The sequence below is a fragment of the Anopheles arabiensis genome, chromosome X, assembly GCF_016920715.1.
Source record: "Anopheles arabiensis isolate DONGOLA chromosome X, AaraD3, whole genome shotgun sequence".
Lineage (NCBI taxonomy): Eukaryota > Metazoa > Arthropoda > Insecta > Diptera > Culicidae > Anopheles > Anopheles arabiensis.
Genome location: NC_053519.1, coordinates 24,960,929 through 25,218,593, shown reverse-complemented (window position 1 = coordinate 25,218,593; position 257,665 = coordinate 24,960,929). Strand labels below are relative to the sequence as shown.

General features: G+C 40.5%; 5 protein-coding genes and 1 long non-coding RNA gene across 12 annotated transcripts in view; 2 read left to right on the top strand and 4 right to left on the bottom strand.

The window, feature by feature from the left end:
* LOC120906008 (uncharacterized Golgi apparatus membrane protein-like protein CG5021) overlaps positions 1–10,220 on the bottom strand; it is a 27,411-nt gene extending 17,191 nt beyond the window's left edge. The window contains exons 1-5 of one of the 4 annotated variants that reach the window (XM_040317399.1): positions 9,968–10,219; positions 9,829–9,905; positions 9,400–9,757; positions 8,398–8,452; positions 8,295–8,344 (exon numbers count right to left, since the gene is read on the bottom strand). In XM_040317399.1, the coding sequence (XP_040173333.1) occupies positions 8,310–8,344; positions 8,398–8,452; positions 9,400–9,757; positions 9,829–9,905; positions 9,968–9,982 (540 nt within the window). In that variant the 5' untranslated portion in view covers positions 9,983–10,219 and the 3' untranslated portion in view covers positions 8,295–8,309. Of the gene's footprint in view, positions 1–8,294; positions 8,345–8,397; positions 8,453–9,399; positions 9,758–9,828; positions 9,906–9,967 lie in introns of those variants that run through there. The other 3 variants (XM_040317398.1, XM_040317400.1, XM_040317397.1) reach the window with 3 other exon arrangements.
* A 7,725-nt stretch (positions 10,221–17,945) lies between these two features.
* On the top strand, positions 17,946–220,136 carry LOC120906744 (glutamate receptor ionotropic, NMDA 2B). 4 transcript variants are annotated; one of them, XM_040318654.1, is made up of 6 exons: positions 17,962–18,411; positions 140,753–141,303; positions 157,994–158,014; positions 197,194–197,426; positions 200,765–200,884; positions 217,360–220,136. In XM_040318654.1, exons 2-6 carry the CDS (start codon positions 140,790–140,792, stop codon positions 219,796–219,798), a joined length of 3,327 nt encoding a protein of 1,108 aa, XP_040174588.1. In that variant the 5' UTR covers positions 17,962–18,411; positions 140,753–140,789; the 3' UTR covers positions 219,799–220,136. The 4 variants fall into 4 exon arrangements, with proteins under 4 accessions (XP_040174591.1, XP_040174588.1, XP_040174590.1 ...); XM_040318655.1 differs by lacking the exon at positions 17,962–18,411 and adding an exon at positions 18,430–18,568; XM_040318656.1 differs by lacking the exon at positions 157,994–158,014.
* LOC120906237 lies at positions 62,840–67,268 on the bottom strand. The gene is made up of 3 exons (XM_040317751.1): positions 67,090–67,268; positions 65,952–66,313; positions 62,840–63,244 (listed from the first exon to the last, which is right to left on the bottom strand). The coding sequence occupies exons 1-3, from the start codon at positions 67,266–67,268 to the stop codon at positions 63,042–63,044; spliced, it is 744 nt and encodes a 247-aa protein (XP_040173685.1). The 3' UTR covers positions 62,840–63,041.
* LOC120906745 lies at positions 132,784–133,456 on the bottom strand. Its single transcript, XR_005740152.1, has 2 exons — positions 132,878–133,456; positions 132,784–132,824 (listed from the first exon to the last, which is right to left on the bottom strand). It is a non-coding gene; the product is annotated as an uncharacterized LOC120906745 (long non-coding RNA).
* LOC120906236 lies at positions 138,411–139,853 on the bottom strand. The gene is made up of 2 exons (XM_040317750.1): positions 138,555–139,853; positions 138,411–138,465 (listed from the first exon to the last, which is right to left on the bottom strand). Exons 1-2 carry the CDS (start codon positions 139,667–139,669, stop codon positions 138,411–138,413), a joined length of 1,170 nt encoding a protein of 389 aa, XP_040173684.1. The 5' UTR covers positions 139,670–139,853.
* Positions 220,137–241,833: 21,697 nt separating the features above from the next.
* LOC120906007 lies at positions 241,834–244,248 on the top strand. Its single transcript, XM_040317396.1, has 2 exons — positions 241,834–243,026; positions 243,191–244,248. Exons 1-2 carry the CDS (start codon positions 242,442–242,444, stop codon positions 243,833–243,835), a joined length of 1,230 nt encoding a protein of 409 aa, XP_040173330.1. The 5' UTR covers positions 241,834–242,441; the 3' UTR covers positions 243,836–244,248.
* Positions 244,249–257,665: the final 13,417 nt, after the last annotated feature.

The following is a 257,665-nucleotide window of genomic DNA, read 5'->3' as shown; positions in this document are numbered from 1 at the left end:
AGGATATCTAAAGCCTCATGTAACCTATTGAATGCATCCTGACTTGTAATATCCGCATCGATTCTTTGTACATAACAAAAAAAAAAGAATTCGTTATTTTCCAACTTAGCTTCCAGCTCATCTAGCTGCTGCACGTTGGACACTACAGTAATATTAAATGTATTTACATTCCTTCGAAGTCCTTTCATAGGATTCATTGTTAAGGAAAGTCCATCTAACAGAGCAAGTATCTGTGCATTTCGAGCATCCTGCCTAATTAGCAGCTTTCGGCAAAGCGAACAGCAGCAAAACGGGTGGTTTTCTTCTTGCGGCTGTGTTGCAGCAGAAGCATTATCGCTGGAAACTTCCATCATTGATTCAGCTGATGTTGTCTTGAGAACATCTGCGCTGACAATCCTTGCTTGCCGGCGTGTCGCAGCAGAAAAACCACCTCCGGATGCTGCAATAACAGTTGCAGACGACGATAACCGATGTCCTGCGGAGCATTTAGCCATTCCTGGCGGTTTTGCTGCAGCAGCGACAACACCTCCAGATGCTGTCACCACCGCTGAAGACGACGTCAACTGTTGCAATCCAGCATCAACAGCATTTCCTGGCGGGCGTTCCGTAGCAACAACAACGCCACTGGAAGTTGCTTTTGGTGATGTAGACGGCAACAGTTGTCCTCCGGCGGCAACGGCAACACTCTTGGCTGTCTCCACCGTTGCAGCCGATGGAAGCCGTTGTCCTCCAGTATGAACAGCAGCAACAACACCACAAGATGCTGTCCCCACTGTTGCAGCCGACGGCAACCGTTGTCCTCTGGCGTGTACAACACTTCCTGGCGGACGTGCAGTAACAGGAACAACACCGCTGGAAGTTGCGTTTGTTGATTCAGACGGCAACCGTTGACCTCCGGCGGCAGCGACAACACTCCTAGATGCTGTCATCACCGTTGCAGCCGACGGCAGCCGTTGTCCTCCAACATGGACAGCATTTCCTGGTGGGTGTGTTGCAGCAGCAACAACGCCTTTGGATGTTGTGTTCGCCAACGCAGATGACGGCAAACGTTGTCCTACGGCAGCAGCAAAACCACCTCCAGATGCTGCAATCACTGTTGCAGACGACGACAACCGTTGTCCTCCGGTGCGTTTAACCCTTCCGGGCGGGTTTGCTGCAGCAGCGACACCTCCAGATGCTGTCACTATCGTTGAAGCCAACGGCAACCGTTGTCCTCCGGCGGCAGCGACAACACTCCTGGATGCTGTCTCCACCGTTGCAGCCGACGGAAGCCGTTGTCCTCCAGCATGAACAGCAGCTACAGCACCTCCAGATGCTGTCCCCACTGTTGCAGCCGACGGCAACCGTTGCCCTCCGGCGGCAGCGACAACACCTCTGGATGCGGTCACCATCGTTGCAGCCGACGGCAACCGTTGTCCTCTAGCGTGTACCACACTTCTTGGCGGACGTGCTGCAACAGCATCAACACCACTGGAAGTTGCGTTTGGTGATCCAGGCGGCAACCGTTGTCCTCCGGCCGCAGCGACAACACTCCTGGATGCTGGGACCACCGTTGAAGCCGATGGAAGCCGTTGTCCTTCAGCATGAACAGCAGCGACAACACCACTGGATGCTGTCCCCACCGTTGCAGCCGACGGCAACCGTTGTGCTCCGGCATGCACAACACATCCTGGCGGGCGTGACACAACAACACTATCCGGACTAGAGGATGCCATCACCAATGAAGATGATGGAATTTGCTGTCCACCGGGGCAAACAACTGTACCAGCTGGCATCATCGTCGAAGATGTATTTGGCTGCTGCATTGCAACACAAGTAACGTTTCTTGACAAACGTGCAAGTGCAGCAGCAACATCATCGGAAACGTATATGATGCAGCAGAAGATGTTGTTAGCTGATTCTCCACGGTACTAACTACTGGAAGCACTGGAACGCACGTAGGGTTTCGTACAACTTCTTCACTGCAAAACATACCAACATCATCTGGATATTCCGGACGCGCTTGCTTTGTCGGCATAGACATGATGTTGCTAGAGCAAAATAGGTACGTTTTTATTTACTTTTCACATTAACTTCCCTCTAAATATGTTTAACTTACTTTTACTCTTTTAATTGTAGAGATTTCAAAAAAGCGACGTAGAGAAAACTTTGAATAAAACGCTGACAAAATTGCTTGTTGTTCACGACATGAAAATTGAACTGTGAACGTTTACCGCTGTCAATAAAAATAAACAACTATGGCTCCGCGTTGAAATGTCACGCACACTGCTAAGCAAACCACGCATGGCTCGAAAGAACACAAACACATTGACAACTGCAAAGCGCACCGTACGTTACGGGTGGGGAGGGGGAGGGCTCGCGCGAGGGTGTAACTCATTCCTCCAAGAGTAACTGCTAACGGGGGACGGTACTCAAATCACTAAAAAAATACACTCATTTTGCCGGACGGGTATTGCGAGAATATTACGGCACTCGCTTGAGGGTTTTGAGTTCCCATCGCACGGAGAGACGAAATAGTGGTGAGTACCTTCGGCTATGGGTATAAAACCGCGTCACAGTGCTGAATCGATTACACTGTGTTCTTAGCCGTTGCCTAGAACACTTCACACGATCAATTAGCTCGTGTATTTTTGGGTGCACTACTTCAAGCGCTTGATTGACAACAACAGCGTTTAGATATCAAACGTTTGTCCGCTGCTGTCCGCTGGGAGTACGAAAAATCGCGGAAATACTTGGCCGATCCAAAACATTCGTGTATAACGCGCTGCATAGCACAAGCACGAAAATACCAACGGGTCGGCCACGCAAGACATCCGCTAGGGATGATGCTCGGATGACGCGATTGTGCAAGGCTGATCCTTTCAAGTCGGCCAGGGCAATTAGGGACGAGCTGCAACTGTCCGTAAGTGATCGGACAGTGCAGCGTCGCCTATTTGAAAACAACCTGGTCGGCCGGAGTCCCCGCAAAGTTCGGTTGCTTCGACGGTGCCACGTTCAAGCCCGGTTGCAGTTTGCTCGAGAGCACTACGACTGGGCAGGTGAAAACCTGAACAAGTGGCGAAATGTACTATGGTCGGACGAGTCCATAGTGAACTTGGTAGGTTCGGATGGGAAACGCTTTGTGCGTCGTCCAAAGAATACCGCCTACCGGCCACAGTACACTTTAAAAACCGTGAAGCACGATGGAGGCAACATAATGGTTTGGGCATGTTTCTCTTGGTACGGTGTCGGTCCTATCTTTTGGATAAAAGATATCATGGACCAACACCGATACTTAAACATCATCCAAACTGTCATGTTGCCTCATGCAGAGTGGGAGATGCCATTGAAATGGCAATTCATGCATGACAACGATCCAAAACATACCGCAAAAGCGGTTAAAAAATGGTTTGTTGATCAAAAAATTGACGTCATGAATTGGCCTGCACAATCGCCTGACCTGAATCCGATCGAGAACCTGTGGAAGATTGTTGAAGCTAAGCTTGCACCGGCAGGTTCTCGAACTAAAAACAAACTGTGGGAGCATATAGAGAATGCTTGGTACAGCATTCCGCCATCAACTTGCAAAGATTTGGTGGAATCCATGCCTAAAATAATGTGAGCTGTCATCCGGAACAATGGGCATGCTACCTAATATGAAATGCTGCCAAGTTAGCCCAGGATAAGGCTATTTTTTCATTTTCTTTAGTTTTTTAAATGACGTGCTGGCCACATTGCAAAATAAAAGCCGGAGCTGTTATTTAATAATGATAAATGGTTAAAATAATAAAATTTTCTATACTGGTCTTATTATTTTGTCACATGATTTTTGGGTTTTTTTTAACAATTCTTATCATAACTTTTTTGTTTGTTAACTTATCAACAAACTTTAAAAGCAGCCTTTAAGCCAACTTAACTTTGAGCCAATATCCGAAAAGTGCTTTCATGCAAATTTGATAAATATTGATTCACTTTAGGTAATAAAATATGATAAGTGAATAAAACATTATTAAGTGGTCTTATTGATTTGTCCGACACTGTATGTATGTAAAAGTAGCAAATATTCAGATGCCGCAAAAAAATCGTTGTTGAGGTTTTGGTGTCGCTTTTATTTGATCGGATCAGTTTTGAACAGTTTGTTCACAACATTGATAAGGTTCTCATGGCAATTCCAAAATATTTTTTGAAAATCTTTTTACATACTTTGGTTTGCATTTTCAAAACAATCGATAACACCTTAAAATAAATTTTAAAAACACTTTTTATAAATCGTTTTAAAATATTTTACTCTAAAACATTTCTAGAATATGTTATTTATACTTTTGAACGATTATTAAATGCGTTAGTTAGCACAAAAAAAAAATGTTTTTCGAAATGTATTTATAGTTATGGTGCAACCATAAATTTGTTTTTTCACAAGAAGTAGAATAAAACCGTTTTAAAAAATTTAAACAAAATCGAAGATGTGAAATAATACTCTGCACAACTCATATATTCACTGTTTTTATCTATCTTTATGGATTTTCCGCAAATCGCGAAAAATGACTGTCCATACAGTTGTGGTAGGCGCTGTACTAGCGTCTGTCGAATTTCGAGGATTCCAGTCAAATTATACCTAAGTTTCGAAAGATTTTGCTTGAAGTGATAGATTTTAGCCATTAAAGTAATTAATTGCTCTGAATACGATTGCAGATTTCAATTTTATGCCTTTCAAAATGGTTTTAAAAATTCGACCAAAAAAAAGAATTTATTTTGCATTTCACATTCTATGTGTCAAATCAGTACAAATTACTCAAAGAACTGTCAAATTTAGAAATTAGCGTATTATACGGACGTCACACGAGGGGTAAACTTATACGTAAACTGGATTTCAGCCATACAACAATCTATCCTATAATCATTTGATAGGAAGTTTACGCTCCCCCATACAAATCAAGCATAAACTTTTTGAGTTTACGCTTCGTGTGACGTCCGTATATAACGCAAGGACTGTGTAGGAACGAGGTGAAATACTAGCCAAAATCGGTTTGTCCACCTTAGATGCGATTTGACAGCAGAAAGCATTTTAAAAATAATCAAACCCGTATACGGACGTCACACGAAGCGTAAACTTTGGCGTAAACTGGATTTCAGCCATACAACCCTATAATCTTTGGACAGGAAGTTTACGCCTCGTATGACGTCCGTATTAACCTTCGTTTCTATGACCAAAAAAACACCCTCATCTTAATAACCACCTACCCGGGTAAGTCATACATTTTGTATGGGAGTTTGCATTTCTAAATGGTAAATTGATCATATCTTCTGTTTTAGTTATTGAAATAACTTCAAATTATCGGGGAAGCTACATAAAACTTTGTTCTTGCCAGTATAAATAAATGGGAATTTTCAATATTATTTTTCATGTTTTTTTTTAATTTTAGCCTTTTTAACCCCTTACTTCTATGACCACCTACCCGGGTAGGTCTTATATTTTGTATGAGAAATTATACTTATACGTGGTAAATTGTGCATAACATCTGTTTCAGTTATTGAAATGACTTCAAATTTTCAGGGAAGCTGCATAATACTTTGTCCTTGCTACTATAAAAAAAAACGTGACGCTTCAACACACTTTTTCCAAACCTTCTGCTATTGGGAGTTTAATAAGAATTCAATAGTTGAACGCTTTTTAGTTGGCATGCTTTTTAGTTGAACGCTCGATAGTTGGCTGTCAGTTCAATTAAAAACCATGCGTTTGAATGGGAAAACCGGCTTTTGAAGATTCCACAAAAATCTCATGGCTTGTCGAGAAAAATTTCACATTTTTTTTTTAGAATGGATAAACGTGACAACTAAAAAGCACATATTCCATAGTTGGCAGGGAATCGATTTTCAACCAATGAGTTTAGACTGTAGTACCACAGGCAAACCGACGTGACACTTCGAACAAAATGAGCTTCAAAAGTTGTCTCTTTATTTCAAATGAAAATTCGTTAAACACTAGCGCCATCTCTATAATGATTCGCTTACTACACTGACATACAAGAGAAACTGCTAAACCCCTTTTTTGTTTTTCTCCCCAACTTCGAACGAAGAATATTTTCTCCACTTCACACATCATTTTTATTGATTTGGAAACCCATCAAATGATTTATCTGGGTATTTTGTCCAATTATTTTCATAAAGTCTTGCCTAGCACTTCAACCGTCATTTGTAATTGAAAAAGTTGTTTCCATTTAAGTAGCCGCGAACAGAGCTTATATTGACAAAAGTGATCGCCTTCATTGCAAATGACAGTACCACGCAAACAATGAGACCCCAAATTTTGAGTGATTCAGGCCGAGGGGTATGAGGAAGCTTGAGGAAGCAAGGAGAAACGCGCTGCTATGAGAGTTCGCATTCTGTTTTACACGCGCGCTTCACTAACACCAATACAAATACCGTGCTTTGACGAGCCGTCTGTGAATGTGTGTGTGCCTTCTTTCAGCGAGCTCAACAACTTGGAACTGCTCGTCACATCGTGTTGTCTCGCTTACACTACAGCATCGAACCATCGCTCCGTATGTCCCCCCTCCTACGCGTACAAAACCACCAGTACAGCGCGACACTTTGCCGGAGATGGTTGTGCGCGTTTGGTTCTAAGTCCCGCGCACAGTGTTTTTGCGTGGATGCGCATTTCGTTCGAAGTCTCGGGCGCCGGTGTATTTTGGTAAAGTGTGAAATGAATAAACAGTGTGCACAGACGCACGTGCAGTGCGTGGATCGACAGGTAAGAATTTGCTGAACAGAGGCATCGCAGATTGTCGACAAGTTTCCCGCAGCCTGGCTCGACCCGGTACTTTACACTATGACGCCATTCGTGAGTATGATAGATTGTGAATGTGTTGTGAAAGTGTACTTTATGTTTCAATAAAGTGTTTAATGTAACCAAAAATGACCGTGTTTGTGTTTGTTGTTAGAATAAGTGCGTATTTGCGATCGTGGTAATGTATGAAAGAAAGCGAAAAACAACAAGCTTTTGATGTGTTGGTAGCATGGCTCGAAAGAACACAAACACACCGTGCTGCAGAGCGCACCGTGCGTTGCGGGTGGGGTGGGGGAGGGCTCGCGTGAGTGGGTAACTCATTGGTCGAAGGGACACTGTATTTCGACAGCGTCACTCAAATCACTCAAAAAATACACTCATTTTGCCGGACGGGACTGCTAACGGAGGGCGGTACTCAAATCACTCAAAAAATACACTCTTGCCGGACGGGTACTTTCGTGTGGGATAGTTTTGTAACGTAAGTGTCACGTCGGTTTGTCGGTGGTAGTACTACTAGGGTTGTTATTATTATTATTACTAACTAGTCAATTTACTTTTATGAGTTCTTTTCAACATCAAAATCTAAGAACAACTGTATTGCTAGAAATAACATATGTTTTTTATAGTTTTTTTTCTATTTCTTATAATGTGGTATACAGGGTTTCACACTTTATCTCAAGACCGCGGGACACCTTCCCGAATCTGTCTTAGCCAATGCCAAGACTGCGGTATGATGCTTGAAAACGTTGATGATACCTGAATTCATCGGATGCAATGCTGTATCTGCGGCACATTTTTCGAAACACACTGGTCCGCGCCGAGGACATGCGGTCGAATATTTTCTTACACGGATAGCCTTTGTGTACATCAGTGTACTGAAAATAGTGAATTATTTTTTTCGTGTTTTTACCAGAAAAGATTATTTAAACAGTTCAAACGACTTTCTTAACACTTGTAAATATTTTAATTAAACAAATATGCATTCACTCATTTTATTAAATAGCCTTTTTTTTGCTAAAAAAAACAAAAAGGATAATTGAGTGTTTCTAATAGACTGGTGTACACAAAGGTTATCCGTGTAAAAAAATATTCGACCGCATGTCCTCGGCGCGGACCAGTGTGTTTCGAGAAATGTGCCGCAGATTCAGCATTGCATCCGATGAATTCAGGTATCATCAACGTTTTCAGGTATCATCAACGATTTCAAGCATCATACCGCAATCTTGGCTTTGGCTAAGACAGATTCGGGAAGGGGTCCCGCGGTCTTGAGATAAAGTGTGAAACCCTGTAAATCTTTTCATATGTGAATTGTTACTAATGGACTGAAATATATTTTGCATACTCAAACACTGTCGTACCTCAAATCTATTAAGTGAAGCAGTGTGTTGTAGCTTTATCAAAAAATTTAACTTCATTAACTAAAACCAGAAAGGTTATTTTAAAAAATGTATGACCTACCCGGGTAGGTGGTCATAGAAGTAAGGGGTAGAAAAAGTTAAAATAAAAAAAATATATGAAAAATAATTTTGAAAATTCCTATTTTTTATACTGGCAAGAACAAAGTTTTATGCAGCTTTCCTGAAAATTTGAACTTATTTCAATAACTATAACAGAAGATATGATCAATTTACCATCCAGAAATGCAAACTCCCATACAAAATGTATGATCTTCCCGGGTAGGTGGTCCTAGAAGTAAGGGATACAAAATTAAAAAAATGTTAAAAAATATTATTTATTATTTTTTTTAATTCTGATTTTTTTTACTGGAAGGAAACATATTTTTCGAGGCATTCCTAAATTTTCAAGTCAATATATGAATTCTATCAAAAGATATTAATAATTTAAAACGCAAAACATACCCGGGTAGGTGGTTATAGAAATGAAGGTTAAAAATATAAATTTACTAGAGGCATACAGTCTGTTCCCCAGATACGCAGTTTGTGCGTTCCCGAGGAATCCGCGTAACTCGAATATCCGCGTATGTCGAATTTTGAGATTTTCAGTCAAATGACATTTGATAACTCGATTTTTTTTTATTCAATTTAGTATTTATATACACTTAATCATTTATTAGATACGATTCGTGCAAATCATTCTGATATTTATGGCTTTTAAGTGATTTAAATTTAACAGCAAAAATGAATTTTATCTACATTGGACAATTCTTGAAGCAAATTGCACTGATTTGACAGTTGATGAGTCTCTGATTTGAAAATCTCGAAATTCTACTTACGCGGATATTCGAGTTACGCGGATTCCTCGGGAACGCACAAACCGCGTAACTCGGGAACAGACTGTATCTCCGAATCCGCGTAAGTCGAGAACTGCGTAACTCGGGAACAGACTGTACATACTTTTCCAGTAAAATGTATGATCTAGTTCACAATTTTCTTGTGATTTCAAGCACGATTTATCGTTACAATTAATATTAAAATTCAAATCGAAAAGGGCTTTCAGATGTCAAACTGCTGTAACGAACTTTTGCATACTTATCAAATCGTTCTACATTATTTGACCTCGTTCCTGCACAGTCCTTGGTATAGCGAAATCGCGTATAACGAGTGTGACGTACATCGGGGAATACCTGCGTATACAAAAGATAAAATCGATATCAAATTAAGAAAAATACTTACCATCCATTTGAATTTCAAACCAAACATTGCAATAACGAAGAAACCCGTCCATACAATTGGGCAGGCTATGAGCGCAATCCAGAAAATTTGTTTTTCAGCATAATTTAAGTTGGATGAGCTTTGACCCTTTGTCTCAAAAATCCAATTTGATACACCTTTGTCATCTACATAGTTCCACCAACGCAGCCCAACGAGTAGGCGACCAGTTATGTTTTTCACTGTCCAAAAATCGGCCGATAGCATCAACACAACAAATACAAAGCTAAATATAAAACTGTCGCTAAACCAACCACATAATAAATATGAAATAATAGCAGCCATTCGGAATAGAACATGAAACAGAGTCACGTATGGATGTCTGAAAAAAGGAAACATGTTACCTGCAATATTGTTATCAGAAACATCCTAAACAACGGAGAATGGACTTACAAAAGCTGATTTGAAACTTTGTTTTCCTGATGAATATCTTCTTGATCGAACATCTCGGCATTTTCCAACAAAGGGGCCTGACATGAAAAAAAAAAAAACTATAAAACCAAAAACTAAATGAAACTATATTTATACATACTTTTACAGAGGCCATAGGTGTTGAACATGTGTCCTGATATGGAACAAGGCAATGTTGTTGTTAGTATGGTTTAGAGAGGCTTTGGCTCCTGCGGAGTTCTTTCGCCTCAAGGAACAAGGCAACCTAACTATTCTATATTAACATGATTATTTATGGACACGTTACACAAAGCGTAAACACAAAAAAATGAAGAAAGTTAGACGGCGCTCTGACACCAATCGAACACGACTTCCAACTCGACCACCCATAAATAAATCCATCGTTAAACGGACGTCACACGAGGCGTAACCGTCCATATAGACATACAGCGACAACGTCGCGCGCGGAGACGTCACGCGAGATAAAAAGTAGCTTAATTTTGCAAACAGAGCTACTCTTCTCGCGCGACATTTTTGCTTCATCCGAAATAATCGAATTATCTACTTTGTTTACAAGCCATATTGATGCCAAACGCAAATAAATAGTTTTGAACACATTTTAACTTATTTTTGTGTATTTTCAAATAAAAAACAAGTTAGTTGACTGAGTTAAATGAGATACTTTGATCTACACCGAGTGAAATTTTGAGCTATTTTTCGTCGCGCGCGACGTTGTCGCTCTATGTCTATTTGGACGGTAAACTCAAAAAGTTTACGCTTGATTTGTATCAAGGTGGATTTAAAATTATCAGATGGTGGACTCTCAAGGTGGAATATAGAGGAGGTGTCTTCTTAGCGTTTGGCATGTTGCCATTTTGAGATTCAGTTTGACAACAGCCGTCGATATTTGTTTACAGGCAGCAGGCGGAATATCACGTTGAAAATGCCGATTTATTAAGTGTGGATGCAAAATATATGTTTTTAGTGCTATACAAATATTAATTTAATGGAAACCATTCATTTATCATACCCGTATACCACCCAAGCAAAATTATTCGGGGATAATGAACATAAACTCATGCCATCTCTTTCTATTCATCAGCTCTACTCTCTCACACGCATCGATGAACTTTTAGGCATCTCTTTGTTCATTGTGCTATATTTGAAGGGTTTAAAACTGATAGATAACGATTCATGTTCATGAACTAGTAATGGTCAAATGGTAATGGTGTAATGTTTGCACCATGTTCGACATGAGTTCAATTCCATTTTTATTGTTTTCATTGATAATTTAAAGTTTTGATTTCTTTTTAAAACATGCAGCTCCAGTAACTTCAGACCCCTTTACTAATTGTTAGAAATGAGTGTTTAATAGTCAATCTATTATTTTTATTGTTTTATTTATTTCTTTTAATTCATTTAGTATCAGTACCCCTTCATACAACAAAACAAGCAAATAGCACGATCATGAATAATAATATGGTGGCGCAACTGGCAAAGTGATTCAAAGTAGAATTAGCGATGTGGTTGGTAGCATCAAGGATGAAGCATGAGCATGAATTGGTATATGAGGGAAGGGAATGAATCCGAATGTTCATTTCTATTTTTAGCTCTTTTTTGCAAGGGTTCATCCTTCACGTGTGTTCACTATCCCCGAAAATGATCTGTATTTCGCTGGTCTTTTCGGGGATAATTCGTTAACGAATTATCCCCGAAAAGACCAGCGAAAACCAGCGTGGTCGGGAGCTTGGGCAGCAACATTCGTCGCATTTGACAACTCGATCCTGGTTTTGTGCTTTTTTCTAAAGCCTTGATGGCCGAATGTTCTGTATGACGACACCTCCTTTCTACCCACTTTGGTGGACTCTAGTGCATTTTGACAATTCGTCACTTGACGTAAGGTCCCCAGGATTCAAACTTTGTTTACATTTATTAAATTTGTTCATATCATTTATCTACCCCATTTTTTCGATTAAACATTCTTTTAAAATATATTTTGGACTTTGCGAGTTCTTATTTTACATTAAAACATACATTAAAGTGTGTTATTTTGTGTTATTCCCCGAATTTATTCTATATTTCATTATGTTTTCGCCATTTTTGATAGTAAAAACTAAGAAACCATTTTTATTTCCAATTTTCATATTATTTCCTCTTTATCTACGAGCCACATAGACAATTTACTTGAGATTAGAACTCTTACTCACATGATTTTAAATTTCGTGCATTAAAAAATCATCAAATCTTTTGTTAATATATCTCATTTTTTCGATAAAACTAATAGACACACAAAAATGCACATAATAAGAAAGAAATATGTTCTATTAGCTTTGTGTGCGGAAACCCATTGTTAACGGTTCTAAAATGACGTAAAGTCCCTCAACTATGGCGACCCCCCAAAGGCCCTTATACACCATCTGATATTTTTAATCCACCTTGATCCACCTTGGTTGTATGCAAGGTGGAATATAGAGGAGGTGTCTTCTTAGCGTTTGGCATGTTGCCATTTTGAGATTCAGTTTGACAACAGCCGTCGATATTTGTTTACAGGCAGCAGCCGCAATATCACGTTGAAAATGCCGATTTATAAAGTGTGCATGCAAAATACAAGTTTGTTGTGCTATACAAATATTTATTAAACGAAAACAATTCATTTATAATACCCGTAAACCAGCAACATTCGTCCCATTTGACAACTGCCGTCGATCCTGGTTTTGTGCTTTTTTCTAAAGCCTTGATGGCCAAATGTTCTGTATGACGACACCTCCTTTCTAACCACTTTGGTTGTATGGCTGAAATCCAGTTTACACCAAGGTTTACGCATCGTGTGACGTCCGTGTGAAACCCAGTTTACGCCAAAGTTTACGCATCGTGTGACGTCCGTATTAGACCCAGTAGAACAAACAAAACAGACAACACAAGGATTTAGGAACAAGGTCAAGTAACCGTTCTAATAGACATAGAGCAACAACGTTGAGTGCGACGAAAAATAGCTCAAAATATCACTCCTTATAGATCAAAGTAGCTCATTAAACCACCGGATAGTTGGCAACCGGATACCCGGGTGTTTTTTAGCTTTAAACTGAAATAACTTTTGATTCACTACTTATTGACCTGAAATTTTCCGTATTCTGCCTACTTTTAATTTCTGATTTTTTGGTGAATGAGTTGTATTTGAAAACAGTCTGTAAGTATTTTATTTTGATTTTTTTAACTTTATCACGTAAGTTGGTAACCAGCATACCCGGGTATTCCATACATTTTGACGTTTCTCTTCTTCCTCTTTTCATATTGTGCTTATTTGCCAGTCAAATTCAAGCGATTTCAAATTTCAATTTGACTGTTAAATTTATCATAAAATGTAAAAAACTTCATGAATTATTCAAATAAAAGAGAATATATGGTCGAGATTACTTGCTTACAGCATTAAAATATAGAAAGCATTGTTTACCTATGAAAACCGTAAATTTTTTGCTTCAAAACGTGTGGAATACCCGGGTATGTCGGTTGCCAACTTAGGCTGGAAATAGACGAACCGAGATCATTGCGGTACCGCGAAAATCGCGTATGACTTGAGCTGTCAATTATGTTATAAAATCTGACAGATAGGCGAGATAATCGCGGTTCGTGTATGGAACCATCCGAGATCTGGTGACGATTGAATGTGCCAAGAAGAAATATTTTTCTATCAATTTGCGAATCAAATTATTTATTTCACATAGTTTGTGCAAAATAAAATACAAAACTCATTTCTCGACACGAGTTTTCACACAAATCCGCCAGAAAAAGTAAAAATAATCGGTTCGCGCTACCGCGAAAATCCCAGCAATACCGAAGTTGGGTATCTCTGCGAAACAGCAGGCGCGATTGGAGGCGCGGAAGATTTGACAGCTCTACTGTTATACAACTGTTATAAACAATGCGCGAATTTCGCGGTACCGCGACGATCTCGGTTCGTCTATTTCCAGCCTTACGTATGTTAATCTGGTTGCCAACTCTACGGTTAACCGTCCAAATAGACATAGAGCGACAACGTGGCGCGCGACGAAAAATAGCTCAAAATTTTACTCTGTGTAGATCAAAGTAGCTCATTTGACTCAGTCAACCAACTTGTTTTTTATTTGAAAACACACAAATATAGGTTAAAATGTGTTCAAATCTATTTTTTGCGTGTGGCATTAATCTGGCTTGTTAAAAAACTAGATAATTCGATTAATTAGGATAAAGCAAAAATGTCGCGCGCGAAGAGTAGCTATGTTTGCAAAATTGAGCTACTTTTTGCCGCGCTCGACGTCGTCGCGCGCGACGTTGTTTTCTATTTGGACGGTAAGGTATTGCTACATGAATCGAAATTTCAAAAAGTTTTCTGTCAAAAGGGGGGGGGGGCAGGCGTAAACTTTACCGTTCAATTAGACATAGAGCGACAACTTCGCGCGCGACGAAAAACAGCTCAAAATTTCACTCCGTGTAGACCAAAGTAGCTGATTAGACTCAGGCAAACAACTTGTTTTATATTTGAAAACTCACAAAACCAGATTTAAATATGTTCAAAATAATTTTTTTGCGTTCGGCATTAATCTTGCTTATAAAAAAACTAGATAATTCGATTATTTCGGATAAATCAAAAATGTCGCGCGAGACAAGTCGCTCTGTTTGCAAAATTGAGCTACTTTTTGTCGTGCGCGACGTTGTCGCTGTATGTTTATTTGAACCAAAGTGGGTTCATTATACAGGTGGGCTCAAGGTGGATTAAAAATATCAGGTGGTGGATAAGGGCCTTTGGGGGGTCGCCATAGTTGAGGGACTTTACGTCATTTTAGAACCGTTAACCATTGGTTTCCGCACACAAAGCTTAGCAAATAGAACAGATTTCTTTGTTATTATGTGCATTTACGTGTGTCTATTGGTTTTATCGAAAAAATGAGACATATTAACAAAAGATTTGATGATTTGTTTATGCACGAAATTTAAAATCATGTGAGTAAGAGTTCTAATCTCACGTAAATTGTCCATGCGGCTCGTAGATAATGAGGAATTAATGTGAAAATTGAAAAAATAATGCTTTCTTAATTTTTATCATCAAAAATGTCGAAAACACAATGAATTATAGAATAAATTCACGAAATAACACAAAATAACACACTTTAATCCATGTTTTAATGTTAAATAAGAACTCGCGAAGTCCAAAATATATTTTTAAAGAATGTTTAATCAAAAAATGGGGTAGATAAATTATATGATCAAATTTAATAAATGTAAACAAAGTTTGAATCCTGGGGACCTTACGTCAAGTGACGAATTGTCAAAATGCACTAGAGTCCACCACCTGATATTTTTAATCCACATTGGGTGGGCTTATCCCGAACAATTTGACAGCCGTGCTGTAGAAAAATGAAAACGAAATTACAGGAGGGGATTCGATCATTTGTTAATGTATGCGTGTGAATTCCAATGGCTGTTTTGGTTGATGTGTCGTAGTGTAGGTGAAAAACTACGTATCACAATCGAATCCCCTCCTGTCATTCGTTCGTCCAATATGGCCTTCCCGCCAAACCTATAAGCCCACCTAGTCCCTATACCCACTTTGATTTGAACGGTGACAGAAAACGTCGGACGTGCGATTTCGTCGTCCGACGTTATCTGTCAAATCTCATATAAAAATTTGACAGGCCGTCCAATAAAATCAAGGTGTTTTTATTAAGGAGGTGAATTGTAAGCGCCGGGCGCCATCATAGAGTATTGTTATGTCAAATCACAAACAATTTTCTGTACCCCCCTCGAGCCCTCCCCAATTTTAATACCAGAGCCCACAGTATTGCTATCCCAAATCCCACAAATCCACTAAACGACCACAAAACTGCTTTTAAACGACTCAAGTTCTCTACCTAAACGGAATATAGAAAGATTTCGTTTAGCAGACGGCAAACGACTCATGCATTCTAAAAATAGCGAAAAAGCTGGTGGCGCTCTTTATTGGTGGGATACCCCAACCAGTTGAGCTTCATCGCTTGGAGGAGAGCTTTCTCATTTCCTCTGTACTGTTGTATGGTTTCGCATTGAAGTTATGCATCGCTAGAACTAGAACGGCGATACGATTGTTTAAATACTAAACTCCAACGAAAACCACCAGCACTGAAGCAAGTGAGATTTGAGTAATGGTCGTTGGTGTTGATACCCACGTATCTGACCACACAACCATTCATATAGATTTTTGCTCAGAAAGTTAGAAGGCTACATAGGTCATGATAAGATGAAACTTGTCGAAACACATTGCAAGAAAAGGATAGCAATATAATAATCAGTTTTAATACGCCATCTATTGAACAAACCAATGAAGCTGTGGAGCTTTCTTTTTTTTTTCTCTATGGATATTCAATTTTCCAGTCGTTTAAGCTTAATCTGTTAATCGTTTAAGCGCTTGGGATGTCAAGTCGTGAAATGTCAATTTGCTCTGAAGCACTTCAACTCCTAATATCCATACACCAAGCTAAACGGCCTCTCAAATTTTTATATGGGATTTGACAGATAACGTCGGACGTGCAATTTCATAACGTCGGACGATAACGTCGGACGTGCAATTTCATCGTCCGACGTTATCTGTCAAATCCCATACAAAAATTTGACAGGCCGTCCGATAAAATCGCATGCGAAAAAGCGTTGCCACCGCCCTTACCGTAGCAATAGACGATGCGCAATCTCAGATTGCTTTTATCTTATATCTTTTATTTTAATTTATCCGTCAAACGGGTCGGTTTGATATATTTTTCTGTCAAAAAAAAAAAATTATATATCTCGGACATATAATCTTGAAAATTTATGCGCAATCTTGGCGCAATCTGAAATTGTATGGAAATGACGTTTATAGCTCAGAGTTGGCTAAGCGAAATGACATATGTTTTGATAAAACGAATATATGCGCAATCTGAGACTGCGCATCGTGTATTAATACGGTTAGGCCCGTGTCTGTGCTCCATCGGATGCGATTTTATTGGAAGGCCTGTCAAAATTTTATATTAGATTTGACAGATAACGTCGGACGTGCGATTTCGTCGTACGACGGAATCAAAAATTTTTGATTTCGTCGGACGCCGCACCCGATTTTATCTGTCAAACTAAATGTGTGGTGTTTGGCAGGAACAAGCTCAACTTAATTTTTCATAATCGTTATATTATTAAAATCATCCAAATAATCGCAATATTAGGCTGGAAATAGACGAACCGAGATCGCTCGACTGTCAAACCCTTGTACAAACTGTCAACTTTTCTGAACTGTCATATCCATACAATTTTCAGCAGGCGGAATTCCGTGGCCGCGAAATTCTGGTCCGTGTATTTTCGGCCTAACCGTATTAACACACGATGCGCAATCTCAGATTGGTCATATATTCGTTTTATCAAAAAAAAAGTCATTTTGCGTAGTCAACCCTAAGCTGTAAACGTCATTTCCATACAATTCGAGCGTTTCTACATACACCGAGAATGCATCTGAGAAAATAACTGACGGCATGCTTTGACAGCGACTGACAGCATTTTCGGTGAGAGAATTCTCCTCGGCATGCAAAGAACGATGGAGCTGATAAAAATATTTTATTAAAATAAAATTAAATAAAATAAATGAGAAAAATGATATATTTGTCGGTTAAAAAAAATATATATCTCGGACATATAATCTTGAAAATTTATGTGCAATCCTGGCGCAATCTGGAAGAGCGTTTCTACATACACCGAGACTGCAGCTGAGAGATGGCTGTAAGAGAATTGACAACCGGTTTTTCACGCTGGTGTGTGTAGAAGCTCTGAAAAGCGCCGAGATGAGACTTTTAAAATGATGTTCAAAAAAACCATTTTAATCGCTAAAATGAAGTCAAAAACGTTTCTTTTACTGTTTAATAATATTTCTACGATTATTAGACGGCAAAAATGCAAACTATAATTGATCGATCGCTATAAACTGCCAATTCAATTTTTCTCAGCTCCATCATTCTTTGCATGCCGAGGAGAATTCTCTCACCGAAAATGCTGTCTGTCGCTGTCAAAGCATGCTGTCAGTTATTTTCTCAGCTGCATTCTCGGTGTATGTAGAAACGCTCTGTAGTGTTGGTGTAGGGAATGGGTACGGCTCAGCCACATGTGATTATTCTATTTGGGTTTTGACGTTAATTTCAGTCACTACGAAATTTCTATTTGCAAAGTCAAGTTTGCTCAATTTTGCAGCCTAACTGTAAGCGATTTGTTTCTGAAGATCAAATGTTCGCAATAACTTTAAACAATCTCTCACATTATGTCAATAAAAATTATTCTAAATAGAAAAATGAGTAGACCAATCTAACACCACATGCCGTAAAATCATTTTCGGAATAGCTGTTCCCATTCACTTCTACAAATTATTTGTGCGCATGCTCGAAATCGTTTTGATAATAGGTCGCACATGTAAACTACTACGCAAAATATATCTTCCGTGCTACGAAAGAAAACATGAATGACATGTGAACGTAAAATTTCAATAAAAATCTAAAAAGCTTCAAATCAAAACAATTGGTAATTAATGTTTATATACCAAGAAGTGTTTGCTAAGAGTTTGCAGAGGTAAGTTTGTTTTACCAAAAATATAAAAAATATCTCGGAAAGTGTTGAGACATCAGGTGACCACAAAGTTCGTAGATTACATACTTTAAATTAAACAAAATCACTAAGAAATTGTTGGATGATTTTTTGGATGAAGCAATACAAATGTGAAATGAAGGTAATGTAAACAAAAACGAAATATATCCTAGTAAATGCTTGCATAAAAACATGTCACTTGAAATTGTATGCACCTACAGCGTAACAATCTATTGTCAATAAAACATTTATAATCTTATCAAAATTATAATTATAAGAAACACAAAGATGTTCGAATACATTGGTATAGATATGTAAAATGAATATGTAGATACACAGGTTGTCTACGAAATACGCTATTAATGCGGACCGACCAAACAACGGAACCCAACCAAACCAAAGCTAAGTTGTCGTGTAATTATGCATGTAATAGACATTTTCATCGACTTTAGATGAGATATTATAGATGAGAATCGAAGGGAAGATACGAAGTGATAACCTTTTTGTAATAGGTTATGAAATTACATGAAAATTTGGCTTTGATATTGTATGTGTAAAAGACACACATACACACACACACACACACACACACACACACACACACACACACACACACACACACACACACACACACACACACACACACACACACACACACACACACACACACACACACACACACACACACACACACACACACACACACACACACACACACAAATCAACAGCAACAACAACAACAACAACAAGCTATTGGTGAAGCTGGCAACGTTAAGGCTCTGGGGCAAATGAAGACAGTAGAAATTCGCTTCATCGACGAAGAAACGGAAGCAGCTGACGTAGAGAGAGAGAAAGAGAGAGAGAGATCTGAGAAACCAGATAACTAGCCTTGAAGGCTGCAAACTAGAGGCAACTATGAAGCCTTACTTCTCTGGTATGTAGACTAGTGATGGGAATAGTTCCGAAAATTAAGGAATGGAACGAACCTGCCAATCTGGAGAAAAAGAACGGAACGCGGAACGCAGGTTCAAGATGACCTGCCATGGTTACGCTTTTTTCAGTGGCTCCCTTTTATATATGGTTAACTTGAAAGTATTCATTGAATATGCTGTTATTTATTTTTTGTGCAGTAATCAGACAGTTTCAATTAAAACAAAGCTAAATAATAGTCTACTGAATGTGTAAAACTATTCTTCTACTAAAATAAAAACGCTTAACTTAAGTAGCTCGCTATACAGTTCCTTTTTCATTAAAAGGTTAAGACATTTTGTTGTTTTTGTTTTTACTAAAATTAATCATTATTCCCTTTTTAAACTTCTAAAAAAAAATAAGTAAATTAGAAATTTGTTGCAACGCATATGAAATTTTGAAGCAAAATCAAAAAGCTTACAAGTTTAATCGGCTTTTTAAATTTCGTATGGATTAAATTACACTACTCTGATTGAATTCATATTTCTTAAAAGAAGCAGATAGCATCGAATAACATTGGTTTATATAAAATACATAGACTGCTAAGTTGTTTCTATAGGGTTGACATTATACTATACGGTGAACTACCGGTGTGTAAGTGTCCGGTAGTGCACTTTAATGGTCCATAGGAATAGCGCTGTTTCACGGGGCGATAAATGGGGTTAAAGAAATTATTGCCGAAGGCTAAACGTGTCATGCACCCTAAATATTTAGTTGCACTAAGAAGATCTCAGGTAATAATTCAAACGAATTCATTGGAGATGCATGCGCAACGAAGCAGCTTAGCACCCAACACATAGCAATTAATTGCCTACCACAATACAGTCCAAATAACGCACCCATACTGATAACATCAATATGGCAGAAGAGAAACATTTCATTCATTGCGCTTACCGCTAGTGCAGGATTGTCTCTTTAAATTTTGGCGATTAGCTTCCCACCAATCACAACCCCGCGACGCGAAATCGCGTCACACGTTTGCTTAACGATTGCTTAAAGGAAGACGGCGGTTAAGCAAGCGCGCGACATGATTTTGAATGACGATGAGTGATTTTGAGTGTCTCTGAGTGCCCAGCCCCCCTTCCCCGCTTTTCGTTCGTTTCCTACCCCGGACCACCCGCTCCTAGCCCCAAATGCAGAGTGAAACACTCCATCGTTTCAAAAAAGGGATATATTTTAACATTTAACGTAACAATAAGCAATTTACAACGCATTATAATAATAATCTTCACTTCATCGACTAATTTATCACTCTTTCGGGGGCCTTTTTCCTTCTGTACCGGCACTTCTTCGTGTGATGATTTCCTCCGTGTGTTCATGAAATATTTTACACCATAGTTGAATGGCACAGCGTAGAATACAGTCTGTTCCCGAGTTACGCGGTTTGTGCGTTCCCGACGAATCCGCGTATCTCGAATATCCGCGTAAGTCGAATTTCAGGTTTTTTTGACTAAAATACTATTGATTACTCAGAGTTTTTGATTTAATTCAGTACTTCTACACACTTTATCATTTATTTGATAAGATTCGTCCAGAAAATTATAATATTTCTGGCTTTTAAGCGATTTCAATTTGTTAGCAAAAATGCAATTTATACCGAACTTGAAACAAATTGTACTGATTTGACATTTAATCTGACATTTAACCGCGTATCTCCGAATCCGCGTAAGTCGAGAACCGTGTAACTCGGGAACAGACTGTAAATGCATATACAGGCGGTCCCCGAGATACACGGTTAATGGGGACCGAAAACGGCCGCAAAATACCGCGTATCTCGAATTTCCGTGTGAGTCGAATCTCGTGGTTTCCAGCTAAAATATCACAAATTTTCGTGTAATTTTGCAAGTAGGGGGCGGTTTTAGTCACTTTATGAATTATTTGATATGATTCTGACTGAATATAACTGTTTTAAACCTTTTGACAAAAGAAAGTTAGTTTTAACATTCGATCAAAACGGAAATTATTTGGCAATTTGCAATTGATGTGTCAAATCAGTACAATTTGCTCAAAGAATTGTCAAATTTAGAAAACCGCGTATCTCCGAATCCGCGTATAAGAGGTACCGTGTATCTCGGGGACCGCCTGTACAGGCGTCCCCCGAGTTACGACCCCCTCGAGTTACGACGATTCGCAGATACGACGATTTCGATTTTGACAGTTGAAAGATGTCATTGAGACGAAATTGATATATATATTTAAATTTCTGTGCAGATAACCGTTACAAACATATTTTCTCAGATTCCACATTACCCCGATCTTGAATATCTATGTCGTGTAAACGGCTTTTGGAGGGAAATTAATACATTATCGTACATTATTTTTAATAAAATATACGATTTCATTGATTCCGACTCTTCAATTTCGGTTATAAACTTTATATTCACAGATATTCGACATACGACTATTTCAACTTACGCCTTGCTTTAGGACATTTTTTCGGTCCCAAATACAGTCGTATCTCGGGGGACACCTGTATTGGTAATGCAGTGAAGCTAGAATAAATAACCCAAACAAATTAGGAAATAAACACAATCGGGAAAGACATTTTCCAACGTACCATGGTGCTGTTGATTGCTAGATGTTGAGCAATTTCGAGGATCCTTTTTCCGTCTTTTTATTCACATCACGCTAAAAATTTGCGACACACCTGTTAAAAAATACTTAATGGGACATTATATTACAATTAAACTTACATTAACTAGCTATTTTGCCTTGTAAAGACAACTTTTTTGGCAAACAGAATCCCTTTGCTCGCCTATAATGTCAATATTATTGATGGTGTATGTGTGTTATATTTCTTTTTAAAGCCTAAAACTATTTGAAGAAGGGCATTGTCGTCATTATTTTAAATTATATTTAAATCAGAAATAAATATATGTTCTAAATTATAACTTTACGGCGAAATAATTTAACAATTTCCAAGAAAATATTCACTTGAATTATTTTTAGCCTGTATATGACATAAGGTTGACTGTTTTTCATGCAAAACCTTTTCCATTCAATGTTGAAGATTCAAACGTGAATGCACTTGTTTATGTACGCCGAAACAGATTGTGGACTGCTTAAATTTTATGATTACAATACGCTGAGTTAAACGATAATTTAGTTCACAAAAGTAAATAGTTACCACAAATTGTTAAAGTATTTCCATTTAATATTTTGGTAATGTTACAGTCAAGAACAAAATGGCGAACAATCCTGGAGAAAAAATTTTGCAGGAGTTACAGCTTATCAAATCTGCTACACAAGCAAATCTTGTGCAAACGGCACGAATGACCACGGTGGTGGCTGGCATTTCTGTTGCAATAAAGGATATTGTAAATACGAATGCATTTAAGGAAAGAAGCAGCGAAATTAATCTGGAAACAGAAAGCACTGTCCAGCGACCGATGTCATCCTGCGGTCGTTACCAACAAGCATCAACTGGACAGTTTAGAGTCCAGTCTTTCATTAATATCTAATGCAGAAGCGTTAGAAAACTGGTTAAAAGCACAAATGCAATCAACAGACAAATTTCAAAGGATTCACTAATCATTTTACAATGTGTTTTGTCGTCAGTTTGTGGTTCAGTGCAATTGGAGAGGTGTTTCGCGAAATGGCTCGGAAAAGGTAGCGTTAGTGGCATACCGAAACATTCTGAATGTCTTCCAACGGGTAGGAGGTGCCAAGACAACAGAAAAAGATGTCGAGCAATTCTTAAAAAAACAAAATTAGTAATGCAAAAAGTGCAAGCTTAACAAGAGGAATAACTAAAAGCGTAGTGCATAAAGCGCACAAGCGAAACAAAAAACAAACGAACTAGTTTAGTTAATTTAGTATTGTTGACTATTACTTTGTTAGGAACATATTAGTTTTATAAGAGATGGAATAGACCTGGGCTCTATAAATAATGTTTAGTTAAATATACGTGAACTAGTAACACATGTTCGTTCGTTTACTTTTACAGTTGGTACCCATAAGCTCTTTTCTATTTTGAGTTCGATGCGGTGCCGCAAAAACCAAAGTTATTTATTTAACTGAAATTTTAAATTAATAAAAATCATGTCATTTATTAAAGTTAAAACGTGTGTAACAAAGGAAATAAAGCTATTGAATTTGGCTGGGGTGTTGCCCTTACAGGCATTTGCAATAAAGACCGCGATGGTTTAAAAATTGGAACAAGCTTACATAGCACAGATGTACAGGGGACCTCTACCCTTATTGTAGGAACATTAAGCTTAACTTTGTAGATACAAATTTCAGTCGATGATAAATGTATATTAGTTATCACATTGTCCTCATCAGACACTACATTAAAAAGTTCCTCACATGATTCGATTAAATCGCCAACAATTATAAAGGAATCACAAGCATCTTTCTTTGCTTTTACAAATTTAATAATATTCCTTTCTTCAGTTAAAAACCGTTGGTTCTGGAACTGTGTGTGAAGGGAAAATCCTCGGTAATAAAGAAACGGCCGTTTGGTCTAAGTCTCGGGTATATAAGTTTCGCGATGTTTTTTGCTTTTACTACTTGACTGCGTTCGGTTAGACGACCAGCTACTTGTTCAACTATATTAGTGCCTGATCTTACGTCTTGCTTAATAAATCTTAAATTATTTTCATTATCGTATGCGGAATATACAGGGTTTCGAATCATATAATGGACTACTTGATCCACTCGGTGGAATGTTTCAAATGGTTAGGGGATGTATGCAACGTTGCTATGGAGGTTTGCAAGCATATAGGGGAATATGTCAAATGCTTAGGAGAAGTGTGCAAAACAGCTATGGAGTTTTGCATCCAGCTATGGAGCGCTCGGATGTAGCGCTGTAGAAATTAATCCTAGAATTTTTTTAAAAAGCACCGCGTGATGATTTAAATGTTTGAGGTGATTAAATACATGTTTTTGGTATTGTCAAGCAACATAATAATTTATTTTTAAATTGAATTTGTTATTTAAACAAAATTCTTTGTAAAATTCTCTACTCTACTATTTTATCTTTGCGGCAACATTTTTCCTCATATATAAACACGCATATTCAAGTAATGTTCATCATAGTCCTCCTGCCTAGTAATCAAATTACCCCCCTTCTTTAATCACCCGTGTTAAATTTAGAACCAACTAAGAACCAGCCTAAAATTCCAGAAAATAGTAAAGCATATTTCAAATGATTTCTTTTAAAACTTTGACAATACCCTCAAGAATCATCATGTTTAAATACGTGTGAAAGTGTTGATGATGTAAAGAAATAGTAGAATAAGATGTTGAATCGGATAGGACGTAGTGAAAGTTTAGTCCGAATAAATATTATTACGGATTAACCATTATTTCCTTCTGATGATCCTAAAATAAGTGTTTAATCACCCCAAACATTTTAATCATCACGCGGTGCTTTTTAAAAAAATTCTAGGATTAATTTCTACAGCGCTACATCCGAGCGCTCCATAGCTGGATGCAAAACTCCATAGCTGTTTTGCACACTTCTCCTAAGCATTTGACATATTCCCCTATATGCTTGCAAACCTCCATAGCAACGTTGCATACATCCCCTAACCATTTGAAACATTCCACCGAGTGGATCAAGTAGTCCATTATATGATTCGAAACCCTGTAAATCCAGAGGCCCAAGCTTTTCAACTTCATGAGCAACATGCTGAAGGTTATGAACATTGCTGGTTATGTTAGACCGTCCATAATATTTCCCAAAGTGTCTAAAGAATTCGTCCAACATTATTTTTCCAGAGACCAATATGATGGGCCCTTGAAGAAAATATTGTTATCGCAGAAAAAAACATAAAAAAATGGTTAAATGAACCTTCATATTGATAAAAAATCTTCTAGTATAACTACGCTTAAATAATGGAAGAAGATACGGTATTCAGTAGCTTTCCATTGCGCAATTTCATCAAGGGACCGGATTCTACGAGGTATTTCATAGGGAAGCCTAATTTTGATAATATAGGCAGATACTACTTCCTTCTGACGAGGATAAATATGGCCTAATAGTTCGAAAGTGTTGTTCAAAAACCCTACTAGTATTTTTTGAAATATTCCCTCATCCAATAAATGCAACCTGTCGGACACTGGCATTCCTTCGACCATATCAAAGTTATCGATGGCTTCCAAAGGACTGCACCATTCTTAGGATGAGCTTTGTCATTTCTTTGCCTAAATCCAACGTTCGTGCGTGGAGGTGCATCGATGGAATCTAAAATATATTTTTTTTTATTAGGTCCAACCTGAATAGTTGTTCCAACACATGTGCATTTCAAGCATCCATGTCTTGCATTGAAATTCATTGTAGCTGCAAATATACGGATGGAAAAGTTGGTGTAACATATGGTATGGAAGCTATAATTACTTCCATAGTAAAATCATAAACATACCTTTCAAAGTGGCCCGCATCAGCGAATCTGCAATAAAAGCCCGAAGAACCATTGGCACCAACTTATGCATAAACTGAAGGCCTCTTTTTTGGAGATCGTTTATTTCCTTCACCAAAGGATTCAAAAATTCTCCAATACTGGGGCCTTCACGATTCTAGTTAGTTTTTTGTATGGAGTTTGACAGTTGGAGGCTGAAATAATGTAAACAATCCATACAAAACCACGCAAAAAACTAGCCTGCGATTTTCAGTCTAGAAAATTTTAGCCTAAAAGCTAGAATTAGATTCGGGTACCTGCTCGAAAACACGGGTTTGTTTACATTTATCCCAAGGTGCATTAAAGAAATCAGGTGATCGAATCTGGAATCAAAGTGTATGTAGTCCAGGTGGTCTCATAGCATTTTTTATAACCAAATTTAGATATCACTTTTTGACAGAACGAGTGAAAACTTTTGCTCCAACGAGCTTTCCGGAGGCTTGACGAATACTCAAAACACTCTTACAATCTTCATTCAGAAGCAGAAGCGATAAAAATCAGCCTTCTAAATTCATACACCTTGGGATAAGCCCACCTGTATATTATACTCACTTAGATAGCTGCTCGAAAACTGCTATACAATGCAAACAGCTGACAGGCTGAAATATCAGCCTACGAGCTTCAAACGGAAAGGGTCCCACTATGGGGTTTCTTCGGGCCTCCATAAGTTCCAATGACAAATGGTGGAACTTTTGGTAATTCGACCACCCTTATTTGTATTGGCCAAAGTTGTTTACGGGAACTTCTAAAAAAAGGAAGCCCGTCGATAGAAACATCGATGGTAAATATGTCCGGTTCAGGATCAATATCTCTGTAATATACACATATCGAATGAGAAATTTCATTTAATACCAATATGTTTGAAAAATACTTACTCAAAATATTTAAGAAGCACTTTTTCTATGCCACGGTACCATAATTTACTCCCATTAATGGTTGTAATTTCTGATTTAATATCAGCTTCAGTTTTCAGCAAAGTTCTTTTTGTTTTAGGGACTTTAGCTTTAAAGAACTTCCTTAAGATGGCAAGGAAGCCCTCTGTCAAAAAACGTGAAGCACGGCCAAGAATTATGAGATGCACAAGTGCATCCTTCAAATTCAAATTTTTCATGAATTCGAAGCGATCATTGGCATTAGTCACAACATCTGCCGAATCATAGATATTTCAAATTCATGAAAATCGTTCGATGTCGTGGTTGCGTTCGATGTTGTTGGCTCTGCCGAACTACATCCTGCAAACAACAATTCCAAATCTTCTGGTGTAACTTCTAGAGATGAAAATAAAAGGGAATTGTTGAGGAAACCGAATTCCGTTTAGCATACGTGCGCGCGAGAGAGAGAGAGAGAGAAGGAGAGAGAGAGGGAAGCTTACCGCTTACCACAAAACGCGAACCGCTAACGGCAGAACGCCTATTCATACTGCTTACTTTTGATCGCGTACCGCTTACCCCTGACCGCTTACCTCTTATCGCTTGAAAAAGTATTGCATCAGAAGTGTTGCATCTTACCCATACCAGTGATCGTATCGAACATATTCATACCGCTAACCCAGAAAGTGACGGAAGTGTTTAATCGAACATATTCATACCGCTAACCCAAAACGTGACGGAAGTGTTTTATGAAACGTATTCATACCACTAACCCAGAAGTGTTGTGACAAACATAATCGAACCCCTGATCAAGAAAGTGTGTGTCTTTCTTAAACGTTAATCGAACCCTGACCGTGTGAAAGCGAACTAAAAGATGTAAAAAAGTGAAGTTTCCAACGAACCCGTAAAAGTGACAAAAAAGTGAACGTTTAACAAACATTACAAGTGCTTATCTAACCAGTTACAATGTCGCTAATTCGTTCGCCGGCGGCTGTACCTGGACCGTCAAGGGATCAAGAGGCTTTGCCTGAACCGTCAAGAGCGCCAGACGCGAACGGAGCAAACCAGAACGAGGACAGCGTTTCAGATGTGTTCCCTGTTCTCGATGACATCGCAAGGGCTGAACGTCAATTGATCCACCTATTTCGGCAGTTAGATCGCATGGAGGCCAACTACAACCAGAGGAAAACGGACGTTGCGGCACTCAAGCTGATTGCGGTAAGACTAAACGAACTTTCTTCCGAAGCATCAGCCGTGTTTTCTGTGTTATTTGAAGAAACTGATGAAACTAAGTACAAGCTGGCAGAAGAGCGCTATAGCAGTTTCGATGACAGGATTTTTGATCTTAAGGTAAACATACAACAAGGTATGTTGGCTCTTACTCCTAACATTCAAATAACAAAAAGTGATCCCGATCGAGAAAAGCCATACGTTAAATCAAACCGTGTAAAACTTCCCGAAACTTGATGACGCCCTAGCCACACTGAGCATGGACCTCGTAGCTCTACAAGAGATTCGGTGGCTAGGGAACGGTGTGCACAACAGGCGTGGTAAGCAATGCTACGACATTTACTACAGCTGCCACGACCGCCACCACGTGCTCGGAACGGGTTTCGCCGTAGGTCCCCGGCTGAAATCCGTAATCATAGATTTCAAGGCTATAAACGATAGGCTATGCACCCTGCGCATGCGAGGCAAATTTTTTAATATAAGCCTCATAAACGTTCACGCCCCTACCGAAGATAAAGAGGAAGAGGAGAAGGACCTTTTTTACGGCCGCCTCGCTAGAACTATAGATGCGTGCCCCAGGCATGACCTCAAAATCATCCTGGGAGACTTCAACGCAAAAGTCGGTAGGGAGCCAATGTACCGCCAATACACTGGCTGTCACAGTCTGCATGAGCACAGTAACGATAATGGTAGTAGATTGGTCCAGTTCGCCGCAGCGAACAATCTGGTTGTAGGAAGTACCAAATTTGCGCGGAGGGACATCCACAAAATGACGTGGGCGCACCCGGATGGCGAATCCTTCAACCAGATCGACCACGTGTTAATAAGCCGCCGACGACAGTCGAGCCTGTTAAACGTCAGAACTTATCGAGGAGCCAATATCGATTCCGATCACTACTTGGTTGGCTTAGTGATACGTTGTAGAATCGCCCGCCCCCGCGCCAATGGGGGCGGAGAAAACACGCAGCCTCGGCTCAACACGGACTCTCTAAGGGACATTACTGTCCAACAGGAATTCAAAACCGCTTTAGACGAGTCTCTACTACCAGAAAACAGATATGAAACTACGAGCGACAGGTGGAACGCTCTAAAAACAAAAATAATAAACTGTGCAAGAAATATACTCCCACCACGTCGTGGCAACACCAAATCTGGCTGGTTCGACGATGAATGCAGACTAGTGACCGAACGTAAGAATACTGCATACCGAGCAATGCAGCAACGGCATAGAACGCGGGCATGCGCAGAGGAATATTCACGGCTCAGACGCGAAGAGAAACGAGTTCACCGCTCCAAGAAGCATGCTTTGGAAGAGCAAAACATGCGGGAACTCGAGCAAACCAGAGAGGCGTACGGACCGACACGAAAGTTTTACCAAGCGATAGCAGGTCACCGAAACAACGTTGTACCTAAGGTAACCTGCTGTCGCAACAAGGATGGAGATCTGGTTAGTAACCAGCCAGAGGTCCTCTCGCGGTGGGCTCAGTACTTTGATGAATTACTCAACGACCAGTTAAACGAACAGCTAGAAGCGCCACTAGCAGATAGTGTCATGCTACTGCCACCTAGCATAGAAGAAACACGAAAGGCTATCCGTCGGCTGAAAAATAACAAGGCACCCGGAACCGACGGAATTGCAGCTGAACTGGTCAAGAATGGAGGTGCACGACTAGAAAACGAGATTCATCAAATTGTTACTGAGGTGTGGGATAGCGAATCGATGCCTTGTGATTGGAATCTCGGCATCATCTACCCCGTATACAAGAAGGGAGACAGGTTGGACTGCAACAACTACAGGGGTATTACGGTGTTGAATACTGCCTATAAAATATTCTCCCTGATCCTTCAGGATCGCCTTGTCCCGCACGTCGAAGAGATAGTAGGAAACTATCAAAGAGGATTCCGAAACGGAAAATCAACCACTGATCAGATCTTCACCATGCGGCAGATCTTGGAGAAGATGGCTGAATACAGAAACGACACATACCATCTCTTCATAGATTTCAAAGCCGCATACGATAGCATAGCCAGGGTAAAACTGTACGACGCTATGAGCTCATTTGGAATCCCGGCCAAACTGATAAGGCTAGTTAGAATGACTATGACCAACGTCACATGCCAGGTGAGGGTGGATGGAAAACTCTCAGGACCTTTTGCTACCACCAAGGGTCTGCGCCAGGGGGACGGGCTTGCCTGTCTCCTATTCAACTTGGCGCTAGAGAGGGCCATCCGCGACTCGAGGGTGGAGACTACGGGAACCATCTTCTATAAGTCAACCCAGATCCTGGCATACGCTGATGATATAGACATCATTGGTCTGCGGCTCTCCTATGTAGCATAAGCCTACCAAGGGATTGAGCAGGCGGCAGAGAACCTCGGATTGCAGATAAACGAGGCAAAGACCAAACTGATGGTGGCAACATCAGCGGACCTACCAATAAATAATCCAAATCTACGTAGGCGTCATGTACAGATAGGTGAACGCACTTTTGAAGTCGTCCCAGAATTCACCTATCTTGGGTCAAAGGTCAGCAACGACAACAGTATGGAAGTTGAGTTGCGCGCAAGGATGCTGGCTGCCAACCGGTCATTCTACAGCCTGAAAAAGCAGTTCACCTCAAAGAACCTGTCGCGACGGACGAAGCTGGGACTATATAGTACCTATATAGTACCAGTACTCACATACGCCTCTGAGACATGGACACTGTCCAAATCTGACGAAGCCCTCTTAGCCGCGTTCGAGAGGAAGATGCTCAGAAGGATACTTGGCCCCGTATGTGTGGAAGGACAATGGAGGAGCCGCTATGATGACGAGCTATACGAGATGTACGGCGACCTCACTGTCGTACAGCGTATTAAGCTCGACAGGCTCCGGTGGGCTGGCCATGTTGTACGCATGGAAACGGACGACCCAACCCGTAAAGTCTTTTTAGGCCGTCCACAAGGACAGAGGAGGCGTGGTAGGCCCAAATTGAGGTGGCAAGATGGCGTGGAGGCGTCCGCCATTAAGGCCGGGATAACGGACTGGCAGACGAAGGCGCGAGACCGTGAGCGGTTTCGGACACTTCTGAGGCAGGCCAAGACCGCAAAGCGGTTGTAGCTCCGGATAAGTAAGTAAGTAAGTAAAACTTCCCGAACTAAAATTGCCCAGTTTTGATGGAACCATTCGAGATTGGCCACCTTTTCGTGACGCATTTTGTTCCATGATCGATTCATCTGACCAGTTGTCCGATAGCGACAAACTATCATATTTGCTGACCACCGTAACAAAAGAAGCCAAACGTACAATAGAAAACATTCCGATCACATCCGCTAACTCCGCCGTTGCCTGAAAACTTCTTACCGATCGATACGAAAACAAATATCTTCGTACCCTTCTCGATTTTCGTCTTACCTCTCTTCTTGATCCTACCACGCTGCGACAGTGGGAGTTAACGCGCAGCAACAAAACCATACCATTGTACAGCGAGCTGGTCGAATTTCTTCGAAATCATTGTCGTACGTTGTATCCGTAAACAAGCTATCTGTCTCGCTCAAACCAATTGACACAAATCGATCAAAAGAACATGCCAGAGATTTCGGCCGAAAAGTGCAAACCGTTCACGCAGCAACACTCGACTTGAGCAAGTGTGTGTTTTGTTCTCAAACTAAGCATTCGCCATTTCTTTGTCCCGTATTCAGACAAATGCCAGTTTCGAAACGAAAAGAATTGGTAAAAAACAAAACCTTGTGTTTCAACTGTTTGTCTTCAAATCATCGACTGAACCAATGCAGTTCGAGTTCTTGCCGGGTTTGTGGGTTGAAACATCATACAATGCTGCACGCGGAAAATGTTTCGCAGCCAGCCCCATCTCCTTCTGTTACTGTTCCACGAACACAAGAACCACACACGTCGGTTTCACATTCTGATCGCACACAATTAAACCCTGAACCGTCCACTTCTTATTCTCACGTATCGATGATAACGCAGCCAACCCAAATCATACCGAAACAAGCACAAATATTACTTCAAACAGTGATAGTTTCTGTCTCTAACTCTGTCGGTAAACCCTTACCTGTACGCATATTGCTCGATTCCGGTGCGCAATTGAATATTGTCACTGAACGATTGATGCATCGTCTTCGCTTGCAAAAACATCGCGAAATGCATCGCATTGGCGGAATCGGCAAAACTAACCTGGTGTCGCAAAGTTACGCAAATTTAGACATTCAATCACGGCACAAAGATTTCAAGGCAATCGTAAAATGTCATATACTTCCGGATATAACTCGTGAGCTTCTTAGTAGTCCCATAGACATTTCCTCATGGGAATTGCCATCAAATATCGAACATGCTGACCCATCATTTTACCAACCTGGACAAATAGATATGCTCATCGGTATCGATTTGTTTTATGACATCATACAAGAAGGCTTAATTAAACTTCCAAACAGCAAAACCATATTGCAGAATACTTGCCTTGGCTGGGTGGTTGCTGGACACCCACCAATTGATCATACGCCTTACGCACAAACCTCGAGTGCTTTTCATGCTTGTAGCATTGAAGAGCAAGTGGCAAGATTTTGGGAGCTCGAATCATGTCAAAGCAAAAAAGGTATGTCGGTAGAAGAAACGACATGCGAAGAACATTTTCTCAAAACATACAAACGCGATTCAAATGGCAGATTTGTTGTTCGCTTACCCATAAAACCGAACGTACTTACCAAGTTGGGAAACTTATACCATACCACGATGAAGCGACTTGATCAACTGAACAACAAATTTCTTAAACAACCTGAATTGAAAGTAGCATAAAGTGCTTTCTTAACAGAATATTTGAACCATGGTCATATGGAACAAATATTTCAAACCGAAACCGAACCGTCCTATTTCTTACCTCATCATGGTGTACTTCGTCCAGACAGCTTAACAACAAAACTACGTGTAGTTTTTGACGCTTCTTGTCTTTATGATACAGGTGTATCATTAAACGATTCGTTAATGGTAGGACCGGTAGTGCAGGACGATCTAATCACAATCATTTTGAGATTTCGTATGTCGAAATATGCGTTGGTAGCCGACATAGAAAAAATGTATCGGCAAATATTAGTCCACGAATCAGACCGTCCGTTACAGCGCATAGTTTGGAAATCAGATACAGATAAACCGGTACAAATATTTCAACTAAAAACAGTTACTTATGGTACTTCAGCTGCACCTTATCTAGCGACCCGATGCTTAACCCAACTTGCAAAAGAAAGTGAAAATACACACCCTGTTGCTTCCAACAGAGACTTTTACATGAACGATCTGTTGACAGGAGTAAACGATCTGGAACATGGTAATTTACTCTGCAGTCAACTGATTTCGTTGCTCGATTCAGCTAGCTTTCGTCTACACAAATGGGCGTCTAACGCCACAGAACTTCTCGCAAATATTCCTAAACAGCTTCAAGATGAAAGATCCATCCTACAGCTTGACGAATCATCAAAACCCATAAAAACTCTTGGTTTAAAATGGGATACCACGAGCGACAAATTCATCATCGATGCACCAAAATGGCCTGATCACAACCTTATCACGAAACGTACCGTACTATCAGATACATCACGCTTATTCGACCCATTGGGATTGGTCGGACCTCTAATCTTGCTGGCTAAACTCTTTTTGCAGGATCTGTGGAAAGAACAGATCAGTTGGGACGAACCATTATCTAATGTATTTGAGCAACGATGGTTGTTCATCCGTGACAATCTGGCGCAACTGCATGATCTTACTATTCCTCGATGGGTGATGTCTACATCCAAACCCGTATGCGTAGAGCTTCATGGCTTTTGTGACGCGTCCGAAAAGGCCTATGGAGCATGCGTTTATGTCTGTACAGTAGATCAGTCCGGAAACATATCATCTAACCTATTTGTTTCCAAATCACGTGTGGCACCCATAGGAAACTCAAAGAAGGAGCGAAAGTTAAGTTTTCCCAGATTGGAGTTGTGTGCTGCTCATTTGCTCGCTCAACTTTATCAAAAGGTACGTACATCCTTACAAGCCGATTTTACAACATATTTCTGGTCAGATTCCACCATTGTCTTACACTGGTTGTCGTCGCCATCATCACGCTGGAAGAACTTCATAGCAAACCGTGTATCTGACATTCAACACCTGACTTCTGATAACTGGCACCATGTTCCTGGCGTACAAAATCCCGCAGATTTTATATCTCGTGGAGCGAACCATGGCATGCTGTCAATCGTGGTGGCATGGCCCTGACTGGTTGACTAAGTCACCAGAATTTTGGCCGATTCAGCAACATTTACCTGATCATCAAGCTAGCAGTGAAGTGCTAGAAGAACGAACCGTACTACTTAACCAGACCATCGAAACGAATCCCATATTTTTGTTGTATTCATCTTACCCCAAACTGCAGCAACGTGTTGCATGGATACGTCGTTTTTTGTACAACATCAAACCAGCTAACAAAGATAAACGTCTTTACCCGGACCTCACTCTACAAGAACTTCAAGAGGCAACCAAATGTCTTGTACAAATGGCTCAAAAAGAAGTTTTTGGTGCCGAATTTTTAAGTCTGCAAAAATCTGGCCAAGTTGATTCTAATTCCCGTCTGAAATCGCTTACCCCATACCTGGACGATGATTTACTGCATGTTGGCGGGAGACTTCGTCATGCTGATGTGTCTCCGTCCCGGAAACATCCTCTGATTTTGCCAGCTGGGCATCCTCTTTCAATGTTGATTGCTAATCATTACCATTTTTGTTACCAACATGCCGGAGCAACATTACTAATTTCTCTTCTAAGGGATAAATTATGGCCGCTTCGAGCAAGGAACCTGGCTCGCCGAGTAGTTCATTCCTGTGTGAGCTGTTTTCGAAATCGACCAACCCCACTGGAACAGCTCATGGGAGACCTGCCGCGAGAACGTGTCACACCAACCTTACCCTTCTTACGGACTGGAGTGGAATTATGTGGTCCTATTTTCTATAAATATCCTAATCGAAAAGCTCAACCAGTCAAGGGCTATGTAGCTATCTTCGTTTGTCTGGTCGTAAAAGCAGTACATATAGAGATGGTTGCAGATCTCACTACCAACGCCTTCCTGGCCGCCCTTCGACGTTTCGTGTCACGACGTGGTCGACCACAGCTGATCGAGTGTGACAACGCGAAAAACTTCATCGGAGCTTCTCGAGAAGTGGCACAATTAGCAAAACAATTTCAAACTCAGCAGTTTCAACAGACCAAATCATGTACCAACGAGAGTATCGAATTCAAATTCATACCGCCGCGTTCCCCCAATTTCGGCGGATTGTGGGAAGCCGCTGTAAAGTCATTTAAGACTCATCTCAAACCCACCATCGGAAACGCCATTCTTACTTACGAAGAATTTACTACCTTGCTAACCCAAATCGAAGCTTGTTTGAATTCTAGGCCGCTTACACCGATGTCTTCTGACCCGAACGATTATGAAGCTCTGACCCCGGCACATTTCCTAATACACCGCTCTATCGTGGGACTTGCGGAACCATCTTACGAGTCGAGACCTATCAACCGACCGGACCGTTACGAGCAGGTTCAAGAGTTTCTGCGCCGCTTGTGGAATCGATGGTCATCGGACTACCTATCGGGCCTTCATCCTAAGACCAAGTGGACTAAACAGCGAGATAACATCACCCTGGGCACTATGGTTTTGGTGAAGGAAGAAAATCTTCCCCCGCGTAAATGGTGTTTAGGGCGAGTAACGGACATCGTGAAGGGAGCGGATGGAAACGTCCGAGTAGTTTTCGTTTCGAATTCAAAAGGAGTATCTCTAAACTTTGCGTCCTCCCAATCAGACAGACAACTTCAGATAAGTGTTGAATCTCTTGGTGATTCAACGGGGGGGGAGGATGTTGAGGAAACCGAATTCCGTTTAGCATACGTGCGCTGCTCAACGAGAGAGCGCTACGCGCTGACCGAGAGAATTCTTATCAGCTCAAACACGCGTTCTGAACTCTGACCCGATCAGTGGCATTCTGATCCCCATACCAAACAGTCGCATTTTGAACTCTGACCCGATCAGTAGCGTTCTGATCCCCATACCAACAGGTCGCGTTTTGACCTCAGACCCCAAAAGTTGCGTTCTGACCAATCTGTTCTAAAGTGAAATAAACTTGTGAATTAACAACATCTTACAAACATATACAGTGTTCGAACAATTAAAAGTGCATATCACGTCAAACCCCAAACCCCCTACAGGAATATTAACAATGATGGTTTGTATGTACCAAGGGCCGGACTAAACCTCGCCTAACATGGATCCAGAATTCCAAATTATATCCAACAACTAAACGGATCTTTTCCTTAAGAAATTAAATCCCCCCTCGCCACACACACACACACACACACACACACACACACACACACACACACACACACACACACACACACACACACACACACACACACACACACACACACACACACACACACACACACACACACACACACACACACACACACACACACACACACACACACACACACACACTATTTTAATCACTTTCTTTAAGCTAAGCTGGCTAAGCTGATTTGTTCGTATATTGCTGGAAACATTCAATTTCATTGTTCCTACTTACCCACTCCAATGTCCGGCCAAACAGAAGTCGCAGCCGTTTCAAGCGTGATGTTTAATGCATCGACGTTCCTTTCGACCTCATCCATCAACCGAGCCCGCTTCTTATAAAAATTTCCCGTCTGTTTCGAACGCTTAGACATTATGGTTTATTCTAAAATAGATTTAAGCATACTTTATTAATAAATACGAGAATGCAGCAAACCGAACTTACCGCTTTGGAAAATGGAACAGAATTATACTGTCAAAACATACGGTAAAAACAACTTCTTCGTGAACAAGAATCAAGCTAAGACTAGAAGAAGCAGCACAAAGTGAGTTCACACGAGAAAATAACAAAAAACCAAGCAAACCATGGAGTAAGAACAAATGTAATCGCGCGACAAAGCAGAACTTGGACCAAAAGGGTAAAAAATATCGCGGAGGTAGGGAGAAACACTGCAACTTTGAGATCCGTGAGTGGGGTTCTCATATTTTGCACCGCGGGGAAATCTCTATCCTTATCTCTTTGACTGAGAGAGTATGGCCTGCGCTGTTATCACTCACATAGACAGAATGTGTGTGTGTGTCCATACTAGAAAGAAGCAAAAGAGAAGAGAACGCCGTTCTTTACCGGAACGAAAAGAACGCTGAGAGAAACAGGTTCAGACTTTACCTGCTTCCTTTGTACGTACCAAATCGGCCCATCGTATGAAAGAGAGCAGATGATCGTGCGTTCCAAACCGGATCGAAAAGAACGCTGAGAGAAACAGGTTTAAATTGAACCTGGATGATTTGTTTGCAGCAAACCGGCACATCAATACAAAGAGAGTAGAATGTCGTGCATTCTATGCCGGATCGCAATAAGCACTGAGTGCAACCGGCCCAGCACATACCGCCGAGAACGCTGAGAGCAGCCGGTTCAGATCGGATCGATAAGATCGTTGATAACAATCGGTTCAGGTCGGCAAAGAATGGTGGGAGCAACAAGTTCAGTTTGAACCTGCTTGGATTAAAAGTAAGGATCGCGGTCCGGATGCTTGCATGCTGGAACGGATCGCACTTGGCAGGTTCGGAACGCAACGCGCATCACTAATAATGTTGCTGGCGGTTGTGTTGCTCCGTCGCAGCGCCCAACGCCGTTGCTTTACACCGAGTCAGGTATATTTTTCCTTCGTCGACCGGAGAGTGCCTCCGACTATTAAGAAACGAGCGATTTTGAGGTTTGTGTTCGAATGCGCTTACTTTATTTAGGTTTTCATCTCTTATATGCTATTTAGTTGCTGACCGCATATAGGTCAGCTAACTGTAACTATGACTATTTTCATAACAAGTTTTATTTATACTTCATACGACATGTACCTATGGTTTATGAATTGCGTAAAGTTACTTCCTCGTTTGAACCGTGAACGGTTGACTACCTGTTTATGTTTGTTGCGTTTCTGAAGCGCGCGCTATTGCTTGAGGTTGAGGTGTTTTGCTTGAACTTTGTTTTAACTTGAAGTGTTTTACTTCGCTACATCCGCATATATGCTTTTACTTCACAATGAGGTCGTACGCAACTACTAATGAAGACCGTTCTAGTTAAACTCCCGGTAAAGCTAGTGTGGGTTGTTACAGGAGCAGAAAACTTCTACTATATGGAGTATGGTCCGATGCTATTTGTAATGAAAGTTTTGTTCCTGCTTGCAGCTTCATTTCTTTCGCATATTTCAATAATGTTTTATGTTAAATTTTCTCAAAATTGGTACGAAATACTTTGTTGAACTTCAATGAAAAACAACAGGCCATCAGAGTTGGTTATTTTAAAAGTTGGTGCAGATTTTGTTACGGTGTCGATCTTACCCGCACTGCAGTTGTGATGGAACAAAAACACAATTTATTATTTTCATCAAAATGTTATCAGAATCAATCCAGAAACCGTAGTTTCTCGTCAGATGATACATAATGAATAAAAAAAAACTTTTTCGATGTCTACTAGTAAGTTTACAGTGGCAAAAGTATTGTATTCAGGGGAAATCCTTAAGGTGTCGAAACTTTCCCCAGTTCCCCTATCGAACAAAAAATATTATCGCTGCTGGCAAACCGACCACACCCGACCACAGGACTGTAGTGGACCAGATAGAAGATACTGCTGCCTGCGCCGCGGGGAAAAAAGGCACTTCGCTGCTACGTGTCGTCAGCCACCGCGATGTGTGCTTTGTCCAGTTAGAACCAACGCACATCACTCTAGCGGAGCGTTCTGCCCGGCGGGTAAGAAAACAGCACCATGAAAATAATTCAAATAAACCTAAATAATTGTGAAGAGGCACCGTGCACTCGTTGTGTGTGTGTGTGTGTGTGTGTGTGTGTGTGTGTGTGTGTGTGTGTGTGTGTGTGTGTGTGTGTGTGTGTGTGTGTGTGTGTGTGAGTGTGTGTGTGTGTGAGTGTGTGTGTGTGTGTGTGTGTGTGTGTGTGTGTGTGTGTGTGTGTGTGTGTGTGTGTGTGTGTGTGTGTGTGTGTGTGTGTGTGTGTGTGTGTGTGTGTGTGTGTGTGTGTGTGTGTGTGTGTGTGTGTGTGTGTGTGTGTGTGTGTGTGTGTGAGTGTGTGTGTGTGTGTGTGTATTTGTGTGTGTGTAGTAGAAAGAGAGTCTGCTTTTTTATGTGTATTTGCGAGTGCGCGGGTTTGTGTCTGAAAAACGTAGCTTGCCATGATGTCATATTGCGTTGCAAGTATTCTGATGATGTGTGTTATCATGTGAAACAGCGTGCGTTCACACTTGGATAAAAGCTTAAGTTTGCATCGACAGCAGGGCTTGTTCCTCGGACGAGAACGCAGGTGTGCAGATTGATGAATGTCCATGCGCAGCGATGCAAAATGGACACGCGCACAATAGCAATTAACCCGGCATTCCCTCTCAGGTGTTCCCTGCATTCCCTCTCAGGTCACTCGTCAACCCTGAGGCTATTGGGACTTGTGGATAACCTGGCCAAAGAGCAAGCCCCAGATTCGTCGCCATGAATGTATTGTGTTCGCGTGATAACTGTCAACCTGTCCCACGAACTTAGAGAGCGGTACTTGTTCCGACGCAATGCGTTGCGATTTTGCCAAAATGTATGGGATTTGACAGACGCATGCGTTAACGACGCACGACGCAGCGTCAAAGTAGAAAAATTTCTATTTCGACGCACGTCGTGATGCGTCTGTCAAAATGGTTTAACCATATCGGGTGAACATCGATATTTTTCCACGTTAAATTGTTTCGAGCGCAGTTTTGTGTGTAATTGGACTACTAAATAATTTTATTAACAAAACAAAATAAATGAAGAGAAAGGAATTTCGTAATTGCTGCAAAACAGGTGTGTGTGGGTCAGTATGCAATATGCAATAAAAAAGCGAAAACATGCTTTGCACTGTTTTGAGCAGAACTGGAAATAATTTTACAGTTGTAATTTAACATTATAATCACATCAGAACCTATAAATAAGAGGCATTATTGCTGTTTGTTGATGTTTTTCTTAGTAAAATGTGTTGACATATCCATGCAGAACGCAGCGAACAAATACCAGCGTGCGTCACGCAATGCGTTGCGATACGCTGCGTCGAAACAAGTACCAAGCCCTTAGATGCATAGTGCAATAGCAAGAACAAAATGCTAATGCATAGACGCTGCCCTAAGAAGCATACCGAAAGGTGAACCCATGAGGAAGGGTATATAGCTCAAGCAGGGGGTTTATTGGGTAAGAATCCCATGTTAACACCCGTGCGACAACGGGACTCTTCCGAAGATTCTCCTTTCTTGTAAAACCAAGGTGGATTTAAAATATCAGGTGATAGAATCTAGAGCATTTTGACAATTCGTCACTTGACGCAAGGTCCCTAGGATTCAAACTTTGTCTACATTTATTCATTTTTTTGATATAATTTAGCTTGCACATATTTTAGGCTAAATATGCTTTCAAAATATATTTTGAGTGAGTTCTTATTTAACATTAAAACATATATTGAAAATGTTATTTCATGTTATTGAGTGATTAATTATGTCTTATTGTGTAATTAATTATGTATGGACACATTTGAGAATAAAAATAAAGAAATAATTTATTTGTCCTATTTTCACATTTATTCTTCATTATCTACGAGATTTATGTACAATTTAAGTGAGGCTAGAACTCTTTAAGTGAGAGAGAAAACGGTGTCCAGTTTAAAATATTAAGTAAGTTTCTATAATCCTATGTGCAAAATCTTGTTTAGATGTTAAAAAAAAAACATGACGTAGGGTAATTAGTCAGTTGTTGCACACCATCCAATTATTTCACATTGCGTATAACTTGTTGTTAATTTAAATATTTATAAAACATTCACAAAAGCAAGCATTTTTCCTTAAATGTGGGGCATTTTTGCTCCATATTCCACTATTTTATTTTTTTAAAGAGCTTTTTTTCTCTTATTGTGTAATTAATTATGTATGGACACATTTGAGAATAAAAATAAAGAAATAATTTGTTTGTCCTATTTTCACATTTATTCTTCATTATCTACGAGATTTATGTACAATTTAAGTGAGGCTAGAACTCTTTAAGTGAGAGAGAAAACGGTGTCCAGTTTAAAATATTAAGTAAGTTTCTATAATCCTATGTGCAAAATCTTGTTTAGATGTTAAAAAAAAAAAAACATGACTTAGGGTAGTTAGTCAGTTGTTGCACACCATCCAATTATTTCACATTGCGTATAACTTGTTGTTAATTCAAATATTTATAAAACATTCACAAAAGCAAGCATTTTTCCTTAAATGTGGGGCATTTTTGCTCCATATTCCACTATTTTATTTTTTTAAAGAGTTTTTTTTTGGATTTTTTAAACACAAATGAAAATATTTCGATTAATATCGATGAAATCGAATGGATTTCTTAGCAAAACCGCTTTACACTGTGTTGGATTTTGGGATTTTGGGGGATGATATTTCGAATATGAATTCAAATAGGAAAACACATACGAATCAGAACGAACTAAAGCATAGGATATAGATAAAACTACTTGACTAATTTGGACTGCATGAAATGAACTGCTCGAACTACACGAATGAACTTTGTAATGAATTATGTAATGAATTATGGGACAAACGAATACACAGTTGCAAACAGACCGGCGATTAAGGTGCACTCTTCTCATTTTCATCAAATTTATACTAAGTCAATATCACAGTCCAGCACTTTAGTGAATATATTTCACACACTGAGTCGGGTATATTTTCCTTCGTCGATCGCAGAGTGCCTCCGACTAGTAAGAAATGAGTGATTCTGATGTTTGTGTTTGAATGCACCTACTTTATTTGTGTTCTGATGACAGCTAACGTTAACTATGACTATTTTGATCACAAGTTTTTATTTATACTTCCTGCGACATGTACATATGGTTTATGAATTGCGTAACGTAACTTTCTCGTTTGAATCGTGAGAACGGTTGACTTCCTGTTTATGTTTGTTGCGTTTCTGAACATTGCTATTTCTTGAGACGTGTTTTGCTTGATATGTGTTTACTTGAAATGGGTTTTAACTTGAAGTGTTTTAGTACGATACATCCGTGCGTGTGTGTGTGTGTGTGTGTGTGTGTGTGTGTGTGTGTGTGTGTGTGTGTGTGTGTGTGTGTGTGTGTGTGTGTGTGTGTGTGTGTGTGTGTGTGTGTGTGTGTGTGTGTGTGTGTGTGTGTGTGTGTGTGTGTGTGTGTGTGTGTGTGTGTTTGTGTGTGTGTGTGTTTGTGTGTGTTTGTGTGTGTGGGTGTTTGTGTGTGTGTGTGTGTGTGAGTGTGTGTGTGTGTGAGTGTGTGTGTGTGTTTGTGTAGCAGTAGTAGAAAGAGAGTGTGCTTTTTAATGTGTATTTGCAAGTGCCCGGGTTTGTGTCAAGTGAAAAACGTAGCTTGCCATGATGTCACATTGCGTTGAAAGTATTCTGATAATGTGTGTTATCATGTGAAACATCGTGCGTTTACCCTTGGATAAAAACTAAAGTTTGCATCGACAGCAGCGCTTGTTCCTCGTACGAAAACGCAGGTGTGCTGTTTCATGAATGTGAATGCGACACCGGTGCGAAATGGACACGCGCTCAATAGCAATGAACTCGGTATTCCCTCACAGGTGTTTCTCCAGTGCACGCCATTGAAAGGCCTTCGTGCATCTCTGCGTTGAACGTTGTGTGCGCATGGAAAACTTGGTGCGTGCATTGAGCAAGAGCGCAGTTGTTCTTTTCAATGGGCGTTTTGTTTCATGAGCGCGGCAGTATTCTGTCCTCGATTTTGAAGGGAAGACGCTTACTCGCGTACTTGTTGATAGTTTTATCCATGCGATGTTTTCGCTGCTCGACAACGATGTAATTCATCGCGTATAGAAGTAGAGCGCAGGCAGAGCACGGGATCAGCCGTGTCCAAGTTTTTATCCAGCCCGTTCTTGACGGTCCAAGCAAGCAATGTTAGTAACAATGGGTCGAGGTAAACATTGTACCGATTATCAGCGCCATATGATAAAGCGAATGGCGGCTGCTGACATTAAGCGCAAAACGATCGAGTTCGTAATGGAACGATCGCGCACTTTTGTGGCAAACGCGCTTCGGACAACCGAAACGTGCTTAGACAACCGAAACGCGCAAGTCAACCGGACGTCTTCAGAAGACCACAGTGAAAGAAGACCGTAAAATTGTTAATATATCGAAAAAACACTGATCGCGAGGGCAGTGGTCCTGCTTATTACATCATAAACCTAACCCAAAATACAAAAAACTACTTACAAAACTATCCGAAACGACCTACTTGTGAAACAAATACACACACCGAAACAAATACACACACCAATACGTGAAACTCACATCTCACACGTCATCGAGTGCAAACGTCCTTCCGATTTCGTCCACAGTATTATCGTCGTGAATAATCTACTCTGTTTGATCACTTCCGACAGTCGCCACATAAACTCAACAGTTTCCCAAGTATCTCCTGCTTCAGTGAATTGTTACACTTGTTATAGTTCGGTAAATTTTCGAGTGTAAACGCATTTCATAATGACCGATATTTGCGTAACTTGTTCGCGCCCTGTGACCTCAGATAACCCGACATACACGTGTGATGGTGTTTGTAAACGCCGGTTCCACACCTCCTGTATCAGTGTAACAAGTGCCGTGTACAAGGAACTCACTAAAACAGACACACAGTGCCTGTGGTTTTGTTTGGATTGCCTAGAGTCGCGACGTACTGGTCGATCCTTGATGCTACAAGAGCTGTCATCTGCTCTCTCATCTCTCAAAGAGCAATTAATAGAGGAATTTGAGCGGCGCGTGGCTTCGGCTTTGGACGAAACTAAAAAAACGTTAGCCACTGCACTTGGTGATATGGTTCCTCGAGCAATAGCCCAAACCCATTCCACTCCACTTGCACCGACAACGTCACTACGCAGACCATCACTCACCGCACACACAACACATCAACAAGACCTGTCCAACACATCGAAACGTAGACTCATCGATCGTTCACCGCCTTCATCGAATGTAATCCCTGCACTTCTTTCGGGTACAGCAGCACCGCCAACATCGTCTCACCCTATTTTGACGGTACCCCCAGCACCACCAAGATTTTGGTTGTACCTTACTCGTATCGCTCCTTCGGTATCCGAATCCGAGGTTGAGACATTCGTTAAGGAACAACTAGGGACTGATGACGTCATTATCATCAAGCTGACTCCGAAAGATCGTGATACTGGCACACTAACATTTGTATCCTTCAAAGTTGGGATGTCGTCAGCACTAAAGGACAAAGCACTCTCTCCGTCCACTTGGCCATGCACTATAACCTACAGGGAATTTATTGATAATCGCAAACAACAAATACCAACATCGGTTTTACGCGTGAAACCTGTCATAACCACTACCAACAATCATACACTAATAGCATCACCGCTGGCCACTGCTCACACATCCAATTTATAACCCACACATACGATCCCTCGACATCAATAACTACAACAACTGAGAGAACTCCAACAGGATATGTCAATCGCAATAATCGCTCGCCGAAACGCAATACTCTCACGATCTACTATCAAAATGTGCGTGGCGTTCGTACGAAACTGGACGAGTTACTTCTCGTGCTCAGCGATCACATCTATGACGTCATTGTTTTTACCGAAACGTGGCTAAACGAACAAATACCGTCTTCGCTCTTCTCGGGTAACAAATACAACATTTACCGTTGCGATCGCTCTCCTAATAACAGCGCATACTCTCGTGGTGGTGGTGTACTAATTGCATGTGCAACGGATCTGATCACCGAATTGATTTCATCTCCAGCCAACATCGAGATGGTTTGGGTAAAGATTAGGATGCAGAGAGTATCACTATTTATAGGCGGCATTTATATCCCGCCAGGTATGATAGCAAATAACGCATTGTTAAATAGCCTTAGCGATAGTATTGATGCGGGTCAACACTGCCTAAAAAGAAACGATTCAATGTTATTGTTAGGTGATTTCAATATGCCTTCTATTGTTTGGACGCCCATTGAAAACTATTATGTTTCAAGTAATGCACACTCATCAAGCAACGCTCAACATAATGTATTTTGCGACATAATAACAGAGTGTAGTCTCCGTCAAATCTCAGGGATCAAAAACAGTCTGGGACGTCAATTAGATCTAATTTTTGTTAATGAGAGCGCAGTTGATATAAACTCTCAGGTGCTATCGGCTGTAGCACCTTTACTTAGACCAGATGATTATCATCCAGCTTTAGAATTCTCTCTCTCTGCAAATATTCAAAAGGCTCCGCGCTCAGTATCGTCAAATATTCGTAGATATAACTTTAAAAAAATGGATTACTCTAAACTTTCAGCTATGCTTTCGAATATGAACTGGTCGTTCTTAGATACAGATATTTCAATTAATGATGCGGTTACTGCTTTTAATGCTAATATTATCTCGGCTTTCCCCTCCTGCTGTCCTACCTATAAACCTAACAACTCCCCTCCCTGGTCTGACTCTACACTCCGCTCCCTCAAAAGAGATCGCAATCGCACACTACGTAATTATCGAGACATGCGAGATCCTCATCATAAGCGCATATTCAAATACGCCTCTAATGCATATCGCATATATAACAGGGCTTGCTTTAGATCTTTCGTCCACCGAGTGCAAGCACAGTTTAAAATTCATCCTAAAGCCTTTTGGGGATATGCTGATAAACGTCGTAAATCTAATGATATCCCTTCTCATCTGAATCTTGGCAATCTCTCTGCATCCGGTACTGACGGCTGCTGCAACCTTCTAGCTGAACATTTTTCAAGTGTGTATGCTGAATCAATCAACACCAAAGCATCAATCTCTAATAGCACTCATAACACTCCCACCGATGTAATCAATGACAGTAATCTAAACTTACACCTTAGCACAGTTTTACAAGCAATAAAAAAATCTGAAACAGTCATATAATCCCGGTCCAGATGGCATTCCAGCAGCAGTATATAAGAAATGCAATACTGTGCTCGGTTCTCTCCTATTAAAACTGTACCGTATATCCATTAAATTATGTTCATTCCCGGACACATGGAAATTAGCTCATATTACTCCTATCCCTAAGAAAGGTAATCGTGCAAACGCTACCAATTATCGTGGAATAAGCATCCTCTGTGCAAGCTCCAAAATATTTGAATCTATAGTCCACTCACATATCCTCTTTATTGCAAGAAACTGCATTATACCTCAGCAACACGGTTTCTTTCCTATACGTTCTACCTTGACAAACCTTATTTCCTTGACTTCCGTTATCACCTCCAGTTTAGACAGCGGTTCTCAGGTTGATATCATTTATACTGATTTTAAAGCAGCCTTTGACCGTATTCCTCACCCTATCCTTCTTGCGAAGCTATCCAAAATGGGTTTCATTGACTCACACATTCGTTGGCTTGATTCGTTTCTCAGCAATCGCTCTTTTCGTGTTAAACTAAACTCCTGTTTTTCCAAATCCTTTTCATCCAAATCGGGAGTGCCTCAAGGTAGCGTGTTGAGTCCTTTATTGTTCGTTTTATTTATTAATGATGTTAACTCAGTCATTCCACACGATTGTTTTCTTTGTTATGCAGATGACCTAAAGATTTTTAAATCTATATCGTCTGTTGGTGACTGCGTATCGCTCCAAAACATCCTCAACCGATTTGCATCATGGTGCTCATCGAACCAGCTAGTTCTATGCCCCGAAAAATGTCATGTCATGTCCTTCAGTCGTTCACGTTGTCCCGTAACGACTGCTTATAACTTTGAGGGTATAGCAATAAATCGTGTACTCTCGGTAAAAGATCTTGATGTAACTTTCGATAGCAGGTTATCATTCCTCGATCACATTGACGTTACCGTTAATAAGGCTCGTAAAACAATCGGTATGATAAAACGTTTTTCAATCCGCATAACCTCTGTGTTTAAAAGCGTTATATTGTTCGTTAGTAAGACCGATTTTGAAATACTGTGTTGTTGTTTGGTGTCCCACCTCATTTACATCGATTGACCGCATAGAAAGAGTGCAGAGATCATTTACTCGGTATATTGTCAGCAAAATGCCCGGCTTCACGTCAGATACCCTACCGGACTATGAGCAAAGATGCCAGCTGTTGTGTCTGGACTCATTGGAGAAACGCCGTCACATTTCCCAAATAATGTTTGTTGCCTCGCTCATATCTAATGCTGTGGATTAACATATCATTCTTTCATCCCTGCATTTCTATGTTCCAATTCGTTCCTTACGCCCTCGTGCTCCTTTATTTGTTCCAAATCGACGCACTTCAGTTTGTTTAAATGACCCTTTATTACGTGCTGTGAGATTGTTTAATTCCTGCGCACACCTGTTTGACCATCACCTCTCCTTACCATCCTTCCGATCCATCCTCCGAGCAAATATTTAATAAGTTTAGTTAATAGGTATGTTGTTAAGAATTCAACTCAGACAGCAGTTATGTAAATAAATAAAAAAAATACACATTCACACACACACACACACACATACACACACACACACACACACACACACACACACACACACACACACACACACACACACACACACACACACACACACACACACACAAACCACACATAAACCTGTCCCAACGGGTGCATGCTGTGTTGAAAACACTAGGGTCCTATCATTCTGTCCGATACTGTATCTATATATATTTATATATATATATATATATATATATATATATATATATATATATATATATATATATATATATATATATATATATATCTATAGATATATATATATATATATATATATATATATATCAATATATACATATATATAGTTATATGCGTGGAACACAAATACAGGTGCGACATCACTGCAACAGCCTCGCACCCATGCCAATGCGATAGGAGCCGATCCCGTCGCGTCAGATCGGTATTAGCATCCAAGCGATAAGCACGCAATAATCATTTTGAATAAAAGCTGTGGTTCCATACTCATAACTGGCGCAGCCGTTCGGGCCTTTCCTAAGTGTGTTTTAGTTTACCGAGTGATAAGTGCAGAAACCTGCGATTTACTTTGTGGTATCATCCGGTGTAAACCATCTCCCGACCCGTGGACGACTTGCGGTGATATTCAGGTAAACTAAAACACCCTGGAGGATTTCAATCCGGAGAATTGGCACCGTACCTACTTCCACTGAAACAAGCATTGTGTTAAAAGCTTATGCCTAGATTCCAACCCTTTCCGAAAGTGAAAGCATTATCTTTTGTGAAAAAAATGGAACCAGTCGATCTCCATACGTTCATGGCTAATTTTTCTGCCATGGAGCAGCGTCTAAGTGATCTTCAATTACAAAATGACGAATTATTCAGACAGCTTGAGCAACAAACCGCGTTGGCTTCCCCCGGACCTTCGGGTGGTTACCAAAACGATCTTTTCAAAGTTCCTGATCCTTTGAAAAGCATTCCATTATTCGAAGGAAATAAAATGCATTTGGCGTCATGGATTGCCACAGCGAAAAAAATACTGAGCATGTATCAGCCGATTGTTTCTACCGCAGTTTACGCTATGTACGAGCAAATAGTTATAAATAAAGTAGAAGGCAAAGCTTGAGATAGTTTATGTGTGGACGGTAATCCTACATCATTTGATGAGGTTATCGAAGTGTTGAATGCTACGTTCGGTGACAAAAAAGATATGGCTACCTATCAAACGATGCTGTGGTCTATGAAAATGGATAGTTCGATCCATTTGTACTACAAGCGTACAAAAGAAATTGCACACGATATGAAGTGTTTGGCTAGAAACAAAAGACTTGTATTGTAACCATTGGTAGGCTATAAATGATTTTATAGACCAAGAATGTCTTGCCGCTTTTATAAAAGGGCTAAATAAAGAATATTTTGGCTACGTGCAAGCTGCTAAACCCAAAGATTTGGAATCTGCATATTCGTTCCTTTGCAAATTTCAAAATCTGGAACACACAAATAAAATACTAGCACCTCGTGTCGAAACGAAGATTTCTTATCAGAAACAGTTTGACCCTTCATCAAAAAATCGGAATACGAACGCATTCACTAACACCATTAGAAAGCCGAATAGTTCCGAGAAGCTAAACAGCAGTAGGCAAAAGCACACACCGATGGAAGTCGATACGACAAGAACAGGTGTAAAACTATTCACGCACACTAGCGAGGATACTGAACAGCACTATGATAACGGAGTAAATTTTCAAGAGGTCTTTGCACCTCTGCCTCAGAGGTAAACGCAGTAAACGGAATGCCTTACATATTGTTACATATCGATAATAAATGCGCAAAAATTTTGGTCGATAGTGGATCGAATAAAAATTTCATTTCGCCTAACGTATTTCCCAAATCGATGGAAAAAAAATGCAAACCAATATCGATAGCAAATAGTAACGGCACGCATTACGCAAATAAAAAGGTCGATACAAAAATGTTCAATTCGGATGTTACATTTTTTTGTTCAAATTTCATAATTATTTTGACGGCATTCTAGGGTACGAAAGCCTTTCTGAACTCCAAGCTGTTTTGGATACGGGTAAACATAAACTTATCTTTCCCAATACAAGCATAGACCTGAGTATACGACAACTCAACCCAGAAACGCACTCAGTGGAAGCCAATTCAGTAACACAAATCAAGGTACCGGTTTCACACGAAAGTGGCAATGTGTTTTTACCCGATGATGTTCGCATTAACGATATCGTTATTCCGTCAGGACTTTATGTTGCAAAAAATAGCAAAATTACAGCACTTGCAAGCAATTTTGGAAGAAAAATGGTTTTCTTTTTTACCAAACCAGTAGTAACTTTCAAAGTCGATGGAATTGCCGAAGTTAACAATACGATACAAACACCTGATACTATTTCGAAAACTGAAATAGAAAATACGATTAAAACGGATAATTTAAACCAAGAAGAAAAAGAACATCTGTTAAAAGTGCTTTATGAAAACATTTCCATCATTCCCAGAGACAACGAAAAACTATCCTGCGTTACATCCGTTAAACACATTATTAACACGGTAGATGAGATACCTGTGCATTGCAAATCATACAGATACCCACACATCCAAAAAGCTGAAATTCAAAAGCAGATACACGAGATGCTTGCTGATGGCATTATACAGCATTCGATATCTCCGTGGACTTCACCAATTTGGATAGTGCCGAAAAAGCCCGATTCAAATGGTGCAAAACAATGGCGAATCGTCGTTGATTATCGCAAACTTAACGAAAAGACGATTGACGATAAGTATCCGATCCCGAATATTGAGGAAATCTTAGATAAGCTAGGACGCAGCACGTACTTCACAACACTAGACTTAAAATCTGGTTTTCACCAAATTGTGGTAGAACTAAAAGACAGACCGAAAACTGCTTTCAGCACCGAGAAAGGTCATTTTGAATTCATTCGTATGCCTTTTGGTTTGAAGAACGCCTCTTCTACGTTTCAGCGAGCGATGAATAACATACTAAACGAATTGATCGGTACATGTTGTTTAGTCTATTTGGATGACATTATCGTTTTCGGAAGCTCACTGCAGCAGCATATCGAAAATTTGCAGAAAGTTCTTCACAGATTGAAACAGGCCAATTTAAAAATTAAAATAGATAAATGCGAGTTTTTGCTAAAGGAATGCGAATTTTTGGGACATATTGTGACGCAGGAGGGTATCAAGCCTAATCCGAATAAAATTGAGAAAATTGTATCGTGGCCTCTTCCTAAAACTGTTACACAAATTAAGGCATTTCTTGGAATTTTAGGGTATTACCGTAAATTTATTAAAGATTTTGCTAAGTTAACCAAGCCATTAACAAAATGCCTAAAAAAGATTCTAAGATAGTACACGATGAAATTTTCATAAACTGCTTTAGGGATTGTAAACAAATGTTCGTTATGGATCCTATTCTCAAATATCCTGATTTTTCTAAAAAATTCATTCTTGAAACAGACGCAAGTGATTTTGCGTTGGGTGCAGTTCTCTCGCAACGATTCGAAGATTCAAAAGAACACCCTATCGCCTATGCTTCCAGAACTCTCAACAATACAGAGTGTAGATATTCTGCCACAGAAAAAGAATTGCTCGCTATTATTTACGCTATAAAACATTTCAGGCCATACATTTATGGCAATAAGTTTGAAATCCGTACAGACCATAAACCCTTATTATGGCTTAGGTAGAAAAACGATTTAAATAGGAAATTATTACGCTGGAAATTAGAGCTGGAAGAATTCGAATTCGATATAAAATACAAAAAAGGAACTACAAATACCCAACCGACAATTTCAAATATTTCCGACGTCGGGTGTACGTCGTGTGAACGTTCACCCGACGTCGGGTGCTCGTCGCAGTTAAGTCAATATACGACGAAGCGAAATTTTTTCAAACGAAAAACGCCACAATTATGGCAGATTTTCTGGAGTATTTCGCTCATGGTTTTTGTCTAGGACAATGACCATTAAAAAGTGGTTCAAAAAGTCGATACCCTCTCTCCCCCTCACTCTTTTTCTATGGGTACCGTACGATCCATCTCGCTATTCTCACATGGTAGCGGGAGTGATATCGCTTGTCTGCTGTCTTCTTTATCCGTTCACCCAGATCATATTCGTTTTGAGTGACGTTGCTTCCCCACCTCCTTCATTCCCACCTTTCTATCCCAGCAGTTATTGGCGAATGCTTGACCTTGTGTGAACACGCTTGACTTGGGGTTATTGTTTTTTTCCTTCCCGTTTTTTTTGGCTGCTGATGTATTGCGCGTTGGCTAGAGCGCCGTCGTTCGAATCTGGATTTGATCAACGCGCAAGTTGTCGTGTGGATGGAATCGATTTACCGATTGAGCTATTTGCCGGATCGATTGAATGCATGCTTCGTAGTGGGTTTATATTGTTTGTTAGTGCAGTTAGTTGCGCTTGTGCAAAAAAAAGAAGAAGCAATCAAAGGACAATTATCAATGCACTAGTACGCATATGTGAAGCCAACCAATGCTTAGTTAAACTCAACGGAAAGTAAAATGTTCAAATGAGGAATGTTATCATTGAACACATATTGTCTTTCCATTTATTACTTTTTTATCAATAATGCACAAACCCATCCAATCCTCCCCTACCCCTCTCCCTCCCTCCTTCCCTACCAATGGGGATTACAAGTAAGAATGCAATATTGTACTGTCTTCTTCCTTATTACCGGGGTTTACTCTTCGGAAGAGAGAAAGGAACGTCTCCCCCGCCTCTCGCTCGATGCTGTAAGCGAGGAAGGCCCCGCCTCGACATGACTGGCGCACGCATCGCTCGCTCGCGTTGCCCGGCTTGCTCCTTCTCTCGCCTTTTTTGGAGACGCATCATCGTTGCGGATGGTGCGGCGCTGTCATGTCGCTGCCTGGCGGGTGGCATAGAGATTTGTGTTCTAGCCCGTCGCTGAACACGCCATTGACACAGCATGCGTAAGTGACGTTTATGCTGCATGCATTGTCGACAGCGCCGCGGATGCGCTCGGGGATTGGCTGTGGCGACTAGCCCCCCGGGAGCCTTAAATGCCGGTGGTGCAGTCGGAGCCACGCGCCAAGCTGCTCCACGCGTCCCCGCATTCTATGGATGGCTTGGCTGGTTTTGGCTGCCCCTCGTTGTCGTGCTACTCAAACACAACACAACAACATACCCGTCCTAGGTTCAAGTTCCGTATGGTCAAAGTGGCCCAGGACTGGCTATACCGCTGTCCCGGAAAACCAATTAGTAACAGGTAAAGTCAACTCGCACGAATTAACAACATGCTCGTATCCGGTTCAATCCTCGTGAGAACCGTCTCTCGTAGCAAGGGCTAAACATCCGGCAGTCGGCGTAGACCGGCAGTCCCGCGCAGGGTGTTACGCAAAGAAGAAGAAAAACAGGAGATTCACGCCCAAGAGTGATTGAGGCAGGTAGCTAAGCAATGGTTGTTGTGTCAAATAAGATAAAGATAAAGAACATTTTTCTACGATCCTTCGCTCATTAGATGATATGGACCATACTTTCAATTTCATTTTTGACAGAAAATTGTTTCCAAAGTGTGGCTGGAAGGAAGAACATCGACCTACAAAAAATGCATGTTGCTCCCTTCCTGTATGTCCTTCCCGTTCCTATTCCTCCCTTCAGCTCGCTTCGCTCTCGTCCCCCATTGTTTAGAATCCATCGTCGCTCCAGAACAATGCGCGCTGCTACACGCAACCCACGCCTTCATCTTTTCATCTCACCTCTTCGATAATCACCCTTCCCGCTCCTCCTTCCGCTCTTGTTTGCCCCCCCTTTTCCTTAGTTCCTTCCCCCTTCTTTCCTTTCTATTCGTGTTGCTTTTCAATATGGCTAGTATGCTTTAGGATGTAAATGTAAACTAAATGTAAAATGTAAACTTATTTGCCGTGCTTCAGGCAAACCATAGTAAGGTGCGGGCAGGGGCGGTTCAACCAGTACGCAAACTAAGCGGCCGCGTGGGGCCCCGAGGAGAGGAACCCAGCCCCCCACTCGGAAGTAAAAGTGCTTCGCAATCCTTCTCTGGTTTAGAATTCCTCACACAACTTCTCGCTCGACACATCCGAATGGTCAACTTTCGTGTGTCCGCTTAGGGCCTCCAGTCGTGCTAATACGCCACTGAATGCGGGCCGACCTACCGGTTCGGAACCATCTGGATCATTTGGGAGGTGCGATTCCATTCGAATTCGCTGCTCTCACGAGTCGGAATGGTACCTTCCAAACTACCTGGCGCCTCGCTGACCACATATCAGCGCCCCTTGGAACCACGTAGTCGATTACAGCCCGTGGCCGATAAGACCTCACAGCTCCCTGCCATCTGCATACCAAGCCAATTGCCTCCCGTACAAATTTCTTCTTCTTTTATATACCGAGCAATGCTGTGACTCCTTAACCGTACGGCTCCTTAACCATACTAATGTCACGCTATCGGATACTCAGTTCTTGCTATCGGGGGAATGGCCCGGATGGGAATCGATCTCGTATGGCCTCGTAGGATCCAGACTCGTTGTGATTTAAATGTTGAACATGTTGAAAAGAGCAGCATAGTGACGATTAATAGCATTCTGACGTATGGTTTAAAGGGTATACAATATGCGTCATTTAATTGCTGCTCTTCCGCATAAAATGTCCCAAATCTACACACAACATCATACATGTGCCTAAGGTTATTTTTTTATTATTAATGATCAAAGGCCGGGCTGTGTTACTAGATTGTGTTGTTGTGCTAATCACAAAACGCTTTCCGTACAGCGTGGCACATAAACAGGCAATAATTTGTGCATCATTTGGTGCGCCATAGCCATTGCTTCTAACAATTTCCCTTCAGCTAAATAACGGATCATAAGGATACTGATCGTTCGCAGCCAATGCCACACACGGGAAAGGAGAAAGAAAACTCCCTCACGTGCGAGAAAGAGCTGCAACAGCCAAACCGTAGAGCCGATGGAATTGTAAGAATGCGACGGGAGATCATCCTCTGTGAGCGAGAGTGAAACAGAAGTCAGAACCATAAACTTCCCATCCATAATTTGTGACCATAATTTGAGTGTGTGTCTTCGCTCCATACAAATCGCGAAAAAAACATTTTCGCTTGGTCGGAAATCGCGGCGAAAACCGCCTTTTGCGGATAGGGTAGTAACGCTGACTCACTCTCACGAATAGAACCAGCAATAAATGCTAATGTATCTGAAAGCTTAATGATTCAACATTCATCTAACACAGATGATAATGATTACATTCCAAGTACAGAAAGACCGATCAACGAATTCAGAAATCAAATTATTTTAGAACAAACTAATGAAAGTAGTACAGAAACGTTAAAACAATTTCCAAAATATTCTAAAATAATAATTAAGAAACCCTCTTTTACTACAGATAATTTAGTTCAGATAATTCAAAAATATGCCGCACCCAATTGTTTAAATAGAATATATTGTGACAAGAACATTTTGAAAATGCTGCACGAAGTATACAAAAAATATTACTCTAGGGCTAAATCATTGAAATTTCGCTGGACTACAAAAATACTAGTAGATGTAACAGATGAACTAGAGCAAGATCAAATAATTCAAACGTATCACGATACCAACCATAGAGGAGTAACAGAAAGTACAAAACATCTTCAGAGAAAGTATTTTTTCCCCCAAATGAAATCCAAGATTACTAAATACATAAACCTGTGCGGGTTGTGTAAAAAATCTAAATATGAAAGACACCCGTATAAGATCAAATACAAACAAACCGATACACCTAAAAGGCCTTTAGAAATCGTTCATACCGACATATTTATCATGAAGGATAAACATTACATCACATTTTGTGACAAGTTCTCACGGTTAGCTTTGGCATATAAATATATAAATATATATATATATATATATATATATATATATATATATATATATATATATATATATATATATATATATGTATATATATATATATATATATATATATATATATATATGTATATATATATATATATATATATATATATATATATATATATATATATATATATATATATACATATACATATATATATATACATATATACATATATATATATATATATATATATATATATATATATATATATATATATATATATATATATATATATATATATATATATATTTATATGACAAAGCTAACCGTGAGAACTTGTCACAAAATGTGAGGTAATGTTTATCCTTCATGATAAATATGTCGGTATGAACGATTTCTAAAGGCCTTTAGGTGTATCGGTTTGTTTGGATTTGATCTTATACGGGTGTCTTTCACACAACCCGCACAGGTTTATGTATTTAGTAATCTTTGATTTCATTTGGGGAAAAAATACGTTTTGTACTTTCTGTTACTCCTCTATGGTTGGTATCGTGATACGTTTGAATTATTTGATCTTGCTCTAGTTCATCTGTTACATCCAGCGAAATTTCAATGATTTAGCCCTAGAGTAATATTTTCAAAATGTTCTTGTCACAATATATTCTATTTAAACAATTGGGTGCGGCATATTTTTGAATTATCTGAACTAAATTATCTGTAGTAAAAGAGGGTTTCTTAATTATTATATTAGAATATTTTGGAAATTGTTTTAACGTTTCTGTACTACTTTCATTAGTTTGTTCTAAAATAATTTGATTTCTGAATTCGTTGATCGGTCTTTCTGTACTTGGAATGTAATTATAGGGTTATGCGTGTCAACTGTTAGCTACTTCGGATGTGCGGAATGATTTTACTCACGTCTGGTTTGCTTAGCGGTCAAAATGAAAGAGAACGTTTATATTTTATTTCCGATGCACGGTAGTGCAGTTATCCGGTTCGGTACGATTACCGAATTAAGCCGATTGCTTGCATGCGGTGTAACGCAAGTGTGGTGTAACGCAGGTGTGGTGTATTAGCGCAACTATAGTGTGGTGCAGCTTGCGTGCGAGGTATGCCACATCACTTCCCCTGTTAGCTCCCGAACTAATCGCGTGGCGATATAGTATTCACTTCTTCGTAGGAATCAAAAATACTTAAAACGCTGAGTTTCGCTTTGGGTGGAAACTTTATTTGAATCGCGGTTTTTGTAAACCTTTAAAAAGTTTTTCAACTATATTCGCTCGCTGTCGTGATGCTACTGAAGCAATCGCGATGGCGAGGAACCCGATTCTCGATCCTGAGGTCATTCGCCTTCCCTGTATCCGAACCCGTTACAGTGCTCTCTGTACGTGAGAGTGTAGAATCTCTCGCGATCGCAAATGCTGAATGTTTTGCTGTCAGCCGCGGTGACAGTTCTCTATTTGTTTACGATTCGCAGCAACACCCCACCCCGTGAACTGGTTACCCGTCAAGCTTGCTGTCATACCGTGTTCACTTTTCCATGTGCTCTCGCGATCCGTAAACTATCTTCTACTTTAGCTGTGCAATATCTCTCTCCTTTTCGGATTCCTTAATTTCCACATCTAATACAGCTAACTTTACCGTGGGTCGCTTCAGTTGTTTTCCGGTTGCTGTACGAACAATCGCTTGTCTTACCCGCCCGTCTCGTCCTGCATGGACTTCTTCGACTACTGCCCTAGTCCATTCTTTTCGATCTCCCTCAATTACAAACACCAAATCGCCTTCCTTTAGTTGAACCTGGTCGTCGTGCCACTTTGGCCGTTTGTTTAGCGATGGGAAGTATTCTTTTACCCAACGATCCCATAAGTGGTAGGACAACTGCTGTGACCTCTTGTAGCTGTGTCTAAGTGCTTGTGTTATACTCGGACAGAAGCGCATATGTGTCTGAGCGCCTGCTGAACTTCCGAGTAGAAAGTGGTTTGGTGTGATGGATTCTACATCTGACGAAAGCGACGTATATGTCAACGGCCTGGAATTGATCAAATTCTCCGAGTCAGCTAACACGCTCAACAATATCTCATCATTCAACCGTTGACCATCGTTTAGAGTGCGCATAGCTGCTTTCACGCTTCGCACCATGCGCTCCCAGACACCTCCCATGTGTGGTGCAGACGGCGGATTGAAGGACCAACTTGTGCAGGAATTGGTAAATGTATCGGCACATTTATAAATTGTTGACGATATCTCTTGTTTTAGGATGTTGCTCGCTCCCACAAAATTGGTGCCATTATCAGAGAAAATCTCTATAGGTGTACCTCGACGTGCAACAAATCGCCGTATGGCCATGATGCAGGCGTCGGTTGAGAGGCTGTACACCATCTCAAGGTGCACGGCTCGTGTAACGAGGCAGGTAAACACTGCCACATATCGCTTTTCGTTACGCCTACCGTTCGTGACGTCGACCGGTCCTAGAAAGTCGACCCCGACGTAGCTAAAAGGATGTACCCATGCGGTGAGTCGTTCCACGGGTAGGGGAGACATTCTAGGAGTGTATGGCTTACTTTTTGCTGTACTTTTGCTGTACGACCATCGACGCGTATCACACCATATTCGTCTGCCATGGGCGTTAATGAGTGAAGGATGCTTTTAGTTGGTAGGGTTTGCTCCTTTTTATCTCCATTCAGAAGGTTTACTTCATTTGGGTAGCATTCTTGCTGGACCATGCGCCACAACACTTGTTCTGCCTTACTATATTCTTCAGCTTTAACTGGGACTTGGTGTGATAGCACATTTCGCTTTATATGCTGTGCTTGTCTTTGTGTTGCTGGTATGGTCTCAAGTGGTAGATTGTTTGCCTTGCGTCGACAATTAGCTACAAATCGAAAAAGCATTGCCACAGTTCGTAGTAGTACTTTCCACTTAGAAATACGTTCTACCTTTATGAAGGGTTGTTCGCCAATTTGATGATGCGTTAATAGGTGGGCAGTTCTTCGCTCTTCTAGGGTCTCTTCTACCTTTTTTTGCATTGGCCATTTCGATGGTGGAAGGTAGAGGAATGCTGGTCCATTGAACCAGCGGCTATTTGACTCTAGCTGAGTTTCTTTTCCCCATTTCGTTAAACAATCGGCCGAATTGTCTTTCGTAGGAACATGTCGCCACATTGACGGCTCAGTTAGCGAAAGAATCTCGCCGATCCTACAAGCGACAAATTGTTTGAAATCTCTAGAGGGAGATCTAACCCATGCCAGTACTACCTCTGAGTCTGTGTGGATGTACTTCTCGTTGATCGGAAGCGTATGGCTGTCCACAATAGTTCGCATTAACCTCGCTCCCAAAAGTGCTGCTTGTAGTTCCATTCTGGGTACAGATTGATATTTTACGGGAGCTACTTTGCTACGTGCCATGATTAGGGAACAATGTATGCGGCCTTGTTCTTCGGCCCGCAAGTACGCGACGCATCCATACCCAATTTCACTTGCGTCTGTGAAAACATGTAGCTGTAATGTACTCAACTTCGAACACATATCGCCAAGGTAACATCTGGGTATTTCCAGTCGTTCAACTGCCGGTAGTAGACCCACCCATTTCTGCCACTTGAGAAACTCTGGCTCACTCATTTCTGCATCCCAGTCTATACCGACTCGCCACAAATCTTGCATTATCATGCGACCGTGAATGAGGATTGGGGCTAGCAGTCCCAGAGGGTCGAAAAGGCTCATAATGACTCTAAGGGCAGTTCTTTTTGTAGGTCGTTTTCCTTCCATTACGTAGGGTACTAATTCTTTATGCCATGAAGAGGAGAATCGAAATACGTCGGCAATAGGGTCCCAAACCATTCCCAGCACTCTGGTGTTACTGCCGGTGTCGCTTAGGTTTATGACGACGGGTTTTACATTTACATTGTTTTCTTCTGTAGCCTTAAGCACAGAAGAATCGTTGCATACCCAATTCCTCATGTTAAACCCTGCTTGGGAGTGGATATACCTGACTTGCGTTATGCGTTCTATCGCTTCCTCCCTTGTATCGCAGCTGTCAAAATAGTCGTCCATGTAGGTGGAACGTTTGATGGCACTTGCAGCGTTTGGGTAGTTTGAGGCATGTTCGTCAGCATTGCGATGCATGACATATTGTGCAGAACATGGGGAACACGTTGCACCAAATGTTGCAACATCCATCAAATAGATATCCGGATTCCTATTTTTATCAAACCGAGACAAGAACCGTTGGCTGTGAGTGTCTTCCGGTCGGATTCGTAGTTGATGGAACATCTTTTCTATGTCTCCTCCGAAGGCAATCTTTCTCTGTCTAAAATTACACAACACTTCGGGGAGCATAGCTAGCAGATCTGGACCCTTCAGAAGGACTGAGTTAAGGGATACCCCTTGGACTTTCGCTGCTGCGTCCCAAACGAGGCGTTTTTTATCAGGTTTATGTGGGTGCCCAACAACGTTTAATGGTAGGTACCAGATGCGGTTGGGATTTGCGGTAGCCAATTCTTCTTCTGTCGCTTGGTGTGCGTAGCCTCTTTCTATATACATACGCATTTGCTCGTGTACGATCTGCTTCAGCTCTTCATTCTTGTCCAGTTTTCGCTCTAGAGCGTATAGCCTCTTCGTGGCCATTGCTATGCTATCAGGAAGAATTACGTCATCAGATTTCCATAGCAGACCAGTTTCGAAATGATCGTTCCGCCGCTCGGTGGTACTTTCAAGTAGTTGTCTGGCTCGCACTATTTCTCGCTTTTCTGGCAGAAATTCGCTGTAGTTGGTTACGGCCGCTTCTTCTAGTGTGAAGTATTGACGGAGCATTTCGTTTAACGTTGTGTCGCTATCGTCGATTTGCTGCTGCTGAACGCTGTGTACGAAGCTGACCGCCGGTTGGCTTCTCGCGGTGTTAGTCGCACGAGTTGTTGTGTCGCTATCGTCGATTTGCTGCTGCTGAACACTGTGTACGTAGCTGGCCGCCGGTTGGCTTCTCGCGTTGTTAGTCGCATGAGGGCCGTAGACCGCCCATCCTAGCACGGATTTTACGGCGATCGGTTGCCCTGGCTGGCCGGATCGGGTTTCCAGTGGTGCCATCAGGTCGTTTTCCAGGCCTATCAGGATTCTCGGAAATCCATCCACTCGTTGTTCATCTGGTAGACCCTGCAAGTAGTAATAGTCACTTATCAGTGAATTAAAATCAACCTGTTGTTTTGGGAGACTTAGCTGTTTCACTGTATGAGCGGCCGCTATTAAATAGCGCCGCTCTCCCCCACGTGCCGAGATCTCCATGCTGATGCGCTGCGATGAATCTTCCCTCCGCTTTACGTTGGCGGTCCAGTTTAACTCCAATGGCTCCGATTCTCCTTCAATGCCAAGACTTGCTGCTAAAGATGCTTCCACCAGTGTCAACGATGACCCCTCGTCTAAGAAAGCGTGGGTATCGATTTGCTTATCTCCATTGTGGATGGTAACAGGTACTACACGGAACAGTGTTGTTTTCGCCACGTGGTGGTGTGTCTGCAACTGTGCTGGCTGGGCGGTTGCCCCTTCCCTCGGCTGGTGCAGCAAGCTATGGTGTCGTTGACCGCATCCCGGAACGCCGCAGGAGTATCTCGATTTGCAGGGATTCGTCCCGTGGTTAGCAAGGCAGTTTCGACAAAGCTTCATTTGGTTAACCGCTACCAAGCGATCCGGTGGAGACATGTGCCTAAATGCTTCACATTGCCTCAACTTATGGCTAGTGTTTTTACACATCCGGCAAGGTGTTGTGTTTGACTCAACGACAGGTGTTGGTGGCTCGTGGGATAGGCTATGTACATTTGAGCGGTGTACCGTTCGATGTGTGTGAGGTTTGGGTGGAGTGTATCTGGTTACAACACAGGCTTCCTCTACCAGTTTGTCCATGAAGACTCCAAATTCCTTCAGGGTTGGTAGATGGTAACTTTCACTAAATCGTACCCACTCTAACTTCCTTGTTACGGGCAGCTTCTCTACCATCTCCTCAAGTAGCTCAGGATTTGAAAGGTAGTGTACCAGATCCGCGTTGGCTAGATGGTTGCACAGATGTAACACTGTTAGGCCGAACGTGATTAGCTCATCTAGATGTTCCGGCCTCGGTGCTGGGGTTCGCCGTACCTTCTCGAGTAAATCCTTCACCACAAGTGAAGGCCGTCCGTACAGTCTCTGAAGTGTCTTCATGACCATCTCTACTGACGTCGGACTATCGAGCCATCCTTCGACGGCATCACGTGCGGGTCCACTAAGGCATTCTTCCAGCCTGGCCATGTTTTCCGTTGGAGAAAGTCCACAAGCTTTTGTCGATTCGACGTAGCAGTTGTAGAACTTTGGCCACTCTCGTGGCTTACCTGAAAAGGTAGGGAGTTTTTTCGGCCATACCTGCCTAGCTGCGATGTGGTCGGAGGGTTTCCAATCCAAAGCAGCTACTTCCTTATCGCGTGTAACTTCTTGTTCAACGCTGGAACACGCTTGCGGTAAAAAAATCTTCGATTGGGCCTGTACCCACTCCGCCGTTTTTGCTCTCAAGATGGACTCTTGTTCGTTTTCGTCTTGACCACTCAACACTAACCCCTGAATGATGCCCGCAGAGTATTCGGAACCGCCATCGACCTCTTCGAGGTTATTCCTTTGCGTCTCGTGCTGCAGTTCCAAGGCGGCAAACTTGCACTTCAATACTGCTTCCGCCATCGTTTTTTCTTTCTCTGCCATCATTTTTTCTTTCTCAGCCATCAGCAACTTCACCTGTAGGGCTTGTTCTCTCACTAGGCGTTCTAAGGCTGAGCGCTTGGACGACACAGATGAACGCCCATGCTTGGATGACGTAGCCTTACTAGGACGCAAAGACGATCCTGGTTCCTTGTTGGGATTGTGGGACTCCCGTATGCCTTTATCGCTGGCAGCATTATGCTCCTCTGCTCTCTCTTCGTTTACGCGACGTTCTAATGCTGAGCATCTTGAAGACGTCGAAACTTGTTCATGCTTCGACAAACTTGCTTTGCGGCCGTGTTGGGATGAGCAAGGCTCATCATTCGGGTGGAGAGGTTTATCCTCACGCTTTTCGCTTGCCAACACTTGCGTGGCTGCTATATCCCGATTTTGGCTGGCCTTAGCCGCTATTAGCCTCTCGCTCTTGGGTCGAGTAACTTTGGCTGTTGCCGCGGTAGCGGTCTTTTCTCCCACATCACTCCGCACTTGCGGTGCATTATCGCGGTCAGTCGCTGCACCGGTGATTTTCATCGCTTGCTGGGACATTTTCTCGGATGCACTAACACTCGAAAAATATCACTCCCGGCACTTTGATTTTAGATATTCGCGATAAAAATCTTTGCACTTATTGCAAAAAAAACTTTTTTAAAGCTTGTTAGCTCCCGAACTAATCGCGTGGCGATATAGTATTCACTTCTTCGTAGGAATCAAAAATACTTAAAACGCTGAGTTTCGCTTTGGGTGGAAACTTTATTTGAATCGCGGTTTTTGTAAACCTTTAAAAAGTTTTTCAACTATATTCGCTCGCTGTCGTGATGCTACTGAAGCAATCGCGATGGCGAGGAACCCGATTCTCGATCCTGAGGTCATTCGCCTTCCCTGTATCCGAACCCGTTACAGTGCCCTCTGTACGTGAGAGTGTAGAATCTCTCGCGATCGCAAATGCTGAATGTTTTGCTGTCAGCCGCGGTGACAGTTCTCTATTTGTTTACGATTCGCAGCAACATCCCCCTTTATTTAAAATTTATCTGGAAGATAAATTTTCCTACCATATCTCGTCTGATGGACGGCAGTTCGAGTCGCAAGTGGGTCGGTCGTTTTGGCGAGCAGATTGTTTTCCTCATCAACGGGGGTGGTGCTTTGGATCGGAGACTCATCATTCATCATGAATGCGGCCTTCAAACGATCGATGGAAATTTCACTTTTCCTGCCTCTGATATCTAAAACGAAAGATTTCTTGTTACGTTTTAATATTTTAAATGGACCATCATAAGGAGGGGTTAAAGCGGGTTTCACGGCGTCGATGCGGACAAAAACATGGGAACAGGAATTTAGTTGTTTTTGTACATATACTTTTTCTTTCGTGTTGTGGTTCGATGTGGGGGACGGCTTCAACGATGACATTATATTTTTTAGATTTGCTATGTAGTCAGGCGTGATGTTAGGTGAATTCGATGGTTCGTCAAAAATTCACCAGGTAATCGAAGTGTTGTACCATAGATGAGTTCTGCACTGGTTGCACCGATGTCTTCTTTTATGGTGGAGCGCATACCAAGCAACACTATTGGGAGTGCTTCCGTCCAACGAGCGTTTTTGTGGCAAAGGATAGCGGTTTTTAGCTGTCGATGCATCCTTTCGATCTGGCCGTTTGATTGGGGGTGGTAAGGTGTTGTTCGAAGGTGGTCGATTCCGAGTGTTGCGGACAATGAACGAAACATTTCCGATTCAAACTGCCTTCCGAGATCGGTGGTTATTTTAGAGGGAACACCATATCTCGAAATCCATCCTGTAATAAAGGAACGTGCAACAGTTTCGGCGGTGATGTTGGGGATCGGTATTACTTCAGGCCATCGCGTAAATTTGTCGATCATCGTCAAGCAGTACGCGTTTCCTTCTGATGGTGGTAGTGGTCCGATTAAATCTATGTGTACGTGTGTGAAGCGTGCGTTCGGTGTGGCTATAGCGGCTGTAGGTGTCTTGTTATGCCGTATTATTTTGTTTTTTTGGCACTCGATACACGTCTCTACGAACGCTTTGCATTCCTTTCTAACTGATGGCCATACAAAGCGTTGCGATACCAGGTGTGTTGTTCCTCTAATACCAGGATGCGATAAGCTGTGCAGTTTGGAGATGATCAGTTTTCTGTGCGCTTTAGAAACGAAAGGTCGGATGTATCGAGTGGACATATCGCAGAAAATAGATTTGGTAGAGTTCGGTATAGCCAGTGATTTTAATATCAGTGATGATGTTTTCGGTGGGTTGTTTAAAAAATGCTGTAGTTCGCTATCGGTTTGTTGTGCATCTGCTAATTGGTTATAATCGATGAACGTGTTTATGCTATCTATACGACTTAACATATCTGCTACTAGGTTGTGTTTGCCGGCCACGTGTCGTATATCGGTGGTGTACTCGCTGATGAAAAGCAGCCTTCTTTGTTGCGTGGGATTGGCTCTTTCGAGTTTTTGATCAAATGCAGTGGTTAACGGTTTGTGATCCGTGTACACGATAAATTCACGTGCTTCCAAAAGGTCTTTAAAATGCTTTATCGATTCGTATATAGCATAAAGTTCGCGATCATAAGTGCTGGCTTTTTTAAGTGCAGGTGACAATTTTTTAGAAAAGAAAGCGAGAGGTTCGATACCCTTGTCAGTCAACTGATTTAATGCAGCTCCTATAGCATGACTTGAAGCGTCAACATCTAAGGCGAGCTTTGCATTTGGTGAAGGGTGAGCTAATAAAGCTGCGTTTGCCAGATCGTGTTTGCATTGTTCAAATGCTTGCGTGCTGTTTTCATCCCAGGTAAGTATAGTGGAGTCATTTTTTATGTTGCCATTCATCATACCGTGCAAAATTTGTTGGCGCTCTGCTGCATGCGGTATAAAACGCCGGTAAAAATTAATCGTGCCAAGGAAGCGTTTCATTTGTCTGGCTATGGTTGGTTTTGGAAAGTCAAAATAGCTTGAACCTTGCTGGGTTTTGGTTTAATACCATCTGCGGTTACAAGATGACCGAGAAATTCTACTTTTGTTTGCGCGATTTGACTCTTTGTTGGATTAATTGTTAGTCCGTTCTGCCTCAAACGTTCGAACAATATACGCAAATGTTGGTGGTGCTGTTCTTCGTTCTGGGAGGCGACGCATAAATCGTCAACATACGGAAAAACAAAATCTAAATCGCCAAGGATGGAATGCAAGTGCCGTTGTAACGTTTGTCCTGCGTTTCGAAGGCCAAATGTCATAAAATTAAATTCAAATAAGCCGAATGGTGTTGAAATGGCTGTTTTGGGTATGTCTTCAGGAGCTACAGGTATTTGATGATATGCACGTTGCAAGTCGATGCAAGAAAATATTTTTCTGTTATACAAAATATTTGAAAAATCTTGAATGTGGGGGACGGGATACCGGTTAGGAACGGTAATAGCATTCAAGCTCCTATAATCTCCACAGGGTCGCCATTTTCCATCTGGTTTCTTTACGAGGTGTAAAGGGCTTGCCCAACAGCTTTTCGATGGTTTACAAATGCCGTTTTTTATGAGAAAGTCAAATTCAGCTTTTGCTTCACGTAACCTTTCTGGGTCCAAACGGCGTGGACGGCAAAAGACGGGTGGACCGGTGGTAATGATTTGATGTGTTACGTTTGTATTGACTGCTTTGCGTGTGTTATCGAGTATCGTGATATCTTTGTATTCGTTTAAGAGATGTGAGAAGCTATCGTTTGAACTACATGCGAATACTTGTGCTGGTAGTGTATTAGTGATGTGTGTTTTGTTTTTAATTAGCTTGTTGCGTTTGATATCTACGAGTAGATCGAAGTGTTTTAAAAAATCAGCTCCGATAATATGCGAATCTACATCAGCTATTGTAAATGGCCATGTGAATGATTGGTTAAGACCGATGTCTAGGGTTAGGTTTTTTGTGCCGTACGTACCGATTGAGCTGCCGTTTGCAGCGAAGAGTTTTCTGGCTGGCATCGGGTTCATTCTGTCCTTGGCGGATGGTGGTATGACGGAAATCTCAGCGCCGGTGTCGATCAGGAATCTGTTGTTGGTTCTGCTGTCGTTCACATAGATGCGCTCGATTACTTCAGCCTTACCGGGGTTCAGCTTGATGCTGGTGCTGGTGGTATTTAACGTGGGGCTTGCTTGTAGTGGTAAGCTGTTGCTGCTGCGCTGCTGCGATGAGGGTGCGTTGTAGCTGGTGCTCACGGTCTCGGCTGGGTTGATGAGAGTGTCTCGGCCAGGATAAGTGTGAGAGTGTAGAGAGAAACGCACTACTTTTTTCGGGAGTAAACTGGCAGATGCTCGTCGAAAAAATACACTTAGTGTTTGTATCGTTAGAGTGCTCCTTCTCACACTTCTCTGCCTTGTTTCCATGGCGATAGTGGAACCAACAGATCCAGCGGCGCGGTGCGCGTGATGGTGTGCGTGATCGCATGGCGCTAGAAGTTCGTTGCCCCCATGGCTGGCTAGACGGATGACGCTGTCTGGATCGAGAATTTCTGTGTGTGTTGCTATCTGCATACGAATATCGATCAGCTGTTAGGACTTCATCTAGGCGGCGAGAGAGTGCATCGATGCGGGCTTCTAAACTGCAGGCTGCGGCAGGAGTATCGATCTCATTCACGGTGCAAATGGCATTGCTAGGCGCTTCGAGGATTTTATCCGCTACGCTGGCTTGATCATCAAGTGATGCGGATGGCATTGCAGCGATAATGGAGCGAACTGTGGTTGGCAAGGCGCGTAACCAAATGTTAGATAGGATGCTATCGGAACATCCTTCTCCTCCCATTCTGCGCATCTCGGAAAGCAGCATACTCGGTTTCCGGTCGCCTAGCGAAACGCCCGAGAGTAAGCTTGTAAGCCTTTGGTTTTCCGACGGCAGAAAAAAATCGATGACCGATTTTTTTTATGGTAGAGTATCTATCAGCCAAGGTCGACTTGTTGCATTTTGCAATGGCGGCGTGAAAGAACTTTGCGCGGGTACCGAGTGCAACGATCACTGCGTTAAACTTGTGCTTATCGGAAGCAACGTTGTTAACATAAAATGCCGCTTCTAAGCAAACGAACCATGTTTCCACATCTTCGGAGTCGAATTCGGGAAAGCGTATTTTGGCGTATGAGCTCGCGATCTCTGCCTCTTCTAGTTTCGGCTGTCGGATAATAGGCGCTGGCTGTAGCGGTGCAGGCGAATGCTGGGCTGCCATCGCTGGCGCAACCATCACCGGTGCTGGTGCGGGGTCGGTCATTGTCCTTACACTCGCGATTCTTATATAGCGAAACACTGAACTTGTTAACGCGACGCGCGGAATATTTTCGATCCGTATAAAATCGATGGCACTTCGCGGAAGTAGAGTACGCGGTCGAACACTCGCGGCGATAAATTACACGATTGTAATTTTTGCGATCGAAACTAAACTTTTTCGGTTTTCGCGTTCGGGGTCACCAGTTATAGGGTTATGCGTGTCAACTGTTAGCTACTTCGGATGTGCGGAATCATTTTACTCACGTCTGGTTTGCTTAGCGGTCAAAATGAAAGAGAGCGTTTATATTTTATTTCCGATGCACGGTAGTGCAGTTATCCGGTTCGGTACGATTACCGAATTAAGCCGATTGCTTGCATGCGGTGTAACGCAAGTGTGGTGTAACGCAGGTGTGGTGTATTAGCGCAACTATAGTGTGGTGCAGCTTGCGTGCGAGGTACGCCACATAATCATTATCATCTGTGTTAGATGAATGTTGAGTCATTAAGCTTTCAGATACATTAGCATTTATTGCTGGTTCTATTCGTGAGAGTGAGTCAGCGTTACTATTTGTAGTTCCTTTTTTGTATTTTATATCGAATTCGAATTCTTCCAGCTCTAATTTCCTGCGTAATAATTTCCTATTTAAATCGTTTTTCTACCTAAGCCATAATAAGGGTTTATGGTCTGTACGGATTTCAAACTTATTGCCATAAATGTATGGCCTGAAATGTTTTATAGCGTAAATAATAGCGAGCAATTCTTTTTCTGTGGCAGAATATCTACACTCTGTATTGTTGAGAGTTCTGGAAGCATAGGCGATAGGGTGTTCTTTTGAATCTTCGAATCGTTGCGAGAGAACTGCACCCAACGCAAAATCACTTGCGTCTGTTTCAAGAATGAATTTTTTAGAAAAATCAGGATATTTGAGAATAGGATCCATAACGAACATTTGTTTACAATCCCTAAAGCAGTTTATGAAAATTTCATCGTGTACTATCTTAGAATCTTTTTTAGGCATTTTGTTAATGGCTTGGTTAACTTAGCAAAATCTTTAATAAATTTACGGTAATACCCTAAAATTCCAAGAAATGCCTTAATTTGTGTAACAGTTTTAGGAAGAGGCCACGATACAATTTTCTCAATTTTATTCGGATTAGGCTTGATACCCTCCTGCGTCACAATATGTCCCAAAAATTCGCATTCCTTTAGCAAAAACTCGCATTTATCTATTTTAATTTTTAAATTGGCCTGTTTCAATCTGTGAAGAACTTTCTGCAAATTTTCGATATGCTGCTGCAGTGAGCTTCCGAAAACGATAATGTCATCCAAATAGACTAAACAACATGTACCGATCAATTCGTTTAGTATGTTATTCATCGCTCGCTGAAACGTAGAAGAGGCGTTCTTCAAACCAAAAGGCATACGAATGAATTCAAAATGACCTTTCTCGGCAGTTTTCGGTCTGTCTTTTAGTTCTACCACAATTTGGTGAAAACCAGATTTTAAGTCTAGTGTTGTGAAGTACGTGCTGCGTCCTAGCTTATCTAAGATTTCCTCAATATTCGGGATCGGATACTTATCGTCAATCGTCTTTTCGTTAAGTTTGCGATAATCAACGACGATTCGCCATTGTTTTGCACCATTTGAATCGGGCTTTTTCGGCACTATCCAAATTGGTGAAGTCCACGGAGATATCGAATGCTGTATAATGCCATCAGCAAGCATCTCGTGTATCTGCTTTTGAATTTCAGCTTTTTGGATGTGTGGGTATCTGTATGATTTGCAATGCACAGGTATCTCATCTACCGTGTTAATAATGTGTTTAACGGATGTAACGCAGGATAGTTTTTCGTTGTCTCTGGGAATGATGGAAATGTTTTCATAAAGCACTTTTAACAGATGTTCTTTTTCTTCTTGGTTTAAATTATCCGTTTTAATCGTATTTTCTATTTCAGTTTTCGAAATAGTATCAGGTGTTTGTATCGTATTGTTAACTTCGGCAATTCCATCGACTTTGAAAGTTACTACTGGTTTGGTAAAAAAGAAAACCATTTTTCTTCCAAAATTGCTTGCAAGTGCTGTAATTTTGCTATTTTTTGCAACATAAAGTCCTGACGGAATAACGATATCGTTAATGCGAACATCATCGGGTAAAAACACATTGCCACTTTCGTGTGAAACCGGTACCTTGATTTGTGTTACTGAATTGGCTTCCACTGAGTGCGTTTCTGGGTTGAGTTGTCGTATACTCAGGTCTATGCTTGTATTGGGAAAGATAAGTTTATGTTTACCCGTATCCAAAACAGCTTGGAGTTCAGAAAGGCTTTCGTACCCTAGAATGCCGTCAAAATAATTATGAAATTTGAACAAAAAAAATGTAACATCCGAATTGAACATTTTTGTATCGACCTTTTTATTTGCGTAATGCGTGCCGTTACTATTTGCTATCGATATTGGTTTGCATTTTTTTTCCATCGATTTGGGAAATACGTTAGGCGAAATGAAATTTTTATTCGATCCACTATCGACCAAAATTTTTGCGCATTTATTATCGATATGTAACAATATGTAAGGCATTCCGTTTACTGCGTTTACCTCTGAGGCAGAGGTGCAAAGACCTCTTGAAAATTTACTCCGTTATCATAGTGCTGTTCAGTATCCTCGCTAGTGTGCGTGAATAGTTTTACACCTGTTCTTGTCGTATCGACTTCCATCGGTGTGTGCTTTTGCCTACTGCTGTTTAGCTTCTCGGAACTATTCGGCTTTCTAATGGTGTTAGTGAATGCGTTCGTATTCCGATTTTTTGATGAAGGGTCAAACTGTTTCTGATAAGAAATCTTCGTTTCGACACGAGGTGCTAGTATTTTATTTGTGTGTTCCAGATTTTGAAATTTGCAAAGGAACGAATATGCAGATTCCAAATCTTTGGGTTTAGCAGCTTGCACGTAGCCAAAATATTCTTTATTTAGCCCTTTTCTAAAAGCGGCAAGACATTCTTGGTCTATAAAATCATTTATAGCCTACCAATGGTTACAATACAAGTCTTTTTTTTCTAGCCAAACACTTCATATCGTGTGCAATTTCTTTTGTACGCTTGTAGTACAAATGGATCGAACTATCCATTTTCATAGACCACAGCATCGTTTGATAGGTAGCCATATCTTTTTTGTCACCGAACGTAGCATTCAACACTTCGATAACCTCATCAAATGATGTAGGATTACCGTTCACACATAAACTATCTCAAGCTTTGCCTTCTACTTTATTTATAACTATTTGCTCGTACATAGCGTAAACTGCGGTAGAAACAATCGGCTGATACATGCTCAGTATTTTTTTCGCTGTGGCAATCCATGATGCCAAATGCATTTTATTTCCTTCGATTAATGGAATGCTTTTCAAAGGATCAGGAACTTTGAAAAGATCGTTTTGGTAACCACCCGAAGGTCCGGGGGAAGCCAACGCGGTTTGTTGCTCAAGCTGTCTGAATAATTCGTCATTTTGTAATTGAAGATCACTTAGACGCTGCTCCATGGCAGAAAAATTAGCTATGAACGTATGGAGATCGGCTGGTTCCATTTTTTTCACAAAAGATAATGCTTTCACTTTCGGAAAGGGTTGGAATCTAGGCATAAGCTTTTAACACAATGCTTGTTTCAGTGGAAGTAGGTACGGTGCCAATTCTCCGGATTGAAATCCTCCAGGGTGTTTTAGTTTACCTGAATATCACCGCAAGTCGTCCACGGGTCGGGTGATGGTTTTTATTCAAAATGATTATTGCGTGCTTATCGCTTGGATGGTGATACCGATCTGACGCGACGGGATCGGCTCCTATCGTATCGGCATGGGTGCGAGGCTGTTGCAGTGATGTCGCACCTGTATTTGTGTTGCACGCATATTACTATATATATATATATATATATATATATATATATATATATATATATATATATATATATATATATATATATATATATATAATTGTATTTATTGAAGCCAAAACGATATGCGACTTGTCGCTACAAAAGTACAGGAAAGAAGAAGTTCAATGAATCAAGATTAACGGCATGACTGCCAACCTAAAAGAGAGAAATGCGTTCCCAATGAACAAAGTCCAAATGTCAAAGTGACATCCTACATCCGAATGAGCAGTAGTTGATATGTATATATATATATATATATATATATATATATATATATATATATATATATATATATGACGATATATATACATGTCGATGACATATAGTTATGTTACACACATAGGGTGTAGTTCCAGCTAAACGGAAGCAAAGCAGACATCTACTTCCTCTCGCGAGAACCACACCACAAGATCATCATAGCACCCTCCCATGGTTCGGCACAGCGAAACATCGCAGAACACATTTTATGCTGAGCTAGCATAAAATGTGCCATGCCCGATGGAGCAGCGATCACCAGCATCTACCCGTAGACAACCGTCGTGGAGCATCCGCCCGAAGACAACCGTCGTAGAACATCCGCCCGAAGATGACATCGTGAAACATCGGCGCAATAGGCTTAGGCTCGAGCTAGTTAGGACTAGGGAGTTTAAGTCAGTTCAGAATTGTAACTCACCAGCGATAGACGCATTAGGTTGATTAAGAAAAATAAATGTTTTTTATAAGACTTAATATGTCCCTCGCATAACTGGCGCAGCCGTCCGGAGTGTTAAATGCTTAAAGTGTAACAAGTGGAAAGGCGGAACCTAATAAATTTCGTCGAAGCGATCCCGCAAAAGCATCCAGAGCACCAAAGGAAATAATTTCCGCCGAGGAGTAGAGGATCCCCCGCGCTTCAAGTATCCAGTAACTGGCAAAGTTAGCACGAACCCGCGACACGACAGCAATAACGTAAGTATTTTGTTTATTTCTGTGCACGAATTCATACTACCAGATAGGTGAAGCTTTCGTGGGAGAACTACAAGATAGGGCCCACGGAAATAGTGTAAAGTGAAGTGACAATTACTTACAACGAAATCGCGAGTGTACAAGTTTGTGACATTCACGTCCTTGCAAGGCACTACCAGATAGACCGTGCAAGTAGAAAGTATACATACTATTAGATAGGTGTTACTTTTACACAATTTTCGCACTACAAGATAGACGAAATTTGTGACATCGTAGGGAGTACTACCAGATAGGGCCCGCGATACCAGATAAAACAAAACAAGTTAATGCCGAAGTTACCCAAAACACAAAACGCTCTAAAGAAAGCAAGGGAACTGTTCAGTAAAAAACTTGGCAACACCGATTCGGATACGGAAAACTCTAGTTCGGAACACTCCGAAGAGTATTCACATATTCCACTTAAATCGGATATTCCATTAGTCAATTCGTTGAACTTAAACGAAATGGAAATGGAATCATTGCAAAATGAAATTCTTGCTCTGCGACAAGTTGTGCAGAATTTGCAAGCTAATCAATCGAGACAAACGACAGGAGAACTAAGATTGGACTCATACGAATCTCTATGCAAAATCCCTGACCCGATAAAATCATTACCGAAATTCGACGGTAATAGAAAACAATTAGCATCATGGCTAAACACAGCCGAAAGCACCTTACAGATTTTTCATGGCATCGTGTCAGAACAACAAATGTCAATATTTGTTACAGCCGTAATAAATAAAATAGAAGGAAGAGCAAAAGATATAATTTGTCTTGCTGGAAACCCTAATACTTTTCTAGGAATAAAAGAGATTCTCTTAAACGCCTTAGGAGATCGACAAGAGATTACCTATTATAAAAGTCAACTTTGGCAAACTAAAATGACTGATAATATGAGCATTCACAAATATTACAATAAAATCAATGAGATCATGCAAAGTATAAAAACCCAAGCTAAACAGAACAGGAAATATCGAAAAAATTGGGACGCTATAAATGATTTTATTGAAGAGGATGGTTTAGCAGCATTTTTAGCTGGCCTAAAACAACCTTATTTCGGTTATGCGCAAGCAGCTACTCCCAAGGATTTGGAAGCAGCATACGCTTTCGTATGCAAATTTAAATGTTCGGAAAATGTCGCGAATCGTATCGATTCGACACAACCATCTCAATCCAAAAATCAGATTCAAAAACCCAAAAATCAAGAATATAAAACGAGAGATAGATATTCACCAAATCATGGCAACGAAAAATATGAGAGCAAAAAAGAAAAATTTCCACAACCCATGGAAGTGGAATCGACTAAAAGTAAGTTGACCCTCAACCGGAAGCAACTTCATAACAATGAAGTGTGCTCCAACGAAGTACCGTCTGATTCGGAATCAGATGAAGAAGAAAATATCGACATAAATTTTTGTTGCGGAAAAATAAACCCAGAAAAAACGTAGACTACCTTCCTTACCTAACAAGTCAAAACAGTGTGACCCAACAAACCATAAAAATATTAATAGACACTGGAGCGAACAAAAATGTCATTCGCCCAGGAATAGTAAGAAATTGCAAAAGTACTGAAAATATAACGATAAAAAATATTTCAGGAAAGCACACCATTGAGAAGAAAGGCAAAGCAAATCTTATTGGCTATAACCTTCCTTGCCAAACCTATTATGAACTAAACTTCCATCACTTTTTCGACGGAATCTTAGGATCCGAATATTTGGCTAGAAACAATGCCATTATTAATTACAAAAAAGAACAACTAGAAATTGAAAATATTGAAATACCATTTAAAAAATATTATCCGGCAAAAAAACTATACTCACATAACATCGAAGTAAAAACAAATACAGACGGAGATTGGCTAGTCCCAACCTTCCAAAAATTTGATAATGACACCGTTATTGAACCAGGTCTTTACAATGCCAGTGACAACAAAACTATAGTTAAAATCCTGAGCAGTAAAAAGAAAATAAAATCCTATGACAAAGAACTTAATATCAACGTTAATAATTTTGAAACTATAACTCCTATTCCAATAGAATATAACGATGCTATCAATGAAAAAACTCTAGATAAAATTATTCGCACAAGCCACCTATCAAATTTCGAAAAAGAAAAATTATATCAAATCATTCTCGAAAACAAAAATGTTTTACTACGGGAAAACGAAAAGCTGACCTGCACTACAGCTGTAAAACATAAAATTATCACTAATGATAATATGCCGACCTACACAAAAACTTACAGATATCCTCATCACTTTAAAAAAGATGTAGAGGAACAGATTCAAGAAATGCTAAAAACAGGTGTTATACAGCCCTCATCAAGTCCATATTCGTCACCAATTTGGGTTGTACCGAAAAAACAGACGCTTCTGGTAAAAAGAAAATTAGAGTCGTCATAGATTATCGTAAACTTAATGAAAAAACCATCGATGATAAATTTCCTATTCCACAAATCGAAGACATTTTAGATAGTCTAGGAAAATCACAATATTTCACAACACTAGATTTGAAATCTGGATTTCATCAAATCGAAATGGATCCAAAACACAGTGCAAAAACCGCTTTTTCTACAGACAAAGGTCATTTTGAATTTACAAGAATGCCTTTTGGTCTCAAAAACGCTCCTGCCACATTCCAAAGAGCAATGAATAACATACTTCAAGAATTTATAGGAAAATTTTGTTATGTCTATTTAGATGACATAATAATCACTGGTAACAATTTAAAACATCATTTGCAAAATATTTCAATTATATTGAAACGATTATCTGAATTTAATTTGAAAATTCAGCTTGATAAATGTGAATTCTTAAAAAAGAAACAGAATTCCTAGGACATGTAATAACAGCAGAAGGGATAAAACCAGACCCAACTAAAATAGAAAAAATAAAAACTGGAAACTCCCAACCAACCAGAAAGAAATTAAACAATTCCTTGGACTGATAGGATATTACAGACGTTTTATTAAAGACTTTTCGAAACTTGCCAAACCTTTGACACAATACCTAAAAAAAGAAGAAACAGTAAATGTTAAAGATACAAATTACACACAAGCATTCGAGAAACTTAAAAACATCTTGACATCGGACCAAATACTTTCATACCCTAACTTCAACCTACCATTTATCCTAACGACGGATGCAAGCAACTATGCATTAGGAGCAGTACTATCACAAGTACAAGACAAAATAGAACGACCAATTGCATTCGCAAGCAGATCATTAAATAAAACAGAAAATAATTATTCTACAACAGAAAAAGAAGCCTTAGCAATAATTTGGGCAGTAAATAAATACTATCCATATCTCTATGGTCAAAAATTCACATTGATAACGGATCACAAACCGTTGACATTTATTAAAACTTCCACCAGAAATTCTAAAATTCTTAGATGGAGATTGGAACTAGAAAACTTTGACTACGATATACAATACAAAGAAGGAAAAGCAAACGTTGTTGCTGACGCTTTGAGTCGAAAAGATGAAACTAATACCATTTCCTGTCTTTCAGAAACAAAAAACAAGGCACCACTTGAAGAACGGAAGAACCATCTCACAATGGATATGAATGCTAACGAAACAAATTCCATTTCAGATTCTCAACATAATAACCCACCAACATCCGAAAGTGATTCAGATACAGTTCATTCAGCTGAAACTTCTGACAACTATTTCATTCACTTTTCAGAAAGACCCATTAATAATTATCGTAACCAAATAATAATTAAAATTTCTCATATCGATTCAACAATTACAGAAAGTCCCTTTCCTAATTTTCGAAGAGTAGTTATCTGTAAACCTCAATTTGATGAATCAGATATTAAAGAAAAACTGATAGCTTTTCACAACAATAAACAATCTGCAATAATGGCACCGGAAGAGATAATTCCATTGGTACAGTCTGTATACCGTAAATTTTTTAATCAAAAAGGACATTTTGTTCTCACTCAGAAAATTGTACAAGATGTAACCAATGAAAACAGACAAGACGCTATTGTTTCCAAAGAACATGATAGAGCTCATAGAGGAATAACTGAAGTTGAAAATCAATTAAAAGAGCTTATTTTTTCCCCCAAAATGATATCCAAAATCAAAAAGTATGCAATTTATGTAGAATCTGTAATATACATAAATATGAAAGGAAACCATACAATATAAAATTATCCCCTAGACCAGTAACTGAAACACCGTTTCAACGCGTTCACATGGATATTTTTCAAATCGATAATAAAATCTTCCTTTCACTAGTGGATTCATTTTCAAAACATGCTCAACTTATAAAAATCGAAACGAAAAATCTAACCGATGTTAAAAATGCATTAGCACAATATTTTTCAACATACGAAATCCCTACACAAATAGTAACAGATCATGAGACGACCTTCAGATCTATACAACTTCAAAACTATTTAGCTAACCTGAATGTTGAATTAGTTTATGCCTCTTGCTCAGAATCAAATGGTCAAGTAGAAAAACTCATTCCACAATCATTGAGGTATTTAACACAAATAAACACAAGTTTCCCGATTTAAATACCGAAGAAAAAATACTGTTAGCAGTATCTTTATATAATAGCTCGGTACATTCGTCAACAAAATTTACCCCAAATGAAATTGTTTTTAACCAAACAAACAGGCGAAATGAAAATATTCAGGAGTTATTCAAGAAAGTAAAAGAAAACTTAGAAAATGCTAAACTAATCCAAATCAAGCGAAATGAACAAAAAGAAGAACCCCCAGACCTTGAAGAAAACAATGAAGTTTATGTTAAACCAAACATTAGGAAAAAGTTAGACCCCAGGGCAAATCCAACAAAAGTTTTACAAAATAACACAAGAACGTTTAAAAATTTTAAGAATATCAAAAGAAACAAAAACAAAATTAAACGAATAAAATCTTTATCTTTTTAGATGCAAAACTAATATTGATGACCATCCTAATAACTTACGTTCATGGTGCATCTCTCCAAATCAGGAATCTCAATCAGGATCCCGTACTACTCATAGAGAAGCAAGAATGTAAAATTCAAAACGGTATAATGAAAATCATACATCCAATCAATATGACAAATATCGAACACAATGTAATTAAATTTGAAGAGATAGCAAGAAAAGTCAATAAGAAACTCCCTATATCAAACTTAATAATAGAAAGGAGTAAGGAAATCAAAGATAGACTTAACCAGCTAGCGCCTTCAAGAAACCGTCACAAGCGTTGGGATATGCTAGGATCAGCATGGAAATGGCTTGCGGGTACACCAGACGCCGAAGACCTTCGAATCATCAACAAAACACTAAACGACCTGATCAGTGAAAACAATGCACAAATCAACATTAACAATGTTATTAATAACAAAATTGCCGAAATGACTGTAACGATCAACTTGCTGATAGAAAAACACTCAACTAAAGAAAAGCTATTGTTACAAGAAATAGATGCAATTACTTTACTAGTATACATGGATGCAACTAACCGCATTTTAGAAGACATAGAAGATGCAATCCTACGAACACGTATACAACTAACGAATAGTAAACTGCTATCCATTAACGAGATACTTGCTATCGAAACGATAATCAACAACCAAGGTATTCAAACGCAATTTCCAGAAGAAGCCTTGAAATACGCAATACCAAAAATTGCTATAAAAGAAAAGATGTTGTTTTACATATTGGAAATTCCCAAAGTCGAAAATAATTGTAAAATATTCCAAATCGTACCGCTCACCTTAAACGATTCAACTATAGTTAACATACCACAATACATCATTATGAGCAAACAAGGAATATTTTTAACAAACAAACCATTCGACTTGGTGCAGCTAGGCGAATACACAAAACCGTTCAAAGACACCTGCCTCATGCCAATATTAGATGGCAAAGAAAGCAACTGCCAAGCTATTGAAGACGACAAAACATTGGTCACTCTCGTTACGAACAATAAAATCTTGCTGAATAACGTAAAAAATTCGCAAGTAAAATCGAACTGTGGACCGCACGATCGAATACTTAACGGGAACTTCATTCTTACATTCAATAATTGCACAATATCAATTGATAACCACACCTTCACGTCAGAAGAAACAACAACAAGTGCAAGAGAAGTACTAGGAGCTTTCCCCAACCTTACAGTAAATTGGAATATCATAGAAACAACAAACATTACAAAAATCCAAAATGAAATGATTTCCAACAGAAAACATCTCGAACATATCGCATTAAAGCAGTATTCTCATGTGAAAATTACTTTCACAATATTTGGAAGCATAACTATTACAATAGCAATACTGACGATCATTGTATTCGTGTACATAAAAACAAGAAAATACACGAATATCACCATTGAATCAGCAATCATCAGAAGATCGCGCAAAGTCAAGAAGACACCACCCAGCGAGAACTTCGAGGACGAACTTCAATCTACCCCCGGAGGAGTTATGTTACACACATAGGGTGTAGTTCCAGCTAAACGGAAGCAAAGCAGACATCTACTTCCTCTCGCGAGAACCACACCACAAGATCATCATAGCACCCTCCCATGGTTCGGCACAGCGAAACATCGCAGAACACATTTTATGCTGAGCTAGCATAAAATGTGCCATGCCCGATGGAGCAGCGATCACCAGCATCTACCCGTAGACAACCGTCGTGGAGCATCCGCCCGAAGACAACCGTCGTAGAACATCCGCCCGAAGATGACATCGTGAAACATCGGCGCAATAGGCTTAGGCTCGAGCTAGTTAGGACTAGGGAGTTTAAGTCAGTTCAGAATTGTAACTCACCAGCGATAGACGCATTAGGTTGATTAAGAAAAATAAATGTTTTTTTATAAGACTTAATATGTCCCTCGCATAACTATATATATATATATATATATATATATATATATATATATATATATATATATATATATATATATATATATATATATAAATATATATATATATATATATATATATATAAATAAATATATATATATATATATATATATATATATATATATATATATATATATATATATATATATATATATATATATATATATATATATATATATATATATATATATATATTTTTTTTTTTAATATATATTTGTCGAGAGGGTATAGGTTCATGAAATTCGTTTATTGACTGTTCGCTTCGACTTCCCGATTGTTACTGCTACCCCTCACACTCTTACACTCGAAGTAAATTTCATTTCGTTCACAATTGACAAATTATACCACGATTGTCGAACCCATTCCCACACGGCCTTTTCTCACTTACATTCGTCCCGAATGTTCCCATGGCTTTAACGCATCCGCAGCACTAGTGGTCACCCTAGGACTTTCCTCACTAACATCTAATTTTCACATCTCATATCGCCCATTTGGCATTTTCTTAGTTATTTCATAAGGACCATAAAACCTTTGCTTAACCTTTTTTCTTGTGACAAATTGTGTTACCGGCAGGGCTACAATATCACCCACCTGATAGATTCGTGCTGGTCTTCTGCGAAGATTATAATACTTCCTGTTCTCTTCCTGTATCTTCTGAATTCCATCCCTTGCACATTTCCGCCATTCATTCCGGGTATCTTGAAAATTATTTTGCAGCTCCTCTGCCAATAGAGTAGTTAATCCTATACTTTCTTTAGTCTTCATTTTCACTCCTAATAGTAATTCAAACGGTGTTGTTTGTATCGCTCTTTGCCAACTATTATTCAATACTTTCTGAACGTCAGTGACATATTTGTGCCATTCTTCTGGATTCTTAAAAGAATGTTACGTCAGTACTAGTATGATCACACGATGAATTCGCTCGACTTGACCATTACCTCTAGCAATCCCTGTCGCGATCTTCACAATATTTTTGAAAAGCTCCTGACTTGAACGCTGCTCCACGGTCAGAAATTACCCGCACGACAAAATCGAGCAGTTTTGTAGCTCGGATTTTCGATCGCTTTCCGCCAAAAGCGATCGAAAAAGCGAGCAGAAATGTCAGGGAAAACGCTTGGATTCCGATCGAAGAAATATTTCAATCCAATAATTTCAGCGCTGAAACATTCGAAATATTTCATTTATAAATTTGCAATAATTTTGAATGTGAAATATTTCACAGGCATGAGCCGGCATCGCGAATAAATGAACACATTTTAACAGTCGTTTAAAGTTCATTTTGGTTTAACCGAGTTCATTTGTTGTTCATTCCTGTTAAAATAAACGACCGTCAAAACAGTTAACGACTGCTCGATATCGCATATAGGCAAACACGGGGAAAAAATTCGAGCAGTATAATTAAACGACTGTTAATTTGTATCGCATACGCTCTTGACAATCGTTTGTTTAACGGCGGCATAGGACCAGTCGTTAAAATTAACAAATGAATTCAATGCGTTCGCGATGCCAAATTCTAGCAATTTTTAACGACTCTGGTTAATTTTTAACGACTGTTAATTTTAAACCGATTCTTTCGCGATGCCAGCTATGGGCTGTGAAATATGGATGCAGTTTGAGTTGGAGAAGCTTTCGATCGCTTTGCGCAGCGGGTTATGCACCTAGGATCTCCGAACATAGTAGCAGGGTGGCCACTCAACCGGGAAAACCGGGAAAACCGGGAATTAGCCGGGAATTTTAAATTTCCGGGAAAAACCGGGAAATTCTCCAAAAAGGGGAAATTATCACAAACTTTTGCTATCACTGTTTATCATCGTACTAAGTGCATTTTCAATTAATGTTGAAATATGTTTTGTATATTGTTCCCAATTTACCACAGGCCAGCAACATCACACCAATGTGTAAGGACAACATTTTCCGTTTCTTACATATAGTACTCAGACATACATATAGTACTCAGCCGGTCTCGTAGTACAGTCGTCAACTCGTACTACTTAACAACATGCCCGTTCAATCCCCAAATAGATCGTGCCGCCATACGTTGGACTGACTATCCTGCTATGGGGGGGAATCAATTAGTCACTGAAAGCCAAAGCCCACAAGTGGGTACAGGCAGGCCTTGACCGACATCGGTTGTTGAGCCAAAGAAGAAGAAGAAGACATATAGTACTATATAATTTTATTTTAGAGTATTTCTCATGATATTCTACTTTCGAAGCTAAAAAAACTCGGTTTCCTCGACTGGCACATCACCTGGCTGCGTTCATATTTAACTGGTCGTTCGTACTACATAAGTATAGGATCTCATCGTTCTCACTCTTTCACCAGCTCCTCCGGTGTGCCTCAAGGGAGTAATTTGGGACCGCTACTCTTCCTCATCTATATAAATGATCTATCTTTCGTTTTACCGCCAGGCCAACACCTAATGTACGCCGACGATGTAAAAATATTCGCTCCAGTTAGAAACGACAGTGACTGTGTACGCCTTCAAACGATCCTTGAGAATCTGGATAGCTGGTGCAGCAGAAACGCTCTCCAAGTGTGTGCTGATAAATGCCAGTGTATATCATTTAGCAGAGCCCGTCACCCCATCACGTTTACATACACTATGCTCAACACGGCTTTGGCTCGCACGACATGTATCCGTGATCTGGGGGTGCTACTCGATCAGAAGATGTCATTTCGCCCTCACATTGATAGCGTTGTTGCGAAGGGAAATCAGCTACTTGGTTTAATTACGCGGACCTGTAGCGAGTTTACCGATCCCATGTGCGTCAAGTCGATCTTCTGTGCCATCGTAAGGTAGTGCCTGGAGTACTGCTGTCCGATCTGGTGCCCGCTTGGCGTTGGTGACATCAATCGCCTCGAAGCCATTCAACGGAGACTCACCAGGTACGCGGTTCGACTCCTTCCATGGCAATCCCACCACGCTCGGCCCACCTACCATCAGCGGTGTCTGCTTCTCGGACTTGAACCACTCTGCTCTCGACGTAAAAACGCCCAATGCCTTTTCATATTTCGGCTCCTTAACGGAGAGATCGATTCCCCGGCATTACTAGCCAGCATCAATTTGTTCGCTCCCTGTCGGATTCTTAGATCCAATTTCCATCTCCGTGTACCGCGTACCCGCAACAACCATAGCCAGGGACACCCTATTATACGTATGTCCCTCGAGTTCAATGAAGTGTTAGATTTGTTCGATTTTAGTATGTCTACTTCCACGTTCAAGGAGAAATCTACGTCACATGTAATGTTTGCTTATAACTAGATGTTTATTTATATGCTCCTTAATTTAATTATAAGGTTGCCGATTAGACACGATGGTCCGTCGGTTTATATATGAAATAAATAAATAAATAAATAAATAAATACCATATGTGCAATATATGTACTATACTTCTCATTCGCACTGGTGCAATACTTACGTTCACCGATATTGGTTCTTGCACATTTCGAGTGTGGTGTGCTTATTCGTTCTTTTATTATTCAACTCTCGTGAAGTTGCGGTCTTGTTGAATTTAACGGTGGATTAGTGCGCGATCCCAATTTTTGAACATAATTGATAATTTTTTAGCAATTTTAAGGTTACCCAATCACACATCACCTGTACATTGGCATTTTGCATTTTGGTTTCGGGCCTCTACCTTCATTCCTCCCGGGTGACCGGGTTCCCACACTGGCACTGGTGGTTGAGGTGGCGTCGCTTCTGCAGTCCGATCGCTGCTCCGATGTTTTATTATCACATAAAGTACACTTCCCGTAAAACATATTCAAGAAAGTGTCCCAAAATTAAGAAACACACTGAAATCTCCTGTATCTATTTGTGAGGTGCATCATCAGCGTCGTGCGAGTAACAGCATAATGCATGGCTGCTGTTTTCAGGAAATCCGTTCTTCGCAGGTTTGTATGCTTTCTCCAGTGGCTGGTTGGTCCATGACTTCAGGTTACCCTTTTTTAAGGTTGTGTGATGACATCTGTTAATCAAAAATTGATAGCAGATGAAAAATAGCTTTGCCACGAGGTAAAGTCTTTACACGTTAGTGTCTTGATGCTAAACCACTAAAAAGCAATATTTGTAAAGCTTTTTTTGTCATTTTTTCATTAGTTGTTTGCTCATATAAAACTTCCGTAAATATATAAAATGCATATTTAAATTGCTTAAGATCCATAGTAGCCAAGTTAGATCCATAAACGCGAGCGCACGATTGAAAATTTGTTTGTACAAATTTGATAGAAATCATGCCAAAAATGGTTCTCAAATGTGTTGTCACACCTTTAGATTGGATATTATCTCTTCTTCTTCTTCTTATTTTTGGCTCAACGACCGTTGTCGGTCATGGGCTTGGCTTTCAGTGGCTTATTGATCCCCCCATAGCAGGATAGTCAGTCCTACGTATGTCGCCACGGTCCATTTCCTAACTCGCCTAACTATTTCTACTTCTATGGAACGTGGTACGTAAATTATTTTATGTCGGCCTGTTTCTTTATAAAGTAATCCATTAGCAAATACGAAATTACCACAGTTTCCTCCATGCTCTATAGTGTGTACTATTTCACAACATTTTTCGTCTTCTTTTTGAGCCTTAATCATCTTCTTAAAAATCAATACATAAATCTTTAACACACTTACTCGTGATAATGCATCTACATGTTGCATTCTCTCAGCGGGTCGATGTTCAATGCCAAAATCAAATTCGGCTAATGCAACAAGCCATCTACTAACTCTTGCATTAACTACATTTTTGTTTAGTGCTTGCTTGAATGCCACGCAACCCGTAATGACACTAAACTTTTGATCTAACTAGTATCATCTGAACTTTTTGAGAGATTCAACCACTGCTAATCCTTCTAATTCAAAAGAATGATAATTCTTTTCCGCTGCATTTGTCAGCCGGCTATATAAATAACATGGATGACACTTCCCTTCATCATCATACTGTATCAAAATCCCTGCCAAGGCGTCTTTGCTTGCATCCGTATGCACTTCTGTTTTACGACCTAATTTAAAAATGAGCAAAACTTTATATTCCGTTAGTAATCGCTTCACTCTCTCAAATGTCTCTATCGCACTACGATCAAAAATAAATTCAACTTCCTTTTTTAACAACATCGATAATGGCCTTATCATATTCGCAAAATCAGGAATAAATTTCCGGAAATAATTGGCTAAACCGTAAAAACGCTGAAGCTGTTTCACATTCGTCGGTACGGGAAAACTTCTTACCTTTTCCACTTTCTGCGACGATGGTTCGATTCGCCCTTCGTAGATTTGGTATCCCAGATACTCGACACGTCGTTGCAGGAATACGCATTTCTTCCAATTGAATTTCAGGCCCGCGCTTTGCGCTACATCCAGCACACGCCTGATCGCTGCTAGCCCCTGCTCCTCGTCTTGCGATGGGATGATGACATCATCGACAAACGCCAACATTACTCCTTCATTTACAAAAAAGTCAAACGTCATAGTGACTGGTCGAAGCCAACATTACAAAACGTCATACGCCATAGTGACTGGTCGAAGATTCTTTGCGCTCCGATATTTTATAAAATTATTCAGTGAAAACTTATCCCTAACGCAACCTGCTTGCTTGTGCTGCCTGCCTCAAGACCTGGTTTCCATTAACAGTCAAATTGCTCACCTGCAATCACCTACAATCATTTTTCCTTCTCTACAATCAATACCCCATTTCAAATATTGCTGTACCATTTTACAATGGCCGGTATCTGCGCCGCTTGTGCCAACGACATCGTACCTGCTGATCGAATTGTGAAATGCCGAGTTTCATTTCACATGCAGTGGGAACTCTGAGGAACTGTCCGCTATTATAGAGTCCTGTGCACAACTTTTTTGAGCATGTAAGGCTTGTGTAAAGTTTCATAGAGATCCGCGTTCGGCTGTGCTTAGGTCGTCTACCCCTTACACCCACACCGCTGTCGACTTATCGTCCAGCATTGCCGACCTTAAAGCGAGCCTCCATAGTGAGTTGCCAAAACAAATCACTGCGGTTATTAAATGCGATCTCCTCGAAGTGCTGAAGGAAGAGATGCGTTCCTGTTTGCTTTCATCACACACCTCAACCAATTTACCCACTCAACAACCCATTCATCGCAATCCAGCAACATCATACCCCGAAATGTTTAACTCAGTAGTTAACAATATTCCCGATACTATTACACCAACACAAACACAGTTCCCATCGTTGGCGGCCTCACTTAGTGTAAGTGCAATCAAACCGTCATCCTACATCAACAAAACACCACTTAACAACCCGCAAACACCACTACTAAGAAGATCGGGATCACCGCTTGCTTCAGATACACTGGATATCATTCCACACACTGATGCGCGTATGTGGCTGTTCTTTACACGTATCACCCCATCAGTTACCACTGAGCAAATTTCTCATATGGTGCAAGTACGTTTAGCGCTTGACAAGCGGGATGTGTTTGTTCACCGCCTGACGAAATTCGGCGCTAACACCAGTACACTCTCATTCATCTCATTCAAAGTGGGCATACCGGCATACCACTTTACGCAGTAAGGCTCTATCACCTGAGACATGGCCCTCCGCTCTAACATACCGAGAGTTTCGTGACTACCGGAACAACAACAATAACAATCCCAATACACGCGCCGTCATCGATACTAACTCGATACATCAACTCACACACGATCACCCTGCCACTCTCGCTGTAGACAGCTATCACAATCCACTCTCACGATCCGGAATAAGCGCTCCGATATCAACCACCACTACAGATATGCACTCGCAGCCTGGTCCGATTTCCTCTCCTGCTATGACCACTACAGATGCAGGTTTGTTTACAACTCAACCACAGCAGGATCTCAACGAGCGAATGCTTGTCACCACTACACTTACCAGATCTCCTCCAGGCCAGCAAACGGCCTTTATGAATTAAGCAACGTTAGAAATTCCATGGACCGACAACTCGATCTAATTTTTGCTAACTCCAACGCCGCTGAGATCTGTTCTGCCGTGTCTAAATCCGAACCTGCCCTGCTCAAGCTCGACAATTATCATCCTGCACTCGAATGGTCAATACGTCACTATGATCCTCATGCGTCTAGCTCCCATCCAAGCAACACACATCAGCAACGATTAAATTATTCAAAGGATAATATCGTCGAACTGGAGGAAAGAATAATTCTATTCGGTTCTACTTTTAGCTGCTCCTACTTTCCATCTGTTGACGACGCTGTTCATGCCTTCACGATTTTCATGAAAGATGCTCTAAAATCCTGTACACCAATTATGCACCAGAAACGCTCTCCAGCATGGAGTAATAACAGGCTTATCATCCTCAAACGAGCCAAAAACAAAGCCATTAGTCGACACCGTTTTACGCCAAGTAATATCACTAGGGAAAAACGTAACAACGCGATACATGCATACCGTCAGTATAACCGATCAAGATATAAGCAATATATATCTTCAATCGAAAGGTACCTTCTCCGACATCCCCGAAAATTTTGGCGCTTCATCGACAGCAGACGACGCTCAAACGTAGTTCCAAGCACAATCAAATAAAATGATTCCGTGGGCACTTCACCCGAAGATATTTGCAACATTTTCGCTGAACGATTTTCCGATACCTTCTCCACCCCAATTGTAGATCAAACGGTGATCTCAAGGGCCACATCTTACACACCTCTAAACATGATTGATTATACCATTCCTACGTTTGATATACGCACAGTAGAAAATTGCCTCAAAAGCCTTAAACCCTCTACAGCTTCTGGTCCCGATGGCATTCCGAGTTACATCATCAGTAAATGCTATCAGTCCCTAGCACCTGTAGTAACAAACATATACAACACGTCACTGAGTTCCGGTATTTTCCCACGTTTATGAAAGACCTCGTGGATGGTACCAATATTTAAAAAAGGGGATCGCTCATGTGCTTCAAACTATCGCGGTATCACATCACTTTGTGCGGTATCAAAAGCTTTTGAGCTTCTGCTTTACGGCCCTATGCTCTCCGCTACATCGAATTACATTATGGATAACCAACACGGGTTCGTACCCAAACGTTCAACATTAACGAACCTCACTGAATTCGTTAGTTTCTACAAACGTAATCTCGACTCCGGAGGTCAAGTGGATGCTATTTACACCGATCTTAAAGCTGCTTTCGACCTCATCTCACACGACATTTTAATAGCCAAATTGCAGAAGTTATGGTTTTCGGAACAAATAGTTAAGTGGTTGCATTCTTACCTCACAGAACGCTCATACAAGATCAAGGTAAACGATCATACATCTAGAGAGGTGCTTGGCACCTCAGGAGTGCCTCAAGGCATCAATTTGGGCCCGCTGCTCTTCATTCTTTATATAAACGATGTAGGGCAATTGCTAGCGAAACACCGTTTTCTTCTGTTTGCCGATGACCAACGATCAACGATACCAATGACTGCATCAATCTTCAACACGCCATCAACCTATTTAGCATATGGTGCCGTGATAATGCAATGGTGCTATGTATCGAAAAATGTCGTGTTTTGTCTTTTTAACGTTCTCGGTCTTGCACATGATTTAACTACCAGACCGATTACATATCCGTTGAACGCACCGATACATTCCGCGACCTTGGGATCATTATCGACACACGTTTAACATTTAACGATCACCTAGAGAATACAGTGTCCAGAGGAAACCAACTACTGGGTTGGAATATTCGATCAACGCAAGGTTTCCGTAATCCTATGACCATAAAACCATCTACTGTGCTTACGTTCGATCAGTGTTAGAATATGGCAGTATTGTTAGCGACCCCTGTACTGAACAATGGAGTAATCGAATCGAGGCCATCCAAAGCGACTAGATATGCTGTACGACTTGTTGGGTTTTTGTCGTACACCAACTTTATTATTGCTCACTATAATCACGCACAGATAAACGGAACGGAAGAACCTCACGAGCGTACAGTTTGGCGGTCGGAATGATAAGAGAAAGACGATCGCTCGGTGTGATCGTTTATCCCTGCTCTCCTATCGGAGCGATCGTTTATCCCTGCTCTCCTATGGTTCGTGGATGTTCGGTCCCTACGTTGTTGTCTTACTACTCCCTATCATTTCTGGTGCCATCTAGCGGACGCAAGTACAACTTCGTGATTGCACTGCCGGCGCTGACAGTGCTGAACACAAAAACGTAGCGCCTTACGGGTACGCGGTATGTGGTATGATCACCACATGACCCCCCTCCAGTGACGGAGTCACTGTTTTTTAGATATGATTGCCGTCAAACGCGAGACGCGGACTATGGCATTAACTGATGTGGAATCGTAGTTGCTTCTTTTTGCTCAGACTCTCGAGAACAAACGCTGGTTTGAGTCTGTCTATGGAGATCGATTTGTTCTTGTTATTTCTGTTGACTACGAAAAATTTTCTGCATCTACGTATTACTTCGTAGGGTCCTTCGTAAGGTGGTTGTTAACCAGTTTTGACTTTGTCAACTCTAACGAAGACATTTCAAAAGATTAATTATTAGTTTAAGTTAGAATCTATGTTTTATTTAATTAATCATTCGATCCGCACACCAAGACCGTCACCAGTTAAGAGAGCTGCAGTTTCTCTCCAGCTCGTTGATCACCCCGATATATTCTCCTCTTCGTCATCTTCGGCTTCGTTTATCCGATCGGTCGCTCTCGTTGTCGTTGTCCGCCTCCTTATCATCGGCCGCCGTATTCGTAGCCGCCACATTAAAGCCGAAATCGTTGCGGCCAAGCCAAGGTCGCTACATGTCATTACGCTTGTTTTGTTTTGTTTTGTTTTTTTTTTTTGCTTGATGCTTGCCTTGCAAGAAAATTACCATTGGTGTTTCTGCTTCAAGCATTTTTCTCTTGCTTCACCTGGCAACCTTTCACTTTTACTTCCGTCACGACACTCGTGTTTCTGTTGTTTGGTAGTGCCGGTTGTATCTTCCAACGTAATATAATTCCCGAGTGCGCATCTACATCTAACGTATTCTCTTCCAGCCGAGTGCCTTCTGCTCTTCATTTTCAACCGAGATGTATTACAGGCATTGCGACAATGCGATCATAATTTCTTACTCCGATGTTCATCGTCAACCTCGTTCTTCTTCAACTTCTTCCGATCAACCTCCTCCGTTCAACCTTCCTGTTACTCGTACTGCAGTTCAATTAGCTGATTAGCCCTAAATGTGCAAGATCATATTGTGAATTTACTAACTGGCAATATTGGTGTATTAGACTTATAGATTCACTTATTTCTTATTCTTCTTTTTTTTTCATTGTATCCTTAATGTATAATTAACAAAAATTGGGTTTTTTATAGATGTACATGAAAACCATAGAAAATTTTGGTATGTTTCTCGCGCATGTAATCCTTCGTGGTTTTCGTTTCGAACCAATCTTATTCTATTAGTGTTCATGTACGTCTATTTACAATCTAATCTTAATTCTAATTTTTCTATGCAAATCTTAATCCTAATTCATATTTAATAACTCCTAAACAATAATTCAACGCAGGACGTGGAAAGATCATCTGCATCCCTAACCTTTTTTTTTTTCTATTCGTTAAATCGTTTGAGTCGATTATTATGTACTCTTTCGAGTTTTTTTCCCATTCTTTATAACGCACGTTTGTGCACTTGGTATGTCAACCACTTCATACGGTCCCTTCCAAATACTTTGCAGTTTCTGGCCCGTGCCAGTAGCATTATTCCTCATCAATACTAATTCACCCCACATGGGCTTCCAATCGTTTGCTCAACGGTCATATAGTTGTTTTCGTTGTTCCTTTGATAGTTTTAAATTGTTTATGGCCAGTTCGTGCATGTCTTTCAATCTATCCTGTAGTTCTTCACAATAATCACCATAATTATACTTATTGTCCGATTTATAAACTGATGTCGGTAATCTCGCTTTTCTTCCAAACAATAATTCGAATGGTGTAAATCCAGTAGAATGATTTACCGTAGTGTTATACTCAAACATAAAATATGGTAACCATTCATCCCATGTTTGAGGTTTGCCCTGTACATATTGCCCTAGATATGTCTTCAGTTCTCTATTTGATCTTTCTACCAGGTTAGCTTGTGGGTGGTAAGCGCTAGTGTTAATTTTTTTATCTTTAGGAGCTTGCAGGTGTTTTTCATAACTTCGCTCATAAAATTCGTTCCCTGATCTGTAACTATTTGCTTAGGAGTGCCATGTACACAAATAATTCTTTCCACAAAACTCTGTGCAACTGTTTTAGCTTCCTGATTTGCTAATGGGGCTACGGTTAGGTATCGCGTTAAGTCATCCTGCATAACAAGCCCATATTTGTTTCCTGCATTTGATTCCGGTAGGACTACTATGTCGACGAAAAGCTTTTCGATTGGTGCCCCTGACGTGGTCGTTATTTTCAACGGAATTCTGTTATAGCGACCAATCTTGTTCATCTGGCATGATCTACAGCTTTTAACGTACCTCTCAATATCTTTGTACATGTTCTCCCAAAAGAACATATCCTTAATCCTCTTCTTCATTCGTCTAACTCCTACATGACCTCCTAAGGGTGCATCGTGAAATTCTTTGAGAATTGTGTCTATTTCCTTCGGTTCTATTTTTATTCGATCTAAACCGGGTGTGTAATTTTTTAGTTTGGTTTTATCTATTTGCTTTATGTTGTTTAACCTCTCCTCCCTCCGTAGTTCATTTTCGTTCGTTTCTTTATCTATATTCATTTTTCTCAAATCACCCCAATGATCTTCTTGTTCTTTTTCGACAACCTTGTCGTTTGTAATGTTGATTTGATGTTTTTGTTTATCTTCTATACCCTTTTGTTGTTGACGTGTAATCACAGCCATTGTACTATTTGTTTTTTTTACTTCTTCTATTTCTCTCAACTTTACTCCAGGGAGTCGTGAGAGAAAATCAGCAACCACATTTTCTTTTCCTTTTTTATATCGTATCTCGCATTGTACGCCTTGTAGCCTTAGCCTTAACCTTGACAATATTGGTGAATTTTCTTTGAGGCGCCAGATGGAAACTAAGGGTCTGTGGTCTGAATATATCACAAATTTCTGCCCGTATATGTAGTGTATGAAATAATCTACGGCCCAAACATTTGCTAGTAACTCTTTTTCGATTGGATGGTACCGATTTTCCGCTCCAACAAGAGTTCTACTAGCATAAGCGATTGGTTTATCCATTGTTTTTTCATTCGATAACACAGCACCAAGCGCATAATCACTAGCATCTGTGGTAATTGTGAAAATGTCATCATAGTTTGGTCGTACGAGTAAGGGTTCTGAGATAAGAAATTTTTTTAGTTTGACAAATGCCGTGTCACACCTTTCATCCCAATCGAACTTTGCATCTTTTTTAAGCAGTTCATGCAAGGGTTTCCGGACGTCTGATACATGAGGTATAAATTTGCCGTAAAAATTTATCGCCCCCAGAAAGGACCGTAATTCTTTTAGGGTTTTCGGCGTTTGCATTTTAATTATGGTTTCTACGTTTGCTTGCGTGGGCTTGATACCTTTCTCGCTGACTGTGTGGCCTAGGTAATTAATCTCTCTATGCAAAAGTTTGCATTTGGTAGGTTCTATTTTAAGATTGTGCTGTCTTAGTCCCTCTAACATCTTAATCAAATTCAAATTATGTTCTTTCACTGTTTCCCCAAACACAACAATGTCATCCAAATACACTAATGCTTTGACCGGTTGAATTGTGTAGATAACCATGTTCATTAAATTTTGAAACGTTGATGGACTATTTTTCAAGCCCATGGGCATTCTGGTAAACTCATAATGCCCCTTCAACGTCGAAAATGCAGTTTTTGATCCATCTTTGGAATCTATGGGAATCTGAAAAAATCCCGATTTAAGATCGATGGTTGAGAAATATTTGCTATTCCCTATACTATCCATAATGTCATCTATCCTAGGGATGGGATAAATGAAAGGCTTCGTTATTTCATTTAGTGCCCTGAAATCTACTACAATTCGAAATTTCTTTTCTTCATTCCCATTTCCTTTTTTTGGTATGCACATAACTGGTGCGTTCCAAGGGCTTTTGCTTGGCTTTATTATGTTCTGCTTTAGCATTTCTTCTATCTGCTCTTCCATTATTTTGTTTAAAGCAGCAGGGAATCTATATTGCCTTTTGTATATAGGGATGTTTGAATTTGTCTCTATTCCGTGTTTTGCTGCTTGTGTATGTGTCAGCTTATCACCTGGCAGGAAAAATATGTCGGTAAAGTTATTAAAAAAATTTTTAACAATATTTTCCAAGTCTCTTTCTAGGTGGTGAAGGTTGATTTTATCCATCAAAGCATCGTATCTTTCACTCCCACTGATTTCTGTGTGTTCTTTTAGCTCCAGTAAATCACAATCCATGTCTTTCTTTTCCATGTACGGCAGACACTCCTGGATTTCTACCTTGTTCTCCACTATGTGTTCATCAGAACAACTAATTTCCTCTATGTCTTCAGTTTCACGTTTAGGTTTAATTAAGATTAAGCTTTCAAAATGTTTCCCTACATTGAAAATATACTTGTGCAAAAAATCTGCTCCGATTATACCAGGAACCCCAAGTAATTTTACTATATAAAACTTTGTTTTATACCTCGAACTGCCAATGATCAAATCTAACACGATAGAACCTATGGTTTTCGATACCGTTCCATCGAAACTTGGCAGTGTCAAATTATCTGCAAAGTCGATGCATGAAGCCTCAAACAGTTTGGCTGATTCCCAGCTCAAAGCATTAAAGCAAGCTCCCGAGTCGATCAAAAAACTTAACACTCTCTTCTCGATGTTCTCCACTAAAATTGAAACCATAGGTTTACCTTCGTCAGTGAATTTAACATTCAGCTTTTCGTAATCCTCTGCCTTTTCATGCATGCTAAAATGAAAGAGATCATTAATCATAGGATCACTAGCGTTTTGTTTTCGATTGACTAGTGACCCTTTGTTCAGTTTTTTTTATACTGGCTATGAAGCGATGCTTGAGCAGATGGGTCTTGGCTTGGCTTTGGTTGTTGGTATTGGTTGCTCCTGTAAGGGACAAAATACCTCGGAGGACGAGAAAAGTTGTTACTAACATTTGATATGTTTGGTTGTATTGCTGTGCTATTAAATTGTGGGTTACCGAAATGATTAGTTTCCATGTTATTTGTGTTCCATGTTCTATTATGTCTGTATTGAGGTTGCGTTGAATTGAACCGTGAGTTGTAAGCACTATTGTCGAAACTCCGGATTCTAGATTCTTCTAGCTCCACGTTTTTTGATTGGGACAACCTTTCTTCAATATTTTGGATCTGCTCAAGTTGGACTATTTCGTCCGCCAAAAATTCTAACAATTCTTCGAATTCAAGATGCTTGTTTAAACGTGCTTGTATTTTTAGATTTTTATCCCGGAATCCTGCTAGAAAATGTATGCGCAAATTTTTCATAGCATAGGAATCCTCTGTTGTGTTATGATCGTGATTGATAATGTGTTCTTTTAATTTTAAAGCTCTCTCTTTAAATTTTATGAACGGTTCATTTAACCCTTGCTGCAGTGTTTCTACCTCATGAAAAATTTCCTCCAAATTAACTTTTTCATAAAATAGTTTTACGAGGTTAAGTTTCACTTCCTCCCATGTTTCTGCGTAAATCCTATTAAATAGCGAAGCAGCTTTCCCTTTCATTTTCATCATAACCACTTGAACTAATGGTTCTTCGGATTCTCCTTTTGGGATTTGTTTCGCAAAAAAATTAGCTTGGTATAAAAACCCATCCAATTCTGCTGGAACCCCTATATATTCAGGTATGCACTGAATGGCCATATTTGTCGGGAATTCATACACCATTTTGTATATTGTGTTGTTTAAGGCCTTTTCGAGTTCGAAGCTTTGATCTAAAAGCTCTTTCCTAACTGATGCAAGGAGTTCTTTGAACGTTCCTTTTTTCTCAACTTCTGCACTTAGATCACAGTAAAATTTTGCTGAGTTAAAAGCGCAATTATTCGGCTTTATGGATTTATGCAAATTTTGTTCCGAGCAAACTTTAATATTGCGGCTCCGAAGTTCAACGACCCGTTCACACATTCCCCTCTTAACTACACTAAGGTGTTATGATATTTCATTCACTAACACTAATTCATATATATATATATATTTAATCTTATTATTATTAATATTTTTTTTTATCTAAAAATTGAACTAATATGCTAAAAATAACCCACCACCAGTATTAAAGTTTAATGTTAAATTTAAGATTTCAATGCTTACTTTAATAAAATTTCACTTAGTATATTTTAATATTTTATTTATCTACCGCAAAATTGAGAAAAATTTGTGCTTTTTTTTTCTTAGGCCGATCGAAGGGGATGTGCTTCAAGGAGCAGAATTTTATTTCTAATCACCAGATTACTCACCAAACTTTTACCACAAAACTATTTTTTTCCCACTATTGAAACCTTCACCGATTATTATTAGTAATAAACACTCTTTTTTTTTAAACAGTTTCTACCACCAGTCAGAATGACTTCCAAGCAATTTGCTTTTTTTCCGCTGTCACCAGATGAAAAGACTAATGATTAGTTTAAGTTAGAATCTATGTTTTATTTAATTAATCATTCGATCCGCACACCAAGACCGTCACCAGTTAAGAGAGCTGCAGTTTCTCTCCAGCTCGTTGATCACCCCGATATATTCTCCTCTTCGTCATCTTCGGCTTCGTTTATCCGATCGGTCGCTCTCGTTCTCGTTGTCCGCCTCCTTATCATCGGCCGCCGTATTCGTAGCCGCCACATTAAAGCCGAAATCGTTGCGGCCAAGCCAAGGTCGCTACACATTCTTGCACGTCTTCAGGCTTTTGGGCATGATCTGTGAGTAGCTATGTTTTATGTTAGGGGGAATAGGTTCCACGGATCTGAATGCATTTTTCAAATTTAGGATGAAATCGGGGAGATCCGTCGGGTTATTATCGGAGGGTGTAAAAACTTCAGACGGAAGCCTTAGACTTTGTCCATACACCATTTCCGCTGGGGAACCCTTGATGTCGTTTTTAAAGGAAAATATTATGCCAAGCAAAATTAGAGGCAAATATCGAGTCCAATGTAAGGTATCATCGTGCGCTTTTATAGCTCCCTTCAGTTGCCGATGAAATCGTTCGACCATGCCATTGGCTTGCGGGTGATAGGCTGTAGTTTTTATGAGATGAGTGCCGAGCAATTTCGTCAATTCCTCGAACAGTCTAGATTGAAACTGACGACCTCTATCAGTTGTTACAACTAACGGGCATCCAAAACGCGATATATATTGCTCTACAAATGTTTTTGCAATATTTGGTGCTGTGATGTCTGTCATGGGGAAACATTCCGGCCATGTTGTGAAGCAATTGACGATGGTCAGAAGATACATCTTGTCCTCTGAAGGAGGCAATGGACCCACGATATCCATGTGGATGTGGTCAAATCTTCCTTTTGGTACCTGGAATGTTTCCAGTGGCGAACGAGTGTGTCGCACCACCTTTGCTCTCTGACATCCAATACAGGCTCTCGTCCAATTTGCTGTATCTTTATTAATAGAAGGCCAAAAATATCGTTCCACCAGCATTTTCCGTGAAGCACGGATTCCTGGATGTGAAAAGCTATAAATATTGTCGAAAATGATTTTTCTCAGAGACAATGGTACGTACAACCTGTTCTTTCCCGCAGAGGTTTCAAAAACTAGGCTGGTTTTGTCTAGCACTAGTTGACTAAGTTTGTATTTTGTGTTTTTCATGTTTTCTAATAGCTGTGGTAATTGTTTGTCTGTTTTCTGTTCTTGAGAGAACGTCTCATAAGTTATGTTGGTTATAACTTGTGTTTCGCCCACTCTCGACAACGCATCAGCTACAACGTTGCTATCACCAGCTATGTAACGAATGTCATTGGTGAACTGTGATATAAAATCAAGTTGTCGACACTGACGTGGTGATTTTTCTCCCTTCGATGTTAGCGCGGTTGCGAGAGGTTTATGGTCTGTGAATACTGTAAACGATCTACCTTCCAGAAAGTATCGAAAGTGTTTAATGGCTAGTGCTATTGCTAATAATTCACGATCGAATGTGGAGTATCTTTGATCGGTAGGCGTAATAGTTTTAGAAAAAAATGCTAAGTGTACGCTGGTGGTTATAAAAAAAGGAACTTTTTTCTGTGACCGAAAAACATAGTTCTTGTCGGCAATATTTGGTAGCCCTGAAAAAGACTGTTTAAGTTGTTGTTGGGAGGTGGTGTTGCGGTGTTCCACAGAGCGGAAACATATTCTAACGGTCAATGTGTTGACCGTTATTCGCTATCACTTCCTCACAGCGTAGGGCCATATTGCCGATGAGGTTACGGCATTCGCTTCTGTCTATGCGTTTCCACATAGCCTTGCAGCGTCTCCATAGCGAATCGGCAGAACGTGCATGCTTGTTCTTAAGCTGACGCTTGAGAGTTGACCACAGATTCTCAATCGGGTTGAGGTCTGGACTCAACGCAGGCCACGGTAGAACTTGCACATCCTCGTTTGCCAAAAAACATTTAACTAATCGCGATGTATGCTTTGAGTCGTTATCGTGCTGAAAGATGTAATGCTCTTCGTCTCCGAATATTTGTCGGGCGTATGGCAACATCTTACGACGTAGTATTTTTCTATACCCTTCCGAGTTCAGTGTCCCTTTGATACGGAACAAAGGACCCGGGCCGTGCCAGGAGAAGCAACCCCACACCATTACGTGGCCGCCTCCGTGCTTTAGGGTTTTTATAATATTTTTTGGATGATACGCCTGTTTAGGAAGGCGCCAGACGTATTTAGTGCCGTCCGAACCATCCATATTGATTCTGGACTCATCCGAAAAAAATATTTTGCTCCACCAAAAGATGGATGCAGCTAAATGCTCTTCGGCAAACCGAATGCGCGCTTCTACGTGGTGCGGCATTAGCTTACGAACCTTTCGTGGTTTCCGGGCACAGAACCCACCGGCTTGTAAACGGCGCGACACCGTTTTCGCCGAAACTTGCAAACCAAGCTCCTGTTTGATACGAGAGCAAGTTTTGAAAGGGTCCGCCCTGATTATCTCAAGCATCTGCGCGTCAACGTCAACCGTTGTTTTTCGCGGACGACCTGTGGATTTACCCGTAGCCTCGCTACGAATGGCGTTGTCCACAAACGTCCGCGAATGGCCGAACGCCTTGCAGATGGTTTTGATAGGCACGTTCTCACGATACAAACCCTGAATATGTTTCCGCTCCTCTGGAGTGCAGTGCTTTCCGCGACCCATGATGAACTTGTGGAATTTTCAAATCGCAAACTTTTACCTTTACCACTGAATGAAGAATGAAGCGCAACACGGTTTGGATCTCTTTTTATACTACCGAAAAACGCTGCCGGCACTCAAAACTCAGATAAGTAGCGCACCACAAATGCGAGTATAAAAGGCAAACAAACAGCGATTGCAAATTCAGTACGCCTCGAACGTTAGGCGAAAGAACTCTGCAGGAGCCAAAGCCTCTCTAAACCATACTAACAACAACATACGCCTCGATCTGTTGGCGATAAGAGGCCAACGAACTCCGCAGGAGCCAAAGCCTCTCTAAACCATACTAACAACAACAACAACTGTTGGCGATGACACACCTATTGCACGCAAAAAAACACACAACAAACTTTTTTCCTATCTTTTTGTTCATCGGTGTACCCAATGTTGGCCTTACTTCTGGTGTAACACTGCTCCAACAGTGACGTTGGATGCTTCTTTTGTCTAGGTTAGAGCTGCTTCTCGCTGGGGATGTGCTGAAAGAGTAGCAATTTCAATTTCATCCGTCAAAAGGAACTTCTCTTTCATCTTTTTGTTGCTATAATGCGCAATTAAGCGATACAATGGTTCAAGCTTTTCTGAGACATGAGGGATAAATCGATGATAATAATTGATCATCCCTATTATTCTCTGAAGTTGCTTCACTGACGTTGGTGTCGGATAGGAGCGAATTGCATCAATTTTTTCTGACGAGGGATGTATACCTTCTTCCGATATAGTATGGCTTAAGAAGTCCAATTTGGAGACACCAAAAACACATTTGGATGCTTTGATTTTTATGTCATGCTCCGCTAGTCGTGAGTAAGTGTTCAACGTGTTCATCATGTGACGAACTGGCAATCAGGATATCGTCAATGTAAACAAAAACAAAGTCGAGATCTCTAAATATATTGTCCATAAACCGTTGAAAAGTTTGGCTCGCGTTTCTCAAACCAAATAGCATACGTAGAAACTCAAACAATCCGAACGGTGTTGTTATGGCAGTTTTATATAAGTCAGCAATGGGTATGAGGTGGTGTCCACTATGTCCAATTTCGAAAGATATTTACAACCGTGTAGATTCATCGTGAAGTCTTGCACGTGCGGAATTGGATATCGGTCAGGGGTAGTTATTGCATTCAGCCGGCGGTAGTCTCCGCATGGACGCCAATAGTGATCCTTTTTGGGTACCATATGCAAAGGAGATGAAGCTGAAGAAGAAGAAACTCTGCAGATTCCCAAGTCCAACATATGTTGGAATTCTGCTTGAGCTATCTAGTGTTTTTGTGTCTCGACGCACACCGTGGTTTAGAAAATGGCAATGGACCTTTGGTTTCTAAAGAATGTGTCACTGTGTGACGAATTGGTGCCTTGTAGTTAGGGGGTTCCACCAAGCAAGGGTACTGTTTTACAATGGCTGAAAATGGATTGGTTTCCATGTGGTAGTTTTTCGGCGTCGGAGTATCTACTACTGCGACCACTGCTGTTGTTTCCTGTCCTATGAGAGGATCGATTAAACGTTTCCTCTTGAGGTCTAACAGCAGCGCGTGTGGCCAAAAAATCAGCTCCAATAATGGGTCGATTTACGGCTGTCAGGATGAAGTAATGGCTAAAAACTCGTCTCAAACCAAGGCTGACTGTTAATAATTGAGTACCGTATGTAGAAATTGAGCTGCCATTTGCTGCAACTAAAAAATTATCAGATTGTTTTGCACATTTGCCAAGCACGTTGTGGGGTATGACGGAAACATCGGCTCCAGTATCGATCAAAAAGGTTAGTTTCGATGCTTCATCGTCAATGAAAAGACGATGGAACCCTCTGACTGCTTGCGGATTTTCCGTCTCATCCGCAGAGCAAATTAGTGTTTTTGGAACGGAAGGGTTGGAAGACGTGTCACGTGAAACCCCAAAATCACAGGGTGGCAAGCATTTCTTTGCTGCCTCACCGAAACGATGGTGATAGTATCAAGTCGAATGCTGTCTTCGACTTTGTGAGCGATTGTATCGCTTACCACGCGTGTCGTTTCGAGAGCTGCTCCTAGAACGTCGGGAAAGATTCTCAATCATTCGTCGCAGTTCTTCTATTTCCTGCTTCAGAAATTCCGTATTTTGATTTTCGGAAATTCGCCTCAAGATTCTCTCAGAAGAACCACTTGTAACTGCAGTTACTGTTCCAGCTTGTGTTGTTTCCCACAATCTATCTGCTATCCGTAGAAGCTCGTTAATGTCTCTTGCGTCGATTGCAATGAGCGTGACCTCTATTGTTTTCGGTAGCCTCGAGAGCCACAGCTTACGAATAAGCTCAGTGGTCAAATTAGCAGAATTTCCGGCTAACTGTACCATGTGGCGATAAAATTCCGAGGGACTTCTATCTCCCATCTCAACATGGTATAAAAGTTGCGATATCCTTTGCTCCTCACTGATCGTAAGGCGTTCAAGCAATTGAGTCTTCAAATAAGTGTATGGTTGATCTTGTGACGGCGTGGAAACAACGTCCATCACCTTTTTCAATACATCCTTTGGAAGCGCACTTATCAAATACGAATAACGTGTGCGTTCTCTTATGACGTTAGAAACGTCGAACTCTGCCTCAGCCACTGCAAACCATGCTGCAGGAGAGTCTTCCCAAAAAGAAGGAAGCTTTGTGGACACACGTGCTATCTCTGGGGTTTCATTGGTCGCAGAAGTGCTAGGTATCGAGCCATCGCTAGGTTTCGTGCCCTTCGCTGCGGCCCCCGGCATTGTGATCACGGCTGGAGGTGGGTTGGCGGTTGGAGTACCAGGTACCGACCCCCCGCCAGTTTTTGTGTCCTTCACCGCAGTCCCTGGCAATGCAATCACTACGTTTCACAATTATGGCTGTTGTTCGTTTGACACTTTCGACTATGCTAACTACCCTGTTCTAATTTCACCATATATAATGTGCGCGACCGACTATAATTTGTACATGAATATAATAATGTAATAATATGTGAATGAATATAATAATGTAATATTGTGTAAATGAATACAATAATGTAATAATGTGTAAATGAATAAAATAATGTAATAATGTGTAAATGAATATAATAATGTAATATGATATAATGATTGTTAGCTAATCTAGTGTGCGTAGTGCGGCAATTTACAATGGTTTGGTGATATTCGACCACGTAATAAAAAAAATATTCAGAGTAACAAAAAAAAATGATAGAAAATGGAACGCGCTCACCGATGGTTTCCTTGTGGTGGATAAACTGCAACGATGACGTCGCTGCACAGCGATGGCGGTTGCCACGAGGTGACGCCGATGTGCTGCGATGGCGTCGATGAGCTGCGATGGCGATTCCCACGGGATGGCTTCGATGCACCGCGATGATGGTTGCCACGAGGTAGCGTCGATGAACTGCGATGGCGGTTCCCACGAGGTGGCTTCGATGCACTGCGATGACGGTTGCCACGAGGTGGCGTCGATGAATTGCGATGGCGGTTGCCACGAGGTGGCGTCGATGAACTGCGATGAGAGCGATGACGCAGCAGTGGTATCTTTTCACGTGATTTCTGGTGCAGCTGCGATAATCCAGATGACACGGTACTTGCCGCAAGATGATTATCCTGCTGTGGTGCTGCAGGCACTTCGCAACTGCCGATCGGTGCCACTGAATTAGGGTGATGATGGCAACCGGAATGTGAAACTGGCTTGCACTTTTAATGCCGAGTGTGGGGTCCGCATGGATGGCACTGCCTGTGCGTATGGATGGCAGGACTCCGGTGACGCTCGGAACTGGTGCAATGCGCGGTTGGTTTGCCCGTTTGTGCACGACGCGCCAAAGTGCGTTTAGCTTTGCTGTGTCAATGCGTAGTGCGAGACGATGGCGTAGTTCAGGCGAAACGTAGCTAAACGTGGCTCGATTTGGTGTGACGATGAACTCAAACACGGTGCAGTACGGTGCTGTGCAAAGACATTGCACAAATTCTCACACAGAGAGGATGCTGCGCGGTGCGGTGCGACGGCGTTGGTTAAGTTCGCACACGAAGAGGAAGCTGGTCGGTGCGGTTGCACTATCTTCCTGGACAACAGCACCTTAAACAGCGCAATGTATCGTTCACTATTGCACTCTCTTCCGTTTTTTTCGTTATGCGCGGATCACGTCGGGGTCACCACTTGTTGGGTTTTTGTCGTACACCAACTTTATTATTGCGCACTATAATCACGCACAGATAAACGGAACGGAAGAACCTCACGAGCGTACAGTTTGGCGGTCGGAATGATAAGAGAAAGACGATCGCTCGGTGCGATCGTTTATCCATGCTCTCCTATCGGTGCGATCGTTTATCCCTACTCTCCTATCGGTGCGATCGTTTATCCCTGCTCTCCTATGGTTCGTGGATGTTCGGTCCCTACGTTGTTGTCTTACTACTCCCTATCATTTCTGGTGCCATCTAGCGGACGCTAGTACAACGTCGTGATTGCACTGCCGGCGCTGACAGTGCTGAACACAAAAACGTAGCGCCTTACGGGTACGCGGTATGTGGTATGATCACCACAGACTCTTACCATGGCGACAGGGCGATGTGTTACCGTCATACCATTCCCGGTGTCTGCTTTTAGGGCTTCAGTCGTTGAAAAAGAGCCGTGAGATAGCTAAATGCCTTTTTATATCAGGATTACTTAACCACCATATTGATGCTCCTACTTTATTAGCTACGATAGAATTTAACGCGCCATCTAGGAATCTACGTACACGTCAATTCATATCCGTCCCTCGTTATAGAACTCGTTTTGGCCTGTCTGATCCTATGTCAGCTTTGTGTCGAACTTTCATAAATAACTTTGATTTATTTGATCTCAACATACCACAGAATGTTGAATGAAATGAAATCCCTAAGACTCAGGACACAACTTACGTAATAATTTTATTTTGAAAATGCATTTTCTATTCTTGTGCACCTGTTCTCCCCTATCGATTTATGTACCTTACATAGTCCATAAGCACTAATTTAAGTACATTCATGTACTTCATTCTTCAAGATCCCGATGGATTAATCAATAAACAATTTAAACATATTTATCAAGTTCCGGAACACTGAACTGATAAATCTCCCGAACGCACTACCACTCGTACAAAGCCCAAACGGTGCACGCATAAACTCCTACTGCCCTTCTGGTGTTACAAAGGCTGTGTACTTTCTACATTCTTCCTTTACCGGTACGTGGAAGTATGAGTTCTTCAAATCTAAAGTGGTGTACACTCTAGCATCAGCAAGCTGATCAATTTGATCCTCTATATTCGCCTTTGGATAGGGATAACGAACGATTATCTTATTTATCTCATGATAGTCGATGCACACCCGATGCGAACCGTCTTTTTCGGAACCACTACCACTGCACTCGCGTTTGCACTTTCTGAAGGCCGAATAATATCGTCACGCAACCATTGTTCGATCTGCTCCCGAACAACCTTTCTTTCCAACGGAGCCAACCTACGCGGATTCATCCGAACAACACTATTGTCCTGCACCACAATATTTAGCTCACAATTGGAATTCACTTTTTCGACGGGTACATAATTATTCACTATATTCGCTACCTCTTGTCGCCACTCACATGGAACATCCAACTCATCACGTTCACATGAAATTTGAAAAATCCACGATGCATTCTCTTCCACGTTTTCATCATTACCTGTACCACTGGTCTCGCTTTTATCCACTTTTTTACGCTGTATCGTTACGCTCGTATTGTTAATCACAAAATCAACACTTCTAAGGAAATTCATTCCTAATAACATCGGTACCTCAAGTGCTGCATCAGGAACAATGTCAAATTTTACCTCACATTCTGTTTCGCCGGCAGTTGCAAAGACACCAGCTTCTCCTAAAGTGTTTGTTACTTTGCCACCCAGACCGCAAAGCCTTTGTGTCGTTGGGCTCCACTTCTGCAGATGTTTTGGAATCAGCTTATGCACGTCTGATCGTAACAATGTCACTTCACTACCTGTGTCGACAGCCGCATCGAATTTTTCGCTCGCTATTCTTACTGGAATACTTGGAAGCTTTTTCACCAGTAACACGTTTTGTTGGTTGGTCGCTCGATCATCTTTTGTTGTGCATTTCGACGACACATGGCCAAACTCACCACACTTGAAACATTTCGGTCCGCTGATCTTAAGCACACACTCAGAACTACGATGACCGGTTTCACCACAATTGTAACAACGAACTTTTGTGCTCATCGTCTTTTGTTTGGCGACGGTATTCTGCGAAGCACTGAATGTTTTTCGGGTCGCTCCTTTCTGAATAGCACGCTCTCGAAGTTCAACTTTTAATGCACTGATCGTACGCACTTCATATAAAGCAGCTCTCTGCGTTTCGTCTTCTGTAATTCCATCTATGATGTACTCATATATGCTCTCCTCGTCCAAATCTATCTGTTTAGCAATGCGTTGTATTCTATAGATAAAATCAAGCGCCGTCTCTTCCTTTGCACGTCAACATGTTGCTAGCTGGCGATGCACATCGGAGGGACGCGCTCTTTTCCCAAACACGACTAAAAGTGCCTTTTATAATACCGAAAATGACGTTATGTTGCAAATCGTAAGTAAGAAAATCCGCGCACTACCGGTCATTTTCTTGCGACACATGATGAATTTTTGGTCATCGGACCATTTTGCCATTCGCGCAACCGCTTCAAATTCATCCATCCACACACAGAAATCGATCGTCTTATCGGAACCGTACGTAGGAATACTTTCCTCTACATCTCTAAATGAATAAGAATGCATTAACGTTCTTACCGACGAATCCATTTTATGTACACCTGATATTCCTACCGCTTATCTCATCATACAACAGTAGAACCGAATCACGCACAACTTTACAAGAAGGAGTCAATATAGTTCAGAAATGGTCACGTTGGATAGGCTACATAATTTTGCACTCCTAATCCAAAATACTTCACATCTGCAATAGCAAACATCATACTCTAAAACCCATAACATACAATAACTCAATAATACCAAACACACGCACAGCTGATATCCTAGGAGTGACTTTTGATCGTCATCTAACATTTAAAGCTAACACTACACGGGTCAAAAGAGAAGCAAAGAACCGTCTTCATCTTTTCTGAAAACTTGGTACACTGGTAGACATAAAAATAGGAAAAAAAAATTGAGTGTTTTTTTTGCGTTCACTAGGTGTGTCATCGCCAACAGTCCGAGGCGTATAGAATTTGCAATAGCCGATTTTTGCCTTTGATACTCTCATTTTTGGTGCGCTACTTATCTGAGTTTTGAGTGCCGGCAGCGTTTTGCGGCAGTATAAAAGGAGAGCAAAACCGTGTTGCGCTTCATTCTTCCATCAGTGGTCAAGGTGAAAGGTTGCTATTTAAAAATTCCACAAAATCATCATGGGTCGCGAAAACACTGCACAACAGAGGAGCGAAAACATATTCAGGGGCTATATCGTGAGAACGTGCCTATCAAGACAATCTGCAAGGCGTTCGGCCGTTCGCGGACGTTAGTGGACAACGCCATTCGTAGCGAGGCTACGGGTAAATCCACAGGTCGTCCGCGAAAAACAACGGCTGACGTTGACGCGCAGATGGTTGAGATAATCAGGGCGGACCCTTTCAAAACTTGCTCTCGTATCAAACAGGAGCTTGGTTTGCAAGTTTCGGCGAAAACGGTGTCGCGCCGTTTACAAGCCGGTGGGTTCTATGCCCGGAAACCACGAAAGGTTCGTAAGCTAATGCCGCACCACGTAGAAGCGCGCATTCGGTTTGCCGAAGAGCATTTAGCTGCATCCATCTTTTGGTGGAGCAAAATAATTTTTTCGGATGAGTCCAGAATCAATATGGATGGTTCGGACGGCACTAAATACGTCTGGCGCCTTCCTAAACAGGCGTATCATCCAAAAAATATTATAAAAACCCTAAAGCACGGAGGCGGCCACGTAATGGTGTGGGGTTGCTTCTCCTGGCACGGCCCGGGTCCTTTGTTCCGTATCAAAGGGACACTGAACTCGGAAGGGTATAGAAAAATACTTAGTCGTAAGATGTTGCCATACGCCCGACCAAAATTCGGAGACGAAGAGCATTACATCTTTCAGCATGATAACGACTCTAAGCACACATCGCGAACAGTTAAATGTTAGCCGGCATCGCGAATAAATGAACACATTTTAACAGTCGTTTAAACTTCATTTTGGTTTAACCGAGTTCATTTGTTGTTCATTCCTGTTAAAATAAACGACCGTCAAAACAGATAACGACTGCTCGATATCGCATATAGGCAAACACGGGGAAAAAATTCGAGCAGTATAATTAAACGACTGTTAATTTGTATCGCATACGCTCTTGACAGTCGTTTGTTTAACGGCGGCATAGGACCAGTCGTTAAAATTAACAAATGAACTCAATGCGTTCGCGATGCCAAATTCTAGCAATTTTATACGACTCTGGTTAATTTTTAACGACTTTTAATTTTAAACCAATTCTTTCGCGATGCCAGCTGTTATTTGGCAAACCAGGATGTGCAAGTTCTACCGTGGCCTGCGTTGAGTCCTGACCTCAACCCGATTGAAAATCTGTGGTCAACTCTCAAGCATCAGCTTAAGAACCAGCCTGCACGTTCAGCCGATGATCTATGGACACGCTGCAAGGTTATGTGGAAACGCATACCCAGAAGCGAATGCCGTAACCTTATCGGCGATATGGCCAAACGCTGTCAGGAAGTGATGGCGAATAACGGTCACCAAATTGACCGTTAGAATGTGTTTTCGCTCTGGGGAGTGTACCGGTCAACATCACGCCTCCCGCCAAGCACAACTTCAAATCATCAATAGCTGGCTTCTACCAAAACTACTCTACGGCATCGAAAAAGCCTCCCGGCAACGGGAAAATTTCCAAACACAAATTGCACCACTCTACCATACCACCATCCGCTGTGCTACCGGGGCTTTCGTCACGAGCCTCATAGCATCACTTCTGTGTGAAAGCGGACTTCAACCTTGGACCACATCATCACCGACAAGATAATAACAACTACAGGACGAATGATGGAGAAAAACATCAAGGCCGATGCCCTTATTCAAAGGGTAAACGCCGAATTCACCACGCAGAACAAACGCTACCCTTAGTCACCAAACTCATCCAAATCGGTAGTCGCCCCTGGTACTGCCGCACACCACAAATAGACTGGACCATCAAAAATCAACTTCTTGGCTGGCTGGTTGCAATAGTGTTATCGCTAACCGCCATTTTGCCGAACTCGTTCAGCTAAAATACCATAACCATCATCTCATTTTCACAGACGGATCAGTACAAAACGATTCCTCTGGCTGTGGAATCTACTCTAGTAGCGACAATAGCGCCATCCGACTACTAGACCATACCTCAATCTTCACCGCAGAAGCAATAGCCCTGGTTATTGCTGCTGATGAAGGTCTACACTAATGATGGGTAAATTCAACAAAAATCCGAAATCGCTTCCGAATGACTCCGCAAAAATTGGAAGCGGTTCTGGAAGGTAGGTGCAAAACTCCGAAGTGAAATAATTGCTGATATCGGGAAATTAAAGCGCTTCAGAATACTTCCAACTATTACAACGACTCCGACGGCTTCAACGGCTCCAACGGCTCCGGACGGCTCCGACGGCTCCGACGGCTCCGGACGGCTCTGATGGCTCCGGACGGCTCCGACGGCTCCGGACGGCTCCGACGGCTCCGTACGGCTCCAACGGCTCCGTCGGCTGCGGACGGCTCCAACGACTCCGGACAGCTCCAATGGCTCCAGCTGCCGACTAGCGGCTCCGGACGGCTCCGACGGCTCCAGCTGCCGACTAGCGACTCCGGACGGCTTCGACGGCTCCGGACGGCTCCGGACGGCTCCAGACGGCTCCGATGGCTCCGGGCGGAATCGACGGTTTGAATTATTCGGAATCGGAGCCGCAGTAGCAATGCTCGGAAACGGGGGGTGCGATTCCGGTTACTCATCACTAGTCTACACAGAGACAAACTTAAAGTGATCTTCACCGTCTGTGCAAGTGTTCTTCAAGCACTTGAATCTGGAACCACCCGCGACCCGAACATCGAACAACTCTGCAATATACCAAATTCACCCCAAGCCGCATTCTGCTGGATTCCTGGTCACACAGGTATCCATAATAAGATTGATGGAAAAGATTTAGAATTGAGTTCAAGCTTTTATTTCACACTTCACGGTACAAGGTTAATCCTTTATTTTGCATTCCATAATTTTTTGTTTTTTTTTTTTTGCAAGCCTATTTGCATGCCATAATTGGCTTACCATGAAGATTGTTAGACTTTAAGTATAGAATAAATCATCCTTAATCGGTTGAGAGGCGAATGAGGTAAATTGGCTCAAAGTATCTATAAAAAAAATTGAAGCTTGAGTTAGTTGGAGAAACCCCGTATTTTACAACCTGGTTTGAGAACCTGTACGACAAAAGGCGGTTTGTCAAAATATGCTCAGTATGACTCCACCTGAATTCCTATAATATGGTACAAAGTGTGCTCGCAAAGTGCGAAGTGAGTGCACTGTACGATATGTGCTCGCACTGTGCGAAGTGTGCGAAAAGTGGGGATCACACTCGAGTGTGCTCAACTATTGTCTGTTATATCTGAGCTACACTTCTGGCAGCACTGGAGCTGTCATATGCTATTCCCCATACACACCGTGGTATGAACAACTATCTTCTATACACACCGTGGTATGATTGGCTAGATCCTATATACACTGCGATCACTTCCGCTACCATTCTACAACACTTGAAGAAGAGAAAGCCGAACTACAAGTACTACAAGACTACAAATATATTTAGATAGAAATAAAACAGTTCCGTTCCATATACAACATTGTCCATGAAGAGAATCTTTTTCATGTAGAATCTGGAAAATTATCTGCAGTTTCGCTCTGATGAAAAAACAAACTACCAGAGCGAACAGGAAAGAAGACATGTATAGCACAATCAACATACTTTCTTGTTCTAGTCAACACACTATCAAATCTACCAGTGCGAAAAAGCATGCTGATTTTCTGAGTAGGAAAATGAAATTCGCCCCGTGTGCGGTGGTTTGTTGCACACTTTCATGATCGGCATGGAGAATTTCCGCACGGAGAATCAATACCACACCGCTAGCGTGTGGAGATGTATCGCACACATTGATAGTCGGCGTGGAGAACGTCCGAACGAAGAATCAATACCGCACAGCTAGCGTGCGAAAGAATCATTTTCATTCATCTGACAGTGCGGTACTCGTTCACTCAGTGTAAAGATTGATCTAATTCAATTTGCCCATGTCTAGTTTGGTGACAGGACTACAAATATATTTAGATAGAAATAAAACAGTTCCGTTGTACGATTTAATTTATTTACCATTTATTGTGTCGAATGTATCCCGCGGTGTGGCTGGTGTCGATCCATGTGCTGATTCATCGTCCCGGGTGCGCTGTGCATAGGCTGTTCCTCGCGCGCTAGGACGAATCAATTACAAAGCAGCGAAATGCGTCGCTCCATGAACGACGGTAGTGCGGTAAAATTCACCACAGCATTTAACACGGTGAGGTACAGTGGGATGCAGTATAATTAGTAGTGGTGCTTTATAGGTGTTAATCAAGTTTTTAAGGAGCTTTCTAATACGTTTATTTTGAATTTTAGCTTTGTTTCATGTTGTAAAGTTATCACATCACAATGTAAAGAACCGTGACCTTGATTAAGCTAAAATGTTGCGATGTTCGGTGTATAAATTATTTTTATTAAATGTGTGCCCTACTTGACATTGGGTTTTATTTATGTTTAAGATTACAGGCGGTACATTGCAGATCGTTAAATAAATTTGTCATTTTTTTGTAATGAATACACACATGAATAACACATTCAGTCCGGTGGCAGGCCCTAGAGCCTGCCAGTAAATTTTCACGTATGCCGGTGGCAGGCCCTGGGGCCTGGCATTGGTCTTTTGCTAGGAAAAAAAAAACATTGCGAACAACTGTACTCTTATCGTGTGAATAACAGCAGAGTGAAGGTAAAATAATGGTGTTGTGACAGTACAATGGTCCGACAAAATGTAAACAAACAAGATACCGTATAGGTTACGATACCGTCCGCGAGAGGAAGCCTCGTAGGTAAAGAGACAGGGAATGAAGGGAAACGACTTTTCTTCGGGATTAAGACGAGAGAGAGAGTGTGACTTCGGGAGAAAGTAGAAAGGTATAAAAGGGATGGCCGCGGAGAACATAAGTCTCTTTCGAACCAGTACGGATTTTTTGTAACATCACGAGCAATATACAAGTCACGTTATAAGAAACCGCGCAGTGTTTAAATCAAATCATTCGAACGAGCACTATTCCAGTTGCGGGAAGCAACAAATGGTGTTCTATGAATTATTGCGATTGATACAAACCCACAAACAACAATATTGATTAACAGAGTAGAGTTGCTATTATAGCGAAAAAACTCGTTTTGTCTACATTCATGTTCGGATCAAAATCCATTGCTTGCGTTCTAGATGCCGGTGGAACGGAATGTTGATGACATTGCCAGGCTGAACGGGTTAAATGAAGAAAATTTTCATTGTGTTACTGTGTTTTAAATCATATTCAATTTTTGTCCGCTATGTTCTTTGCTCACAATGCTTTGCGTACAATAATGATTAACGTATATTATTATAACTGGCCGGTCTGGTGGTACAGTGGTCAACTCGTACGACTTAACAACATGCCCGTCATGGATTTAAGCCCCGAATAGACCGTGCCCCCATACGTAGGACTGACTATCCTGCTATGGTAACAATAAGTCACTGAAAGCCAAGCTCACTTCACTAGAGGATACAGGCAGGCCTTGACCGACAACGGTTGTTGTGCGAAAGAAAAAGAAGAAGAATATTATTATAACTATCGTCTTAGGTTGAGTATTTGTATTGGATGTGATATTTTAACTAGGAATGGGTCTGGTCTAGTGATGTACTGTTTGGAGCGCACCCACGACTCCGATCCGATTCCGACTATTGTAAGTTCGATTCCGACTCCGGGAAAATGGAACCACTAGATCCGCCCGGAGTCGGAGTCGTTTGGAGTCGTCCGGAGTCGTCCGGAGTTGTTCTCACTATAGCGTGCCCGATGTCAGCTCAACGTTTCCATACTGAGACGCTGCCTTTGGCCGCTCCATACTGAGCGATCATTGTCTTTCTCATCGCCATAGTGAGCTGCAGAGGTTTGTATTACCCAAGCCCCCGACCACGTTGGTTTTCGCTGGTCTTTTCGGGGATAGTTCGTTAACAAATTATCCCCGAAAATATCAACGAAATACAGATCATTTTCGGGGATAGTGAACACACGTGAAGGATGAACCCATGCAAAAAAGAGCTAAAAATAGTGTTGGGACCAAAAGATTGGGTCTGTTTTCCTACGTTGTGTTTTTATTTGAGCGAAATTGCAGTGCAAAAAGAGGACGATACAAAATTCAGATTTCTTATATACCCTTCTCTTGAACCTGTCGTTCCTGACGGACACAATCCTATCCGTTCCCAACTAACAAAAAACCCGCACAACGGTAGTTCCTCATTCCGTCAATTCAAATTATGAATGAATCCTAACAAATAGAAATAAACATTCGAATTCACTTCCTCCCCTCATGTTCCAATTCATGCTCATGCTTCATCCTTGATGCTACCAACTAGTGATGGGAATAGTTCCGAAAATTGAGGAACGGAACGAACCTGCCAATCTGGAGAAAAAGAACGGAACGCGGAACGCAGGTTCAAGATGACCTGCGATGGTTACGCTTTTTTCAGTTGCTCACTTTATATATGGTTAACTTGAAAGTATTCATTGAATATTGTGTAATACAGTGGAGCGCCGTTTATTCGGGCACCTTTTATCCGGCTTTCCGTTTATCCGTGCTGTTGAGAAATGACAGTTCAATACAATAGTGAAATTGGGTTATGAGGAGGATACTTGACAAAGCGGTTATAAGAGCACATTGTCATAACAAAAAACACTTTAAATCATGGCAAATTTTAAAAATTCTGTTTCGAAGAACATGAAGTTAATAAAAACTGGGTTATTTTTATCAAAAATAAGAAAAATTTCTAAAAAATAACAAGAAATTTTTGATAAAATATATCATTTGAATCATTATCCGTGTTATTCGCTCATCCGGGCGAAGTCAAGTCCCGAGAAGTCCGGATAAACGGCGCTCCACTGTATATTTTTTGTGCAGTAATCACACAGTTTCAATTAAAACAAAGCTAAATAATAGTTTACTGAATATGTAAATCTGTTATTCTACTAAAATATAAACGCTTAACTAAAGTTTTTTTGTTTTTGTTTTTACTAAAATTAATCATAATTCCCTTTTTATACTTCTAAATAAAGAAGTAAATCAGAAATTTGTTGCAACGCATATGAAATTTTGATGCAAAATCAAAAAGCTTATAACTTTAATCGGCTTTTTAAATTTCGTATGGATTAAATTATCCTACACTGATTGAATTAATATTTCTTAATAGAATCAGACAGCATCGATGTTATTTGATTCGGTTTACATAAAAAACATAGACTATTAAGTTGTTTCTGTAGGGTTAACATTATACTGTACGGTGAACTACCGGTGTGAAAGTGTTCGGTAATGCACTTTAATTGTTCATAAGAATAGAACTGTTTCACGGGGCGATAAACGGCTTTAAAGAAATTATTGCGGAAGGCTAAACGTGTCATGCACCCTAAATATTTAGTTGCACTAAGAAGATCTCAGGTAATAATTCAAACGAATTCATTGGAGATGCATGCGCAACGAAGCAGCTTAGCACCCAACACATAGCAATTCATTGCTTACCACAATACAGTCCAAATAACGCACCCATACTGATAACATCAATATGGCAGAAGAGAAACATTTCATTCATTGCGCTTACCGCTAGTGCAGGATTGTCTCTTTAAATTTTGGCGATTAGCTTCCCACCAATCACAAATCTCTATCCTTCTCTGGCTTCACGGCTCAGGTGTTGTACCGTTATCTCTTGGACTGAGAGAGTATGGCTTGCGCTGTTATCACTCACATAGACAGAATGTGTGTGTGTCCATACTAGAAAGAAGCAAAAGAGAATAGAATGCCGTTCTTTACCGGAACGAAAAGAACGCTGAGAGAAACAGGTTCAGACTTTACCTGCTTTCTTTGTACGTACCAAATCATCCCATCGTATGAAAGAGAGCAGATGATCGTGCGTTCCAAACCGGATCGAAAAGAACGCTGAGAGAAACAGGTTTAAATTGAACCTGGATGATTTGTTTGCAGCAAACCGGCACATCAATACAAAGAGAGTAGAATGTCGTGCGTTCTGATACTAAATGAATGAAAAGAAATAAATAAAACAATAAAAAATACCTATCGACTATTTAATACGCATTTTTAACAATGAGTAAAGTGATCTGAAGTTATTGGAGCTGGATGTTTTAAAATAAAAGAAAACTTTAAACCATCAATGAAAACAATAAAAACAATTGAAATCATGTCTGAGCGTTTCTACATACAGTCTGTTCCCGAGTTACGCGGTTCTCGACTTACGCGGATTCGGAGATACGCGGTTTTCTAAATTTGACAGATCAAATGTCAAATCAGTACAATTTGCTTCAAGTTCGGTATGAATTGCATTTTTGCTAATGTATTGAAACCGCTTAAAAGCTAGAAATATTAGAATTTTTCGCATAAATCATATCAAATAAATGATAAAGTGTATAAAAGTACTAAATAAAATCAAAAACTCTGATTAATGAATAGTATTTTATTCAAAAAATGTGAAATTCGACTTACGCAGATATTCGAGTTACGCGGATTCGCCGGGAACGCAGAAACCGCGTAACTCGGGAACAGACTGTACACCGTGAATGCAGCTGAGAAAAAAGCTGACAGCATGCTTTGACAGCATTTTCGGTGAGAGAAATCTCCTCAGCATGCAAAGAACGATGGAGCTGAGAAAAAATTAAATTGGCAGTTTATGGCGAACGATCAATTATTGGGGTCCTTTCCGTTTTAAGTTCGTAGGCTGAAATTTCAGCCTGTCAGCTGTTTGCATTGTATAGCAGTTTTCGAGCAGCTATCGTAGTGGGTATAATATACAGGTGGGCTTATCCCAAGGTGTATGAATTTAGAAGGCTTTTTTTCGCTTCTTTTTCTGAATGAAGATTTTAAAAATGTTTTGAGTATTCGTCAAACCTCCAGTAAGCTTGTTTGAACAAAAGTTTTCACCCATACTGTCAAAAAGTGATATTCAAATTTGATTATTAATGCGTTGCGTTCCGAACCTGCCAGGTGCGATCCATTCCAATATGCATGCATCCGGACCGCGATCCTTATTTTTAACCCAACCAGATTCAAACTGAACCTGTTTCTCTCACCGTTCTTTGCGATCCGACCTGAACCGACTGCTATTAACGTTCTTATCGATCCGATGTGAAGCGGCTACTCTCAGTGTTCTCTGCAGTCTGTGCTGGAATGGTTGCTCTCAGTGCTCGTTGCGATCCGGCCAAGAACGCTCGACGGAGAGAGTTGATCATTGATTTGACAAAACAAAGCATCCAGGATCATTTTGAAACTGTTTCGTTCAGCGTTTTTTTCGATCCGATCTGGAACGCTCGATCGATCGCTTTCATACGATGGGTCGGTACGTACAATGGAAGCCGGTGAAATTTGAACCTGTTTCTCTCAGCGTTCTTTTCGATCCGGTATAGAACGTCGTTATCTTTTCTTTTGTTGGTTTCTGGATGGATACACACAGACATTATGTCTATGTGAGCGTTTCTACATACACCGAGAATGCAGCTGAGAAAATAACTGACAGCATGCTTTGACAGCGACTGACAGCATGCTTTGACAGCGACTGATAGCATGCTTTGACAGCAACTGACAGCATTTTCGGTGAGAGAATTTTCCTCGGCATGCAAAGTTTGCATTTTTGCCGTCTAATAATCGTAGATTTATTATTAAAAAGCAAAAGAAACTTTTTTGACTTCATTTTAGCGATTTAAATGGATTTTTTCAACATCATTTTAAAAGTCTCATCTCGGCGCTTTTCAGAGCTTCTACACACACCAGCGTGAGAAACCGGTTGTCAATTCTCTCACTGTCATCTCTCAGCTGCAGTCTCGGTGTATGTAGAAACGCTCGGTGATTGATAACAGCGCAAGCCATATTCTCTCAATCACAGAGATAACGGTACAACGCCAGCGCTTTGAAGCCAGAAAAGCATGGAGATTTGTGATGAAGTGAGAAGCTAATCGCCAAGATTTCAAGAGACAATCCAGCGCTAGTGGTAAATGCAATCAATGAATTGCTTCACTTTTGCCATATGGATGTTATTAGTATTGGTGAGTTATTTTGACTGGATTGTGGTAATCAATTAATTGCTAGGTGTTTGGTGCTAAGCTGTTTCATTGCGCATTCAATAAACTCCCTTGAATGTTTACCTATGATCTTCTTTGTGCAACTAAAAACTTAGGGTGCACGACACGTTTAGCCTTCCGCTATAATTTATTGAACACCGTTTATCGACCCGTGGAATAGGGCTATTCTTTTGGCCAATTCAAGTGCACTACTGGACAATTGAAAACTCCGTTAGTGCACCGTACAGTATAATGTCAACCCTACGGAAACAACTTTACACTCTATGCATTTGTAAAAGACCGATGATTGACCGTGTTGCTTCTATTGTGAAATATTAATTCATTATTCATTATTAATATTAATAAGTGTAGTGTGCTTTGCATAACATTCCTAATTCAAATCATTAATTAGAGTAATAAAAAGAGAAAAATAATCAATTTTAGTTAAAAACGAAAACAACATTCATTCTCCACTCATCGAGGAGGTTAGACGTGTTTTTGTGCCGCTCTTGCTTTGCACTTTGGACTGGTTGTTTTTGCGTGCGTGGATCGTGAATTGAAGAGTCACCGTTGAAACGGATTGTTGCTGCTGTTAGAACATGCTCTCTCTCATCGCAATGGATTGTGCCATCTGCTCTTCTACCATCACCAAGGATCCGTTTCTCTGCTGTGGAAATTTGCCTTATTCGAAATGCAAGGCTGCATTTCATCCAGAATGCATTAAAATTGCTGCAGCTTGTGTCAAAGAGATGGCCCGTAATCGTGGCCTTTGCTGGATGTGTGAAAAGTGTCGTGAATCTAGAGCCGACTTCGTTTCTTTTATTTCTGGTTTGATGAGCGATCTGAAAAATAAGATGAGAAATGAACTGTTTCATGAGCTAGATAAACGGTTCACTCACTTGCCTTCATCCAAATTACCATCCACTAAACCTACAAATACAGCTACAAGTGCACCAAAGCAAACTGGTATCCCCACTACAAGTTTATTATCCGTTAACGCATACCACACTGATCCTGACAATATAGAGTCATCCACGCCTGAATCCGTTAAACTAGACACCATTTCACGCACACACCCATCAGAGCGTACCGAAACGTCGATCACTGAATTCTCTCACCCAGCTCTTCACATTGGCACTTCTAACGACTTAACCATGAACGGCGCTATACAGTTTATACCAGCACCGGAACCAAAAACATGGATATTTATTACGAGAGTTGCACCAAAAGTTACCGAAGAAAGCATGAAAACATTTATTCAAGGGAGATTGAATTGCACTAACTGTTCCGTGAAACGTATTTTGCCCAACGGCCGCGATCCAAACGCTCTCACATACATATCATTTAAAGTTGGTGTCCCTTCTGAACTAAAAGAGATTGCGCTCTCTCCCACGACTTGGCCGTGTTTTGTTTACAGAGAGTTTAACTTTCGCCCATGAACTCCCAAAATATCCACACCATATTCGGAATTCACCTTACCTGCACCGCTTTATCCTCAATCAGCTGTTCGGGAACCTGCGAAAACAAACACTACTCACCAGGACATGAATCTCACCAACACTATCACATCACCACAGCCGTCTACTTCTTACTCGATCTCTACCGCGGTTATACAAACAAACGCTGCATCAACAACAGAACCGCAAATAAATATTGCTGGCAACTCTTCCGGATCACCTTTTTTACACAAACAATAACGTGTCCGCGCCGACACGATGTATCACTAAAGGATCCTTTCTATATTTTCTATCAAAATGCTAGAGGTTTACTCACAAAAAATACCGAATGCTTTACCAGTACAGCTATTTCCGAGTGGGATGTGATCGTTCTCACCGAAACCTGGCTCACCGATAGTTACCCATCTTCTCTATTGTTTGATAGCCACCACAACAATACCTTCCGATTGGATCGCTCTGCCACAAATAGTGATAAATGTATTGGTGGAGGAGTTCTCATTGCCACGAATATCAAATATGCGGCTTCGCTGTGCACTACTAATAAATCATCAATTGAGTGTCTTTGGGTGCGTGTAAAAGTTTTGGATGTTTCCCTAGTCATCGGCTCATTCTACCTCCCTCCTGACCAAGCTGCCAACCCCAATGTTATAAATACTTTCTGTACTACGCTACATGAAACTAGGGAAAAATTAAAGACGATCATTTGATTATTCTCGGAGATTTTAATCAACCCTATCTTAAATGGATTACTCGGAACGATTTTCCTTCGCTTGACTTCAGCAACTCCCGAATACATCCTACCTTCCAAATTCTCTTCGATGAAATTAATTTGGCCGGCCTTCAGCAAGTTAATTCAATCACCAACTGCAACAATACTATACTTGATTTAATTTTTGCGGATGACCAGACCGTTGAACGATTGAGCCCATTAGAACTGAGTTTAGAATCCATAGTTGAACCTGATCCACATCACCCTGCTCTACTTACCAGCTTCATGGTTCCGTAACAGAATTTGTCGTCTTCTGAGTCCCCAGAACGGAGAAATTTGAACTTTAGACGTATGAAATTTGATGAATTAACAATAGCGCTAACTCAAACCAATTGGGAATTATTAAAGTCTAACCACGATATCAACGATAGCGTATTAAGCTTCACAAATCATCTAAATGGATTATTTGAACGGTTTGTTCCCTGCTTTAATCCTCCATCGAAACCACCGTGGGCTAATAATGCACTACGCGTCGCCAAACGCCGGAGATCTAATGCCCAACAAAAACTGCGCAGTCTTCGAAACAGCACCAACCAAGCAAACTTTGCTCGCGCTGCTCGGATTTACAAACAGTTAAACCGTTTTGCGTATGCTGACTACGTTAGAAAAATCGAATTCAGATTCAAAAAGGATCCACTAGCATTCTGGAAATTCATACGGAATAAGAAATCCTGCGACCGTCTTCCAGCTGTAATGAACTTCAAGGGAAACATCATTTCGGGTGAAGATGACCTCTGCAAAAGTTTTGCAGAACATTTTGCTTCCGTGTACACCTGCAATTCTTCGAAACCTCTCAACCTATCTTCAGCACTTTCCGCATTCAACGACGCAGTTGACTTATCCACATCTACTATCAGCGAAGCTGAAGTCGATGCTGCCATATCGCAACGGAAGCTTTCGTATGCCTCTGGGCCGGACAACATTCCCAGTGCAATTCTTATTCACTGTAAGGCTGCTCTTTTGCCTATTCTGACTCAACTTTTCAACAAATCCTTACAGTCGAAATGCTTCCCGCAAATATGGAAATCTTCTTACATGTTTCTTGTCTTTAAAAAAGGAGACAAATCTGATATATGTAATTATCGCGGGATCTCTATGTTATGTGCTTGTAGTAGGCTGTTTGAAAAAGTTATGTTCCGCCACATGTCCTACGCTTTCCTGCCTGTTATATCTGTTATGCAACACGGCTTCATGCCTAAAAGTTCGATTGAAACTAACCTGCTTCATTTGCTTCAATTTTGCTACTCCAATATTGACAAGGGCCTCCAGGTTGATGTCATTTATACCGACTTCTGTGCTGCATTTGACAAGGTCAACCACTACTTATTGCTTGCTAAATTATTAAAATATGGTGTACACTCAATTTTTTTAGCATGGTTAGAAAGCTACCTAATGAACCGTTGCATTAATGTAAAAATTGGAAAAACTTTTTCTGACCCTTTCTGTAACTTTTCTGATGTTCCACAAGGAAGCATATTAGGGCCATTATTATTTATTATATTTATTAACGATATTGTGTTTGCTGTTCCCAACGTCAATGTTTTACTATATGCAGACGATCTTAAGATGTTCCTTGCTGTTGAAAATTCAAATCACTGCGAAATACTTCAAGATTCCTTAAACCGTTTTTTGACGTGGTGCCATGATAACGAAATGTTTGTGAATGTACAAAAATGTAACTGTATTACTTTCTCTAAGAAAAGGATTCCAATAACTTGTAATTACAAAATAGGTCAAGACAGTGTGCCGCGGTCATCTGTAGCTCGTGATTTAGGAATAATGTTAGACAGTAAACTTATATTATCGTGCCATTTCCACACAATCGTCTCAAAAGCATTAAATATGTTAGGTTTTATTCTACGTGCTTCTTCCGACTTTAAAGATCCTTTCTGTCTTAAATCGTTATACTGTGCCCTAGTCCGTCCTATACTAGAATTTGCTTGCGTTGTTTGGTGTCCAAACCAAGTGACCTATATAGACATGATAGAAAAAGTTCAGAAAAAGGCGACACGCGCTATGTTTTATCGTCTTCCTTGGTCAAACCACGCCACGCCCTCCGTACCATGTCAGGTGTCAGTTATTTGGTCTCGAAACTTTAGAACACAGGAGAAAGAATGCTCAATGTATTTTCATGCATAAATTATTAAATGGGCTTATTGATGCACCTGAAATTTTAAATCTGATCAGTTTCTCTGCACCTACTAGGGATCTTAGAAGCAGGTCTTTAATCAGGATCCCATTTCGATCTTCTTCATTGGGCGCTAACGAACATAGAGATGTCTAAAAGTTTATTGATGCGTGTGAGAGAGTAGGGCTCATAAATAGCAAGAGATGGCATGAGTTTGTGCTCATTATCCCCGAAAAATTTCACTTGGGATGCTGTCCGATTGTCATTTCGGTGAAGTCAGTTTCGTCAGTTTCTTCTATTGCACAATGGAAATTGGTTTTTATTATTTTGACAGTTCATATGACATTTTACATCAAAATTGTTCTAGCGAGACGGTACTATTTTAACCTTCGTTTCTATGACCAAAAGTACACCCTCATCTTTATGACCACCTACCCGGGTAGGCCATAAATTTTATATGGGAGTTTGCATTTCTGGATGGTAAATTGATCATGTCTTCTGTTTTAGTTATTGAAATAACTTCAAATTTTCAAGGTAGCTGCATAAATCTTTATACTTGTCAGTTTAAAAAAATGGGCATTTTCAAAATTATGGTTCATATTTTGTTTTATTTTAACTTTTTTTACCCCTCACTTCTATGACCACCTACCCGGGTAGGTCATATATTTTGTATGAGAAATTGCACTTTTGCTTGGTAAATTGTGCATACGGTAAATGTACCTATAGTGGTGGTAGTACCAATAGTGGTGGTATTGCACTAAAATGCGGTTGATACGGCAAATTACAAGTAATTAAGTTATTTAAGTTAGTGTGAAATGTTCTTTAGCCCTTTACAAAGGTTTTAAAAGTTAATGGGACCATTCCGTTACTTAGTGACCAAAAAATCCATTATTTTGTGAAATGTGTCAACATTTTTCCAAAATCCTTAGGATTTCATAACGAAACTCATTTTTCTGTTAACGTTCTAAATGACCACATATCCACGCAATTACTAGTTTTACAACATAACTGTTATGAAATGTTATTGTTTTACTAAAATTATTTGCCTTTTGACCATATTTATGCATTTTTAAGTGTTATTTACCATAGTGCCATTATAGGTACACCGGTGGACAAAAAGATAGGAAAAACATTTGTTGTGTGTTTTTTTGCGTGCAATAGGTGTGTCATCGCCAACAGTTGTTGTTGTTGTTAGTATGGTTTAGAGAGGCTTTGGCTCCTGCGGAGTTCGTTAAACTGTTATCGCCAACAGATCGAGGCGTATTTATTTTTTATTTTATTTTTATTTTTATTTTATTAATTGCTCGGCCACGTTGGGTTACAGCAATAGTGCTTACTGACTATAGTATACAATTATTCACAAAGGAGTAGGAAGGAGTTTATGGTACGGAAAAGGAGCGAAGACGGGATCGGTAGACAGGATAGGAGAGGACAGCAGGAAGGGAAGGCGGAAGTGATTACATTAGTAAATGCTGCTACAGCTTGATTTATGTCACAGTCAGCATCAGTAAAGGACCAATCGGTACCGGCTAAAATATGATGAAGCTTTTGGTAGTCCAGTTTCCTAAAATTGAACATACGAGCCGTAGGTTGAGAGGATGCAGGGCGAGAGTGCGTAAGGAGCACACTTGTCTCATGAGCAGGATGATAATTGTCTAGCGCGACGAGTGGAACAGGTGAAGCTATGACGGGGGAGCAGCGCTCAAAGAAGGCATAGCATTGCCAGCATTGGCAAATAGAAGGTCCGATTGACTTCCACGTATATTTTTTATGCCAGATAATTGCAGCAAACCGTTTACCGACATTCCATCAAGCAGAGAAACATTTTCACGAGATACACCAGTAGGAATGAAGTGATTAACGCACGATGCCGACGGTTGCCAGGAGAGTGACGGTGAATTAAAAACACCAAGTAACACCATAAGATCATTTGATTTAAGTCTGCCAGCAACGAAACTAACACTCTCATGCAAATCGTCAAGGACTTCTTCGGAAGAACGCAGATCGGGTGGAATGTAAACGCCGCCGATATAGATTGCAAGGTTTTGAAGCTTAACAATTGTCCAAACAGACTCCAGCGAGTCGAACGGCAGTGTTAAGTTGACGTGTTCAGCACGGAAGAGCAGGCAATGAGTACATCACCACCACGGCAACGGTTACTGCTGAGAGAATTTCGGTCGCAGCGATAGATGACATATGCATCCTCCGAGATAAGAGAGGACGAAATTGAGCCATCGAGCCATGTTTCAGTTAACACCAAAACATCCATATCAAGTTCAGATAGAGAGAGGCGTAACTCGTCTAGTTTTGTGCGCAATCCTCATACGTTTTGATAGTAGATGTTTAGTTGATCGATCGAAGGGATGAGAGAGCGAGATGCGCCGGGAGTGCTCTCGCTGCAAGTTATTAACGGCGAAAGAGAGTCGGACGGATTATGTGTATTAGATGCAGGGTTAGCTTCCATCAATTCGGGTAAAGTCGGTAGTTCATGAGAATCTTCAGCCGGATCAGCCGGTTTACGCTTGCTGAAAGTACTGCGTATAAGGCAAGCTCATACGACCATGATCGGGCGAAATAGTGAAATCAGCGTTTCGCAGTTGTGTCGTGTGGTTGATAGAAGATGGCGATGAAGGATGATCCGATTCACGATTAATAGGCGCAGAAGGTGCAAGGGATGCTGCAGTAGTGGGTCGCCAAACATTGACGGAGCGGGGATTAAGGTCGATGAACTCCTTAAAAGAGATCCCGCGAGGCCAGGTTGAAGCAGCCAAAGCAATAGCTCGGTGCGAATCCGGTACACCAATTTTAAAAGATACGTAGCAGAGCGTAGAAAGTTCCCGGTCGCGTCGTACAAGGCTATATACCAAGATGTCGTCTGTCCCTATGTTAGAACAGGCCATTTCACGGATCGCATCAATCGGAGTATCAGGAGCAATACGGGAGATAAAGACCCAAGTACGGGGTGGGCGTTCAGGAACGGTCGTAATATTATTGCAGGACAACCCTGTACCCGATGAAAGCATAGCGCGTGTAACGGTATTGGTAGGCGATGGGTCGGGAGAGCGATCCAACAATCGACGTTTAGAAGGATTCTCACCAACAGCTTGATGGGTGAGCTTAGAGGCCGCAACTGGAATCGTGGTCGTTGAGTGCGTAGCAGGAATCGCAGAATGGTGAGCACTCGATGTAGTGGTATGCGTGGCAAGATGAGAGTTGACCTTGTTCATTAGTGAGTTGAAGGAAGTGAGAAGCTCACGGTGCATGAGATCAAGCTCCTTGATGCCATGCTTAACTTCATCAAGCGTTGCGAGTCGTGGAGCCTGTGAGTAGTTGCGTTCCATTGAGTGAGAAGCAGTAAGTGAGTCGATGAAATCTTTCACGGAACGAATTGACGAAGCTGATTCCTGTTTCATCAAAGCTATCTCGTTTCTAAAACAATCCAGTGAAGAGGAAAGTTCAAGTCGCAAGCCAGCTGATGCCGCCTGCACAGAACGTGAGGAATCGCGGAAATCGGACTGCAACGATTCCAACAGGTAGGCAGCGTCACGAGAAAGGCCGTGCGAGAAGCGTAAAGTGTCAACGGCCCGCAAACGCTGAGCACAATCCGCGCAAGCCCAGAATAAATTTTGTGACTTTTTAAAATCACGCAGGAGCGGGGTTGAAAGTCCAATGCACTTATCGTGGTAATAGTGTTCACACAGACCGAAGCACGGAATTGGATCGTTGCTAATAGCACCTTCACATTTCTTACAGATCACAGACGCCATCGCAAAATAGCGTAAAGTTCGACTGAACAGTGAGTGGTCACAACAACCGCAGGCGGATTGCAATGTTTATATGTTGAACCGTACAATTCACAGGTGCCGCACAAATTTTGTGATACGTGAACGCGCGAGTGCAAATGAACCGAACTAAAAACAATTCAAGCCTTAATCAACAAGAAAAACGCGGTAAAAAATCAACTTGGAAGGAGAGTGAGAGAGCACAACCAGCCGCTTTGAGTGACAAGTGACAAGTATGTTGTTGTTAGTATGGTTTAGAGAGGCTTTGGCTCCTGCGGAGTTCTTTCGCCTAACGTTCGAGGCGTATAGAATTTGCAATCGCTGTTTGTTTGCCTTTTATACTCGCATTTGTGGTGCGCTACTTATCTGAGTTTTGAGTGCCGGCAGCGTTTTTCGGTAGTATAAAAAGAGATCCAAACCGTGTTGCGCTTCATTCTTCATTCAGTGGTAAAGGTAAAAGTTTGCGATTTGAAAATTCCACAAGTTCATCATGGGTTGCGGAAAGCACTGCACTCCAGAGGAGCGGAAGCATATTCAGGGTTTGTATCGTGAGAACGTGCCTATCAAAACCCTCTGCAAGGCGTTCGGCCGTTCGCGGACGTTTGTGGACAACGCCATTCGTAGCGAGGCTACGGGTAAATCCACAGGTCGTCCGCGAAAAACAACGGCTGACGTTGACGCGCAGATGGTTGAGATAATCAGGGCGGACCCTTTCAAAACTTGCTCTCGTATCAAACAGGAGCTTGGTTTGCAAGTTTCGGCGAAAACGGTGTCGCGCTGTTTACAAGCCGGTGGGTTCTGTGCCCGGAAACCACGAAAGGTTCGTAAGCTAATGCTGCACCACGTAGAAGCGCGCATTCGGTTTGCCGAAGAGCATTTAGCTGCATCCATCTTTTGGTAGAGCAAAATAATTTTTTCGGATGAGTCCAGAATCAATATGGATGGTTCGGACGGCACTAAATACGTCTGGCGCCTTCCTAAACAGGCGTATCATCCAAAAAATATTATAAAAACCCTAAAGCACGGAGGCGGCCACGTAATGGTGTGGGGTTGCTTCTCCTGGCACGGCCCGGGTCCTTTGTTCCGTATCAAAGGGACACTGAACTCGGTAGGGTATAGAAACATACTACGTCGTAAGATGTTGCCACACGCCCGACAAAAATTCGGAGACGAAGAGCATTACATCTTTCAGCACGATAACGACTCAAAGCATACATCGCGATTAGTTAAATGTTTTTTGTCAAACGAGGATGTGCAAGTTCTACCGTGGCCTGCGTTGAGTCCAGACCTCAACCCGATTGAGAATCTATGGTCAACTCTCAAGCATCAGCTTAAGAACAAGCATGCACGTTCTGCCGATTCGCTATGGAGACGCTGCAAGGCTATGTGGAAACGCATAGACAGAAGCGAATGCCGTAACCTCATCGGCGATATGGCCCTACGCTGTGAGGAAGTGATAGCGAATAACGGTCAACACATTGACCGTTAGAATATGTTTCCGCTCTGTGGAACACCGCAACACCACCTCCCAACAACCACTTAAATAGTCCTTTTCAGGGCTACCTAATATTTCCGACAAGAACTATGTTTTTCGGTCACAGAAAAAAGTTCCTATTTTTATGTTCACCACTGTACACAAAACAGGCATGTTCTTATAGTGGTTAAAGTTATAAAATCACGTACTGTTTTCACAAAAATAAGCAACAGAAATGAGTTTTATGTAGGTAATTTACCAAAAACAGGCCAAAATCGCTTATATGGCTGAATGAAAAATTGACTTCAAATTAAGCACACTCTTCCGGGTGTAGGTTGACGACAGGTGTGATGCAGTACTTTTGTCAATAGTTTCATTGATCAAATTTATACATTTTTTTACGATCAAATTTCGCATGAAACCTATATTATGGCTGTAATCCTTGCTATTCATACGAAAACAGCTTCGAAACTAAGTTTCATTGATATTATACACCGTTTTTGATGCATTTTTGTTTACCACCACTTCTTCTTCTTCTTTGGCACAACAACCGATTTCGGTCAAGGCCTGCCTGTACCCACTTGTGGGCTTGGCTTTCAGTGACTAATTGATTCCCCCCCATAGCAGGATAGTCAGTCCTACGTATGGCTGCGCGGTCTATTTGGGGATTGAACCCATGACGGGCATCTTGTTAAATCGTTCGAGTTGACGACTGTACTACGAGACCGGCCAACAAGTTTACCACCACTATAGGAACACAATACGACGACTATAGGAACCGTACCATCATTATAGATAGAACGAAGCAGTCACAAAAACATGTATTTTTTCGTAAATTTGATGTATGTCATGATAAAAATGGTTGTGATTGCGTAGATAAAACATATTCCAATTGCTATGTGTTAAAATATTCGGAAATTGTCCTCCTGACAGCTTAAATCCATAAAAACACATCGGCACCACTACAAATTGCACCACTATTGGTACATTTACCCTAACATCTGTTTTAGTTATTGAAATGACTTCAAATTTTCAGGGAAGCTGCATAAAACTTCGTTCTTGCCAGTATAAAAAAGGTGAAGTTGCAACACACTTTTTCCAAACCTTGTGCTATTGGGAGTTTAATAAGAATTCAATAGTTGAACGCTTTTTAGTTGGCATGCTTTTTAGTTAAACGCTCGATAGTTGGCTGACGGTTCAATTAAAAACAATGCGTTTGTATGCGAAAACCGGCTTTTGAAGATTCCACAAAAATCTCATGGCTTTCCGAGAAAAAATTCACATTTTTTTTTGAATGGAAAAACGTGCCAACTAAAAAGCACATATTCCATAGTTGGCAGGGAATCGAAGTTCAATCAATGAGTTCAGACTGTAGTACCACAGACAAACCGACGTGACACTTCGGACAAAATGAGCTTCAAAAGTTGTCTCTTTATTTCAATTGAAAATTCGTTAAACACTAGCGCCATCTTTATGATGATTCGCTTACTACACTGACACAGAAGATAAACTGCTAAAACCCTTTTTTTTGTTTTTCTCCCCATCAAATGATTTATCTGGGTATTTTGTCCAATTATTTTCATAAAATCTTACCTAACACTTCAACCGTCATTTGTAATTGAAAAAGTTGTTTCCATTTAAGTTGCCGCGAACAGAGCTTATATTATAAAAGTGATCGCCTTCATTGCAAATGACAGTACTTTCGTGTGGGATAGTTTTGTAACGAAAGTGTCACGTCGGTTTGTCGGTGGTAGTACTACTAGGGTTGTTATTATTATTATTACTTGCTAGACAATTTACTTTTATGAGTTCTTTTCAACATCAAAATCTAATAACAACTGTATTGCTAGAAATAAGATATGTTTTCTATATTTTTTTCTATTTCTTATAATGTGGTGTAAATCTTTTAAAAAGGTGATTTTTTGCTAAAGGACTGAAATATATTTTGCATACTCAAAAACTGTCGTACCTCAAATCTATTAAGTGAAGCAGTGTGTTGTAGCTTTATCAAAACATTTAACTTCATTAACTATAACCAGAAAGGTTATTTTAAAAAATGTATTACCTACCCGTGTAGGTGGTCATAGAAGTAAGGGGTAGAAAAAGTAAAAAAAAGAAAGATAATTTTAAAAATTCCTATTTTTTTATACTGGCAAGAACAAAGTTTTATGCAGCTTTCCTGAAAATTTGAAGTTATTTCAATAACTATAACAGAATATATGATCAATTAACCATCCAGAAATGCAAACTCCCATATAAAATGTATGACCTACCCGAGTAGGTGGTCCTAGAAGTAAGGGATACAAATTGAAAAAAATGTTAAAACATATTATCTATTATTTTTTTAATTATGATTTCTTTTTACTGGAAGGAAACATATTTTTCGAGGCATTCCTAAATTTTCAAGTCAATATATGAATTCTATCAAAAGATATTATTAATTAAGTAACGCAAAACATACCCGGGTAGGTGGTTATAGAAATGAAGGTTAAGACGGTATTTAAACTAAAGGTGTAATCTCTACCCAGGTTGGCATACTATTGTAACGGTACTTTATTCGCTAGATACGTAATTTTCACTCGCTATCGCTCATCTAATACCTATCGCTCTCTTCGATAAATATCGCTCTCATCCTTATCTGCATGCATCTTATCGTTTTGTGCTTATCGTTATGCACTTTAAAGATGAGATTTTGTATACAGTCTGTTCCCGAGTTACGCGGTTTGTGTGTTTCCAAGGAATCCGCGTGACTCGAATTTCCGTGTAAGTCGAATTTCGCGGTTTTCGATCAACACAAAGTTGATTACTCGATATGTTTTATTAATTTTAGTACTTTTATACACTTAATTATTTATTTGATACGATTTTTTTATAAAAATATTTATTACATGTGTTTATTTACGTAACATTATTTAAAACAGACAGCAGGAAAGGACATCTAAATCAATCACAGGATCATTGTTTCCGATGATGTGGATGATATAGTTTGAAAATATGCGAAGTATTTCACTACAAGTTGCTGCACTTAAACCACTTAACTCAGGAACGTGTAGATCTTCGTAGGATAGTTGTCTGTTGGGACTGATATCGTTAAGACGTCTTTGTAAAACTGCCCATGCTGGTTTTGATCGGTGACACACCGAGAACTTATGTTTGAGTGTTTCATCCATTGGGCAGTGTGGGCATGTTGGTGATGTAATGTGGTGATGCCGAAAAAGATCGGCACAAATTTTTATTTTATTATTCACCAGTAGATAAAGGTATGATTTTTGTTCGAAATTTAGCTTCTTATTTAGCTTTTAGACTGCTTATGTTATGCCAGACCCTGCGCCAATTTCTTGTTGGTGTCTCCAAACATACTTTGGGATTTGGTAGAGACTTTGTTATCTTTTTCGTTATTCTGGTATCCAATCCAATTGGTATAGCCACCATATGTTTTTTTACAGTTTTTAGCCATGGATTGGCCGGTCTCGTAATACAGTCGTCAACTCGTACGACTTAACAACATGCCCGTCATGGGTTCAATCCCCAAACAGACCGTGCCGCCATACGTAGGATTGACTATCCTGCTATGGGGGGGAATCAATTAGTCACTGAAAGCCAAGCCCACAAGTGGGTACAGGCAGGCCTTGACCGACATCGGTTGTTGAGCCAGAGAAGAAGAAGAAGGCATGGATAGCTGCTTGGGACATTTGCTTCATTTACGTTATTAATTATCTCGGAGCTTACGCAAAGGCTGTCTCTGTGTGTTATATATAAGTTACATAGCAGTGCTGGAACTTTTATGGCTGGAATGTGAAGGTTTAGTCCTCCACGCAATTTTGCAAGTTGTTGTAGGGGAACTCTAGTACATCCACTTCCACTCCAGAGTAATAAGCCTATAAGTGACGTTATTTTTGCTATGTCCATTTCTCGAGCACCACACACCGAGGCTGTGAACCAAATCTTAGGCAGTATGAATGTATTAAGCAGCGTGATTTTTTGACATAGATTAAGGTTTCTTCTTCTGTGATACCACACCATCCACCTGAATTTTTCTATGACTATGTCCCAATTGTTGCTCATTGCTTCACGGATGTTATTGGTGAATAGAATGCCGAGAAGTCGTAGTCGTTCTACCGTACGAAGCCATGGTGTTTCTATTGTGTTATTGGTGGTGATGTGTCCTATGTCTAGTGTTATTGTTTTTTCCATACTTAGCATCGCACCAGAATAGTACCCGAATGTTTCTATTGTTTGTCGCACTAGCTCGATTTTGGGAAGGGAAGTGGAAATTACCGATATATCGTCAGCATAAGCATTGATCAGGTCATTCTGATTGTTACAAATGCCTTCGAGTGTGGTGAGGAGCGGGTGAAGATACAAAACAAACAACATCATTGACAAGGGATTACCCTGCCCTACGGATCGTTGGATAGGAAACGAAGGGGAGAGGTGTCCATTTACTAGTAACCGTGACGAGGATGGATTTCCAATATACGTTAAAAGTTCTATTACTCTTGCGTTGAATCCCAAGGAGGCCATCGTTGTCCAAAGGAACCTCCTATCTACACGATCAAATGCTTGAGTGAGATCGAAAGAGACGAGTTTGCCCCTGATTCTCTTTCTCTTGAAGTCTATTATTTTCTATTTGATAGCAAGAACAGCTTCAAAAATATTATGCGGTTTGTTACTACATTTTTGTGATGGTAAAATGATGTACCATGTTTCAATTATTCCCTGCATACGTATTTTAAGCATTCTTGAGAGAAATTTGTAGTCAAAATTTAATGAAGAAAATGGACGAAAATTTGAGAGGCCCGCTGTGCTTCCTTTCTTTTGCAACAACACAATAATTCCATCCACGAAGCAGCTAGGTATATTGCCTTGAAGAGCATCATTCAGCACGTATGTTAGTTCTCGAGATATTATATCGAAAGTGCGAATATAAAACTCCTTTGGAATCCCATCGGGACCAGGAGATTTACGTGAAGCTGATTTTTTTTATTGCAAAGAGGACTTCATGCATGTTAAAGTCATTCATGCAACTCCTGTTTTCAACACAATCGTCTGGTATTACTTGACTGCTGGAGAAATTGTTACTTGGTGATTCCGTGTGTTGTATTGATTGGTTATTTTGAGTGTCAGGTGTCCTCTCAGCGTATAATTTAGAATATTTTCTGTACATGTAGTTATTAATCTCCTCCACTGATTCTAAGCTTATGCCTTCGCCTGTTTGGAAACTGGTTATGATGTTTTGTCTCTTCCTCCGCTCCTGCAGATGAAATGTGGAGACACTTTCTCCATCAATAAATGTTTCATTTATGCGTATAAAATGATGCGCATTTTATATTTTTCGTAGGATAAGCTTAGCTGTTTTTGAAGAACATTTTGATGCAAGCGAAAGTATTTGTATTTTTCATTAGTTTTCCATCGGAAAAAAGATTTTATTTTGGGTTTGGCACATCTCGCTGAAAGAGTCTATTATATGCCTGAACGAATCTACAATTCGCTGAACATGTCTATATAATCCTCGAAAACCCTGTATTCCTCTCCACTACCGCTTGCGCTTGCTCTAGTGTACCCTTTTGTAGATACACCGTGCTCCGAATGAAGTGTAGGTGAGTTCGGATTAGATTGTTCGTCGGGAGAACCATCTTGACGATTAGATCATAGATCTCTTCTTTCGATGGTTTTACTTCAATATCAGCAAAGCTAATACGAAGCGTATTCTCCCATCTTTTTTCTGCACTGTTCATCCTAATTGTTCTTGAACTTAGTTGTCTTTAAATTGTTTTGGTTTGTTTTCTCGCGTGAATACGTCTGCTCTTTACAAATGACACGAGATAACTGACGTTTCGTGCAGAATATTCTGATAATTTTTGCTTGTAAGTGATTTAAATTTATTGGCAAAAATGTAGTTTATCCTGCATTGGACAGTTTTTGAAGCATATTGTATTGATTTGACATTTGATCTGTCAAATTAAAAAAAAAACCGCGTATCTCCAAATCCGTGAGTTAACCATCCTATGTGTATGTGACACACCACTTGTAAAACTTCGAGGCGTTTACAAAACCTTTTTTGGCTCGATCAGACGATAGATCGAGTCCGTTGCCAATGCGCTGGCAGTACCACCTTTTAAAGACGAGGAAAAAAAGAACTTCCGACACTGACACACAGATCTTTTCTCTTTTAGATCTAAATAGCAAGTGTTTATTGAGACTCAAAATGAATTCTTATATACTATTCTTCAATTGTGGGAAGGTTTTTGTATCTTCCTTTTACGCATATGTTCGTGTCGCTAGCCTTTTCCCTTTTCGCCACGCCTACGCATTCTACTGAGAGGTTTTCTGGTTCTGTTTTATGTCAAGCATTATCCTGAAGGAAATGTGATCCCTTTTTTTTATTGCTTTCTCTGGTGAGAACAAATTGTTGCATTGATTGCAGGCGTTGTGGTTTTCCCTTTTATGGCGTGACTGTACCTAACACTTGAATTCTGTGGTGCATGTTCCGGATGTATTGCATCATTGATAAATACTTGAACTTATTGCTTTCGAATTCATGATCTGGTTAATGTTATTAATACATCTAAGTTTGAGTGATTTAGGTTTAACAATTTTATGGCCGTGAGAAAAATGGATGTAGAATTTTTCTACGCTTCTACGGAATTGGTCTAGCTTGACACACATGCATGCTGTAATCCTAAGTTAACCGTTATAGGTTCGAAATGAATTGAAGTAATTAACTGCTAAAAAATGCAAGTCAAAAACCAGATGGCCCACTTGAAGGGTTTAGGATAACATTATGTTTGTCTCCTTGATGATACGTCAGTTCTCGAGTACTTTCAAACTATCATATTTTAGTCTATTTTATGGTTAGAAAGAAATATAAAAAAAAATCTGGATTGTCGCGTTCTCAACACCGCTATATTCACTAATAGCTATAGCCAAGCACCATATTCATATGAGATAAGCCGTTTACTCATACATACAAGATAAGCTTAGGATTTGAGTACTTTTAAACTATCATATTTTAGTCTATTTTATGGTTAGAAAGAAATATAAAAAAAATCTGGATTGTCGCGTTCTCAACACCACTATATTCACTAATAGCTATAGCCAAGCACCATATTCATATGAGATAAGCCGTTTACTCATACATAAAAGATAAGCTTAGGATTGCGAAGAGTTGACAGGAATCAAACTATGAGGAATAAAGTCAGTTAGAATCTGGAACTCAAAGCGTTCGCATCATTTGATCCGAAAATACATTAACTCGCGTAAGTCGAGAGCCGCGTAACTCGGGAATAGACTGTATTCAACAAAATGCATAAACAGATCAATAAATAAATTAGTTAATTAAAAAACTACATATAAAAATAAATCAAGATGTACAGAGTGGCATCGTAGAAGTGATACACTTTGTTTTTGTAATAAAATTGACACCAGGTTTGATTTCTCTTAGGAATCGATTGAAATAGCTTCTATTGGTACTAAATCTGCATTTCACTTAATTTATTTCAAATCTTTCACCTTTACACTTGATAACCGCCCGTAGGCGCTTTTGGCAATCGTTGCAGGCCGCACGCACATCTTCATCCGGCATTTTGTCCCATATCTTTAACAACCGTTTCTTGAATCCGTCCAAATGCAAATGTTTGACGTCGCCCATCTTTTCAAGCATGTATCCCCATATGCAGAAGTCCAACGGGTTCAAATATGGAGACGACGCAGGCCATTCCGATGCACTGATAAAACATAGCAAAAGCTCCTTGCACCACTTCTGAACGATCGAAGCCTTATGGGCTGGAGTTGAATCCTGTTGGAAGCAAAAGCTGTCGTTGCCAAAAAGCTTCTTAGCGTATGGTTTCAAGTGGCCTTGAAAAACGTGTTCTAAATAGTACTCCTTGTTGATCTGTTGATCTTCAGCAACAAGTGAGATCTGGTCACCCTTTCGGTAATAGTTTTGCTGGTTAAGCCGTGAATTTTTTGCTTTTTAAACGCTCTGTAACCAAGGTCCTTTTTCAGAATGCTTTGCATGGAAAAGTGACGCACGTTCATTTAACGCGCCATTTTTCTTCCCGCGCGAGCTGGCTTTTGCCCCACACGTTCCTTTACCGCTTTGATCACCGCTGGAGTCCGGACACTCCGTTTTTTGCCCAGTTTTTTATTTGGAACAACCGTGCCTGTCTCCTCGTATCGCTTGATGGTCCGGTAGACGAATAGTCGACTTAAATCAAAGAGCAAATCACAGTCTGATCGCACTCCAACATTTCGACCGTTTTTGCGCGTGTTTTTCAATCTCATATCGCTTCTGTAGCGCTCAACTAGTCCATCTCTGGTCGATTTATCATCCAGTGATAAGTTTTTCATCAAGTGTACAAACCCCGCAGCATATTTTCCATTCGAAGATTGTATCAAAACCGCATCGTGCCGGGATCACATACACTCAACCTCGCGTGTGTTAGTGTGTTGTCGTTCTTTTTCTTTCTTCATCATGGCCGAATCCTGCCCCTCCTGTGCTGCTCCTGTAATGAGTGATGACTCCTATAAGTGTGTTGGCTTCTGTAATACCACTTACCACTTTGGCTGCTTGAGTGTGTGTGAGGTGGTCATGTCCGAGCTGAAACGCCCTGACTCACAAACTCTTTGGATCTGCACTAGCTGCAATGAATCATGCGCCAGTAAGGGTTTTTCACTTAATGGAATGCTAGCTGCTCTTTCAAACCTGAAGCTGGAGCTTCTTGGAGAATTTGATTGTCGTCTCACGGATGCCTTGGACGCAGTCAAGAAAGATGTTCTAGCCGCGTTCCACGCAACTAATGCTAACACGCACACTACGTTGCTTACTGCTCCCCCTGGCTTACCGCTTCTAATGAATAATTCTGTGGCCACTCCTATAAGCTCTCGCCCCGGTGAGCTCGATCGTATATCACAAAACGCACCATCCCGAAATCCACCTAAGCGGAGGCTTGTTAATTTTCCGCCGCCGGATACCAACCCTAATGCCCCACTGCTCACGGGTACAGCGCCTATATCAACATCGTCTCGTGCCGTGTTGACAGTCCCATTAAGTGATCCTAACTCTAATAGGTTTTGGTTATACCTTACCCGCATAGCTCCGTCGGTCACAGACGTCGAGATGAAGGAAATGATAACAACACAACTGGTGTCGCGCACACGAAAGTGTCTTTAGGAGCAGTAGCTTAAGACAGGCACAGTACACGCCGACTTAAGCACAATAATAAACGCACCAACTGGCTCTTGGCAAATAATGGCTTCATTAATTTATTCAATTGATTTTATACTCTAAAAATGCTGACCGTCGTCGATCAGCATATTCTTCTTAGTCTATTCTTCTTAGCCTATTTTTCCATTTAATCGTTAAATCAGCGCGCATCGCTGGCGCGTTGCATAACGTAGCTAGTCAGCATTTATTGACCTAGCAACGCTTTGTTTTTTAAGCCTAAATTGTCGTCAACTGGGCACTGATGACGTCATCATAAATAAGCTATTGCCCCGCGACCGCGACCGCGATCCTAGTACTCTCACTTTTATCTCATTTAAAGTAGGAATGTCGCTTGAGTTTCGAGAAAGGGCACTCTCCTCTCATACTTGGCACAAAGGAATAATATTCAGGGAATTCATCGATCACCGTTCATCCGCTGCTCAAAATTTTTGGCGCCCACCGACACGACAACTGCCACTAGATGCCCACAATCCATCGCAACACACTTCATATCAGAATCAACAATCAACAATCTACGCAGAACCACCGATCGAGACACTACTCAAGATAACATCAGACGAATAACCTCCGTTACTCCGCTTCACGTCAACAACACAGTCCATCAAGCCACCGTATAATCTCACTCTATCACCATCTACTATCAGAACATGAGAGGATTACGCACTAAATTACTCAACGTGAGACAAGCCCTGGCTGAGAACAATTTCGATGTGTACGCCCTTACCGAAACATGGCTAGACGACTCCGTGCCTTCCTCTCTTCTTTGCGACAATAGTTACGAGATCTACCGTAGTGACCGTTGCTCAAATACCAGTTCTCGCTCTCGTGCAGGCGGTGTCCTGATAGCATGCTCATCCAAGCTCACTTCGTATTCAATTTCGCACACCTTCACGTCACTGGAGCTCTCATGGGTATGCATCAAGTTCGTTAATTTCTCTCTGTTTATTGGTGTCATCTACATTCCACTTGATCGCAGCTCATGTGTAGAAATACTGGATTCACTAAATGACAGTGTGTGTCTCATTACGAAACGTATGAAACCATCCGATCAGTAACTATTACTCGGAGATTTCAACACTCCCTCTCTCTCTTGGCTCCCGTCGCCGACGCTACCGCTTCATTTCACCTCGACCAGCACCTCTACGGGAAATGCAGCTCTCATTGATGGAATGTCGTTTAACGGCTTGCTTCAACTGTCAGGAGTAAAAAATTCTCGTGATCGTCAACTTGATCTTATATTCGGTAATACGATCGATGCCGAGTTGTGCTCTTCAGTGCTGGAATCACCCCTACCCCTTGTGGCGCTTGATCAACATCATCCTGCACTTGAACTATCCGTTAAGTTTTCAACCCCCGTCACCCAACAACATCAACCTAAATTACGGCGATCTCGATACCGAAGATTTAACTTCCGTAGAACGAATATAAGAAAGCTATGTGATATCATCTTGCAGACCGATTAGTCTTTCATCGAACATTGCAGCAACATCGAAGAAGTAGTATATAAGTTCAACAATGTAATCACCTCCTCCTTTCCTCTCTGCTGTCCACTCCTGAAACCATGCCCAAAAGATCCACAGTTACAAACCTTATGTTTCTATTATCTGTGATATCTCCGGCTCTTTCATCCGCAAGCCAAATTGACGCCATATATACCGATATGAAAGCAGCTTTTGATAGCATACCAATCAATCTCCTGTTAGCTAAGCTTAAGAAACTTGGCTTCGGAGGTTACCTTTTAGATTGGCTCAGATCTTACCTTTCTGGCCGTTCCTACAAAGTACGTGTCTGCGATAGTTTCTCCGAAACATTCGCAGGTCTCTCTGGCGTACCTCAAGGAAACGTGCTCAGTCCTTTGCTTTTTATACTGTTTGTCAACGATTGTGTATCTGTGCTCCTTCAAAATAGCTATCTTCTCTACGCCGACGATGTAAAAATCTTTTTTCCTGTTGCCTCATCTCATGACTGTAATGTCCTCCAGCATGTGGTGGACAAATTTTCTGATTGGTGTTGCCTCAATGGTCTCCGTTTATGTCCTCAAAAATGCTCTTTCATATCGTTTGGTCGTTCATCCCACAAAGTTCTCTGGAATTACTATATTTGTGGCTCTCAACTTGTTCGCGTCTCATCATTGAAAGATCTCGGTGTATGGTTGGATGAAAAATTACTGTTCAATGTACATGTCGAATTTGTCCTAAAAAAACCAACAAAGCTCTTGGATTAATCCTTCGTTTAGCACCCGAGATAAGAGATCCAATGTGCCTTAAGTCCTTGTACTGCTGTTGGATCCGTCCCACTCTTGAATACGCTGCATTCGTATGGTCTCCACCCGGTATCACTGCCATGGCAAGGCTAGAGAAAGTCTAACGCAAATTTACTCGTATTGCCATTAGTCGCTTCCTTCCTGATCTGTCGTCTATTCTTCCATATCATGTTCCTTGTCGCCTGCTGAGTTTGGAACCTATCCAAGTCAGACATTCTATCATCCAGTCCCTTTTTGTTGCCAATCTTGTATCTTTTTGTTGCCCGAGATGAGGATTGAGCCCCTTTTATACTAATTCTAACAATAGCCAAAAACAGTCCGCACTCACATTACTACTCTAACTTATACTAATATAGTTCATATCGTATTCGTCATATCGTAGTAGTAGTTCACTATATAACACTTGTCCCAGATTTAAATGACATTTTAGAGATTCTCTTTTTTTTTTAGGGACTACAGACTACTCTTACAATCCAAAATTACGCTTGCTATTTTTTCTTTGCCTATCCTTGATTCTTTTTGACCTGCGTAACTTGGGTGAAGAAGACTCACTTCGTTTCCTTTTTGTAGTTCTTATTTTTTGTTTTGCTAAAGGTATGCTTGGTACTTGATTGGTGATTGGAACTGTCTCTGGAACTGAATTACTTTCTTTTAACGGAAGGGTTGGATGGTATTGATCTGCAAGCTCAGAAAATCGAATCTGATTTGTATGAACCATTCTCACATTGCCATGTAAATTAATCAAATAAGTGTTTGGGCTTATTTTCTCTAATACCACCGCTGGTATCCATCTAACATATTCTTCCATATGGTTTCTATAGAATACCTTATCTCCGCGGCTGTATGTATGCGTGGGACTTACTTTTTTAGGTATGCAATTCGTTTTGGGAAGTATAGTTACGCATCTTTTATCGTTTTGTATAGATAGCTTAATCGGGTTGCTCGTATTTAATAATGTGCGTGGCACATAGCTGAATAATAATGAAGAAGGAGTTTTACCAGTAGATGTAGATGGAGTATTGCGATAATTGAATAGTATTTTGTTAATTTTTTTCAAAAGTGTTTCAAAAGTGTGATAATTAAGTGGTATTTGTTTCAATCGCTCGTCAATCAGATACTTTTTCAACACTTTTTTAATTGTCTGGACTCCCCTCTCCGCTAATCCATTTGACTGGGGGTGATAAGGAGGAGATTTCAACACCTTTATATTATTTGCCTTACAGGCTTCTATAAAACCTGAGGAGTTGAAGGGTGGACCATTGTCCGAACACACTTCATTTGGGAACCCAAAATACGTATAAATTTCATCTAAACGCTCCAATACACTCTCCGTATACGTTTTACGTAATAATTTAACATCTTTATTCTTTGAATAAGCATCCACTACTATCAAAAAAGTATTTCCGTCAAAATAGAATAAATCCAAATGAATGCGTTCAAAGGCATGTGTAGCTGAAGGCCAACTTGACGTTACTGTCTCTTTTGGTACCTTTTGAGTTTTTTGACAAATAGGGCAAGATTTAAGTGTATTTAGTACATCTTTGTCAAAACCTTTCCACCAAAAATATGATCGACCGATCATTTTCATTCTTATAACCCCATCATGATTTTCATGCAATTTTTGCAACACTCGGCTTTGTAGTGACTTTGGCACTACTACCCGATCTTCAAAATAGAGACAATTATTTTCGACCTCAAAATTCTGTACCATTTTTACTCTGTACTCTTCCTCTATTTCCTCCACACCAATAAATTGTTGCAGGTTATTATCTGCAACCGATATGTGCTCAATACGATTTTCGATTGGCAATGATAGACGAGATAATGCATCGGCATGACTAATACATTTACCTGGCCTATGTACTACGTTGTAGGAATAATTCGACAAAATTACTGCCCATCTGTGCAATCTAGAAATTGCGACAGCGGACGATCCCTTGTGTGGGTTAAAAATTTGCCTCAGCGAAGAACTGTCGGTAACGAGAGTAAAACTCGTACCATACAAATACTTATGAAATTTTTTCACGCCGAAAACAACCGCTAAAGCTTGCTTTATGTATTTGCCCGTAGTTCATTTGCGCGCTTGTTAGTGTTGATGAGGCAAAGTACACAGGCTTCTCTACTTGATCCACTATGTGCGATAACACGGCACCTACCCCATACGGACTGGCATCCGTTGTTAGTATAAGTGGCTTTTTTGGATCGTAGGGTTCCAACACATCGTTAGAAACCAAGAGCTCCTTACAATTTTTAATCGCTGTCTCGCACTCGTTGGACCATGTGAATTTGCTATCTTAATGTAGCTTTCCATCTAAACAAATTCGAATTGTTCCATCCTTTTTTGGTGTAATTACTATAGGACTAGCCCATGTGGACGTACGTACTGGGACTAAGATTCCGCTTTCCCCCATGCTATCTATTTCCTTTTCTACTTTTTCACGAAATTTGAACGGTACAGTGTATGGTTTATGAAATATGGGTACCGCATCTTGCTTAAGGATTATATCCGCAGTAAACCCTTCAATTGCCTGACTGGCATCCCCCGTAATTACGTATGGGTATTTGTGTTGAATTTCAGACTTAAAATTGTGTTGAATAGCATCAATAGACGAAAAATTGAGACTTACCAGTTTTCTCCATTCTGGCATGATGATATCTAAACTCGAGCGACCAAGGAGCGGTGTAAGCACCTTATTTTTTTCTGGTTCTAGAACAAAAATATTTAGCCAAACGAGATTGCCATACCTGTTCCTCACTTGTACTAGAAGCTCTCCTATCGGACGAATAGTTTGCCCTGACACCGTTTGAAACACCTTTGTCGTCTTCCGCAACTGCATGTGAGAGAGTTTCTCCTCGTACGTCTCTCTCGATATCACCGATTCGCACGCGCCGGTGTCCACCTCGAAACACACCATCACACCTTCAATTTGCAGCTCCATTGTCGCTGGTACATCTGTGCGCGTTGAACTCGCACCGCTGGCACTGCAAATCGTACTGGTGAACTTCTCGTTCTGGCACGTTGTTGGTTTCGATGTATCGTCAGCATCTTTCAACTGGTTCAGGTTCATCTGCTCCGTAGCGTCCACGAGCTCCGCCACTAGTTTTTTTTTGTTTTTTGACCGACACAACGATGACACATGACCAACCTTTCCGCATGCGTAACACGTCCATTGTTTGGCAGGACAAGATTCTGGGTTGTGAGCCCTACCACATCGAAAACAGTTTTTGTCGCGTTCCGATGAAGGCTTAGATCCCGCATGCGTTGGCCCGTTTCTATTTTGTTTAGCTGGCATTTTCTCTGACGGCTTCCAAGCTGTGCGTGGTTTTAGCGTTGCCAGTTTTGATGCTCCCTGCATCTCCTTACACTCGTGCTCCGCCGCTTCCCAGCTTCTGCCAATCTCCCCTGCTACGAATTGATCGCGTAGCGCTTGTTGCAAAAACGTTCCAAAATCACAAGATTGTGAGGACGCTTTTAGTTCGATAATAAACTCCGTTATTGTTTGACCTATCGCTTGTTCGCATTTGCGATACTTGTATCGCTCTGCCACCACGTTAACTTTTGGGGCTAAGTGCTGTTTCAACAGCTTGATCAGGTCCTTATATGATTTAGAACACGGATCATCTGGCGAACATATTCGTGATGCCATGGAATATAATGATGGACCCGCCATTGTAACCAGCACTGGCACTTTTTTACTTTCTTCTACGTCGTTCACGATGAAGAACTGCTGCAGGCGATTTTCATATTCGTCGAAATTTTCACCAACGACGAACGGTTCCATGTGGCCAAACATTGGCATTGCCATTTTCATATGCCCTAAGCCTGACGTTGACGGCTTTGGCTCTTCCCCGTTGGGCATCCTAAGTTGCCTCTGCACACTAACACAACACTACACCGCACTTATCTCAGACACGAGATCGACTGACTGACCGACTGATAACGATTTGATCCGACGTTGATCAAAACGCACGACTGATTAGAGAGAGAGGTTTCACACGTTTACCTTATATCCTCGTCGTCAAAACTGTGTTGTGTTTTAATGTGTTTTATTCGACTTACTGTCGGGGAATGATCCCGAGATGAGGATTGAGCTCCTTTTATACTAATTCTAACAATAGCCAAAAACAGTCCGCACTCACATTACTACTCTAATTTATACTAATATAGTTCATATCGTATTCGTCATATCGTAGTAGTAGTTCACTATATAACACTCTCCTCTGATCTTGATTCCCCATCTCTCTTGTCGCGTATACCCCTTTATGTTCTGTCTCGACCCTTACACCCCAGAGCTTCCCTCTACATAGAATTTCGTCGAACCCGTTACGGCCAAAATGACCCACTCCCACGAGCATTGGCCACCTTCAACGACCACTCCGATCTCTTCGACTACCATATCCATTCCTCCCGTTTCCGCTCCCTCCTTCGCAACACTATCACCCTTCCCACTTCATAATTCGTTAACCTGTACATTCCTTCCTCTCAGTTTTTAAGCAACATATTGTTAAGCCTTAGGCGGACAATTTAATTAAATAAATAAATAAATAAAATTGAGATGAGACAGTTTCTGCCTAATCTGTATGTTTGTCAATCCATGCAAATGCAAGATTTTTATTTGTTCGCGAAATGAATCCATTATAATATATGAGAAAACTGAAGTGAACACTAAGTTTACGATTTCACGATAAATAGTAAACAAATTAAGCAGTCAAAATATGCCCATGAGTTTGACACACAGTGACAAAAAACACAATACAGGAGCATTCGAATAGGTGTATCACTTCTACGATGCCACCCTGTATAATGAATAAATAAAAACGAAATAATAAAAAAAATGTATTCTACTGAGGATATGTTCTGTAAAATAAATTGCAGGATTTCCAAACCGATATGTGCTAATATGTTTCTATCGTATTTTTTTTTTCATTTTCCTAAAAAACAGTGACTTCACAGTTTTATAAAGACAACCTTTTAAGAAAATGAATGAGACGTGTTCACAATGTATCATCATATTATTTTTATCACTTTCGTGCAATGTGGCTTTGGTGGTATCAAAGAGCTATAAAGTAAACAGTGGTAGAAGTGGAAGTGGTATTAGTATTGGAAACTCACATAACAACGCAGCAAATTATGGAACGCATGGTAGTGTATCAACAGGAAGTGCAAATGTGAATACCGTAGGCTTTAGTTCAAGTGGCGCTAGTGGCAGACTTGTTATGAACAGTGGTGCGACTAGTGTTGGTGGAGGAAGTACTTCAAGTCGACTATCAACGAATGGTGCTCCGATTCGGAATCCCGCTGAACATCAACTCAACATCGGTTTGTTGGTACCACATACAAATTTCGGACGTAGGGAATATCTTCGATCTATAAATTCAGCAGTTCAAGGGCTCCAGAAAGGACGCGGGGCAAAACTTACGTTTCTAAAGGATCATGAATTTCAAACATCGAACATCCACTTTGACATGATGTCATTGACTCCTAGCCCAACTGGTAAGCTCTTTTATCGAATCTTAAATTTATGTTTAGTTCCATCTTTGATTCATTTCTTGATTTACCCATCGATGTAGGATTTTCGAGGATTGTATAGACATATTCAATGAGTTGTGAACATATAACTCTTATAATTTTAGACTCTTTCAGCGAGTCGCTGAACTTGTCTACCTCTTTTTCCAAATAATCCTATTTCTCGCTGAAAAAATATATTATGTGCCGAAAAAAACAAAAGCTCGCTTAACATGTCTATATAATCTTCGAAATCATGTGTGGTATGTTTGATGACTGTTACGGTATGTTCGATTTTGGGTCGATTGCAATGTAGTAACTTTGAACTCGCGTTGGCCAGGGTGGTCTTCAAACATCGTTTCAGGAAGGTCATTGTTATAACTGCTTTCGGATGTTGTTTAAACTTCTGCAAGCCGTAGACTTATTTTAGGCAGCTTGAGGCGAGCGCCAAAATTAAAATCTATTTACCAAAAGATTCGATCCGAAAAGAAACTTCGTATAGTATTCGCTCCTATTTATAATCTTTCGGTTTACCGCCATTCCGTTTCCATCAAACCTTTTTCTATCGTTTTGGCCGATTATCCTTCGCTAATATTTCACGCTTCCGATCTCTCAATCCTATGGCATAGCTCTAGCCATCCTACACTGTCAGTGCCGCTCAACTCTGTTCGTAACAGTCATCGTTTACCAAATTAAGCAGAACTTCGGAGGATACTGATTCGAAACGGACTTTCGACACTTGATCGTCCAGGCGATCATAGAAACCTTTAGGAGGTTTCCCTTACTGGAAACCTTGGAGTTTAGAGGCCTTACCTTAGGTAGGGGGATATAACTAAACTCTTTAAATGAGAAGTCTATAGATGTTGGATGGGCTTAGTTCTATCCTGACAGTCCGAACGAATCTGACTTGCCATGATCGGAGTTGGTTTTATTTATACTCAAAAGAAGTTAAGGGTTTCTCACATTTGGTTCCGAGTTGTATGTTGAAAAGTTATTGTTTTCACTCAGCTAGTTACGTTTGTCTTTTGTTGACAGGAACGATGGTTCTTGTCACTAAGTTCCTGTTTTGGGTTTAATGCTTATACTGTTCCTGCTTTGGGTTATAATGCATAAACTGTTCCTGCTTATGTTTTACGTTTCGGTTGGTTCTGTTAACACGTTGTCTGCCACCATACATGCCCACTGAACTGCCCCGTCAGGCCACGGAATCACTCTTTGAAACGATTGCATTTGCTTTTGCATTTTTTCTCTTTTAAATCAAATTCACCAATGCTCTTTGTTGTCTTAGTCGCTCCACAATGTCGTTTGTTGGGCTAATTCCATGGAATTTCATTCTTGGAAACCCCCCTTTGCAACGCTTTGGTGACGCGAATGCAAACGATGCTACAACAATGACATGGAAAACATGGGCCGATCAAAGGCACCTGAAACTGTGAAAAGATCGTTTTCGTATTGTCCAAGCTGTCCCGATCAACCTCAACTTTGTGATGAGTGTTTTAAGATTGTGCATCAAAAGTAAAGGATGAATAAATGAACTCCAAAATCTTATAATTATTGTTCATTCTCATTCTCATTTATTTTTATTTTATAGATTTTTATTTGTTCGCGACTTGAATCCATTATAATATATGAGAAAACTGAAGTGAACACTAAGTTTACGTTTTTCACGATAAATAGTAAACAAATTAAGCAGTCAAAATATGCCCATGAGTTTGGCACACAGGGACAAAAACCACAATACAGGAGCACTCGAATAGGTGTATCACTTCTACGATGCCACCCTGTATAATGAATAAATAAAAACGAAATACAAAAAAATGTATTCTACTGAGGATATGTTCTGAAAAATAAATTCCAGGATTTTCAAACCGATATGTGCTAATATGTTTCTATCGTATTTATTTTTTTTTAGGTGTTAGGATTAGTCATGAGATCCTGGAATTGATCCTAACCCCTTACCATACCAGTCGTTAAGTTAATCCCATTCACATACCGGATCTGAAATTTATCTAGACTCTATAGAGTAAACATTCCTGTAGTGGTGGTTATACCAATAGTGGTGGTATGGTTCTAAAATGCGCTTGTGAAATGTTCTCTGGTCTTTTAAAAAGGCTATGAAAGTATTGAAATTGGGCCATTCCGTTATGGTGAAGAAACACTCCATATTTAGTGAAATGTGTTAACATTTTCCAAAATCCTTAGGATTTCATAAATAAACTTGCATTTTTGTTAATGTTTTAAATGACAACATAACAACGCAATTATTATTGTTTTAACATGGCTTTTATGAAATGTTATTGATTTACTAAAATTCATTGCCTTTTGACCATATTTTCGCATTTTTATGTGTTTTTTTACCATAGTGCCATTATAGGTTTGCGAAACAGGGATATTCCAAAGATTTACTTCCAATTTTAGATTTTTTTCCGGGCTATTGGTAAAATTTCGTATTGTTAATACAAAAATGAGCATCAGAAATGAGTTTCCTGTAAGTAATTTACCCAAAAAGGCCAAAATTCGCACATCCAACTGAGTGAAAAATCGACATCGAATCAAACACACTCTTCCTGGGAGAGGTAGACCGCAGTTGTAATACAGTTTTTTAGTCAAAATTGTTATCTCTTATATTTATACATTTTTACTGTCAAATATGTAAGAAATCAATATCATGGAAGTGATTCTTACTATTTATAAGAAAACGGCTTCAAAACTTCAAACACAGTTTTTGAGGTATCTTTGTTTACCAACACTATAGTAACACAATACAACGACTTTAGGAACCATACCACCATTATATAGTAGGTACAACGAAGTCGTTACAAAAATAGCTTTTTGTCGTAAATTTGTAGTATTTATGGTAAAAATGGTTGTGATTGCGAAGATGAAACATATTCCAATTGCTATGTGTTAAAATATTCATAAATGTACCTTCCTGACACTTTAAATCTATTAAAGCACATCTGAAGCCCAAGAAATTGCACAACTGTTGTGAGCAACCGAACTCGATAATCCGCATGTTAGACAATCAAATTCCCGCTGCGCAAATTCGAGCAGTTTTCTGCGTAGTTTTTTGCGTCGTTTTGTGTCAAAAACTACGCACAAAAATGCGATAGACTTCAGCCAAAACTACGATGGCCAGCGTATTTATTGCAGTTTTTAGGTGCGGAACAAGCGTCATCTGTTGAAGAAATGGATGAACTATTTCAGGAGCAAAAAAACGACCGAAAATTCAAAAATATTGGCGCCCATTCCTTCCTCCTCTTCCTCTTACTCCCTCTCCCCTCCCTGCCTTGCCTTACTTAAGCTTCAGCCCGTGCCTTTTGCCGTTAGCTGATTGTGTGTATGCGTTGGTATATATGTACATTGCGGTTGTGTATTGCAATTGGTGGGTGTTAGCATTTATGTATTTATTGTGTGTGACCTTGACGATGCGGGAGAAGCTGGTTCATTTTGGGATTCAAAGTATTATCGGTGTATGGATGGTTTATTTTATTTCGTGCCGCTGCTGATGAGGCCATTTAATGCCCGGGCCAATCGAAGGTGAAGAAGCCAATTTCAAACAAGCGCACGAGAACGTCTAACATTAATCTAATATTTTTTTTAAAATTTGAACATGTTTGATGCTTCAACGACCTTCTAAGCATCATGTAGCACTTAGAAGGTAGCATGTATAGTGGCAATAACATATTTTTTTTTAATTTGTCAAATTCTGTCTCGAGTTTTCGAGTCACGATACAGACACACACATACACACACAGAGCGGGGAAAGTGACCGTCCACTCTATCATGCCGCGACCCCCCACCCCGCCCACTGCTATGGATGAGGATGCGCTTAAAGTTAATCTAGCAATTCTTCCGATAAGGTAGCGGTCATCGATCGTGCGAATGCGCGCGTTCGGGGGTGCGTGCATGCGTGCGTTCGTGTGTGTGTGTTTGAGTGCGTGCGGGAACCCCAAAACTGTTTGATTCTGATGCGTGTATTGTCACCCGTTGCGTCTACAAATTCCATGCATTTGCAAAAAACGCACTGCACGCCGCCCGATCGATTACCGCTACCTACGACACAATACAACCATTGGATTGGCATCACCATCTTTGCAATCGGCTCTGCTGTTGGGGATATTAAAAAGACACACGATCTTAGCAAACGTGCGTGTGATATATTGCACATTTATTTCTAATTCAGCTAGCGGACGCAAGTGGAAACAACATTTTGAATTGAATCCATACAAAAGAGGATTCTGGATTTGTTTATTACGGTGAGCGTATGGTGCTGCACCTGCCCGTCCAGAATCTGGCGGCTTGCTGGTTTGGAGTCGGTATCATGACGCCGATTGACCGGCAATACCGTGGAATGGGTTAGGATCGGTAGGTTCATGTTTTGGTCGATTGCATTCCGTTAATTTGTCACGCCGTAGCGGTAGATCCTGCAGCAACAAAGTCAAGACAAACTCTTCCCCGGGTGTGGGCTGTTATGATAAGTTCTTCTTCTTATTATTATTATCATTGGCGTAATAGCCTACGCGAATATATTGGCCTTTTCAGGACTTGAGTACCACGTAGCCGGAGCCGGTGACTAACCCCTTGCTACGGCGGACGGTTCATACGCGGTTAGAACCCACGACGGGCATGCAGATGTGCGGAATGATGGCGGTGCCGCGGGCCCGCTCCTATCCAGTATGCAACTTGCATACTGCCACACTGTCGCCTGCTCGGTGCATACGCAACAGGCAGGGGGAAGGATGCAGCTCCACAATAAAAAAAAAACACCGTCATGAACCAGCGGTGGATCTAACGGTAGGCGGACTAGGCGGTCACCGAAGATCTCTAGTCTGTAGTATGCCGTATGTCTACAATTGGACCGAGCATTAGTGACAAGGGCCCCCGGAAAGATGGTCATTGGGGCCCCGTGGCTGGAGAATCATTTGCCCCCCCCCCCTCATGCCGGCAATAATTGTAGGGCCTGTGACCGATGATCGTAGGGGTCCCATGGTTGAACCCCCCCCTCCCCCACCGGCAATTTATGTAAACTGTTCTATTTCCCAACAGCTGTGTGCCAGTACCCCCTCCTCCCGGTCATCAGATGCCATTTACAACTCGGGCCACAACTCGTCTTTCGGCCTTACATGAACACCTTCCTTTCTTGTAGTGATGGATCATAACATTCCGGAAGAAAGCACTATCGGCGACAGTTTTGCAAACATGCACAGACGGCTCAGCATATCTGTGTAATTTACAACATACGAAGACAAAAGCTTAGTGTAACAAAGTTATTCTTAATGCTTAACACGTTCAGCTCGTTGGCAGGCCCCAGGCCCGGCGGAACGGAAAGTTGATGAAAATCAGCACAGGGTCTAGATTATTCTAGCCTCAAAGCTAGAATTAGATTCGAGTACCTGCTCGAAAATACGGTCCCGCTTGGCAAAATGTCGCGCGACATGCATGCTTGAAATCGATGCTTCCCGCTGCGCAAATTCGAGCAGTTTTCTGCGTAGTTTTTTTGCGTAGTTTTGCGTCAAAAAATACGCAAAAAAATACGCTAGACTTCAGCCAAAACTACGATAGCCGGCGTATTTCTTGCAGTTTTTAGGTGCGGAACGAGCGCCATCTGCTGAATGAATGGATGAACTATTTCAGACGGCGGAGCAAAAAAAACGGCCGAAAAATTAAAAAAATATTGGCGCCCATTCCTTCCTCCTCTTCCTCTCACTCCCTCTCCCCTCCCTGCCTTGCCTTACTTGCGCTTCAGCCCGTGCCTTTCGCCGTCAGCTGATTGTGTGTATGCGTTGGTGTATATGTACATTGCGGTTGTGTATTGTATTTGGTGGGTATAGCATTTATTTATTGTGTGTGACTTTGACGATGCGGGAGAAGCTGGTTCATTTTGGGATTTAAAGTGTTATCGGTGTATTGATGGTTTATTTTATTTCGTGCCGCTGTTGATGAGACCATTCGATGCCCCTGCCAATTGAGGGTGAAGAAGCCTATTTAAAACAAGCGTACGAGAACGTCTAACACTAATCTAATATTTTTTTAATTTGAACATGTTTGATGCTTCAACGACCTTCTAAGCATCATGTAGCACGGTGTATAGTGGCAATAAAAAAATTTTTTTTTTCAATGTGCCGGAATTTGTCTCGAGTTTTCTGGCCACGACACACACACACACGGACACACACACAGCGCGGGGAAAGTGATCGTCCACTCTATCATGCCGGGATCCCCCTCCCCTCTCGGTGCTTTGAATGAGGAACCAGCATTTCTTCCGATAAGGTAGCCGTAATCGATCATGCGGGAGGGGGGAGGGGGGGGGTGAAAGTGAGTATGTGCTTGCCTGCGCGCTTTCGTGGGTGCGTGCTCGCGTGCGCGCGTACGTGCATTCGTGCATGCGTGCATGCGTTCGTGCGTGCGTTCGTGTGTGTGTGTGTGTGCGTGCGGGAACCCCAAAACTGTTTGATTCTGATGCGTGTATTGTCACCGGCTGCATACACACTCCATGCATACTTAGAAAACGCACTGCACGCCGCCCGATCGATTACCGCTACCTACGACACAATACAACCATTTAATTGGCACCACCATCTTTGCGACCGGTTCTGCTGTTGGGGGTATTAAAAAGACAAACGATCGAAGCAAACGTGCGTCTGATATGTAGCACATTTCTTTCCATTTCAGCTAGCGGACGCAAGTGGAAACAACATTTTGAATTGAATCCATACAAAAGAGGATTCTGGATTTGTTTATTACGGTGCGCGTATGGTGCTCCACCTGTCCGTCCAGAATCCGGCGGCTTGTTGGCTCAGAGTCGATATCATGACGCCGAGCGACCGGCACTGCCTTGGAAATGGGTTCGGCTCGGTAGGTTAATGTTTTGGTCGATTGCATTCCGTGCATTTGTCGCGTCACAGCGGTAACACGGCAGCAACAAAGTCAAGCCAATCTCTTCTCCGGGTGTGGGCTGTTATGCTATGTTATTCCTCTTCTTCTTATTATTATTATTGGCGTAATGGCCTACGCGATCATGCCGGCCTTTTCAGGACTTGAGTACCACGTAGCCGGATAGTCACCCCTTGCTACGGCGGACGGTTCATACGCGGTTAGAATCCACGACGGGCATGCTGTTAAGATGTGCGGAATGATGGCGGTGCCGCGGGTCCGCTCTTATCCAGCGGGCAACTTGCATACTGCCAAACTGTATCCTGCCCGATGCATACGCTGCAGGCAGGGGGAAGGATGCAGCTCCACAATAAAAAAAAAACACCGTCATGAACACCTTCTTTTCTTTGACCGATGGATCATAACATTCCGGAAGAAAACACATTCGGCGACAGTTGTGCACACACACGCACACTCACACCCATGCGCATACGACTCAGCATATCTGTGCAATCTACAACATATAAAAGGAAAATCATAGTGTCACATAAACTTAAGCTTTATGTAATTTGGTTTAAGCTTTCCTATGCACGGCCATGGCCACCTGTCTTGCGTGCGCTACTTGGAATTAGGGTTCTGCGCGTTGCACAGCAAACCCTCCAACGTGAACTAGCGATTCCTTAGTCATTTGTACATTGCAGCAATTGAACTCATTGCGCTTTTTTGGTTTGATTTGTGAAAATGCAACTTCATCGCCGCAATGTTTGTTAACGGTTTTTTTGAGCGCCACAACAGCTCGCGAGCATTGACCATACGCGTGAAAGAGATAGCGCTATGGAGGGAAAAAGCACGGACGACGACTGACAGCGATTGGCCGTCTGACGCACCAACACATCCAAACCTTCGACAGCGCGCTCAGGCGAGGGGTATGAGGCGGTGCCAGGGCCGGGTAGCTCGAAACGCTGCTTGACAAATTTGCCGTAGGAGGGAAAAAGAAAGCATGAGAAAATGCGCGAAAGGGAATGATTTCTTCCGTCGCTTTGCACAGGGGAAAGAGCGATTTGCTTCCTGAGATCCTCGCTCTCGTTGATGAGCGAGCGCTAGCACCCATATTAGCTAAGCCGTCTGTTAGCAACGCATCGCGAACGCACACATCCACTAATGTATCGTCGCTCAATGCCACAAATACATCCAGAACGACTAAAACAGCTTGCGCTCGCCGTACATTTACTAACTCAACGGAGCTCACTGATGATATCCAAGCTGCCAACGATACCAACACTGTGGAAGATTCTGACAACTGTAACCACTACAATCATCGTACTAAGCCGACTAGTGATGTTAGTGCTGGAAACTATCGAACAAATACACAAGCATCTTCTGATCCTGTTTTGAACCAAAACACCACCAACACGGGCATAGCCGAGAAAGTATGGTTATACTTCACGAACATCAAATCGCATGTCTCCACAGATGATATGCGTGTGTGGCTTAAAGCTGTGCTACCAACGGACGATATTAATGTTTACCGTCTCACGAAAAAGGGTGTGAACCTGGACTCGATGTTCTTCATATCGTTCAAAGTAAGTGTTCCTAAATCTCTTAAGGAGCTTGCGCTGCAGTCTACTATTTGGCCAGTTTCACTTACTGTTCAGGAGTTTGTTGCTCGTGGCCTACCAAAGCAACGTGTACATGAAAGGGCTCGATTTGACCCTTCTGAGCTTATTTCGCATCGTACAAATAGTGAAAATTGCTCTTCAGCTGTGCCAAAAACTACCGCTCATCCGGATCATTTTTTGGAACATCGATCGCCACCCCCACAGCGCGTGATTCTATCACCATCCCAGATGACCGAGATCCTAGAGGCTATTCAACTGGAGTTTCCTCCCACACCGCCTCAGTTATCACCGGGGGTGGGGCTTCAATCACAATCCTATCTCAGCAACAAGAACCGCTCACCACAGATCAGCCCGTCTGCCAAACGGATAGCTCACAATTAATAGACCCATTCGTGATATATTACCAAAATGTTCGAGGCCTTCGCACCAAATACAATGAATTGCGCCTTTCTGCGAATGAATCAGGGTTTGAAATGCTTGCCCTTACTGAAACCTGGTTAAATGAATCGATTCCATCCAACATGGTCCTTGATAGTGATGCCTACAACATATACCGCTGCGATCGAAGCAGGTTAAACAATGAACGTTCGCGTGGGGGTGGTGTGCTACTTGCATGTTCCGTTCGATATCCTTCTGTGGCACTTAACATTAATCAACCCACGCTTGAAGCTTTATGTATACGTGTTTCTTTTTCTAAGTTTCGTCTTTATGTGGGGATTGTTTATGTGCCACCGTATTTGAGCAGCGACCGCAACTATTTGGAATCCCTTTCTGCTTTCATCAGTGATGCATACATGCAAATGAAACCGAATGATCATCTTATCCTTCTGGGTGACTTCAATCAACCTGCGTTAGAGTGGTCGCTTTCTACCGCAGTAAGGCCAGATTCATCTTCAGCTATAAGACATTATGTGCCACATATTTCATAGAATACATCCAGTTCCTGCTTTTTGGATATGTTAAACCTGCATGAACTCTATCAGCTGAACGGGGTGCATAACCATTTAAATCATTATTTGGACCTGGTGCTCTCCAACTCTGCTGCAGCTGCTTGTTGTTCTGTGTATCCTGCTTCGTCACTGCTCCTGCCCCAGGATGCCCATCATCCTGCTCTAGAAATTGCGTTTCCGTCTTCTTTATTTAGGGCTAGTAGGGTTAAGAATGTATTACCTTCTGCTCCTAATTCATTGAGTGTTCGTTATAATTTTCGGCTCACAGACTATCGTAAACTTAATTCAATTCTATCTCGTTCCGACTGGTCTTTTTTTTTGTTAACCTCTGCACTCCTTTCATGTACACCTATTTTTCGATCCCCTCCTAATCCTCCCTGGTCCAATCGTACTCTTCGCAACCTGAAAAAGGATAGAATGAAATATCTAAGCGGGTACCGTCTGAACCGATCTGCATTAAACTTTCGTTTATTTAAGTACGCTGCCACTGCGCATCGACTATACAACAGGGCTCGTTTTGAGGCCTATTCGAGTAGACTGCAATCGCGTTTCCGTTCTGATCCAGCATCCTTCTGGCAATTTGTTAGGATTCGAAGAGGGTGCAATACGTTACCTAATGAAATGGTACTTGATTCTCGAACTGCCTCTACGCCTGTTGAGATCTGTGAGCTATTCTCTGCCCATTTTTCCCAAATGTTTGAGCCACCGGTTAGTGACCCTAACCTTATTGAGGGTGGGCTACTCTACACGCCAGAGAACTTAATTAATCTCTCCGATATTTCGGTAAGCTCTGAAACAGTTGTACAGGTGTTATTTGGGTTGAAACGTTCTTTTACTCCTGGTCCAGATGGCATTCCTGCCTCTGTTTTAATAAACTGTAAGGACGTGCTTGCTCCACACCTTGCTAAAATTTTCAACCTTTTACTTTCTCTTGGGGTTTTTCCTGCTCTTTGGAAATCCTGTTGGCTTTTTCCGGTACACAAAAAGGGATGCCGTAGCATTGGTTCTAATTATCGTGGGATAACCCAAACTTGCGCCACAGCCAAAACTTTTGAGCTATGTATCCTTCCAACCATACTTCATAGTTGTAGTTCAGCTATTAGCCCTAAACAGCATGGGTTTATGCCTGGTAGGTCTACTTCAACTAATCTTATGTCTTTTATTTCCAATATTTTTAGATCTTTTGAGGCCGGTACCCAACTTGATGCAATATACACCGACTTTCATGCTGCTTTTGATAGTTTACCTCACTCTTTATTATTAGCTAAATTGTCTAAACTTGGTTTTGGTGATGGCATTATTAGCTGGCTGTCCTCATATTTAAGTAATCGATCATGCAGGGTTAAAACCGGGTCGTACTTATCTGAGGAGTTTTTTTGTACGTCAGGTGTCCCTCAGGGTTGTGTGCTAAGTCCACTTCTGTTTTCTTTGTTCATCAATGATGTTTGTAATGTTTTACCTCCTGATGGTCATGTCCTTTATGCGGATGATATCAAAATATTTTTTCCTGTGTCTTCATCTTCTGATTGTCAGAGACTTCAGCATTACTTCAATGCATTTGCTCATTGGTGTTCATCCAATTTACTTTGCCTGTGTCCCGAAAAATGTTCTGTTATTTCTTTCTCTCACTCTCTTTCTCCTATTTTATTTAACTATACTCTCTCTAGCGCTTCCCTCTCTCGTGTTATGTCCATCCGTGACCTTGGCATTATACTTGACTGTCGTCTTAACTTTAAACTGCAGCTTGATGAGGTGCTACTAAAAGCAAATCGAACCCTTGGGTTTATCTTACGTCTTACCTCTATTTTTAGAGATCAAAGCATCCTAAGAATCCTTTATTGTGCTTTGGTAAGGCCTATTCTTGAATATGCTAGTATCATCTGGAATCCTCCCACTATTGATGGCTGTTAGAGAATTTAAAGCATTCAGCGCCTCTTTACCAGGATTGCCTTTCGTCGTTTGTTCGGTGCTGCCTCACTACCTCCCTATGAAACGCGATTGCAGTTATTCAATCTTCACTCCTTAAGCTTCCGCCGCCAAGTGTTTCAGGCTTGTTTTATTGGTGGCTTATTACTTTCTGCTACTGATGCTCCTGATTTACTCTCGTCCATCTCGCTGTATGTTCCCTCTCGTTCTCTTCGTCCACGTGATCCTCTGTCAATTGAAACACGTCATACTCTTTATACTTTCAATGACCCTCTTCTGTCCTGTTTCAAGTTGTTTAACCACTTTTACTATCTCTTTGATTTCGACTCCTCTCTCAACTCTTTCCGTAACCGTATTTTTTCTTCTAATTCCCTTTAATTATTCTCCTTAGTTTTCTATTACTCTCTTTTTTTTTTGTTAAGTTTATGATAGTCTCTACGCTCTACTCTTTTTTTTTTCTTTTCTTTTTTGTTAGGTCAAGACTAGGTTAGTTAGGCTTAGTTTTTCATTGATTATTTTGTTTATTTGTTAGTATTAAATTAGTTTTAAGTCTATTATACTAAGCCTTGATGGCGGATATTGTATTAAATAAATGAAATGAAATGAAATGAAATATGGTCAAAATAGAGTAAAATGTAATTTATTTTACTTCAAATGAATTGATTTTATTCTGATTTAAATTTCAACTATTGTTATCAGCCTAGTTGTTAACGTTTAAAATTTTGATGAAGTGAAAACATCATTACCAGATAAATGAAACGACAATCGACGCATTTTGACCATATCGAATTATGATCGTCTTTTCACATAGTGTGATCTCTTGCGCTTCAGGGTCTCACGTTCAGAGCAAAAATTCTCCCATCTTCGCAACGGTGGGAGCGTTCAGCTGTGGAGGGCTGGAGGAGTGTGAGTGTGTGTCTCATGCACACAGCGAAATTTTGGTCAACACCTCGATGGTGGGAGCGTTTTTCCATGGGATGGGGTAGTGGAGTGCGAGTGTGTCGCATGACTCCTTTAAAACTAGGGCCAGGGGTAGCGAGAGGCATCAAAATGAGTTTCTCTTTGCCAAGCGGGTTCGATAACACAGACACTCATCATACACTCACCATCTACGATAAGCTCCGTTATTTCTAACATACCGGCTACTAACACTTCATTATATCAAGCACCGAGTAATCGATCGACGCGTATAACCGTGTTCTGTCAAAATGTGCGTGGTCTGCGCTCTAAAGCCGATGAGTTCCGTTTATCAGTAATGGTGACTGAATACGATACGAGCAGTTTTTTGTTGTTGACTGCTATTTTAGGTGTGATATAACAAATGATCTCGTCAGGAGTATCGCATTTAACTCCTTGGTCTTCTAATAGCTGTTGTATAATAGCAATTTCGAGTGGTGATAGAAGTTTGCTGCTTGTAATAGACATTTTGGATAACGATATCGCTTCTTGTATATCTTCAACTATCTTGTTAATTGTATCGAGGGTAAATGTACCTGTTGAGTAGCACTACGATTCGGAAAGTAAATCTTTTGGCAAAACCTTTTTTACATGCACTTTTGATAAGATCGCATAAAAAATTAGTTTTATTTGCTTCCGTATTGTTCGACTTCCTTTTTGCTACTGACCTTTCCTCCACTCTCTCTCTTTCTATCTCTCACACTCTCTCGTTTTGTCGCTCTCATTTCTATTCTTCTCGCAAATCGCACTCTTTGCGGAAGCAGTTTACCGCGTTCAAGAAAGGCCTATTTACCTTGTCTATAGACCGATATCGGATTCTGCGGTCGTACCTTACAGTACCAATAGTGGTGCAATTTGTAGTGGTACCGATGTGTTTTAATGGTTTTAAAGTGTTAGGAAGGACAATTTCTGAATAATTTAACACATGACAGTTGGAATATGTTTTATCTTCGCAATCACAACCATTTTTACCATGAAACACATCAAATTTACGAAAAAATACATATTTTTGTGACTGCTTCGTTATACCTATAATGGTGGTATGGTTCCTATAGTCGTTGTATTGTGTTCCTATAAAGGTGGTAAACAAAGATGTATAAAAAAACGGTGTATAATATCAATGAAATATAGTATTGAAGCTGTTTTCGTATGAATAGCAAGGATTGCTGCCATACTATTGGTTTCTTGCGTAATTTGATCGTAAAAAAATTATGAATTTGATTGATGAAACTATTCACTAAAGTACTGCATCACACCTGTCGTCAACCTACACCCGGAAGAGTGTGCTTGATTTGAAGTCAATTTTTCATTCAGCCAGATAAGCGAATTTTGGCCTGTTTTTGGTAAATTATCTACATGAAACTCATTTCTGTTGCTTATTTTAGTGAAAACAGTACGACATGTCAAAAATTTCCTCGAAAAAATCTAAAACGACCTGTTTTTATTGATTTTATAATTATAACCACTATAGGAAAAATTTTATAATTATAACCACTATATAAAAACACTTATAAATGCATAAATATGGTCAAAAGGCAAATAATTTACGTAAAACAATAACATTACATAACAGTTATGTTAAAAAACTAGTAATTGCGTGGTTATGTGATCATTTAAAACGTTAACAGAAAAATGAGTTTCGTTATGAAATCCTAAGGATTTTGGAAAAATGTTGACACATTTCACAAAATAATGGATTTTTCGGTCACTAAGTAACGGAATGGTCCCATTTAACTTTTAAAACCTTTGTAAAGGGCTAAAGAACATTTCACACTAACTTAAATAACTTAATTACTTTTAATTTGCCCTATGAACCGCATTTAAGAGCAATAACACCACTATTGGTACTACCACCACTATAGGTACATTTACCCTATATTGATAATTGCCGTCAGCATGTCTAATTCATTAAGAAGAATGTCTTTTATTTTTTCAATCATCTGCTTCATTTCGTTGGTGAGGTTTTTGATTTTCATTCCAAAATTTTCATTTACTTGGAATTGCTGGTTATTACTCTCTATCAAATCGTTCATTGTTCTGTTGATGATTTGCAGGTCATGTGCATCCGGGATTCCTCCAATCCATTTCCAAACCGAGCCTATAGCTTTTACGCTTCTATCAAACGCTTCCTTGGTCTTATGAGATTAAAATTAGAATATTTGTTTCTAACCTTATGCTTCGCAATTATTGATAGAGAACTATTTGTTGGGCGAAAAGCTACTTGAGTTAACTCATTGTACTACTGTGTCCAAAAAGTAAGGTGAGATTGGACGTAAAATTTAACGCGCCAAAAGTAGCCCCATGTTTTTATTTTTCTTTTGTCAATATCAGTGACGTATTTATGAGTTCTGGGGCCCTAAGCAAAATGATTTGGAGGCCCCCATTTATCATGGTTCTTGTCTATGCATCACTTTCATTTGTATATACCTCACTTCGATTTTAGTATGCCTTTTGCTACTTGTCGTGCTCGCAACGATTGATTATTATTATACGTGGTCCAAATTGAAGAAAAGTAAATAAAAAACTGTTCTTTAAACAATTCAAGTTATAATAACAATCAAATTAATTTGTGCATTCAAGTAAGTTTTTAAATGAATTCAAATGAATAAAAAATATGCTAGGGGGATTACAAATTTTTATGCATTTCTGCATATGCATTAGAATATTTATTGATTTATTCAGAAATTAGCATTATTTTTAATAGTGCATATATCTTTCTATTCCTAGCAAATCACAAGTTCAGCTAAATATTTTTACGTCTTACTTTACTAATGGCGAATTCTTTTAAAATTTTGTCCGTATCAAGATGGTTCAACAAATCCTGCTCTACATATAAAACTGCAAAATCGTTCAATTTAGCTTCTCCTAATGAGTTTCTCAAATAATACTTAATTCGCTTCAATGTTGAAAAAGATCTTTCTGCGGATGCGATTGATATTGGAATAGTCAAGAAAATTTTAAATAATATTTCAATATTCGGGAAAGTGCATGACATATTTTTTTGTTATTTTTTACATTTCTTCGATGTCCAGGTCTGAGTTTTTAATCAAAGAATCCTGATCTTTCATAAAATGTAAATAATGTTCTAATTCATCATCAACCATTTCAATTTCAATATCATCATTATATATATTTTTTAATACTGCTAATGCTTCTGATCTCTTTTCATTGCTCAAACTCCAACCAAATAGTACACCGAAAGGCTCTAACACCGATTCATACTTTTTAGCTCTTACCATTAGCTCTGATTTAATATTATCACATCACGTAAAAAGTATTGATTCTAAATTTATCTTTCAGTGTACGTTCGGTTTCATTCTCACTTGCTAACTGATTTTGTTTTCTCTTTTCATTTAGATGCATCGTTTCAAATGATAAACCACAAAGCTCTGTAGATTGTTGCACAAATTTTTCGTAATCATGTCTATATTCGTCTATAAATTTTGATAACGATGTAGCAATTTCGACCCAGTTAAAACTTCACACGTTGGTGATTGCAACGATTTAGCTGTAGCATTTATGCGTTGAAGAATTGTATGCCATATTATTGTTAGCAATGCAGTTTCAGACTTGCACATTTTTTTCAACAATGATTTTGCCTCCAATTTTGTTACTTGTTTTTCTGAATAAGCAGTAGATAGTTCATTTAATGCCTCTTTTATCTGATTAAATCCACGATAAAAAGCGTTTATTGCGTCCGCTCTAGCCGACCATCTTGTGTCGCAAATGCGTTTTAAATTAATTGGATGGCTTTTGAGAATTTTTAATTTATCTTGTAAAATTTTCCAACGGTGTGTAGACGAAGAAAAAAATGTGTATATATTCTGAATGAACATAAAATATTTTACTGCTTCAGAACAATTCTCTGCCGCAAAATTCCCTACGAGGTTAAGCGAATGGTTTGTGCAGGGCACAAAAACTGCTTTGGGATTACGTTCTTTGAGGCGTGCTTGCAGTCCATTATATTTTCCTGCCATGTTTGCTGCGTTGTCGAAGGACTGACCTCGACAGTTTAACAAATCTACCCCATATTTATCTAAAAACTGCAACATAACTTGTTCTAAATGCAGAGCATCATGTTTTTCGATTGGTATGAATCCAACAAATCGTTCTACTATTTGGCCAGTCGATGATAAATATCTCATGATAAAAGTTAATTGATCGATGTGTGAGATATCTGGAGTTGAACCTAAAATTATGCTGTAGTATTGCGCTTCTTTAATCTCTTGAAATATTTTAGATCTTACTTCATCGGCAATGATTTGTATAAATTCATCGCATATGGTATGCGACAAATAACTTGTTTTTCCACTTCCCTGATTTCCATTTTTTTTTCAAATGCATTTTCAGAAACTCATCATACTCGCTCAGGTATTCCAAACATGTTAAATAATTTCCTTTTCTAACTGAATGAATTCTTGCATCATGCCCACGAAAACCTAATCCTAAGCGGCAAAGAAGTTTTATATTTGAAACAATTCTTTTTAATAAATCTCTCCAATATCTTTCTTCTGTATCTTTTTCCGCTAAAAGAAGATTGTCTATCTAATTAATTTTTGTCAATCTATTATATAAAGTACACATAGCAGCAATGTGATCTTTAGACACTTCATGTTCTCCTAAAAGCACTGTTATTGATCGCCAATTCTGTAATCCTGTGATGAATTTTGTTTTAGATTTAGAGAATAACTTGCAAGGATAGCAGTAAACGCACTTCGTAGTTTCAGAAAACACCAACCATATTCTTTCCTCTAATAAACCGTTTCCTTTTTTTCTGTAAAAATGTTCCTTAGATAAACCTCTACAACGAAATTCTTCCTTATCTTTGTACAGTATCTTTAATTCTTATATGTTACCAATATTTCTTGGTTTATTCCTAATTATCTAGTCCTGGGATGCTTTACTTAAGTCCAATGGCCATAAAGCAATGTCATTTAAACGTTCACGGTCTAAGGAAGATAGTTCACTATCATTTAATTCATTTCTGACATTATCATTCGAGACATTCGATGTTAGCTCATCATTCACAGGTTTGGATTTTTCCATTTCCCTAGGTATTTTTGATGGTTGCTTGCCATTCACCAATTCATTTTGTTCACTATCTGATGGCATAATCGAATCATATTCGCCATCGATAGATTGAGTGATATTATCCACAATTTCATCTGAACTTGGATTCTTTGAACTCGTGGCCACCGTTACAAACTTAAGCATTGCATTTTTTGTTGTTCGTTCGTTTCTATTTCTTTTCTAACTTTCTTTCTTTTCTCAGCACCGCTTTGATAACGCTTCATTGTGCAAATATCTGAGGGTATAACATTAGGAAAAAAAAATCTCATGTTGGAACATTTCTTCTTATGTATGATAAAATAATAAAATATTGAAATACACACCTTTCTCCAAATATGCTAACTGTTAAGACCTAATGTCAACCTAAGCCGCTGAAGTATTGTATTGTCTATCAAAAAGGCTCTAACAGAAACAAAATAACGTAAGTTCAAGAGTGACACCTAAAATTGCCTAATTTTAATTGTTAAGCCACTTAACGCGATGAACTAATTTGATCAAACTTTGATAAGAATAAACAGAAAGCAGCGGACAGGCTTACGATCACTGACAAACTGAGCGATAAAAGGCAAGCTTAAGCACGGCGCAAACAAGTAGCCTCGGACTTTTTACGAGTAAAGCATTTCTTGCACTCCATGGTAGTGATGGGCGGGTCGACTCGAACCTATCCAGTTTTAGGCATCCGTACGCGACCCGAAGTCCGAAATACCGATTCCAATAGGTGTAAGAAAGCATAAACGACTCCGACCCGTTGGTGCTGCGGGTTCGGGTCGGGCAGGTCACGGTAGATTACACGACTCAAACTCGCTGCACCAACGGGTCGGAGTCGCTTATGCTTGCTCGCACCTACTGATTATTCGGATTGATCCGAACACATTGCACACGCGGGTTGGATTGAAATACGACTCCGACCTAGTGTACCAGCTTTACCCACGGGTCGGAATCGATTCCGACTGACTCGCACCCGATTCCGGGTCGGGACATGAAATGGATCGTAAAACCCACCACTATTCCAAGCCCCAACTTTTAGGCGAACAAAGGCCCATACTCACACTCCAACATTGCCCACCATACCTCCTCATGTCCGCACGGTCCCACTTTCTGAGTGTCTGAAAAAATTTTTGTTCTGAAAACTCAGGCCCTACCTACTTTGAGGTAGGCACTATGGGCTGATTGAAGACAGAAGCTTTGAAGATTTTTATATCTACATTTTATATTATATTATGTCTTGCGATGATTTCGCTCAATGATGGCACACAACAAAATACATACAATAAAAGCTTGTATCAATTATTCCAAGAGATACATGTGTCGTAAAATAAATCGGTATTATCACATTTTATCATATAAATCATAATCATAATAAAAATATGACCTGCCATCAACATTACATTCTCTCACAGTGATACTTTTGTGAGTCGTTTTCTTCATTTTCACTCTGTGTTGATTGCAATTTTTTTTGTCTCACTTCGTACACATTCTGTTCTATTTTGCCGCGGTTGGACGATTAACCAGTTTTCTGAAGCATTTCAATGAAAAACTGATAAATGGAAGCAAGTGGGGGGCCCCGAGCATGGAACGGATATTCAAGTATCAAATTTTCTAGAATTTCGTCAGCAAAATAACCGTTTGCTCTCTGAAGATTATCAAGCTCCCCTCAACTCGGGGCCCCCTTCAGCTCCCGGTCCCTATCAGCTCGGGGTCCCCTTCAGCTCGGGGCCCCCTTTAGCTCGGGGCCCCCCGCAACTGCTTAGTTTGCTTACCGTTAAACTCGCCACTGGTCAATATGTATGTTTTTTACATATCTGCCAAATTTCAAGTCACTACATCATCCCGGCTAGGAGTGACAAATTGTTTTCGGAGCTTCGTTAAGTACCAGTTTCGTCGGTCGGTCGGTGGATGGTCTCCCCGAACGGACGGTCGCCAAAGCCGGTCGAAAATAAATTTTTCGCAAAAATCGCAAAAACTAGCACCATGTTATTTGACAGTTGTCAACACAGCGTGTCTACTGCTATCGCTCCGAATTTATCCGCTATTTTATTGGTGTAATCTGGTTTTGCTCTAATCAACACCGGTTTTAGTGTGTCCATAAGTGTAGTCTCGTGACCCTGCCATCGTGTTTCTGACAAAAACCACCGTGTTCGCGATATATTTGGCTTTTATTTGTGACTCCTTCGACGTTCATCTGCAGCGGCATCTAAAATGGAGGATGTATGTTATGCATGTTCTGAAGCACTGGGCCCGGTTGAAGGTTCAATTACGTGCCTATATTGTTAGGGTACATACCATCTGGCGTGCACTAAGGTGCCTATATCGGTCATCGACGAAGTGAAACGGATGGCTTCCCTGCCCTGGAGTTGCATTGGGTGTACTAACGCCATCGGGAATCCGCGTAGCAAGGCGATCAAGGGCATGGGTATGCAGGTTGGGTTTCAGGCAGCCCTCACAGCTGCTGTTGATGCCATGAAGGCTAGCTTGGTCCCACCGGTAAGACAGGAGATTCGGGATGGCTTTGCCGGAATCGCCACGGCCCATTCGGCATCCTTGCAACATAGCAATCAATTGCTCCCAGATGCACTACCAAACGGAAAAAGACGAAGATTATTTCGTGATGCACAAGCATCCTCAGATGCCGTGTTTGTTGACAGTGCAGCAATCTCAAACGTCACAAATACTAACAACACTCACCGGATCGATCGTCCTTCACTACCACCAATAATCACAGGTACTAATACAACCTCCGCTTCAATACCAACTGTTTCACAGACACCAAGAACCGATTATTTATGGCTGCATCTTTCAAGGTTGGCTGCGTCCGTCACCATAGAGCAAGTTGTCTCGTTGGTGTGTTTGCAGTTGGACACTGCAGACGCAAATGCTTTTAGTCTGCTAAAAGCAGGAACGGTTCCTAGCCCATTGAGTGCTGTATCGTTCAAGGTCAGAATCCCTGCTGCCCTTCGTAGTAAGGCACTTAACGCAGCCTCCTGGCCGGTCGGGCTCGGTGTGCGTGAGTTCATCTCGCTCCCGCCGCGATCTCTACATTCACGCACACAACACACGAACACTTACACAACGGTACCGCAACAACCCCGTACTCAGCAGACACCGGCACCACTACAGCCTCGCACTCAACACTCACCGGCACCACACCAGCCTTGTACCCAACACAATAATCCCCACAATAATCCATACTCACCTGCACATATCCATGAACCCGCACGAACACAAACCGAACAATCACCAACCGATATGAACTGCACTCTCCCTTCACCCACTCTTCCGTCCACGTCACGTTCAAAAACACTTCAAACTACACGAGTTCAATTTTTTCCGAAGTAACCGCACTACAGCAGCGCACCCATATTTTGCGCATACGGCTCGAGCAAATCCTTCGTCAACAAACACAATACACTCACCTTCTACGATAAGCTCGCTCAATTGCAACACCCCAGCGCCTACTAACACTATGCAACAAGCACCCACTGATCGAGCGGCTTGTATCACTGTGTACTATCAGAATGTGCGTGGCCTGCGTTCTAAAGCCGATGAGTTCCGTTTGTCGGTTCTTGAGACGGAATACGATGTATTGGTACTCACTGAAACTTGGCTCGATCCCTGTATTCCCACCGCTCTCCTTCTAGGAGATGAGTATCGTGTTTACCAATGCGACCGGGATGCCACTAACAGCTCTCACTCTCGTGGGGGTGGTGTTTTAATTGCATGCAACGTTTCTCTTCTCTCTTATGTGCTTCCTACGTTGCCGCAACTGTTAGAACTCACTTGCGTATGTATTCAGTTATGCGACCACCGTTTGTTTATTGCCGCTGCCTACCTGCCTCCTAACCATAGCATGAATGAGGAGAAAATAAGTGCATTGATCGACTTCGTTGCTAATATCTGCACTACTCTTGGTCCGAGAGACAGGTTCATGCTTATTGGTGATTTCAACCAGTCTACGCTATCCTGGACATCGGCGTCAGAGGAAAATGGAGCTGCTTTTGATTTCTATGAGCCTCATGCACGCTCCGCGCGCAGTGTCCAGTTCGTTGATGGTTTGCATCAGAGTGGACTATACACTGGTGGACATTAAAATAGGAAAAAAAATTGTGTGTTTTTTTTTTTGCGTTCACTAGGTGTGTCATCGCCAACAGTTCCAGGCGTACTGAATTTGCAATAGCCGAATTTTGCCTTTTATACTCTCATTTTTGGTGCGCTACTTATCCTGAGTTTTGAGTGCCGGCAGCGTTTTGCGGCAGTATAATAGGAGAGCCAAACCGTGTTGCGCTTCATTCTTCCATCAGTGGTCAAGGTGAAAGGTTGCTATTTAAAAATTCCACAAAATCATCATGGGTCGCGGAAAACACTGCACAACAGAGGAGCGAAAACATATTCAGGGGCTATATCGTGAGAACGTGCCTATCAAGACAATCTGCAAGGCGTTCGGCCGTTCGCGGACGTTAGTGGACAACGCCATTCATAGCGAGGCTACGGGTAAATCGACAGGTCGTCCGCGAAAAACAACGGCCGACGTTGACACGCAGATTGTTGAGATAATCAAGGCGGATCCTTTCAAAACTTGCGCTCAAATCAAGCAGGAGCTTGGTTTGCAAGTTTCGGCGAAAACGGTGTCTCGCCGTTTACACGCCGCTGGGTTCTGTGCCCGGAGACCGCGGAAGGTTCGTAAGCAGCTGCCGCACCACGTAGAAGCGCGCATTCGGTTTGCCGAAGAACATTTAGCTGCATCCATCTTTTGGTGGTGCAAAATAATTTTTTCGGATGAGTCCAGAATCAATATGGATGATTCGGACGGCATTAAATACGTCTGGCGCCTTCCTAATCAGGCGTATCATCCGAAAAATACGATAAAAACCCGAAGTAACGGAGGCGGCCACGTAATGGTGTGGGGTTGCTTCTCCTGGCACGGCCCGGGTCCTTTGTTCCGTATCAAAGGGACACTGAACTCGGAAGGGTATAGAAACATACTACGTCGTAAGATGTTGCCATACGCCCGACAAAAATTCGGAGACGAAGAGCATTACATCTTTCAGCATGATAACGACTCTAAGCACACATCGCGAACAGTTAAATGTTATTAGGCAAACCAGGATGTGCAAGTTCTACCGTGGCCTGCGTTGAGTCCTGACCTAAACCCGATTGAAAATCTGTGGTCAACTCTCAAGCGTCAGCTTAAAAACCAGCCTGCACGTTCAGCCGATGATTTATGGACACGCTGCAAGGTTATGTGGGAAAACATACCCAGTAGCGAATGCTGAAGCTCATCGGCGATATGGCCAAACGCTGTCAGGAAGTGATAGCGAATAACGGTCACCACATTGACCGTTAGAATGTGTTTTCGCTCTGTGGAACACCGCAACACCTCCTCCCAACAACCACTTAAACAGTCCTTTTCAGGGCTACCAAATATTTCAGACAAGAACTATGTCTTTCGGTCACAGAAAAAAGTTCCTATTTTTATATCCACCAGTGTACCAGCTTAACTTCAATACTAACTCATCGGGGCGAATACTTGACCTAATTTACGCAAATTGGCCAGCTGCATCTACATGTTCTTCAATACGTGTCTGTGAATATCCCCTTACTACTGTGGACGAACACCACCCTCCGCTTGACTTTGATTTATACAACGTAGCCCCAGTTACGATCGCTACAGCCATTGATGCTGATAAAAGGCTGAAATATGCTCGTGTAGACCTTCCAAAATTGGAGCGATTGATTTTATCTTTTGACAATTCTTTTAACTGTTCGGACTATTCAACCATTGACGATGCCACAGAAGCTTTTTGTGAGTTCATGAGATCTGCTATATGTGAATGCACTCCTGTTATAATTCCTCGTCGTGGACCACCATGGGCTGATCGCACACTAAATGCATTAAAAAAAGAAAAAAGAAAAGCCTATTCTGATTAACGAGCAGAACGAAACAGCACGTCACGTCTTTACTACAACAGAGTTCATTCTCTCTATCGCCGATATAATAGGTCCTGTCACCGAAGTTATTTGAAACAAACTGCACGTTCCCTCTGCAAGTACCCTAGGCGCTTGTGGAGTTATATGGACAAAAAACGAAAATCTGCTGGGCTACCAAGCATTATACGTTATGACGGTGACAGTGCCTGTTCCCTGCCAGAAATGTGTAAATTGTTTGCCTTGCGCTTCAAGGACAACTTTGCTTCTCAAACTACTGGTCCAGAAGATGTGACCGATGCTCTCTCTAACACACCTGTTGGTGCACTGCTCCCTATGCTACCAGTCATCACTGTCGATACGATCACCTCTGCCATCAAACGTGTCAAATCCTCATATACCCCTGGCCCAGATGGTATACCGGCCGTTATCCTAAAGTGGTGTGCTTCTGCGCTTGATCCCTCGCTGATGAAGATTTTTAAGGAGTCCCTGAGATGTGGAACCTTTCCTGTCACTTGGAAATCTTCCTGGATGACACCCATCTACAAGAAGGGCTGTAAGAATGATGCTGTAAACTATCGTGGCATAACCTCACTCAGCGTGTGTGCAAAGGTGTTCGAAATGCTAATCTACGAGCCATTGTTGGCCTCGGCCTGCAACTATATTAGTGTGAATCAACATGGTTTTGTGCCCAGGCGATCTACAACGACTAATCTACTAGAATTTGTTAGCAAATGCCATAAATCTATCGATAACGGTTTACAACTAGATGCTATTTTTACGGATATCAAGGCAGCATTCGACAGTGTATCGCACTCCATCTTGCTAGCGAAACTCGACTTACTTGGTCTCCCAAACCCTATGATAATGTGGCTTAGATCGTACCTTACAGATCGTCAATATTCTGTGAAGTTAGGCCCGTACATGTCAAGTCCAGTGCATGCATCTTCTGGAGTCCCGCAGGGCAGCAACCTGGGTCCTTTGCTGTTCCTTCTTTTCATCAACGACGCAACATTGATCCTTCCAGCAGATAATCATTTACTGTACGCAGATGACGCGAAAATTTTTCGTGTTATTCGTGAACCAGAAGACCACGCCCGACTGCAAACTTCCTTGCATGAGTTCCAGTGTTGGTACAACCGTAATGCTTTATCCCTATGTACACATAAATGTGAAGCCATCACTTTCAGTCGTTCTCGCTGCCCATCATTGTATGAATATGCGCTTGATGGACAGTCCTTGGCGCGTAAACAATGTATTAAGGATCTAGGTGTTTTGCTCGATCATTTCAGGTCAACTATCATTTAAGGATCAGCTGGATCACGTAGTAGCCACCAGCAATAGAATGCTAGGACTAGTTATCAATATGACTCGCGAGCTTAATGATATACCTTGCACCAAGGCGCTCTATTGCTCACTTATCCGGTCGTTGATGGAATATGCAAATATCGTATGGTGGCCAACTGCAGCGCGTCCGTTAGCTCGATTGGAATAAATCCAGCGCAAAATTTCACGATTTGCACTTCGCTCATGGAACCAAAGGCTCGATTACCGGACTAGGTGTTTACTACTCGGGCTACCCACCCTAAGTGAGCGTATACGAATAGCCAGGTTGTCGTTCATCACGAGACTTCTCGACGGCCGTTGTAGCATGCACATGCACATGCTATACTGTTTTCAATCAGTTCACACACATTTCTTATTACACTTAATAAACACAAAATTGTCAACACAACCCAAACCACATAAATAACCTTACGTCAGGAATTGTAAGTCAGCAGAAAAACCCTTATCCAAAAACACTTAGAAAACACACAAGCGACACACAACCCCAGAGGTGCGAAAAAACCTTACCCAGCACAAAACACTTCAAGTGGGTAAAGCGTAAAAACACAGCATTGCATAATAGCAACCAACAGTTAATAAATGATGAAATAGGATACACCGTACCTCGTGTGTACAAACAGAACCGTAAGCGTAGGAAACAAAAAAACATCACGTAAGCACAAAAACTCAGAACTGACCTTACAGAATAAGCACAACCATATGTAAACTCAAAACTTGACATTCAGCATAATTGACACAAAATAGAAAGTAAAGTAAAACCAAATCTAACTAAAAGGAAATGAATCGTATAAATAAAGATGTAAGATGAGACCGAGTACTGCTCAGTTACACACAGTACGCACAGTGACACGGTTCAGTGGAGCCGTTTAAGTCTTATCGTAATTCGCACAAACAACACAAATATGTTAAATTAATTCATTGTGTCCACTCGTTACCTGGAGCCCTGATGGCTCCCAGTGATCATCCGAAACTAATGCTTTGTTTTTGACGAATTGACCTCGCGAGTGATGTTTAATCCTTCTGCACCGCTGCTCTAACAATTGCAACCTGATCCGAATATTACATGGCGACCGTGACTTTTAAACTGTAATCTTCGGATGTGCAAAAAAAAGTGACGAATGAAACCTCAAACACGAACAAAAAGTGCAAAGTGGAAACGTTTTATAAAAATCGCAAGTGCTTCTGAAATGACTTGGAAAGTGATTAATTACCAACAATAGTGAACTACGAGTGAAAACCAATCATTTTCAAAATGGGAGGCAAGGCTGCAAAACCTGAAACAAATATAAAAGGAGACCATGATCTCACAATAGTTCAAACTCAGAATATTCATACAGAATATCATCTGACTCAGGATTTAAAACTAAACATTATTTTAGGGCTGCTAATCACCCTGTGCATTGTTAAAATAGCGAAAACTTGTTACAAACACCTTCGTAACCAAGCGCAAAAACACGCTTTAAAAGTGCTTACGCTACCAAAGTAGCAACGTAAACATTGAATCGAGAACAGTGAATGAATGATATACGAAAAAGGTGGTATGCTATTTGACCCACAAAAATAGGTAAAGGCTGTGGGAAAGTACCGTAAGTTCACCAATGCAGCTATTGACCGCGATTATGAAAAACAATTATGCGCGTATGAGAACCTACCTCAACGTGTAAAAACACTGTGACCAGCGGTATGGTTTGGAACAGCCGTTCCCAACGCGGAAGACGAGAAGAATAAGGCAAGAATGGACGGTTGCTCACTGTCGGACAGACAGGTGAAAGAAGAGATCCCTGGGCCAAGGGACAGCAGTTCACCGAGCACCGGGAACAACGTAGCACCGTGAGCAGCAACAACAACAAATGTATTTAAAAAGGTACCGTACACATGCAATTTTTACGGATGAAGCTGCATTAATATGCAAAAGCTGTTAGAAAAAATAGAAATACTAGATAGAACGTATGATCAGGTTAGACAGCTAAACAAATGCTATAGGCTCTGCGCGTTAACCACACTAAGAAATAATACTAAGGAATTATATGACGAAATACAAGAGCTTCTACGAAAGCACGAATCATCCATTAAAGACGAAATATTAACAACCTTAGTTAAAAAAAGTAGACACCTATATTACGAAATAAATAAGTGCATTAAAATACATTTGGAAAGACATCCAGATTCGTTAAATACAACATTATCAGAAAACCAGTTCGACATAACGATAGAAACTAAATCTGACAAAATGGCTGACATTATAGAACTAATTAAAATCACCACTTCTCTCATATCAAAGTATGATGGTAATGAGAAAGATTTAAAAGGTGTGGTGTCAAATTTAAATGTATTAAAGAAAATAGTGAAGCCGGAGAATAGGGAAACAATAATAGAGCTAGTATTAGGACGTCTGACAGGTAAAGCGCGAATTGTTGTAGGAGAAGCCCCAAACTCAATAGAAGATATAGTTAACAAACTACAAGACAGATGCAGCATAAAGGTAACACCAGAAATAGTAGTATCCAAAATGGATAATACGAAACAGACCGGAACAATAGAAGATTTCGGAAGCATTATAGAAAAACTAACGCAGCAACTTGAAGAAGCAAACATAGCGGAAGAAATAACACCAGAAGTAGCCAGGAAAAAAGCAACTAAGTCTGGAATTAGCGCATTGAGTTATGGACTTAAGGATGGCGAAACCAAAATAATAATGAGATCAAGTAAATTCGAAACCCTGCATGAAGCAATAGAACAAGCAGTAAAATTGGAACTAGAAGACAGAACGAAAAAAGGAAAGAATGAACAGACAAAAATTTTATATTCAAACGCTACTAGGAACAATAGAGGGTATGGTAACAACTACCAGGGAAGGAACAATTACAATAGATTCTCAAATAATAATAATAATAATAGGTATCAGACACAAAACCCACCCAGGTTCCCACCCGCAAGATATGGACATAACAATAACCGAAACAATAATAACTACAGAAATAACAACTCTAACAACACTAGAAATCAGCACGCAAATCGACAAAATAATTCCAACAGAAATCAGTACGTACAATCCAATCAGAGAAATAATAGCAATTTGCAAAATAATCGAGCGCCTATTCATAACACAGTAACAGCCGAAGAACAGAATAATTTTTTAGGGCAACCTCAAGCATCGGAAAATACCCAATACTAACCATAAATCCTGATGCAGATAATTTTGTTAAAGTAAAAATAGAAATTACAAAGGAAATCTATAGCACACTCGTCATAGATACCGGAGCAACCGTATCCGTACTTAAAGCTAGTAAATTAAAACCAGGTTGTAAAATCAATACATCAAAAAAATTAACCTTGATAAGCTCTAGTGATCATGAATCAGAGACTTTAGGAACTGCTATGACAACAATTCACTTTGGCGATTATTCCATTATGCACGAATTTCATATAATAGAAGATGTAGAATCCATTTTTTCCGACGGACTATTAGGAAAAGACTTTATAAAGCACAGATGTATTGTTGATTATGTTAATTGGATGATATACTTCTCATCTGATAACGGATTGATTTCACACCCAATAGAAGACAATGTAAACGGAAATTATATTTTACCAAAACGAAGTGAAGTAGTACGAAAAATAAGTATACCAAACTTGACAGAAGATTCAATCATCTTATCACAAGAAATCCAACCAGGGGTATTTTGCGGAAACACAATAGTCTCAAAACGTAATCAGTATATCAAATTCATTAATACCACAGATAAAGATGTTTCTTTTAACATAAAATCTTATACACCAGAAGTTGAACCATTAAGAGAGTATGAGCAATTACAGAAGAAACTTGACACATCTGTAGCGACCTTGCCCGCTACGATCCGTTTTCGATAAGGCTACGTGTAGCTGCGGCTAAAGGGGCGGCCGTGAGAAATAAATATTGCGGATAGTTGCGAGAGGAGAACGAGCGAAACGAAAACCGAGAGAGCGAGCGATCGAACGAAGCGGTACGATGATCGAGCGGTTTTGCGGCGCGATGGCGAAAAAAAGACGCGGCACTTTGGTAACGGTTATCAGGTGGTTTGGTGGTGGTTTTGGCTCGTGCAATAAAGTTTTAGTTGGTTTGGCGTAATATCAAATAAAAATAATTTATTTATTTTTAAAAAGAAATTAGTTAGTCGTTTCATGTGGTGACAGCGGAAAAGCGCAAAATTTTTAGCGCAGGTAACATTTCTGACTGGTGTGCAAAAAACGGGAGTAGCTGGTGAAATTTTTTTGGGTAAGTGGTGGCGGAAAATAGCAGCGTTATAGTGAGTGATATTAAATTATAGTGAATAATATTACACATAAGTTCTTTTGAATCTTTTATTAATTCGTTTTAAATATAATTAGAAAAAAAAATACATAAATAGTTAAGATAGTTTGTACGATCTTTCTCTTTGTAATTTATTCCCAAATCCTTCATTTTATTTTCGGGCGTAAGGTGATGACCAATAGGGTGTTAGCACTTAGAAATAGAGCAATTCAAATTAATACAGGTAGCTTAACTAATATTTGTGCATTCCAACCTACATACAACTTAAACTCCACAACTGTTAGCGAATCCTGTATGAATCAGGAATATAGTTATAAAGAACGCCTCCAGATCCTCAAAGCAGAGCTTCTTAACCAAAGTGTCGAAATCGAGAGAGCGTTAAACGGTACAATTTCAAGTATGGCGTACGAATTTCCGATAGAGAAAGCAATGCTTTACATTCCGGAATTTAACGGAACAGCAAAAGATCTGGACGGTTTTCTATATCAAATAGAGTATTTTGCGAAACAAATTCCTGAAGGGGAATCAGAAGAAGACCTTATACGAACGGTAATGTTCAAATTGAAGGGAGAGGCTGCGGGTTCTTTTAATCGAATTTTGGATGATTCGTGGAACAGTGTTAAAATGAATCTGATAAAAGTGTTTGGAGAAAAGTTTAGCTTGGAAGCCATTTTCCAGCAAGTCGAGACGCTGCAACAAGAGGTCAATGAACCTTTTTCCAAATACAAAGAAAGAGTGATGAAACTTAAAGATCATATTATTAATAACGATAGAGCAAATACGGAAGATTCATACGCACTGAAAAACTTAAAAATACATTTTTTGGCTGGTTTAAAGAACCCGGAATTAAAAACTCTTGCGAGAACCAATAAGCATCTCAGTTTTGATGAACTTTTGGAATATCTCCAGGAAGAGGTAGTGCAAATCGAACATATCCGAAAGATCGAGGAAAGATTAAACCGCACGCAATTTTTCGAAACTTACAGCAATGAGAGTTCCATGAACCCGTGCCAAAACAGCTATAATTACACCTATCCAAATAACCAAACTGCTCCTAATGTAGATTGTAGCACTGATAGTAGAAAACGCTGCGATAATGGTAACAGTAGCTTAAACCATTCACATATTAATAATTTTGAGATACCCCAACACAACAGTACAACATATAATACTAATCCTCCTAATTTTAATAATAATTATTCTCGCCCGAGAAGATACTTTACACCATATAGAAACAATAACACACAAAACACAATACCTCAAAATAATTTTACACAAGGGCCTTCTCAAAACAACCTCTACAATAACTCTAACAGCTCACACAATCACCAACAATCCGATAATCCGACTGTGAATCAAAAAAACTAAAACAAGGAGCACTAGTCAATCTTAATAAAAACACTGGTGTTCCTACAAGCCAAAATAATATATTCTTCTTCGGTTCATGTCAAGAACATCAGAATAAATCTGATAACGGTTTATGTAGCGATTTTGTAGAAGAGAGTGAATTGCTTAATATCGATTATATTAAAGACGGTAAATTAATGGCCAAAATTTTATCGAAATGTATGGGAGCAAAAGAAATTTATTATTTAATTGATACTGGAGCCTGCTTTAACTTTCTAAGTTTGGTTATAATTATAATGATAATATAAAATTTGCTAGTTTTGATGGAACAGTATCCGACACAGTAGGTTCAATTCTAATTTACTTACATATTGGTAGGTCAACATACCCAATAAAATTTTATATAATTAAAACACTTAATGTCCCAGGAATTTTGGGGGCAGAATTTCTAAAGGAATACACAGTAAAAGTCGATAAATACTTTCAAAGCATATCCTTAAAAAGTCCAGTTAACGGAGAGGTCAATGAAAGTAATATTGAAAAATTACCTATTGATAGCATTGAATGCGATTTAGCTTCCCCACCAGAAGATTTCGAACTACTTCCACGTATTGAGAAACAAGAAATAGATTGTGATGTAGTTGAAACAAGTAAGGAAATACAACTGATAGGTTCTGAAAGATATGTGGAATTGTTGAGAAAAATTAGTCTTGATCATTTAGAACAGACTACAGCGAAAGATATAAAAAATATCATTAATGATTTTAAAAATATATTTTATTTGCCAGGGGATAATTTAACATATACAGATGCAGCTTCACATGAAATAGAAACAAACTCTAATATTCCCATTTACAAACGCCAAAATAGATTTCCGGCAGCATTAAATACGATTATGGAGTTACATATAGAAGAAATGTTAAAGCAACAAATTATAAGACCTAGTAAGAGCCCTTGGAATGCTCCCGTGATGTGCATACCAAAAAAATCTGATGTTGATGAGGAACGAAAATACCGGATTGTTGTTGATTTTCGAGCTCTTAATTTAATTACAAAGCCTTTCATTTATCCAATTCCTCGGATAGATGATATAATGGATAACATTGGCCAAAGTAAATATTTTTCCACAATTGATCTAAAATCTGGGTTTTTTCCAAATACCGATAGCACGTAAAGACGCTGCGAAAACAGCATTTTCAACGTCCAAAGGACATTATGAGTTTTTAAGAATGCCAATGGGTTTGAAAAATAGTCCTTCAACTTTTCAGAAACTTATGAACACTGTTCTTTACGCTATACAACCCGTTAAGGCATTCGTGTACTTGGACGATATTGTTTGGGGAATCAGAAGAGGAACATAATCTCAATTTGGAGAAAGTTCTGAACGGATTAAAACAGCACAACCTCAAGATTGAACCATCAAAATGTAAAATTCTTCATAAACAAATAAACTATTTGGGCCACACTATAAATGAGGAAGGGATTAAACCTACATTAGCTAATGTTAAATCTATCTTAAATATGCCAATACCAAAAACTCTCAAGGAGCTACGTTCGTTTTTGGGAACCATTAATTTTTATGGGAAATTTCTTCCAAACGTGTCCAATATTCGCAAACCATTGCATGAATTATTAAAGAAAAATACAAATTTTGTTTGGAATGAAGGCTGTCAGCAAGCATTTGAAAAATTAAAACAACTTCTTACTTCTGAGCCTTTATTATTACGTCCTAACTATAATGATGTTTTTGTAATCACCACTGATGCTAGTGATTACGCTCTCGGAGCAGTCCTTTCAAATGAGAAAACCATTGAAAGGCCAATTTCTTATGCTAGCAAAACTCTTGTGGGAGCAGAGAAACGATACCACCCAATCGAGAAGGAGCTCTTGGCGATCGTGTGGGCCGTAGAGCACTTTAAACATTATGTCTATGGACAGAAGTTTATCATATACACTGATCATAGACCACTAGTGTCAATATGGAGACTCAAAGAAAATTCTCCAATTTTATCACGATTGCGATTAAGGCTCCAGGGATTAGAATGTGAAATAAGGTATAGAAAAGGGAAGGAGAATGTGGTTGCCGATTTTTTATCAAGGCTTCCTCAAATTAAACTGAGGGAAATACAAGAAGATGGACAAATTAAAACGGTAGCAGTCATCACACGCCAACAAATCAAGAAAAACCTTATTTCAAATAACGAAGTAGAGGAAAGTATCGGTGGGCAAACTATGATGGATACTAAACAGGCAAATCACTGGGAAGATTTAATGAAAATGGATTTAGAAAGGGAAACAAGCGAACAAGAAAAACAGATGAGGGACAAATTGAACAATTTAAAAGAAAAATCAAAATTAAAATTTCAAAATTACACACCAGGTGCTGATAAAGTGGAAATAGAAAAATCTGAAATTAACACCGTTCTACAGGAGTTTCACGATGCTCCATTAGGAGGCCACTTAGGAACCAGAAGAATGAAAAGAAGGATTAAGGACTTATTCTTTTGGAAGGGGATGGACAAGGATATCGAAGGGTACGTAAGAAGTTGTAAATCGTGCCAGCTCAATAAGATAGGAAGATGCAACAAAATTCCTATGCAAATCACAACCACCTCAAAATATCCTTTTGAAAAAGTATACATGGATATTGTGATTTTACCAGAATCGGAGAAAGGAAACAAATATGGATTGGTTATCCAAGATGATCTCTCCAGATATCTTATTGTAACACCCATGGGAAATCAAGAGGCAACAACAGTAGCCAAAGCCATTGTAGAGGAGGTTATTTGCCTATAGAATTAGTAACAGACCAGGGCACAAATTTTATGAGCCAGGTCATGAAAGATGTATGTAAACTACTAAAAATTAAAAAAATCAATACTTCTGCATACCACCCTCAAGGAAATATAGTTGAAAGAGCCAATAGGGAATTAAAAATATATTTAAGACAATTTGTCGGGAAAAATTATAAAACTTGGGATAAAGTATTACCATATTTCGCTATGGAATACAATACGTGTATAAACACTTCGACAGGGTACACTCCATATGAGTTGGTTTTCGGGAGGAAAGCTAGATTGCCCACATCAATTTATAATCAAAACGAGAGGAAAAGATTGTACTCCGATTTTTGTGAAGAAATGCAAACAAAACTAAAAGAGATGCACTTGATTGCTAGGGAAAATCTTATACAATCGAAACACAAAAGAAAAGAAAAGTACGACCAGAACGCTAATGAGTGGCAACCCATGTGGGGGGAAATGGTGGTGGTCCGGAACAATCAAACGGGTGTAGGGCAAAAGTTGCAAGGTATTTGGAGAGGACCGTATGAGGTGGTGGAAATACCAAGCGATCAGACATGTGTAATAAGAAATGGGAAAAGGCTAGAGAAGGTCCACAACAACAGGTTGAAGAGGTTTAACGAATAAAAAAATAAAAAATAAATAAATAAAAAATAGAATAGATGAAAAAAAAAATACCGAGTCTGCCCGGGATAAGGCACGTGCAAAAGGAGGAAATGCCCTGCACTAGGGTTAAGTTTAGATTAGGCAGATTAGGGAAAACGGAGCAGATTTAGAATAGGGCATAGCGAGGGCTACTTTAAGCAAAAGTAAAAATTAGGGTAAGAAAAATAATGTAAATGGATATGCATCAACATTTTTATAATAATGCAAATTTAGCTGAACGGGTTTAAAATTAGGATGTTATCGATTTATAAGCATATTATATTAATTTTTATGCATATCCATAAGAAAAAATTTGTAAAATTAGTGAATAAGGATTTCGAAAAAAAAAAAAAAAAACGTTAAGCAGGCTAACACTTTGAGGCACACATCACACGTCACCACTGTACACACACATATACACTTTACACGCACGGGTAGAATGCTACACGCACGGATGGAAGCGAAAAGCAAGCAAGCGAATTGATGGCATAGCGGCATAATATTCGATGTGCAATTAAAAGGTTGATCTGGTGCGGTTGAGCGGATGAATTTGATAGAACAGAGTTGATCAAATGCTCCCCCAGAGGTTGCTCTTAGCAGAGGATTGAACGAGCACACGGCAAATTATTAGACAGCACCTAAAACAATAAGACGAAACAATAAGCACAGCGAAGCAGGTTGTTCGATCCGTATACTTAGGTTGCGAGAGATGCTAATAAGCCAAGAAGCAAGAGATCCTTAATGAGAGACAAAGCGATTGCTGGTGCACGGTACACGTTTAAGCGACGGAAGTGGTAGGATAATGGAACGAATTGATAATATGCAGGCAGCAGGCTTGAAATAGAAGGCACATATGCAAATTTTCTTGCTTTCGAAAAAAAAAGTGTAATGACATGTAGCGACCTTGCCCGCTACGATCCGTTTTCGATAAGGCTACGTGTAGCTGCGGCTAAAGGGGCGGCCGTGAGAAATAAATATTGCGGATAGTTGCGAGAGGAGAACGAGCGAAACGAAAACCGAGAGAGCGAGCGATCGAACGAAGCGGTACGATGATCGAGCGGTTTTGCGGCGCGATGGCGAAAAAAAGACGCGGCACTTTGGTAACGGTTATCAGGTGGTTTGGTGGTGGTTTTGGCTCGTGCAATAAAGTTTTAGTTGGTTTGGCGTAATATCAAATAAAAATAATTTATTTATTTTTAAAAAGAAATTAGTTAGTCGTTTCACATCTAAGGAACGAATTCAGAAAATTCATAACAAAATCCATAAAGAAAATATTCCACAAATAGCAAGAGAAGAGTTAGAAAATCTTATCACAAAATTCTCGGATATATTTTGTTTAGAAGATGAACCGGTCTCTACTAACAATTTTTATACCCAGGAAATTTCATTAAAAGATAATATTTCTTCTTATATACCAAATTATAAACAAATACATTCACAAACAGAGGAAATGCAATCACAGGTAGAAAAGATGTTGAAAAATAACATTATAGAACATTCTGTTTCATCATATAATTCACCGATACTATTAGTACCGAAGAAGTCAGGTGTAGGAAAAAAGAAATGGCGTTTAGTAGTGGATTTTCGGCAATTGAACAAGAAAATTTTACCAGACAAATTCCCTTTACCTCGCATAGACACGATACTAGATCAGCTAGGAAGAGCCAAATATTTCAGCACATTGGATTTGATGTCAGGGTTTCATCAAATCAAACTTGATAAAAATTCGAGAAAATACACAGCTTTTTCGACACCTACAGGCCACTATCGGTTTACAAGAATGCCATTTGGACTCAACATTAGCCCAAACAGCTTTCAAAGAATGATGGCTATCGCTATGGCTGGTTTAACACCAGAGCTAGCATTTGTATATATAGATGATATTATAGTTACTGGATGCAGTGCACGGCATCATATCAGTAATTTAGGTAAAGTTTTTGATAGGCTAAGAAAATATAACCTTAAACTAAATGCAGAAAAATGTTGTTTCTTCAAAACAGAAGTAACGTACTTAGGTCATAAAATAACAGATAAAGGAATTTATCCGGACGACGCGAAGTTTGACACAATTAAAAAAATCCCGATTCCTACTAATGCTGATGAAGCAAGACGTTTTGTCGCATTTTGTAATTATTATCGTAAATTTGTACAGAATTTTGCTAAGATAGCTAAACCTATTAATAATTTGATTAAGAAAAATGTTAAGTTTGCATGGACTTCAGAATGTCAAGCAGCTTTTGATACATTGAAACAAAGCTTACTCTAACCCACAATTTTACAATATCCAGATTTTAAAAAGCAATTCATAATTACGACAGACGCATCGGATATGGCATGTGGTGCAGTGTTATCACAAATAACAGATGGAAACGATTTGCCAGTCGCATTTGCGAGTAAAAGTTTTACACCAGGGGAAAAGAATAAGCCAATTATCGAGAAAGAACTTACAGCTATACATTGGGCAATTAATTATTTTAAACCTTACGTATATGGACAAAAATTTATAGTTAGAACAGATCATAGACCATTAGCATACTTATTTGGTATGAAAAATCCTACTTCTAAGCTTACTAGAATAAGACTAGATTTAGAAGAATTTGACTTTGAAATAGAATATTTAGCAGGTAAAGCTAATGTTGCGGCAGACGCACTATCAAGAATAAACCCTAACTCAGATGACCTAAAAGCATCAATACCAAAATCCAAAACGATTTTAATGGTTAATACAAGAGCCATGGTTAAGAAAAATAACGAGAAAACTGATATAAACAAAGACGAACCAATCGCAACAACAGGGACTGATCACCCCGCGATGTGGAAAACAGAAAGACCTTCAGAAGTGAGAAAGGTATTGAAAATAGGTACGCAGAGAAATAAGAACAACGTTGAATTCATAATATACAACCATTCATACAGTAAAGCACTAGGAAAATTTCTTTTGAGAAATGATGTAAATGGAAGTCAAGCATTAGAGTTTGCTCTTCTAGAAATGTGCAAAATCGCGAAACAATATGGAAGAAATAAGCTAGCATGGTCAGAAGAAGATCATTTATTCGAAGAATATTCCCAACAAACTATTAAGGAAATAGCCAACAGAGCCATTACCAAGTTTGAAATAATCCTGTTTACTCCAACTAGATGGATAACAACAGAAAAAGATAGGCTGAGAATAATTTCAGATTATCATATGACCCCTTCGGGAGGACATATAGGCCAGTACAGACTGTACCAGAAAATAAGGGAAAAATATAAATGGAAAAATATGAAAGATGATATCAAGAAATACGTACGAAATTGTAAAGCATGCATAGTTAATAAGACGACTAGACATACTAAAGAAAAAACAGTTGTAACTACAACACCGACAAAACCATTTAACATAATTTCAATCGACACAGTAGGACCTCTAACAAAAACTAACAAAAACATTGGTAGGCATTGGTAGAAAACTTCATCCTTACATTCGGAACATTTATAGAATTAAAATCAGATCAAGGACTAGAATATAACAATGAAATATTACACAAAATCTCAGAAATTTTAAAAATCAAACAAACTTTTAGCACAGCTTACCACCCACAGACAATAGGATCATTAGAGAGAAATCATAGATGTCTAAACGAATACCTAAGAAGCTATACAAACGAACATCATGATGACTGGGACGATTGGACAAAATTTTACGAATTTGTTTACGATACAACAGAACACTCAGACACAAACTACACACCATACGAACTAGTATTTGGTAGAAAAGCGAATTTACCACAAGATATATTTAAAACAAAAATTGAACCAGTTTATAATATTGACCAATATTATTTCGAAATGAAATATAAACTCCAAAAATCAAACGAAATTGCCAGAGAAAATTTGATAAAAGCAAACATTAAAAGACAGCAAACCTAAAATAAAGATACAGTACCACTTATTATAAACTTAGGAGATCAGGTATATTTGGAAAATGAAAATAGGAAAAAATTAGATCCAGTCTACATTGGACCTTTCACAGTAGTAAGTGACCAAGGGCCTAATTGCGTAATACAAAATAATACAACAAAGAAAATCTCTACAGTACACAAAAATAGATTTATTAAGTACACAGGAGAATAACTTCAATCATTGTAATTCATTACGTTATTCTATTAAAGGGGGGAGGTGTAGCATGCACATGCACATGCTATACTGTTTTCAATCAGTTCACACACATTTCTTATTACACTTAATAAACACAAAATTGTCAACACAACCCAAACCACATAAATAACCTTACGTCAGGAATTGTAAGTCAGCAGAAAAACCCTTATCCAAAAACACTTAGAAAACACACAAGCGACACACAACCCCGGAGGTGCGAAAAAACCTTACCCAGCACAAAACGCTTCAAGTGGGTAAAGCGTAAAAACACAGCATTGCATAATAGCAACCAACAGTTAATAAATAATGAAATAGGAGACACCGTACCTCGTGTGTACAAACAGAACCGTAAGCGTAGGAAACAAAAAAACATCACGTAAGCACAAAAACCCAGAACTGACCTTACAGAATAAGCACAACCATATATAAACTCAAAACTTGACATTCAGCATAATTGACACAAAATAGAAAGTAAAGTAAAACCAAATCTAACTAAAAGGAAATGAATCGTATAAATAAAGATGTAAGATGAGACCGAGTACTGCTCAGTTACACACAGTACGCACAGTGACACGGTTCAGTGGAGCCGTTTAAGTCTTATCGTAATTCGCACAAACAACACAAATATGTTAAATTAATTCATTGTGTCCACTCGTTACCTGGAGCCCTGATGGCTCCCAGTGATCATCCGAAACTAATGCTTTGTTTTTGACGAATTGACCTCGCGAGTGATGTTTAATCCTTCTGCACCGCTGCTCTAACAATTGCAACCTGATCCGAAGATTACACCGTATTGACTCTCCGTCACTACTGGCTGCCATCAACCTGTACGTTCCGGCCAGGCCGCTCCGGACTTGGGCAATGTTGGCCCTCGACGACCGTAGAACGCAATTTGGCTCCTCTGACCCGTTCCTACTCATGTGCCGTGCTTTCAACGCAGTCAGCGACGCTTTTGAGCCGAGGATTTCGCCAACTGAGTTTAATGATCGTGTTTCTGTGTTAAACTTGGTTCCATAGTGCACATTTTTGTGTTCTATGTTATTGTAATCCATTGTAAAGAAGTCATTGTAAAACATTGCTAAAATGGTTCGAGAGAGCATTATTGTCCATCGATAGACAAATAAACATAAACATAAACATAAACATAAACATAAACATAAACATAAACATAAACATAAACATAAACATAAACATAAACATAAACATAAACATAAACATAAACATAAACATAAACATAAACATAAACATAAACATAAACATAAACATAAACATAAACATAAACATAAACATAAACATAAACATAAACATAAACATAAACATAAACATAAACATAAACATAAACATAAACATAAACATAAACATAAACATAAACATAAACATAAACATAAACATAAACATAAACATAAACATAAACATAAACATAAACATAAACATAAACATAAACATAAACATAAACATAAACATAAACATAAACATAAACATAAACATAAACATAAACATAAACATAAACATAAACATAAACATAAACATAAACATAAACATTTTGTTTTGAAAAGCGTGGAGCTAGCTTTTTTCTAGTGTGTTTCTTTATATAAACATCATGTTTTCATTTACAGCAAGTGCAATTTCTTTTTTGAAGTTATTTTTCTTCATTATATTGGCAGCTACTTGAAGGTTCTATTACATTTTTGAAAATTTTGTTGGCGATAATGACTATTTCTGGTGGGTTCATCGTATACCGTGGATTAAATATGATTTCATAAGGGGTATAAGTGGTCACTGAGTGAACAGTATCATTGTTCATTGAATTTGCTATTTGCACTATTTCAGGAGATGAGTTATTAATGAATTTGTGTTTGTTGGTATTATAAATTTCAATGAGAGTACTTTGAGTTTTTTTTCTATTTGGCCATTTGATTCTGATGAGGAAGTGAATTCTAGTACGGTTCCGAAATTAGCTAAAATGCCTTGGAACTGAATGCTAGTAAAAGCTGCTTCATGATCGCAAATGATTTTTCTTGGTGGTCTAAATGTTCTGAAATACTGTAAAAGGTTATTCCGTATATCTGTCATGTTCCTAGATTTAATTTCTATAAGTTGAAGGTGCTTCAAAAATGCACAAATTAAAGAAAGGTAGTAGTGTCTATCCATACCGAAAACATCCATATTAACTCGGTAAAAAGGATCATTTTCTAGTGAAATTGGTGAAATTTTTATATTATATGGTTTTCGTTGGTATTTGTGTTGAGTGCAAATTGTACATGCATTAATTAATTGCTTGATTCGTTTGATCATGTGTGGGAAAAAGTAAGATCGTTTAATCTGACTTTCGACTTCGGTTATGCCTTTATGGGCTCTATCATGTTCTTTTCTTATGATAATGTCTTGCATTGTTTCGGAAGTTAAGTCTTCAACCATATTTTGTGTAATAATGAAATGGCAGTTTGTGTTGCAGAAGCATTCTCTGTAAACTTCTTGAATTAAATTAAGTAAGCATTCGGGAGCTAACACAACATTTTGCTTTCCGTTCGAATGACCTTTCAAAAATGTTGTAACTTTTTTATAATCAAACGAAGTGGAACAAATAGTTGTTCGCTTATAGTTTGGAAAAATTTGTTCCGTGATAACGGAGTCCGAGTCCGTTACTTTAAAAATGACTTGATTTCTGTAACTATTAATAGCTCTTTCTGTAAAATGCAAATAATAGTCATTGGATGTGTTTGCTGAATGTGCTGTTTCGGAAGAAGATGAACTGATATTATTTTCCACAGATATTTGATCAACAGAAACAACATTTTCTAGTTCATTGTTGTTAACTTCGACTTTTCTACTAAGTGCGTCTGCCACAACATTTGTCTTTCCTGTCTTATAGATTACGTCGTAGTCGTAAATTTCTAACTCTAATCGCCAAAGTATCAATTTAGCGTTCTTATTTGAGTTTTTAATATAAATAAGGGGCTTATGATCGGTAACCAAAGTGAATTTGTTTCCATACAGGTACGGCTTGAACTTGGCTACTGACGGCTATGATGGCTAATGCCTCTTTTTCTGTTGTGGAGTAATTTGACTCGGTTTTGTTTAGAGTACGGCTTGCGAAAGCTATGGGTTATTCTGTTTTATGTATTACTTGTGATAAAACGGCACCGAGTGCATAACTGCTGGCGTCAGTTGTTAATATAAAAGGAAGTTCAAAATCAGGATAAGATAAGATTTGATCTGAAACTATTATATTTTTTTAATGTTTAAAGGCTTCCTGATATTTTTGATCATTAAAGTTTACTATTTTATCCTTCTGTAACAATTTGGTGAGGGGTTTTGTTAATTTAGAGTAATCTTTAATAAAACGTTTATAATACCCTACGAGTGCTAAGAATTGTTTTTGTTATATCTTTCGGATATATCTAATGAAACACGACCACTCTGCTTGGTTGTTCGTATGCGAGAGAGCGTGCCGCCAAATTCCTCTTTGTATTTTCTTCTTCCTTCTCTTCCATATCTGCCGCCGCGCGTCAACTGTCACAGCGGTTTACACATCGTGGTTGGATATGCACGGTGTGTACGAGGTGTATATAACATCTCTCCCCTTGACGACTGAAAACAAGGATCCGGATGATTGCATTGAAATCATCTTCCTTGCAATCTGCTCGAACGTCTCAGGTTCACTGCATCCTGACTACTTGTAGGTTGTGCATCTGTCAGGTTGTTGTTCGAATCTGGTAGGCCCTCCCCCACACCCATCATTTGATTAGTGTGCCGTTCCCATACTCTGCCATCGTCGAGACGTACCGAATACCGCAGTTTTCCTAACTTTTCCATCACTCGTCCAAATTTCCATTTGTCCGATGATAGGTAGTCTCGCACTCTTACACGGTCGCCATCCGAAAATTGCTTCGTATGCAAATTTCCTCCATGATGTACTTCATTCGAAGGTAGCATAAGATCAATACGTGACCTTATTTGACGACCGTAAATCAGTTGTGATGGTGTTTTACCTGTGGAAGGATGAATCATTTTGCGATAAGTGATTAGTATGTTGCATAGACTAAGATGCAACTCAGACTTTGAACTTTTCAAAGCCTTCAGCTTTTGCTTGAACGTTTGCACATAACGTTCCGCTTGCCCGTTAGTAGCATGGTTGGTATGGTGCTCCCATCTTATGGACAATTCCGTTCATCTTCAAATATCGCTGAAACACATCGGAAGTGAACTGTCTTCCGTGATCGCTGACCAATACCGATGGTAATCCATGACTACTAAATATCTCGCGACACATTTATACCGTTGTTTCTGCTGTAGTAGATTTGCAAATTCGTATTTCCGGCCATTTACTGTAGGCGTCGACCATGATAAAGAAATAGGTATCCATGAAAGGTCCCGCAAAGTCTACATGAACTCTTTCGAACGGAGCCGTTGGTTTCTCCCAACAGTGTAAGGGAACTTTTGATGGTTCCGGTCTTGTAGATTGGCACTCAGCGCAGTTCTTTATCATTGTCTCAATAGCGATGTCGATACCGGGCCACCAGCAATAGCCTCTTGCTAGAGATTTTGTTCTTGTTACGCCAAAATGTGTCGAATGCAGTTCCTCTAGTACTCGCGCTCTCAATTTAGCCGGAACGTAAACTCTTACTCACCGAAGTAAGCAACCTTGTTGTACCGTAAACTCTTGTTGTTCAATTCCGAATCTGTTTTCATTTGGTACTTGCTTCCCATGTGTGATACCTTGTATGAGTGTTTTTACTGTTAGATCTTCGGCTGTTGCTTGGCTTAGTTCTTTTACTGTAAGTGGAAGTGTTTCAATCTGGTTAATTTCAATGCCATCAGTTTCTTCAAAGAATGTAGTGGTATCTTGGCATCTTAATGGCAGTCGTGAAAGGGTATCTGCATTAGCATTATCGGCGGCTTTTCTGAATCGTATTTTGTAATCAAATGCTTGTAAGTAAGTTGCGTAGTGTTGCATTCGTAAAGCTGACATTACTGGAATACCTTTGTGCTCTCCTAGAATTTTAGCAATTGCTTGATTATCGGTAACCAGTGTAAATTGACGTCCGTATAAATATTGCAAAAAATTTCTTCACCGCAAACATGATAGCGTATGCCTCTTTATCTACACGCATATACTTTTGTTGTACCTTATTCAGAGTTTGTGACGCGAACTGAATAGGTCGTTCTGTGCCGTCGGGATATACATGGCTCAATACTGCACCAACTCCGTATGGAGAAGCATCTGTTGCCAACAAAAGTGGTAGTTGTGGTGAATAGTGCACTAAGCATTCATTAGATTGGATATGCTCTTTCACTTTTTGAAATGATTTCTCTTGTTCTTTGTTCCATTTAAATGGGGTGTCATTCTTTAGCAAGTTATTTAAAGGATAGAGAATTGTGCTCAAATCTCGCATCAACCTTCCATAGTAATTGACCAGACCCACAAACGAACGTACTTCGTCTTTGTTACTTGGCCTACGCATATTAGCAATTGCTTCGATCTTGTCACGCATTTTGTGTATACCATGTTCATCTATGGTGTAACCACAATAATCTATTTGTTTAGCAAAAAACAGGCATTTTTCTTTGTTAAGGCGTATGTTTCTATCATTTAGTCGTTTTAAGACTTCTTCTAGCCTTTGCAAATGAATTTGATCATTAGGACCAGTGATTTTAATATCATCGAGAAAAACGCTTACCCCTGAAAATCCATGCAAGATTCCTTGCATTTGCCGTTGCCAAATCTCCGGGGCTGATGCAATACCATACATCAAACGCTTTGGACGAAACAGTCCTCGATGAGTATTAAGAGTCAGCATCTCACGATCTTCGGGTGCTACCTCCATTTGCAAATAAGCTTGTACTAAATCGATTTTTGGAAACCGTTTACCACCAGCTACGGACGCAAACAACTCTTCTACAGTTGGTAATGGGTGTTGATCTACCTGCATCTTTTGATTAACAGTTTGCTTGTAATCTCCGCAAATTCGTACTTTACCTTCTGCCTTCCGCACCGGTACAATCGGCATTGCCCATTTGCTGGTTGGTACTTCTTCTAGCACGTCCTCTGCAACAAGCTTGTCAAGCTCTTGATCTACAGCATCGATCAAATTGAACGGCACACGTCGTGCTTTCAAGAAGATTGGCTGTGCGTTTTCTTTGAGGGTCAGGTGTGCTTATACTCCCGATATTTTGCCTAAATTTGGATCGAAAACGTCGGCGTACTTCTGCAAAATAGTATTAAGGCTGTTTGTATTTATTGCCATTTAATTTATCTCGTTTACCTGTAACCGATTATTCCAATCGGGCACCGCATTAAACCATTCTCTAACAAGTAATGGTCGTTTCATGAGATTCACCACATAGAGCGGAAGCATTTCATTATCCACTTTTACTTTTATTGTGCCAAGCACTTTGATTGCATTGTTTGTATAGCTCACGAGTTCGACATTGCATTTTTGAAGAGGTTTGTTTTTGAAATATTTCTCGTAGCATTGTTTTCCAATAATGGTTAGCGGTGATCCTGTATCCACTTCGAAACGCATTGTAATGTTATCTACGGTAAGATCTATCCACCATTTCGGAACGATGTTGTTTAACGAAATTACCGTACACACTTCATTTTGGCTTTGCTTTTTCATGCAAACTTTTGCTAAATGCCCTTTCTTCCGACAGAAGTTGCAAATCGTATTGATATGCTTGCATTTGTTTGCCACATGTTTTGCATCACCGCATCGATATCAGGTTACGTTCTTTGGCAAGCTTTTGTTTGCTTTTGCTTCTTTGTGGTTATGTTTTTCATTACGTTTCTGAACTGCATGTACATCTTGTGATGGACCACCATTTTCTATTTCAGCACTGCTTTTTTTTATAGCTCCATGCCAACAGCTATGTCTCTCGCTTCCTCTAACGTAAGGTTCCGCTTTTCAAGGAAACGATTACGGATATCGTTCCTCTTCAAACCAAATACTAATTGGTTTCGCAATGCGGTTGACAAATACTGCCCGAAATTGCATGTTGTGGCAATTTTTCGCAATGCCACTAAATATTCGTCCACACTTTCTTCTACTGAATGAGCATCTTTGTCACCTTGACGTCGGCATTTGAACCTGAAATTTTCGCTAATTTCCAATGGTTCTGGATGGAAATATTCTTCCAGCGTAGCAATCACCTCTTTGTACTCGCATTCCCGTGGTCGTTTCGGAGCTATTTTGTCGCACAGCACATCGTATGCTTCACCTCCCATGTGGTGAAGAAGAAGATTTCGCTTGACCCTTACATCCTTTATAGCGTATATCTCAAACGCTGTTTCGATTCTTTCCACCCATCGACTCCATTTGCATTTTGCCTTATCAAAGGCGTCGAATGCGAAATTTGCATGAGTGATGGTGCGGGGGGCCTCAGCAGTATTGTTGTTATTTGTAGCATTTGCAGCATTTGCAGCACTTGTAGTCGGTCGAGGTTCCTCGTCGTTCGCCATACTGCGGGTTTTTACTCCGTCCCTCGTCGCCACTTTGTTATATCTTTCGGGTATATCTAATGAAACACGACCACTCTGCTTGGTTGTTCGTATGCGAGAGAGCGTGCCGCCAAATTCCTCTTTGTATTTTCTTCTTCCTTCTCTTCCATATCTGCCGCCGCGCGTCAACTGTCACAGCGGTTTACACATCGTGGTTGGATACGCACGGTGTGTACGAGGTGTATATAACAGTTTTATTTCTTTTTGATTGGATGGAAACTTCCATTCTTGAATGTTTCTAATTTTTTCTGGGTCAGGTTTGATTCCGTCAGGGGCAATAATGTGTCCAAGAAATTCCGTTTCTCTGCGAAAAAATTCAAATTTGTCTAATTGTATTTTAAGATTGAAATCACTTAACCTCTTAACTCACTTTACTTAACCAAAGGATTTTTGAAACATTGTTGAGGTGATCTTGAAGAATTTTGCCAATTATGATCATCAAGATATACATAGCAGATTGATCCAATATAGTTTGATAAAACGTTATTCATTGCACGATGAAATGTCGCTGAGGCATTTTTCAGGCCAAACGGCATTCTCGTAGATTCAAAATGTCCTAAAGCTGTTAAAAACGCAGTCTTTTTTTAATGGTCAGGGTCCATTTCGATTTGATGAATACCTGATTTTAAATCTAAGGTGGAAAAATATATTGATTTGCCAAGATTATCTAATATTTCTTCTATTTGTGGGATGGGAAATTTATCGTTAATGGTTTTGTCATTGATCTTACGATAGTCAATAACAACGCGCACTTTACATTTTCCTGATGTGTCTTTCTTTTTTGGAACAACCTAAACTGGCGATGAATAAGGGCTAATAGAATGTTGTATGATTCCGTTTTCCAAGAATTCCATGATTTGCCCTTCCTCATCTTTTTTAAAAACTTGTGTACCTATATGATTTTGTGTATACAGGTCTGTTGTAAAGATTTTTTGTTTTATTAAAGATGTAGCTGTAAGTTTCTCTCCAGCCCTAAGTAAAACTGTTTTATTTGTAAATATTGTTTTAAATAATTCATCCCTCTCTAGTATTGACAAATGATATGTGCGGATTATTTCGCTGAGCACTTCATTTGTAACGCTACTCTCTGGATCTAATGGGATTGAGGAAATTGTCTCAAATTTATATACTATTATGATAAATTTTTCTTTGACATCAGGTATTGTTTCTTTCTGTGCTTAAAATTTTGCTTTCGTTTTATTGTTTTCTGGATGAATTAAGCAAAAATTTATGTCATTAATTCATCCTCAAATTCAGATTCTTCGTCATCGGAGTTATTTCAGCATTTAACAGCTGTTTCTTATTTAAAGTAAGTCGATTTTTGGTAGAACCTATTTCCACCAGTTTGGATGGCAAATTCGTGTCAACTGGTTTACGAGGTTTGTAATCCTGTTGCTGAGGCTGTGTGATTTTTGTATTGTTAAATTTCTTTTCTGTTTTTTTTATTATTTCCTTGCCCTGCGGTATGGGAGATGCCTGAGTATTGTTTTGATTGAGTTAATTGAATCTGGTTAAGATTTCTGTTCGATTCATTTAATTTAATTTACATACGCATACGCATATGTATATATGCGTATGCGATATACATTTACATACGCATTTTCGATTGATTTGGGTTCAGCAGCTTGTACATACCCAAAATAGAGTTTCTGCAGCCCACTGACGTATGCAGCTATACTATATTCGTCTACAAATTCGTTTATGGCATCTGTGATATCTCAGCGGATTTTCCTAACGCAATGTACTGAACACGGTAAATCCTGTACGCACAACTTTTATTGTTTGCGACTTAACTCCTTCGCGTTTTTCATCAGACTGACCCACTCCACTCGGTCACAAAATAAATTTAATAATTCTTCTCTTGTCTCACTCTCTCCATATCTCTTCATTCCCTCTCTGTTCCCCCTCAACGTGGTCCGGCGAACAGCAGCAACTCGCTTGCTTCGCTTCTCTGCTCCGTCCGACCACACAAGCCGCCCGCTTGCATTCTACGGTGGGTTTCGCGGAATTCTGGCCGGTGTCGATGAGATCGAACAACAATTGCGGGTGCCGCCGTTCCAGACAATTGTCGCCAAACCAGATGCCACTCGAACAGCCTTCCGTTCGCTCCTCACCCCGCACCTCTATCTCCTTCCTCAGCCCACCCTTCTCACCCGTTCCTTAGACCGCGCATCTCGCTCGTTCCATCGAAATGGAACATCCTCCTGGCCAGGTTGATGCTACGGATCTATAACTAGAAGAAGAGCCAATTTATGAACAGGACGTTTAAACTCACCACTCCTTGATACAAACCGTCTCAAAGCTGAGAGAAAGGCATCAGTTGATAAGTCCTCCACTGCTTCCAAATGGATCGCAATTGTCACCATACACACGAATACACATATGTATCCCTTTATTGCCGTAACACGACGTAATCCGGATTTCAGCATAATTGGCCCAGCAAAGTCAAGCCCAACTCGTTGAAAAGTAGGAGCAGCTGTTACACGGTAGCTAGGAAGATCACCCATCTGTTGTTCCAAAGTAGTTGGCTTGCTTTGGAAACAAGTAATGCATTTATGCAGAACCATTCGAACCGTTGATCGCGCATTGACAACCCAAAATTGCTGACGAAGAATCGCAATCACTCCAGATGGCCCGACGTGCAAATTTTCACGATGAATTGTTGCAATTAAACGATGTGTAATCACATTTCGATTTGGAAGAAGAAGTTGATGCTTGTTTCCAAAAGCCAGATTTGCATTTCTTATACGACCTCCTACCCGCAGTAAATCATCATCCAAAAAAAGGTTAAGGTCGTGATAACGTTGCAACGGTTTGCTATTTTTACGGCCGAAACTACTTCCGGTAGATCCTGATGCTGAATTGCTCTAATTATCCAACGCATCGATTCTCGCAATTCGGCCTTGCGACGCTTTGTGTTTTGTTTGAACCGCACGATGTAAGCAAGTATTCTTTGTGTCTTTCTAAAGGATTCATATTTCTCCAAAATTGGAAGAACTTTCAGCGGTACGATAACATTGCAGATAACCTCGTTGCGCAATTCCGGAATTTCATCATCATTTAGTTCATCGATGCAAACATTCGGTATCTCACAAGTACGTAAAAACTCCGGACCATTCCACCACATCTCATTTGAAACCAGTAGCGACGCTGATTGACCCCTTGATATAACATCCGCAGGGTTTTGATGTGTCCGAACATAACGCCAAATGAATGCTCGGTTCTCGTTGATCTCGGCTACACGATTTCGTACAAAAACATTCAGACGCTCCATCGGCTTTTTCAACCATGCCAGAACTATTTGGCTATCCGACCACAAGTTAATCGTTTCGAAATTAAAATCCTTTAATGCTTCCAGTACTTTTTTCACAAGACGACAAAGCAATAACGCTGCAAGCAGTTCCATTCTAGGAATTGTCACGTTCGATAAAGGGGCAACCCGAGATTTGCTGATCACTAATCTCAATTGCGCATAACCATTCCTCTCTATTGATCTTATATAGACGCAGGCTCCATATGCCTTCAAAGAAGTATCCGCAAATCCATGGATCTCAAAGGAAACTGCATTTGTACTCACTACATGTCGTGGAATTCGAACTTGATTTTCTGTTGGCAATGCTTCCAAAAAATTATCCCATTCCTCTATCAACGGCTCAGAAATTTGATCATCCCAGTCCAACTTTGCTAACCATAGCTTTTGCATCAAAGTCTTTGCCAACACAACTACTGGAGAAATAAGCCCCAATGGGTCAAATATTTTTGCAATGGCAGACAGAACCTCTCGTTTTGTAAGTGTTCTGCCCTTAGACGGTACCTTTGTCAAAAATATAAATTCATCATTCATCGGATTCCACATCAAACCTAACGTTTTGATGATTTCGTTAGCTTAACAATCGCCGATTTTTGTTAGAGCATCCCGATCTTCAAATGGTATCGATTCCAAAAGCTTTTCGTCATTCGCTGACCATTTATGAAGTGTCATACCCGCCTTTCTAAACACCTCAATGAGTTGCTCTTGTGCAGCATGGATAGTCTCGATATCATTTGCCTCAAACAATCCATCGTCGACATAAAAATTCTATTCAATAATGCGACTGGCTAAGGGAAAACCTTCTCGTCCATCTCTCGCTAGCAGTAACAACGTTCGCGTTGCTAGAAAAGGTGCTGCTGCTGTTCCGTAGGTCACCGTGGTAAGCTCAAGCACACGCAGTTGTTCATTCGGCGAAGCTCTCCAGAATATTCGTTGTAGCGGGCTGTCACAGGGATCCACCTTTATCTGTCGAAACATTTTAGATATATCGGCACTTACCACATATCGAGGCATTCTAAAACGCAGCTTGATGGAAAGTAAGTCGTGTTGTACCTCAGGGCCGGTCATCATAACGTCGTTCAAAGACAAGCCGTTTGCTTTCGCCGAAGCATCGAACACCACACGGCACTTCGTATTGTTCTTGGCCGGGTTCAATACAGCATGATGCGGCAGATACCACTTTTTCACGGAACCATCGTCCTCACTTTCATCAACCACTCTACAATGTCCTAACTCCTCGTATTCACTCATAAACGCTTGATATTGTTCACGTAAGGATGGATTTTTCAACAGTTTTGTTTCCAACAAATAAAACCTACGCAGCGCTACACTTCGCGAACAACACAATTGGCTTATCGATTCCCTTAAAGGTAACTGCATAACGTACCTGCCACTGGAATCACGATAATGTGTCTTCACAAAATGTTCTTCACATATCTCGTCTTCCACCTTCACGGAACGCTCACTTGTCACATCTTCAACTTCCCAAAACCTTTGCACTATTGTTTCCAAATTTTCTTTTGTCACCACATTTGTGTACGCCTCACGCTCTTTATGTATTTCCGCAACACGTCCACCTATCACCCATCCGAAATGAGTGTCCGTCATCATGGGAAGTGTTTTTGCCAATTTCACTGAACCAGATACCATTATTTCCGAAAGACAATCCATTCCCAATAAAATGTCCACACAACTGGGATTGTTGAAATATGGATCGGCCAACATCGATTTATCCGGCAAATTCCACTTCGACGTATCGAAATACATAGAGGGTATTCTACCTGTTATTTCACGATACACAAAACATGCCACGTCCATAGCAAAATCACTATACCGAGATTTCACAGTAAAAGTACAGTTTTTCTTCACCGAAGATTCAACGTTGCCAATTGGTAAGTTCCCTTAACCGGTACGTTCACGTTTACCAAATTTACGCCTAATTTCGTTGCAAGCGCTTCAGTCACACAACTGATTTGCGATCCACTGTCCAACATCGCACGACACAACAACACCTCTTTGTTCGGTAATTCCGCGTAAAGCAAGACGGTTTGCAAGAGAACAATACTTCCCGCCGCATCGGTATTGTTCACATGCTGGCTCGCGCTCACTTATTCGGGTTCCCTTGAACCCGGTTCTGAACCGTTGTCCCAATGCAATACCGTGTTGTGTGGTCCGTGGCACCTATTACATTTCAAATGCGATTTTCAACGATTTCGCCAATGTCCCGGTTTTAGGCAAATTAAGCAAAGACGTTTCCATCTAATAAAATTTTCCCGATCCTTTCCATGCAGTCGCATCAGCTTAGAGCACTTGAACGTTTCATGGGCACCCTTACACAATTCACACACAACTACACTGCACACGGTTGTAGCTGCATTCGATCTCATAGGCGTAACACCACTTGAGCTGGGCCCTTTCGAAACAAAACGTCCCCTTTGCCCTGCTGCAACATTTCCTTGGCACCTTTCTAGAACCGACACTCTTTCTTTTAGGAAGCACAAGGTTTTTTCATAACACGAAAGTTCGTTTCTAGGGACATTCGCTTCCCATAGTTTCTTTGTTTCAATATCTAACGCATTCGCTATCAAATGTATCACCATCGCACACGACAGACCGGTAAAGTTTTCACCTAAATACTTTAGATTTTTCACGTGACTTTCAACCGATTCAACCAAACCGCGCAAACCTACATAACTTTCCTCATTCACTTTTTTCAAATTCAAAAGTCCACTAATATGTAAGTCTACCATACGCCGTTTGTTATCATAACGTTCGGATAACAGTTGCCACGCACGTTCATAATTACCGTCGTTTATCGTTTTCTCATCTATTACCTTGGCAGCCTCACCACTCAAGGCCTTTTCAAGATGATACAACTTGATACGCTAATCTTCACTACTTTTGTTAACAATATCTTTGAATATTGTTTTAAACCGCGCCCACTCCTCATACTTGCCACTAAACGAAGGTATTGGCCGAGGAAGCGGAGCATTCACAATCACTGACGAAACGCTAGGAGCAGGTATCAATGCCTTTGGTGAAATGGACTGTGCCGCAAGGGCTTCAGATGCACTTTCTATTTCCATCATCACCTCCTCATCCAATTTCACTGTCTCCTTAAACTTGGCGTCATGCACTTCACTTTCGTCATGTTTTATGATCTCACCATAATGTTTGTTGTGTTCTTCTAAAGCACTATCTGCCTTCTTCCCGAACACTTTGCACTGTATCGCGGTCAGCGCCTTTCCCTCTTCCTTCGCCTGCACAATGTTGTCCCTTATGCGAATCAATTCGCCATACGCAAGGTCACGCATGTGTACATGCGGCCTTACAGCAACAATTACATCCACCCAACCGGGTTGTGCCGCCGGCTTTACGGTTGGAGTGCGAGGCGTCCGAGGCGTTCGAGTCATGATGACGCGATTTTTACCGATATCCAGAGCACAAAGGGTCAATATCCGAAGTTCGAAGGACCAATGTGATATCTCAGCGGATTTTCCTAACGCAATGTACTGAACACGGTAAATCCTGTACGCACAACTTTTATTGGTGACTTAACTCCTTCGCGTTTTTCATCAGACTGACCCATTCCACTCGGTCACAAAATAAATTTCATAATTCCTCTCTTCTCTCACTCTCTCCTTATCTCTTCATTCCCTCTCTGTTCCCCCTCAACGTGGTCCGGCGAACAGCAGCAACTCGCTTGCTTCGCTTTTCTGCTCCGTCCGACCACACAAGCCGCCCGCTTGCATTCTACGGTGGGTTTCGCGGAATTCTGGCCGGTGTCGATGAGATCGAACAACAATTGCGGGTGCCGCCGTTCCAGACAATTGTCGCCAAACCAGATGCCACTCGAACAGCCTTCCGTTCGCTCCTCACCCCGCACCTCTATCTCCTTCCTCAGCCTACCCTTCTCGCACGTTCCTTAGACCGCGCATCTCGCTCGTTCCATTGAAATGGAACAGCATCCCAATCAGTGGCGTATTGAACGGTAAGCAAAGTAAGCAATTGCGGGGGGCCCCGTCAATGAGGGGCCCCGGAATCTTTAGTACATAATCCATAACAGTTGATAGAATATGGCACTGTATTAGCAAGGAGGGCCCCGTGGGTTATGGACGTTGGGGCCCCGCGCTAGACGAACCATAAGCACCCCCCTCCCCCGGCAGCATCAAAATTTAAGTTAAAATGTTACATAATCAAAGACGGATGCCGAGTACCCCCGGTTATCATGTACAAAGGGGCCTCAACAACTCTTACTGCTTAGGGCCTCCGAGACTGTAAACTCGCTACTGATCCCAATGAAGATTGTTATTGGGATTTTGTTTTGCCAATGATTTTATATTGTGAACCAGTTCCTTAGTTTTCTGATAATGCGTTTTTGCATTACCATCCATTTTGTTATGCCAGAGTTGGCAGTTATACGTGGATGGATCTTGTTTATCTCCTAGAGATGTTATCAAAGTTTCTTTCACTTCACTGAACGTTTTTGGGTTGCCGTTTGTACAAATTATTTCTTTAGCATGCCCTTCTATTTTGTTTATAACAGCTGTCACATAAATTTCGAATATTTGTGGTGACACGAGGTTTTCGAACAAAAGAAGAGTTTTTTTGTGCTGTTTCTATCCAACGTGCGAGTTACTTTTTATTGCCATTAAATGTGGGCAACATTTTTATGGGATCAGGGATACGGAATGGATCACCTGATATTGTCACTTCACGAGGAAAAGGATCACTTCGTTGGTGTGCTATTCCCTGGTTTCCATTTGTACTTTGCCATTGCAACTCCTGCTGCGTTAATCTTGCACTGATGTTTTCGATGGCTTAGATCATACGAGCCATCTAATCATTACCACTCTCTTCAGTAGTTTCGGCTTGAGGTTCCATTTTTAGGTACTCAAGTGATAACTGCAAATTTGCAATTGGTATGTGCGAATATTCCTCAGATTTTTTACTGAACACAATTCCACGCACAGAAACTCAACACTAAATACTTACACGGTTGATGTTGAAGTCGTGTTTGGGCGAAGGCCAAGAAAACGATGACGGTGCTCCGTGTGCGTCGTAGCGGGGGGATCCTCAACTCCTCAGCGACGTGGTCCGTGGTGCTTGTGGATGCTTGATGCTCGTAGATCACGATGTACTTTGCGGGATCACTGTTGTACTGTGTTATTAGTTCAGTACTTTCCACTGTTTCTCACTATGACGTCACTTTTCTTTATTGCGTACCCGGCAAATTTATTTATTTATTTATTTTTTATTAAATAATTATATTTTATTTAATTTAAATAATTATGTGTTACTCGGATGAGTTCTAAACTAAAACTAACTCTAACATTCATTCTACCTCGGTTGAAGGTGTATGGTTGTAGGAGCCGTCGGCGTCTGGCTGTTGCCGATGGCGCGCGACCGTGCGAGCTGTCTGCATTTTCGGCCCGGCTGGTGTCCGATGACGCCCGCCCGTGGGAACTAGAAGAGATAGAATGTGCCGCGCTGCAATATGGTATGGCACGACACAATAACCACGGGCTGGTGTCCATTGCCACATAATTATATATATATATATATATATATATATATATATATATATATATATATATATATATATATATATATATATATATATATATATATATATATATATATATATATATATATATATATATATATATTTTTTTTTTGACATGTCGTACTGTTTTCATTAAAATAAGCAACATAAATGAGTTTTCTGTAAGTAATTTAGTGAAAAATCGACCTCAAATCAAGCTTTCTCTTCCGGGTGTGGGTTGACGACAGGTTATGCAATACTTTATACAATATTTTCATCAGCCAAATTCATAAATTTTTTACGATCAAATTATGTAACGAATCGAAATTATTACAGTTATCTTTGCCTTGATATTATAAACTGTTTTGAGGCATCTTTGTTTACCACTACTATAGGAACACAATACGATGACTGTAGGTGCAGTATCGGACAAAAAGATAGGGCTGTGGTGAATTCCGCTCATTTTCACTCAATTTTTGTGATTCTTTTTCAGTTTTCAGTTTTAGTTTTCCTTAATATTTGTGTTGTCTTATATTTAATCCCTAGTACTAATCCCTACAAGGGCATTTGTTTTCAACGCACCGGGTACTTGTTTTACCGCGTTACTTGTGTGAGCGTGTTTTTGTTTTTTTGTTTTACAAGGAGGGGAAATCTTCGAAAGACTTTCGAAAGGAGGGGAAATAACTTGAGTTACAGGCTCACTTCAATTCGAGCACAGATGCACGAACACTTTATTAATATGCACAACACCTTTTGCGTGTGTGTGTGTGTGTGTGTGTGTGTGTGTGTGTGTGTGTGTGTGTGTGTGTGTGTGTGTGTGTGTGTGTGTGTGTGTGTGTGTGTGTGTGTGTGTGTGTGTGTGTGTGTGTGTGTGTGTGTGTGTGTGTGTGTGTGTGTGTGTGTGTGTGTGTGTGTGTGTGTGTGTGTGTGTGTGTGTGTGTGTGTGTGTGTGTGTGTGTGTGTGTGTGTGTTTCAGTGTTTGTTGGTGTATGTGTTTGTTTCACAAGTATGTCGTTTCGGATAGGTTAGTTTGTGTGCTCTTTTACATGATATCACACATTATCAGAATATTTTTGGCGCAATGTGACATCAGGTCAGGCTACGTTTCTTCAGATACAAACCCTCGCACTCGTACTCGCATATCCACCATTATAGGTACAACTAAGCATTCACAAAAATATGTACTTTTTCGTAAAATTTAGGTGTTTCATAGCAAAAATGATCGTGATTGCAAAGATAAAACACATTCCCATTGGTATGTGTTAAAATATTCAAGAATTTACCTTCCTCACACTTTACATCCAAAACCCCATTTGTACCACTACGAATTGCACCATTATTGGTACATTTACCCTATTGACATTTTTGTTGAACTAAGCGAGCCATTGCATGATAATATTGAACTTACAATACGTTTTAAACACGTCTCTGCACGCAATACAACAAAATAGCTACTTTTCTAGACAAAGAAATGATACTACTCGATCAAATAAAAACATTCAATTTGGATTGATGATGTAAGTAACTCATATCGAGATCCTCGTTGTACATAAGCTAATCAATAACTAGTTTTTGATATTTATTCTTCATGCAACTAACCCACCGATTCTTGATAAACATGTGTTTCATTTCAGCTATTCTCAACACTTTGTGCAAAGAGTTTCTTCATGCAAATGTTACCGCTATACTTTATATGATGAACTATGAGTCATACGGACGTAGCACAGCCTCTGCACAATACTTCTTACAGCTGGCGGGGTACCTTGGCATACCGGTAATTTCATGGAATGCTGATAATTCTGGACTGGAAAGGCGAGCTTCACAATCTGCCCTTCAATTGCAACTTGCACCAAGTATAGAGCATCAGGTAAAATATTTAGATCCCTTTAGACGGGCGCGACGCAATCAACAATGCTATCAGGTTTCAACCCAAATTTGATGTAATAAATCCATATCCGTTACGCGATGAAATGAACACGTTTGATAAGTCGTTTGAAGTTCATTTTTTGTGTATTCCTGTTAAACTAAACGATCGTCAAAATAATTAACGACTGCGCGAAATTTCAAATAGGCAAAGACAGGGAAACAACTCGAGCAATATAATTAAACCAATGTTAATTTGTATCGCATAAGCTGTTGACGATTGTTTATCGATAGACGGCATAGCATCAGGCGTTAAAATTAATAAATAAATTCAATTCGTTCCCGATGCTAATGTCAAGCAATTTTGGTTAATTCTTGGACTAATTAGTGGTTAATTTTGAAGAAAAAATAACGGCTTACCATTTCTTTCGCAATGCCTGCTAATGTTTCCGTGCTCTTGGTTTAAGTCTTTCGCGTTATCCTTCTAGCTACGCTCATCCTAGCCGTGTTCAATTTGATCTTGTTCTCCCCGATCTTGCTACCTATATTGCTCTCTCCTTGCCGTAGTGGTAGCAACATGACATACATAACAAGTTTGAGAACGCTTCTCCAGTTTTTGTGTAATAAACAACACTGCAACCGATAAAAATAAATTGATGACAATTAATTTAACATTTAAAGTGAGTACTTTGTGTGAAACGCAAAAGAAATAGTTAAAAATAATAGTGATTAAAAATTCACCAAAGGTGTTAAAGGTTCTCAACAAAGGCATCGCGAACGTATTGAGTTCATTTGTTAATTTTAACGACTTACAGTATCGGACAATAAGATAGGGCCTTTTTTTCTACGCACCATGCACCCGTTGGGACGAGTTTATGTGTGGTTTTTATTTGTTTGTATTTGTGTGTGTGCATGTGTGTATGTGTGTGTATGTTTGTATGTTTTTATGTGTGTGTATGTGTATGTTTGAGTTGTGTGTGTGTTTGTGTCTCAAGTATGTCGTTTCGAATAGATTTGTTAGTAGTTTTTTTGTATTTTGGGTTAGGTTTTTGTTGTAATTAGCAGGACCACCGCCCTCGCGAGCAGTGTTTCTTCGATATATTAACAATCTTACGGTCTTTCTCCGCCGTGGTCTTGTGAGGACGTCCGGGTGACTTGCGCGTTTCGGTTGTCCGAAGCGCGTTTGCTACAAAAGTGCGCGATCGTTCCATAACTAACTCGATCGTTTTGCGCTTAATGTCTGCAGCTGCCATTCGCTTTATGATATGGCGCTGATAATCGGTGCAATGTTTGCTTCCATCCATTGTTACAATAATGGCTTGCTTGGACCGTCAAGAACACACTGGTTAAAAACTTAGACACGGCTAATGCCGTGCTCTGCCTCTTTCTGCCGTTCTGCTTCTATACGCGATGAATTACATCGTTGTCGAGCAGCGAAAAAAGCGTATTGATAAAAACTTTCAATGAGTAAGCGAGTAAGCATCTACCCATTAAAATCGAGAACAGAATACTGCCGCGCTCAAGCAACAAAACGCCCATTGAAAAGAACACCTACGCGCTTGCTCAATGCACGCACAAAGTTTCCTATGCACACACGAGCTTCAACGCAGAGATGCACGCAGGCCTTTCAATGGCGTGCACTGGTGAAACACCTGTGAGGGGCCGTCCATGAATTACGTAACGCTGAAATTGGGATTTTTCGACTCCCTCCCCCCCTATCGTAACAAAACGTAACGTTGGAGGAGACCCCCCTTCCAAAATTACGTAACGCATGATCGAACACCCCCCCCCTTAATTTGGTTTTGCATCAACAAATAAAAAAAAATGGGTTTATATTTTTTTATTTGGTTGCTTTAATAAAGTATGCAGAGTTGTTTTAATTAATGTTTAATTAAAATTAATGTTTAATTAATGAAAGGAAAGTTAGATAAAAAATTTATAATTAAAGAAACGCATAATATATATGTTGAGCATTTTTAGACATCTTGCCAGATTGGCTTCAATTGTTCAGTAATGTTTATGCTGGGAACACTATCTGTTTCGATTACATTGGCATCTTCTTCATTCCATATGGCATCTTCATTATGTATGTGTATTACTTCTTTAAACCTATCATCATTCTTTTGTTCTGAAGTAAGGTTTTTTCCCTTCTCCTTGGCTAGCATGCATTCTCAAATGCTCGTTTAGGAAAACGTATTCCCTATCAAAAGATATAAAGAAATAAAAGTGCAAAACTTACCCAGGTGGGCGATCATTTGTCAGTGACCAGTGATAGGATTGTATTACGTTACGAAACAGAATGTGAACCCCCCCTCTCCCCTATGTAACAAACCGTAACGCTACAGGGAACCCCCTCCCCCCCCCCCTTTGAGCGTTACGTAATTTATGGACGCCCCCTGAGGGAATGCCGAGTTCATTGCTATTGTGCGCGTTTTCATTTCGCACCGGTGTCGTATTCACATTCATGAAACAGCACACCTGCGTTTTCGTACGAGGAGCAAGCGCTGCTGTCGATGCAAACTTTAGCTTTTATCCAAGTGTGAACGCACGCTTTTTCACATGATAACACACATAAACAGAATGCTTTCAACGCAATATGAAACCATGTCAAGCTACGTTTCTTCAGACAAAAACCCGCGCACTCGCAAATACACATTAAAAAGCACACTCTCTTTATACTACTATTACTACTACTACTACTACTACTACTACTACTACTACTACTACTACTACTACTACTACTACTACTACTACTACTACTACTACTACTACTACTACTACTACTACTACACACACACACACACACACACACACACACACACACAAGTAACGTGGTAAAACGGTGCGATGAAAAAAGGCCCTATCTTATTGTCCGACACTGTATCCTAGGTCAAGAGCGTATACGATACAAATTAACATTCGTTTCATTTTACAGTTCCATTTTTCCCTGTTTTTTCCTACATCCAATATCGAGCAGCCGTTAGCTGTTTATAATAACGTTTATTTTAACAAGAATGAACAGTAAATGAACTCGGGAAACCCACTATGAACTATAAACAACTGTCAAAATGTACTCAATCAATCACCATGCCGACTAATACATGTCAAATTAAGACATTTAAACACTCATACATAATGAAAATATTGCAAGATTGCTTTAGTACACCGTTTTAGATGCGCAACTAGTTGAAGCTATGCATCCAAATTGTGCAATCAGAGAAGAACACCATGCATTGTGGATTCATACGGATAGGATAAAAACTGTTCTAAACGTGTGCATTGCGTCGCGATTTGACATAAATTTTTTTTATTTGTTGCATTGATTTTATTTTTTATTTACAGAGCGCTGCTATGCTGAGTATTTTAGAACGATATAAATGGCATCAATTTTCTGTTGTTACATCACAAATTGCTGGTCATGATGATTTTGTTCAAGCTGTCCGTGAGCAAGTTGGTGCTATGGTAAGTATTATTGTTCAGGCATGCTTATGGATAGTGTATTTGAGAAATTAAATTATTAGATTTTTATTCAATTTTTACTTAAAAGATTAGTGATTTCTAGAATCTTGCCTATTAGTACAGACTGCAAAAAAATGTAAAGACCTTTTTTTGCGTTATCGGTTAATTTTTATTCGATATTACCTTGTCAAATTTTTGTTGTTGTCAAAAGATCAAGAAAGTTATAATACTGTGATTTACTATACCATTTTAAAACTTTCCAACTACAATGTCAGCAGGTCTATTCTTTGTTTAAAAATTGGGTGCCATCACGAATGAAACTCGACAAAATAACCGACGGTTAAAAAGACGCGAATTACTCTATTGAAGTATTTTATCGTCAAATTAACAATCGTAGTAGGCGAAGAGTGGTTTGTTTCCCAAATGAGAAGAGGTGTGTCGAGTGTGTGCATTTGTGTATTCATGAATGTGTATTCATGGATTTGCATACTTCAAACGAACAACATACCCGTCTTGGATTCAAGCCCCGTGTGGACCGTGCATCCAAACATAGTCCTTTCTTCAAACGGACTCTCCTGCTCTCCCGCTGTGCAAATTCGAGCAATTTCCTGCGCAGGAAACAGGGTAGAATCTGCGCAGGCTAGCTCAGATTTTGGGCGGTTTCCCGCGCGGGACTTCAGAGAAACCTGTGCTTGGTAGAGCAGTTTTGACGCCCTCTGTCTGGTGGCGAAATGGCGGCAGAGCAAAAAATTAAAAATATTGGTGCCCATTTTTTCCTCCTCTTCCTCTCCTTCCTACACCCTGCCTTGCCTTACTTACGCCTCAGCCCATGCCTTCCGCCATCAGCTTATTGTGTGTTGTGAATACGTTGGTACACATAATTTTAATCGTGTTGTTCGTCGAGCGTTTATTCACCAAAAGAGAAAGAGATCCTGACATTCGCTACGCTCTGCACTTCGCCTGGCTTGCATCACCCCGGTTGATATGCCTTGAAGCTTAGGTTTACATGTGGTGATCGAGGAGCTTAGCTGGGTTAACGCATCCCATAATTATGTCGGTAAAAGTAAGGCTCAGCCCTGCACGTTGCATTGGAGAAGCGTTACATCCCTTAAAATATTCCCAAGCACATTTTTATAACAGTTTTCTCATGCAGGTGTCCGACCTGTACCTGACGTGTACATTATTTGAATACAAAATATTTTAATTTGTGATGAAAAAAAGTTAATAGCTTAACGATTAATCGATTTCTACGAGATTTAATTTTTAAATAACATGTAAATAACAGGTTTAATATTTTTCATTGTTGCACTATGATTTATGAAAAATAGTCTTAAAGAAGGAAGTTCATAAACACCCCAAAAGCTTTCAATTGGAGTAACATTTCCTATGATTAGAAAATATAAAATATTAAAAATATGTTAAAATAAATGATATATATGAAATATAATTATTACTTCTTCTATCAATGTTTCCAGCCATTTTGAATAAAAATTACTTTAGGTGCGAGGGCTCTTTTTTAAAGTGAGGTTAATGAAGTTAAAAATACTTGTATGTATTTCATTATCCTGCTTTATCAATAACTGGGAAAATAAATAAATAATCATTTTTTATAAGTAACCCTTTTTTAAGTAAAAGATTGTTATGATTATAAAACTTGAAGTTGTTACAACCCTAATTGCTGTTAAAAATGATAGCCGAATAGTAATATTATAATTTATTTATACTCATGAATTATCAATGAGTTTTAACTTTATTAGCTATTGCTGTTCTTTTTTAAGTTTGTTAAAAAAATGTTGCTTTTCTAATTACACCTGTTCTCACTTTCCTCTGAATCGTTATCCGGTTGCTATGGATCGCAATCCATGAGAATGGATCGCAATCAACTAGGTCTGAATCGTTTTCAGCTACATTTGGATCGCTCTCAGCTACCTTTGGATTTTGCGGTAGCTCGCGCAAATTTCGTTGCATCGCAACCGTTTCAGTGCAACCGCAACCGATAAATTCAGTGACCTCGGGACTCATTTGCATTCCAAGGAAAGCATTAAATAATTAATACATTCAATTGTAAAATCTAATCATATTTTTTATGTGAAACTTACATACATCACCATTCTTCTTTTTGGCGTAACGACCTTCGTGGTCTTTCAGTCATGTTCCTGCTTTCGAGATTTTGCTGGATATTCCTTATATGCCATGGAGGGACGATCTGGTTGGGAATCTATTGATGCGTAGAAGCCGAAAATCTGTCAAATGTTAAATATTCATTGCCTAAAAATGGGTTTTCAACACAAGTTCTCAATTGGGTTCAAACATAGAACAATATGAAATTGTTTTCAAATCGTCTGTTATGAGGAGAGTCATGAGGTACGCCGAGCGGTCACTAAATAAACTATGTGCCGCAACGAAATTTGCGCGAGCTACTGCAAAATCCAAAGGTAGCTGAGAGCGATCCAAATGTTGCTGAAAACGATCCAAACGCAGCTGAAAACGATTCATACGTAGTTGATTGCGATTCATTCTTATGGATTGCGATCCATAGCAACCGGATAACGATTCAGAGGAAAGTGAGAGCAGGTGTATCATGTAAAAATAAATAATAGGCCCAATTATTAAACACAAGCGGAAATGACACAAGACAAGTGCGTCAAGACAAACGGAAAATAGGTATGCATTTTGAAACCGTTCTTGTGACAAACAAGTTTCGTTAATTTTTTTCTTTCGTTAAAGCTGTGTCAAAGCCTTTGTCGATGTGTCAAAATGTTCAAAATAAAAAATAAAAAACGTAAACAAGTTTATTTAAGACACGATCGTTTATCAAGCTAACAATCCTTGTTAAAAACATCGAAATGATTTTCTCCCACTTCGTAAGTAAGGATAGCAGCAGTAAAGAAAAAACAACCATAGATCTGGCAAAACAGAGCCGACTGCTTCGAAGTGTTTTCGACCCGTTACAGCTTTCTAACCAAGCGTGAGTAAAGCATATGGATGATTTGTGCAAACCGTGTTATACATGCTTCATTTCGTGGTTGTTTATTTCAAAATTAAGACAAATTTTCGTGTGTCGAGGGAAATTTTTCGTTGACATTATGGCGACGATCGAGCCCTCCGAGTCTTTGTTATTCCTAAAAGTGTATGCAGTATTAGATGTGATAATTGCATGTGCCTATGATGTTGGTTGTTGAAGCAGTCACTCACTGAAGAAGTTGGTGGAATCCAATGCTGTTGAACGCAAACCGGGTGCGTGAGCCCTTCATCTTTCGACTACCATCGAAGAACAACAGAGTAAGGAAATAACAACAGCTTCTTAACTCAAAACAGCAACACGTTATCAGTATCTCCAGCATATCGCCATTTGGATATGGCAGTATACATATTTTGGTTTAAAATGATAAAATTTGATTATTTCTGAAATAAAATACTTATATTTTGTCGTGAAAGCAACAGCAGCAACTGTATTGTTGTGTTGTGTCGGTCAAACAATCTGAGATTGGTCCCTTTCCGTGACAAAAAGCTAACGGAAAGCCGTTTGACAATTTTGGATTTACGTTAGTGTTTCATAATATATATCTTGGCAGCGTGCTTGTGAGTTTGTGTTTCGTCAAATTTTATTTTTCCAACACACAACACAAACGGATGTCATAATACAAATCTTTCGATTTTGACAACTTGTCTTCACAATTTGTGTTTAGTGATCAGGCCTAATATTAGGACATGATAATCTATTAATTTGCTTATCCACCGCGGTTAAAACAGGCGTTCAAAAATGTTGCTTGGGTTTTTGATAAACAGGCCTTACGCGTAACGCTAGCGTAACTTAGAGGGCTGAGCCTTACTTTTACCATTCTATCTATGTGGTACAGTATCGGACATTAAGATAGGACCCTGATTTTTTCAACGCACCGTGCACTTGTTTTACCACGTTACTTACCGGTTACCGGTTACCGTTTTGGCATTAAGCGCAAAACGATCGAGTTCGTAATGGAACGATCGCGCACTTTTATCGCAAATGCGCTTCGGACATCCCAAATGTGTTTGGACAACCGAAACGCGCTAGGACAACCGAAACGCGCAAGTCAACCGGACGTCCTCAGAAGACCACGGTGAAAGAAGATCGTAAAATTGTTAATAGATGTGAAACACACTGATCGCGAGGGCGGTGGTCCTGCTTATCACATCAAAAACCTAACCCAAAACACAGAAAAACTACTAACAAATCTATCCGAAACGACATACTTGTGAAACAATCACACACACCAATACATATTTAAACACACACACACACACACACACACACACACACACACACACACACACACACACACACACACACACACACACACACACACACACACACACACACACACACACACACACACACACACACACACACACACACACACACACACACACACACACACACACACACACACACACACACACACACACACACACACACACACACACACACACACACACACACACACACACACACACACACACACACACACACACACACACACACACACACACACACACACACACACACACACACACACACACACACACACACACACACACACACACACACACACACACACACACACACACACACACACACACACACACACACACACACACACACACACACATACACACACATACAAACCACACATAAACCTGTCCCAACGATTGCATGCTGCCCAACGAGTTGAAAAAACTAGGGTCTTATCATTCTGTCCGATACTGTATATTACGAACACTGTTTTTTGTTTATTTTTATAGCGACTTTCAGCCAATTGGACTCATTCGCCTCTTTCAATCGGTTGAACATTTTTATACTTCAAGTCTGACAATCGTTTTTGTAAGCCATTTGTGGCTTTCAAAATACTTTATACCGGGTAGCCTCGGTTTACTTAAAGCTGTCTGTTGATGTTATTTTCTGTTACAATTTTGGTGTTGGTTAGAGTTGTTCATACAGATTAGTGATACGGAGGAATTTTAAAAGTTTACGCTGACAATTGCTATCTGGTGAGAGGATGGTGTCGGTGCTGTGACCCAATTTGCGGGTGATGGGTTCCGCAGAATATCCATGGTATTCGGTTAAGATGTGACGGACGGTGATGCCGACGCCACAGAAACTGCATAGTGGTGGGCTTGATTTTTGTAATAAAAAGGTGTGGGTGAGCCGGGTGTGTCCTATCCGGAGTCGTGATAGGATTCTCTGGTCTTGGTGTGATGGATGGCATTTCCATGGTGGTGTTGTGGTCAGGAAAGAGTGGCCGCTGCTAACCTAATAAATATTTCAGCTATTGGCGATGATGGTTTTGCTCAGGCGAAATCACGGCGTGAAAGAGTGTTATGGCAGCAGGCCGGATTATTACGTCCTGCGTTGGCTAGTCGGTCTGCTATTTCGTTTCCCTGAATAACTGTGTGGCCAGGAATCCAGCAGAATGTGACTTGGTGTGAATTCGGTATATTGCAGAGTTGTTGGATGTTCGGGTCGCGGATAGTTCCAGTGCTTCAAGGACACTTGCATTGTCAGTGAAGATGAAGTTGGGTTTATTTCTGCGTAGGCCTTCGTCAGCAGCAATAACCAGGGCTTTTGTTTCTGCGGTAAAAATTGAAGTATGGTCTGTGTTGTGGACAGACCGCTGCCTCATCCTGAGGGCTCGCCGTTGACAGCAGGGCTGTCATCCGGTGACGTCCTCAGTGAGGATCGCGGCGCGAGAAGGACCAGTCGTCCTCTCCCCGCATTGCGTGTTATTGTGTGGTATTATTTATTATTGTAAACGGTTGAACATATACCAAAGATAGTGATAAAATATACATATTCTGTTTGTGCCGTACACATCGTCTATGTTCATCTGTGCGGACACAACAGTGGCGACGAGGATGGGATCCTCCTCGCGTAGGGGGGGATCCTACAAAGGACCGACGCAGCACGGAGACCACCATCGCGGTTCCACCATCGCGCAACCGCCATCGCGCAGGATGGGCACGCTCGGGCTTGCGCGAAGCCCCAAAGAGGATCCTCACTCCGCTGCAGCACTATCCGGACAAAGCGAGGGGACATTCCGCTTTGGACCGTCGTCACACGGCATCACCGCCGCCCGCTGCAGCGTCATCGGACACACTGGTGCAGTATTGTCGTGTGCGGCATCACGGCCGCCCTTGCTGCACCAGCATCATCGTCGAGCCCGGTGAGCAGGCACAGTGCTGAGGCATATCGGCTGCCCCCTGTCCATCTTCATCGCCGGCGCTCCAGCTGCACAGGTGCATCTCGACGGCGGCACCACTGTCGCCCCTGTGCAGCAACATCGTATGTGTCCCGGGTCACAGTCGTCGTGCGCGGCATCACGGTCGCCCCCTGTGTACCCTCATCATCATCGTCAACGTCATCATCATCCTGCGCGCCCTGCACAGCAGTTCACCGGCAGCGACATCACGGTCGCCCTGTGCAGCGGTTCCGGCTGAGCGGTCCAAGCGCGCGCGGCACCACGGCCGCCCCCTGCTCAGCCGCACAGTGACGCCCCATCGGCAGCAGCATCCGGGAGAGCTGCCTCATCATCATCGGCGTCAGGTGCAACAGCCATCGACAGCGGCAGGATTATCCGCTACTGTTGCACCATCAACAACAACACCAACAACAACAACACCACAGCGGCTGCAACGGAACGAGCGAGCGCAGCACATCGGCTGCCCCCTGTTGCAGCCCGCAACGCTCATCCCGTTCGAGCGTTAGGCACGGAGGCCGTTCAGCACTCTCCCCCGTTTTACACAGCGCCACTTGAGCCGTACGCTTGCCACTCCGGTTTTAAGTACATTAAAACCGCTGCGTTGGCTTAAGCCGTACCGGCTTAATTAAAACGGGGAGATGTTGTGGACAGACCGCTGCCTCATCCTGAGGGCTCGCCGTTGACAGCAGGGCTGTCATCCGGTGACGTCCTCAGTGAGGATCGCGGCGCGAGAAGGACCAGTCGTCCTCTCCCCGCATTGCGTGTTATTGTGTGGTATTATTTATTATTGTAAACGGTTGAACATATACCAAAGATAGTGATAAAATATACATATTCTGTTTGTGCCGTACACATCGTCTATGTTCATCTGTGCGGACACAACAGTCTGGTAGCCGGATGGCGGGATTTTCGATGCTGGAGTAGATTCCACAGCCAGAGGAAACGTTTTGTACTGATACCGTCGGTGTAGATCAGATGAAGGTTATGGTATTTTTGATGAACAAGTACAGCAAAATGACGGTTAGCAATGACGCTACTGCAACCAGCCCGAAGCTGATGTGAAAAAAAAATATCTGAACCAATAGAATCCGTGATAGCTAGTCGACACCTTTCTCCTTCTCTACCCACTTTTATTGTTGCTCGGGAAATGGAAACATTGTTACCACAGTTAGCATATCTGCTATCATTTTTGGTGATTTTAATGCCTTACCTTCTAGGGGGGGGGGGGGGGGGGGTGGGAGATTTTTTCTGCCTATAACATCCACTCGTACCTGTCGCACTAATGGACGAGGTACTATTTTAGAAAGCTTTGCTTTATTGTTGTTCTATAGCGTCTAGTTTTTCTGTTTCCATTCATAAAGGGTACAGTTGGCAGAAAGCCCGCTTCCTGGTAGATCAAAACAGTTGCCCTTGCCATTAAGACTCGACGTAAAGCAATGAAGAGTCTCAAACAATAAAGAAAAAGAAACAATATTTTTTTCTTTACTATAATACCAAGAAACCCATCGGGAGTTAAGAGAAGCCGTCAAATTTGGAAAAAAATCTATAGTGGGGCAAATTAGTTTTTTCATTAACCTTTAAGACAACCACCAAAGTTATATTCCAACAAGTTGCAATTTTATCCGGTAAAAACCACAAATCAACTCCAATCATTCTAAAACCAGGAAATAACATTATTCCACCAACAGAAATACCTGAGGATTAAGCTAGATACTTTTATAATACATCTGCAACACGTAAATTTCCATCTCATTTTCTAACCCATAAATTCATCTTTGAGTCTAGACCCCTTTCACCCATTGACGCTTATGATCAAAATTACAATAGTCTTTTTTCTCTTAATGAGCTTGATTGGGCTCTCAATAAATGCCATGGAATGTCTTCAGGCCCGGACAACATTGGTTATCGAATGCTTCAAAATCTCCCTTATCGGTCTAAAACAGTCCTCCTTCAGATTTACAATAATATTTGGTCTTCTGGGAACATACCGGATGACTGGAAAACCTGTTTCACAATTCCCATTCCAAAACCCAATAAATCACCACATGCAATAGATAGCTACCGCATCATTTCTCACCTAAATTGTATTGGCAAAATCATGGAGAGAATGGTAAATAGAAGACTGACACAAGAATTAGAAGACCGGAACCTCCTTAGTACCAATCAACACGCCTTTAGAGGTGGGAAAGGACAGTACAGACATATTTTGCCGAATTTAATGAACTTTTAGAAACCCACTACCCCAAAGGCCACCACATTGACTATGCAGTATCAGATTTATCAAAAGCTTTTGACAGAACCTGGCGACATACAATTATTGAACAGCTCAATACGTGGGGTTTTGGAGGACGTATAACAACGTACCTTCAAAGCTCGCACATTTAAAGTTTTAATTGGAACTCAATCTTCCCAACCTTTCGGACTCTATAATGACGGACAAGATAGTAGCAGCTGCTGGACGAATAATGGAGAAAAACATCAAGGCCGATGCCCTTATCTAAAGGGCGAACGATTACACAGCTTTGGGCTAGTTGCAATAGTCTCATTGACAACCGTCATTTTGCTGTACTTTGCCAGCAAAAATATCATAACTACCATCTGATCTACACCGACGGAGCAGTACAAAACGGTTCTACTGGGTGTGGAATCTGCTCCAACATCGACAATAGCGCCGGCTATCAGACCATACTTCAATTTTTACCGCAGAAACAAAAGCCCTGGTTATTGCTGCTGACGAAGGCCTACGCAGAGACAAACCCAACGTGATTTTCACTGAAAGTTCAAGTATCCTTCAAGAATTAGAATCTGGAACCATCAGCGACCCGAACATCGAACAACTCTGCAATATACCGAATTCACACCAAGTCACATTCTGCTGGATTCCTGGTCACACAGTTATTCAGGGAAACGAAATAGTAGACCGACTAGCAAACGCAGGACGTAATAATCCGGCCTGCTGCAATAACACTCTTCCACGCCGTGATTTCATTCGCCTTAGCAAAACCATAATCGCCAATAGCTAGAATTTTTATAGGGTTAGCAGCGGCCGCTCTTTCCTGCGAACCATCAAGAGCACAACAGCACCATGACCATCAAAGGCCATCCATCACACCTAGACCAGAGAATCCTATCACCATTTTACAAACATGGCAAACAAAGATTTTAGATTTGAAGTACAGAATTCAGTTAGTTTGTAAAAGATTCGAATAAGGCCAATCGGCTCAAAGTCTCTATAAAAAAGCAAAGATAAAACAAATACATCTTGTCATGGGGCGGTCCCGTAGTACAGTCGTCAACTCGAAAGACTCAATAACATCCCTGTCATGGGTTCAATCCAGGAATGGACCGTCCCACCGTAACAAGGTTTGAATATCCGGCTGCGTGGTAATGAATTAAGTCTGTATAAGCCTGTATATGCCGGCATGTCCGCGTTGGACCTTACGCTAAATAGACAATAATCAGAGCTTCGAAAAAACTGATTCGGAATTCCAATGATTCTGAATGCCGTTGATTCCGAATGACAAAAAGCTTCAATAGAAGCTGAAGAGGAATTTCTTGGGAAATTTGGCTTTATCGTTGCGTTTGCTTGGACACGCCTGCGCAACCGGCTAGACAGTGAAAAGTGATATGGAAACATACATGTAAGCAAGAAAAAATCGCGTCCCTTAGTTAACAGCGGGCAGAATTGATGTCACTCTTTTTTGGTGAAAACTTAATGGATAAAAGTCGCTGATAAAACCTACATACATGCCATTTTAGTATAACAGACGGAATTTAGATCGCAAGTTATGTAGTATGCAGTATGTAGTTATGTACTTATTTTTGCAGTATACATTTATTGTTTACAAAAGAAGATTATGAGAAGATTGTTTTGTTTTCTACAAATAACCGAAAAATCTCCAGTTTTTAATGTTATTGTTACAAGCTAAACTTTAAAAAAATTAACAATTACAAACTCATTACAGGGTTTCCCACGATAGATTGGTTGGTTCCCACGATTTATTGGTGCGTTCCCACGATTTTTTGGTCATTTCCCATAATTTTTTGGTAGCAACCCACGATTTATTGGTCGGTTCCCAAATATTATTGGTCGGTTCCCAAATATTATTGGTCGTTTCCCAAATATTATTGGTCGGTTCCCAAATATTATTGGTCAGTTCCCATAATTTTTTGATTTGTCGCGATATGATGTGTATACTCTAGCTAGAGCTTAATTTAGGGTGGCGTGGGGTGGCGTAGGGTGGTGTGAGGGGGTGTGGGGTGGATGAGGTGATGTGGAGCGGTACGAGGTGGTTTGGTGTGTGGGGTGGGGTGGAAATATGTGGTGTGATATGAGATGAGGTGTGGTGAAGCTCGATGGGATAAGGAGAGATGATGGGAGTCAGAACGGGGCGAGGTGGGGTTGGGTTGGGTTTGGTGGGATAGTGGATGGATGCACCATAGGGGTGTAGTAAGTTGGCATGAGTAGATGTGTTAAGTGGGGTTGTATGTAATGGGTTGATGCGAGATGGGGTGATAGGTGGTAATGGGATGGGGTAAAGTGTGGTGGAATGGGATAGGATGGGGTAGTGCGGGGTGGGACGGTGGGGGGAGGGAAGTAGGGGTCGATGAGCAGAGCTGGGTTGATATGGAATTTGATTGTGTGATTTTTGGTTTGCATGTAAAAATAAAATTATGACATTCAAACTTAACTGTTGGCTTTTTTGGAGCATTTATTGCATTAAATGTTAATGTTTTGTTTAGCATTATTAACATTAACAGTTTGAGCGCTGGCTTTCTGCATTAAAACAGTGCAAGATAAAAGAGCGGTGAGAGCGTTTCGTTGGGTTACGATCGTTTACTCCCTTTCTGATCTTCAGAGACGATGCTTTTTCTGCATTATGTTCTCTCTCTCTCTCTCTCTCTCTCTCTCTCTCTCTCTCTCTCTCTCTCTCTCTCTCTCTTTGATCCCGCTCATATTGTCTGAGACCATTCACAGAGAGTCAAGCAGACCATTCAAGCCGGCGATAGAAATCGATCGCCGTAGCGCCACAGCCATACTAAATGTCACACTAATAAACGCAGCCATACTAAAACATTAAAAACACTAAAAAAACACTACCAAAATAGAATAAAAATCTATAAAATTAAAATTAATGATATCTTCGTTTAGTGATAATTATTTGTAACATCTATTATATTCTCAACATAATTCGTTTATAAGTAGTTTTTTTATATATTAATATTATTTATTTAGAGAGGAGGTGTCTACTTAATCCTCAATTATCTCCGAGTTGGATGATCGCGTTAGATACGGAATGATATTCCGAAAATAACTTTCGCAATCCCGTTGTGAAATTAAGTTTCTTCCGGTTTCTATGAGATCTGTCATCATCGCCTCATCGGTCGGATTCCCTCGTTTCACAATATTTTTCCATTTGCTAAACATATTTTCGATCGGGTTTAGAAATGGAGAATATGGTGGTAGAAATAATACTGTGAACGAGGGATACCTATCCACAATGGCTTTAATTGCCCTAGCATGATGAAAGCTTACGTTGTCCATTATTAATACGCCTTCACAAATGTTTCTCTCCTGCAAATCAATAAACAATTGCTCTAAGAAGCTACCAAAGCTAGACGTATTAAAAGCAAACCTTTGGGACGTATAGGAAATTACTTCGTTTTTGTTGATTGCGCAACAAATAGAAATATTTTTGGACTTTATGTGTGGCACACGCATGACTGCCGGGGTGCCCACTAACGATCGTCCATATCCTGTACGCATTGAAACGTTAAAACCTACCTCATCTATGAAAATAAATTTCTCTTCCGATACTTGACCCTGAAGTAGGTTTAAAAATTGATCTGCATATTGTTTCCGTTTTGTAATAGTCGACTCGCAATTCCTCCTCTCTGGAACTACTGAAGTTCTCTTAAAACTATAATTGAAGCCTTTAATGGCCCTATCAACGGTCGATTTCGAAACATCTATTCCGTAACTAGCACTAAGCCTGTTCTTTAACTGAACTAGTGTAAGTCCGCAATCATCAGCCAGCCAGTTCTGGATTGCCCCACACATTTCTTCGGTAATTTTGGAACCAGTACGGGGCCCTTTCTTCTTTTATAAATTCGTCCATTTGCTTCGTAGTGTTTAATAATATGTTGAATGGTAGACGGTTTTATCCCCATTACAACCGATATATCTTTCTGCGATTTACCGCTCTCGAAAAGAGTGCAAATACGCACACGGTCCTTGTTGCTCGTTAGTGTATTTTTCGCTGAGCCATTTTTCACGTACAGTAGATTTTTTCTAGAAATTGAGATGTTTTGCCTAATGAGTACACACGATAATAAACAATTACTTTTTACAGTTTTACACGTTTTTGTTGTCTATTATTTGTATTTCAACATACTGCAAATATGATTTATTGCTTCCAGTTGTGAATTTGTCAAACACTCTCACCAAATTGATCGAATCTCATGGATTTGCAAGAGATAACCCTAAATACAAATCAGGTGCCTACTAGTATATGTAAGCCTTCACTACAGTGAGTATTTGTATCTGTATTTGCATTGATACTGTTATCATCTAGATCATACGGTTATTCTCGATGCGTATACTATCCGAACGTAATCTATCATATCTGATTAGAGAGGCTGTGAACGCGAACACACACGTGCAATCAGTAGCGGATATTGGGGCAACAGTGACACCTGTTGCAGGCAGAAATTTGTTACTTAAACCGGTTTGGCAAAAAAGCTGATAACGAGTGCTTTTCGATTGTAAACTTATGTAGTTTTTACATTAATGAGATCCAAAAGCTTAAATGCTTCAACAAATGTGTATAAACAATTTTTGAACATGGTTAAAAAGGACGATCACTTCATATATGGGTTGAAAAAACATTTAATAAGTTACCGTTATTTCAAACTTATTTCTAAACTTATCTCTAAACTCATTTGGTCATCTAATGTAATTTAAATCGAAACATATTTGGCGGCACTTCTGCCTTTACGGCGCTTTTATCCGCAGTGCGCCTTTACCCCAACACCGCACAAATATACACAACACATTGAAACATCATGACCATCCTATAATTGAAGATAAGAAACACTTTGCTTGTAAGCAGTCAACGAATAGAATGATAGTTTTACCTTTTTTTCCAATACATGTTGTCCCCGTGATACGCGTTACCTCTTATTATTTAAAAAATCAATCTAAGATAGTTGTAATATTCGGTCAAATTCATATGAAATAATAAAACAAGTGGCTAAACCACACTCTAAATCCAAAATTAAACAAAACTTAGGTATATTTTGATTGATTCGATGATTGAGTGATTCGAATTATGCAAAAAATAGAGAAAGTTGGTTTTTTTTTGGTCGGTATTTACAAGCGTATCTCGGGGACAACCTGTACATGGATTCTGTGTGACAGACATTCTAAGCAATGCCGTTAGATTACGTTTCAGGCGAAACGTTATCACATGCAAAGCACCGTTGCACGTGTGTGTTCGCGTTCACAGCCTCTCTAATCAGATATGATAGATTACGTTCGGATAGTATACGCATCGAGAATAACCGTATGATCTAGATGATAACAGTATCAATGCAAATACAGATACAAATACTCACTGTAGTGAAGGCTTACATATACTAGTAGGCACCTGATTTGTATTTAGGGTTATCTCTTGCAAATCCATGAGATTCGATCAATTTGGTGAGAGTGTTTGACAAATTCACAACTGGAAGCAATAAATCATATTTGCAGTATGTTGAAATACAAATAATAGACAACAAAAACGTGTAAAACTGTAAAAAGTAATTGTTTATTATCGTGTGTACTCATTAGGCAAAACATCTCAATTTCTAGAAAAAATCTACTGTACGTGAAAAATGGCTCAGCGAAAAAATACACTAACGAGCAACAAGGACCGTGTGCGTATTTGCACTCTTTTCGAGAGCGGTAAATCGCAGAAAGATATATCGGTTGTAATGGGGATAAAACCGTCTACCATTCAACATATTATTAAACACTACGAAGCAAATGGACGAATTTATAAAAAGAAGAAAGGGCCCCGTACTGGTTCCAAAATTACCGAAGAAATGTGTGGGGCAATCCAGAACTGGCTGGCTGATGATTGCGGACTTACACTAGTTCAGTTAAAGAACAGGCTTAGTGCTAGTTACGGAATAGATGTTTCGAAATCGACCGTTGATAGGGCCATTAAAGGCTTCAATTATAGTTTTAAGAGAACTTCAGTAGTTCCAGAGAGGAGGAATTGCGAGTCGACTATTACAAAACGGAAACAATATGCAGATCAATTTTTAAACCTACTTCAGGGTCAAGTATCGGAAGAGAAATTTATTTTCATAGATGAGGTAGGTTTTAACGTTTCAATGCGTACAGGATATGGACGATCGTTAGTGGGCACCCCGGCAGTCATGCGTGTGCCACACATAAAGTCCAAAAATATTTCTATTTGTTGCGCAATCAACAAAAACGAAGTAATTTCCTATACGTCCCAAAGGTTTGCTTTTAATACGTCTAGCTTTGGTAGCTTCTTAGAGCAATTGTTTATTGATTTGCAGGAGAGAAACATTTGTGAAGGCGTATTAATAATGGACAACGTAAGCTTTCATCATGCTAGGGCAATTAAAGCCATTGTGGATAGGTATCCCTCGTTCACAGTATTATTTCTACCACCATATTCTCCATTTCTAAACCCGATCGAAAATATGTTTAGCAAATGGAAAAATATTGTGAAACGAGGGAATCCGACCGATGAGGCGATGATGACAGATCTCATAGAAACCGGAAGAAACTTAATTTCACAACGGGATTGCGAAAGTTATTTTCGGAATATCATTCCGTATCTAACGCGATCATCCAACTCGGAGATAATTGAGGATTAAGTAGACACCTCCTCTCTAAATAAATAATATTAATATATAAAAAACTACTTATAAACGAATTATGTTGAGAATATAATAGATGTTACAAATAATTATCACTAAACGAAGATATCATTAATTTTAATTTTATAGATTTTTATTCTATTTTGGTAGTGTTTTTTAGTGTTTTTAATGTTTTAGTATGGCTGCGTTTATTAGTGTGACATTTAGTATGGCTGTGGCGCTACGGCGATCGATTTCTATCGCCGGCTTGAATGGTCTGCTTGACTCTCTGTGAATGGTCTCAGACAATATGAGCGGGATCAAAGAGAGAGAGAGAGAGAGAGAGAGAGAGAGAGAGAGAGAGAGAGAGAGAGAGAACATAATGCAGAAAAAGCATCGTCTCTGAAGATCAGAAAGGGAGTAAACGATCGTAACCCAACGAAACGCTCTCTTGCACTGTTTTAATGCAGAAAGCCAGCGCTCAAACTGTTAATGTTAATAATGCTAAACAAAACATTAACATTTAATGCAATAAATGCTCCAAAAGCCAACAGCAAACCAATCACACAATCAAATTCCATATCAACCCAGCTCTGCTCATCGACCCCCTACTTCCCTCCCCACCGTCCCACCCCTACCCCATCCTATCCCATTCCACCACACTTTACCCCATCCCATTACCACCTATCACCCCATCTCGCATCAACCCATTACATACAACCCCACTTATCACATCTACTCATGCCAACTTACTACACCCCTATGGTGCATCCATCCACTATCCCACCAAACCCAACCCAACCCCACCTCGCCCCGTTCTGACTCCCATCATCTCTCCTTATCCCATCGAGCTTCACCACACCTCATCTCATATCACACCACATATTTCCACCCCACCCCACACACCAAACCACCTCGTACCGCTCCACATCACCTCATCCACCCCACACCCCTCACACCACCCTACGCCACCCCACGCCACCCTAAATTAAGCTCTAGCTAGAGTATACACATCATATCGCGACAAATCAAAAAATTATGGGAACTGACCAATAATATTTGGGAACCGACCAATAATATTTGGGAAACGACCAATAATATTTGGGAACCGACCAATAATATTTGGGAACCGACCAATAAATCGTGGGTTGCTACCAAAAAATTATGGGAAATGACCAAAAAATCGTGGGAACGCACCAATAAATCGTGGGAACCAACCAATCTATCGTGGGAAACCCTGTATTGGTAGATAAATTTTTCTGAGTAGAGATAATGCTTTGTATAATTTTCAATTGAAAACTTTTACAGTTTCTTTGTTTGACTACCCTAATAATATTTTTATTTTGTACTTCTGTTTTTCAGGATCATTTCAAATTTACAATACTCAATTCTATAATTGTTACGCGGCCTAGTGATCTCCTGGAGCTGGTGAATAGTGAGGCTCGTGTGATGCTGCTGTATTGTACAAAAAGTGAAGCTATTGAAATTTTACATGCCGCAGAGGAGCTACAAATAACTGGTGAAAACTACGTATGGGTTGTTACTCAAAGTGTAATAGAAAATACTCAAACACATCCTCAGTTCCCAATAGGTATGTTAGGTGTTCACTTTGACACGTCATCTGGAGCTTTAGTCAATGAAATTGCGACTGCTATTCGGGTATATGCGTATGGTGTTGAATATTACTTAAATGACGTCAAAAATAATGGTCGAAGATTGGATACTCATCAACTGTCTTGCGAAGATCAAGGCCGAGGTCGGTGGGACAGTGGTGAAGTATTTTTTAAATATCTGCGAAATGTATCGCTTGAGAGTGAATCAAATAAACCTAATATAGAATTCACCGCTGACGGTGATTTAAAGTCCGCTGAACTGAAGATCATGAACTTACGACCAAGTGTAAATAGTAAAGGCTTAGTTTGGGAAGAAATTGGAATTTGGAAATCATGGCAACAACAAAAACTTGATATTCGAGATATTGCATGGCCAGGAAACTCACATACTCCGCCTCAAGGAGTTCCAGAAAAATTTCATCTAAAGATTACGTTTTTGGAGGAGGCACCCTACATTAATTTATCTCCAGCTGACCCAGTTAGCGGTAAGTGCTTAATGGACCGAGGCGTTCTCTGTAGAGTAGCAGCAGATCATGAAATGACTGACATAGATATGGGTCAGGCTCATAAGAATGGATCTTTTTACCAGTGCTGCAGTGGATTTTGTATAGATCTACTGGAGAAATTTGCAGAAGAGTTAGGGTTCACCTACGAACTCGTGCGCGTTGAGGATGGAAAATGGGGAACATTAGAAAATGGTAAGTGGAATGGATTGATCCATGAACTGGTAAATCGTAAAACAGACATGGTGTTAACCTCGTTAATGATAAATGCAGAACGTGAAGCAGTTGTGGACTTCAGTGAACCTTTTATGGAAACTGGTATTGCTATTGTTGTAGCTAAGCGAACTGGTATAATTTCACCAACAGCCTTTTTAGAGCCTTTCGATACAGCCTCATGGATGTTAGTTGGGATATTTGCCATTCAGGCTGCGACATTTATGATTTTTCTTTTTGAATGGCTGTCGCCAAGCGGGTATGATATGAAGACTGTTTTGCAAAATGGTCAAACTACTCCATATCGGTTTTCTTTGTTTCGGACTTATTGGCTGGTATGGGCTGTTCTCTTTCAGGCTGCTGTACACGTTGATTCACCTCGAGGATTTACTTCTCGTTTCATGACTAATGTTTGGGCGATGTTTGCAGTCGTATTTCTCGCTATCTATACAGCCAATTTGGCTGCGTTCATGATTACACGGGAAGAGTTTCATGAGTTCACAGGATTAGATGATTCGCGATTATCTCACCCATTTTCACATAAACCTACGATTAAATTTGGTACAATCCCATGGAGTCATACTGACTCCACAATTTCAAAATATTTTAAAGAAATGCACTATTATATGAAGCAATATAATCGTTCGAGCGTGGCTGATGGAGTAACCGCTGTGCTCAGTGGTCAGCTAGACGCATTTATTTATGACGGAACAGTTCTTGATTATCTAGTACAACAAGATGAGGATTGCAGATTGCTCACTGTTGGTCAATGGTATGCCATGACAGGATATGGTTTAGCTTTTAGCAGAAACTCAAAGTACGTAGGAATGTTTAACAAACGACTTTTGGAATTCAGAGCAAATGGTGATCTAGAACGTCTTCGACGTTTCTGGATGACTGGCACATGTCGACCAGGGAAACAGGAACATAAATCATCAGATCCTCTTGCACTTGAACAGTTTCTTTCTGCATTTCTGTTACTAATGGCTGGTATTTTACTTGCTGCACTGCTTTTGCTATTAGAGCATCTGTATTTCAAATATTTCCGTAAACGATTAGCTAAAAAAGATCGAGGAGGTTGTTGCGCGCTCATATCGCTCAGCATGGGTAAATCCCTCACATTTCGTGGTGCAGTGTATGAAGCGACTGAAATCCTGCGTCGTCACAGATGTAATGATCCGATATGTGATACACATCTTTGGAAAGTAAAACATGAGCTTGATATGAGCCGGTTGAGGAATCAACATCTTGAAAAAACGATGCAGATACATGGTATAAAGCCTCCACAGCCTAAACTAGGCTCAACGAATAAAATAATTCGTATTGCTGGAACGACGGGAGCACGTGACCTGATTGATGACGGTTACCAACAGCCTAATTTGTTCGGAAATTTAAGCATTGGGGGAAGTTCACAGGATTTATATCGTTGGTCTTATAAAACTGAAATTGCAGAAATGGAGACTGTGCTGTAAACTTGAATAAATCATGCAATATTTTAATACTGTCCTCTACCTAAATCTTCAACGTTCACAAAAAATGTATGGTAACATGATCCAAAATGCGATTCTAAAAACATGGATAAAACATAACGGGAAAAAATACTTCAAAAACAAAAATAAGAGCGAAGAAAATCTGTTGCATAAACATAAAAAGATAATTCATACATTTAGAACATTTTTTACTATTCCAACACATTAAACTCATAAAATAATGAATTTAGTAGTAATGATAATGAGAACAATACAAGATACATACACATGGAAAATTAAACTTGATGAAAATTTCAGCAATAAAATAATCAGAGTAACACAAAAAATGTTTTCAATTCAATATTAGACATGCAATTTGACTATCACAAAATTAATCTGTAACAAGTCCTCAGGTAACTCAGGTAAGACGCTGCAAATGATAGTTGTTGCAAATGACACAAAGTGCAAATGACGCAAAGAATGAAATGATCATTCAACGATAAGCCATTAGTCCTTTACTTATTAATTTTTTAAAACATTCTTCAAAATATTGCCCTCGTACGCATTTTTCAATTTAAATTGAAATCTAACTATCTTAATTTCTATTTAGAAATTGATTAGAGGATTCTTAATTTAAAAATAACTGTTTGGGCTTAATTTTTATTTTATTTGCATAGTATATGTCATCTCTCTCTTTCTCTCTGTCTTTCTCTCTCTTTCTCTCTATCTCTCTCGCACTTCGTCTCTCTCTTTTTTTCTCTTTTCAATCTCTCTCTCTCTCGCTCTCTCTCTCTTTTTTCTCTCTCTCTCTCGCTCTCTCTTTTTTTTCTCTCTCTTTCTCTCTCCCTCTCTCCCTCTTTTACGAGTTGGTCTGCTTACGATACAGCATATGACAAGGCCCGATCCACAACAATTCTCCACGATGCTCGGTCCCTGGCTGCAACCTCCTGTTAAATCTTCTCGTAGCAGCTGAAGAGTGCGGACGTGTTCTATCAAGCGCTCCTCGACTGACTCGTATTTTATACCGCCGTGATCAGTGCAGTGCAGAATTACCTGTGCCCAAAAAGTGCAGTGCTGGAAAGTGTTGTTCGTGTTTGGTGTTTCTGGGGTTTTGTGCTGTAGTGTAGTGCGTGTGGGAAAAAACAAACTTAGACATCCCTTTACGTCGTTTGTTGTTTTCACAACGAGACGCTAAAGTAAAAATTTAACATTTTTAAGAACAATCCTAACGCACTTTACGTTGTTCGCTTTTCTCAAAGCGCTACATAAAGTGTCATGGCCCAAGGTTGTGGCCTGTTTTGTGTGTGCAGATAGTGGAAGTTTCTATGAAGTGAGTGTTTAAAAACATTAATCTGGTGGACTCTCATAAGACATTTGTGTAAAAAAAAGAAGTGGTATTGTGGTGCAGTGGACATTGAGGAAAAATTGTGACAGTGACGTTTTTCAAGAGCCAGTGCTGAGAGGGCCGACGATATGTCGGACACTCATCCTGCCGGGAGGGCTCATCCCCCTCCCGGCACGAGTTCCCGGGCTAGGACTTACCTGAAAAGGTTTAACGGCGAGGATGGAGAGATAATGTATCTGGTTCTGACCACCGAAGAAGGATTTTGCATCGTAGGCAAAAGTCTACAACAACATGTTGGACGACCGGTAGAAGGTAACCTGATTAACAATAATTCTAAGTACCTCTTGAAAACCCGATCATTGTCCCACTACATAAAGCTACAAACACTAACTAAACTTATTAACGGAACACCTATCACCATCAAACCCCACACTACTCTTAATACCGTCCAATGCGTAATTTTCTCTACCGCCCTTAAACATATGAAGGATGAAGAAGTTCTAGCAAATTTAAAAGACCAACAAGTTACTGAAGTGCGTCGAATAACTCGTAAAGTTAAAAGTAAAATAATACCCAACAATTCTTTCCTCCTCCGTATTGCTGCAACACGTGTCCCCTCTGTTATCTGCCTTGGCCCACTCCAAGTGATTTGCCGTACTTATTATCGCAAACCCATGCTTTGTCTTAATTGTGCTCACTATGGTCATACCAGGCTGAGATGCAAAACCTCACAGGTTTACCACAATTGTGGTATCCCTGCCCATGTTGAATGCACTGTTCCACTGAAATGTGTTGATTGCAAAGGCAACCACAATTCGTTTGACAAATCCTGCCCATTTTATCTCAAGGAACAGGAAGTCATTAAATATAAAATTGAATGATTACAACGTGTCTTTCTTTGAAGCACGGAAATACATAGATTCCCAACTACATAAACAGAACACAGTTCAACAAAGGCTCATTCTCGCTCAAGTTGTGTCCCCCAATCCACAAACTACCCAGGCTGCAAAAGACAGCCCGAAAGGCCATATTTTGTGTATTTATAATGCCGGGTTGGCGAGTTTACTTGCTTTTATGTATTTTACTCTTATTATTGAATATAAATCTTCGTAAAAAAATATTAGGCATCGTTTGTTTTACAACAAATGCATTATATCTGAATAAGGACTGTTTTTCATCATTTTTTTTTATCTTTTTAACCAAATGCTATATTCATTGATATTATTGATGTTGGTAGCTTGATCCGAATGTTGTTGTTGTTTTGGTTGTCAGTTGCTCAAATCGCTCAAATCAAAACATCAGAGAAGCTCCAGAAACAGTCTTGAACATCAAAAGTGTGTATTTAAGGCGTGATTTCAGTGATAATTCAAGCGTTATTGATATTTTTTGTTTTAACAAATAACATAGAATGGAGGAGTCTTTCGCCAAGCGCATTCGATACAACTCGTATCTGTATCGGAATCGTGATCGTCTGGTTAAAACAGAACAGGATGAAGAACCTATTTCAAGTGAAAGTTCAAATGGTATGATATAGCGCCTACCACAACTATATGGACAGTCGTTTTTCACGATTTTCGGAAAATCCATAAGAGATAGATAAAAACAGTGAATTTATGAGTTGTGCAAAATACTATTTCACATCTTTGTATATTTTTTTAAAAAAAATTTATCACATTTTTACATGACTTATGAGGAAAAAACAAATTTATGGTCGTACCAGAACTATAAAGACACTTCGAAAAACAGGTTTTATGTGCTAAATAACACATTTAAAAATCGTTCAAAAATATAAATAACATATTCTACAAAGGTTTTAAAGAAATACATTTTTGAACGATTTTTAAAAAGTGTTTTTATAACTTATTTGAAGGTTTTATAAGTTTTTAAAGAGTTATTATCAAAATTTATTTTTTTCGAATAGCAAAATATTTCACCTTTTTTTTCGCATGTAATGATGGTTTTGAAAATGCAAATCAAAGTATGTAAAAAGTTTTTCAAAAACTATTTTGAAATTGCCATGAGAACCTTATCAATTTTGTGAAAAATGGTTCAAAACTGATCCGATCAAACAAAAGCGACATAAAAAGCTCAACAACGATTTTTTAGCAGAATCTAAATATTTGCTGCTGTTACATACATAGTTAAGGAATGTAATCCTAGTCCGATATTTTTTTTCCTCCCACCACCCACTTCACCATCGATGTTCACTTACACCGCTACAAAGGCGCCCGTGAATGTTTTGTCCCGTATTGTTGTCTCGTATTGCTCCTGATACTCCGATTGATGCGATCCGTGAAATGGCCTGTTCTAACATAGGGACAGACGACATCTTGGTATATAGCCTTGTACGACGCGACCGGGAACTTTCTACGCTCTGCTACGTATCTTTTAAAATTGGTGTACCGGATTCGCACCGGGCTATTGCTTTGGCTGCTTCAACCTGGCCTCGCGGGATCTCTTTTAAGGAGTTCATCGACCTTAATCCCCGCTCCGTCAATGTTTGGCGACCCACTACTGCAGCATCCCTTGCACCTTCTGCGCCTATTAATCGTGAATCGGATCATCCTTCATCGTCACCTTCTATCAACCACACGACACAACTGCGAAACGCTGATTTCACTATTTCGCCCGATCATGGTCGTATGAGCTTGCCTTATACGCAGTACTTTCAGCAAGCGTAAACCGGCTGATCCGGCTGAAGATTCTCATGAACTACCGACTTTACCCGAATTGATGGAAGCTAACCCTGCATCTATTACACACAATCCGTCCGACTCTCTTCCGCCGTTAATAACTTGCAGCGAGAGCACTCCCGACGCATCTCGCTCTCTCATCCCTTCGATCGATCGACTAAACATCTACTATCAAAACGTAAGAGGATTGCGCACGAAATAGACGAGTTACGCCTTTCTCTATCTGAGCTTGATGTGTTGGTGTTAACTGAAACATGGCACGATGGCTCAATTCCGTCCTCTCTTATCTCGTAGGATGCGTATGTCATCTATCGCTGCGACCGAAATTCTCTCAACAGTAACCGTTGCCGTGGTGGTGGTGTACTCATGGCCTGCTCTTCCGTGCTGAACACGTCAACTTTATTACTGCCGTTCGACTCGCTGGAGTCTGTTTGGACAATTGTTAAGCTTCAAAACCTTGCAATCTATATCGGCGCCGTTTACATCCCACCCGATCTGCGTTCTTCCGAAGAAGTCCTTGACGATTTGCATGAGAGTGTTAGTTTTGTGGTGATCAGCGCCACCTACATGTGAAACACCATACGTCAGAGCTTTAGAGCTTTAGCTTTAGATTGAGAGCTTTAGATTAGCGCAGGCGTAAGTAGTACAGGTGTAAGTATAATATGAGTGTAAAGGAATGAGAGCCTAGACAAGCGAGTTAGGCTAGTTAAGAAAGCAGGAGAAAGGGATCGCTCTCTTTGTGCTAGACCGTCAGGCTGAACGGACGCGAGGATCGTAATACAATAAATAGTAATTTCCTCCGTATCGACACTGGAAATAACAGTTTCGTTGCTGGCAAACTTAAACCAAATGATCTTATGGTGTTACTTGGTGATTTTAATTCACCATCACTCTCCTGGCAACCGTCGGCATCGTGCGTTAATCACTTCGTGAAAATGTTTCTCTGCTTGATGGAATGTCGGTAAAAGGTCTGCTGCAATTATCTGGCATAAAAAATATACGCTGAAGACAATTGGACCTTCTATTTGCCAATGCTGCCTTCTTGGAGCGCTGCTCCCCCGTCATAGTTTCACCTGTTCCACTCGTCGCGCTAGAAAATCATCATCCTGCTCATGAGACAAGTGTGCTCCTTGCGCACTCTCGCCCTGCATCCTCTCAACGAATACCTACGGCTCGTATGTTCAATTTTAGGAAGCTGGACTACCAAAAGCTTCATCGTATTTTAGCTGATACCGTTTGGTCCTTTATTGATGCTGACTGTGACATAAATCAAGCTGTAGCAGCGTTTACTAATGTAATCACTTCCGCCTTCCCTTCCTGCTGTCCTCTCCTTAAACCCGCTCCTAATCCTAAGTGGTCGAACAGAGCTTTACGTCTATTAAAATCGGACAAAAACCGCGCTCTACGCGCCTACCGTTTAAATTTACTTTACACAATCTTTGTGTATATAAATATGCTTATCGTCTTCTTAATCGCCATCTGTATCGTCGCTACGTCCGGCGTCTTCAAATGCGCCTCACTATTGATCCTGGGTCATTCTTTCGTTTTGCGAACTCTAGGCGAGGCTCTGCTAGCCTTCCATCCACCCTGTTTCTTGATCTGTCCTCTGCTACGTCCAATCCTGATATATCTAACCTGTTTGCCAAACATTTCTCTAGTGTATTTGTCGATCTCAGTTCTTTTAAGGTTCCTTTGGACGTAGGCTTGTCTTACACGCCCTCTGATGTGATATCATGTAATTCAGTCGTTGTAAGTGAAAGCCTAGTAAAATCCGCTTTATCCAAACTTAAAACTTCGTTTTCACCAGGCCCCGATGGCATCCCTGAAAGTGTTTTGAAAAAATTTGGCAATACCCTCACTCCTATTCTCACTCGTCTTTTTTCTCGCTCGCCTAGTGTAGGGATTTTTCCTAGTCAATGGAAACTAGCTTGGCTTGTTCCCATTTATAAGAAAGGTGATCGCACACTAGCATCAAACTACAGAGGCATTTATATTATTAATGCGTGTTCTAAAATCCTCAAGTCAATTGTCCATTTATCTGTAATACCTTGTGTAAAAAATTATATTTCTACGGAACAACACGGCTTTATGCCCCATCGCTCAGTGTCCACCAACCTAATGTGTTTTTTGTCTTCTCTATATCATAACCTGTCTAGTGTTAAGTAAGAAGACACTGTCTATACCGATTTCAAAGCGACATTTGTCATTACTAGCGGCGGCTATCATTACTTGTTGCTAAGCTTCGAAAATTATGTTTAGGTGGCTCTATATTACCGTGGTTCAACTCCTATCTTGAGAATCGTTCATATGTAGTTAAAATCTGTGGCTCTTTCTCTGAATGTTTTCTTAGTTCTTCGGGTGTCCCACAAGGTAGTGTCCTTAGTTCCTTACTGTTCATTCTCTTCCTCAATGACTGTACTTCGATCCTTCCTCCTAACGGCTTCTTGCTATATGCGGATGACGTTAAAAATTTTCTTCCTGTATCTTCTACAGCTGATTGTCTAGTCCTTCAATCCTGGCTCTGTAAATTCTCTAAATGGTGTGCTTCTAACGGTTTAGTCCTGTTTCCTGAAAAATGTTCTGTCTTGTCTTTCTTCCGATCCTCTACAAGTATAACTCATGCGTATAGTGTCTGTAATGCCCCTATTCCCCGTGTGTCCTTGTCTAAGGATCCTGGCGTCTTCTTTGACCCGAGTCTCTCTTTCAAAGAGCACACGGACTATGTCATCAACAAGGTCAACAAAAGTCTTGGTTCTATTTGTCGCATGTCCACTGAAATTCGTGATCCTTTCTGTCTTAAGTCCCTTTATTGTTGTTGGGTCCGTTCCGTACAAGAATATGCCTGTGTCATCTGGTCTCCTGTCCAACTATCTCTGCTCCAAAGGATTGAGAGGATCCAGAGACGTTTTACAAGGATCGTATTTCGTAGGTCGCTGGGTCATCACTCTATTCCGATTCCTTCGTATGACGATAGATGCACTCTATTAGGCCTTGCCAAGTTGGAGCACCGCCTCTCGGTCGCTCAGGCTTCTTTCGTTGCTGGCATATTGCTCAATACGATTGATACTCCTTCACTTCTATCACGCTTACATTTGTATGCACCTTGTCGCACCTTACGTTATCGTTTTCGTCTCCAGTTACCTATATGTCGTACACGTTTTGCTCACAATGAGCCTTTTGTAAGAGCTATGTCGTCTTTTAATAGTACTTCAGATCTGTTCGATTTCAACCTATCCTATCCTGTCTACCGATCCCGTCTTCGCTCCTTTTCCGTACCATAAACTCCTTCTAACTCCTTCTTGAATCATTGTATAATATAGTCAGTAAGCACTATTGCTGTAACCCAACGTGGCCGAGCAACTAATAAAATAAAATTAAAAAAATAAAATAAAAACATAAATTTGTAGGTCGTTGTTCAGACACCATTCGGAAAAAGAGTCGATCGATGCTTGCAGGACAAGACAATCACCCAAACATCTCACAGGAAAAAAAAGTCTAAGATCGTCCGCATACAATAAACATTCAGATTCCTTTACTACAGTAGTAACATCATTGAAAAATAGAGAAAACAGCAAGGGTCCAATGTTACTACCCGCTCCGCAAATTCGAGCAGTTTCCTGCGCAGGTAATGTATCAAAGTCTGCGCTGGCCTGCGCAGATTTCATTTCATTTCATTTCATTTATTTAATACAATATCCGCCATCAAGGCTAAATATAATAGACTTAAAACTAATTTAATACTAACAAATAAACAAAATAATTCATGAAAAACTAAGCCTAACTAACCTAGTCTTGACCTAGCAAAAAAGAAAAGAAAAAAAAACAAGAGTAGAGCGTAGAGACTATCATAAACTTAACAAAAAAAAAGAGAGTAATAGAAAACTAAAGAGAATAATTAAAGGGAATTAGAAGAAAAAATACGGTTACGGAAAGAGTTAAGAGAGGAGTCGAAATCAAAGAGATAGTAAAAGTGGTTAAACAACTTGAAACAGGACAGAAGAGGGTCATTGAAAGTATAAAGAGTATGACGTGTTTCAATTGACAGAGGATCACGTGGACGAAGAGAACGAGAGGGAACATACAGCGAGACGGACGAGAGTAAATCAGGAGCATCAGTAGCAGAAAGTAATAAGCCACCAATAAAACAAGCCTGAAACACTTGGCGGCGGAAGCTAAGGAGTGAAGATTGAATAACTGCAATCGCGTTTCATAGGGAGGTAGTGAGGCAGCACCGAACAAACGACGAAAGGCAATCCTGGTAAAGAGGCGCTGAATGCTTTAAATTCTCGAACAGCCATCAATAGTGGGAGGATTCCAGATGATATTTGCATATTCAAGAATAGGCCTTACCAAAGCACAATAAAGGATTCTTAGGATGCTTTGATCTCTAAAAATAGAGGTAAGACGTAAGATAAACCCAAGGGTTCGATTTGCTTTTAGTAGCACCTCATCAAGCTGCAGTTTAAAGTTAAGACGACAGTCAAGTATAATACCAAGGTCACGGATGGACATAACACGAGAGAGTTTTCGGGTCAAGACACACACACACAGCGCGGGGAAAGTGATCGTTCACTCTATCATGTCGCGATACCCCACCCCGCCTGGCGCTAGAACTCGAGTGCGCGCGTTCTTAGGTGTGTGTGTGTGTGTGTGTGTGTGTGTGTGTGTGTGTGAGAGAGAGAGAGAGAGAGAGAAAGTTTGCGCGCGTGTGTTTACGGCGTGAGTTTGCGTCGTGTGTACGGCTACAAAGTCTATGCATTTTCGATCTCGCTACCTGAGAGACAGCACAACCATTGGCATTGGCATCTTTGCGATCGGCTCTGCTGTTGGGGGTATTAAAAAGACACGATCTAAGTAATCGTGCGTGTGATATATTGCACATTTATTTCTAATTCAGCTAGCGGACGCAAGTGGAAACAACATATTGAATAGAATCCATACAAAAGAGGATTCTGGATTTGTTTATTATGGTGTGCGTATGGTGCTGCACCTATCCGTCCAGAATCTGGTGGCTTGTTGGTTTGGAGTAGTTTTCTTGACGCGTTCATGTTTTGGTCGAGTGCATTCCGTGCATTTGTCGCGTCACAGCGGTAGCCCGACAGCAACAAAGTCAAGACAAACTCTTACCCGGGTGTGGACTGCTATGCTTAGTTTTTATTATTTTTATTATTATTATTATTATTATTATTATTATTATTATTATTATTTCTATTATTATTATTATTATTGACGTAATAGCCGACGCAATCATGCTGGCCTTTTCAGGGCTTGAGTACCACGTAGCCTGAGCCGGTGACTAACCCCTTGCTACGGCGGACGGTTCATACGCGATTAGAACCCACGACGGGCATGCAGATGTGCGGAATGATGGCGGTGCCGCGGGCCCGCTCCTATCCAGTATGCAACTTGCATACTGCCACACTGTCGCCTGCCCGGTGCATACGCAACAGGCAGGGGGAAGGATGCACCTCCACAGTAAAAAAAAAACACCGTCATGAACCAGCGGTGGATCTAACGGTAGGCGGACTAGGCGGTCACCGAAGATCTCTAGTCTGTAGTATGCCGTATGTCTACAATTGGACAGAGCATTAGTGACAAGGGCCCCCGGAAAGATGGTCTTTAGGGCTCCGTGGCTGGAGAACCATTTGCACCTCCCCTCCCCCCATGACGACTACAATTTTAGGCCCTGTTACCAATGATCGTAGGGGTTCCATGGCCACCCCATTCCCCCCCCCTTCCCATCCGCCGACAATTTAAGTATACTGTTCAATCTCACAACAGCTGTGTGCCAGTACCCCCTCCTCCCGGTCATCTGCTACCATTTACAGGGGCCCCAACTCGTCTTTCCTCCTAGGGCCCTCGATTTCCCTACTCTGACACTGTCATGAACTCCTTCCTTTCTTTGACCGATGGATCATAACATTCCGGAAGAGCATAGATTCGGCGACAGTTTTGCATACACACGCACACTCCCACCCATGCGCAAACGGCTCAGCATATCTGTGTAATCTACAGCATACGAAAGCAAAAGCTTAAGGTATTAAAGTTATGCTTAATGCTTAACACGTTCAGCACGATGACATGCCCCAGGGACTGCTAGTGAACTTTCCAGTATGCCGGTTTCACAATCAGCTTGCGTTCTAGATGCCGGCGGAAAGAAAAATTGATGAAAATCAGCGCCAGGCTGAACGTGTAAATGCTAATTAAGGTAGAAACCGCGTTACACAGCAAACCCTCCAGCTTGAGCTATCGTTTCCTTGGTCATTTTTACATTGCAGCAATTGAACTTATTGCGCTTTTTTTGTTTGATTTGTGAAAATGTAACTTCATCGCCGCAATGTTTGTTAACGGCTTTTTTAGGCGTCACAGCAACTCATGAGCATTGACCACACGCGAGAAAAAGATAGCGCTATGGAGGGAAAAAGCACGGACGACGACTGACAGCGATTGGCAGTCTGACGCACCAACACATCCAAACCTTCGACAGCGCGCTCATGCGAGGGGTATGAGGCGGAGTCAGGGATGGGTACTTGTCATCACTTAGTGTCGTTCCTGACTTAAGACGGATTGTATTTGCACTTTTATATAAACTCACTTTTATTTTTGCCACTTTACTTAAACTTAATAGTTTTATGTTTATAAATTTCTTGTGGTAGACTTGCTGTTCTACCGAAAACTAATTCAAACGTGTAGAGAATAATGGTAATAATAATAATAAGAATAATAATAATTAGAATAATAATAATTAGAATAATAATAATAACAAAAATAATAATAATAATAAGTTAGAACTTTACTTTAAAATAAAAGAATTATTAGCACAAAAACGTAGCATAGAGATGGTCGCGAGAGGGAAGGATATAGAGAGAAATAGCGATAGAACGAGAAGCCTATCGACAAGTGAGAGACTCGCAGCTCGCAGATCTCACGGTGAGATATCGCTCGGTGAGAAGAGATCAACAGAGAAGCGCGATTTCAAGAGAGGAGCGACTCGGTGAGATCGCATGTGAGAGCGGCAGGATGGAAACGAAACGCGAAAAGGCGATGAGTTTATGGACGGACGTAGTGAAGGAGAGTCGCAATAAAGGAGTGTTTCAGAAAACTACAAGTGACGTATTGAAGGATGTTTAGAAACAACGATGACAAGGGCTGCGGTTTCGACAATGGCTCAAACCACACTCCCAAATTGTAAGTATGGCAAGTTTTGTTAAAACGTTGACGGAATTTTGTAAATGAATCTGATGTGCGGATCAAACGAAGATAGATATGTGTAATGTGTGAACGATTGTGATTTGGTCAAAATAAAAGAAAACGGAACACATTACTTTATATTAGTGACTGGTGCGTGTGTGCAGTGAGCAACATCAGTGGAAGCAATATTTTTTCGATTGCGTTTTGTGATTAACTCCAATATATATATATATATATATATATATATATATATATATATATATATATATATATATATATATATATATATATATATATATATATATATATATATATATATATATATATCACAAATCAAACAAAAAAGCGCAATAAGTTCAATTGCTGCAATGTAAAAATGACCAAGGAAACGATAGCTCAAGCTGGAGGGTTTGCTGTGTAACGCGGTTTCTACCTTAATTAGCATTTACACGTTCAGCCTGGCGCTGATTTTCATCAATTTTTCTTTCCGCCGGCATCTAGAACGCAAGCTGATTGTGAAACCGGCATACTGGAAAGTTCACTAGCAGTCCCTGGGGCATGTCATCGTGCTGAACGTGTTAAGCATTAAGCATAACTTTAATACCTTAAGCTTTTGCTTTCGTATGCTGTAGATTACACAGATATGCTGAGCCGTTTGCGCATGGGTGGGAGTGTGCGTGTGTATGCAAAACTGTCGCCGAATCTATGCTCTTCCGGAATGTTATGATCCATCGGTCAAAGAAAGGAAGGAGTTCATGACAGTGTCAGAGTAGGGAAATCGAGGGCCCTAGGAGGAAAGACGAGTTGGGGCCCCTGTAAATGGTAGCAGATGACCGGGAGGAGGGGGTACTGGCACACAGCTGTTGTGAGATTGAACAGTATACTTAAATTGTCGGCGGATGGGAAGGGGGGGGGAATGGGGTGGCCATGGAACCCCTACGATCATTGGTAACAGGGCCTAAAATTGTAGTCGCCATGGGGGGAGGGGAGGTGCAAATGGTTCTCCAGCCACGGAGCCCTAAAGACCATCTTTCCGGGGGCCCTTGTCACTAATGCTCTGTCCAATTGTAGACATACGGCATACTACAGACTAGAGATCTTCGGTGACCGCCTAGTCCGCCTACCGTTAGATCCACCGCTGGTTCATGACGGTGTTTTTTTTTTACTGTGGAGGTGCATCCTTCCCCCTGCCTGTTGCGTATGCACCGGGCAGGCGACAGTGTGGCAGTATGCAAGTTGCATACTGGATAGGAGCGGGCCCGCGGCACCGCCATCATTCCGCACATCTGCATGCCCGTCGTGGGTTCTAATCGCGTATGAACCGTCCGCCGTAGCAAGGGGTTAGTCACCGGCTCAGGCTACGTGGTACTCAAGCCCTGAAAAGGCCAGCATGATTGCGTCGGCTATTACGTCAATAATAATAATAATAATAGAAATAATAATAATAATAATAATAATAATAGAAATAATAATAATAATAAAAATAATAAAAACTAAGCATAGCAGTCCACACCCGGGTAAGAGTTTGTCTTGACTTTGTTGCTGTCGGGCTACCGCTGTGACGCGACAAATGCACGGAATGCACTCGACCAAAACATGAACGCGTCAAGAAAACTACTCCAAACCAACAAGCCACCAGATTCTGGACGGACAGGTGCAGCACCATACGCACACCATAATAAACAAATCCAGAATCCTCTTTTGTATGGATTCTATTCAAAATGTTGTTTCCACTTGCGTCCGCTAGCTGAATTAGAAATAAATGTGCAATATATCACACGCACGATTACTTAGATCGTGTCTTTTTAATACCCCCAACAGCAGAGCCGATCGCAAAGATGCCAATGCCAATGGTTGTGCTGTCTCTCAGGTAGCGAGATCGAAAATGCATAGACTTTGTAGCCGTACACACGACGCAAACTCACGCCGTAAACACACGCGCGCAAACTTTCTCTCTCTCTCTCTCTCTCTCTCTCTCTCACACACACACACACACACACACACACACACACATATATATATATATATATGTATATATATATATATATATATATATATATATATATATATATATATATATATATATATATATATATATACATATATATATAAAGAAGATATCACTTTATCTTACTTTTGTGTTTTAACCACGCGCCCCATTTGGGAACACGAAATGATAGAAATGTTTACTTTTACGACTGCCTTAAAAAAAAGGAATTTTACGAAACAAGATAGAAAATTAAGTGTGGTGTGTGTATGTGTGTGTGTGTGTGCGCTATCTCATTTATAATATTCAATATTCGCATCGATACGATATTGTTCAAGTTTGGGTATTGTTCAGAAAACAAAGCGTTCGCTCGTGGTGGGTTCCTAGAAGGATCTTGTGCTTTGTGTTACGAAACGGCGCGTGCGCTCGTTTCACTATAGCATTGCGCTTGGGAACAGATACTCACGTTCATGCGACAATTGAACAAAGAGATGAGCCAAGGAAGAATTATTAGAGTAAAGGAACGGGAAGGATCGTTCTTAATACTTTAAGCGCCGCGTCATATGATTTCGTATGACGGCTTTGCTCACCACTCAGCTTTGTATCTGACGCTCAGTGATTCTCTTCAGAACGAATGAGGTAGGAAAGAGAGAACGACATGTGCTACGCCGCTTATCGCAATGAAACAAAAGAGTAATAACAATGGCCCGAGAAACTGTCGCTCTCATCGCTCTCTTGCCATGCGCTACGTGCTCACTCAAAAACTGTGACGTCAGGCTGGCGGTCAAAGTGTTAAACCATAAAGACACATGAAATGCGTTTTTTTTTGTTTTTCATTTTTATGGAGTACGTTTTGTGACTCCCAAGAGAACATATTTGGTGCTAATTTTGTTTAAATTGTGTACATTTTGCGCGTTCTTTCGAGAGCCGCTTGAAAATTCGGCTGGTGCACAAACACAAAAAAAGGAAAAGAAGAACCCCAGCATGCGAGGCGTGAAAAGAACAGGTCGTTCGCCTGTGTGGCGAATATTTGCACCGATACGATATTGTTCAAAATTTGGGTATTGTTCAGAGAAACAAAGCGTTCGCTCGAGTTGGGTTCCTAGAAGGATCGTGTGCTTTGTGTTACGAAACGGCGCGTGCGCTCGTTTCACTATAGCATTGCGCTTGGGAACAGATACTACCTTTTGGATTATACGTTCATGCGACAATGGAACAAAGAGATGAGCCAAGGAATAATTATTAGAGTGAAGGAACGGGAAGGATCGTTCTTAAACCATGAAGACACATGAAATGCGTTTTTTTGTTTTTAATTTTTATGGGGTACGTTTTGTGACTCCCAAGGGAACATAATTGGTGGTAATTTTGCTTTAAGTTGTGTATATTTTGCACGTTCTTTCGAGAGTCGGTTGAAAATTCAGCTAAGTGCGCAACGCAAAAAAAGAGCACTCCAACGTGTGAGGTGTAAAAACAATAGATCGTACGCCAGTGCAGCGTATATTCACACCGATACGTTACGGATCGAATTTTGGGAATTGTTCAGAGAAACAAAGTTTTCGCCCAAGTTGGGTTCGTAGAAGGATCGTGTTACGAAACAGCACGTCTGCTAAAGCACACCCTCGGATCAAACGATCATGCGACTTTTTTAACAAAGAAAAATAGGAAGGAAGCAGAGAAAAAATGCAAAAAGTGCAGGATGGCTTTAGTAAAATAATTAATAATTAAAAATACTATTAAAAAAATATATATCTTTGATGCAATGATGCCTCTGAAAGGGCTAAATTTGCGATAACGTTACAACAAAATAATAATAATTATGATATTGATATTAATAATTAATACAAAAATTATATTTAAATAATAAATATATTGTTAATAACTACAAATCTTCGCCTGGCGCTATCAGAATCAGAATATGATTTTATCATTCTCACCGAGACTTGGCTTACTCAGTCCATACCTTCTTCGCTCCTCACTGACGATCACTATCATATCTACAGGTGCGATAGGAATCCTTCCAACAGTGCCCTCTCACGCGGTGGGGGTGTTTTAATTGCATGTTCCTCTTCAATACCGACATGTGAAATCGCATCGCCTAATACCATACTGGAACAACTTTGGATCAAAACATTGCTGCCAGGTGTCTCTGTTTACATCGGCGTTGTTTACATTCCGCCTAGTCATGCGAATGACCCCGCAGTGATGAACGCTTTACATGATAGTGTACGTGAAATTTCAAGCCGCATTAAAGATAGCGATTTATTGTATGTCTTCGGAGATTTCAATAAACCTGATATAAGATGGGAGCTGACTAATACATCAGAAGCCACCGACTGCTCTCCATGTTATTCTGTCATGCATTATGCACCTTTATGCAATTCCGTGGCTAATACCGATTTTGTTGATGGGTTGCATAGTACCGGATTATTTCAGTTGAGTGGTATTGCAAATCAATCTGGGCGTCAATTGGATCTGGTCTTCGCAAACCTTGCCGCAACCAATATTTTGTGCGACTCAATCACACCTCTGCACTCTGTGAATGGTACTTCGGCTCTAGAGAACTTCCTCCCATACGTAATACACTGTAGTATTCCACTTCTCAGTGAGGACTATCATCATCCTTCATTGGATATGATGATTTATTATCCCGTACAACTATCCCACACCACCAACAGTCACACTCGCAGTACAGTCAATAGAAATTTCTTCAAAACGAATGTGGAACGTATGAATGCCCTTATTGTGTCGTTTGACCGCAATTTTGACTGCTCCAACTTTTCCACTATCGACGAAGCCACCGATTGCTTTAGCGTTTTTATGCGCTCAGCGATTAATTCCTGCGTTCCTGTTGCTCAACGAAAGTCTGGCCCCGATTGGTCTAATGCATCTTTAAGACGGTTGAAAAAAATAAAATCAAAAGCCTACGCGGATTACAGTAGAACGAGATCATCGCTGCAAAGGAGAATTTTTTTCGATGTACTGAACAATTATCGTCGACATAATCGTGTGCTCTACCGCTCCTTCATTCGCCGTACTGAAAGGCAGCTGTTTTCTAAGCCGACACGGTTCTGGAGCTTCTGGAACAAACGGCGCAATATAAGAAGTATCCCTCCGTCAATGAGCTACAATGGCCAAACTAGTATCGATACATCCGATATTTGCAACACTTTCGCCAATCGTTTCGCTGATGAATTCACCCTTCCTGTTCACAATCCTAACACACTAGCAGAGGCCACTTGCAATACTCCATCGGATGCTATCGATTTTATTATACCCAGAATTGACGAAGCATTAATTGCGCGCACACTCAACGATATAAAACCATCCACATCATCTGGACCTGACAATATTCCCGCATACATATTGAAGCACTGCTGTCAATCACTCGCACCCATTCTTGCCAAAATATTTAATGATTCCCTTATGCGTGGCACGTATCCTGAGTCCTGGAAACACGCGCGAATGATTCCTATCCATAAAAAAGGCAGTCGACTTCATGCTAGTAATTATCGTGGCATTGTTTCCCTATGCGCTTGTGCAAAGGTGTTTGAGTTCATTCTATACAATCCGCTACTCACAGCAGTTCAAAACTATATGAGCCCTAGTCAGCACGGATTTCTCCCAAGGAGATCTTCCACCACAAATCTTGCTGAATTTGTTAGTTACTGCTTCGACAACATGGATCGTGGTACTCAAGTTGATGCAGTATATATCGACTTCAGGGCTGCGTTCGATAGTATCTCTCATGATTTTCTACTCTCGAAGCTAAAAAAACTCGGTTTCCTCGACTGGCACATCACCTGGCTGCGTTCTTATTTAACTGGTCGTTCGTACTACATAAGCATAGGATCTCATCGTTCTCACTCCTTCACCAGCTCCTCCGGTGTGCCTCAAGGGAGTAATTTGGGACCGCTACTCTTCCTCATCTATATAAATGATCTATCTTTCGTTTTACCGCCAGGCCAACACCTAATGTACGCCGACGATGTAAAAATATTCGCTCCAGTTCGAAACGACAGTGACTGTGTACGCCTTCAAACGATCCTTGAGAATCTGGATAGCTGGTGCAGCAGAAACGCCCTCCAAGTGTGTGCTGATAAATGCCAGTGTATATCATTCAGCAGAGCCCGTCACCCCATCACGTTTACATACACTATGCTCAACACGGCTTTGGCTCGCACGACATGTATCCGTGATCTGGGGGTGCTACTTGATCAGAAGATGTCATTTCGCCCTCACATTGATAGCGTTGTTGCGAAGGGAAATCAGCTACTTGGTTTAATTACGCGGACCTGTAGCGAGTTTACCGATCCCATGTCTATCTTCTGTGCCATCGTAAGGTCGTGCCTGGAGTACTGCTGTCCGATATGGTGCCCGCTCGGCGTTGGTGACATCAATCGCCTCGAAGCCATTCAACGGAGACTCACCAGGTACGCGGTTCGACGCCTTCCATGGGAATCCCACCACGCTCGGCCCACCTACCATCAGCGGTGTCTGCTTCTCGGACTTGAACCACTCTGCTCTCGACGTAAAAACGCCCAATACCTTTTCATATTCCGGCTCCTTAACGGAGAGATCGATTCCCCGGCATTACTAGCCAGCATCAATTTGTTCGCTCCCTGTCGGATTCTTAGATCCAATTTCCATCTCCGTGTACCGCGTACCCGCAACAACCATAGCCAGGGACACCCCATTAAACGTATGTCCCTCGAGTTCAATGAAGTGTTAGATTTGTTCGATTTTAGTATGTCTACTTCTAAGTTCAAGGAGAAATTGCGTCAACGTCACATTTAATGTTAGCTAGAGGTCTATTTATATGTTAAAAATGATCATTGTCATATATATCTCAATTTAATCATAAGGTTGCCGATTACACACGATGGTCCGTCGGTTGCGTATGAAAAATAAATAAAAAATAAAAAAATAAATAAATATATATATATATATATATATAGATATAGATTATAAATATATATATATATATATATATGTATATATATATATATATATATATATATATATATATTTATATATATATATATATATATATATATATATATATATATATATATATATATATATATATATATATATATATATATATATATATATATATATATATATATATATTTATATATATATATATATATATATATATATATATATATATATATATATATATATATATATATATATATTTATATATATATATATATATTTTTATATAAGTATATATATATATAAAATAATAACAATAATAAATAAATAAATAAAAAACTGACGGCTACATGCACTCAGAAGAGTTATACAATGACGCCTCTGGGAGGGCTATATTTTTGATAACATAGTTAGACATGGACGCCTCTGGGAGGGCTACATGCACTCAGAAGAGTTATACAATGATGCCTCTGGGAGGGCTATATTTGTGATAACATAGTTAGACATGGTCGCCTCTGGGAGGGCTACATGCACTCAGAAGAGTTATACAATGACGCCTCTGGGAGGGCTATATTTGTGATAACATAGTTAGACATGGACGCCTCTGGGAGGGCTACATGCACTCAGAAGTGTTATACAATGACGCTTTTGGGAGGGCTATATTTGTGATAACATAGTTAGACATGGACGCCTCTGGGAGGGCTACATGCACTCAGAAGAGTTACATAATGACGCCTCTGGGAGGGCTATATTTGTGATAACATAGTTAGACATGGACGCCTCTGGGAGGGCTACATGCACTCAGAAGAGTTGCACAATGACGCCTCTGGGAGGGCTATATTTGTGATAACATAGTTAGACATGGACGCCTCTGGGAGGGCTACATGCACTCAAAAGAGTTATACAATGACGCCTTTGGGAGGGCTATATTTGTGATAACATAGTTAGACATGGACGCCTCTGGGAGGGCTACATGCACTCAAAAGAGTTATACAATGACGCCTCTGGGAGGGCTATATTTGTGATAACATAGTTAGACATGGTCGCCTCTGGGAGGGCTACATGCTTTCAGAAGAGTTATACAATGACGCCTCTGGGAGGGCTATATTTGTGATAACATAGTTAGATATGGACACCTCTGGGAGGGCTACATGCACTCAGAAGTTTTATACAATGACGCCTCTGGGAGGGCTATATTTGTGATAACATAGTTAGACATGGACGCCTCTGGGAGGGCTACATGCACTCAGAAGAGTTATACAATGACGCCTCTGGGAGGGCTATATTTGTGATAACATAGTTAGACATGGACGCCTCTGGGAGGGCTACATGCACTCAGAAGTGTTATACAATGACGCTTTTGGGAGGGCTATATTTGTGATAACATAGTTAGACATGGACGCCTCTGGGAGGGCTACATGCACTCAGAAGAGTTACATAATGACGCCTCTGGGAGGGCTATATTTGTGATAACATAGTTAGACATGGACGCCTCTGGGAGGGCTACATGCACTCAGAAGAGTTGCACAATGACGCCTCTGGGAGGGCTATATTTGTGATAACATAGTTAGACATGGACGCCTCTGGGAGGGCTACATGCACTCAAAAGAGTTATACAATGACGCCTTTGGGAGGGCTATATTTGTGATAACATAGTTAGACATGGACGCCTCTGGGAGGGCTACATGCACTCAGAAGAGTTATACAATGACGCCTCTGGGAGGGCTATATTTGTGATAACATAGTTAGACATGGACGCCTCTGGGAGGGCTACATGCACTCAAAAGAGTTATACAATGACGCCTCTGGGAGGGCTATATTTGTGATAACATAGTTAGACATGGTCGCCTCTGGGAGGGCTACATGCACTCAGAAGAGTTATACAATGACGCCTCTGGGAGGGCTATATTTGTGATAACATAGTTAAATATGGACACCTCTGGGAGGGCTACATGCACTCAGAAGAGTTATACAATGACGCCTCTGGGAGGGCTATATTTGTTATAACATAGTTAGACATGGACGCCTCTGGGAGGGCTACATGCACTCAGAAGAGTTATACAATGACGCCTCTGGGAGGGCTATATTTGTGATAACATAGTTAGACATGGACGCCTCTGGGAGGGCTACATGCACTCAGAAGAATTATACAATGACGCCTCTGGGAGGGCTATATTTGTGATAACATAGTTAGACATGGACGCCTCTGGGAGGGCTACATGCACTCAGAAGAATTATACAATGACGCCTCTGGGAGGGCTATATTTGTGATAACATAGTTAGATATGGACACCTCTGGGAGGGCTACATGCACTCAGAAGTTTTATACAATGACGCCTCTGGGAGGGCTATATTTGTGATAACATAGTTAGACATGGACGCCTCTGGGAGGGCTACATGCACTCAGAAGAGTTATACAATGACGCCTCTGGGAGGGCTATATTTGTGATAACATAGTTAGATATGGACACCTCTGGGAGGGCTACATGCACTCAGAAGAGTTATACAATGACGCCTCTGGGAGGGCTATATTTGTGATAACATAGTTAGACATGGTCGCCTCTGGGAGGGCTACATGCACTCAGAAGAGTTATACAATGACGCCTCTGGGAGGGCTATATTTGTGATAACATAGTTAGACATGGACGCCTCTGGGAGGGCTACATGCACTCAGAAGAGTTATACAATGATGCCTCTGGGAGGGCTATTTTTGTGATAACATAGTTAGACATGGACGCCTCTGGGAGGGCTACATGCACTCAGAAGTGTTATACAATGACGCCTCTGGGAGGGCTATATTTGTGATAACATAGTTAGACATGGACGCCTCTGGGAGGGCTACATGCACTCAGAAGTGTTATACAATGACGCTTTTGGGAGGGCTATATTTGTAATAACATAGTTAGACATGGACGCCTCTGGGAGGGCTACATGCACTCAGAAGAGTTGCACAATGACGCCTCTGGGAGGGCTATATTTGTGATAACAAAGTTAGACATGGACGCCTCTGGGAGGGCTACATGCTTTCAGAAGAGTTACACAATGACGCCTCTGGGAGGGCTATATTTGTGATAACATAGTTAGACATGAACGCCTCTGGGAGGGCTACATGCACTCAGAAGAGTTATACAATGATGCCTCTGGGAGGGCTATTTTTGTGATAACATAGTTAGACATGGACGCCTCTGGGAGGGCTACATGCACTCAGAAGTGTTATACAATGACGCCTCTGGGAGGGCTATATTTGTGATAACATAGTTAGACATGGACGCCTCTGGGAGGGCTACATGCACTCAGAAGTGTTATACAATGACGCTTTTGGGAGGGCTATATTTGTAATAACATAGTTAGACATGGACGCCTCTGGGAGGGCTACATGCACTCAGAAGAGTTACACAATGACGCCTCTGGGAGGGCTATATTTGTGATAACAAAGTTAGACATGGACGCCTCTGGGAGGGCTACATGCTTTCAGAAGAGTTACACAATGACGCCTCTGGGAGGGCTATATTTGTGATAACAAAGTTAGACATGGACGCCTCTGGGAGGGCTACATGCACTCAGAATAGTTATACAATGACGCCTCTGGGAGGGCTATATTTGTGATAAGATTTGTGATAGTTACATGACGCTTTATCGAAAAGCTACACGCGTATTATAATTTTAAAAACATTTTAAATTTAACAAATAATAACTAAAACAATAAACACATTTTGATAAATTAGAATAATAAAACAATAGAACAAGAAATAAACAAAACACACGCCTCTGGACAAGGTCAATTTGTTTTTTTATAAATAATAAAGTAGACGCCTTTGGGAGAGATAACACCAAAGAATGAAAAAATTACACTTATTTTCCATTTCACAAAATCTAAGAAAGTGAGCATATTACGCAAGGCTCTTAAGGCAGAGAAAAAGCGAAACCTCTTACTTGCGGCTAAGCTGAATTACCAAAATAAAGCTAGAGCAAGACATTTACGAGAAATTAAGCAGTTCAAAGAAGACATTGTCAAAGAGGCAATTCATTCAACGGCGATCGATATGCAAAATCGTGAAAACACCACGCTCTCTTCTTCCATGAACACACTTTCGGCTGTTTCTATAAATATTCCAGAGTGTAAACCAATCACTAATACGGAAGAAATCGACCGCAAATCCTTCAAAATTTGGAAAGATTTGTTAGAAGCATCAATGGACCTTGCCGGTATTACTGATGAGTATACCAAAAACAATGTTTTTAAAGTAAAGGCAGGACCTATGCTGCTAGAGGTCCTAGACTCGACTCCAATACAGCCATTATCTGAGACATCAAACGCCCCATATTCAAACGCTATGAAGCGGCTGAACGATTTTTCGGTTCTCGAGAATATCGCTTGGTACAGCGGCAAAAGTTAAGGTCATTGACGCAGGACACGGAGGAGTCGGATTTAAAATATCTTAAGCGAGTGATAGCTACAGCTAAATTGTGCGATTTTGACGAAGAAAAACTCATGGAAGGTGTGACAGAAGTTATACAACTACATGCGCTCAACGCCAAAGTGCGAGAAGCAGGTAGAAAGATTCTTCGCAAAGGAGGTACCCTATCTGCTCTGGTGGACAAAATTCGAGGATACGAAGCGGATAAGACAAACGAGGAAATTTTCAAGAAGACACATCAGACAGCATCAGATTTCAGAATAGCGGCGGTTGCACGAAGCGGAGCTGAATCAAATTCCGCTGCTGGATCCGCAACGGTACCGCGGGAAAGGAACTTTGATTACCAAGGTCAATCCAGCTGGAGAAATTTTGGGAATCCCAGCAGTAAATATGGACGAAATAATTCAAGATTCGATAATAAGTTCGCACCCTGCTGGAGATGCTCTAGTATATTTCATGTACCATCAAAGTGTCATGCAGCAAATAAGGTCTGCCGAAACTGTAAGAAAACAGGTCACATTGAACGCGCTTGCCGACAAATACCGACACCATCAAACACACTAAAACATCGGATCAGCCGGGACGATGAAAGATCCGTAAATACAAAGAAAATCGCCACAGTGACTAAAGATGAGGAGCAAAAGGAAGACATGAACGTCGTAAGTGACTATTCATCATAATCCATCTTACCCGATTGAATTTTTATCTACCCACGTTGCGAATTTGATAAACCATATTTTATCTGAAGGAATAAATAGGAGTGAACTATAAAAAAAAAACAAAACAAAAAAAAGCCATTAACATTATTGACTATTACTTTCAGATTAACGAACGGATCTCGATTGAAATAAACGAGTTACACGACTTGGATATCCAAAGAGGATGTATCTTCGGACGCATTGCAAATAACATTTCCGTGTTATTTTTGATAGATTCCGGAGCGGACGTCAATACCGTGGACGAGGACACTTTTGATAAGTTGCGTAAGAATGAACAATCCAGAGAGCAACTTTATTGCGTTTCGAATGGTACAGATAAACCACTGCGTGCGTACGCCAGTCCGGGCGAGATCAAAGTCGTAGGCACTTTTGTGGCAGAATTATACATTTCAGAGAATTTTGAAAAAGTTTACGTTATTAGAGGAGCTAAACCACTGTTGGGTAGAGAAACATCTCTGAGATACAGTGTTTTACAGATAGGGCTCGACGTGAAAATTAACTGTGCAATTACTGGCAAATATCACCCCGTTAAATTCCCAGGTGAAATTCTCGCCGTAACAGTGGAAGACAAATTCCCTAAACTTAATATCCCTCCGGTTGTCTTATCTTACAACATCACCAAACCACCATCACGTCGAATATTTACTAATATCCCATTACCATTTCGCGAGGAGACCCAACGTAGACTACAAAACCTTTTAGCAACTGGAATTATAGAGGTTGTCACAGACTTCCTTTTTCACAGATAGATCCTTTTGCTCGTCATTACTGGTCGTTCCAAAAGAAAAAGACGATATCCGCTTAGTAGTAGACCTAAGAGGGCCCAACAAATGCATTATACGCACACCATTCAGGATGCCAACTTTGAAGGAGATTCTCTCCGACCTTCACGGCGCCAAATGGTTCTCCACTATCGACCTTACTAGTGCATTTTTTCATATAGAAATAGCGGAACAATCTCGGCATCTGACCAATTTTTTTGGAGGAAACGCAACGTATCGTTTTAAACGACTACCGTTTGGCCTTTGCAATGCTCCAGACATATTTCAAGAGACATTACAAACTAAGGTATTATCCGGGTGTCATGGCCAAAAATATTACTTAGACGACATTTTAGTACACGGGCATACAAAAGAGGAACACGATAGAAATCTTAAAGCGGTTCTTCGTCAACTTCGTCAAGCACATAACGTACGCATTAATACTAACAAATGTGTGCTTGGTAAAACCAAAGTTCAATTCGTTGGTTATCTTATATCAGATGAGGGATTATGCGTAGAAAACGAAAAGTTAAAGGCAGTCCAGAACTTCCGTCGTCCGGAAACCGTAAAGGAAGTACAAAGTTTTTTGGGGTTTATGAATTTCTCGGAACGGTTTATTTACATGCGCGCAGACAAAACTAAGTATTTGAGAAAAGTAGCTAAATCTGACATTTTTTATTGGTCCGATGCAGAAGAATCCGAGTTTATTTTTCTAAGAAACGAAGTTTTGAAATCTATAGCTACGTTAGGTTATTTTAGTTCCAAGGATGATACCGAATTGTACGTTGACGCGTCTCCCGTGGGCCTTGGTACAGTGTTGGTACAGTTCGATGTGGAAAGTAAGCCACGGATAATAGCATGCGCTTCAAAAGCATTAACTAGTACAGAACAGAGATACCCACAGACACAGCGAGAAGCGCTAGCGATAGTGTGGGGAGTAGAAAGGGTTACGTTCTATTTGACGGGTAAAACATTCGTCATCCGTACAGATTCCGAAGCTAATGAGTTCATTTTTGGTGAGAGCTATAGACAAAGTAAACGGGCAGTTACAAGGGCCGAGGCTTGGGCTCTAAGACTACAAACCTATGACTTTATTGTGAAGCGGATCCCAGGTTATTTAAATGTTGCGGATGCTCTATCGCGGTTGATAGCTCAAACTCAAGAAGCAGAACCTTTTGACGAAGATGATCATAAACATCTTCTATACACACTTGGTGGGGAAATTGTGAGTATCACGTGGAAGGACATCGAACAAGAGTCGGAAAACGACCCAGAGCTAGTAGCGGTGAGAACAGCAAGCAAATCCGGACGCTGGCCAAAAAACTTACGTAGATATGAAGCAGAACACAGATCAATTCGTTCGTTAGGTTCTATAGTTTTCAAGGACGATAAAATTATTAACGATAAATATTAAACCCCAACTAAACTAAGATCACAGATTATGTTGACAGCTCATCAAGGACACATAGGTGTCTCTGCTATGAAACGAATAATGAGGAAATATTTTTGGTGGCCAAACATGGGCAAGGACGTGGAGGTGTTTGTGAAAAATTGCACAACATGCTTAGTTATCGCAAAAAAAATCCACCAGTGCCTTTGACTAATCGCACTTTGCCGGATGGACCATGGCAAGTGCTACAAATAGATTTTCTATCCATACCAGGTTGCGGGGCTGGAGAGTTTTTGATTGTGGTCGATACCTATTCTAGATACTTAGCCGTTAGCGAAATGCATTGTACAGACGCAAAAACTACTATTTTAGCACTGAATAGAATTTTCTTTACATGGGGATTGCCACTAACCATTCAGAGTGACAATGGCCCTGCCTTTCAGAGCAATGAATTTTTTACATACTGGGAGGAAAAAGGTGTAAAAATTAATAAGTCAACACCCCTAAACCCTCAGTCAAATGGGGCTGTCGAAAGGCAGAATCAGGGTATTATCAAAGCATTAGCTGGAGCGAAACAAGATGGAAATAGTTGGAAAGACGCCCTTAGTGCTTACGTTCGTGTACATAATACCATGAAACCACATTCCAGACTGGGAGTAACGCCGTTCGAATTATTGGTAGGTTGGCGGTATCGAGGATTCTTCCCAAGTCTGTGGGAATCTAAGGCAACAAGAGAGCTAGATAGACCTGACGTACGCGAGCAGGATACTCTTTCCAAATTAGTAAGCAAGGCTTATGCAGATACACGTCGAGGAGCGAAGGATTTGGATATAACTGTAGGAGACAAGATTCTACTCTCATTTCCAAAGAAAAACAAGACCGATAGTACATTTTCTTCCGATCCATACACAGTGTTAGCTAGAGAAGGATCAAAGGTTGTTGTTCAGAACGATCGAGGAGTTCAATATACCCGCAACGTGGGGGATTGTAAAAAAGCGTCACAAAGTACGCAGTTATCAGAAGAGATAGGACCTAATAGCACATCATTTTCGACTCCGAAGGATCCTGAAAATGAGTCTGAACATCCTTCGGAAGATAGGGCAAGGAGCAGTCCAGTTAAGCGACCACAAAGAGCGATGAGAAAGCCAGAAAGACTAAAAAATATGTTCTTGTATCGAATTTATAGCTAGAGTAGGAGAAGAGGCGAATGTAGAGAATAATAGTAATAATAATAGGAAAAATAATAATAATAATAAGAAAAATAAAAATAATAACAAAAATAATAATTATAACAAAAATAATAATAATAATAAGTTAGAACTTTACTTTAAAATAAAAGAATTATTAGCACAAAAACGTAGCATAGAGATGGTCGCGAGAGGGAAGGATATAGAGAGAAATAGCGATAGAACGAGAAGCCTATCGACAAGTAAGAGACTCGCAGCTCGCAGATCTCACGGTGAGATATCGCTCGGTGAGAAGAGATCAACAGAGAAGCGCGATTTCAAGAGAGGAGCGACCCGGTGAGATCGCATGTGAGAGCGGCAGGATGGAAACGAAACGCGAAAAGGCGATGAGTTTTTGGACGGACGTAGTGAAGGAGAGTCACAATAAAGGAGTGTTTCAGAAAACTACAAGTGGCGTATTGTAGGATGTTTAGAAACAACGATGACAAGGGCTGCGGTTACGACAAAACGGAGTATATGTTGTTTCTGTATGTTGTGTTGTGTTATAAACAAACTCATACAATTTTATAAAATTATCCCAATCATCGTGATGCTCATTAGTAAATGCTCTTAGGTATTCATTTAAGCTTCAATGATTACGTTCTAGAGCTCCAATTGTTTGTGGATGATATGGCGTTGAAAATGTTTGATTTATTTTTAAAATTTGGGCTATTTTACTTAACACCTCATTGTTATATTCCAATCCTTGGTCTGATCTAAGCTCCAAAAAGCTTCCATAAGTCATGATAAGATGTTCAACCAATGCTTTCGCAATCGTGGTTGCTTCTTTGTTTTTAATTGGAATGATCACTATATATTTTGATAGGTCGCATTGAATCGTAATTGCATATCTGTTGTTATTTATTGTTTTGGGTAATGGACCAACTGTGTCAATTGATATGATGGTGAATGGTTTTGCTGCAGTTGATGTGATTATAGATTTTTCTTTTGTGTGCTTATTTACTTTGCTAACTTTGCATATTTCACATTTCTGCAAGTAACTTATTATATCTTGCTTTATATCATTCCATTTAAATTTTTCACGAATTTTTAAATATAATCTGTATTGCGCTATATGACCTCCTGTGGGTATGGCATGATATTCTTCCATGATTTTCAACTTTTCTTTCTCACTTGTTATCCATTTAGGTGGATCAAACAAAATTATCTCGTAACCGAAAATTGCTGTGTCTGCTATTTCCTTTATGGTTAATTGAGAGTAATATTCGAATAATTTGTCCTCAACTGATATTGCTAACTTGTCTCGGTTAAATTTCTTAGCAATTTGGCATATATCTAGAAGAGCAATTTCTATTTCTTGACTTCGATTTTGGCCTTTAGAATTGTTAAGAGGGATAACCCTTTTTCCAAGTTGCTTATTTTAGTTGTGACTACATACTTTGATTTCTATTCCATTTCTTTTAACTTCTGACTTAATTTTCAAAATCTTATTAACTTCTGACGGTCTATCTGTCTTCCAAAATACTTGATTAGTTACTTCTTTATTTCTTCCAGCTGTTGGTGTGTCCTTTACTTTCTTTTGTGCCTTTACCATTGCTCTTGTGTTAACTACCATAATTGAATTGTTTTTAATGCTTTTAATATCCTCCTGTTTAGTTTTTGGGATCAATTCTTTCAACTCATCTGAATTGTACACGATTTGTGATAATGCGTCTGCTGCAACATTACTTTTTCCAGCTACGAATTGTATTGTGAAATCAAATTCTTCCAGATCTAGTCTAATTCTGGTTAATTTTAACGTTGGATTTTTCATACCAAAGAGATAAACTAGTCTACTAGGTCTAGATAAAATAGGTCTATGGTCTGTTCTGATTGTAAATTTTCGTCCATAAACATATGGTTTGAAATGATTTACTGCCCAGTGTATAGCTACTAATTCTTTTTCTATTATACTCTTATTCTTTTCGCCTTTAGTAAAAGTATTACTTGCGAATGCAATAGGAAAATCTTGCCCATTTGTGATTTGGGAGTGAACTGCTCCGCACGCAAAGTTTGATGCGTCTGTAGTTAAAATAAAATCTTTGCTAAAGTCTGGGTATTTAAGAATGGTTGGAGATAGCAGATGCTCCTTTAATGAATCAAATGCTGTTTGTTGTTCCTTTTTCCATTCAAAAAGTGTGCCTTTCTTTAATAAATCATTTAGTGGCTTTGCAATTTTTGCAAAGTTTTGTATAAATTTTCTGTAGTAATTACAGAAAGCTACGAATCTTCTAACTTCGTCTGCGTTAGTTGGTATAGGATACTTTCTTATTGTTTCGAATTTGGTTTCATCAGGGTATATTCCCTGGTCCGTTATTTTGTGTCCAAGATATGTAACATCTGATTTAAAGAATTTGCACTTCTCTGGGTTCAATTTAAGATTGTAGTATCGTAATCTATTAAATACTTGTGTAAGATTTTCTATATGAATTTTCATTGAGCTTCCTATTACTATAATATCATCGATATAAATGAATGCTATTTCAGGTATGAGGCCAGCCATTGCTATTGCCATCATACGCTGAAAACTGTTAGGACTTATGTTTAGTCCAAAAGGCAGTCTTGTGAATTGATAATGTCCTTTTGGTGTAGAAAATGCTGTATATTTTCGCGATTCTTTTTCCAAAGGGATCTGATGAAAACCTGACATCAGATCTAGAGTGCTGAAATATTTTGCATTTCCTAATTGGTCTAATATTGTGTCTATTCTCGGAAGTGGAAACTTATCTGGTAATATCTTTTTGTTCAATTGCCTAAAATCGACTACTAATCTCCATTTCTTATCGTTTCCTGTTTTCTTGGGGACAAGCAGAATTGGTGAATTGTAAGGGGAAACGGAGTTTTCTATTATATTATTTTCTAACATCTTATTTACTTGCTGATCTATTTCTTTGCTTTGCGAATGAATTTGTTTATAGTTGGGGATATATGTAGGAATATTGTCTTTAGGAGTAATTGTTTGCTTATAAAAATTATTAGTTGTAATTGGGTCTTCATTTAAACAAAATAAATCAGAAAATTTATTTACTAGTTTACTTATTTCTCGACAAATAATATCTGGATAATTTTTTTAAATTGATTTTGTTTAATATTTCTTTAACTCTTTGCATATTTGTTTTAGTTTCTGCTACTTTATAAATTTCAAAGTTATTTATTGGCTCTATTGTAGGTTTGAAAAATTTCGTGTTAATAATAGTATCTTTTTCAGTATTATTAATAAATTTTATACATGGATTATTCTTGGAAACTATTGTATCAGCGCAAAATATTTCTGTTGTTATTGCCTGTGCATTAACTACTGAATCTTCTTTTAAATTATTTTAATCTATTTTATGAATAATTTCACTTCTTGCTGGAATTAAGAGTGAATTGTCTTCTATAGGATGAGATATTGAGATTCCATTGATATTAAAATTTTACAAATAATATTCATAATCTATCTTACATTTATATTTTGTAAAGAAATCTCTTCCTAAAATTCCATCGGCTTCTATTTCTATAATATCTGGAATCAAGTGAAATTTATGACTAACTGTTGCGTTGCTAAATATTAAATTTGAACTAATTGTACCATAGGTAATTAAAGAGTTATTAGTAATTCCTGTAAGTCTAACTTTGTTATTGCTATCTATCGCATGCTGAGATCTAATTTTTCCTATTTTAAATAATGAAACAGCTGATCCTGTGTCAATAAATAATGAACTATACTTATTTGCAGCTTTTTCTACTTTAATTGTAGTTGAATTATTGGCAGATAAATTCAATGTCATTACCGACAGCTGTTCTATTCCTGCCGGGCTAGGTCTAAAAAATTATTCTGTTCCTCTTCTTCTTCAGCTTCAGTAGTAAATATTCTACGAGCTTGTTGATTTGAGAAGTTATTGGGCTGTGTATTTTGTCTTCCAATTTGATTATATTGTCTAGGGCTCCTATAGAAATGTCTATCTCTGTTTCTATTTGGGGTATATGTATTCGGGTTCGTTCTATTTGAATTTGGACTTTCATAATACCTCCTGTTAGTTCTGTTTTGGAAGTTTGGGTTCGAGTTATATCTATTATAATTATTTGTTTTGCTGTTGGGAAATCTTTTGAAATTATTTGTGAAAAAATTTTGGTTTCTATTAAAGGCTTAAACTTGATTTGAATTATTGTTTTCGATTTCATTTTCTAATACCTTTTGTGTAGCTGCTGTAATTGTTGGGTATTGTCCGACTTTAAGTAGAATTTTTGTTTCAGAGTTGGAATTTTTTTCTTTAAGTGTGTCAACTCCAACTTTAACAGCCATTTTATTTGCTACTTCTTCGGGAATTTTTTGTTCTAGAAAGCATTCGTTGGTTTCACTGTTAATTTTGTTTAAATACTGTTCACTTATGGCTTCCTCGAGCTCTATCAAATCCGATTGTATGGATGTTAATAGTTCTCTAGCCAAAATTTTATGTTTACTTATATATATATATATATATATATATATATATATATATATATATATATATATATATATATATATATATATATATATATATATATATATATACATATATATATATATTTTTTTTAATTTTTTAATTTTTTTTTACTTAATATTCATATATATCCCATAGTGTTAATTTTACAATACCTGACTTAACGAAACTTATCGTTTGCATTCCTACGGCATGCACGATGTGTAGTTTAAAAGCTGCTCGATGTGTATACTGCGATAGCGTCGTTGACTGCTTCCTCTTGTATTGTTGCTCGCGTTCTATCGTTCTTCACACTTTCCTCGTGTTGTTCGTTGTGGAAGTGCTGCTGCTGCTGCGATAATGGGATTGTTCAGTTCGGTTTCACTTAGCGCACTTAGTTTCACACTTTCTTGTGCACTATTCTAATTAGTATTCCGGTTCGGAATTTATGTGTCACTGCATGTGTAATTCTTGTTGCTTTTAATTCACATATGATTTCATTTTTAGCACTGTATTTGTGATGTTTCGGGATATTCATGCAGTTTCGGGTGAGTTTTTTCACAGTTGTTGTATCACGGAACTAATTTGTATTGGTGTCAATGCACATTATTGCATCTCACTTTACGACGCGTATCGGCTTTTGTGTTTATAAGTGTAATGTGATCTAAACGTACATCTATGCCGAATACTTTAGTGTTTGTTAGCTTAGTGTATATGCATTGTGCATAATAGTGTTTGCGACGGATTTGCACTCGCGATTGTTGCGATACCTTTTACACATACCTTCGTCCGCTTTTCGCACTATGGTATTTTTATTTTCGATGTATAAATTTTAGCATAGTGTTTACATACCGTGTCCAACGGGATTTTTATAACCTGCAGCCTTTCGTTATGCTTACTTCTGTGTATTCCTTTGCTTTGGCTCTGTGTCACGGTCGCCATGTAGTGAACTTGTCATCACTTAGTGTCGTTCCTGACTTAAGACGGATTGTATTTACACTTTTATATAAACTCACTTTTATTTTTGCCACTTTACTTAAACTTAATAGCGTGGCTGGCTTCTACGGATTTGCGAACTTATTTTTTGCGCGGCGGACTGGACTGCGTGATTTTACTGATACAACAACTCTCCTCTAGCTACGCGCGAGCTTCCTTTTATACGAAATAATTACATTGCGCTTATGGGCATATTTAGCTTATCCGCTCCGTTATGCATGATTACAATTTATTATCCTGCTCTATCTCCTGCATTATGCGTACGTGACTTTTTGCGTACATTAGGTAATATCGTCCTTCCATGTGTGTTATCCTACTGCGCAATTGGATGAACTCTATTAAATTTTCTTTATTTATCTAGTTGGTTCGGATTAGAACATATTGCACTTTTATGTCTAATATTTGTGTGCATCTAATTACAGTAATTTATGTTCCGATGATGTTTAATCTAAAATTTTATACTTGTAAAAACTATGTCTTTTGAGTGTGTTGGTGAATACGATCACGCCACTTATCATGCTATTTCATTCTATCATTAGCTGTTTCATTCTAGCCTTAGTGCGGTTTGTGTCTAGGATGTAATGAATTTACTGCAGATTATTATAGCGGATGTTATACTAATAATTGTGTCTTTGCTATTCTAATCTAATTCTAATTTGCTAAGTCTGATAGTGTCGGGTGTCGAACCTATGCTACAGGTAGCTCGACGAGCTGCTTGACAAATTTGCCGTAGGAGAGAAAAAGATGGCATGATAAAATTCTCCGAACGGCATGATTTCTTCCGTCGCTTTGAACAGCGGGCTGAGCCACTTTTTCCATTCCATACCTATATTTTCGGAATACCTTTCGTAATTGAACGGTTTAACCGCAAGGCCCGACATTCACAAGATGTCCACTTACACCGGTGTTGTTGCGTCTAGCAACAAAGCTCTTTTTTTCGCGAAGTAAAGGTTGAAACTTCAGCTTTCTTAATTCACTTTAACTGTATTAAAAAATTCACTGAACTTGCTTCTCTTGGCGCGATGGTAGAAAGAGGTCGATTTTCGTCTTCGTGCCCGTTTTAAAACTTCGCGCAAACCCGATTGCGGTCATTCCACTTAACTTCCCACCAAACAAAGCCGAAGTCGCTCGAACCTTTTACTCTGTGCCAGAGCGAGAAAGCATGCATTCTGCATCAAGTTCTACAGCTGAAAACACAGCGCGTGTAGATGTGTGTGTGCGCGGAGCGAATGTATAGATGAAGATGGGAAGCAGCGGGGTTTTCTCGTTCAGTTGAGGGACCCGAACAATTCCCCATGGTTTTATCAGTCCAATACGCTGCTGAGGGAAGGGTGTGCTATTTTTTCGCGCGGTGGGATTCATGCTCATGATTATGAAAAACTGTATGTTCTTTGCAATATTTGCTTACTATGTTATTGTTTTCACCATTTTCTAAATTTTTCCCCACTTTTCAAATCTTCTTCTTCTTTGGCTCAACAACCGTTGTCGGTCAAGGCCTGCCTGTACCACTTTTGGGCTTGGATTTCAGTGACTAATTGATTTCCCACCATAGCAGGATAGTCAATCCTACGTATGGTGGCACGGTCTATTTTTGGGGATTGAACCCATGACGGGCATGTTGTTAAGTCGGACAAGTTGACGACTGTACTACAAGGCCGACCACTTTTCAAATATTTCATTAAAATACACGTGAAAGTTTCTATAGATAATATTTTCATAGGAACCGCGCTAAAAAGCCGCATTGCTAAGATTGATTATATTATCGATTTAAAAAAAAGTTTCTGAACCCGTAATGAAAAAAAAAACAAAAATACGAAAAACTTTTTCTAAGTATATTTTGAGTTGCTGAATCTAGCTCTCGAAGATCGTTTTTGGATACGATGAATAGTTTCAAAGATATTTATCAAAAACCTGTTGCTTTCTTCGAACACACATATTTTAAATGTTCAGCAGTAAGCGGGTATCTGTTCATTGCGCGGAAGCTAGCGCCTGTGATACTAGACAAAAATCAAACGATGGAAAAGATCCATTCTTATTTCATTAATAATCTCGCTAAGCGCGATGTAATAAATGGTTAAATTGTTTGACCGGCTGGTTTCAAACATTTCTCCCATCACAAACGCTGGATCAAGACCCGGCGGTAAGTACCCTTTAATCCATATACAATAATAACTCTCCATCAGTTCACAGGCAAACAGGCAGCAAAGAGGATTCCACAAAGCACAAGCGGCTCCAGGCTTAACCCGCCGTCAACCCCACCTGGCCCTTGCCCCCCCAAGGCGAACGCGAAAAAAAGGAACGCCCCAAAATCAAATTGCACAGTGTGTGTGTGCGTGTGTTGTTTTGCTTCTTTCCCATTCGAAACCCGAACTAATTTCGGCTTTTTGCACGAAGAAAGGTTCGAGCCATCGCTTCCGCTCGAAGTCGAGCAAGGGATCGAGCGATAAGCTCCCTCGAACCCATCTCGAACCTTATTTCCTTCGAGCGACTTCGGCTATGTCTGTTGGGTTGCGCAGGTTCATCCGTTGCACGCGAAGCTCCTTCGGGATGAACCATTCCTACTCTCTTAATTTCGCCCGTATTTGCTTCGCCTATGCTACCTGTCCCTCTCTCTCACTTCACCACAACGCAGCTGTCAAACTAGAACCGCTGTTGATAAACAACACTGGCCCCGGTGTTTGACCGCGTTAAACTCTTTCGTGCGGTTCTAAGTTTATTACGGCTATTTTTACTACCATTCGCTCTATAATCTTTTTGTTCGCTAGTTGTACGTGCACACGCCGAGTGGTTCCGTCCTTCGAAGGTACGAGCTGTACGATTCTTCCCTTAGGCCAGCATCCTCTTGGTAGGGCGTCATCGACAATCAGCACGAGGTCTCCTAATTTCAATGGCGGCTGGGGCTCAAACCATTTGCTGCGACGGGTGAGCGTAGGCAGATAAGAAGCTAACCATTTTTTCCAAAATTGATCTGCGTACAGTTGTGACGTCTTCCAGTTGTTCCTAAGGGCTGCGGAAGAATCATCAAAAGATGTTAATGGTTTTATTCCAGAAGATGAACCCAAGAGAAAATGGTTTGGCGTTAACACGGCTTCTTCCTCACTATCAACCGATACATGTGTTAGTGGGCGAGAGTTGATAATGTTTTCTACTTCAATTAACCAATTGGCGAAAACGGTATCGGTCGGTGTTTTGCATGCCGGAGAGGGTGCGTTTTACTGATCGGATTAATCTCTCCCATGCACCACCCATGGGGGGGGGGGGGGGGTTGAATATCCACGTCGTATCGGGAAGGTACATTTCATCAATCAGCTCCTCGATGTTTATCTGCTTTGCAGCATGCAGAACTCACGATCAGCGTCAACGAAATTAGTCCCACGATCAGTTCTGATTTCAATCGGAGTCCCTTTTAAGCGCGATAAAATTGCAAATAGCGATGATGCAAGCGCTGGTGTTCAAGCTGTGAGCCACCTCTATGTGTATGGCCCGTATTGTTAGACACGTGAACAGCACACCCCAGCGCTTTTCCTGTCTCCGTCCAACAGCGACCAAAAAGGGTCCGAAGTAATCTATCCCTGTGTAGGAGAACGGTCTGGCGTACGGCGACACTCGAACTAACGGCAGCTCATTCATCACTGGAGGTTTAGGGTAAGCTTTACGAAGGCTACATCTAAAGCAATTGTTTCGCACTCTGTGGCACGCGCTTCGTAGGCCAGGAATATCGAACTTTTACTGCACTTCATTCATTACGGTTTGATGATTTTGATGTTTATACTTCCAGTGGTACTCCGTTACAATCAGATCGGTAAGCCAGGATTTTTTGGGAAGAATAATTGGCCTCTTCATGTGCATGTCTTCTTCCTTGATGATCGATTGCTCAGCTTGTTGTAGCTCGCTTGTAGTAGTTGAAGGCTTGAAGCTTTGCACTTGCCACTCGTTTTCCGGTTGTTGCAGGAACGCTGGTCCTTTAAACCACATTCCGGTCGTGCAGTGTCGGTCACGGTTGGACTATTTTGTACCTTCGTCGGCTACGTTGTTTTTAGTCGGCACCCACTGTCATTCCTTTACTGACGAGTTTTCTAATATTTCGCCTACTCGATAAGCTACGTAGACGCTATAATTTCGATGATCCGAGTTGAGCCAACACAAATCGACTTTTGAATCGGTCCACAAGAAGCGTCTTTGGATCTTTATCCGGTGTGATTGATGAATAGCTGTCATCAGTCTGACTCCCAATACTGCAGCTTGCCGCTCTCATCGGGGAATGGATGTATATTTTAACGGAGCTACTCGAGTTTTTGCGCCGATCAACACAACTTCCCGTTGATCTTCGGATTCGAATCGGAAATACGCCACTGCTGCGAAACCGTCTCTCCCGGCGTCTACAAAAATATGAAGCTGTGTTGTGCAGGTCTCTAAGCTAATGGACGTGCAGTAACATCGCAGAATCTTAATAGATTGCAGATGAGGTATGCAAGTTAACCACTCCTTCCATTTGTCTTGCAGATAATTGGGTATTTGATCGTCCCACCCAATTCCAGAACGCCAAACTTCTTGCAATAAGACTTTGAGGAACAGTAAAAAGCCTGCTATCAAGCATAACGGGTCGTATATTGTCATAAGCGTGCTCAGTACTTGCCGTTTGGTTGGTATAACGATCCCTTGTAGAACATCTACATCCTTTAACGGCACTTTGAATTGGAACGTATCTTCGTTTGCGTTCCACCACATTCCCAAGACCTTCTGGGTACAAGCTGTTGGATCAAGGTTCATATCCTTCTCCCGATTGTTGCTATTACCAACGCCATCTAGTACTTGGCCATAATTCGACATCCAATTGTGAAGCTTGAATCCTCCTTGTGAGTGAATAAATTGCACATCTTGTGCTAGCTTCGTGGCCTCGGTTACACTCTCTATACTGGCAAGCATATCGTCGACGTAGTGATGACGCTTAATACATTCGACGGCTAGAGGATAGGGGGCAGCGAAACGGTCCGCGTTTACATTCTTTACAATTGGTCGGAAGTTGGTGAACAGACGGACCCAAAGGTCATCCTCAGCATCACATATTCATCGGGCTCTACTTGCGACCGGTCAGTTCGCCATAGGAATATTTGGCTAATCAGATCCTCTTCTTTAATCATGACCTGATGGTACATTTCTTGAATGTCAGCGGCAATAGCAACACGATATTCTCTAAACCGACTTAGGACAGTCGGCAGCGGTGAAAGAAGGTCTGGCCCAGTCAATAACATGGAATTAAGTGAAATGCCGTTCACTGTTGCAGCTGCATCCCATACTACTCTAACCTTATTTGGTTTATTGGGGTTAAATACAGGAATGATTGGTAGGTACCACTTTCTAGGATGCTTAAATTTATGCTCTTCATTTGATAATTTTCTAATATATCCCTTTTCAACATGGTCTTTCAGCACTCGGTCCATCATTTCTCGAAGGTGATCATCTTTTTCCTTGCGGCGTTCTAAACATTCCAAATGTCTAAGAGCCATTGCTCGATTGTTTGGCAGTTTTACGTCATCATAGCGCCACAACAATCCAGTGACATACCTCTCACCTTGTAGTGAGGTGTGTTTACACTCGCCCGTTCCTCATCATTTGAAAGAGTGTTTATGCCACCCTTACATATGGGTTCTTCGATCGCAAAACTACCTTTTAGAGCTTGATCAATTTTGGTTTCTATTGCTGCACAATCACAAACATGTGCTCGATGAAATGCCAAAATGTTGCTGTTGTTAGACGTCGACGA

What these genes read in the sequence shown, in the direction of transcription:
- LOC120906007 (XM_040317396.1), top strand. Translation starts at nt 242,442, where the DNA reads ATGGAAGGTGTGACAGAAGTTATACAACTACATGCGCTCAACGCCAAA. An exon ending in AAAAGGAAGACATGAACGTC is followed by an intron (nt 243,027 to 243,190) that starts GTAAGTGACTAT and finishes TATTACTTTCAG; the next exon opens with ATTAACGAACGGATCTCGAT.
- LOC120906236 (XM_040317750.1), bottom strand. Translation starts at nt 139,669, where the DNA reads ATGCCCAACGGGGAAGAGCCAAAGCCGTCAACGTCAGGCTTAGGGCAT. An exon ending in CTAGTACAAGTGAGGAACAG is followed by an intron (nt 138,466 to 138,554) that starts GTATGGCAATCT and finishes GCTCGAGTTTAG; the next exon opens with ATATCATCATGCCAGAATGG.
- LOC120906237 (XM_040317751.1), bottom strand. Translation starts at nt 67,268, where the DNA reads ATGACCGACCCCGCACCAGCACCGGTGATGGTTGCGCCAGCGATGGCA. An exon ending in TCCGAAGATGTGGAAACATG is followed by an intron (nt 66,314 to 67,089) that starts GTTCGTTTGCTT and finishes AGCATCTGCCAG; the next exon opens with TTTACTCCCGAAAAAAGTAG. An exon ending in TGCAAACGGCAGCTCAATCG is followed by an intron (nt 63,245 to 65,951) that starts GTACGTACGGCA and finishes CTTTCGTTTTAG; the next exon opens with ATATCAGAGGCAGGAAAAGT.
- LOC120906744 (XM_040318654.1), top strand. Translation starts at nt 140,790, where the DNA reads ATGAATGAGACGTGTTCACAATGTATCATCATATTATTTTTATCACTT. An exon ending in ATTGACTCCTAGCCCAACTG is followed by an intron (nt 141,304 to 157,993) that starts GTAAGCTCTTTT and finishes ATGCATTTTCAG; the next exon opens with AAACTCATCATACTCGCTCA. An exon ending in GTGAGCAAGTTGGTGCTATG is followed by an intron (nt 200,885 to 217,359) that starts GTAAGTATTATT and finishes TCTGTTTTTCAG; the next exon opens with GATCATTTCAAATTTACAAT.